The 275,968-nt window shown below is 36.8% G+C and overlaps 2 protein-coding genes across 8 annotated transcripts; both read left to right on the top strand.

Moving 5' to 3' along the window:
• The first annotated feature begins 19,048 nt into the window (after positions 1–19,048).
• ALKBH8 (alkB homolog 8, tRNA methyltransferase) lies at positions 19,049–85,964 on the top strand. 5 transcript variants are annotated; one of them, XM_073020789.1, is made up of 13 exons: positions 19,065–19,181; positions 21,039–21,231; positions 23,924–24,058; positions 27,944–28,181; positions 30,057–30,188; positions 30,834–30,929; positions 32,518–32,622; positions 34,569–34,639; positions 52,189–52,295; positions 58,916–59,067; positions 66,555–66,811; positions 77,593–77,742; positions 83,440–85,964. In XM_073020789.1, the coding sequence occupies exons 3-13, from the start codon at positions 23,930–23,932 to the stop codon at positions 83,995–83,997; spliced, it is 1,995 nt and encodes a 664-aa protein (XP_072876890.1). In that variant the 5' UTR covers positions 19,065–19,181; positions 21,039–21,231; positions 23,924–23,929; the 3' UTR covers positions 83,998–85,964. The 5 variants fall into 5 exon arrangements, with proteins under 5 accessions (XP_008018921.3, XP_008018922.2, XP_072876890.1 ...); XM_008020730.3 differs by lacking the exon at positions 21,039–21,231 and having other exon boundaries at positions 19,049–19,152; XM_008020731.3 differs by lacking the exon at positions 21,039–21,231 and having other exon boundaries at positions 19,049–19,181.
• A 43,722-nt stretch (positions 85,965–129,686) lies between these two features.
• On the top strand, positions 129,687–252,172 carry CWF19L2 (CWF19 like cell cycle control factor 2). Of its 3 annotated transcripts, XM_008020729.3 has the most exons (19): positions 129,710–129,809; positions 130,538–130,675; positions 131,425–131,535; positions 132,621–132,740; positions 143,852–143,962; positions 145,275–145,394; positions 147,730–147,823; positions 153,556–153,671; positions 158,145–158,797; positions 170,295–170,388; positions 172,272–172,361; positions 193,105–193,221; positions 195,792–195,929; positions 223,705–223,917; positions 228,389–228,505; positions 240,468–240,623; positions 243,278–243,358; positions 248,505–248,606; positions 251,481–252,172. In XM_008020729.3, exons 3-19 carry the CDS (start codon positions 131,494–131,496, stop codon positions 251,622–251,624), a joined length of 2,508 nt encoding a protein of 835 aa, XP_008018920.3. In that variant the 5' UTR covers positions 129,710–129,809; positions 130,538–130,675; positions 131,425–131,493; the 3' UTR covers positions 251,625–252,172. The 3 variants fall into 3 exon arrangements, with proteins under 3 accessions (XP_037861188.2, XP_008018917.3, XP_008018920.3); XM_038005260.2 differs by lacking the exon at positions 130,538–130,675 and having other exon boundaries at positions 129,687–129,809; positions 193,105–193,218; XM_008020726.3 differs by lacking the exon at positions 130,538–130,675 and having other exon boundaries at positions 129,687–129,809.
• The last annotated feature ends 23,796 nt before the right edge of the window (positions 252,173–275,968 follow it).

The raw sequence follows: 275,968 nt of genomic DNA, 5'->3' as shown, positions 1-275,968 counted from the left end.
AAGAATTCTGTCACTTTGTCACCCAGGCTGGAGTGCAATGGCACAATCTCGGCTCACTGCAACTTTTGCCTCCCAGGTTCAAGTGATGCTTGTGCCTCAACCTCCCAAGTAGCTGGGATTACAGGCATGCACCACCACGCCCAGCTGATTTTGTATTTTTTAGTAGAGACGGTTTTGCCATGTTGTCCAAGCTGGTCTTGAACTACTGATCTCAAATGATCCACCCACCTTGCCCTCCCAAAGTGCTGGGATTACAGGCCTGAGCCACTGTGGCCAGCCCTCTTCAGAATCTGCCAGCTTGTGGTAAAAATATTTTAAAAAGTAATAAAATGTGTTCTTTTGCTTGACAGTAATGCAGTAGAGAAGAATTTGATTTAGGTTTTTGTTTAAATTTTGAAAAAAGTTTTTAAATATTTTTACAAATTTTTATAAAATCCTATATTATATGAGCTGTTAACAACACATTCTGTACTAAAGCAAAGAAAGGTAATCTTGCCACTTTGCAGTTACTTTAGTAAGTCTAAAGCAACACATTTCCTCCCTGTTTTTGAAAATGTGAGTTGGTGGTGTCCTTTAAATAAGTCATGGATGAATGGATGGACGGATGGATGATGAGGGACAGATAGGCGAGTGAATGGCTGGATAGATGGAGAGAGAAAGGGAAGAATAAATGAATAATGTAACTCGCACATGGATATGGCATTCATCTGTTCAGAATTTTCTGAGACCATCTAGATTTCAAATATTTTCTCTCACTGTCAGATTGTGTTTCAGATGATGGGTCTTAATTTTTGGTTTGTAAAATATAATATACAAAATATATATGGAGACATTTCTCCTGCTTATTTACTATGGAAACTGAAAAAGATGAAGATTACTATGACATCCTGTCTTCAAAAATGAACATTTGTTGAGTGCTATGTGCTAGGTTCTGGTGAGCACTGGAGATATGAAGATAAATAATGTGAAGACTACCCTCAAGAAGCTCACAGCTTGACAGTAGAAGAAAGTGATGGAAGCAGATAAACAATGCAAAGGAGTACATGGTGGACTAGAGATATGAACAGCTTTCTGACGGGAACCCATTGGAAGCAGTGTTTATGATCTATTTTTCTTTAGTGTGTCCCAGAATTTCCTACGCACAATAAAAATATTCCACCAAGGAGCATGCCTACTCTTAGCTTGGTGACACATCTTGACAGTGCCCTGTTACTCATGCAGTACAGGTATGTAGGTCACATAAAAGTCTGTGGCTTTATATTTCATGGCATCATGTATTGAAGTGTATTAATCACAATATAGAGCAGCCTGGAGCGATGTGCCCATGAAAGTTTTGACTTTTCAGCTCTTGAAATTCCACATAAGAGCTGTGCTTAGAGCACCTGTTCTTTCCTTTGTTACTCTCAAAAGGACATTTCTTCTATGAAGCATCTCTGAAACTCGAAAACGTTATTTATGTATTCACCAGGATTATTTTCCTTTACTTCAATTCAATAAGATTTCTTGAGTGCCTACTATAAATAAGACACATATCTAGAGAGATTCCACATGTTTATGTCCTAAAAATTGGTTGTAGCCCAAATATAAAAATAAAATTACCTGAAGGTAATAAAAAGGGATAAAAATAACTAACACACATGCGCTTACTATGTGTCAGGCACCATCCTAAGCACTTTACATATTAACTCAATGGAAATGACATAGGGGGCTCCCACAAGCCTCTGACTTGATTGTTCTTGATGGTCCCAGGAATAAAGGAGATGAGAGATTATGTTGAATGTACAGAGAAATAAAGTCCCCTTTTAAAATTCCTTTTTTACTTGTCAGATCACTTTACCTGGTATTTCCTTAGAGCTGGTATAGAAGGGACTACTGTAGTAATTGTAGATGGTAGAATTATCAATAATTTTTAAAGGCAGAGAAGCAGCCAGTGATAATAGGGAGAAGTTTGGAGGCTCAGGAGGCACCAGTAGGTGAACAAATATACCTTCTTTTTGTTTTTTGTTTTTTTTACTTATAATGTCTATCCTTTTATGAAAATAAGAAGCGTGCTTTAGTTAAATAGAATTCAATTATATTTTTCCTGTTCTCTATTTCACTCTTATCTCTAGATCAAAGTTCTGAGTTACTTGAGTCTCTCATATGTGAAAGTAGACACGTATCCTAAAATAAGAAAGTAAGGGGACGAATACCCAAGAGAAAAACAGAAATTGCAACAGCAATGCCATCATACTCTCAATATCCCAGTGCAGAGTGAGCTTCAAGTTAGAGAAGTAAGTTGCAAAATTATCCACAAAGGCTTTTGTTGTTGTTGTTGTCATAAAAATGGCGGAAAAACTCACTGAACAGTGTCTAGTAGCTCAATCTTAATGAAACATAATTCATAATTCCACGGAATATTAGGGACATGAACTAAAGATATTTTCTTCTGTGAGTGGAGAATTTGGTAGAAAATTTCTAGCACACCTAGTTATGTGAGTGCTGTCAAACCTGTAGATAGTCTTTACATTGTAATTGAAGCTGGTTTTTGCTGAATGGGAAGAAAAGGGCCAGAAATACTTGGAATAGTAATTCTGTCTCAGAATCCCTTGGGTGAATATTTTCCAAATAAACATGCCAGAACATCACCTAGACCTTGTGAATCAGAATCCCTGGGGAATGGGGCCCATACCTGTATGGGGGGGGCAGTTTGAAAACTTCCCCAGGTGATTCTAATGCACAGAGCTGATTAAGAACCACACACTTAGCAGATGAGCCAAGTAAAAGCAACAATTGGAGTTCATTTGTTTTTTCCTATTTTATTATAGTCTTGCAATAAAATAATAAAACATATATGTTGCCCCAGGCTGAATCTTCTCAACAGGCCTGTTGTGAATAGACTACAATGTGGTTAGTTCCTTTCTTTGACTAACTGAAATTACTGCATTACTAGCACAATAGAGCATTTAATAGGCTCTCCACAGAGAGAAGCAAGAGCATTGAGTGCCCCAAAGCTTACCATCCTTTACCATCAACATTTATTAGGCTGTGACAGGAATGGTAAGGCCAAATGGGACTGGGCCAGTTCATTTGCAAGGGAACATAATGTTGCACTCAAGGATGGAGGAAGAGACTTAAAGCAAACCGTTTTTTGTTTTTTTTTTTTTAGAATAACAGCCAACATGTATAGCGCCTAGTGCCTTACTTTGTACCAGGTCTTATTCAGAACACTGTACCCATATAATCTAATTTCATCCTCATAATGACCTTAAAATATTATTACCCCCACTTTTCCTACAGATGAAGAACCTGAGGCATAACAAGGTCAAGGTCACAAAGTTAGCAATGACGGTGGCTGCCAAGATTCCAGGCAATCTAACCAAGAGCCCACACTTTAACTTCTTGTGATATTATCTTGCAAAATCATACTAGTTGACGGCTATTTGATGAGAAGGAATGGAGAGTGCAAGTTTTATTCTGTTTTTGTTCTTTACTAGATTGTTAGTCATAAGCAGCCTCACACATAGCAGAAATTGGGTTGTATTTTGGAGAAGGAGTGAGGAAGAGTGCATATCACCCATGCCAAGAGACACACACCTTCTTTCATTCCTCTTGCCTTCCTTATCTCCTTTTATCTTTTCTTTTTTTGTCTTTTTTTCTTCTCCATTGGTTAGGCTGTTAGTCTATAGATATCACCTATAAGATTTTTTTAGTGTTCATGGGAATCCTTTTCAGTGATTACGGGCCAGGGCTGGAGTTTGGGTTGGGGAAGCCAAATACTATGCCAGGCAAAAGAGAAATACTAAGAAGCACAAGGTAAGAATGCAATGGAGAGCAAACGCGGAAAGAACAAGGAATGCAATCAAGCTGAGTGAAGGGAGGGAGGTGTCCCAGGTGGCTCTCCCAACAATTAGGACACCAATTAAGTTCACACGAAGGTTGGAGGGAAGGGAGGAGGTTACATGTTTGAGATGACTAAGATTAGGAGCACAAAAGAGGAATGCAGTTAGACACAAACAACATCCATGCAAAAGTGGGAGATGTCCCCAGAGGAAGGTGAGGGTATGGGGAAGTACAGTTCTTAGATTGGGATGAACCAATACTGGATAAGACCACTATCATTTAAATGTCAATGAAACAACAAAATCAAAGGTTACAGTCAAAGGGAACTTTGAAATAATCAATTCGGGTTAAGATTTTACAATTTTAGCAACTGAACCCTTATAAATGACTTTCTACTGTGAACCCTAAAATGTTAAACTGACAAAAGCAGATCCACTCTCAATAAAGTTGGGGTGGACCAATGCCCCAGTCCTCTGTGCTTGGTGGCTACTGAGGCATCTCTAAGAAGCCCTAATAAGGCTCAAAGGAGCACAGTTTGAAAATCAATGGTTTCGTCCAACTGCCCCATTTTACAGAGACGAAATTGAGATGTGGGAAGGTGACAGGACTTCCACCCCCATGCAGTGTGCTCTGTCCTATGACTCTGCTTTTAAACCAGCACACAAATACATATTGAGCACCACCTGTGTGCAGCACTGGGTCCTGGATGCTACAGTAGGATACAAAGGTCAACAATGGCCTTCAAAGAAGGCCGTTGTTTCTAGCTGGGTGCAGTGACTCACGTCTGTAATCCCAGCACTTTGGGAGGCTGAGGCAGGCGGATCATGAGGTCAGGAGTTCAAGACCAGTCTGACCAATATGGTGAAACCCTGTCTCTACTAAAAATACAAAAATTAGCTGGGTGTGGTGGCGTGCGCCTTCTGCCTGTAATCCCAGCTACTCGGGAAGCTGAGGCAGAGGAATTGCTTGAACTTGGGAGGCGGAGGTTGCAGTGAGCTGAGATCATGCCACTGCACTCCAGCCTGGGCGACAGAGTGGGACTCCATCTCAAAAAAAAAAAATAAAAAAAAAAAATAAATAAATAAATATAAATAATTTCTAGCCTAATTAGGGAAAACTGAATAATAATGTCAAAGTTAAATGGTTGTGAATAATAACGTAAAAGCTAAATGGTTGAAAAAGCCCAGCTGGGTGCCGGAACTCATTCCTATAATCTCAGCACTGCGGAAGGCTGAGGTGGGAGGATCTCTTGAGCAGAGTCCGAGGCCAGCCTGGGCAACACAGGAGACCCTGTGTCTACAAAAAAATAAAAGATTAGCTGGGCATGGTGGTGTGCACCTATGGTCCCAGATACTCAGGAGGCTGAGGTGGGAGGATTTTTTTTTTAATTTTTAATTTTTGTGGGTACATGGTAAGTGTATGTATTTATGGGTTACATGAGATATTTTGACGCAAGCATGCAATGAGAAATAATCACATCATGGTAAATAGGGTACCTATCACCTCAAGCATTTATGCTTTTATGTTTCAAACAATCCCATTATATGCTCGTTTATTTTAACACGAACACTTTTTTTTTTTTTTTACTATAGTCACCCTGTTGTGCTAGCAAATACTAGGTCTTATTTATTCCTTCTAATTATTTTGTGTGCCCATTAACCACCTGCTCCCTGCTACCCTTCCCTCTACTCTCTAACTCCATGAATTCAATTGTTTTAATTTTTAACTCCCACAAATAAGTGAGAACAGGTGAGGTTTGTCTGTCTGTGCCTGACTTATTTCACTTAATATAATGACCTCCAGTTCCATCTATGTTGTTGCAAATGACAGAATCTCACTCTTTTTTTATGGCTGCATAGTACTCCATTGTGTATATGTACCACATTTTCTTTATTCCTTCATGTCTTGATGGACACTTAGGTTGCTTCCAAATCTTGGCTATTGTAAACGGTACTGTAACAAACACGGGAGTCCAGATATCTCTTCGATATACTGATTGGAGTTTTGGAGTTTCAGTCTCCAGGTCTGCATAGGAACCTCGCCTGTAGGCACTTGCTTCTTGAATGTGCACACTTCTCTTAGTACTTCTTATTTGGTGTGGCATAGCCCAACTCTAATCTGGTACACCTGAGAGTTGGGCCTTCCTTTGAAGCCTGTCACCTCCATGGACTGTGGCTTTTCTATGTCCTTTGAAGGCTATTACTTCTATGGCTTTCAGTTTGGTGATCCGTCCCCGCTTCAGTGTTTTGAGAGCAAAAGGTGTTCTCACCATGTATTCCATGGCTTTAGGGTCTTCTGGGTGATCAAAGTCTGAGGCCCAAATCCTTCAGGAATTTCCATATATCAGACTTCCTTGGAGGCTTTCTTGTCCCATTTGTATAAGAAACAGAACCGGAGTACTCTGGTGTTGCTTGCCTATCATCCTCTACCTCAGGACCATCTCTGCTAAGCATTTGTTCCAAATCTGACCTGAACAGGAGAGTATGAGCTTGGATCCTGATATAAAAGAGGACTGTCTGGACCTAACAAGGCTGCCTTGAGGCACTGCTGTGTATCTCATGCTGACCACCATCTCCCATAACTTAAAAGAAGGATGACTGAGTCTCACTTGATCCTGGACTCTGGCCTAGATGGACAACCCAATACATTTTGGTCTTAACCCTGCTTATGAAATCCAAAAAGTACAGCTAATGGAAGTAATGCTCCTGGAGCACATTTCCCCTCAGGAAATGCAAATAGATCTCTCAAATCTAAGTGTTTTTGTTTAGAAATGCAAACAAAAGTTCTCAGCTTTTTCTTCCATGAGTACAGTTTGACCTCATTTCTCCACTTTCACTGTTCCTAGGTACTTAGGGCTCCAACCCCCATCCCTGGTATAGATTTGTCTGGAAGAACTACAGGCAGTTCTAGATAGTCTTGAGATCAAGCCATGGTTTTTTTTTTTTTAAAGCACAACCAAGAGTGTAAGGCATCGTATTAGAAGTGAATTTCTTACTGCAGTATCTCTCCCTCTTGTGGTGATGAAGTCTTTCCCACCTCTTCAAGACACTGGGAAGATCATTCTTGGGCCTAACTGACACCCCTGTTTCAGTCCTCATTACTATTTACTTAAACAGCTAACTGGCAAGGAAGGGGACATTTGCGAACAATACCATTCGATTTAAACTACTCCACAGACACCTTCGTATGGCCCAGGAAAGTAGACTCCCCTCCAAATACCTGATGGTTTTCCATTGCTAGACCACTGGCACTATCCTTTGTATCAACACCTTTGGTTCCCAGTTAGATTTGCTTTTTTATCTGTTCTGTGACTTGTGGCTTAAATCCTAGTTCATCTTTCAGTTGTTACTATGGTGGTTCAGTGTCTCTGTTAGTTCTTGTTGATTTTTTTTTTTTTTTTTGGTATCAACTGGGCTGACTTTTGAGAGATTCTTTGTTACTAAGGCTTAGTAACATTTGCTTAAAACTCCTAACCTTTGATTTTGGTACTTGGACTCCTCTTTTTGATGCTGAATGGGAGGAGCCTGGCATCACTTCAGGGAAGTGGCACCTTCTAAAGGCCTCCTTATCAGCCAGAAGCCTTTGGTGATTCAGGAGCTTTTGAGACAGTGTAACTATCCAATGGGTTCACCTTTCCCTCTGCCTAGGCAGAGCCGATTTATCAAGATAGGGGAATTGCAATGGAGAAGGAGTAATTCACCAGAGCCGGCTGTGCTGGAGACCAGAGTTTTATTACTACTCAAATCAGTCTCCATGGGCATTCAGGGATCAGAGTTTTTAAAGATACTTTGGTGGGTAAGGGCTTGGGAAGTGGGGAGTGCTGATTGGTCAAGGTGGAGATAGAATCACAGGGGGTTGAAGTAAGTTTTTCTTGCTCTCTTCTGCTCCTGGGTGTGAGGGCAGAACTGGTTGAGACAGATTACCAGTCTGGGTGGTGTCAGCTGATCCATCGAGTGCAGGGTCTGCAAAATGTCTCAAGCACTGAACTTAGGTTTTATATAATAGTGATGTTACCCCCAGGAGCAATGTGGGGAGGTTCAGACTCTTGGAACCAGAGATTGTATGACCCCTAAACTGCAATTTCTAATTTTGTAGCTAAGTTAGTCCAGCAAAGGCCGACTGGTCCGCAGGCGAGAAGGCAATCTTTTTGGGAAACGGCTGTTATAAATTTTGTTTTGGAGTCAAACCATGAACTGAAATCCTTCTCAAAGTTAGTTTGGCTTGTGCCCAGGAATGAATAAGGACAGCTTAAAGGTTAGAAGAAAGATAGAGATATTTAGGTCTCATTTCTTTCACTGTCATCATTTCCTCAGTTATAATTTTGCAAAGGTGGTTTCAGCAGTGTTATTTGCCTCAAGATACTTTGTTTCTAGAAGTTCTTGCTTCCACTGCTGCCACCTCCTGGTCAAAGGTGCCTGCTACACTGAAAAGAACTTGTATTTATTTTGGGTCCTAGATTTTTGTCTTTAACAATTTGTCCCTAATTTTTTGTTTCCTGAATTCTTCGCCACGGCTTGTCTAACCACCTCACCTCACCTCACCCCAATTTCCTTGGGTTAGATTAAAACCAATTAATGTGAAATCACTGCTAATCACCTCACCTCACCTCATAATATTTATTTATATTCATTTGCCTGAAAGACCACCTAAAACTATGGAGGAATGGGTAACATGAGGGATAACATAAGAAATAAATCATAAACTCACAAGCCCCAAATAACAATGACAGGCATGAAAAACATTTGTTAATATGAGATCATGGTCCACCTATATTACCAGGTCAAACAGTCAACTTCACTAAACTTTTTATTTCAAGTAATCTTTTCAAAGCTTTTCTCGATGTGATATGTTTCTTAGTCCATTCCTGCTATTATGTCAAAATGCCTTATAAATTACCTAGTCTAAGCAACAGAAATGTATTTGAAACAGTTCTGGAGACCGGGAAGTCCTAGATCAGGGCAGAAGCAGATTCAGCATCTGGTAAAGATCTGTTCCTCATAGATGGCACCTTCTTGCTATATCTTTGCATGGCAGAAGGACAGAAGGAGCAAACGTACTTCTTTCTCTCCTTTATAAGGGTACTAGTCCCATTCATGAGGGTGGAGACCTCGTGACTTAATCACTTCCAAAAGACCAACCTCCGTTTTTTTTTTTTTTTTTTTTGAGACAAAATATCTCTCTTGTCCCCCAGGCTAGAGTGCGATGGCGCGATCTTGGCTTACTGCAACCTCTGCCTCCCAGGTTCAAGCGATTCTCCTGCCTCAGCCTCCCGAGTAGCTGGCACTACAGGCGCCTGCCACCATGCCCGGCTGATTTTTGTACTTTTAGTAGAGACGGAGTTTCACCATGTTGGCCAGGCTGTTCTCGAATTTCTGACCTCAGGTGATCCGCCCGCCTTGGACTCTCAAAGTGTTGGGATTACAGGCGTGAGCCACCAAGCCCAGTCAGACCCACATCTTAATACTATTGCACTGGGAACTAAATTTAAGCTTATGAATTTTGTGGGGGAGTGGAGGACTCCAACATTCAGGCCATAGCAATGTGTTGTTTTGTGAAGAGGGCCATAATCAATGCTAATTAATTATTAATTCATCATCCTGATTATGTCAACAGGCCTCCTAGAGATACTGAAAAGTAAATTCTAGGTCTGGTTAACTTTCCGTTGACCACATGGTCCCCTAAGCCATATTTTAAATAGGTGAGAAAATAACGATACTCAATCTTATTTCTGACTTTGAAAGCAGGGGCAAGAGAAGAAAACAAGACAATTAATGCTGTTTGTCCTTTAGAAATATTATCACATCTAAACTTTCAATTAAGACTCTGTATACACTATCATTCTTAAAGATTTTAAAATTTATACTATGTAAACTACTCTGTATGTGTTTGCATAACAGATGCACCCACTTTAACAAAACATTTTTCACCTTTTTATGTCTATATTTTTGTCTCATTATACTTGGAATACTTCAAAATATAAAAAAGGACATGTCCTCTCTGCAATGGTGTCCCTCAGCAATAATGCACGCAGTTGGTAAGAAGAAACCTTTGGGTTAGACTCCTGGCTTCATCACTAACTGTGTCATCTTGGGAAAGTTGCTTAAACTCTCTGAGCCTCAGAGCCCATTTGTAAAATTGGGAGAATAAAACTTGTACAGTTATTGAAGAATTCAGGAATAGTGTATGTTAAGCACTTTGTGCTTGTAAGTGTGCTTGTAATAAAAGGTGGATGTAAAGAGGTACATGTTTTAACATATAAAAGTTGGCCCTAGGCTGTGCGCAGTGGCTCACACCTGTAATCCCAGTACTTTGGGAAGCCAAAGCGGGAGGATCACTTGAGGCCAGGAGTTAGAGACCAGCCTGGCCAACATGGTGAAACTCTGTCTCTATTAAAAATACAAAAATTAGCCTGGTATGGTGGCCGGCACCTGTAATCACAACTGCTTGGGAGACTGAGGCAGGAGAATTGCTTGAACCTGGGAGGCTGAGGTTGCAGTGAACTGAGATTGCGCCACTGCACCCCAGCCTGGGTGACAGAGTGAGACTCTGTCTCAAAAAATAAAAAGTAAAATAAAATAAAAGCTAGCTCTTTTACTAATGTGATAACAGACATGGATGTAAATCGTTCTTTAAAATATTTTATATTTAAATCCCAGCACTTTGGGAGGCCGAGGCAGGTGGATCATGAGGTCAGGAGATCAAGACCACCCTGGCCAATATGGTGAAACCCCGTCTCTACTAAAAATTACAAAAAAATTAGTTGGACGTGGTGGCGCACGCCTGTAGTCGCAGCTACTCGGGAGGCTGAGGTAGGAGAATCACTTGAACCCAGGAGGCAGAGGTTGCAGTGAGCCGAGATCGCATCACTGCACTCCAGCCTGGCGACAGAGCAAGACTCCATCTCAAAAAAATAAAAATAAAATAAAAAATTTATATTTAAACAGCTCATAAATTTTTTCTTTAAGTCTCAGTTGTTACATTTGTAAAATGGGATATAAGAGATGCCCATCATTAGAGTTGTTTTTATTTTTTATTAAAAAAACTTTTTAAAAACTTTTGTCAGATTATAAAACATAATCTATTATTCTTTAATAATTTAATAATCTGAACTTTGAATCCTCTGCTTCTTGGTCCTCTGTACCTTATAAAATTAAAATACTTCCTTTGAAATGAGAATTGCAAATATACGAAATCTGGCAGCTTCTCACTCTGGGGATGATTTTTAAAGAGGTCTATGTTGACAAATAAATACAATCTTTTTCCTCAGTGGTTGAACCCTTGCAAAAGTAGCAAAATTGCTTGTTAAACATGCAGGTTACTGGGTCCTGGCCCCAGAGATTTTGGAGCACACACTGTAACCCACTGGGGTTCAGAGAATTAAAATTTATGTTTGCTTTTAGTTGACTCGTTTTGTCTAGCGGGGTTGGAGACCACTTAACCAAGCACTTCAGTGATTCTGATGCAAGTAGTCTAAGAACCAGCCTTTGAGAAACATGCCCTGGTGCAGTGACCTCTAAGGTGAAATGTGTATGGCTTGTGGGATTTAGAGGAATATTCTAGAAATTCCATTCATATATTTATCTAAAACAAATTAATCTCTGTTCACATTTAATATCCTGGAAGCTTCATAGGTGTGAATGTTTGATGTTACATGTCACAGACTTTATGCTTTAGAAGAGGAGAGGAGTGAGAACTCACAGGCAGGGGAGCTGCCTCTGGCATCTTCCCTCTTTTAATTTAAGCGAGACATTGCTTTTTGGATTATATAATCCAAAAACTATTTTTTGCAAAATGGACAAGTGGGTTAGAAAACTAAATTTCCTACAGGGAAGATGAATAAAGACAATAATTCAAGCACAAATAACCAACAGAAAATAGCAACATTAATGCTTCTAGTATGAGATCTCGGTCCCAACCTAACAGCTAAGACCATCTAACCAGATCTGACAAGAGGTCTACTCCCCAAATTAAAAGCAATCACAAATATAGTTAATAATGAAGCTTGCCCTCTCTGGGCAAATATATTTGGGTCTTTGAGAAATTAATGGTAGAATGAAGCCATCAAAGTGGCAAGACATTTTTAAATGAAATGTTTATACATTATTAAAAGATATTTTTTTCTTGTAGATTTAAGGAAAACATTTTTAAAAGATTGTGTTTTATTTTATCATAACCTTTTAAAATCCACAAATCCCACACCTCTTAGCTACCCCAAAGATTTTCCTGCACCCTGAGTTGCCTGCTAGTTCTTTATTCTCATCTATTTAAAAAATCTATGTAGAAAAGAAAATTATTCTGCAAAATAAGCAGGCCTTTAGCCTCAAGAATAAATAGACCATTTGGGGGAGGTTAATGCTTCACAGCTAAAATCGTATGCTTTGCAAATGACCAAATAATAATAATAATAATAATAATAATAATAATAATAAATGAATTCTCCAAATTGGGTTTTATGTTTTGTATTATAAATTAAAGGCTGACCCTTTTCCTTCTCCTCTGTTTTTTTTTTTTTTTTTTTCTTGGTTACCTTTTGCCTCTAATTATTGTACAGGGAATACTTTCACCATATGACTCATAAAACTGCAAACTTTTCATTGAATTTTTATCACCATAGCATGAATAATTTATTCAGTCCTGAAATGTCACAGTGAACATCAAATGGTTTTACATAATGCATTCTTGCTGAAGTTTCAAGAAGCCAGCAACCGGGGAAGCAGCAGAGAAGACACAAGTTTGGAAGGAAAACTTGATACAAATTTGTCATTTTTCCAAGAGGGATAAAATAAGTAGCAGAAGAGTAAATGAGAGGAAAGACTGAGAAATAAAAGTTTTTTTTTTAAAAAAACCATAAATAGAAAAACAAGCAAAACTAGTAGTTGCCACTGGGGACAAGTGGAAGAAAAACTAGAAAGTAGCCAGAAACAGATGGTGGGGAAAGGGGGTGTAGGGAGAAGGGGGAGGTTAGAAACCTCATAACCATAGGAATTGGGTTTGAAACTGCAGTAAAACAGTATCGTGGTTTGGAACTACCGTAAAAATGTAACAATTTTCAAGGACTGTTGGGGCCTCTTTCAATTTTCTTCTGATTGAAGACTCTTGAAATAGAATACAATAGCTGTAAGAATTCTACTTTCAGATGCTTTATTAGCTGGTGAGGTTGCTCATTACTGTGTCCCCCAGGCTGGAGTTCAGTGGTGCAATCATAGCTCACTGTCACCTTGAACTCCTGGGCTCAAACGATCCTCCAGTGTTAGCCTGTTGAGTAGCTAGGACCGTAGGTGCAGGTCACCATGCCTGGCTAATTGAAGAGTGGCCATTCTTTTAGCATCTTTTTCTCCTAGATTTGGGGAGAGCTCGTAATGTGATAATCTGGCCCAAAATAAGTGCTCCATCCCTTATGGAACACACTGTTAGTGGTCTACCCAATGAATGTCCCCCCTTTCTCTTGCTAATAGAAACATATTCCCCCCATTCCCTGCCCATAGTCTCTCAAAGTCTCTTGATCTCAGGGAGGACACACTCCATCCAAGCCCCACAGAGTGAATCATGATTGGCCTTATAGCAGTCATGGTAATTCTACTTCCCTTAGCTACTGGTTAGTGTGGGGGTAAGCGTGTGTAGTAGGTTTCTATTGCTGCTGTAACAAATTGCCACAAATTTAGCAGTTCACAACAATGCAAATTTATTATTTCACAGTTCTGTAGGTCATAAGTTTGGGTTGGTTCAGTTGACTTCTCTGCTCTGAGCTTCGTAAAGACAAAATCCCAAGAAACCAACTGGCTGGGCTCTTATCAAGATACCCATGGAAGGATCTGCTTTCAGACTTATTCAGGTTGTTGGCAGAAGCCAGTTCCTTGTGGTTGCAGGATGAAGTCCCCACTTCCTTGTTGGTTATCAGATGGGATGGTCCCTAACTCATTAGCGGCCTCTCTCCATGTCCTTGCACACAGACCCTTACATCTCAGAGCCTGCTAGTGTTGGAGTCCACACTTGGAACCATTCTGACTTCCCCAGTCGGAATAGCTAGAGTAAATGCTTAGCCTTTAAGGAATTGTGTGATTACACTGGGCCCTTGGCAAATCTAGGATTATCTATTTTAAAGTCTTCAAACTTAACTACACCCATATATTCATAAATTCCAGGGATTAAAGTGTGAATGTTCATGGGAGTCCATTATTCTGCCTACAATAGTATGAAACCTATGTGTGCTCAAAACAAAAACAAAAACAAACAGAAGTCCATTGGGAGCTGTACTTCCTGGAAGAAAAGACAGAGAAACTGCTTTTTTTTTTTTTTTTCCAATTAGAGATGCCAATATGGGGACAAGATGTCTGGAACTATGGCAGCTACTTTGTAACAAGGAAACATCAGGAAAGAGGATAACAAGTCAATACATCAAGGATGGCAGAGCAGAAGAACAGAAGGCACCTGGGTTCTTTATAACATTTTTCAGCAGCAGAAACAGTACCAGTGATTGCCTTGTCTGGCTGGCTTGTCATTTGAGGATAGATAACTATTTGTTTAAGGAACGAGCTCAGTTTTCTGTTACTGGCAACTAAAAGCAATTCTAAATGACACTGATATGGAAGGGAGGCAGGGAAATGTTGGTAGGAGAAGGGCGGGTCCCTGGCGAGGGCTCCACCCCCAGGCCTGTGCCCAGGGAATCCACTCCTGCCTTCGCATCCAAATGTTGCATTTCCCAAGGCCACCCTGGCCTGCCATCCTGTGTCTATAAAAAACCCGAGACCCTAGCAGGCAGACACACAAGCGACTGGACGTCCAGAGGACATCGAGGAGAGCATGCCAGCAGAAGGGCACACCAACAGACACAGGCAGGTTGTCAGGCCTTCAACGGACAGAACAATGCGGGGACAGAACAATGCGGAGTTTGGCCGGGGCGGTTGCAGGAGAGCCTGAGCCACTGAGCGCCTGACTCCAGGGGAATACCATCTCCCTCTGGCTCCCCCATCTGCTGAGAGCTACTTCCACTCAATAAAACCTTGCACTCATTCTCCAAGCTCAGTGTGATCTGATTCTTCTGGTACATACACCAAGGCAAGAAACCCTGGGATGCAGAAAGCCCTCCATCGTCGTAATAAGGAAGGGGGTCTAACTGAGCTGACTAACACAAGCCACCTAATGGCCAGCTAAGCTATAAGAACACCCTGTAACACAAACCCACTGGGGCTTCAGGAGCTGTAAACGTTCACCCCTAGACACGGCCGTGGGGTCAGAGCCCCAGAGCCTGCCCGTCTGCATGCTCCCCTAGAGGTTGGAGCAGCAGGGCACCGAAGAAGCGAATCAGTCCCCCATTGCACGCCCTGCGAGGGGGACAAGGGAAGTTTTCCCATTTCAATGTGTTACTCCTAGCCTTAATTTCCGGAATTTTATTTTTCAAAGCTTTAAAATGCAGTGTTGGTTAATCGGATTAAATTCACTTGTATTTCATTTCTATTCTATTATGATTCATAATAAATGTCTTAAATGGTGGGCTGATCTCACCTTTACTTTGAGATGGTGCTCTCAATTCAGGGAGGGTCCAGAGGGTAGAAAACTATAGCCCATGGCCAAATCCTGCCAGCATAAGCAGGGGGAACTGAGAAAGGCGTTTTTTTTTGTTTTTTTTGTTTTGTTTTGTTTTTTTTTGGTTTTGTTTTGTTTTGTTTTGTTTTAAGGATTTTTAAAGAATTGTTAAAAAATGAAAACAGGCTGGATGCGGTGGCTCACGCCTATAATCCCAGCATTTTGGAAGGCCAAGGTGGGTGGATCACTTGAGGTGAGGAGTTCAAGATCCGCCTGGCCAACTTGGTGAAATCCTGTCTCTATTAAAAACACAAAAAATTATCTGGGCATGGTGGCGGGTGCCTGTAATTCCATCTACTCAGGAGGCTGAGTTAGGAGAATCGCTTGAATCCAGGGGGTAGAAGTTGAAGTGAGCTGAGATTGTGCCACTGTACTCCAGCCTAGGCAACAGAGACTCCATCCCAAAAAATTAAAAAAAAAAAATAAAAAAATAAAAACAAAGAATATTTGGCCACAAAGCTGAAAATATTTATTATCTGGTCCTTTATAGTAAAATCTTGCTGATCCCAGTACTAGTCACAAAGAGGACTCGCCTCTCATGAAGTTCAGACTAAGGTTTTACTAAGGAAACAGGTCAGCATTTCATACCTTTGAAAAATTATTATAGATCACCATGTAAAGTGTTTGGCACAGGTGAAGATGAATTATATCTTCAAATAAAAATTCCTTTTCAGCTCAACATTTATTAAATTTCTAGTATTACAAGACTATGGAAGACATTATGGTTACATAAATAAAACAAGGTCTCAGTGTACCTGAAAATCTTTTGGGGAATCATCTTTCTTAGAAGAAAAGGTCTATGCAGTATTCCAAGAAAAGATAAGGGTCTGTATACAAAGGATGGCACACAAAATTTTATATGTATTCACCTTTTTCTAGAGATATTGAGACAGGGATGGACAGCAGGTAGTGGGAAATGTAGGCTTGTAAATCAGGAGCAAAAGATAAATGAATAATCACTTAACAGCTCATCTCTGTTCAGTGTTTTATTAATTATCACATAAATCTCAACAAAATAAATGCTGTTTTGTAGTTTTGATTTCAGGTCATACTTCAATGCCCCCACATTCTTTTCACTAAACCACTCTGGTTTCTAATGGGAAGTGTTAATCAAGTTTAGCCTAACGCTGCCTCCTTACATATTTAAGTTCAGCCTAAAGGTTTTTCTGTACACTGTGAACAAGTGGAGGAGTAAACTGATCATAGCCCATACCTGTGCCAATCACTGAGTTTTGGCCAATCAAATGTAGCCAACTGTTTGAACAGTGTTCAAATAAGGCAAACGCCAACCTGTAACCAATAACAGCTGTTTCTGTACCTCACTTCCGATTTCTGTACGTCATTTCCTCTTTTTTTTTTTTTTTTTTTTTTTGTCTATAAATCTTCTTCCACCACATGGCTGTGCTGGAGTCTCTCCAAATCTGCTGTGATTCTGGGGGCTGCCCAATTTGCAAATTGTTCATTGCTCAATTAAACTCCTTTAAATTTAATTTGGCTTAAGTTTTTCTTTTAACAGAAGCCAGGGCTGAAGATAAAGATTAGGGAATGATTCACAAATCTCTTTATAACTCTGGGGAGGGCAGACAGGAAGAGACTAGAATAACAGAAAAGAGTCAAACACAAAATCTGAGGGATTGCCTATATTTAATTACGGACAGAGGGAGAGAAGCTAGTGGAAAATTCTGAAAGTAAGTGATCAGATTGTATAAAGAGAATTAAAAGAGAGGCATAGAAAAAAAGCTTTAAAAGCTTCACCACCTTAAGGCACGACAAATACTGAGATGAAGTAATTGAATTTGACCAGTAAGAGATAAGAGGATATTTTACACCGTTATCTAGTTTGGTAAACACCAGCCACTTGTGGCTACTGAAGTTTAATTGAAACTAAAATTTAAACATTCAAAATTCATTTCCTTAGTCATACTAGCCACATTTGAAATTCTCAAAAGCCACACGTTAACTAGTGTCTATTATGTTGGACAGCTCAAACTATAAAATATTTCCATCATTGCAGAAAGCTCTCTGGGGATGTGTTTTTGAAAGCATCCAGTAATGCAGAAGCAGAATTGCAATGGGGAGATTTCCTGTGTGTTCTCTAACACCCATGTAGCTTGCAATGTCTGGTGGATTTGACCTCTCCAGCTTGCATTTGCCTCCTCATTTTTACTATTAAGTTTTAGTCTCACCCTTTCTTTCCTAGGCTATTGCCATGCTTGCCTATCTGCCTCTTCTGTTCTTTCATCCTTGTAACCTATTATCCACACAAATCATTCTGCCACTCAACAACACTCTTTTTTCACTGCCACTTTTCCTGGCCAGCCAGTTATTTCATTGATAGTCCACTGTGGTGCCCTGCAGATAGGAGGCATTGTATCAACAATATGGGAAGGTGATTCCTCTCCCCCTACACCTTTCCCTCCCTGCACTCACATAGCTCATAAGCCAATGCAGGTAGAATAATTATGGTATATCTACATAACAAATAACAGAGCAGGAACAACTGCTAATCATCACCCTCTCCTTTGTCTTTTACTTCTAATCTGTTACCAACTCTTTTTTTCTTTCCCTCTGCCACTACTGGGCTTGTTAATATTTTGTTACTTTTTACTTCAACAGTCATCTTCTAGTCTCTCCTCCCACTTACCACAAGAAGCTCTGGTCATATCACTTCATTTCTCTAACCTTCCTCCCCGCAACTCCCACTCTGTAGGCCTACAGAATTCTGTCTTGCTTCCTTCATCATTTTTCCATACATCTTTCTATTACTCCGTGGTACTCACCATCCCCCGGCACATTCATGCATATTCACCTCCTTCCCTCCCACCCATGCAATGTCATCTTTCAGACTCCAGAATCCTCTCCCATATCTCTGTGAACCCTGAATATCTGAGACAGCTCTCCGTCAATTTAGGAAGTTTATTTTTCCAAAGTTAAGGACGCCCTCCCGTTGACACAGCCTCGGGAGGTCCTGATGACATGTGTCCAAGGTGGGTGGAGCACAACTTGGTCTTACATATATTCAATCAATATATGTAAGATGAACGTTGGTTCGGTCCAGAAAGGAGGGACAAATCGAAGCAAAGGTGGGCCAACTCGAAGTGGGGAGGGGCCTTCCAGGTCATAGGTATTATAGCTAAGAGATAAATGGTTGCATTCTTTTGAGTTTCTGATGAGCCCTTCCAAAGGAGGCAATCAGAAATGCATTTATCTCAGTGAGCAAAGGGATAAATCAGACGGATGACTTTAAATAGAACGGGAGGCAGGTTTGCCCAAGCAGTTCCTAGCTTGACTTTTCCCTTTAGCTTAGTGATTTTGTGGCATCAAGATTTATTTTCCTTTCACACCTCTAATAAGATTCAGGAGGAAACACATACACGAAGAATCCAAGGTGCCAGGGATCATTATTGAAGGACCGAAGGGCCCAAACCTGTTTGCCCTTGTCCATTTGGAGAGCAACAGATAAAAATATAGCTGCACTACCAGTTATTACTAATCCCCCCAAAAAGACAACTGAATTTTCAGTGTAACAGAGAGCACTTTACAAACACACTTGGTCGAGAAACGGTCACTCCCCGGCTCTGGGAGGCGAAGAGGACTGTGGGAGCCTGTTCGTTCTCCCGCTGGCTCATGGGAAATGTAGTCCAGTTTTCTCCAACATGGCCGCGCCCATGGGAGGTGGCGTGCAAGTATCCGCTGCGGCTTTCTGGTGCTAGAGTGGAGGCTGGCAAAGAAGAAGGCACTCGCATGGTGAGAACCCGGCCTGAGCCGAAGCGGAGGTGTGTGGCACTTCTTGCTGGCGGGCATACGGGCTGCAAATCCCCGCTTCCTCTTTTCGGCCTCTTCCGGTCTTCTCTAGCTGCCTTGCCAGCTAGGGCTGAGAACCTAGGGAAAGGGGATGGATCCCAGAGGCGCCCTTGGTGCAGTGTGGGCAGTAGGGTGTCTGCGTTGGGTGACTCTGTCAGTGTTTAGGGTGCACGTGTTTGTGTTTGGTTCGGGTGCTCACGTGGTGTCTGTGTCAATCTTCTGTTTTCTTTGGGGTTGGAGAGGACGGTTGCCACATGAGGCGTGTTAGTTTGGCGCTTCTAGGGCTTTTTCTGACCGGTGACAATCTAGTGATGCAAAGGCAGTGCTGATGATCTGATCCCTTGCGCAGCTGAGTCTTCCCGTGCTCTTATTTGAGCAATCCCCGCGACTCCTGGGCCTCTGGTAGCGTCAGCCTGTTATTTTGATTGATTTCACTGAATATTTATTGTCAGTTGTATCTCAGGCACCAAGTCTGTACTCTCAAATAGATGACAGTTTTGTGGCGGAAGTCCAACACAGATAGGCAATTATAATACAATGTGAGAACTCTAGAAATAGAGATCCATGCTAGGTGTTAATGAAAACGTTGAAGAAGGCCACCAAACTCGGAATTCTGGAGGAGGGGAGGTTTAGGAGCCAAGACAGCAAAGTCGATTTAGGTTTATTTGACAAATGTTTATTGAGTGACTGCTAGGTGCTAAATCCTGTTTAAGTGCTGGGTGCTACAGGGTGAACAATAGAGACAAAATCTCTACTTCATGGAGTGAGTGTGCTTTATTAAGTTATGGGGAAAGACAATAAACAAATTAATGAGAGTGTAAGAAAACATGTAGTAAGTGTTAATCAAAGAGTTAGAACGGGGTGCCGTGACAAGTGATGGGGTGAATTTTTTTCTAATCATTTTAAATCTTTATTTTCTTTTTAAACAGGTAATACAGTTTAAATAGCTATTAACTTCAAAAGTCATGAAAGAAGAAAGCTCCCTTTCATTCCATTACTCATGGATCCATTTTCCTTCCCTGGAGGCAACCCATGTCACCAATTTCTTGTGTATTCCAAAGATTTCTATGTAAACTCTGTAAACCGGTGCCCTACTTTAAAATTGGGCCTCACTTGATAGGAAGTTAGATTCTAATCTTTGCTATTAATTATTAGGTTGTCGCAAAAGTAATCGCAGTTTTTGCATTTTTTTTTTTTAACATACAAGTATAGGAACATTTGTCTATACTGCTTGGTTCATAATAGGCTCTCTATTATTCAAGGAGGGTATGATGTGCATACTACTATTACCACGTAGGGCAATATCTAGTAGGATATATTGGCTTTAAACTCACTAACAAGCAAGTAGCAGAGCATGCATTATCTCCAAACTTTCATTATCCCACAGAGAGTACGCTTAGGCTGGAGCTGGCTGGACTGGACTCAGCATGGCTAGTATCATAGTTAATAGTAACTTCACTCCAATAACATCACAAGGAGCATCCAAGTTATCTGTGCATTAGTGGAAACTGGCCAGGGAAGTAGCTTTGTCAGAAGGGGGCACCTCCAGACCTCAGCAGCTGGTATCAGCCTATTCTTGTTGAGATGACTCAGATATGCTGGGCCAGCACATTGCCTAGCCACTGGAATAGAGGAAAACTGAGCCTCAAAGGCCATGTAGTGACTTTCTTCACGTGCAATAATATTGCATGACTGAGGGAGAGAGAAAGGAAAGGGGATGACAAAAATGTGGTTATGAGGCTCCACCTGCTGGTGCTGGACTCTTAGTGGCAGATATTTTAAAAAGATGTATTTAGCATCGTTTCTTTCTCATTCCTTCCACTTTGCAGTGTTTGCTCATGTGAAATATTAAAAATAATTCTGTAGTGCAGTCATCCCTTGTTCTCCATGATATACTGCAAAGTTGCTGTTCCACAGATGAAGATCTTGAAATGGAATGGCTCTAAAATAGCTCCTTTGAAGGCCCTCAGATTTTCTTTGTTGTGTTAAGCCATTTTGATCTGCTTCTTCTGAAAATCAACGGTAATAAATAAATAATAAATTAATTTAATTCTAAAAAAGCTATGGGATAGGCACTATTATTTTTATCCATATTCCTAGATAAAGAAACTGGAACACAGAGATATATAACCAACTCATCTAGGATTATACAGCTAATAATCAGTGGTTGAGCTGAGATTTGAACCTGGAACATGAACTCCTGAACACTATATTATATTACCTCAGAGCACTAAATGAGGCTCTGTGGTAACTCAAAATTATGATTTAATCCCTGCCTTCAGAAAGCTCACAGTTCGGTGGAAGGGGACAGATATTAAAACAAATAATTATAATTAATGCAATGTTAGAAATGTCCATTCACTTGTCCCCTTCCTATCTTAATGATGACTGACTCCTAAACCTTTTTAACCTCAGTTCCTTTCCTAGGAGCCACTTTATATTGTCACTTGCCAGTCAGACATTGCAACACTATATCTCACAATACCTTGAACATATTATATGCTAAATCTGACTCATTACCTCCTATACTGAGCAGCTCTTCCTGAACCTCCTCTTGACTTTCCAGTTTTGAAGTGGTAGCACTCATCTCTTAGTCACTCCGCCTCTAACTGGTTAATAAGTGATCTTTGATTCCTGTCTCCCTCATGTCTGGGGAGTCATCGAGGCCTCTCAATTCTGCCTGAACTTTTCTCTCACCCTTTCTCTTTCCCCTCTCCCCCTATTTCCCTTCTTTCTGTTGCCCCCAGCCTAGATCAGACCAGTGTTTCTGATTAACAAGGTGGATTGTTTTCTTACCTCTCATCCCTCTGCTATGCTGTCAGCCAACCTGCCTGCCTCACTGGCCTTACCTCCTGGTATGTACCCCCTATGCTAGGAAGCTGGACTGCTGGCATTTTAATAGACTTGGCATTTGTCTTCTATACTAAAGATTAGTAATTAGAATTTTGACTGTTTATGATTTTATGTGAAATAGGATAAATAAGATATTATTTAACCCCCAAATTTATTTATTTGGTTGACTTTGAAGACTTTAAAGTCTGCAGAGAGTGGGACTGGAGGATCAGCAAACTCTCTCTGCTCTAAAAAAATTATGCCTACATCTTGGTGTCTTGACCAAACATGTCCATTTTGGTTTTAGCTTCTATTCTTTACTGCCTTACTGAATACCTTCCTTTTTATTTGATTCTATAGTATTCCTATCCTTCAGTACACGGCACAAATCTCCTGTTTTAAGGCCTTTCCAGCTTTTCCAGTTTACATTCATCTTTTTTTTTGTTTGTTTGTTTTTGAGATGGAGTCTCACTCTGTTGTCCAGGCTGGAGTGTAGTGGCATGATCTTGGCTCACTGCAGCCTCTGCCTCCCAGGTTCAAGTGATTCTCCTGCTTCAGCCTTCCAAGTAGCTGGAACTACAGGTGCCCACCACCACACCTGGCTAATTTTTTGTACTTTTAGTAGAGACAGAGTTTCACCATGGTGACCAGGCTGGTCTTGAACTCCTGCGCTCAAGTGATCTGCCTGCCTTGGCCTCCCAGATGTTACAGGTGGTAGTCACTGCTCCCAGCCCACATCCATCTTATTTTTGTCTCTAATTCATGTCACACCTAAAGACTGTACTATCAGCATTAAATTATGTAAAGATGTGTCATAGTCTTATTGTTTAGTGTTTGTTTTCCACAACTAATTTACAAACTTGTTGAAAGCATAAACTATGTACTTTATTACGGTTGCATGCTCCAGGGTGCTGAGACTGTGTGTATTCACTCATTTATTATTCATTTAGTCCTACCATCAAATATTTATTGAGCAACTACTATATGCCGGCATTCCTGCTCTCTTGGGATTTATATCATGATGGAGGAGTTACACTAACAGATGAATCATCACAAATTATGTTACATTTTGTGAACAAAATAAAAGACTACTGTGATAAAGTGTGATAAAGCATGATATTCGGTGCTGATTTGGATGGTATGATTATAGAGACCTCTTTGGGATTCTGTTATTTAAAAAATTATAGATATAAAATATATGACACATACAGTTTATAAAATAGTAAAACAAACACCTACACCTACCATGTAGCTGAAGAAATACCTTTGATGCTCCTATGTGTCACTTTCATGTTAATTTCCTTTCCTCTCTCCCACAGAAATAGCCTGTCTCCTGAATTTTGTGTTTATAATTTCCTTGCTTTTCTTTTAGCTCTGCTATGTATGTATTGCTAAATAATATATGGCTTGCTTTTTGATTTTGACCTTTATGTAAATGGAATCATACTGTATATTCTGCTAATTTTTTTGTGTTATTTCTACCCCCACCGCTCCCCTGCCTGCTACTTGCCTTGCTTTACATTATAGTTGTGAAATTTGTGTATGGCCCATTTTACTTAGGGCTTCATAAGTAAAGGATTCATCACCCGTGAGTAAAATAGCACACTTCATGGAGCTACCACATTGGAACGTTTTTTTAGAACCATCAGAGATATGCTATTAGATGTTCTTAGATACTCCTCCATTTTTTGTGTATCTGTTTGTTCTCAATTCTCTTAGTTGGTACAAGGTAAATGAAGCATTAAAAAAAATGATCACATAGAAATATTGATAAACTATGGAATGTATGAATAACATCATTATAATTGTTCCTTCAGGACTCTTGAAGTTGACATTTTTTACTGTTTATTTATTTATTTATTTATTTATTTATTTTTTACAGTTTGCTATGGACAGCAACCATCAAAGTAATTACAAACTCAGTAAAACTGAGAAGAAGTTCTTAAGGAAACAGATTAAAGCCAGGCATACTTTGCTGAGACATGAAGGCATTGAGACAGTATCCTATGCCACTCAGGTGACCTAAAACTATTTTTATTATTTGAATGTAAATGTATTGACATGTTAATGTATTATATTAATATTTGCTAATAATTGCCTAAGGCTGTAATTGTTACATCCATATTAGATGTACATATGATAGGACCTGCTAACTTTCTGGGTCCATAGCCTATAGTTTGCATTTCTATTTGTTTTGTTGTTTGAACTAGAAGAGGTTGTGGTTATATATTAATAATAATACTGTACACGTTCTCAGTTTCCTAAGCATGCTGATACTCATTATTATATTTAATTCCCTAGAAGTCCTTATGAGATAAGTAAGAAAACTAAAGTTCTGAGAGGTTATGATATATCTCCATTGATATAAGCTAGTAAGGAGCTAATAGAACTTAAAGCTAGATCTTCCGTATCCTACTACAGCTCTCGTTCTTCTCTTCCCAACCTTACCTGTTTTATAAAGTATTTTGATTATGTACTATTAAACATTTTTATTTTATTAGACCTTATTGACAAAGTCTTTTCATTATCTGTTGACGATAATTAAATGAGATGATAAATGTGAGGATCGTGAGATTTCCTGGGTTATGAATTAGGAGAACTCAGTTTAACTCTTAGCTTTTCTGGACATGAGCAGTAGTATCCTCTGACGTCGGCTTTCTTCGTTTTTAAGCAGGGCATAGTATTGCGTACCTTTTTAACCCCGTTAGATTGTTAGATTCTAGAGAATCTAGTTGTACTTACTGGACATTAAACTACTACATGAATATAAGGAGTTCTTATCTTTTTGGCTCATAAAGTTATAGAATAAAAGTAGAAAGTAAGCTTTAGATATCATTTAATTGAGGGGCCGACATACAATTGAGAAGGTGAAGCTGGGATTAAAACTTAGGCCTCTTGACTCTCAGACCAATACTCTTGCCTTATGCTTACCATGCTGTCTTCTGTACATCATAGCTTAAGAATGAGCAGTCTGTTGAGGCACATTTGAATTTAGGAGGCAAAAGGCCCATACTTGGAATTAAATATTAATGTCTTCAGAGAATTTAAGCTACATTCCTATAGCAAGGATTAACTAGAAAATAGATAATTAGAATTAAGATGTTTACATACATACACTTTACTGTTTCAGTCAAGAGCCACTGAGGCTGTGAGACATTCAGAAGATTAAACTGACATACACTGCTCTTATCTCTTTCTGAGAGTGACTTGTGTTCCTTTCCTTACAGGGTTCATGAAGAGAAGTAGCAAGAAAAAAAAAATAGACTCCATTTCTTTGACCCCTTTGAAGCTTGTTTCTGGTTGGGTCTGCCTTTTCTTTAGGATTTCTAGAAGCTTCGATGTCCTTCATGGCTTCCAAAGTAGCATTTTATTAGGCTTTCTTTTTTCTCCATATTCTTAAAGGGAAATAATAAAATTGTAGATGGACCGCTAATTATATTTTGTCTTTCCAGGGGAGAGCAAATATTGTTCTAATGATATTGTATTAGTCTATTCTCATGCTTGCTGATAAAGACATACCCGAACTGGGTATGTTACATGTGGCTGAGGAGGCCTCACAATCATGGCAGAAGGTGAAAGGCCTGGCTTACATGGCAGCAGGCAAGAGAGAATGAGAGCCGAATGAAAGGGGAAACCCCTTATAAAATCGTCAGATCTCGTGAGACTTATTCACTACCACGAGAACGTTATGGGGGAAATGGCCCCCATGATTCAATTATTTCTCACCGAGGCCCTCCCACAAAATGTGGGAATTATGGGAGCTAAAATTCAAGATGAGATTTGGGTGGGGGCACAGCCAAACCATATCAGATGTATTATAATTATAGGCTCCTTTGTACAAATTCATAGCATTATAGATTCTTCTAGAGCAGTGAACCTCAAATTATCAGGACCAAACATAACTTAAAAAAATTCACATTCTCTACTTCGTACCATACTCCCTCTTATTTAGAAAATTGCTTGGATGAACACTTATAAATAAAATAATGGTTCCATTTAATTATATTTAACTATTACATTTAATTACATTAATTATGTTACATTTAGTTATGACATTTAATTATATGTGTCTCATATTTAATGGGAAATAAGCTCTCGTCTTCTACTGCACTTGTTTTTGTGTGGTTTACCTTTCGAGTTGCCCACAAAACACTCGGATGGCATCTTTGAGGACTTCTTGTATTCCTGAAGTCATACTTTATCATCTTCCATTCCTAGATGGGGTAGTGGACCCTCAACACCAATGAAACCTTTGTTCTTCCATAGATTTAGGAATATGGAAATGTTATTGCAACTATCACCACATATAACCAAGTTATTTTGGTATTTTAATTAATAAACCTCATTAAGTGAGGTCCAGGGCAAGCCATCTGAGACTCTGTTTTACTCCATATCATATAGTATTGTATTAGTGGGCTTGTTTATTATGTGTATTGTATATGCTTGCATACATACAAAGTACTGACTGTCCCATGACAAAACAGTTTTACTTTCCTTATTATCCAATTTCATAGTAATTCTTTTATATCCTTTTCAAACAAAGTTCTAGGTATTCTTATTTTGTGTAATAAACCAATACGCTATGTACTATCATAAATAAATGTACTATCATAAATGAGCTTTATATACTATCTTTTAGGCTTAATAAATAAATGTACTATACATAAATAAATGTACTACATAAATGAGCTTTATATATGATAGTATATTATGTACTATCATAAATGAGCTTAGTATAAATTAGGGGTTGGCAAACTACTGTCCTTAGACCAAATCAGGCTCGTGAGCAAAATAATGAGTTTTACATTCTTAAAGTGTTGTTAAAACATAATACTAAGACTGTCTGACAGAAACTTTTATGGCCTGCCAAGCCTAAAATATTTACTATCTACCTCTTCTCAGAAAAACTTCATCAACACCTGGTATAAATGAAGAAATTGATGAGAGTAGGCCATCCATGGCTTGCTTTTGTTATATTGAAATGTTTTTAGAAGTCATAGAGCATACATTAAAAATATTTACACTGTATAGGATGGTTAAGTATAGAGACTATATGGGTGCTAGGCCGTGAACATCAGAATAAGAATAAGAGACTCCCCCTTCATCCCTGCAAAATTTCCTTGAATAAAGTTTAGTGCAGGACTATGCAAATAGCGGAAAGTAATCGTGAAACTTACAAAGGAAAAAGTTTTCATTGTGAATTGACTGAATTACTTAGACTGAATTTCCTTAGAGGAAAATTTTTTCCTAAATATGTTCAATAGAACCTATAATTGGTTTTTCTTTGAGCTAATAGTACCTTTACTTTTAATTTTTAGTGAACATTGTATAATGGTTACATTAAAAGTATCGATCCTGGAAATGGACAGAAATAGGTTTAAACCCACCCCTAATCACCAACTTAACCTCATTTGTCAGATCTTCTTCTATGAAATAGGGCTGATATTACCCAAATAAATTCAATATGTTGTGAAGATTGTTAATGAGGATTAAATAGATAAAAGCATATAGAACAGTCTTGCAAAAAAGCAAGTATTATGTAACTGTGCTTTTTCCTCTACTCCTTCTCTTTCATTATGTTAAATTTATATTTCTGAATAGTCATGTTTTAATTTGCATTTATGGTCATTTAGAAATGAATATTTTGTGAAATTGGCTATTTAAAAATCAATATTATTTACAATATAGGAGTCCTTTTTATTCCCCAAGTTTTTAGTAAATTGGTTTACATACTTTGTATGAAATCAGCAAACCAAACAACCACTACAAGGTAACCTTTTTTTTTTGTCTTAATTACATCTTTGTAGTAATCTTATTTAAAAAATAATCTTATTTTAAAATAAATGGGTTGATATCAGTTGCTCATGTTACTTTCTTTCTTTTTGTTTGTTTGTTTTTTAAGAGCCTGGTTGTTGCCAATGGTGGTTTGGGTAATGGTGTGAGTAGGAACCAGCTGCTCCCGGTTTTAGAGAAATGTGGACTGGTGGATGCTCTCTTAATGCCACCTAACAAACCCTACTCATTTGCCAGATACAAAACTACGGAAGAATCTAAGAGAGCCTATGTTACCCTCAATGGAAAAGAAGTAGTGGATGATTTAGGACAAAAGATCATTCTGTATTTGAATTTTGTGGAAAAAGGTATTATCATACAGTTATCTTTTAAAAAATGATTCTTTTGTGTGTTTTCTTTTCATAGACTTAAGTTGGGAGGTTCAGTTACTATGAAACAAAATGAGGACGCAGGTTAGCAGCCCCTTTTACTTTAACAAACATTCTTTAAGCACCTATTTGTGCCAGGGATGGGACAAGTAGTTGACAGTACAGAGGTGAATAAGATACAACCTGCCTTTGTGGAGCTGGTCCCACCAATCAACAATATATTTATTAGGCACATGGCTTATTTTGGAACCCTTCTGCCTAATTGTGTTTTTCAAAGTTTAATAATGAGGGTTTGGATTACCAGTTTATTTCACCTGTCTACCCAGGAGCTTTGAATTAATCACTTAAGAATGAATTATGGTCCAAATGATCATGTACCAATCTTCATATTTATAGTAGGGCACCTGTAGCTACCAAAGATTCCTAAAACTTTATGGTGGTGCTGTCCAATAGAACTTTCTGTGATGGTAGAAATGTTCCTGTCTGTGCTGTTCAGTACAATAGCCACTGGATAGTCTGATTGAGGAACTGAATAATTTAGTTAAATAAGCACAGCTTTATATACTGGTGTACAGAATTGTACAGGAATTATTACTTCTGACCCATGGAAATGAGGTGTATTGAGATGAACTTTGATTTAGACATCTAATCATATATTCATTTGCCACCTATTTAGGCAATAAAAGAGCCCTGTTTTAGATATCCTAGGAGTGGGTAGGTGACTGCAATCTGCTCAGATTTATGTTTTTGTAAAATTAGATCCAAAGGAAAACTTTTACAGACTCTTAAAGATTTATTTTAGAAACCGTATTTCTCAGTGCTCATATGCATTTAATTTTGAATCTGACTTAATCTTTACACATTTTGGAAACTAGATTATCCTCATATTTTTACATGTTTCTGGTCAGTGTTTGAAAACTGAATGGCTGAGGAGTAAGTTTTTTTTTTTTTTTTTCGGGACGGAGTCTTGCTCAGTCGCCCAGGCTGGAGTGCGGTGGCTCGATCTCAGCTCACTGCAAGCTCCGCCTCCCGGGTTCACGCCATTCTCCTGCCTTAGCCTCCTGAGTAGCTGGGACTACGGGTGCCCGCCACCACGCCCGGATAATTTTTTTTGTATTTTTAGTAGAGACGGGGTTTCACCGTGTTAGCCAGGATGGTCTCAATCTCCTGACCTCGTGATCCCCTCGTCTCGGCCTCCCATAGTGCTGGGATTACAGGCGTGAGCCACCGCGCCCGGCCAAGGAGTAAGTTTTAATCAGAAAATAGTCATTGGGTTTACCCCTGTCCCCCATGGTGAATACTCAATAAGAAATTACACAAAGTAAGTTTTGGAGTGTTATTTATTTGAAATTCTTCATTAGATTCATATGTACTTTTAAGACTGTGGCAATCACATTTACAACCTTGAAAGTCATTTTTAACTGAGAATAGAATTATGTCACAAATAGTTTATGCTTGTTTAGATATCTGCTACCAGGCAGCACTGAATAACAAATAGAAGATATATTTTTAATTCTTTTTAAAAAAACATATTTCGGAAACTAAATCCAAATTACTTAACACTGTAAATTACTTGTCTTTAAGGAATTCTTTCCAAAGTTTTCCTTATGTGATTTGAATAAATAATGTCTGGCACATAGTAGGCAATGGTATGTATTTAGCAAATGATTTACTATTCACGTTAAGTGATTTACTATTCATGCACTTTTAATATGTTGTGTGCCTTTCAGCAATCTTATTTCCGAAAATGAGGATTTGAAGTTTTGTGAATTGATAAAGAGTTATTGGGCAGAATTATTTGTATATAGGAACTTTAAGTTTTGCATGTGACTATTTTAATTTGGTTTCCCATAGCACAATGGAAGGAGTTGAGGTCTCAAGCCTTACCACCAGGACTCATGGTAGTAGAAGAAATAATTTCTTCTGAGGAGGAGAAAATGCTTTTGGAAAGTGTGGATTGGACCGAAGATACAGACAATCAAAACTGTAAGTAAAGCTTTCAAAATCTGATATTTAAAAGTTTCTGTAAAACTCTTCTTCCTTTCCTCTGTCTTTCATGGTTTATTAATATTTCCTCAAAATTACTGAAACTAGCCTGTATCCAATGTTAGGCAAGTCATACCAACAATTCTTAGGAACATTAATAATAAATAAGATTTATATAGCTATCAAATTTTAACTCCAAACTGATTAATATTTATTATCCAACATTTATATGGCTTTTATAAGCCTTTTCACTTATTTTATTCATTCCTTCCCACCTTAAGGCAAGTTTCCCTTGAGGAATTAGCAGTTCAGTACCATACTGTTATAATATAGTGGGAGCTTCCTGGAAATATTTGCAAATTGGAGTTTTTCTGACTCTTTCCAGCTCATTGGCAGTGTTGTGAATGGTAGTGTACATGTTTAGTTTTCAGATTGATTGGGTGGAACTCTTGAAGAGTTTGTTACAATTTTAGACTTGAAATAAGAAATATAAGGCAAAATGGTTAATTTTGTTAAAGACTATAATTTACCAATTAGCAGAAGTTGCCGTTACTAAACTAATCCTTACTCAAAAAGTTGACTGGAATATGGAAAGGAATATAATTCTTTTCCTTTTTAATTGTTTACTTTGTTCTCTTCACACAGCTCAAAAATCCTTAAAACACAGAAGAGTAAAGCATTTTGGTTATGAGTTCCACTATGAGAACAACAATGTAGATAAAGATAAACCATTACCTGGAGGTAAGTAATTGCTAATACATAATAAATTCTGCCTCAAAAAATTTAATATAGTAGTAGAATATTATAGTTGGGGGATTATGTTTCATTTGTCATTTGTAGATAAACTTTTCAAACTGTTGATTTAAAACACTAGATAAATTGTATAGTTTTGTTGTAAAAAAATTTCAAACTGCATAGAGCTGAAGTTCATCATTATTATCCTTATTCCCATACTGCTTCTCAGAAGTACATACTATTAACAGTTTAGTATATACTTTTCCAGTCCTTTAAAAAATGAGTTTACATTAAAATATGTACACCAATAAAAGTACCCAGTTGTTAATAAATGTAGTATTGTATGGTATTGCATATATTATATATTCCATATATTACATGTATCCACCCAACTTGTTTTTTTCCTTCTACTATATGTCTTGGAAATCTTATACAGATTTTCATTTTACTAAATGATCCATAATAGCTTATTCAAATAGTTCCCTATTGATAGCTATTTAGGTTGTTTCTGGTTTTTAGCTTTCATAAATAATGCTGCTGTGAATATCTTCGTACATGCCTCTTTATGCACTGTGCAAGAGTTTCTCAAGGGAGACTACTAAGAAGTAGAATTGTCATGTTGAAGTTTATGTTCACTAAAAAAATGTTAATCGATCAAAAAATTAGCCGGATGTGGTGGCGGGCGCCTATAGTCCCAGCTGCTCGGGAGGCTGAGGCAGGATAATGGCGTGAACCCGAGAGGCGGAGCTTGCAGTGAGCCGAGATCGTGGCACTGCACGCAAGCCTGGGCGACAGAGCGAGACTCTGTCTCAAAAAAAAAAAAAAAATTGTTAATCGATACTGGCAAATCGCCTCCTGAAACAGCTGTACCAGCATGTTCTCACCAAATGTGTACCCATTTCCCCCTGCCCCAACAACGTGTGTTGTAAAGCTTTTAAATTTATAATTTCTTGATTACTGATAAGGTTGGTCATTTGTATTTCCTTTCCTATGAATTCCTTTTTATATTCTTTGCCAGTTTTTTTCCAAGGAAGTGTCTAATTGATTAAGAATTTACTGTATATTCTGGCTTTTAATCCTTTGATATAATTGATGTAATGCTTTGTTGGAGTTAAATTTATCTTTATTTTAATGACTTTGGTCTGTCTTAATGCTTTTCTTCCATCATGAAACAACATTTATGACTCTAGTAAAAGTAAGTTAGTTCCACTTTGGAAGGTGTGTTTTTTTAAGGGAAATACTTTAAAATAATTAAATTTAAGATAAATGGTATAATTTAAAATAACAAAAAAAGTGGACAATTTCAATATATGGTGTATTTTTATAATTTTATTGCTGTTTTATAAAATACCAAAATTGTTGTGGGAATTGTTCTTTTAAACTTTTTATCTGAAAAAAAAATCAAATAACTTTAAAAGATTCTTAAATTTTTTTTATTTTTTAATTTTGTTTTGCTTGTGGGTTTATTATATTAATGGACCTGGCTGCTAAATTAAAAGCTCAGTGATTTTTATCACAGTGACTTTTAAAATTCTTGAGTAAAACAAGCAAAGTAACTATTTTAATGTTTTATCTTTATGATTACTAACTTTAGGTCTTCCTGACATTTGTGACAGCTTTTTGGAGAAATGGTTGAGGGAAGGTTACATTAAACATAAACCTGATCAAATGACCATAAATCAGTATGAACCTGGGCAAGGTGAGTATATCTTGTTTAAACATTTTAGTTACATATTTTGGAACTGAGTAGATGATGTAATTCTCTAAGAGCAAATATATTATTATTATTATTACTATTTTTTTTTTTGAGATGGAGTTTTGCTCTTGTTGCTCATGCTGGAGTGCAGTGGTGCGGTCTTGGCTCACTGCAACCTCTGCCTCCAGGGTTCAAGTGGTTCTCTTGCCTCAGCTTCCCAAGTAGCTGGGATTACAGGTGCCCACCAACACGCCCAGCTAATTTTTGTATTTTTGTAGAGATGGGGTTTCACCATGTTGGCCAGGCTAGTCTCAAACTCCTGACCTCAGGTGATCCACTCGCTTTGGCCTCCCAAAGTGCTGGGATTACAGGCGTGAGCCACTGCTCGCAGCCAAGCAAATATATTATTTTTAAGCTCAAATTAAGTCTCAGATTACCTTGCTTATGTTTGTTACTTGTGTTGACTTCAATCCTTGCAAATCTACACTTTAATCCCTTGAGGAACTTGCATTTCAAAGTGTAAACACACTGACACAAATCAGTTTGTGATATTTTTTGTTTCCCTTTCAACATTTCCTTTAGAGAGGGAAGACATCGGTCTGAAAAACATAGGAGACGTGTGAAATAAAAAACAGGAGACGTGTAATGGAAGAAACCAAATAATTTATAGATAGACAAAGGTTACTTGGTTGGATGATCTTTCTCTTCCTAGTTATTGATTTCTTATACTTGTTAGCAGCATCTTCATCTGATATTTATAGTAATCAAATGATTTTTAAGGATTTTATTTTTTACTTTTTTTGGCTTAAACAACAGAAATTTGTTTTCACAGTGTAGAGACTGGAAGTTCAAGATCAAGGTGCCGGTTGATTGGGTTCCTGGTGAGGGCTCCCCTCCTGGCTTGTCATCGGCCACCTTCTCTCAATGTCCTTACATGTCCTTTTCTCTGTGTGTGCATGTGCATGGAGAGAGAGCTTCCGCTTGGAAGATTAGGACCCCACCCACACTTAAGACCTCTTTAATTTTAAGAGTTTTATTAACGGCAGGAGTTACGGAGTTTTGTTTTCTTTTCTACATTTATTACAATGAAAACTGATGGCTTTAGATTTGTAGCCAAGTGGATTTGTGACTACTGCACCTCTGAATTAGAGAGACATACTGACCTTGTCCCTGGCACAGCAAGACAACTGGAGCTGAAGCAGAGGCGGCTCCTGTAGAGCACAGAGACTGGGGCCACTCTTAAAGACGCAGAGGCCCATAGGATGAAATGGGAAGGAGCATGTGTTAGCTTCTCCAAACCGGCGGGCTCTGAAAATGAGAGGGAGGGGCTGAGCCAAGTGAGCTTGACACCAGAGTAACCAGTCAGCCGGGGCATTTCTTCTTTACCTTTCTTACCTAGCTGTCTTTCCCTTGGCTTATAAGCTCTTTAAGGACAGGGACCCTCTTACTGGCTTTGTATACCCTCACTGTGTAGCAACATTTCTTTTACTTAAGAGGTACGCAATTAATGTAAATTGACAGGTCGGTGGAGAAGTCCATATCGTAATTATTGATATGCCTAGTCTTTATACCTGGTTATTGCTTTTGTTCTGCAAGTACTTGGGAAACCAGTGTTTGAGGGTAAAAATGACTTTTGTATTTGTCTTTCACATTTTCCTCTTGGGCTGGAATTGAGTTAAGTGTCCTAGTTAATCAGTGATTCCTGAGCCTTAATTTTAGATCAAACCCCAATGGCACTTTAACTTGAAGTTAAGATATTTTTAGTTTATATTTGTTTTAATATATTTTAGTCACATTCACCCTAAATGTTTCCTTTTAACCAAAATTATAGTACTTTCTTGATTACCAAGCAATATTGTCACCATAATAGCATAAGGCTATATTTATAGCCATCTTAAATCTACTAAAAGGAAAAATGAAGTGACGTGTTGTCCTGTTTTCCATCTCAGGAATTCCCGCTCATATTGACACACATTCTGCTTTTGAGGATGAGATCGTTTCTCTCAGTTTGGGGTCAGAGGTAAATGCTCATTTTTATTAGCTGTCATCATATATCTTACCTTGTACAATGCCCTTTTCAAAGATCATCTACATTCTTAATGAATTAGGATTTTAAAATGAAAAATAAGAGCACCATTAGCACTTTGGTTTCTTTTGAATGTCTTCTTTTAAATGTCGAAATTTCTTTCTGTCACCTCATCAGATGCCAGGAAAATAGCTTGAAATTTAATTTTTTACAGGAAACTTTCAGCAGTTAAATAAGATTTAGACTTTCCTTGGTGCAATGTGGCCCATTTTTGACCTACTGGTGCAGCATTGCCATCTAGTGGCAAAAGATACTAGCTTCATGCCATAGAAAAAGGAAACCAATTAAAATGTGTATTCCGAGTTTTGGTGAACTTTTTCCATACATTACCTGATTCAATCCCTTCAAAAACTCTGAGCAGTAGACGGTAATATCTTCATTTTTATAGATGAAGAATAAGAGGTTCATGTTTATTCATTGGTTTGTTTCTGAAGCTGCACTTTGCTTGAGCCACTAAAAGAAAATATTACATGTGAAGTAATCCACGCAACCTACAGGCAGATTTTTGGATAGAAATCAGAATTTTAGGTTCGGTGTGGTGGCTCATGCCTGTAATCCCAGCACTTTGGGAGGCTGAGACGAGCGAATCACGAGGTCAGGAGATTGAGACCATCGTTGCTAACACGGTGAAACCCCGTCTCTACTAAAAATTAAAAAAAATTAGCTGGGTGTAGTGGTGTGCGCTTCTAGTCCTAGCTACTCAGGAGGCTGAGGCAGGAGAATCACTTGAACCTGGGAGTCGGAGGTTGCAGTGAGCTGAGACTGCGCCACTGCACTCCAACCTGGGCAACAGAGTGAGACTCTGACTCAAAAAAAAAATGAAAATCAGAGTTTTAAATCTACCAGAGTCCTTAAAACATGAGGTCATCTAATCTAACTAGAGGCTGTATCAAATTCGGATCTTGTTCCTGGAGGCAAAAACTATTCATTTTTGTTTTCCTGTATTTGTATAGTTTCCATCATTAGATCTTCAGTGTTTTGGCCTTTTAACCTTTCCCGAGCTTGTGTAGTCATGTTGATACTGTGACTTGACAATTAGTGGTGTTTGATATGACAAAACCATCTTATTAACTGTGTGTGTAGATTCTTAATACAGGTGCTTTAAAAAATAATGAGATCGGGGAGGAAAAAGCACTCTTCTCTCTCTGGTTTCTTTTTTTGTTTTTACCCCCTATCCTTGCTTCCAGCTTTAGGGACCAGTAAAGGACATCTTCATGTTTTCCTTCCGACTGTGTAGCCAACTGAGAAATGAGACAAAAGATAATTGGAGATTAGTGTGTTAACTTTACTACTGAGAAAACTAATGGCAGAACATAACTTTAGATCTGTAGCCAAGTGAACTTGTTAATACTACACCTCTGAATTAAGGAGGCATACTGACCTCGTCACTGGCATAGCTGGACAACTGGAGACCTTCCCCATGGAGGCAGAGGCTGTTCCTATAACAGGACACAAAGGAGCTCCTCTAACAGGATATGTGTTAGCTCATGTCCTGTGTTAGCTATAACCAGCTGGCCCTGAAAACGAGAGGAAAGGGCTGAGCCACGTGAGCTTGGCTTCAGGGTAACCAATAAGCAAAGGCATTCCCTGGAGAGTTGTCATTGAAGGGGTGGGAAAAAACTAGGAGTGTTTCTACTTTTTATTCCTAGGGAAGTTCCCTCCCTTCCCAGGGAGATGTGACAAATGGGGACTCAATATCCCCCCCAATGCCCTAGAAGATCATTGCACAGTTTTTAATTAGAAATTGTGGAGAAGGGAAAATTTGCCCTTTAGTTGAACTGAAAATCTGCTGCATTCATTATCTCTATTTGGTGTCTCTGGAGGCATATAATTTTCAGCTGCCAATTTGAATGACTTTTGATTAAAGCCGTCTTTGTAATGGCTGGAAAGTGTGCATAAGTTATGACAGGAACAGTAGATTTTCTTTTAAAAGATACCTTTGAGGGTAAGTGAATCATTGTAATTTTGAAAAAAAAGCTTATTTTTATGATTACTTGAACGTATTCTTCTTAAAACTCTTATAATTTTAAGTTTATAATGTTTGTTTCAGCTTGTAATACTATTTAAAACAGTCTACTAAATTGGGGCCTTTATTTCATCTATAAAATGGGATTAATAATATTTCTTTCCTGGCTGAAGGATTGTGATAGAAATGAAATGAGGTAATGTATGTGAAAGTGCTCTTCAAACTCAGAGCAGTTCATGCATGTAAAGGCTGCTTGAGGTGTATCTGCTCTAGGGCTCCTTACTTAAAGCCTTCACTTCTGTAACAGGAGGAAGCTCATGTTCCCATGGCCTAGAAGTAGGATTTCAAGTGGTCATGAGAGAGATGACTTTCCACTCTTGCAACTTGTTCCCTTCTGTTTTATTTATTGATTGATGCTGTGTAATTACTCGAATTTTCTCCTAGCACCTTGCTCCACACCTAGAATCTGAGTACTATACCTTCGGCCCTATTTCTTTATTTTCTCATGTTTAGCATCCTCAGTTGTTTTAAGAACTTTCCTGTAATGCCTATCGTAGCTTCCATTTCATTGTAATAATTTTGTCAGTGGCATTATTGTTTTGTTTTTTTGTAATGCTTTTTTTTGTTTTGTTTGACTTAAATATAACATCAAAGACTCAGCAAAAGTCATTGACGTTATATTTAATTCTTTACTTTCTCTCTTTCCCAGGAAATTTCTAAGATCTCTTTCAACTCTTAAATGTTCCAACTCATGGTGTTCCCATGAGGTATTCTTAACTTTAATATAAATCTTAAATGCTTTATTACTTAAATGCTTTATATTTATGACTACTGGAGCATATTCTTAAAATTCTTATAGTATGTCTAAAAATAGTGTTCATTTTATATTAAGCAAAAATAGTCTTGATTTTTTTCAAACATATTAATTTTCCCTCTACAACTAAGTTGTGATTTTCTTTAAGGCTTTTGTACCTTTGAAATATGTGTGATATATGTATAAGTGAGGATGATTTTAGCTGCAAATAATAACAGAAAACCCAAATAAAAATGATTACGCAGCAAAACAAGTTAATTTCTCATATAACAAGATGTCTCAAGGAAGGCTGGTTCCAAAAGTTTCAACTTGTTGGCCCAGGTCAGTGATTTCATCAAGGAACCAACCAGTTTCTTTCCATCTCAAATACTAAGTGCTCCCCTAAGGATGAGCTTAGGGAAATATCCAAGGAGTAGGCTGCATCAGGATATATGACAATAACGTAAACCTGTGAAGTCTACTAGGCTTTTGTTTTTAGGTAATCCCTCACTGATAAATTTGTCCTGCCGTAAATTGCAGCCTGCCTTTGCTGGCCAGGCATGTTTTGAGAGATGCCCTTGCTATAACCTTTTATGAAAATAAACTAGTAATGTTGTTGCGTAGACACTCAGTATCTGACATCCTCAATTGTTTTAAGAACTTTCCTGTAATGCCTATCGTAGCTTCCATGTCACTGTAATAATTTTGTCAGTGGCATTATTGTTTTGGTTTTTTGTAATGCTTTTTTTGTTTTGTTTGACCTAAATATAACGTCAAAGACTCAGCTAAAGTCACTGACGTCATATTTAATTCTTTACTTTTCTCTCTTTCCCAGGAAATTTCTAAAATCTCTTTCAACTCACCAAGTACCATAAGAGTTGGTCAACTGACAATGAAAATAACTACTTAATGTGCATCTCCCTAAAACCAGTACCTAACTTCTATTATAAATAAGAAGGAGAACTTTTGATTAGGACTCAACTGGGAAATGAAACTAAAATTTATGAAGATGTTTTTAGAGAAAAATTTTATTTAACAATTTTTAGATTATATTACAACTATGTACTAATTTTTTAGAACAAAGAATGAGTCACATGAACTTTATTTTTGGTATTGTTTTTCTGATAAAATATGATAGCATGATAAAAATTCCTTTATTTGACTTTTATAGCTTGATTATAAAGAGTGCATCATTGTTGTGTTGTTTGCATTATTTTTCTCTTCGTTGTGCAAGTCCTGACTCTCCCAGATTTTCAAATGTTTAATGGATTTGCATGTGATTTAAATGGCTCTCTGACATCCCTTTTATCAACTTTGGAAAGTCCCTCTTTTGTAAGAATTGCAATTTCAATTAGTTTTGTATTTGAATTACACTGGCTAATATTTATATAATCAGCATTCACTGAAAGACTGACCAAAGGGATTAACATAATGGGCAGAGATAGCTGCTGATATTGAAGAGAGAGAGAGAGATTTGGGCAAGTACTAATTTTATGGAAGTCTGTTTATCAGTAAATATTTCTTATTATGATGACTTTTGCAACTCGGTGGATGGGGATAGTTGGATAGTTGGGTAGTAAAGACCCCATCTGCTGAATGTATGCCATAGAGGGTCACATCTTTCAAGTATATTTCCTGCTCTCTTTCCAGGCTCTTGCTTTCAGCAAATACCTATTGAGTCCTGCCTGATCTCCTGTGATAGGGTACTGAGTAAAAATTATTTATGCAGTATCTTGAAATACCTAGCTGAATGGGTTTTTTTAGTCATTGTTTTTTGTTTTGTATTCTCAGTCTGGTCAATCAGAATGACTCACAGGGTGCGTCTGTTCTAAGAGTTTCTTGTTTTAATGGACAAATGTTTCATTATTTTCAGATCTTTAGCACAAACTGGAAAAAACACCCAGACATTTTCTTTATACCACTTAAAACAACAATACAGTCTGGACCGCAGACATACTGGCTTCATCTCCAACCTCAAATTCAGCCCTCAATATTTGCCTGTATAAGCAATGTTTACAGCCTCAGAAGCCAAACAATCTCTTCTTTTAGTTTTTATCTTGATTCCAGGCCCCACACTTTATTCTTATCTGAGAGTCCTTGGAATATTTACATTTCCTGAAGTTCTGAAAAATGGATTGTCTCTGCTGTGTAGCACCTCACTCCTTTCTCTCATTCTTTATAACTTATTTGTGAATTTTTTACTCTGTCTCTGTAGTGCCCTTAGCATTAAAAAGAGTGATCTGCCATCGTGGTGGGTGTATATTTCTCCATCTTTGTGTGTTTGTGTGTGTGTGGTTTATATCTAAAGCCATGGTGACTTCTGTATGGCTGTACATGTATTTTGATGTAGATGTGGAAAAAGAGCGTAACTCTCACACGGGTTCTTTAGTTGCGTTATAGTATAATTAAAGCGGCATTGGGCCAATCTTCATTTTTCCTTTTATCCTACGGGTCTCTAACATTCAAAACTTCTGGAGTAGACAAGTAGATCTGCTGGTTTGTGGGCCAGAAATAAATAAGTGCTCTGCCTTGTTTGATCATGTCATTTTTTATACATTGAATTCTATTTTTCACTTTTAAGCACTTTCCTTCAGAACTTATGTTCTGAAGATTCAATTATTTTTGTGTTTATGTTTCAGGATCTCTTGGAAGTCAGCATTCTCTTTTGCATAAACTGGGCAAAAAAGACTCAGTGCTGACAGTTCTTAACATGCACTCTATCTTTTTTCTGTGGAGTAGGAACTCCTTTATTCAAGCCCCTTCAATAAGGGTAATGGCAAAGAAATATACCTGTTTCAGCCAACAGGCTGCTAACAAAGTCTGTTTCACGGCATGACATCATAAAATAGAACATGCTGCTGTATTTGGAGACTTTGGAGTACCGATTCTTCCATCTTTTCAGTTAGAATGGTGTGCATTTACTTTGTAGCAAGAAACAGCATTATATCACTCCATCTAGATTGTAGAACTAGAATAAAATTTAGAAAAATCAATAAGAGTTCAGAAAACTACAGTAGAAGCCTGCTTAGGTGATATAGTTGAAACTACCAGTTGGCTGCACTTAAATTAGGGAATAGTAATAATAAGAGATACATACATACTGCAGACATTTTAACTTAACACATATAAATTCACTCATCAATATTTTGTTGTCGGGCCAAGGTCTTTGCTTCTGTGAGGGGCCACAGTGTGCTTTGTCTTTCCAGTTTTATTTCTTTAAAGTGAAGCAAACGTTTAAAGACATGAAACCATCTGAGTGTGGGGTTTTACATTTAATGTTTTTATTTCCAATATTTTATAATCCAATTTTCACATTTGTTGGAACATTATATTTATTTTTTGCCTTTATTGAGTCATTCTACAATATTCAACTTGGCTTCTATGGAAAAATGCTATCTTTTCTCACTTAATTTTCATTCATTTATGTAATATTAAATTAAATAAAATAATTATAATGATAAGGGTAACTGGCACAGTGATTTGGGAACATACACAATTTGACTTGTTAAACGTATAGCTCTACTGGTGAGAATAGAAGTGCATGAACATATTGGAGAGTTGTCTGTCATCAACAAATATTCAGGGCATGGGTACACTTTATAGAAGGAATGGAGCATGTTGGTTGGTTAAATGGATGTTGGTTAAAAGAACTTTTACTTATATGACCAGCATTGTCCTGTGCATTCTAGGGGATGCAGAAACACTTTCAACCTTGATTTTTTTCCCCTCAGATATTAGCCCTGAATATCTAACTTTCTTTTTTTTTTTTTTTGAGTTGAAGTCTCACTCTGTTGTCCAGGCTGGAGTGCAGTGGCGCTCTCTTGGCTCACTGCAACCTCTGCCTCAGAGTTCATGCAATTCTCTGCCTCAGGCTTCTGAGCAGCTGGGATTACAGGTACCTGCCACCGCGCCTGGCTAATTTTTGTATTTTTAGTAGAGACAGGGTTTCACCATCTTGGCCAGGCTGGTCTTGAACTCCTGACCTTGTGACCCACCTGCCTCGGCTTGTATCCAGCATTCTAAAAGGGATTTTAACTTGTCTAAATCAAAGCTCATCATCTTTGTTTTCAGCCATTCACCGCCCACTGTCATTCTCCTATACAGAACAAAATCTTTGCCCTTTCTGGGTTTCCTGCTCTGGTTAATGAGCCCACTGTCATTAGAACATTCAGAACATGGCAAATATTCCTTTTTTTTTTTTTTGAGACAGGGTCTTGCTCTGTTGCCCAGGCTGGAGTGCAGTGGTGCACTCATGGCTCACTGCAGCCTCGACCTCCTAGGCTCAAGCGCCCCTCCCACCTTAGCCATCCTAGTAGCAGGGACTGCAGGCGCGAGCTACCATGCCCAGCTCATTTTTGTATTTTTTGTAGAGACGGGGTTTCGCCATGTTGCCCAAGCTGGTCTTGAATTCCTGGGCTCAAGCAGTCTGCCCTACCTTGGCCTCCCAAGGTGCTGGGATTACAGGCATGAGCCACTGCACCTGGCTGGTGTCAAATATTCTTGACATGTATTTCTAGGATTATAAATTTTGCTGTTAGGTACTGCTTTATTGCATCCCATATTTTCTGTTAAAAACTGCTTTGTGGAGATGTAATTGATGTACAAAGGGCTGTACATACTTAATAAATGCTCATGAATCCTTCACCACACTCAAGATGATGAACATATCCATCATTCCCACAAGTTTCTTCATGCACTGTTTTCCTCATGCACTAAAGATTTCATTTACCTTTTTTGTGGCTTATGTTATTGCTCTTGTTACATTTGAGGGTGACTGTTGTTTATTTCTCTGGGTTCTTTTAAGATTTTTTTCTTTTATCTTTTGTTTTATTTTTATGATCCTGCTTATTCTGCTTATTTTGATGGGCTTGTTTATTCTGCTTGGGAATTACCAGGTTTCTTGAATCTATAGATTGAATTTTCCCATCAATTTTGGAAACTACTTAGTCATTGCCTCATAGATTTTGCCTCTGCCCCATTCTTTCTTCATTTACCTTTTTTTCTACATTTTTTATTTTACTTATCCTGTCTTCTGTGTTTTCTATCTTTTGTCTCTCCATGCTTTACTCCAAATAGTTTCTTCTGTCACTAATTCTTTATTTTGCTGTGTTGATGTGCTGTTAAGCTCATTCATTGATATCCTAATTTCAGTTACGGCATTTTTCTGTTTTAGAATGCCTGGTTTTTCTTTATATCTACAGGGTCTCTTTGTTATCTTTTCTGTTCCCTGCTGAAATGTTCAAGCTTAGCATTTATATCTTTAAACATGGTAAGCATCTTTGTTTTATAGCCTATTTCTGATATTTGAGTATTTGAGGTCTCCGTGATTTTTTTTTTCTGTTTCCCCTAATAGGCTGTCTTTTTCCAGAGCAGGTACTGTGTCTTATTCTGATTCAGAATGTCTGATATGAAGGCTGGCTTTCTATATTTATAGAAAGCTCACAGGTGATTGTGTTATATAGCTAGGATTTTATACCATTGAGTTAGAAAATGCTGAAATGCTAAAGCTGTATAGTATCAACTCTAAGGGCAGTGGGATTTTAGGTTTATTCTTTAAGACAAAGGATAAATAGAAATGAATATAGGCTCCCACTGGCAGTTCTAATTATCATTCAATTAAATATTCCAGTGCAATACTAGAAACTGAAGAAGTTAAAGGCTATGTATATTGGTTTCAGATCCTGGGATGTTTGTACCAGGGCTGAATTAAACACTGGACTAATTGGGGGACTTGGGTTTTAGCTTATCCCTATTAGTAACTTTTAATTGACCATGGAGAAAATTTTGGTGCTCTTTGTTTTAAATTGAAGTCAACATGTATTACTTGCATTTTGATTGTCATTGGGAGTTGATATGTAGTTAGTAATATGAATAGTAGCTACTATGACTTCTACTCCTTTGACCATCAGCACTATCATTGCCATGATCATTACTGCCAATAGCCAACTATTCTATGCTAGAGACTGTGGCAGATGCTATATTAAGTGAACTTTTCCTCATGGGGAGCAATCTAGGGCCTCAGGAATAGATATACCCGTGACTGTTGTTCTTGTTACTCTAGCTGTCTCATTTTGGTTCTTTGTGAATCCGATGGTTTATTTTGCTTAAGGAGGAAAGCCCAGAGAATAAACAAATAGAATTTAGAAAGTCTTCTGTCTAAATATAAAATATACACCACCCTATTTGTAAAAATACATTATTTGTGAATTCATTCATTCATTCAAAACTATTTGTTGAATATCATGTACTAGACAGACTCTAACAAGTAAACAAATACACAATTTAAAATATTTTTAAGCTAAAATGTTTTATTACCTCTATAACTTTTTCATATATAAAGTAAAACTTAATTTTATTGAGGTGGTTTGTGAACCCATTTTTGAATGGTGGTGGATTTCACTTCACGGTTCCTGCAAACAAATGAAGCAATGGTGCGATAAGTGAGAACTCAAAGCAAGTGGTCTCAGTGTAAACACATCAACATAAGCATATTATTTGTTAGGCATTTAAGATAAGCATTTATAATATTGAATATGCAATGATGGTTAAAGTGTCTCCAATTGAGTATTTTCTTTTTTAGCTTATTTTCCAGTTATGCAACGTATATTTTGTTCTCTATTGTGCCGTTTGACGGTGTGTCCAGACCATTAGCTAAACAGGTGCCTTTTATTTCTATTTTACATTACACTTGAGCTTAGCTGGACAAAACAGTTCAAAGCCATTTGTTTTTGGGGTTGAAGAGGAAGAGAGGGCAGAATCTATTTGTTCAGCAGCTGAGACCTAGTTTTGGAGGTCAGGGTTGTGTTTGAAAGGTGGAATTTGCTGACTTTTGCTACACAGTAGATTTTTTTGTGGTGTTTTCTTTTTAAATTTTTGCTGGATCTAATTTTGCCTATTTCACATATGCAGTACTGCAGGCACATTTCCAGATGTATACCCTAAATGTGTGCATGGTACCTGATCAACTAGGAAAGCTCCTACACCAGAAGCATCAAACGATGTTCTGCCTCTCGTTTTCTCTCAGTCACAATGAGAAATAAGTGCCTTTGGACCACAGTGGTATTTAGCTGCTGCCCATAACACTTCAGCGCCCACTCTTTGATGCCATAGGGCACCATCCTGTGCTAATGTGTGCAGTTTTTCTCCTCTCATGACCAGGTTATTGAGGCTTGTACTTTATGAAATTGCTGCTGGCTGCAGGACAAGGGAATATAACTTGTTTTCTTTTAGTCACTTTCAAATGGGAAGTCCTGTATGTTGATTACAGGATGTGTTGGTGACATTGCCACTTTTCCTTCGAGTTTCATAAGACTTTGTAATTTGGGGATTCTAACTTTCAGGAAATTTAGCCAATGGATTTAAGTCTCCTGTGTGTGGGGTTGTTTTCCATTTTTGCTTTTTGTTGTTGTTTTTTAAACATCCCTTACCAGTAGGAATCAGGGAAGGGAAACAGGTTTGTGGTGGGCCTTAATTTTTTTTTTTTTTTTTTTAGGCAGAGTCTCCCTCTGTTGCCCAGGCTGGCGTGCAATGGCGCAATCTTGGCTCACTGCAACTTTGTCTTCCTGGGTTCAAGAGATTCTCTTGCCTTAGCCTCCTAAGCAGCTGGGACTACAGGTGCCTGCCACTACGCCCGGCTGTTTTTTGTATTTTTAGTAGAGACGGGGTTTCACCATGTTGGCCAGGCTCCTGACCTCAAGTAATGTGCCTGCCTTGGCCTCCCAAAGTGCTGGGATTATAGGCATGAGCCACTGCGCCCAGCCAGTGGGCCTTCATTTTAACCTGTTCTAAAGGAGCAGGCCATATGGCATAGGTAGAAGGTTTAAAGGTCACTACCATCAGCCATTAGTCTCCAAGGCAAAATTACTGTCAATTACTCTGCCCTGGAAATACCAGCAAGCTTTTCTTCCAGTTACTCTTAGCAAAGTGTACTTCTGGGGATATCACCTTCTGTGGAATTTCCTCTTTGCTATTTAAAATAAAAAGCAAACACTTATTTCATTTGGGTCAAATGAATTGTTAGCACAACTATAGAATATTTCTGTTTGGTAGACTATGGGAAACAGGTGGACTTTCAGCTATGAAATATTTTCTCTAGTTAAATATAGTAATTTCTACCCTCTTAGCTTTTATCATTCTCTGTAAATCACACATCGTTTTTCACATCATATTGTTGCTTGTCCAGATATTCTTTTGGGATTTCTCTAAAAGGGTTAATGATCTCGGCCTCTTTCTAACCATTAAGGATCAGGATTAAATTTGTCTTCTTTCTCAGAAGTAGTCTCAGTAGCAATATATTCTTCTTTATCCTATTTAGGCAACATGGAGATCTGTTTATTCCTTCATGTGCTTTTCTGTTATGAATGTTAACTTTTCTCAGTTGATAGATCGGTAACTGTGTCTGGCATTTTTGTTCTGTTGTATTTTGGGTGTGTGAAAGTTGTATAAGATGAGAATGTCTAAGGTTTTTGTTTGCTTGGGACTGAACATTATCCTCGGTCATGCCCTGTAAGCTTGCTGGGCACTTGATCTTTATTGACTCTGCCATCTCAGAAAATAGAGAAAATAGGTAAAAACAAAAAGAATAATTGGAAAAGCTCCTGTGGAGCAAAATTTTCACATGGCAGAATGATTCAGCATTTTCAGGGGAACTTTATTGATTGAACAGTTTTTTAAAGTCTTTTTATTTTGTAGTATTTTAACAAGCATTTAGTTAAAGTACAGATACTTTAAATGTGATGATACTGAAAATACTTTATTTTGATGATGGAATGTGGTAAGAAAAATTTAATTTTCATAGGAAGCCTACATTTAATTTTATAAGTAAAATTATATCTAAATTAAAAAAACTATACTGTCAAATTATATGCCAAAATAAGTTTCAGAGATATAAAGGCTAAAATGTGTAAAAAAAACCCCAGAAAATCTGTGATAAAATAGGAGAGAATATTTATCTGATCAAGATGGGGGCTTTGTAAGCATATGAGGAAATTATGTTTTTGTGTTTTGTAGTCATAAAATAGATTGACAACGTTAAAAAAATGCAGACCTTCCAAGGCTGGCTATATAAATTGTGGGGCCCAGTTCCAAATGAAAATGTAGACTCCTTATTCAGAACGTAGGCAAATGGACCAGAAAGGCACTAAAGTATAAAACTTTTCCTTCTGTGGTCTTTCTCATCTCGTCAAAGTGATTTGTGTTTTCTATTTAGTGCCATCAGTGTAAATAAATCTAAATTTTGATTTATTGGCATGAATTTTACCATTTTTCTTCATATTGTGTGACACTAGTCTTAAATGCAAACATAAGAACATCTAACTCTTGTGGAATCACCAAATTTTTTTTTTTTGTCTCCAACTTTCAAGTTCAGGGGTACATGTGCAGGATACGCAGGTTTGTTACATAGCTAAACATGTGCCATGGTGCTTTGCTGCACAGATCATCCCATCACGTAGGTATTAAGCCCAGCATCAATTAACTATTCTTCCTGATGCTCTCCCTTCCTCCACCACCCCCCTCCAACAGGCTCCAATGTGTGATGTTCCCCTCAATGTGTCCATGTGTTGTGATCATTCAGGTACTGCTTATAAGTGAGAACACGTGGTGTTTGGTTTTCTGTTCCTGTGTTGGTTTGCTGAAGATAATGGCTTCCAACTCCATCTGTGTCCCTGCAAAGGTCATGATCTCATTCCTTTTTATGGCTGCATAGTAGTCCATGCTGGTGTATATGTACCACATTTTCTTGTTCTAGTTTATCATTGATGGGCATTTACATTGATTCCATGTCTTTGCTATTGGGAATCACCAAACTTAAACAATTTGTATTTTGTACTTGTACATTCATTTGTGATCATTTTTACCAGAATAGTGGAAACACTGCACAAAACTAACTCAAAAATAGCCATTTTTGTTTCACTTCTTGATTTGAGCACCTTCTGCTAACATTGTCTATCTTCTGTTTGCTGATGGGTAAGGAAGGACTGGAAGGAAATGGAATTATGAATTTTTGAGGAGTCTGGCTCCAGGCTGAAATCCCATGTGATTTTTCAGGCCTCACCATAGGCAATGACAAAGGCTTTACCTGGTGGCCTCATGGGGGAAAGCTGCCCTCCCCATAGTAGACTTGATGCACAGCTAGTGCATTACAGTCTAAGTGGAGTTGTAATGCAGGGGTCAAACCTCCCTGGCTGGTCATGCTCTTATGCCTATTTGCATTCCTAGCCCAGACACCTTCATTCCTCGATCTCTTTATCTGAGGTCTTTGGCTGAGGTCCTCTTCAGGCACCTCTGCCAAGGCCTTTTTGTGGAGGAAGGAGTTGGAAACCTCAAAGACATTTTCCTTACTCTGACTTAGTACTAGCTACTTTTCAATTCCTAGTCCTTCCCCCTCGTTCTTCCCCTGACCGCTGAGTTTATAACACTGCCAGAACCTTTCATTTGGGGCCCCCTCAGCAGTGAGACAATCCCCACATTCACGATGATCCACCTCACCCTGAAGTCATGCAGTGTACAGTGGAGAAAAATGGGGCTGGGGAGAGTTGGTGCTTCCTCAGGTTTTAGACCTTTGTTTATGCTATTATATCACAATAAGTGATCAAGTTTCATTTTTGGCTTGTTGCATTGATTCACTACTCTGAGCACTTTCTTTCAGCCTTCAGGTTGTCCTGTCATTCTGGGTTCTTCTACGTTATCATTTTCACTGTTAAGCGGTTGGCTAACACAGGGAAGTAACATGAATAAGAAGGGATATGATGGTGGGGTTCCTTGTGTTAAAAGAAAAACTTTAGATAAGTTAAATTTAATCAAGTTAATTGCACAATGAATGATTCATAAATCGGGCAGCACCCTGAATCAGAATAGATTCAGAAAGACTCCAGTGCTGCTGAGTGGTTGGAGAGAATTTACAGACAGAAAAAGTAAAGTGACATGCAGAAAATGGAAGTGAGGGACAGAAACACCTGGATTAGTTACAGCTTGGTGTTTGCCTTATTTGGACATGGTTTGAACAAATGGCCACCTTTATTGTGTGAAACACTTTAGCTCTATACTTTTTAATAGACTAGGCAGCAGTCTGTTTAGACATCCAGTTAGATTACAGTTCTATGTATGAAGTATGTGTGGAGAAACATTTAGGCTGAACTTACTAGGAGGCAACTTTAGGCTAAATTTAATTTAACACTTGATTGCTTGTGTTTCTTAGAACACCATTGTCTTCTTTCTACATTTGAATTAAGTTCTGGCGGACCCTCTAGGCTGTCAGTGTACCCACTCACTCAGTGGTAGATATAAAGTGCTTACTGTGTACTCTGAGTCTCAGTGAACTCTCACACTTTATGTGTTCCTGGGACATTGTGGACGTATTACCCAAATGGGCCTCAAGGAACTGTGGACAAGCATATTGCATGTATCTCCTTGCTCAAGCCCATGCTCCATTGTTACATCAGACTTCATTTAACACAAGTTCAAAGATAAAGTTAAGAATTTCAATCAGCCAGAAAAAAACAAACAATCCCATCAAGAAATGGGTTAAGGACATGAATAGACAATTCTTAAAAGAAGATATACAACTGGCCAACAAGCATGTGAAAAAATGCTCAACATCGCTAATTATCAGGGAAATGCAAATCAAAACCACAATGCAATGCCACCTTACTCCTGGAAGAATGGCCATTAAAAAAAAAAAAAAAAAAAAAAGATGTTAGCAGGGATGTGGTAAAAAGGGAACACTTTTACACTGTTGGTCAGAATGTAAACTAGTACAACCACTATGAAAAACAGTGTGGAGATTCTTTGAAGAACTAAAAGTAGATCAGTCTGCCAATTGATCCAGCAGTCCCACTCCCGGGTATCTAACCCAGAGGAAAGGAAGTTATTATACAAAAAAGATAATTGCACACACATGTTTATAGCAGCACCATTTGCAATTGCAAAAATATGGAACCAGCCCAAATGCCCATCAGTCAACGAGTGGATAAATAAAATGTGGTATATATAGACGATGGAATACTACTCGGCCATAAAAAGAAACAAAATAATGACATTCACAGCAACCTGGATGGAATTGGAGACCATTATTCTAAGTGAAATAACTCAGAAATGGAAAACCAAACTTCGTATGTTCTCACTCATAAGTGGGAGCTAAGCTATGAGGATGCAAAGGCATAAGAATGATATATTGGACTTTGGGGACTTGGGGGAAAGGGTCGGGGGTGGGTTAGGGATAAAAGACTACACATTGTGTACAATGTACACTGCTCGGGTGACAGGTGCACTAAAATCTCAGAAATCACCACTAAAGAACTGATCCATGTAACCAAACACCACCTGTTCCCCAAAAACCTATTGAAAAAAAAAGAAAAGATGGGTAATGGTCAGTTTGATACAGAAAAAGAAAAACATTTAGCTTATTTGGTTGTGTATTTTTCCTCCTTGAAACTTGGCTCGTATATGCCAGGACAAGTGTTTCAAAATTAATTAATATCATGTTCCTATATCTCTTGTGAGTTCTAATGACTTGTTTAAGCTGAAATTTTCCTATTTGGAAATCATTACTCTGTTGACGGGAGGGAATAAGTTTAAATTTCACAAATACATATGTATTGTGTCTTTGTAAAACATGTTGACTGTTGGCCAAAAAGTGTAACTTCTAGGTGGACATAGAGCTTGTCTCTCTTCACTATTGTAGCCTTTGATATCTCCCCCAATGATTAATAAATATTTGTTTAATGAATTAGAGTCTAGTCTTCTAGACTATTTTCCCATCATGATGGTTTTCATCTGGATATCTGGACATAGATTTCCTTTAAGCCACAGATAATTGTCTCTAATAATAAATATGCTCATTATTCTTTCCTTGGTGTGGGCCTTGGCTTCTATTAAGAAAATTGAAACCCTTATAAATTGATTTAACAAGGGGCCACTGTGGTTTTCCCATTTCCCCCCAACAATTTATTATGAATTTTTTTTTTTTTCTGTGAGGTGGTGTCTCACTCTGTTGCCCAGGCTGGAGTGCAGTGGCATGAACTCAGCTCACTGCAACCTCCGCCTCCCGGGTTCAAGCAATTCCCCTGCCTCAGCCTCCCGAGTAACAGGATTACAGGTGCCCACCACTATGCCCGGCTAATATTTTGTATTTTTAGTAGAGACAGGATTTCTCCATGTTGGCCAGGTTGGTCTCAAACTCCTGACCTCAAGTGATCTGCCCACCTCGGCCTCTCAAAGTGCTGGGATTACAGGCGTGAGCCACCACTCCCAGCCAATTATGAATATTTTCATTCAGAAAAGAAGAATTGTACAGTAAATACTTATACGTCTACTACCTAGATTCTATAATTAACATTTTAATATACTTGCTTTACCAAATAATCTAACCATCTTCTCATCTTTCTGTCTGTTTATTGGTCTATCTTTTATGTATACATTTTGAGAAAGTTGCAAGTATCAATACATTTCATCTCTAAAAACTTCAGAATTAATCTCCGGTGTTTCGAATGCTTTCAGGGTATGACTATATGAAATTATATGTAGACATTTGGAACAGATAACTGTTAGGAAATTAAACTCTATCACTTTATTTTCCATACCTAGATTGGAAGGATAGGTTAGAAAGGAAGAAAACTACTTTAACTCTGTATACTTTTTAATAGTTTACAGAGAATTTTCATGTGTATTATCTCATTTGATCCAATATTACTATTAGTAGTAATAGTAGCTAACATTTATGGAATGCTTACTTTGTACCAGGTACTGTGCAGGTTTACCTTTAAGGAAGGTACTATGCTAAATTCTTTTCATCCCACTTACAGTTGGTTGTCATATCTATTTTTCAAATGGATTGATTTGTTCACTTAAAAGAATAGTTTTCAACCCTGTAGTAAGCCTTTTTAATTCATATTTGTCAGCTGCTGCTATTTTTAGATTGAAGTCTTTGGTTTTTGATGGGTTCCTAGGACACAAGCATTTTCTTGGATATTTTATCCTTACAGGTTGCTATTCAGAATAGTATTTGAGCATAACTTAGGAAAAGTTGCTGAAAATGTTCCTTTTTTTTTTTTTTTTGTCTCTTTATTAATCAACCTCTAATCTCAGTATGTTACATTACTTTAAAGGCACAAAATCTCATATAATCTAATGGATTATATGAGAGTGTGCATTTAATAGTTATTTCTTCTTGGATTATTAATTATTAATATTCTATGAATAATAAAAAGCAATAGCTACTTTTTGTGTATTTATTATACAGTATGCCAGTTATTGCGATTATCTTTATAATTGTCTGTATAATTTATGTAAAATAAGAGTTGAGAAGCAGAGTGGGGTTAAATGGCTTGTCCTGTGTCACTTGACTAATAAATGGAAGAGCCAGGATATGAGTGTTTCAGCTCCAGAGTCCATGTTTGACCTCTACTCTGCTGTTTTCCATGGTGTGATCCTGAGACCACCTGCTTCATAATTTCTTGGGGGTGATTATTAGATATGTAGATTTCTGAACCTTACTCCAGACCTGCTGATTCTGAATCTCTGTGGATGAAATACCTTTTTTTTTGTCATTCAGTTGATTCTCATGTACAGTAAAGTTTGAGAACCACTGTGCTATGCTTTTCTACTAGCCTTATTATGTTTTAATCTCTGTTAGCCTAGAAAAATAGCCAAACTCTATTAATCATTCTTATCCTTGGAGTATATGAAATTTTGGATTGATCATTATGCTTTTATCTTTGCTTCAAGATTGTCATGGATTTTAAGCACCCAGATGGTATTGCAGTGCCAGTTATGTTGCCTCGTCGGAGTTTGCTGGTGATGACAGGAGAATCTAGATACCTTTGGACCCATGGGTATGTATTGAAATATGACAGGATTCTTTTTACTTTATGAGACTTCTCATTCTTCTGTGTCTGAGCCACAGGGACCATGCCCTGTGCCTGCAGATTGAGACTTCTGGGTTCAAAACTCCTAGGGGCATCTATCTAGTTTTGTTTTTGTTAAACATTACCTTTTCACTTGGAAAAAAATTTTAATTTATAGCAAACTTGCAAGCATAGTACAGTGAACTCCCTTCGCCTTTCACCTACATTTACTAATTTTGAATATTTGGGACATTTTTTATTTCTCTCTCACATATGTTATCATTATTATTTTTACTGAATCATTTTGGAGTAAGTTATAGACATCATGGCTTACTCTTCCATGCTTCATTGTGTATTTCCTAAGAACAAGGACATTGTGTATGTCAGGGATTGGCAAGCTATGGCTAGTGGGCCACATTCAGCTCTCAGGCTGTTTTTGTACAGCTCTTGAGCTGTGAATGGTTTTTACATTTTTAAAGACTGTAAAACAAAAAAACAATGAAGAATGTTTGACAGAGACTACATGTGGCCCTCAGTGCCTAAAATATTCACTCTCTGGCCCTTTACAGAAAAAGTTGGCCAACCTCTGTTCTGTAAAACCACAGTGCAGTGCTCAAATTCAGGAAATTCAACATTGATAAAATACTCTTCTTGTACTCTTATACAATCCATATTCAAATATTGCTAGTTGTACGTTATAGTGCTTTAAACATTCTTTCTGATCCAGGATTCAGTCTGTGATCCCACGTTATGTTTACATCTTGTTAATTCTGTTTAGTCTTTTATTTGAAACAGTTTCTCAACTTTTCTTTGTTCTTAATGACGTTGACTCTTTTAAGGAGGCCAGTTGTGTTAGTAGAATGCCCTGCAATTTGAGTTTGTTTGATTTAATCAAAATCTAAAGAAATGAGTATGTGCTTCTGTTAGGGATACATCTTTAGCCTTTTGAGGAGAGACCATTACACTGCTGAAATTTACATATATTGTCCCTTAAAATACTGCTGAGTTCTGTACTTATTAATTCTGTTCTGCTTTGGAGCTTTTAGCTGACATATTTTTATAAAAATTCAAGGAAATGAACATGTAAATGAATTTGTAACCTGTCCTAAATGTGAGCCATTAAAAAATGATGACCTGATTTTGTGCACTGGGGCTTAAATTTATGTGTTTTTTTTTTTCGTGGCCATTAAAATATTTGCACTTAAAATGAAAAAAAAAAAATTATGATGTGATCCGTTAATTTCAGGTCTTCTTAGAATTCTGAGAATGATGACATTTTCTCTTTGGGTTCAAGCATTTTTGCTATCACTAATGTTTAAACTTCTTAAGAGTAATATTATAACAACAGCAAATACAAAATTAGAAATTACTTTTCATGTATATACTGTGAAAATATTTTAATCTATTCTGGTAATGGTACAGGTTAATTTTCCTAAAACAACATTTGATCACATTATTGTCTTACTGAAAGCATGTTGTGCTATTAAATGTTAATAGAGTTGTCTCTGGAAAGTTAGATTATAGGTAATATTTATTTTTAATCTTTTCTCTGGAATCAGAATTCTCTACAGTATTTTTAGGAAAAAAAAAAACCTCAGTATTATTTTTGAGGCCGCCATTGATACACATTGCCTGTAACGTCACTGCGTGTGTGTGTGTTAGGAAGAGAGAGAGATGGGGAAGTCGGCGAGAGAGGGAGGGAGGAAGGCAAAGAGACCAGAGGCAAGAAAGAGAGAGAGAGGTAAATGATATACCAACCACTGACATGTTATCAGAATCTTTGGGTGGAAAGGAGAATAGATTGGAAAAGCATATTTAATACACTTACAGCATGGTAAGTGTATTGACTTGATAAAACTTGTTAAAACTTTTTGATTTCTATGCTGAAAAACAAAAGCACTAGAAAGCATTGTAGAGGGACATGGATTGAAAAAAGTTAACACTGCCCTGTAATTTTAATTCCAGATACCTCAATCTAACTTTAATTTGTTCAAGTTCAAATTTACTATTCTAGCCGTCACACCTTAAATCAAAGGTGGAAGACCAGTAGCACAGGGGTACACTTACTAGTCAGGTATTTTCTGTTTAGCTGATGCAATAGTTGTCCACATGGTGGCAGTTTATTTTTTTCAGTTTTCTGCATATAAAAATTAGGAGTTTTCACATAAAAATTTGAATTTTCAGCCTCTCTTGAAAATTGAGAGGATCTGACAACACTGAACCTTAGTATTGCTTGGCAGCAGTACCTGAAACTATGTATCACTAGCATTCTTTAGGTGGGGGCCTACTTCTCTAGTTCCTTACAGTTCCTACCCCTTTCTGTTACTCCATGATCTAAGACTGAGCATCAGTTGTCATTTAACACTGTGCTTGTAATATTGTTTTTATCTTATTCAATGAAAATTGAATATTTCTTGAACTTATGTCTGTATTAAAAGTAGGAGACAGGGCTGGGTGCCGTGGCTCACACCTGTAATCCTAGCACTTTGGGAGGCCAAGGTGGGCGGATCACAACGTCAGGAGTTCGAGACCAGCCTGGCCAATACGGTGAAACCCCATCTCTACTAAAAATACAAAAATTAGCCGGGCATAGTGGCATGTACCTGTAGTCCCAGCTACTTGGGACTGAGGCAGGAGAATCACTTGAACCCAGGAGGCGGAGGTTGCAGTGAGCCAAGATCACATCACTGCACTCCAGCCTGGGTGACAGAGCCAGACTCAGTCTCAAAAAAAAAAAAAAGAGATGGAAAGCTAGCCTGAATGAGAATGTATGTTTCAAGAAAAATGGCACAGAACACTGCTTTTTTGAAATGAAGATTAATTCTATGTGTTTAATGATAAACAATATATTTCTAAACAGGTTCACCTGTTTCATTTATTTATGCCATCTGACTGGCCCCAGGAAGCATTATTTCGTGAAGTTATGTGAATGCTCCTTTTAACTTATTTCTGGAGCATTTTCCTTGTGCTAGGAATTGTTCTAAAAACTTTACATATATCAACTCATTTAATTTACACAATCATAGTGGGAAGTTTGTTCCATGGTTTTGTCCTTATTTTTGAAGGAAATTGGAGCATAAACAAGTTAAGTAACTTGTCACAAAGTTACTAAGTTAAGTAACAAAGTCACAAAGCAGTAAGTCTCAGAGCCAAGATCAGAAGCCTGGCAGTCTGGTTTCAGAATCTGTGCTCTTACCAATGATACTATGGCTAAATTTGCCTGCTCCCTTTTCTCTGAACTTACAGTGTGCCTTCTAACCTTCACACCTTTGCCCGCCCTGTATCTGTTAACATATAGCTCTTTTACTTCCTTCATAATTTATCAAGCTTTCCTGACTACATAAACTTGAAATAATGTATTCCTTATCTTAACTTTTAAAGTCTGTATTGTTTCCTACTACCTTGAGATGTCTCTAATATTATATTGAACTATTATTTAAATCTATAAAACTCTTTTTATATTCTTAGTGAATATTGTCCCAATTTGATTATAATTTGAGTGCAGGGGGAAAAAGATGTTTAGCAATGTTTGTGTAAATCATTACTTTAGCACATGCATTACCTGTTCTTAAACATTTGAGATTGGTGGAAAAGCAGTTAGGAACTCCTTGGCCTTTGCCTAAAGTTACACTTTAGGCAAGTGAAGTAATTGATTTAAAAGAGCCATAACAGAGAATGACTTACTCTTCAAAAGAGGAATTAGTTTGCTAACAAGAGCTTCAAGATACTTATTCCTCTAAAATATATTGACTTTGTTCAATACTGTAGTTTTAATCATTTGTAGCTATTAAAACAAAAGTAATACAAATTTGGGCAATGATTGCTTTCTTTTTTTTTTCTTCTAAAAAGTTGCCTTTAGCACAAGCTTTTTAAAAAGAGCCATTCTCCTACCTTGTTTTATGAGGCTGGCATTAATTACCCTTGACATCAAAACATGTGAAAGACATTAAGTAAAAGAAAATTACAAACCCACATCTCTCATAACAGAGATGAGAAAATCCATAACAGAACACTAGAAAGTCAAATCTTGCAATATATATATATAAAAAGAAAATATAACCTAGCGGAGTTTATACCAGTATTTCACAGTTGGTTTAGCATTTCAAAAATCAATGTAATTCATCACATTAAAGGAATAAAGGAGAAAAGGCATAATCATCTTGATTGATGCAAAAAGTATATTTGACAAAATTTAGTACCCATTCATGATAAAAACCCAGCAAATTAGGACAAGAAGGGAACTTCTTCAGTGCAATAAAGGATATTTATGAAAAACCAACAGCTGACATCATACTTAATGGAATTTTATTCCATTGAACAAGTCAGGGATATCCGCTCATACTTCTTCTATTTAATGTTATATTGGATATCTTAGCCAGTATGAGAAGTCAAGAAAAAGAATTAAAAATCATAAATATTTGAAAGGAAGGAGTAAAATTCTTTATTTGTAGATTACGTTATTGTGGATGTAGAAAATCCTAGAGAATCTACAAAACAAGTTCCAGAACTAATAAGTGAATTTAGTGGCATACAAGGTCAATATTTAGAAATTAATTTTTAGAAGATGAAATAAAAATGCTACTTAAAAAGCATCAAGACTCATAAATATTTCCTTTCCAGTACTCAGAATTAATTTATTGGGGTGTTGTTTAAAAAGCAATTAGCCTGAGAATTCTGTTTCTTACAACAGATGGAGTGAAATATAGCAATGACAAAATGAAAGTTGAGAATTGGAATACATTATATTTTTCGTTTTAGGATCAAATCCATTTTAGGTCGACATTTCTCTTTCCAGATCACCTGGCTGTTATTATAGTAAAGAGGTATCAACAACTTAAGTAAACAATTACAATTTTATATATTTTGCTGAGATCCTTCAGGATTAGCACATTCTCTGTGAATATGAAGCCTATTTCCATAGAGAGATAACCTTGCCTAGAGTAAATCAAGAAGATCTGAGTCTTAGGAATAAGTTTTTAAAAGATATGTAACACACATAGACTGAAAATTCTAGGAAAATTATTGCTATCCCTAGGAAACTTAATATGGTTAATACATCCATTGTCCCCCAAATCTATGGAGACAGTGTAATTCCAATTAAAACTCCAGAAGGCTTTTTTTTTTTTTTTTTTTGTCAAAATTGACAAACCAATTCTAAAATTTATGAGGAAATGTGATTGTCAAAACAATCTTGAAACAATGTTAGGGGATTTATTCTGCTTGATTTTTAAGACTTACTATACGGCTATATAGTCAAAATAGTATTGTTGTACAGATAGACAGATCAGGGTGACAGAGTATAGTCCAGAGATAACGCCACACATACAAGGTCAGTTGATTTTTGTCAAAGATACCAATGTAATTAAATGTGGAAAGGAAATTTTTCATCAGATGGTGCTGGAACAACTGAATATCCGTGTGGAAATAAAATGAACCTGAATCTATCTCATACCATTCACAAAAATTAATTTGAGGTAGATCATAGATTTAAATGTAAAAGCAAAAACTATAAAATGGTCTAAAAGAAACTTTATAAAAAGCTATTTTTGTAACCTTGAGGTAGCCAAAGTTTTTTTAAAGAGAGATTTCATAACACACTTACTATTAAGAAATAATAAATTAGACCTCATCAAAATTAAAAACTTCTGCTCATCTAAAGACACCATTGAAAAAATGAGAAGTCAGCCACACATGGGGAGAAAATACCTGCTATGTATTTATGCTTACATCTGTATCTTTATCATTCTGTATCTAACAAGGAATTGGGCAAAAGGGTTGGACAGATCCTTCATCAAAAAATGATCTATGCGTGTCTAACAAGCACATGAAAAGATGTATAACATCATTAGTCATTAGATAAATAATAAAACTGCAATTTCATACCACATGCCACTCACTAAAATGACTAAAATTTAAAACTCAGAAAACACCAAGTGTTGGTGAGAATGTTAACCAGCCTGGAACTCTCATATGTTGCTGGTTGCAGTGTAACATTGTACAACTACTTTGGAGAACCAGAAGCTTCTTACTTTATGACCCACCAGTTTCACTCCTTATTACCTGTTAAAACCCACCAATTTGACTCCTAGGTATTTTCCCAAGAGTAATAAATCTATATATCCAAAAATGATATGTATAAGAATGTTCACAGAAGCTTTATTTATAATAATCCCAAACTATGGACTTGTAATTACCATGTAGTTGTTTTTAATTTTTAAAAATCCAGTCCAGTAATCTTTGTTTTTAATTGGAGTTTTTAATACTTTTACATTTAATATATTACTGATAATGAATTTAAATTTACCGTCTATTTGTTTCCTCTTGGCATCAGCTGTCCTTTTTTTTCTTTAGAATAGGTGTTAGTTAAATGTTTATTTTATTTCCCCCTGGAATAATTTGTTGTACATTCTTTTAATATTAGTGTCTTGAAGATAATTTCCTTAAATACTTTTATTTCCTTGTTTTTCCGCAATGTCTTAACAATTCAGAGAATCCATTAGATATTTGTAATAAATTATTCTAGATTTTCTCTATTCACTTAACATTTTTAAAGGCCTGAAATATTTTTAATACAATGTTAAGTAAATTTTTTTGACTATTGCTTTTAGAATCACATGCAGAAAATTTGATACTGTTCAAGCATCTGAGAGTCATAAAAGTGGAATTATCACCAGTGATGTTGGAGACTTAACTTTAAGCAAGAGGGGACTACGAACATCATTTACATTTAGGAAAGTGAGGCAAACACCCTGTAACTGTAGTAAGTATATACTCTTATCTCTTCTGTAAAATGGAGTCAGTTTAATATAAAAGTCCTTTAAGATCCTGTCAACAACTAGGAGAACTTTTTCTGAATCTCTCTAATTGCATTTCCTGTATTTCACCTTGTATTGCACTTTCATGCACTTTTTTTCCTTTATCAAATTTATTTATTTACTTATTATTATACTTTAAGTTCTAGGGTATTTGTGCACAACGTGCAGGTTTGTTACATATGTATACATGTGCCATGTTGGTGTAGTTTCTTTTGCTGTGCAGAAGCTCTTTAGTTTAATTAGCTCCCATTTGTCAGTTTAGGCTTTTGTTGCCATTGCTTTTGGTGTTTTAGTCATGAAGTCCTTGCCCATGCCTATGTCCTGAATGGTATTGCCTAGGTTTTCCTCAAGGGTTTTTATGGTTTTAGGTCTAACATTTAAGTCTTTAATACATCTTGAATTAATTTTTGTATAAGGTGTAAGGAAGGGATCCAGTTTCAGCTTTCTATACACGGCTAGCCAGTTTTCCCAGCACCATTTTTTAAATAGGGAATCCTTTTCCAATTGCTTGTTTTTGTCAGGTTTGTCAAAGATCAGATGGTTGTAGATATGCGGTATTATTTCTGAGGGCTCTGTTCTGTTCCATTGGTCTAGATCTCTGTTTTGGTACCGGGATCATGCTCTTTTGGTTACTGTAGCCTTATAGTATAGTTTAAAGTCAGGTAGCGTGATGCCTCCAGCTTTGTTCTTTTGACTTAGGGTTGTCTTGGCAATGTGGTCTCTTTTTTGTTTCCCTATGAACTTTAAAGTAGTTTTTTCCAATTCTGTGAAGAAAGTCATTGGTAGCTTAATGGAGATGGCATTGAATCTATAAATTATCTTGGGCAGTATGGCCATTTTCACGATATTGTTTCTTCCTATCCAGAGCATGAAATGTTTTTCCATTTGTTTGTGTCCTCTTTTATTTCGTTGAGCAGTGGTTTATTGTTCTCCTTGAAGAGGTCCTTCACATGCCTTGTAAGTTGGATTCCTAGGTGTTTTATTCTCTTTGAAGCAATTGTGAATGGGAGTTCACTCATGATTTGGCTCTCTGTTTATCTGTTATTTGTGTATAGGAATGCTTGTGATTTTTGCACATTGATTTTGTATCCTGAGACTTTGCTGAAGTTGCTTATCAACTTAAGGAGATTTTGGGTTGAGACGATGGGGTTTTCTAAATATACAATCATGTCATCTGCAAAGAGGGACAATTTGACTTCCTGTTTTCCTAACTGAATACCTTTTATTTCTTTCTCCTGCCTGATTGCCCTGGCCAGAACTTCCAACACTATGTTGAATAGGAGTGGTGAGAGAGGGCATCCCTGTCTTGTGCCAGTTTTCAAAGGGAATGCTTCCAGGTTTTGCCCATTCGGTATGATATTGGCTGTGGGTTTGTCATAAATAGCTCTTATTATTTTGAGATACGTTCCATCAATACCGAATTTATTGAGAGTTTTTAGCATGAAGGGGTGTTGAATTTTATTGAAGGCCTCTTCTGCATCTGTTGAGATAATCATGTGGTCTTTGTCTTTGGTGCTGTTTATATGATGGATTATGTTTATTGATATGCGTATGTTCAACCAGCGTTGCCTCCCAGGGATGAAGCCAACTTGATCTTGGTGGATAAGGTTTGTGATGTGCTGCCGGATTCGGTTTGCCCATTTTTTGTTGAGGATTTTTGCGTTGATGTTCATCAGGGATATTGGTCTAAAATTCTCTTTTTTGTGTGTGTGTCTGTGCCAGGCTTTGGTATCAGGATGATGCTGGCCTCATAAGATGAGTTAGGGAGGATTCCCTCCTTTTCTATTGATTGGAATAGTTTCAGAAGGAATGGTACCAGCTCCTCTTTGTACCTCTGGTAGAATTCAGCTGTGAATCTGTCTGGTCCTAGACTTTTTTGGTTTGTAGGCTATTAATTATTGCCTCAATTTCAGAGCCTGTTATTGGTCAGATTCATAAAGTAAGTCCTTAGAGACCAACAAAGAGACTTAGACTCCCACACCATAATAATGGGAGACTTCAATACCCCACTGTCAACATTAGACAGATCAATGAGACAGAAAGTTAACAGGGATATCCAGGAATTGAACTCAGCTGTGCACCAAGCAGACCTAATAGACATCTACAGAACTCTCCACCCCAAACCAAGAGAATATACATCCTTCTCAGCACCACGTCGCACTTATTCCAAAACTGACCACATAGTTGGAAGTAAAGCACTCCTCAGCAAATGTAAAAAACAGAAATTATAACAAACTGTCCCCCAGACCACAGTGCAATCAAACTAGAAGTCAGTATTGAGAAACTCACTGAAAACCACTCAACTACATGGAAACTGAACAACCTGCTCCTGAATGACTACTGGGTACACAACGAAATGAAGGCAGAACTAAAGATGTTCTTTGAAACCTATGAGAACAAAGACAAAACATACCAGAATCTCTGGGACACATTTAAAGCAGTGTGTAGAGGGAAATTTATAGCACTAAATGCCCACAAGAGAAAGTAGGAAAGATCTAAAATTGACACCCTAACATCACAATTAAAAGAACTAGAGAAGCAAGAGCAAACACATTCAAAAGCTAGCAGAAGGCAAGAAATAACTAAGATCAGAGCAGAACTGAAGGAGATAGAGACACATAAAGCCCTTCAAAAAAATCAATGAATCCAGGAGCTGGTTTTTTTGAAAAGATAACAAAATTGATAGACTGCTAGCAAGACTAATACAGCAGAAAAGAGAGAAGAATCAAATAGACGCAATAAAAAATGATAAAGGAGAGACATAGGAACACTTTTACACTGTTGGTGGGACTGTAAACTAATTCAACCATTGTGGAAGATAGTGTGGCAATTCTGCAAGGTTTTAGAACTAGAAATACCATTTGACCCAGCCATCCCATTACTGGGTATATACCCAAAGGATTATAAATCATGCTGCTATAAAGACACATGCACACGTATGTTTATTGTGACACTATTCACAGTAGCAAAGACTTGGAACCAACCCAAATGTCCATCCATGATAGACTGGATTAAGAAAATGTGGCACATATACACCATGGAATACTATGCAGCCATGAAAAAGAAATGAGTTCATGTCCTTTGTAGGGACATGGATGAAGCTGGAAACCATCATTCTGAGCAAACTGTCGCAAGGACAAAAAACCAAACACTGCATGTTCTCACTCATAGGTGGGAATTGAACCACAAGAACACTTGGACACCAGGTGGGGAACATCACACACCAGGGCCTGTCATGGGGTTGGGGGCGGGGGGAGGGATAGCATTAGGAGATATACCTAATGTAAATGATGAGTTAATGGGTGCAGCACACCAACATGACACACGTGTACATAGGTAACAAACCTGCACGTTGTGCACATGTACCCTAGAACTTAAAGTAAAATTAAAAAATATATATATATAAAAGTAAAAAAAACATGATAAAGGGAGATATCACCATCAATCCCACAGAAACACAAACTACCATCAGAGAATACTATAAATACCTCTACGCAAATAAACCTAGAAGGATGGATGAATTCCTGGACACATGCACCCTCCCAAGACTAACCCAGGAAGAAGTTGAATCCCTCAATAGATCATGTACTTTTCTTTCTTTCTTTTTTTTTTTTTGAGATGGAATCTCGCTGTGTCGCCCAGGCTGGAGCGCAGTGGCGCGATCTCGGCTCACTGCAAGTTCCACCTCCCGGGTTCACGCCATTCTCTTGCCTCAGCCTCCCGAGTAGCTGGGACTACAGGCACCCGCCACCATGCCCGGCTGTTTTTTGTATTTTTTAGTAGAGACGGGGTTTCACCGTGTTAGTCAGGATGGTCTCAATCTCTTGACCTCGTGATCCAACCACCTCGGCCTCCCAAAGTGCTGGGATTACAGGCGTGAGCCACCACGCCCGGCCATCATGCACTTTTCTTAACCACCCTCATTAGAGTTTAGATTCTTTGAAGGTAGGGTCTGCATCTTGCATCTTATCATTTTCATTTTTTTTAAACTTAGTACTTGAGTTGGGTGCCCAATAAATACTTTACTTATTGAAGTAACAGTTAAGAGTGCTACAATTGGAGGCCAACAAAATATTACTTGTTTAAAAATAGGTACTGTTGGGAATGGTTTGTCAAGATTCTAAATTATTTCTTATTAATCCAACAGGGAAATTGGAGATGACAAATTGTCCTGTAGTACATAACTCTAGGGAGATAAGCAATAGTTTATGTTTTAGTCAATTTGAAAACTCAGAAGGGAATAAAAACTGTTCAAAAACTTGTCAAGAGGATGCTATTTTGAATTGTCTATACAAGTACGTCATGTTCTGGATTTCTTTGACTCAATTAACAGACCCCTCTTGCATTTTGTAAATACTGTTTTGTAATGATCGGGATAATAAAATCCTTTTTATATCTTGGGGGGTTTTAATTATGGGTGGTATCTACCAATAGCTTTTGGATTTAGTCATAATCTTAAAAATTTACTTCAAAACTCTTACAATATCTACAAAATGTTATCCTTTTAAAAAACTTGAAATTTCTATATTTTATATCTTGATGTTAGTGAAGCTCAAAATAACTTTTTTTTTTTTTTTTTTTTTTTGAGACGGAGTCTCGCTCTGTCGCCCAGGCTGGAGTGCAGTGGCGCAATCTCGGCTCACTGCAAGCTCTGCCTCCCGGGTTCACGCCATTCTCCTGCCTCAGCCTCCCGAGTAGCTGGGACTACAGGCGCCCGCCACTGCGCCCGGCTAATTTTTTCAATTTTTAGAAGAGACAAGGTTTCACCATGGTCTCGATCTCCTGACCTTGTGATCCGCCCGCCTCGGCCTCCCAAAGTGCTGGGATTACAGGCGTGAGCCACCGCGCCCGGCCATAACTTTTTATTTTACTAAAGATGTCCTTGAAGGCTTAAAAATCAAATTTTATAAGTTAAATTTTAAATGTTCATTTATTATTTGATGAATATCGAACATTGCAGATAGTGAGTTACATGGTATAGAAAAATAAAGCACGTCTCCTGTTCTTAGGGAACTTGAAGTGTAGTTGGAGAGACAAGCTAGTTTTCTTATGCAAATGTCTGTCATGGGCATTTATCAAATGTAAGAAGCTGTTATTGGGGATTCAGTTTACAGATTTTTTTTTTTAAGATGAATAATAATTGTGGCCGGCATAGTGGCTCATGCCTGTAATCCCAGCACTTTGGGAGGCTGAGGCAGGAAAATTGCTTGAGGCCAGGAGTTCAAAATCAGCTTGGACAACATAGCAAGACCCACTCTCTACAAAAAAATAAAATCAAAATTTAGACAGGCATGGTGGTGTGTGCCTGTGGTCCTACCTACTAGGAAAGCCGAGCCGGGAGGATTGTGTGAGCCTAGGAGTTCGAGGCTGCAATGAGCTATGATCACGCCACTGCACTGCAGCCTGGGTGACAGAGCAAGACCCTGTCTCAAAACAAAAAAACAGCAACAGAAAACCCCCCAAATTATACATGTTTATCATGTACAACATGATGTTTTAAAATATATAAAACATATATATTGTGGAATGGCTCAATTGAGCTAATTAACATGTACTACTTCACATACTTATACTTTTTTGTGATGAGAACACTTAAAAATTTATTCTCGGCTGGGCGTAATGGCTCACACCTGTAATCCCAGCACTTTGGGAGGCCGAAGTGGGCGGATTACCTGAGGTCAGGAGTTCCAGACCAGCCTGGCCAACATGGTGAAACCCTATCTCTACTAAAAATACAAAAATTAGCCAGGCTTGGTGGCACACGCTTGTAATCCCAGCTACTCGGGAGGCTGAGGCAGGAGAATCGCCTGAACCCGGGAGGCGGAGGTTGCAGTGAGCTGATATCATGCCACTGCACTCCAGCCTGGGTGACAGAGCGAGACTCTGTCTCAAAAAAAAAAAAGGAAAAAACAAGGTATTCTCATAGTGATTTTCAAGAATACAATATATTATTATTAACTATAGTTACCATGTTTTACACTAGATCCCTGGGACTTATTCTATCTAACTGAAATTTTGTATCCTTTTATTAGCATCTTCCCAGCTCCCACCCCCAACTGCCCCAGCCCCTGGTAACCACCATTCTACCACTCTCTATTCTGTGAGATCAGCTTTTTTTAGATTCCATGTATGAGTGAGATTGTGTAGTATTTGTCTTCTCTATATGACTTATTTCACTTAACATAATATCCTCCAGGTTTATCCGTGTTGTAAATGGCAAGATTTCCTTCTGTTTGTGGCAGAATAGTGTTCTGTTGTATATATGTACCACGTTTTCTTTTTCCATTCATTCACTGATAGGCACTTTGAGTTCGTGTCTTGGCTGTTGTGAGTAATGTTGCAGTAAACATGTGAGTGCAGATGTCTTTCTGACACACTAATTTCATTTTCTTTGGCTATATAACCCATACTGGGATTACTGGTTTATAAGATAGTACTTATTTTTTATTTTTTTTGAGCAAGGCAGAGAAGGGTTTTATTGAGTGACAGAACAGCTCTAATACAAGGGGGGATTGAACCTGAAGTGGGTTCTACGTGAGAGGGGGCCTGCAGGTGGGTAGTCCCCTATTTCTTATTTTTTGAAGAACCTCTGTTCTTACTATAGCATGGAACGAGCAAAGATTTAAAGTGAGTGTTAGACATTATTACAGAGAACAGGGAACAACTTCAAAATTAATTTGAGACAGTGTATTCTGAATTTCCTCTGTCATCAGCTCTGCTTGGTGGTGTTCTCCCTGGGATTTGCTTATTCTACTGAAGCAGGCAACATAGTGTAGTCATTGAGAATGTGGGCTCTGGAGTCTACACTGCCTGGGTTCAATTCGTGGCTGTATGACTTAGTATCTCTGTCTTTAGGAATGGTCTTAGCTTCTTTGTGCTTCAGTTTTGTCATCTGTAAGTGGATGTCATGGTACCTATCTCATTGCATTACTGTGAGAATTGAGACAATGCTTAGAAACCGCTTCAAATGGTGTTCAGTAAATCCTTGTGGTTATTACCAAATGACACTTTGCCTCCAGGTCTTGTTCTTCTGAGAGCCCTACGGTGCCCATAACTCCTATCTCCTTTACCTACCAAGGTGAATTGAGCTAAATTTTTCCCAGTTAGGCCAGACCTATTAAGATGCTTTTCTGAATAAGAGGACTTTTAATCTTGAAATTAAATCTATATATAAATGTATTTAATCTTGAGATTAAATAGGCATAATCACTAAGGCAGATGCAGAATTGTAGTCATGTATTGTTGTAAATGGATTTTCCCCATTCTTTTTATATTAGACTTATTAGGGAAGAACTTTTCCTTTTAACGGATAAATCGGAGTCTATCTACCCACCAAATTTGCACTGATTTTTTTTTCATTTACGAAAACTTGATACCGTATGAGTTATTCTGATAAAAAGGAAAGGTGTGTATTGCTTTGTTTTTCATTAAGGTTACCCTTTGGTCTGTGATAGCCAGAGGAAAGAGGCTCCTCCCTCATTTCCAGAGAGTGATAAAGAAGCCTCACGGCTGGAGCAAGAGTACGTCCATCAAGTTTATGAAGAGATTGCTGGACACTTCAGCAGCACGAGACATACCCCTTGGCCGCACATTGTGGAGTTTTTGAAGGCTTTGCCAAGTGGTTCAGTAGTGGCCGATATTGGATGTGGTAATGGAAAGTATCTTGGCATCAATAAGGAGTTATATATGGCAAGTAATGTTGCTTTTGACTTTCTTTTTGCTTAATTTGCAGTGGTTATCATAATCTTTCTTCCTCACGATATAATGCTGTTTTTTTTAGGTCATTGCCAGAAAATTATAACCAATAGATTGAATATTAATGAACACTCCCCCATTCTTTCTTATTCCTCTAGGGATTTATGGGCACACCATCGTTATATAAATTTTTTTCTCCCATTAGATTTTGCTTTCTACCACTATTATTTTATCAGTAAAACTATCTTACAGCTATAAAACTCTTTACAGAGTGGAAAGGATTTTTATAGAAATCTTTTTTTGACTTGGATCCCCCTAAGTATGAAGACGATAAAGCTGATATTTTCATCTATCTTTTGCAAATGAAGAAATTGGGGCTCACAGTGATCATGTTAATTTCCTGATATCATGTAATTAGGGGACATAACTGGAACTTGAACCTGTGTCTTCTACTCCAAACATCACTCATAGTAGAAAAACATTTCTATTTATTGGTTCTATTCCTCTTACTGTTGAGGAAACTAAGGCTCAAATAGATTAAAAACTTGACCAAGGTTACAAATGCTAGACTGTCTGATTCCAGAGTGTCTGTTTTCAGTTGCTATCATTTTTTTTTCTATGAGCCATTTTTTTTTTCCCGCTGTGCTAAAAAGTAGGATGTTCTTGTTTTAGTGTATTGTTGTAAACATATTTTAACATTGCTCTGTGAGGACTGGAGCTTCCCTTTCTCTAGATTAGAGGATTTAGGATGAGAGTAAGGGAGTAAGAAAAAAGAAGAGAGAGCAGCCAACATTCCTGGGTTATTGGAGTATGTCAGATCACTTCTCATCTTTATTTTTACTCCATCCTAGATATTGTACACCTACATGAAAAAAGTTATTACGATTGTCCCTTGGTATGTAAAATTGAAGCCAAATCAAATAATAAATAAAATGCATATTTAATGATCATAAAAGATGTAGCATAAAAGAGAAAAGTGATATACCATTCTTCTAAAAGATTACATTTTTATCACCCCTACATGAGCAGCAGTGGCTGTTCTTTGTAGGGCCATACACCTCAAATGCCTCTAGTTACAGTCACCTAGGATTCTTCCGAGGAAGTACAAACAATACATTGAAAAAAGCATATTAGTCCCTTGGTATCTGTGGGGAATTATTTCCAGGACCCTGTGGATACCAAAATCTGTAGAAGCTCAAGTCTCTGATACAAAACTATGTAGTATTTGCAAATAACCTATGCACATCCTCCAGTATATTTAAAATTATCTGTAGATTACTTATCATACGTAATACAATGTAAATGCTATGTAAATAGTTGTTAGACCGTATTGCTTAGAGACTAATGACAAGAAAAAAGTCTGTACATATTCAGTAAAGATGGAATTTTTATTTTTTTGATATTTTGCCCTGTAGTTGCTTGAATCCCTGGATGTGGAACTCATGGATACCGAGGGCTGGTTGTATTACAGCTTAGGAAATGTAGAGTTTGTACATTAACAGGCGGATAAAAGAATAGCAGTTCATCAAGACAAGACATTGATATTCATATATTGTTACCATGTTTACAATTAAATTTTAATGTATAAAGAATAAGGCCTAGTGAATTAATTTTGTTCATGTTGAAGAGGAAATAGATCTTTGATGTGTCACTTAAAATCACAGCTAACCACAGTTCAAAACAAGGTGATATTTTCTAGTGTTTTAATCTAAAGATACGTCCAAAAATGTTTCCCAGTAGGCTCTGCTTTTGCACTTTCTTGTTGATAATCCATGGTTTTATCTAGTCAGGTGTGATTCATGACAGTGAAACTAGGTTGAAGTCAAATACACTGATTTAGTCATAGTGATAACATTATTCTGTTACAATTGAGAAGAATGATTTCTTGAATTATTTTTTGAATAACTTGAATAATTCAAATATATAATTCAAATTGTGTTCAGGAAACGAACACAATCTGCAGCTGATTCCAGAGGGAATATAGTTGGAAGGATTAGAAAATCATAAGTACGTTCATTCAATTTATCAGCCGCAGTCTGTACATAATTCTTTCCTATCTGTTGTTTCCCGGAGCTTACTACACTGCCTGATTTCTAGGCATACAGTACTTGGCATGTGGTAGAAGCTTACTAATTAGTGGTTTGTTCAATAATGAGGAGCAAACCTGTGAATTTACCTTCAGCTTCTTACATGAAAACCAAAATATATACAGTGCTGTGTTTGTCAGCCTTGAAGGCATGTTACAACCTCAAAATGGGTGGGACTTACCGCAGGATAAAATTACCTAGATCTAGGATCTAGATTTCTCTTTTTATGTAGAATCCGGGGCACTCCTTATTCCATATGTTTTAATAACTAACATTTGCATAGCACTTCAGTGGTTAAATATTTAGTATAGATCATTTCATTTGATTCTCATATTAACCCTGATAAGTAGGTATTTTTCTCTTTATTTTTTAGATGAGGAAACAGAGGCTTTGAGATAGTAAGTAGCTCTCCTAGGTTATTCAGCTAGTTATTTCTGAAACCAGAATTCAAATTCAGAGTTTACAGGTTGAGCATCCCTAATATGAAAATTTGAAGTCTCGAATTCTACAAAATCTGAAACTTTTTGAGTAGCAACATGATGCTCAAAGGAAATGTTCATTGGAGGATTTCAGATTTTGGATTTTCAGATTAGGGACTCTCAGCCGGTATGTATTCTGCAGATATTCCCAAATCCAAAAAATTCTGAAATCTAAAACAGTTCTGGTCCCAAGCATTTGAAATAAGGGATATTCAGCCTGTAGTATGCTCTCTTCACTGTACTTTATTGCCTCTGTTTATTTCTCTGCAGTTTAAATTGTATATTATCAGTCTAATTTTCCTACAATTGCATATTTTCTTTTTCCCGGTTTTTAAAATGTTGTATATTTTTAAAAATAAAAATAATAGGCCAGGCACAATGGCTTATGCCCGTAATCCCAGCACTTTGGGAGGCCGAGGTGGGCAGATCGCCTGAGGTTGGGAGTTCAAGACCAGCCTGACCAACATGGAGAAACCCCATCTCTACTAAAAATACAAAATTAGCCAGGAATGGTGACGCAGGCCTCTAATCCTAGCTACTCGGGAGGCTGAGGCAGGAGAATCACTTGAACCTGGGAGGCGGAGGTTGCAGGGAGCCGAGATCCCGCCATTGCACTCCAGCCTGGGTGACAAGAGCAAGACTCCATCTCAAAAAACAAAACAAAACAAAAAATGTAACCAGCAGGGTACAGTGGCTTATGCCTATAATCCCAGTGATGAGGGAGGATCGCTTGAGGCCAAAAATTCAAGACCAGCCTGGGCAACATATCAAGATCACATCTCCTAAAAAACAAAAAAAGTAGCCAGGCATGGTGGTGCATGCCTGTACTCCCAGCTACCCAGGAGACTGAGGCAGGAGTTCAAGGCTGCAGTGAACATAATCGCACACTGCACTTCAGCCTGGGTGACACAGTGAGACGCTGAGTCTAAAAATACATACATATATAAATAACCATCATTCAGAAAATTGATAAAAAGAGGTATTTGCCTAATCCTATCACCTTATTGTGATGAGTATCCTTCTTGTGTTTTTCCTATTAATGTTTTATATAGTAATGAATGTGCATATAATTTGATAACTCATTTATCTTATTTCCATTCTGATATATAATCTTACAATGTTTCTGAATTTTATAATACAGTATTTTTTCTCTATTTTATTTTTAAATTCAAGTTATTAAAAATATTTTTGAAGGACATGAAATTATGTGTATTTATTGTATATGATATGATGTTTTGAAGTATATATACACTGTGGATTGACAAAATCTAGCAAATTAACATATGTATTACCTCACAAAGTTACCATTTCGTGGGGAGAACATTTACCATCCATTTTCTTAGCATTTTTCAAGAATACAATAAGTTGTTGTTAACTACAGTCACCATGTTGTACAGTAGATCTCTGGAATTTATTCCTCCTAACTGAAATTTTGTATCTTTTGATCACCATCTCCCCAGATTCCCACCCCTCAGCTGTCTCCCTCCCTGGTAGCTACTGTTCTACTCTAGTTCTGTGAGGTCAACATTTTTGGATTCCAAGTATGAGTGAGATCATGTAATACTTGCCTTCTGTGTCTGGCTTATTTCACTTAACCTAATGTCCTCCAGGTTTATCCATATTGTTATAAATGGCAGGATTTTCTTCTTTGTTATAGCCAAGTAGTATTCCATTGTGTATACATACCATGTTTGCTGTATTCATCCATTGATGGATATTTAGATTGATTCTATATTTTGGCTATTGTATATAATGTTGCAGTAAACATGGGAGTGCAGATATCTCTTTGACCTACTGATTTCATTTTCTTTGGATATATACTTAGCACAGTGGGATTGCTGGATCATATGGTAGTTCTATTTTTAATTTTTTTGTGAAGCTTCCATACTCTTTTCCCTAGTGGCTGTCCTAATTTACATTCCCACCAACAGTGTGCCAGGGTTCCCTTTTCCCCACATCCTCAACACCATTTGTTATCTTTTGTCTCTTTGATAATGGCCAGATCTAACAAGTGTGAGATAATATCTCATTGTTTTAATTTGCATTTTCATGATGGTTAGTGATATTGAGCATTGTTTCATGTACTTGGCCATTTGTATGTCTTTTTTAAAGAAATACATATTCAGGACCTTTGCCCATTTTAAAATCAGATTATTTGTTTTCTTGCAATAGAGTTGTTTGAGTTCTTTATATATTTTTGTTTTTGGTTTTGGTTTTGTTTTGTTTTGTTTTGTTTTGTTTTGTTTTGTTTTTGAGACAAGGTCTTGCTCTGTTGCCTAGGCTGGAGTGCAATGGTATGACTACAGCTCACAGCCTCCTTGCCCTTGCAGGCTCAATTGATCCTCCCACCTTAGCCTCTAGTAGCTGGGACTACAGGCGCACACCACCACACTCAGCTAATTTTTGTATTTTTTGTAGAGACAGGGTTTTGCCGTGTTGCCCAGGCTGGTCTCAAGTGATCTAGGCCTGGGCTTAAGGGATTCACCCACCTTTGTCTCCCAAAGTGTTGGGATCACAGGTGTGAGCCACTGTGCCCAGCCTGTTGATATATTTTGGATATTAGTTCCTTGTCAGATGTATAGTTTGCAAATATTTTCTCCCATTCTGTAGGTTGTCTGTTTCCTCTGATGATTGTTTCCTCAAGTTAAAGCTTTTTAGTTTGATCTAATCCGTCTATTTTTGCTTTAGTTAACTTTGTTTTTGGGGTCATATCCAAAAAATTATTGCCCAGGCCAAGATCATGGAGCTTTTCTTGTATGTTTTCTTCTAGTAGTTTCATAATTTTGCATTTTACATTTAAGCCTTTCATCCATTTTGAGTTGATTTCTGTAGATGGTGTGAGATAAGCATTTAGTTTCATTCTTCTGCATGTGAATATTCAGTTTCCCTAACACCATTTATTGAAAAGACTTGGACTTCATTAATATTCTATTAGGTAGAAGTTACTGGAAATTTGGTTGTGTTCTGTTTGGAAGTATTCTAAATAACACCGTAATGAACATGCATATTGAGAGTCAATGCGACAAGAAGGAAGAACATGGATTTTGGAATGAGAAATACCAGGCTTTAAATTTTTGTTTCACCATTTAACGACGTTCAACTTTGAGCAAATTACTTATTTTCTTTGAGACGAAGTTTTCTCATCTGCAGTGTGGTGAAAATAGTACCTAACTCAAAGTGTGTTATGTGGATTAAGTGCATTGCTACAAAGAATCAGCTTTAATCTATATGTGTACTCAGGAAAAGGCAGTTATTATTAGCCTGGTTAGTGTTTTCCCTATTTTGAATTGTTTTCTTAGGATACATTTTTAGAAAGGTAATTATTGGGTCAAAAGTTATACACATTATTTTCTTCCTTAAAAAATGGTTTGCCTAATTGCTCTTTTAAATGGTTGAGCCAATTTGTATTTTATATGAGAGGAAGTTCTATCATACTGACATTGCCATGATATATTTTAGTTTTAAAATATTTTTGATAGTTTAATGGAAGAAAAATGGAACCTTGTTTTAGTCTGCACCTTCGCTTATCAGGTTGAATTTTTTTTATGTTTACTTGTACTTCCACAATTACATATTTAATGTTTGTTGAGGATTTAAAAAATTATATAAAAGTATAGGCTGCACACCATGGCTCGTACCTGTAATCCTAGCACTTTGAGAGGCTGCAGTGGGAAGACTGCCTGAGACCAGGAGTTTGAGACCAGCTTGAGCAACATGGTGAGACCTTGACTTTACAAAGAAATTTTAAAATTAGCCAGGCATGATGGCATGCACCTGTAGTCTCAGCTACTCAGGAGGCTGAGGTAGGAGGATCACTTGAGTCCAGGAGGCCAAGGCTACAGTGAGCTGTGTTCATGCCACTGTACTCCAGCCTGGATGACAGAGTGAGACCATGTCTCCAAAAAAAAAAAAAAAGGTATACATTTTAAGCCCAGTATATGTTTTAATGTCATTGATCTTCACCCATCACACAGAAATATGTAGCTTTACACAGGTCCTTGAATATACGTGGATTTTTATCAAGCCATTTTCTGTCCTGTTGACATGATGCAACATTATTGGGGAGATTTTTCAAACACTTTACTATTCTTGGTTTAAAAAATTTAAAAACGGAAAAAGGGAAGAGGAGAAAAAAATAGTAACTATATGACTATAATATATGAAAGACAGGCAAAAAAAGTAAAAGATGAAAGTACTAAGCCAGGCATGAGTCAGGTCGTTGGTCAGTGGGGAATCTACATTGGACCTGGTGCTTTATTGCTAAAATTGGCCTTGCCCTTTCTTGTTGGTGAAAAGGAGTGCTGTGTACAAATAGCCGTAAGAGCCTGGCAAGGAGAGGGAAATGTTCTCTTGTTTTGTTTGGCTGCTGTTCTGCATGTTCTGTCTTATCTGTAGTTCTCAGGTAATAACTTTCCTCCTCTGAATAACTACCAAGCCCTATCCCTGAGGATTGTTTTTTTTTAATAGGCAGGTTGTATTTCTTTCTGTTGACTTCTAGCAAGGTATGGCTATCTGTCAGAGTTGGGCATACTTGAAACTTCCAGTTCTATGAACCGAATTTAAATGTAACAAAAAAGGAAGCAAGCACCAAAATATAATGTTCAGATTATTTGAGTAGTATTGTCATCTTGATATTGTGATTGTTGGCTGATGGCATAGAATATAAATGAAAATAAATAATAAGTAATAATGCAGGCATGTATCTTACACAGGTAAAGGGAGCAATTAATTGGGATGCATGTCACTATTGTTATTAATAGGCCCTTAGTACTTTTTATCTTAAAATACATTAAAGATAAATTGCTGTACTTTCCCTCTAGCTTGATATATTTTATTTCACTTTAAAATTAAAGCAGCTCCAGGATAAAATATAGAAGCTGTTTAATACCAATTACAAATTGAGCAAACTCATTAAGTGTGACTAGCATGGCAATGTGATTTCACTCAGTAAGAATTTTTTAATTTCCATTCTTTTATTGTGCATTTGTAACATAAACTCTGTAATGTAATGCTTCATTTTAAGATCTTTTTCTTCTTCTAGGGAATTAATAACATAGCATTTTAAGGAACTTTTAATAAAAATACTATTTTTTTGGTAAATTGAATGTCACTACTTAGTATCAGAGACAATATTACATTCTTCACTGCATACTCATGAAAATTTTAAAAGCCTGCCTGAAATCTGTGTATACTTGGTCATCTAAAAGCCAGATTAAAATTTTTTTTAACTTTTATTTTAGGTTCAAGGGTACATGTGCAGGTTTGTTATATAGGTAAATTGCATGTCACAGGGATTCAGTGTACAGATTATTTCATCACCCAGGTAGTAAGCATAGTACCTGATAGGTAGTTTTTTAATCCTCACCCCCCTCCCTCCTTTGACTCTTAAGTAGGCCCCAGTGTCTGTTGTTCCCTTCTTTGTGTCCATGTATACTCAGTATTTAGCTCTTACTTATACCTGAAAACGTGCAGTATTTGGTTTTCTGTACCTACATCAGTTTGCTTAGGGTAATGACCTCCAGCTCCATTCATGTTGCATGCAGCAAATGACATGATCTCATTCTTTTTTATGGTTGTATAGTATTCCATGGTGTGTAACACATTTGTTTACCCAGTCTAGGTTGATTCCATGTCATTACTATTATGAATAGTGCTGCAGTGAACATATGAGTGCATATGTCTTTATGGTAGAACAATTTATATTCCTTTGGATATATACCCAATAATGGAATTGCTGGGTTGAATGGTAATTCTTTTTTAAGTTCTTTGAGAAATCGCCAGACTGCTTTCCACAGTGGGCGAACCCATTCCCACTAGCAGTGTATAAGAATTCTCTTTTCTCTGCAACCTCACCAGCATGTTATTTTTTGACTTTTTAAAAGTAGCCATTCTGACTGATCTGAGATGGTATCTCATTGTGGTTTTGATTTACGTTTCTCTAATGATTAGTAATGTTGAGCTTTTTTTCATATGCTTGTCGGCCATGTGTATGTCTTTTGAAAAGTATCTGTTCATGCCTTTTGAAAAGTATCTGTTCTTGTCTTTTGCTCTGTTCTTAATGGGGCTGTTTGGTTTTTGCGTGTTAATTTCTTTTAGTTCCTTATAGATTCTTCATATTAGACCTTTGTCAGATACATAGTTTGCAAATATTTTCTCCCATTCTGTAGGTTGTCTGTTCAGTCTGTTGATAGTTGCTTTTGCTGTGCAGAAACTCTTTAGTTTAATTAGGTTCCATTTGTCAATTTTTGTTTTTGTGGCAGTTGTTTTTGTTGTCTTTGTGATGAAATCTTTGCCAGAGCCTGTGTCCAGAATGGTATTTCTTAGGTTATCTTCCAGAGTTTTTGTAGTTTTAGGTTTTACATTTAATCAGTCTTGTGTTGATTTTTATATATAGTGTAAGGAAGATGTACAGTTTCAATCTTCTACACATGACTAGCCAGTTATTCTAGCATGTTTTGATATGAGCATTCATATTGTTTATTCTCAGAAGGGCTGAGGGAACCCTAGGATCAGTGCTTATTATATCAAAAAATTAAATGAGTAAATATACACTTTAGGTGGCCACTTCTGTTTGACTAAATCTGCTTATGTAATTCTTTTCTCTATTATAGAATTTGGGATAAGAAAAAATTTTCCAGGAATAATTATTAATCAGTGACTTAACATTTCTTGTGGCCTGGTGCAGTGGCTCATGCCTGTAATGCCAGCACTTTGGGAGGCCAAGATGGGTGGTGACTTGAGCCCAGGAATCTGAGGCCAGCCTAGGCAACATGGCAAAACCCCATCTCTACAAAAAATAAAACAAATGCTAGGCATGGTGGTATGTACCTATAGCCCCAGCTACTTGGAAAGCTGAGGCAAGAGGATCACCTGGGCTTGGGAGGTGGAGGCTGCCATGGGCTGTGATTGTACCACTGCACTCGAACTTAGGCAATAGAGTGAGACTCTGTCTCCAAAAAAGAAACCTTAAAAAAAAAAAGTCTTAAGCCCCTCCCATTTATTCCCCAATTTATGTGGGCACATTGCAAAATGTGTATTTGTGTGTGTGTCTATATATTATGTACATATATGATATTCTTAGAACTAAGCAGCAAAACTGTGTACAACAACAAAACTAGAGAGAAAGAAGATGGGAAATCCCAGCTCCTAAACACTTATCACAGAACCAGATGCATGCATAAGGCATGCTAGGTCTTACCTGTTGAGGGAGAGAAAAGCATGTTGCTAGCTGCCCGCCGTGCCATCAGTCCTATAGGATTGTTCGGGTATATGAAAAGATTTAATTAAATATCATTTTATAAAGTTTGAATTCAGCGCTTTATTCTTGAAAAGTTTTGGCATTTAGCAGAAAAAGAGTAGCTTAAAAAAAAAATTGGCTGGGCGCGGTGGCTCACGCCTGTAGTCCCAGCACTTTGGGAGGCTGAGGCAGGCAGATCACCTGAGGTTGGGAGTTTGAGACCAACCTGACCAACATGGAGAAACCCCATCTCTACTAAAAATACAAAATTAGCCAGGCGTGTTGGCTCATGCCTGTAATCCCAGATACCTGGGAGGCTGAGGGAGGAGAATCGCTTGAACCCAGGAGGTGGAGGTTGCCGTGAGCTGAGATTGCACCATTGCACTCCAGCCTGGACAACAAGAGCAAAACTCTGTCTCAAAAAAAAAAATTAATTTTTTTGTTTGTTTTGGGATTTTATTTTCTGATTGTAAAAGTAATCCATGTTGTAAAGTATACAGAAGCAGAAAAAAATTGCCCATCCTTCTGCTACCTGGATCATCACAAAATAGTATATATGGTAATGAGAGATATCTGAGAACATCTTATTTGCAGCTCCCCCCAAAAGACTATGTTTGTGGGATACTTTCCAGTTTTAAATGTGTGATATTACAGAAACATCCAGATTCTGAATGGTCATGAATTAGCTGTATATTTGGACCTCCCATTTCCACCACTATCATTTTTATTCTAGTCATTTTGTTTCACTAATTGGAGTTCTGGTTGATACCTGTTAAGGTAATAAATCCTGCCCTGTACAATTTTATATTCTGATTTTGTACTGGCTGTAAGAACTGATAATATCATGGTCTCAGACCATTTCACAATGAATATGAGATCTGTCTAATAACTTTAAAGTATGGAATAAGTTCAAAGTTCTTAACTTCATGTGAAATGTAAACAAAATGTTATAGAATTCCTTCTCTGTTACAGGTTGGTTGTGATCGTAGCCAAAACCTTGTGGACATTTGTAGAGAGAGGCAATTTCAGGCTTTTGTCTGTGATGCATTGGCAGTACCAGTCCGCAGTGGGTCTTGTGATGCCTGCATCTCCATTGCTGTTATTCATCACTTTGCAACAGCAGTAAGTATGGTCTTTCTTTCTCTTAAGAACTTGTAGCTAAAGCAGCAGGAAGAGTTCATGAATTTTGCTGATTTTGGACCCTGTTTTAGCTTTTCAGTTCTTTCCATTCTCTTTTCTTGTCACAGTTTGCCCTCTTTGTAAGAGAGCATGCAGAATGAAGATGGACGACTGTTTAAGTATCTTCTACTTAAACAGAGAGCGGATGGGACTCTATGCTTTTATGGCTGCATGCTTTTGCCCCTTTCCTACCCCAAGTCTCATTCACTTCTAAATGCCTTCCTTCAAACCCAGAGTTGCAGAATTTTAGCTGGAAGAGACTTTGAGATCATCAGCTCCAGGCCTCTTAAGTATTCTCTCTCCTTAGACTCTGAGTCCCTTCTCTATTTCTTTCTCAGCTTTTCTTTCTCAACCCGTGGTTTTATCCCTGACATGTGAGTGTTACTTCTTTCCCATTCTGTTTTTCTTCCTTTCCTATTCTTTTTTTTTTTCAAAACTCTGTCTTTTTTAGCTGGTAGTAGTATGTTGACTCTTTTAGTATGTTAATCTTAGTTTTAAAATAAATAATATTTAATATTTTCTTTTTTTCTTTAAAGAACAAAAGACCACTTATTTTTCTTGGGTGTCAGCAGTTGTTCCCCTGATCTAAGCAATAGCTTTATAGCTCACCGTATGGGTCACCAGCAGTTTCAGTAGACCTTATGACCTTAACTGAGTTCAAAACAAATCAAAACAAATCAGAAAACTGTCTGTGTCAGTAGTCTCTTTACTTTTAATAGTAACCAAGAGATTCTGCTGGGCTGCAGCAAGCAATATTAGGTTCTTTACAGCAAAAGCCACTAGGCTTCAGCACAGTTAGAGGCATTATTGCAAATAGAGAAAGGCTTGAAAGGAGCAGCTATACCAGTAAGTTTAAAAATCTGCTTCATTTGGAAGAAATGTTTGGCACATGTTGGTTGCTTCAGCTACAACTCGGTTGTTGTATTATAACTTATTGCTATAACTTATTTTCAAGTTATAAAAGACAATAATGTACACAAATATATCTATATCCATTTTTTGCAATTGCAAATATACGTTGGATACCCTCCCCTGTATGACGTTCTATGCAATCGTTTTAGAAATCTGTCATGTCCAACTTTCTCTCCATATCTATTGTCATTTATTTAAAAAATAATTCATTGATGACATGGAAAGGAGTGAAATTGGATCCTTACATTACACCATATGCAAAAAAAAAAACTCAAAAAGGATCAAAGACTTATACAGAAGAACTAAAACTATAAAATTCTAAGAAGAAAATAGGAGAAAAGCTTCATGACATTGTATTTGGCAATGATTTCTTGGATATGATACTAAAAGCACAGGCACCAAAACAAAAAATAGATAAATTGGACTTCATCAAAATTAAAAACTTGTACATCAAACAACACTATCTGCAGAGTGAAAAGGCAGCCCACAAAATGAGAGAATATATTTGCAACTTGTATATCTGATAAGGAATTAATATCCACAATATATAAAGAGCAACAAAAATACAACAATAACAAAACAATTAAAAACAGACAAAGAACTTAAATAGACGTTTTTCCAAAGAAGATATACAAATGGCCAATGAGCACATGAAAAGATACTCAGCATCACTAATCATTAGGGAATGCAAATCAAAGCCATAATGAGATACCACTTCACACACATTAGAATGGCTATTATCGGAAGCATAGAAAATAACAAGTGTTGGCAAGGATGTGGAAAAATTGGAACTCTTGTGCATTGCTGGTGGGAATGTAAAATGGATCAGCCACTGTGGAAAACAGTACAGTGGTTCCTCAAAAATTGAACATAGAATTACCATATGATTCAGCAATTCCACTTCTAGGTATATACCCAAAAGAATTGAAAGCAGAGACCCGAACAGATGTTTAGACACATATGTTCATAGCAGCATTATTCACAACAGCCAAAAGGTGGAAACAACTCACATGTTTGTTGATGGATGAATAGATAAGCAAATTATGGTTTGTACCTATAAGGGAATATAATCAAGCCTTAGGAAGGAAATTCTGACATATGCTACAACATGGATGAACCTTGAGGATATTATGCTAAGTGAAATAAACCAGACACAAAAGGACAAATATTATATCATTCTACTTACAAGAACTACTTAGAAGAGTTAAATTCATAGACAAAAAGTGGAATAGTTTTTACCAGAGGCTGTGGGAGGGAGGCATAGGAGTTGTTATGATTTCATTGATACAGAGTTTCAGTTTGGGATGATGAAAAAATTCTGGAGAGGGATAATAGTGATGGTTGCACAACCATTAAGTATGAATGTACTTAATGTCACTGAGTTGTACACTTAAAAATGGTTAAAATAGCAAATTTTGTTACATGTATTTATCACCGTAAAAATAAGTCATTGAGGCTGGTTGTGGTGGCTTAATGCCTGTAATCCCAGCACCTTGGAAGGCCAAAGTGAGTGGATCACTTGAGGTCAGGAGTTTGAGACCAGCCTGGCCGACAATGCAAAACCCCGTCTCTACTAAAACTAGAAAAGTTATCTGGGTGTGGTGGCGCACGCTTGTAATCCCATCTACTCAGGAGTCTGAGACACGAGAATCACTTGAACCCAGAGGTTGCAGGGAGCCGAGATCATGCCACTGCCCTCCAGCCTGGATGACAGAGAGAGACTCTATCTGAAAAAAAAAAAAAAAAGTCATTGAAAATCAGTTACACACTGCTATTAAGCAAATAGCTGGGCACAAGATGGAGAAGACTCAGTCCCTGCTTCGTAGAACTCATGGTTTAGTGGAGGAGGCATTTATTTATGTATTTATTATTTGTTGGATTTGTGTGTTGTTGGTTGAATGCCATAGTTATGAGTGGGACTTAGAGAGTCATTGAAAAGTCTAACACGTGGGAGTACCTTGATGGGGTAAATGGCCTGATAGAGATCATTTTTATGGCACTGTGAAAGATGATATAGGGTAGAAGATAAGATTTTATATGGGAAATCTCATCCAAGTATCTGGAGACAACGAGGTAAGGGAATTAAAAGAGTCTACTGACCTGTGTCACATCCCTTCACAGCTACAGTGTTCTTTTCAACTGATCCCAGGTTATCTCTATTTTAATCCAGTTTACACTCTGGTGCCAGTCTCTTCCCTGACGCCACTGCTTCTACTATTTGACATTCTTTTTACTTTCGTGACCTTGAACAAACATTTTTAGTGATTTCTGAATACTTAGGTTGCTCAACTGTAAAATAATGATGACAATAGCCTATCTCACAGGACTGTCAGGATGAATGAGACAATACATAAAGTACTTATTATAGTGTCTTATACATAGTAAGAGCTCAGAAAAGATTAGTTATTGTTTTAATAATCATTTTTTTCAACCATTTTTATAAAATGGTCTCGTCTTATTTTTTAGCTTAATTTCCCGATATTTCCCGGCTCCTTAAACCCAACTTGGAAAAATCCTCAGAAAGTTTCCTCCTATTAATTCACTTCTCTGTGTATTAGTCATGCTGAAGATGCTTTCTTCTATTTTAACATATAACCTGAGATTATTTCCTGGGCTTTTTGGCCATTTTGAATGGGCTACTTGGGCGTACAAAACAATGTATGTTACTTTGACAATTGAGGAAGGCATTATCTGAGGCTAAGAGAGCTGTGGAACTGGAAATATTAATTTCTGTTTATCAAATATTGTGTGTATCTTAGTTCTCTTTCATTGCTAGGTCTATTTCCATAATGTAGTTTATTATTACATTTTTTCCTCTTTTGTTAGCTTGCTGTTTACATATTATTTTATTGTTTTTTAAATGGTTACCCTAGACATGACAACATACATCTCTGACATTATAATCTACCTTAAATTGGCATGATTACCCCTTCCTGACAACGTAAGACTTCATTAATAACATTTAACCCCTTCTGCCTTTTATTGTATTATTATTATATGTTATTATTTGTTTTAAGCTCTCAACCTTCATTTATATTTCTTCACGTTATTTACCCTTTCTGGTATTCTTCCTTTTTTCCTGCATCTTCAGAGTTTCAGAGGAAGTAGGTTTCTTTTGCTCGAAGAGTTCTCTGTCCTATTTTCTTTAGTGTAAGTATACTGGTGACACATTCTCTCATCTTGTGTGTATCTGAAATCTCTTTATGTTGCCTTCATCGTACAAATGATATTTTTATTAGGTATTGAATTCTTGATTGACATTGTTTTCTGTATTTTCCCTTCTTTTTCATCTCTGTGCTTCAATCTGGGTAATTTATATTGACCTGAACTATAGTGTAATACTTATCTTTGTAAATGTATCTAATTTGCTAAAAATTTAAATTCATTGTGTTTTCTAGAATTTCCAACTTCTTAACATATTTTATCATGACTGGAATTCTTGATCTTTTCCTCTGGTGTTTTGAACATACTAACCATAGTTATTAAAAAGGCTTTGTCTGGGGATTTATTTCTGTGATATGATATTTCTTTTTCTCTCTCTCTGTTTTTCGGTCCTTTGATCATCAGTATTTTTAGCATACTTCATAATTTTTCATTGTTTGCTGGACATTTTATGTTAAAAGATTTGGATACTTTTTCTCTGAAGGAGGTTAAATTTTTCTAAGGACAAACAGATAAAGTATAAGCGGATCACTTTCATTCTGCAGAGAACTGGTTTTATGCTTTATTGGGGATGATTTGTATCTATTTTGTTTTTGTTCCTACTTCTGTAATGTAGCCCTTCTGGGTCTCAAGTGAAAGCCGGGAATGTACTCCAAGGCTATTACACCTTGGCACACCTTAAATTCCAACATCTGTCTGTCTAACATTGGCTGCTAACATTTCTGTTTAGCATTTTAACTTCCCAGCTGCTAATCTGCTAAGTTTCTTGGAATTTCACCCTATCTACATGCAGCTTAGAAACCGGCAAATGCTTCAAAGGGTGTTTGTGTATAGATTTTTGAAATAATTTTCCTGCAGTTTCTCCTTTATCCATGACTCTGTCCCTCAGCTGCTTTGACCTCCCTATACTCTGAGCCCTATCTGTTCAGGCCACTAAGACTTCTGCATTCTGCTCGTATTCTGTTATCCCACATTATGAATTAGCAGATACTTTCAGGGAAAAGCTGAAGTGAATCTAGAGCTCACCTTGGCTTAACTTCCCTTCGCTCAGGGATTATAGCCCTTCAAAGGCCTGCCTGCAGTGTTACTCTCGGGTGCCTTAAGCAGCTGTTTTATGTATTTTACCCAGCCTTTCTGGTTGTTTTCAGTGGGAGAATTAATACCAACAACTTCATCAAGGCTATAAGTAGAAGTTTCCATAGTATAGTTGACACAATTCCTTTGTAAAAGCATTATATAAACATCGAAGTGCTTCATATTACCGCTTATGACCCTGTAAGAAGTCATCGGTTGTTTCATGTATCCCAGCCAGACGGTTAAGGAAAAAGTCACAGGGAAGATTAACAGAAATAAACTTTGCTTTTCTCTACTTCCTCCTTCCTGAACATTTTTTTCTTAATCACAGAACAGAGTGCCCTTTCCTCTTTTCTCTTTTTTGTTTTATATAAGACATTTCGTTAGATTTTCTTATTAGTCATCCTAATTGAAAACAGTCCTATGGTCAGTTTTATTTTCTAATTTCCTATCTCTTCCAGGTTGATCATGTGTTTTGGTTTTTTTCATTAGGAACGTAGAGTGGCAGCTCTGCAAGAAATTGTTCGACTCCTGAGACCAGGTGGGAAGGCACTCATTTATGTCTGGGCAATGGAACAAGAATATAATAAGCAGAAGTCCAAGTATCTTAAAGGAAATAGAAATAGCCAAGGAAAGAAAGAGGAGATGAACAGCGATACCTCAGTGCAGAGGTCACTTGTGGAGCAAATGCCTGACATGGGCAGTCGAGACTTAGCATCTTCTGTCCCCTGCATTAATGACTCTCAGGAAGGAGGATATAATTCAAGGCAAGTTTCTAATTCCAAGCTGCCTATTCATGTTAACAGGACTTCTTTTTATTCTCAAGATGTGCTGGTTCCCTGGCACCTTAAGGGAAATCCTGATAAAGGCAAACCTGTTGAGTCATTTGGTCCCATAGGATCCCAGGACCCAAGTCCTGTGTTTCATCGTTACTACCATGTGTTCTGTGAGGGAGAATTGGAAGCTCTCTGCCGGACTGTGAGTGATGTCAGAATTCTGCAAAGCTACTACGATCAGGGAAACTGGTGTGCGATTCTTCAAAAGGCCTGATTATTTACCTCAACACATCATATAGAAAGAAGAAATGCTCACTTAAAAAAAAAGAGACTAAATTAATTACCCTTTTAATTAAAGAGAAAACTTGTGGGAAAGTACCAAAGGAAAGCTGAGAAAAATTTGGAAGTAGGGATTCATTAGGAGACATTCAAATGGCTATTGTTGGCTGACATCACAGATGTGGTGTTGGCTCCTCCTACTTCCCTACAAGAGGTGGTTTCTAAAAGTGATTGAAGTAGTTTGTGCAGTGTTTGTAATTCTTGGGTAAGAGTCCAGGATTTTGAACATAACAGTATTTTAGTAAAGTGCTACTAAATGTACTAAATCATATAGGATTTTAGGGAAATCATGTAGGAATTAACATATAATTATATGTTAATACAGAAAATATTCCTGGTCAGTAGAAAATTGTCTGAAGTTTTACCTATGGTTTTTAGCTCTGTAAAATCATAGACAATAACCATTCTGTTTCCATGCCTGACTAGCCCAGGGCTGGACATATAGCAGGTGTCTAATAACATTTAGTCAATCAGATAATACCCAGAACTTAGTAGGAGTTTCATTTAAAAACTACTTTTTGAACCCGACCATATACCAGTTACTATTTTAAGTACTGGTAATGAAGCAGTGAATAAGAAAGAGCAAAGCTCTTACTCTTATGTTTGCTTACATTCTAGAAGGGGAGACAGACAGCAGGCAAATAAATAAATAGTTACTATGTGCCAGATAGTGATAAATGCCATGAAAAACATGAAATGAGAGAGGATTTACCTTGGAGCAAAAGATTACTTTTAAATGGCTGGAATAACTACCAATCCTGACTAATTTATTATCAAGAGCTAATTAGTATTCCAAATTCATTGATTAGGGTGCTAAAAACAACCCAAATGTGCTCCTTTAACTCCTTTGTTTAAATGACAAAAGTTAGAAGGTGGTCACTCAGACCTAACTATGCCCTTAGAGCCAAAGCTGTGATGTCCTTATTGGTTATTTCTAGTTGATTCATAATTTGTCCCAATCCTGGTTCAATCAGGGGTTATTTTTTAAAATCTGTACAATATTGCATAATAGTAACCCAGTTAACTTACCACTTAGGTCAGGTTTCCAGGAGGAACAAAGGTAGAAAGTCAACCATAGGTCATATTATCACATAGAAGGAAAAGCCTTTTTTTAAAAGAAAAAATTTTTTGAACACTTTACTCTCTGTATGCACTACTTTTGTAGTAATAATGCTTAAGACTGTTTTAAAGAAAAATTGCTTTCTGTGGATTATAGCTACCTATATAATTAATATATATTGTTATTAGTGCTAGTGATACTTAATCTTGAAGCATCAAGTTTTCAGAAACCTGTAGTGATCAATAATGGGTCTTAGATGACAGGATGATTATTTTTGTCATGGAATTTCAGTACAACATCCAGATGTACTGGTCCCTCTGGGATGAATTTATAAGGCTCATGATATAGGAAAAGGAATATAGGGCTAAGAATAGTTTTATTTCTGATATAAATTCTGGTACTTTGCAACAAAATTCGAAGTCAAGTCATGCCAATAAATTTTAAGATCCAAATAAAATAGATAATTTTCTATGAAGATGAAAAATACCAAAATTGACTCAAGAAGAGAGGGAAAATGGAAGATGTTGAAAAATAGCATAGGAATTCAGAAGTTGGCTCTAGAATCAGGTTTCCTGAAAGTTGAATTCTAGATCTGTCATTTATTAGCTGTGGGATTTTGGGCAAATTTCTTAACTTTTCTGTGCTTCAGTTTTCTTAGCTGTAAAATTGGAATTGTTATGAAAATTCACTGAAGGTATGCTTGTATAGATCATAGAATAGTATAAGAATATAGTATGCATTTGAGAAATGTTCATTATTATTACTCCCAGAGGAGTTTTAGGTATTGAGTGATGCCAAATCTAATTTGTTAATTGTATAATAAAAATCTATATTCTTACTGACTTTTTTTGGTCTGCTCATTCTTATAGACAGATATTTTAAAATCTGCCACTATGATGATGGATTTCTCTGTTTTTCTCTATAGGGTTGTCAGTAGCAATAGTAGAAATCTGGAAAAAGTTCAAATGTCCATCAACAGTACAGTGAGTAAATTATAGTCAGTTGATACAGTACACTACTACACAAGCAATTAAAGTGAATATACTTACAAGCTATAATATAAATGAATTTCAGAAACAATGCTGAGTAAAAGAAGCCATATACAAAATAATACCATATGATTTCTGCAGAGTTTAGGAGTCCTCAAGACCACCCTTCTAACACCAACTATAAAGTTCAGGGTCCCTGAAAGAACACCCACACTTCTGATGCCAACTGCAAGTTTGGGGTTCCTAAGACAACCCTCAGGTTTGATAATTTGCTAGACAGGCTCACAGAACTCTGTGAAACTGTTATACTTGGGGTTATAGTTTATTACAATGAAAGGATACAAATTAAAATCAGCTAAGGGAAAAGGTGCAGGGGCACAGTCCAGGAGGGTACCATGCATGGAACTTTCAGTTGTCCTCTCCCAGTGGCATTGTGGACAAAACTGACTTCTCCCAGCAACAATAGAGGTGCAGTGTTGCCAACCAGGGAAGCTCACCCTAGCCTCAGTGTTCAGAGTTTTTATTAAGACTCAGTCACACAGACATGGTTGACCACACATGTGGCTGACTTTTAGTCTTCAGTCCTTCTGGAAGTCAAGCTGATACTACTTGGCCCAGAGTCCCCAGGTAAACAGACATGCTTATCAGACAGCATATTCCAAGGGTGAGAGATCAACTCCCAGGAACCCAGGGCAAAGGCCCAACCTCTCTTGGATAAGGTTAACTCTACCATACAATTTCCTTTAGATAACAGTTCAAAAACCAGTAACATCGTAGCATATTTCTACAAGACTAAGTAGTGCTTTTGGTTAGAGGGAATGAGTGGTCTTCTTGGATGTTCACAATATTCTCTATTTTCCATGGATGGTGTTTCAAATGGGTGTTTGCTTTGTGATAAACCACTGATTTGTACACTTATGATTTTTATACTTTTTGTATATATATTAGAAGCTTCAAAATTTAAAACAACTTGTAACAAAGTTCTAAATTAACACAGTTGAAATGTTTAAAAATATTTTTATATCAGCTTTGATGAGGTATAATTTACATATAACATTAACAATTTTAACTGTACAGTTTGATGAGTTTTGACAAATACAGTTATGTAATCATCACCACAGCCAAGATGGAGAACATTTCCATCACCCCAAAAAGTTTCATCCTGCCCGTTTCAATCAGTCCCCTCCTTCTATGGCAAAGACTGGTCTGCCTTCTATTGCTGTACTTTTGCATCTTCTAGAATATCATATAAATGGAAGAATGTACTTAGTAGACAGTTGTGTCTGGCTTATTTCACATTGGACAATGCTTTTGAGATTCATACATGTTCTTGCATATACCATTAGTTTGTTCCTTTTTATTGCTGAATAGTATTCTATTATAAGATATATCACAACTTATTTATCCGTTTTCTAGTCTGTATTGCTTCCAGTTTAGAACTAATAGTTTTTTAAAAACTGCTATGAACATTTGAGAACACACTTTTATATGGACATAGGTTTTCATTTCTCTTGGGTAAATACCTCAGGGTTGACTTCCTGGGTCATATGGTAAGTCTATGTTTAACTTTATAAGATATAGCCAAACTATATTCCTAAGTGGCTCTACCAGTTTGCATTCTCATCAGCAATGTTTGAGAATTCAATTACCCCACATCCTTGTCAACACTTGATGTTATCAGTCTTTAATTTTAGTCATTCTAGTTGGTGTGTAATGGTCTTTTTATGCTTTTACTTTGCATTTCCATAAAGACCAGTGATTTGGGGCATTTTTACATATGCTTATTTTGACATTTGTATATCTTGTTTGGTGAAGTGCCTGGTCAAATCTTTTATCATTTTGTAAAAATTGAGTTGTCTCCTTTTTAGTGAGTTATTAAGTTATAAGTATTCCAGATACAAGTGCTTTATTATATATACATTTTGTAAGTATTCTCTCCCAGTTTGTGGCTTGCCTTTTTATTTTTCTAGCAATGCCTTTTGAAGAGCCAACATTTTAAATTTTGATGAAGTCCAGTTTCTCAATTTTTAAAATTGTATAGATTGAGCTTTTTGTGTCCTATTTTAAAACTGTTCACCTAACCCAAATTGCTAATGTTTTCTCTTGTATTCTCATCTCTGAGTTTTATAGTTTTAGCCCTTACATTTAGGTCTGTCATCCATTTCAAATTAATTTTTGTTTGTGATGTGTGGTGGGAATTAGCTCTTTTTTTTTTTTTTCTATATGTGGCTATCTAGTTGTTCCAGCATCATTTAGAAAATATTATTTTTTCCTCAATGAGTTGGTTTGACACCTTGGTGGAAAATCAGTTGACCATATATATGTGGGTATATTTCTGGACTCTATTTTTTTGATCTATGTATCTATTAATATTTTTAATGCTAGTATAACACTGCTTTGGTTACTGTAGCTTAAAAATAAGTCTTGGAACTGGGTAGTATAAGGCTTCTAGCTTTGTTCTTTTATGCACTTAATAACAGAGTTTCAAAATATGTGTAGCAAAACCTGATATAACTGCAGGAAAAATAGACAAATCCATAAATGACAAAACCATGGTAGATATAGTGAACATCTACTTTCCTTCTAGAAATTTCAGTAGTCTATAGAAGTAGTACATAGAAAGTAAGGATATAGGCTGGGCATGGTGGCTTACTCCTGTAATCCCAGCACTTTGGGAGGCTGAGGCGGGCAGATCACAAGGTCAGGAGATTGAGACCATCCTGGGTAACATGGTGAAACCCCATCTCTACTAAAAATAAAAAAAAAATTTAAAATTAGCCAGGCATGGTGGCAGATGTCTGTAGTCCTAGCTACTCTGGAGGCTGAGGCAGGAGAATGGTGTGAATCCGGGAGACGGAGCTTGCAGTGAGCCAAGACCGTGCCACTGCACTCTAGCCTGGGCAACAGAGCGAGACTCCATCTCAAAAAAAAAAAAAGAGAAGGTAAGAAAGTAAGGATATAGCAGACTTGAACAACATAACCAACTTCATTGGCCCTTATAGGATGTTCAGCCAACAACAGCAGCATACACATTATTCTGAAGTACATAAGGGACATTTACTGAGGAAAACCATGTTCTGGGCCATAAACATGTGGAGACAAAAGTGACTTCATCTTGAATGCTAATCCACCATGTTGACTTCTGAGTAGCCCCAGTACTGTACTTTATTTACTGTCCCTAGTGTAAGAACATATCAACCTTGAAGCTATCACACAAATTATAGGCTATGACGCATATAGCATTCTTGCCTGTTCTAGAGGGTTGCCTTTTATTGTCTTGCTAGACTTGTCTTGTGGCTGCCCAAGACCATGCCTCTGTTTGTAAATTCCCCCCAATAAAACATCCTTTCTTGAAAAACTAAATCTGTCTCCCTTCTTCTTTGGTTTATTGGCTTCTTTGGCACTTGGGGGCCACTTTGCGTATATAGCCCTTTCACAGAACTAAACAAGACTCAGTACATTTAAAAGGATTCAGGTCATATCAAATCTGCTCTCTGACTACAATAGAATTAGAAAATTTTCTGTGATCTGAGTCATAAGAAAAAAAGGAAAAGAAATAAAAGAGAATCAAGTTAAAAATTAATACAAAAAGATCTCTGGAAAAATCCTCAAGTACTTTGAATCTATATAACCCACGGATTAAGGAATAGCTCAAAAGAGAATTTAGAAAGTATTTTGAACACAATTAAAATGAAAGCACAACATATGAAAATTTTCAGGATACCCTTTGGGCAGAAAAGAGAAACAGGCCTGCAGGAGAACCACCAGAGGCCAGTGTGACTGGAGCAGAGTCACCGAGAGTGGTTGGCGACAAGGTCAGGGAGTCATTCAGGAGGTGAGGTAGACCAGGCAGGACCTGCCCAAAAGCTTTTGGTTTGCACTCTGAGATGGCGAACTGTTTGGAGTTTTGAATGCATAAGTCACATACTGCAAGTTCCATTTTAAAGGGATACTCTGGCTGATGTGTGGAGATGAGACAGTGAGAGGACAAGGCAACAACAAAGGGGCCAGGTAGGAGGCATTTGCCATAATCCATAAACCAGATGACAGATCATAACTGGTTTGCAACAGTGTGACAGTAGTAAGGCAGTGAGAAATAGTAGGTTTTTGGATGTGAATTGAAAAGTAGAACCATCAAAATTTCTAATGAGTTGGATGTTGGGTGTTGGGGAGTAGAAGGTGTAAGCGATGTCTCCACACTCATGAGTATGGAACTTTTTTACACCTCTTAGTCTGTCCTGTGGCTGCCATCCTTTAGTTCAAATACAATTTTGGTTTGTCCTTTTCTTCTCTTTACTTTCAGGCATGGGTCTACCACGGTGCTTCACTGAGCAGGTCTCCTTGGTAATACATCTGCAAACAAACCCAGCAGTTACTTTGAGTTCAGCTATTCCATGTGCTGCTGAGCAGCAAGATGTGCAGCCAGTATGTGAAAATAAACAGAATGCAGTGTGACGATTGTGATCATAAATTCCTTTAGAGACCATTAGACCGAGACAAACAAACACATCCAGCAATTCCAAATCATTGTATACAATAGAAAGGCAAGTGATGGATGGCACTTTATTTTCAGTAAATTGCTAAAAAGAAAATGCTTCCCCTAGAAGAGCTAGGCATAGATGAGCATAACCTTCAAATACCATTTGCAGAAGCAAGGGGGAATAAGTGAGATGAAAAGAGAGAGTTAAGAGTTTGATTGCTGCCTTACCTTCGATGTGGCTCCATTTATAAGTCCCCAAATCCCTAAAGCAAGTGTGAAAGAAAAAAAAAAGACTCCAAGATGTTCTATCAGAGTGCGAAGTCTTTGTCTTCAATCTTGTAAGAATGATTGGAATTTGTTATTGATTAATAAGAAATAATGACTTAGCATCTAATACAATGTTTTATAATGTCCACTCTGGCTTTTGTAGATTCCAGCAAGGATAATAGGGCACTTATGGAAATAAAAGCCTTTAAAATCTGTTTTAAAGAATCAGCATGAAGAACTAAGAGAGCTTTGTTGAGTCAAGGAAGGCGTTCTTAACCTGGTCCATGACTGCATTTCAGAGGGTTTGTCAATGACTCACAGTTGTGTACAAATTCTGTGTGCAGGTGCACGTGTCCATCTTCCTTACAAGAGGGTCCGTATTTCTGTCAGCCTTTCACACATAGTTAAAAATCACAAATTATGACTCCAGGAGTGACTTTCCTTTGTTGATGCTCATGAGATTCAAAGGCAGCCCCAAAGTCTAGGCACCAGAGGCACTGATGGCCTGGATGTAAAGGCATCCTTTGGATTTGTGTAGCATACAAACCTTCAGACCTGTGGCTGGTGTGTGTGTGTGTGTGTGTGTGTGTGTGTGTGTGTGCATGTGTAGAGGGCCTATCTCTGCATGATTATTATCTGAATCAGTCCAAGACCCAGCCCTTTGGATCCTAACTGGAGCAAAAGGCCTATAAGTGAAAATGAAAAGAGCATGTGGTATATTACTTAAAATTTTATTTATGATTAGCCTTGGAGCAGGAATAGGAAAGATAAGACAGGTCTTAACCAGGATGCTGAGTATTTTCCTACAGAAAACTTTTCCCTGATTTTTTTCTTCTTAGACAATAAAACAAACAAAGCCATACTAATAAGTATCCCTGTAAAATAGAGAGGAATGGACACCTACACTTTCAGGTCAATCAGAAAAAACAATAAACCAATTATTTTTAAAATCTCGTTTCATAGATTGTCACTGATTAACTGGATTGTATAATAGATCAGAGATAATCCCATACTACCACTTGTAATACTATCTGTGTAACTATGTAAGTTATTTGTTGTAACTTATTAACTATGTAACTTAATTATATAACTTATGTAGATTATTAATTAACCTATTAATTATAACTAAGTAAGTTATAGTACCGTTGCACTATCACCATGGCTAGGGGGAATGGAGTGCTGATTGGCTCAGGCCTGGGCTTTGTGTGCTTCTCTTCACTTAACTATGGCCAGTGGAGTAGGATACCTTGCCTGGCTTCAGCCTATCAGGACCCTCTTGTCTGTCTTTGAGTTGCATTAATCTCACACAAATAATGGGATTAAGAGTGGGAGAGGGCCGGGTGCAATGGCTCATGCCTGTAATCCCAGTACTTTGGGAGGCCAAGGTGGGCAGATCACCTGAGGTCAGGAGTTCGAGACCAGCCTGACCAACATGGAGAAATCCTGTCTCTACTAAAAATACAAAAAATTAGCCAGCATGGTGGCACATGCCTGTAATCCCAGCTACTCAGGAGGCTGAGGCAGGAGAATCGCTTGAACCTGGGAGGCAGAGGTTGTGGTGAACTGAGATCATACCATTGCACTCCAGCCTGGGCAACAAGAGCACAAACTCCATCTCAAAAAAAAAAAAAAAAAAAAAAAGGAATGGTGAGAAAGTTTTCCAAAGGGAATTTGGGCTATACTGACTACAACAGCAATGGATGCTGGGCTCCAACAAGAATTTCACTGTTGTTCTAAATTTCTTCTAAAAAGGAGTTTAAATGAACCTACACCATACAGGCTTGCAGCACTGGCACCATGGTGCTTTCTGGCCGGGTAGAAATGATATAGAAGCATCTTCTGGTCAGGACCACTATACCCATAGCAGTAAGGGTAATGCCTACAATGATGGGCAGAACAGGGGCTACTTTGATTCCAAGTAGCAGCCAGAGAGACTTCAGCACCACACAAAACAGTGACGGCAGCAGGCAGAGGGCCGAAGGCATGATATATCCAAGGAGATCTCAAATTTGTGAGGACGCTCCAGCATCCCTGAAGAGCTCTGTGGTCACTCTTCTGTGAAATTACACTTGGAAATTGCTGCCAAAAACTATTAGTATTTCCCTAAATGTGATGGGGATAATTGGATCCTTGGGTGGCAGGGGCTAATTGGTGGCACTTAAATCACTAAAGGCAAAGTGGGTGTGGTTACCATAGTAGATAGTGGTGTCAAAGCAGAAATCAGAATAGTCTGAATCCCAGAGATGCATGATATTGGCTAGCTGATTAGGGAGTCCCTAGAAGAGAATTAGATGATAATGTATTAAATTCTTACTTGATCTGTATAAGTAGAAGAGTTCTAGGTCAAGCCTAACTTGAACCATCAAAACATGGAGTTATAGTTTCATAGTTTCCCAATCAATTCCCAGACTTGAGCCAGTTTACAGACCCAGAACCCTTTGAGTGAAGGGGAAGTCTGGTCCTCTTGAGGACGGACCCTGCTACGCTGCCCAAAATTTATACTGTTAGTCTTTCTCCCAGCCTTTCCCAAAGGGACCTATGACTTTCAACCAGAGTGACTGTGCATTGGAAAAAAAGGAATAACCAGACTTTTGAGGAACACTGGACACTGGCTCTTATCCAAAACAAATTCTAGGAAACCCAAAGTGTCACTGTGGCCCTTGTTAGAGTAGGGGCTTATGGAGGTCAGGTGATCAATGGAGTTTTAGCTCAGGTCCTTCAAACAGTGGGTCCAGTGTGTTCCCAAAACTGTACCATGGTTATCTCCCCAGTTCCAAAATGAAAATTAGAATAGATATACTCAGCAACTGGCAGAATCCCTGCATTGGTTCTCTAACCTGTGGAGTGTCGGCTGTTATTGTGGGAAAGGCCAAGAGGAAGCCACTAGAATGCCTTTCTAGTGAAAACAGTAAGCCTAAAGCAGTACCACATTCCTGGAGGGATTGTAGAGATTAGGGCCACCTTTGAAGAGGAAGGGGTGGTAATTCCCACCATATCCCATTGCAACTCATTTTCTTCGTGCGTGTAGAGAACAGATGGATATAGGAGAATAACAGTGGGTTATTGTAAACTTAACCAGGTGGTGACTCCAATTGCAGCTGCTGTTTCAGATGTGGTTTAATTGCTTGAGCAAATTAACACATTCTCTGTTACCTTACTTATAGCTAAATTGACTACAAAAATACATTTCTGGAAGGACGTGGTGACACACGCCTGTAATCCCAGCTACTTGTGAGGCCAAGGCGTGAGAATTACTTGAACCCGGGAGGCAGAAGTTGCAGTGAGCCGAGATTGCACCACTGCACTCTAGCCTGGGTGACAGAACAAGACTGTCTCAAAAAAAAAAAAAAATAATAAAAATTCAATCGTTTTGCTTTTTCTTAGATCACTCTAACTAAACACTATATTATTTGAGGAGTTAAAACTGTGTAATTACTTAGTCGTTTTACTAACAAGGAACAAGCCGGGTTTTGGAGTCCTGATCTGTACTTGAATACAAAGCATAGCTCTTTAACAACACTAGAATTGTGGTTTAGGCAGCAGCTGTGGCAGCTCCCTGAAGACTTACAGAAGGCACGCCCTCGTAACTAGGTAATCAAAGGTCTTCCCAGGCCTCGCCAGCCCTTATTTTGATTTCTCCCTTCCCTGAACTCCATACCATGTACAGTCTATATCTCAAAATTTAGGAGGGTGAATTGATTGTCTTGCCCTGCTATCTCCTACTCCTAAATATTTCATGTATTGATTTTTCCCTTGCCTCAAGCCTCACCTTTCTGATTTTCTCTACACTGGTGCACAAATGAGCTTTATAAAATCTGAAGATGTTTCTCCTTAACTGAACTCTGTCAGTGACTTCTAATACTTAGTAATGAAATTCAAAATCCTGTAAATAAAACGCAAAGTGTAAATAACGCTTTGTAACTGTCATCTGCTATGTCTCCAATCTGAATTCTCTCTGCTCCCCACCTCACACCCAGGGTTCCCTTCTCCCAAATTATTTGCCTCTTCCCATGCATGCCTCACACTTTCCCTGTATCATTTAGTGAATTTTGTTCTCTTTGCTCCTAGGATGTCCTTTTCTGTTATTTTCCCAACCTCGAATCTTACCCACTATTTAAGACCCACTTTAAATGTTGTCTCCTTCCTAAAGCCTTTTCTTATTCCTTCCAGATGGAAACAATTTATTTCTCTTCTGATTTCCAAAGAATTTTATTACAATGCTCTTATTTATTCATGTGTTCCTTATGGTATTTATTTGTGCATCATATGAATATCTTCTTTATTTTGTAATTTAGGCTCCCTGAGAATAGGGGTACTGTTAATACCTAGTAGGGGATCAATAATTACACATCATAAGAATGTCATAATTAAACAGATTAGAGCTAAAACTTGAGGAAGTCATATTAATACATTGGATATCTATTATATTTCTTATATCAAGTTTAATCATCTCCCAAGAAGATCATAGGTATGTAAAATACATCAAAATCTGGTATGATAGAGGTACAATGACAGGACAACAAGTATCTCGTGCATCTGGATTGTAAAAGAGGATACATTTTCACTCTTATTGCTTGCATCCTTCATTGGTTTGTTCAATATGCAACAAGTAATTACTGAATGCCCACTGTGTGCCTGGCACTGTGCCTGTACTGGATAATACATTGATGAATGAAACAGACCTGGCCCTTGTCTTCCTGAAGCTTAAAGTATTGTGAGAGGGACAAACAATAAACAAATTAATATTGCAAACAATTATATACTTGCGAAGTCTGATAAGTGCTCCAAATAAATAAATGAGATTTGCCGGAAGAGAATAAAAGTCAGAGAATTCCTGCAGAATAATAAGGCTACACCAAAAATAGACGCATTTTAATTTAAAAATTTTATTAAGTAATATATTTACATGGTCAAACTTTTTAAAATACAAAAAGATATTTAATGCCTTCAACACTGAGTAGATTTTCACTGAAGATCTTTTCATTATTTTATAACTTTTGAACCACGTAAGTGAATTACCTCTTCAATACCCATCACCTATATGGCCAATTTCCAACATGTTGCTGTCTCCAACTGTGATAGGAAATGGCTCCCAGTAATCTCTGCCTTCTAGTATTTCTGCCTTTGTGTAATTCCTCTCCTTTTAATTTGGGCTACATCTACAGACTTGCTTCTGATAAACACAATACAGTAACAGTGATGGGATGTCTTTTCCATGATGAGATTACAAAAGATTGACTTCTGTCTTGCTAGCCAACTCTCTATTTCCTTCTTGGCTTGCATGTTTGATAGTGCCAGCTGTCACCTGGGAGAGGCTACATGAAAAGGACCTGAAGGCAACCTCTTGCCAACAGTCAGTGAGGCACTGAGACCCTTAGTCTAATAGCCCTTAAGGAAATGAATGCTGCCAATAACCACTGAATGAGCTTGGGAGCAGAGTCTTCCCCATTCGAGGTTTCAGATGAGACTGCAGACCTGGATTTGATACCTTGATGGCAGCCTTGTGAGGGACAGTGAAGCAGAGAAATCAGTTAATTTGTGCCCAGATTCTTGACCCACAGAGACTGAGATAATACATATATATTGTTTTAAGTTGCTAAGTTTTGGAGTAATTTGTTATGCAGCGGTAACAAACACACCAATCTTTAGCTATTACAAAAAAAGTATATACATTAAAAATGTGTATATACATCAATAGTATATCTGTAGGAAAAACTCTAATGCGTGGGATTGCTGGGTCAAAGAAAATGTGCACTTGTAAATTGGTTTATTGTTTTCATATTGCTCATCAAAAAATTAATAACAATTTATAATCCTGCTAGCAATATATGAAAATACTTTCCCATATGAAGTTGTTATTACAATTTTGGATTTTTTTGCCAATTTAAAAGGTGAAAAATCATAGCTCAGAGTGTATTAATTTGCATTTCTCTTATGAGTAAGGTTGAACATATTTTCATGTATTAAGCTATTTATAAAACCTCTTCTGTGAATTGTTTATTTGCACCTTTGACTGTTTTTCTATGATTTGTTTTTTCTCTGTTGGTTTTTAGGGGTTAGTCTTTTGTGAGATGACTTGCAAATATTTTTTTCCAGCTTCTTCTTTTTCTTTTTTTCTTTGCTTCTGATACAATTAGCCACACATGCGACTTTGATGTCAATCTTTTCTTTAATGCTTCTAGATTTTTGATCAAATTTAGATCTTTCCCACTGTAAGATAATAAGGAATTGCCTTGTGTCTTCTCCCATGCTCCCACCTCATGCTAGTAATTATTTTTTAAATTTTTAAAAATTTTTAAATTTTTTATTATTATACTTTGAGTTCTAGGGTACATGTGCATAACGTGCAGGTTTGTTACATATGTATACTTGTGCCATGTTGGTGTGCTGCAGCCATCAACTCGTCAGCACCATCAACTCGTCATTTACATCAGGTATAACTCCCAGTGCAATCCCTCCCCCCTCCCCCCTCCCCATGATAGGCCCCGGTGTGTGATGTTCCCCTTCCCAAGTCCAAGTGATCTCATTGTTCAGTTCCCACCTATGAGTGAGAACATGCGGTGTTTGGTTTTCTGTTCTTGTGATAGTTTGCTAAGAATGATGGTTTCCAGCTGCATCCATGTCCCTACAAAGGACACAAACTCATCCTTTTTTATGGCTGCATAGTATTCCATGGTGTATATGTGCCACATTTTCTTAATCCAGTCTGTCACTGATGGACATTTGGGTTGATTCCAAGTCTTTGCTATTGTGAATAGTGCCGCAATAAACATATGTGTGCATGTGTCTTTATAGCAGCATGATTTATAATCCTTTGGGTATATACCCAGTAATGGGATGGCTGGGTCATATGGTACATCTAGTTCTAGATCCTTGAGGAATCGCCATACTGTTTTCCATAATGGTTGAACTAGTTTACAATCCCACCAACAGTGTAAAAGTGTTCCTATTTCTCCACATCCTCTCCAGCACCTGTTGTTTCCTGACTTTTGAATGATCGCCATTCTAACTGGTGTGAGATGGTATCTCATTGTGGTTTTGATTTGCATTTCTCTGATGGCCAGTGATGATGAGCATTTTTTCATGTGTCTGTTGGCTGTATGAATGTCTTCTTTTGAGAAATGTCTGTTCATATCCTTTGCCCACTTTTGGATGGGGTTGTTTGTTTTTTTCTTGTAAATTTGTTGGAGTTCTTTGTAGGTTCTGGATATTAGCCCTTTGTCAGATGAGTAGATTGCAAAAATTTTCTCCCATTCTGTAGGTTGCCTGTTCACTCTGATGGTAGTTTCTTTTGCTGTGCAGAAGCTCTTTAGTTTAATGAGATCCCATTTGTCAATTTTGGCTTTTGCTGCCGTTGCTTTTGGTGTTTTAGACATGAAGTCTTTGCCCATGCCTATGTCCTGAATGGTACTACCTAGGTTTTCCTCTAGGATTTTTATGGTATTAGGTCTAACATTTAAGTCTCTAATCCATCTTGAATTAATTTTCGTATAAGGAGTAAGGAAAGGATCCAGTTTCAGCTTTCTACTAAGTCAAAAGAACAAAGCTGGAGGCATCATGCTACATGACTTCAAACTATACTACAAGGCTACAGTAACCAAAACAGCATGGTACTGGTACCAAAACAGAGATATAGACCAATGGAACAGAATAGAGTCCTCAGAAATAATACCACACATCTACAGTCATCTGATCTTTGACAAACCTGAGAGAAACAAGAAATGGGGAAAGGATTCCCTATTTAATAAATGGTGCTGGGAAAATTGGCTAGCCATAAGTAGAAAGCTAGTAATTTTTTGGCTTTCTTTTTTATATTTAAATATTTGAGCCTTTTGTAATGTGCCTTATAGTATAATGTAAGAATCAAATTTATTCATTTCTCCTAGATGGCTACTTAGTTGACCCAATACCATTTGTTAAAAAGCCTATATTTGTCTTACTGATTTAAAATGCTGTACTTACAATATGTTAATCTTCTATATATATTTGGAATATTTCTATGCTTTCTAATTTCTTTCATTATTTTTCTGTCTACTCATGTACCAGTTCCATAATGTTTTAATTGGTAAAGATTTATAGTATCTGCCAAGCCTAGTCACATCCGTCTCTTCCCCCCAATTACTCTTACTCAGTTTCCTGTCTGTCTGTTTTGGGTTGTTTAAGATGTGAACTTTTGAATCATCTTGTGTAATTTAAAAACTCTGTTGTTATTTTAATTGGGATTATAGTAAATTATTTACTAATTTAGGAAAAATTGATATTTTTATGATGTTGAGTCCTCCAATCCAAGGACACAGTATGTATTTTAACTAGTTTTTTTTTATGTATTTATATGTGTTCATCTTTGTGTGAACTCTAACCCTGAACCTAACAGTCTTTAATTTCTATGTACCAATTTTGTATCTTCCAACTGTAATTTTCAATGAGTTCTTTTGATATTTGCACACACTCAGTCACATCCTATGCAAATAGGATAGCTTTAACTCCTCGTTTACTGTTTCTATGACCACTTTCTCCTGCCTATTTGTGGTAGCCAATACCCCCAGTACAATGTAAATAATAGTGGACACAGTGATTATTTTTGTCTTATTTCTACTCGAGTGGAAATAATTGTAGTGATTTTCATGAAGTATGCTGCTGGTTTTGGGGCAGAAATGACTAAAATTTTATTATAACATCTAGTCTATTTCTATTTTATTGAGTTTTTTAAAGAAGTATCTTATTAAATTTTTTTAAAATGCTATTTGAGCACCTGAGGACATAAGTGTAATTATTTTCCTTATATCTGTAATCTGATAAATTATATTAATAGATATTTTAACGAGTCATTTAAAAATTTTTCAGGCAAACTCCACCTGCAGTGATGTGCTTTTTCTTTTAATAGGCTAATATTTTAATCAGGATTTTTGCATAGGTATTCATAAATGAAAAGTGTTTGTAGTTTTCTTTTATCTGCAGTCCATGTGAGGTTTTGGTGTCAACGTTATACTCTTTTTGTAAATAATTTGGAAGTTTTTCTCTCCACCCATCTACTTCCCTCCACGCCACTCCTTGAGCTCTAAGATAACTGGCCTTAGAATGGTCTGCTCCTTAAATGGAATTGTTAGAATTCTTTCAAGAAGCAATTTGAGGACGGGTGCAATGGCTCACACCTATAATTCTAGCACTTTGGGAGGCCGAGGTGGGCAATCACTGGAGGCCAGGAGTTGGAGACCAGCCTGGCTAACATGGTGAAACCCCATCTCTACTAAAAATAAAAAATTAGCCAGACGTGGTGTGTCTGCCTGTAATCCCAGCTATTCGGGAGGCTGGGGCAGGAGAATTACTTGAACCTGGGAGGCGGAGGTTGCAGTGAGCCAAGATGGTGCCATTGCACTCCAGCCTGGTCAACAGAGTGAGATTCTGTCTCCAAAAAAAAGAAAAGAAAAGAAAAAGAAGCAGCAATTTGAATCTGTTTTTATTAAAACCATTTTTTCCCCATTGGGTGGGGGTTAGCTCTTTGATCAATTCTCTATTTCTTCTGCGGAAATACAATTATACTTTCTGCCTCTTCTGGGGCCAGATACTACATCCTGAATATTATTCCTTTTACCCAGATTTATATAATTATTTGCACAGAGTTGAGCAAAGTGGCCTATGGATCGTTTAGGTTTCTTTTCCTGTTGTTACTTTTTCTTATCATTTCTTAATTTGTGTTCCTGTGCTTTCTCTCATTATCACTTGATTCAGTTAGTAGTTTTTCTAACTTTCTGCCAACAAATGAGCTATTAGATTTATTTCTTAATACGTTTTTCTATTTTCTAACTCATTGATATCTTTCCTACTGCTTTCCTTTTTAAGCTTAATTTATTTACTTTTATTTTTCCTTTATATAGATGTAAGTATTCAATTTTCCTCCAAGTTCTTCTTTAGGTTCTGATAATGTTTTGTTTTCATCATGACTGATTTTAAAAAATGTGGCAACTTCCTTTTATGTTTTAGAGATGCTCTAAACACACAGCAGGAGGTAACTTACCACTATACCATTTATGTTTCAGAGATGGATCTCACTCAGTCACCCAGGCTGGAGTGCAGTAGTGTGATCATAGCTCACTGCAGCCTTGATCTCCTGCACTTAAGCAATCCTCCTGCCTCAGCCTTGAGAGTAGCTAGTATTACAGGTTCTTTGGAATCCAAAGTTAAGTAGTGATCAAGAGAAAAGAGAGCATCTACTCTATTTTAAAATTCAATTCAGCTAGACTGAAGGGCTTGTTCAATGCAGTGTTCTCCCCTCTCTCTACATAATGTGACATAGGCAAGTAAAGATTCCCTTAAGGAATGAAAAATCTATATACTTCCAGTTACAGAACAGACTTTTACCCATATTCTGCTTGAGAAATGAATGGATCTGAATAGTCTTCTTGGATTACACAAAGTTCCCCCATATAAGCCAGGATATTGTGAACAGATTTGACCTACAGAAGAAAATTCATGCCAAATGGAAAACGGCAGTTTTTATCCTAGGTGGCACTATAATGATATCTTCTTCAGTGTCAAGGTTGTAAAACTATGGATAATTTAAAATTCTTCAACCTCTTCCCATGGAAACAAATGGTACTTCTCTAATCTGGGCGGAGATTTTTTTCCAGGTGGCCTTAGATCATTGCCCTCGTCAACGGAATACAAAGTCAGCAGAGTCTCTTATGAGGCATATTTGGTTTGAAAACTCTGAGCCAAATGAGTTCCTCCAAAAACCTCCTGAAATGAGAAGTGCTACAAGTGACCTCTCTGCTTCCCAGAGGAGAAATACAAAGCAAGTGCACCTGCCACAATTCAGAAGGAGGAGGTTTGCAGTGACCACTGAGCATACTTCTGGTCAACCTGCTACCTGCTCATCTGGAAAACCAACAGATGTGGTTTTAAAGAAGCAACTTTCACAATTAAAAAGAAAGTGCCCTGGGCACAAGTCTGTGATCTATACTGGCCAAAAAATGTTTTTCCCACCATTAATTCTTAATTATTTTTGAATTATCATTATACATGGGCAAAATGGCCCTTTGGAGGTTTTCCTACAATCTCCATATGGTGTGTAATCACCTAGCATAGAATTTCTCAAAATCACCTGCATGAGAATTACTTGGCAGTGCCTGATGAAAATCAGGCATGTAGGCCTGTTTGGCTAGAGTGAATAGAAGAATCGTTGAGGCTGCCACCCAGGTGTATGCATTTGACAGGCGTCCTAGGTGATTTTTATGAGCTCTAACGGTGGTGAAAGGGGATTTGTTTTCGTTTTAAGTATTTCCAACAACAAGCTGACAGGGGTCAGGAGACCCAGGCTCAGTTTGCATCTTTGTAATTTACTAACTGCGTGGGCTTGGAAGAGAAACTCGCATACACTCTTTGAGGCAGAGTTTCCTCATTATAACTTGGGAGTGATAAAGTCTCCATTGCACAGAAAATAAAGATTAAAAACAGATTTATGGAAAAGCTTTGAACACTGTAAATATCTAAGTAAATGATAATTAATTGCTTTAACAATAAGAGATTATGTGTGTGAAACAAACTGATGTAGGAATTTAGAGAAAGACTGTGAAAACATTTGGCTAATCAGAGAAGACTTCGTAGAAGGGGCGGCATTTGCTGGACTTTGAAGAATGGTTAAGGATTTCAATAGGCGTAAATGGTGAGGGAATTACAAAGAGGTGAAAGCAAAGTCTGGTTTGACTAGAACAGTGGTTCGCCATCTTGCATCACCTGGGAAGACTTTTAAGAACACAGAGCAGTCTGTCACACCTATTGAAACATCACACTGTACCCCATAAATATGTACAGTTATTCTGTGTCTAAATAAATCAATAGGCCGGGTGTGGTGACTCACTTCTGTAATCCCAAGCACTTTGGGAGGCTGAGGTGGTGGATCACTTGAGGTCAGGAGTTCGAGAGCAGCCTGGCCAACATGGTGAAACCCCGTCTCTACTAAAAATACAAAAATTATCTGGGTGTGGTGGTGGGCACCTGTAATCCCAGTTACTTGGGAGGCTGAGGCAGGAGAATCACTTGAACCTGGCAGGTGGAGGTGGCAGTGAGCTGAGACCGCACCATTGCACTCCAGCCTGGGCAACAAGAGTGAAACTGTCTCTAAATAAATAAATACAAAAATACAGAGGTCTGGGCCACACACCAGGCCAATTTAAATTAAATCAGCAATACAGGCAGATTAATCTGGTAGTGCTATATGGAATGATTCGGGGTGGAAGGACAGAAGACAAAACTGGGTTCCAGGAGAACATTTAGGAGGCTGGCAGAGTAGCCCATGAATGATGTGAAGGAAAAACATATAAGCTTCTCTTAAGAAAAAATAAGATCAGAGGCTGGGTGCAGTGGCTCATGCCTGTAATCCCAGCACTTTGGGAGGCCGAGGCGGGTAGATCACAAGGTTAGGAGATTGAGACCATCTTGGCTAACATGGTGAAACCCTGTCTCTACTAAAAATACAAAAAATTAGCCAGGCGTGGTGGTGGGCACCTGTAGTCTCAGCTACTTGGGAGGCTGAGGCAGGAGAATGGTGTGAACCTGGGAGGCAGAGCTTGCAGTGAGCTGAGATCGCACCACTGCACTCCAGCCTGGGCGACAGAGCAAGACTGTCTAAAAAAAAAAAAAAAGAAAAAGAAAGAAAGAAAGAAAAAATAAGATCAGAAAAATGAACTTCGTTAAGGAAGATGTATAGCTTCAAAGCACAGTACTGCTTGACAGATTGACAGTTAAAGAAGGCTGTCACTGTGAATGTATTATTGGTTCCTTTACACTAAAATAATTGATCTGTAACTTCCTAAGAAGATCATTCTGGTCCTTCAAAATGTGATAGTTATTGTTTTTTCCTTCCTTCCTCCTTTCTTTGCTTCTAATAGATTAAAAACCTTTGGTGCCTTTTAATTGTTTCAAATCCTTCTTAAACATTGTTCAGATAATTATACTTCAGAAAATATTTTTTACTGTGCAAATTAAAGGTGATTTTTAAGATTGCATTAGTTGATTTAAAAAATGTAAAAACATACTAAGCTTTTCCTAAAGGGGCAGAGTAATCACAATTTATGAGTTCCATCTGTCTTTGTGGTGTTAAATGAACAACTTATCATAGTAGATATGAAAAGTGATTTGAGAAGTTTTCTGGAATCTTAAACACTCCAGGGGAGTTTTTTTTGCTTAACTGACTTTAACAACGAGATGATAAGACACTGAAGTTTGTCGGGGTATCAGTGGGAAGAAAGAGAAAGCAGTGGTTATGAAAATTCTATTTAAAAAAAGCTTTAACAACTAAGAGGCAAGGGCAAAAGATAATAGTTGATGTCCTCGAAAGAAGTCCAGATATTTGAAGGAGACATTGGCTATTGGGAAGTTAAATCCAGTATCAGTTTCTCCTGAGTTCGAGGTACCACCCTCTCCTCCTTTCCACCTCTGTCTCTTCTTGCTTCATGGGTCTAGTAGGAAAGATAACCCCAAAAGTTACAACTGTATTGCCCTGTGGGAAACTAACCAACGTACATCTAATTTAGGAATCTTATTTCAGTATTTCTTTGCTAACAGACTATAAATCTTTGTTCACATACTCCAGGAACTAGAGATCTTGTCTTTTGGATGGTTCTCCCATTAATGGGTTGAATAAAACTGTGATATGTGCAAAAAGGGAATTTTGTCTCAGTATTTTACTTGTATAGTATCTAACTGTTAGCAATCCCAGTGGGTAAATACTATAACATTTCGGTGGCCCATTTTATGTAAGCCAATTCTTTGTTTATGAAACAGTATCCCTGGGTCATAAACACACCTAGGTCTTTGCAGTTGTTGGTTTCCCACAGTTCACTGAATGACAGAAAGAAGTCGCAAACTCTTTTTGTTCCCTGGTTCGGATCACCATGAGTGGTATTATCATTGGCTTTCAGTGACGAGTGCTATGGAAGCAGGGAGAAGACTTTTTATTAGTTCTTTAGCATAGACAATTTCTTAAACTTTTCTTTCTTCTGGGGCGGCATTGTCCAGTATGGTAGCCACTAGCCACATGTAGCTATTTAGATTTAAATTAATTAAAATTAAACTTAAAAATTCAGTTTCTCACTTGTTCTGGTTATATTTCAAGTGCTCAATAGCCACATGTGACTAGTGGCTACCATATTGGATAGTGCAGATATAGAACATTTACATCATTGCAGAAAGTGCGATTGGACAGCACTGGTGTAGGAAACTTAAACCTTTAGGGAAAATGTATAATAAAGCAGGCCACCATAATCCCAGAAATACTGCTCTGGAAATCTGACTTGTGGGATGAAAATACAAAGAAGACATCATTCAACACCAGGCCATGTGGCCATGATGTACTTTTCATGTTCCCCCTGCTTTGGTAAGGGCTATTGTTTTGCAATGAAACTTGTTCATGAAAGCAAGAGGATGTGATTAGACTAATCCTCACTGCAACATGAGCTTTCACTTTGCATTTTAGTTACTCCATGTGAGCTGAGGCACTTTGAAGGGAAAATGTGCTATATCCTAGCAAACAGGATGAGGTTTCCAGGCAAAGAATCTCACAATAATCAATATGATTGTTCTTACTGAATTTATTCTACTTATTTTCTAGGGACACATTGTCACTGAATTGTACAGGTTTTTGTGGTCTGTGGAAAATAGTCCCATAAGAAATTAGGTAAAAATGAAATAAGGAAAATTATTCAGATCTTTGCATTTTCTTTAAGAAGATTGTTCATGATGAAAAATAAGCTAGAAATTAAGGAAATAAGAAGAAATCATAGAGAAGTGGTAGTACTCAAACTTCTGCATTACAACCCTTCTGGCATCTGCTCATATGTGCACCACTAATATCCTGTTCCCTGGAGAGCTGGCTCTTTAGATTCCACACTAACTGCAGAATGACGATATTTGCTTTGTGAGATATATAGCACCTATTCATTTATAATACACAATATAAACTAATTTCTATTTATAGAGCAATTACTTTTATAACTCCATAATTTCTATTAGTTTATATTGTATACTATGCAATATAAACTAAACTCCCAAAGACCCCGCCTTTCTGTAACACCACTTTTCCTCAGATGTAGTTCACTTCAGTCCCAAGCAGGGACACTTTTTAAAAACACAATCTGCTTTGATACATGGTTGTAAGTACAGAGGACTGTACTAACATGGAGATAGAAATATAAATATGTTATTCGCCATCTACCCTTCGCTTCCATTTCTCACCCAAATCATCTTTTATCCAAGTTAAAGGGGTTCACTCACTGGAAGAAATGATTTTTCTTCTTGGATGTTGTTGTCCTATTCGAGTTATAGATAACATCACTGTTCTGTGTAACTTGTAGAAAATACTGTAGAACGCAGTTGAAAATAAAGACTAGGTAATAATATTGATGTTGAAATCAGATTATCTTGGATTCTTATATAACTTAACTTCTTTGAGTCTTTCCTGCCCATCTGTAAAATGAGGATGATGATGGTACCTTCCTAGTGTGATTACGGGGACTGAAAGAGTTAATGCACGTACATTGCTCAGCACAGTTCTTGGCATGGACGACACACTCAGTAGATGTGAGCTTTTCTCCTCTCTCCACCCCTCTTACTATCCTCTTCTCATTCTCCTCCTTTTCCTAACTTCTATTTTTAGTATAAAATGATTCTCACTATGAAGTAAACAACCATGGTCCCTAAACATGTGAATATTGCAATGAGTTGTCATTGAATACATGTATTTTCTCATTTTTTTCCATTTCTGCCGATTGTTGTCTTATTAGTGTTTGATGAACCTAACTATCCATATGTTCAATACCTCAATCCAAATTATACCCAATTCCCCCCGCCACCCCAATCTCACCATATGATCTTGTTACATGATTTCTAAGGTGGTCACAATGATGGACTCTTCAACAGATGCATGGAGTTTTCCTATAGCAAACATCTAATCTATATATCAAATCCAAGGCTGACTGGCCTCTGCCACCAAACAGGACTTCATGATGTCTCCTCCTAGAATCATAAGCACAGTGTTCAGAGAAAGCGACCTCGTTTTAATAAAATTACAAGCACAGCATAACTAGCAAAGTAAATGTGCTTCTGGGGAAAATGATTATGCTCTAAAGCATATGTGATTTAGGACAATGCTGTATAGAAGTATGCCATTACCCCTCCCCTTACTGTGGATAATTAAGAGTTGATTGGTACTAAAAACATAATGAACTTTCAGTGTGAGAAATTAGAAATTCATAGTTTGTCATTTCCTACTTTCCTTGCTTAGAGGACTAAAAATCTGCTAATTATAGGCTCAGCCAGCCCAGGTCCCAGACCAGTGAAAGCCTCACCTGGCAAAACAGTGGGAGTTTCAGACCACACTGAGATGGGTGGAATGAATCGTCTTGAGCCACACAGCACACCAGTGTTCCCACTGAGTGGGAAGAACAGGTCAATACCACCACCGTGGAGAAACAACACTCCTAAGTCACCAAGATCAAGGAAGTTTAACCCGTTCTGTTCTGATTAGGGAAGGTGTCAATATCCAAATGCCAAGGGGCATTCCTAAGAATCGGGTAGGGATCAGAATCAGACTTGAACCGTGTAGGTTGGGCAATCCATTCAAAAGAATATGAAAGATCACAAAAGCAGGAGCCAGCCCCAGGAAAGAGGAAAGGGAGTCCCCAAAGTTCTTTTCTGACTGAGCTGAGGCTCAGGACTGGGTTCCAGTTCCAGAATCCAGCGCCAGTTCTACCCCAGTGAGGGAAAACCAGAAACCCAGAGACTCTTCAGGCAGGTGCACCACACAGAGTGGGGATGCGAAATGAAAGCGTCCATTGGGCCAGATTTGTCAGAGGTGTTTGAACCAGAGCAACTCCATCCTGAATAGGGGCTGGGTAAAATAAGGCTGAGACCTACTGGGCTGCATTCCCAGGAGGTTAAGGCATTCTAAGTCACAGGATGAGATAGCAGGTCAGCACAAGACACAGGTCATGAAGACTGTTGATGAAAAGAGCCAAACTCCGTAAAATTAACGAGATTTGTTCTGAGCCAAATATGAGTGACCATGACCCGTGACACAGCCCTCAGGAGGTCCTAGGAACATGTGCCCAAGGAGGTTGGGGAACAGTTTGGTTTCATGTATTTTAGGGAGGCATGAGACATCAATCAAATACATTTAAGAAATACATTGGTTTGGTTCAGAAAGGCGGGACAACGCAAAGTGGGGGCTTCCAGGCTACAGGTAAATGTAAACATTTTCTGGTTGACAATTGGTTGAGTTTATCTGAAAACCTAAGATCAATAGAAAGGAAATGTTCAGGTTAAAATAAAGGATTGTGGAGACCAAGTTTTATTGTGCAGAGGAAGCTCTTAGATAGCAGACTTTAGAGAGACAGGAGGTTGTAAAATGCTTCTTATGGGACCTGAAAGGGTGCCTGACTCTTAGTTGATTATCTCCTGGATCTGGAAAGGAAAGAAGGAAAACAAAAGGAGAAGGTGACTCTGTAGAATGTGGATTTTTTCCACAGAAGACTTTGCAGGGCAATTTCAAGGTATGGCAAGGAAATATCTTTTGGGATAAAACATTTTGATTTTCTTCCTTGTTATGCCAGAGTCATAATGGAAAATAAGTCACTATATACAGGGTTAAATAAAACCCATGTGATGAGAATTTATGGTTTGTAGGGCATGACTCCCCAGACCCCTTAGGTAGGAATGTGGGCAACATAAAAAAAATCAGAGCTTAGTCCTCAAGATCTTGCTGATAAGCTTGCAGTAAAGAAGCTGGACAAAACACACTAAAACCAAGATGGCAATGAGAGTGACCTCTGGTTGTTCTCACTGCTACACTCCCATTAGTGCCATGACAGTTTACAAATGCCATGGCAATATCAGGAATTTACCCTATATGGTCTAAAAAAGGGAGACATGAGTAATCCACTCCTTGTTTAGCATATCATCAAGAAATAACCATTAAAATGGGTAACCAGCAGCCCTTGGGTCTGCTCTGTTTACGGAGTAGCCATTCTTTTACTCCTCCACTTTCTTAATAAACTTTCACTTTACTCGATGGATTCATTAATACCTCTTAAAGTAGTACTCTAGTCACTGGAAAACAGGGACTTTTAAATCTGTGCTACTGACTTCAGCACATTGTGAGAGAAGGCTCTTGGCCTTTCCTAGAACTCCGTCTTCACCTAAAGATAGGCACCCTTATGCTGAAAAGGAAAAAAGGTCAGCTTAATAATAGAGTGGACATTTGACTTATCCAAACTGGGACTCTTTTGAAAGTAAAAAGGATTAGAATAGAGATTTCTAAGAATAAATTTTAAAACTTTTTTAAAAAAAGAAACAAAGAAAACAAATTAAAAAAACAAACCCCAAAAGCTCATTGTTTCTTAAGTTTGTCTGTCTTCAGTGAGGAATAGGACTGAACAATGTCAGAATCTGGAATCAGGCCTCACAGGTCTGCATATGTCTTTACATGGTGGTGGTGGTGGTAATAGTGAGGGGATAGGGCTGAGAAGACCCTGTAAGATGAATGCAGACACAGGCAACTTGTCATTGTAAGCCAGGGCTCAGCTGGCAGCTCTGACCTTAGCTGTACCAATGTCGGCATGGTCTCTCCTCTACATTGCATGATAGGTGGGGGACAGGGAAGGGAAGGGAAAAGGTATCAAAATCTAGCCTTTAGATTTTTGATGTGCTCATTTCCTGTGATTCTTTTCAGTAAAAGGGCTCAAGGGTGTTTCTTCTGAACGATAAAATTGCCTTTCAAAGATAAAGACACAAGGTCGCTGTGTAAACCATACCAGAGTGGTCAGACAATATTTCATGGCATGCTCTCTTGAATGCCTGTGGTACTGGGTGAGCAGGTGCCGCAGCCCCTCTAATCAACTCCGCCTTGGCTGGTTATCCTCGCCTGAGATGCACCAGCTGTGCGATGTGCAGCCTCCCTAATAAAATAAATCAAATCAGACAGTCTCCAAGAGGCCACCGCTTCTTTTGGTTATAACCTGATCTGGAATTTAAAAGATGAAGTTCCAAGTCCAGAGAAGTGCAAAGTTTATGGCTTCTTACAAATCGTTACCCTAGACACCTAAACACATGAATCTAGTTACTCATCAGACCACTCCCTTTGGATATTGAGATGGTTAATATTAAGGGTCAACTTCATTGGATTGAAGCATGCAAAGTATTGTTCCGAAATGTATCTTTGAGGGTCTTGCCAAAATAGATGAACATTTGAGTCAGTGGACTGGGAGAGGCAGACCCACGTTCAATGTGGGCGAGCACCATGTAATCAACTGCCAGTGAGGCTAGAATAAAGTAGGTAGAAGAAGGTGGAAAGAGCGGACTTGCTGAGTCTTCTGGCCTTCATCTTTCTCCCAGGCTGGATGCTTCCTGCCCTTGAACATCAGACTCCAAGGTCTTCAGGTTTTGGACTCAGCCTTACACCAGTTGTTTGCCAGGGGCTCTCAGCCCTTTGGCTATTGACTGAAGGCTGCACTGTTGGCTTCCCTACTTTTGAGGTTTTGGGACTCACACTGGCTTCCTTGCTCCTCAGCTTGCAGATGGCCTATTGTGGGACTTCACCTTGTGATCGTGTGAGTCAGTACTCCTTAATAAACTCCCCTTCGTATATACATCTATCCTATTAGTCCTGTCTTTCTAGAGAACCCTGATTAACACAGATATACATGTTCCAGATATCTCTGAGTTAGCCTGAGGCAAAAAGGAAAGGGAAATGGCATATTCCAATCTTCCTTTACTTACTATTTCAGTTAACTGAATGAATCACTTATAATGCCCAGCCTCTTGATACAGAGACCTATTTATTGGGAATGTAAAGAAGACAAAGAAGGACCTCCTTTGGTCCCTTGGCGGGAGATAATCTCACAGCTGGGGCATTTTTCCTTAGGGTGATGCAAATGCCTCTTGTACCTGGGCTTAAGCAGCACTAGTTCTCAACCTCTGTAGATTTTTCAAGGAAGAAGCCCAGGAGTAGAGTCAGGTGTTGAGTGACATTCAGAGAAGCAAGATTCTTCCCAAGTTGTTACATCAGAGGAAGAAATCATTCTAATTCACTCCTAGCTGATTTGTTAGATACAGTGGTAGTCAATTTACCTGATCCCATGCCCTGAATGTACCATGTTTTCTTGTGCCTCTGTCCATTTGGTCATTCTGTGCTGTCTGCCCAGAAGGCGCTTTCTCCTCTTCCCCCATACCTTTATCTCGCTACCTGTTATAGGTTTTTCAAGATGCAGTTTAGTATTACTGCCTATGGGAAACCTTTTCAGAAGTTTCAACCCTGAAACTTAGTCCTGACCTAAAAGGATCCTTCACCCTCCATCCTGCAATCATCCCAAGGATTTTTGTATCAGAGCCACTACGTGCCTTGAAATTCATTCAATCAATATGTATTTATGGTAGGCACTGTCTTAGGCACTGAAGCAAAAATAGCCTAAAATCTCTACCCTAATAGAACTTATTTTTTGGTGGGGGAAAAGAGGCCATAAATGAATTTAAATAAATTCTTGTAACAGGACACTATGCAGCTATAAAAAGGAATTAGGATGAGATATATATCTTGCTATGGAGTGATCTCAGGATGTATTATTTGTCTAGTGAATTCTGGGTTTGGTCAATTGCTTCCTCGTAGTGTCCCTTAACCTTTTTCTCTAGCTCCAATGTTTCCAATAAAATAGGTCTAAAGGCTGGGTTGAATTCACTGTTTTTTGTTTTTGATAAAAATACCTTTTCAGTGATTCTATACATTTCCTATTGTATCATAAGGTACATAATGTCTGGTGTGCTTCCTTTTGTGCTTATAGTTTTAAAAAGAAACCAAAGAAGAATTACCAAAGGTTAGTAACAATGATTACCTATAGACAAGTGAGGAAAGAGTGGGAGAAACAAGCATAGAAACAAAACTTCTCTGATTCCATTTTGTTGAAACTGTCTAGACATCATTCACATAACTTAAAAAGAGCATCCTGGGCTGAGGGAATAGCATGTGTAAATGACCTGAGGCAGGAACATGGTTGGTTTTTGCAAAGAACAAGGTTGGTGATATGGTTTGACTGTGTCCCCTTACTCTTCCTTTTTGTCCCCCTTGTCCAGGGCACTGAATGATTGAATTCAAATAACTTTTTACTCATTTATTCAACCAATATGTATCAGACATAGAATATGTGCTGGGCACTACATAAAAGCTGAGTCTCCAAAGAAACTAGAGATTTGAGTCCCCACCCAAATCTCATCTTGAACTGCAGCTCCCATAATTCCCACATGTTGTAGGAGGGAGCTGGTGGGAGATAATTGAACCTTGGGGGCAGTCTCTTCCATACTGTTCGCATGGTGGTGAATAAGTCTCACAAGATCTGATAGCTTTTATAAGGGGAACCCATTTTTCTTGGTTCTCATTTTCCCTCTCGCCTACCACCATGTAAGATGTGACTTTGCTCTTCCTTGCCTTCCACCATGATTGTGAGGCCTCCCCAGTCAGGTGGAACTGTGAGCCAAATAAACCTCTTTCTTTTATAAATTACCCAGTCTCAGATATGTCTTATTAGCGTGAGAACAGACTAATACAGTTGGTGAGCAACCTCTGGTTTACTTGTTTGCCTTCCTTGCAAGATTCTAATCTTTTGAAGATGGAGCCAAAGGCTTTCATCTTTGGAGACTCAGTTTTTATGCAGTGTCTGGCACATATTCTATGTCTGATACAAGTTTGTTGAATAAATTAGTAAAAAGTTATTTGTCCAATCATTTAGTACCCTGGACAAGGGGGACAAAAACGAAGAATCAGTCACTCTTAGAATACCATTATCATAAAATCATCAGTCTACAATTTTCCCTGTCAGTCCTCTCTGACGAATCAGAAGATTGGAAAGTCTCTAAAACAAGATAACAGAGGCAAAACAAAAATATCAGTTTGCTATTAAATATCTTCTATGTATATCGAAACCCAAAAGCCATACTGTTCCTTGGAAAAGAACATTTCAGAGCCATCTTTTTTTCCATTAGATGTATCTACATTTTACCTTTACAAACAACAACTTAGAGTCAATAATTTAATACAAACACAAAAACTTACCATATAAAATAAACATTTAAAAAATAAATAAAATTATAAATAAATTAGAAACTAATGATTTTAAATAGCAAATCATTACAAATGCTTTGTAAAAAGTTACAAATAAATAATAATTTAAATATATAAATAAATGTATCTATTTCCTAGGTGAGGAAAAATGAAGATCTTAGTCCTCTGCTCTTTCTCCCCTCTCCATCCACATGTGCAAACATTGTGCATCATCCCTGCTTGTCTGTCTATAGTAAACTATTTCATTCACAAGCAATAAGTGACTCATTAAGAAAAACAGAGAAGAGGTGAAGGAGGTGGGGTTCAAGATTACTGTTGTTCTTTCAGTTTATCTTTGTCTGAGTTGAGGCATCCAACTTAATGGATTTGGTCAATTGCTTCCTATTGGTATCCCTTAATCCTTTTCTCTATCTCCAATGTTTCCGATAAAATAGGTCTAAAGGCTGGGTTGAATTCATTGGTTTTGTTTTTGATAAAAATACCTTGTCAGTGATTCTATATACTTCCTATTGTATCATAAGGTATGTAATGTCTGGTATGCTTCCTTTTGTGCTTATAGTTTTAAAAAGGAACCAAAGAAGAATTACCAAAGGTTAATAACAATTATTACCTATAGATGAGTGAGGAAAGAGTGGGAGAAACATGCACAGAAACAAAACTTCTCTGATTGTATTTTGTTGAAACTGTCTAGACATTTACATAATTTAAAAGGAGCATCCCAGGCTGAGGGAATAGCATAAGTAAATGACAGAACATATGCAGAATAAAGGGGAATGTATTGTTGGCCTCTGATGGGTTGAAGATGCATATTTAGAGTTTCTAGATATAAGTGACTGGTTAAACAAAGGTGGAGGAAGAGGCCTTCTTTCCACTAGAATCTAAGCTTAGTGAGGGCAAGGTCTTGGGGCCTATCAGATAATTTGATATAAAGGACCTCAGTAAATGTTGAATTTATGAATGAATTTGGTCTATCCATTGGTAGCACTCTTTTATATTATCTTGCCCCTGTATATTTTATTCAAATGTGAAAAGCAGAAGAGGAAAAATCAGCAGCCCTTGGGGGTGAACTGGGATAAGGGAACTCATTTGTTTGGACTTCAGTTTCCTCCTCTTTGAAATTACTGGGTTGGAGCAGATTATCTCTAAAGTTCTTTCTTTCCATATCTAATGGTCAAATTATCAAGGCACCCACTTAGTACCAATGTAATCATCCTCTCTGTGTTCCCCCTTAAGTTGATGACGGAGAAAGCAACACACTATAGCAATGTGTGAAAATTAACAGCCATATGCCATGCAAATGTGTATAAAAGGGCTAACAAAAATTCCTAGACCAGCATTATCCAATAGAACTTTCTGTGATGCTGGAAACATCCTACTTCTGTGTTCTCCAATATATATTCTCTAGCAACATGACTGAAAAACTTAATTTAAAATCAAAGTAGGCACATGTGGTTAGTGGCTACCGGAGTGTCAATTTCTGACTGGCAGAAACATTAGTCTGGGAAGGCTTTTTGGTGAAGGTAATTCTTGAAAATGAGAAAAAGGAGTACTCTTGCAGTGAAAGATTAAGCAAATCTGAATTCAATCAAGAAAAGATTTATTGAGCACGTACCATGGCACCATGTTAGGCGCTGGGGATAAAGGTAGATTTGACATGATCCCTATCAAGGGTTTATGTGTCCAGGAGGAACATACATAAAAAATAAATAATTACAATGATGTGTCAAGTGTTCATGGTAGGGATGGTTAATTATCCCCCAATATCTATTCCACTTTCTACTTTTTATGTATAGAACCTCCGGAGTTTTAGCTGAGCAAATGTTTGCTTAGCCAGAAACCACATTTTCCAGACTCTCCTGCAACTCAGTGGTGGTCATGGGACTAAAGTTCTAGCCAATGGGATGTGCACAAAATGATGTGTACAACTTTGGGATCACATTCTCTAATGAAACTGCTTGTCTGCCATCTGCTTATTCATGCTCCCTGTGGGCTGATATACAGATGTGGTGGCATTGGGCCGACTTTGAACTTGAATATGAGGAAATACTCTAGAGGCTGGTGGAGCCACAAGGAATCTGGGCCCCTGGATAGTGGAGGAGCACCATCACCTGTCTCTGACTATCATCCTATGGGTGGACCATTAGCCAACAGTGTTCACACCTGTCTCATTTACCTGCTGTATTTTGGGGTTCCTCTGTTACAGCAGCTTAGCCTATAACCCACTAAATACAGTGATTTAGCAGAGGAAAGGAAAAGTGGTGTGGGAACAAATATTGCATCCCTGTGGAGTCAGTCAGATTCATCTGAAGAAGTGGTTTTTAGCCGAGTCTTGAAAGTATATAGATTGAGTGAGTGATCATATGTATGAGTAATATCAATGAAATAGCTTGTTTCTAAAGTTTGGAATACTGGAAATGAAATTTTAAAATCTCTGTGTAAACTTTATATTTTATATACACAGCAGCTGTCAAATCTTACTCAGAAAAAATATGAGCTTTCTGGTGCCAAGAGAGCAACATTTCATAGACTATGGTCTTCAAGAGGGAAAATGTACCAATGTGGTCATTTTGTTGCTATAATTGTTTATTGTGATAAATGCCATCACCAAAGAACCTACACTAAGGAAATCAAGGAATACTGTGAAAAGATGATTTGCTTTTGGCCCCGGTATCTGAGCCCTCATTCTCCTCCCAGTGCTTGGTTCTAAAACATGCATTAGTTATGATCTTAAAGAAACGTGGATTAGACATAATCATCTGTTCAGTGTGGTCATATAAAAATAGAGCAAATATAAAATAACGTTTATACACTTTAATTTTGAGTCAGACATCAAGTTTTATAGGCTATATCTGTGGCTCATAATTTCATTTTTTATCATGCAAGTCGTCCAAGTGAATTTTACAATGTGAAACTCATCTGGCACAATTAAGATTGATTAACTGATTTCTGTTATCTATTAAAAAGCAGTAAAGAAAAACCTGGGTAATAACTTGTACATGGTGAGTCCCTTAGATGTTTTTAGAATAAGCAAATTAATGCTTTATTTTGTTTAAATTGTTATCAAACCACTTCTACTCATTGACAAGAAAGAAATGACTTCATTTAAGACTGAAGTTTCTTATCTGTCATTGAAAAGCGATGCGGAATAGTGGTTAAGTATGTATATAGGGGGGCTAGACCTCCTTAATTCAAATCCTGGGTCTATAATTTACTAATGGTGTGAACTCTGGCAAATTATTTAACATCTCCACACCTCAGTTCCTCATCTAAAAAGTAGGTATTATAATAATAACACTTATACTATCTAAAAAGTGGGCATTATAATAATAACACAGAATTCAAATGAAATTATGAGCCACAGATAATCATTTATGGATTAAATGAATTAAGTTTTATAAAGGACTTAGAACACTGCCTGGCACATATTAAGCCCTATATGTTTTGGTTAATAAACTACCTTCAGGAACTATTATTTTGAAAATACTGATAGAAACAAATTATGTTTCTCTGTGGTATGGAAGGTCTAAGTCAGGAATACTTGATCAGATGCTTGCAATTCAGGGGAGAGCATGTCAGAATCTCTAGTCTTAAATAGGTTGAATAATTATATTTAATATTATAAGCATACTTAGTATCACAACATATTTACATATTTGGGAAACTTAATCTAGTTTTCTAAAAATAAAAACTATTTACATAAAATGTGATAGTATGCCCAGCAAGCAATTTTGAAGATATTGACAAACTGATTCTTAATTTTATATGGAAGGAAAAAAGCCTCAAATAGGCAGCACAGTAACTGAAGACGAACAAAGTTGGAGGACTCACATTACCCAATTTTAAGACTTACTACAGGAGAGGCTGGCAAGATGGCCAAATAGAAACAGCTCCGGTCCGCGGCCCCTAGTGAGATCAACGCAGACGGTGGGCGATTTCTGCATTTCCAACTGAGGTACCCAGATCATCTCATTGGGACTGGTTAGACAGTGGGTGCAGCCCATGGAGGGAGAGCCGAAGCAAGGTGGGGCATCGTGTCACCTGGGAAGCTCAAGGGGTCAGGGAACTCCCTCCCCTAGACAAGGGAAGCTGTGACAGTCTGTGCCATGAGGGATGGTGCTATCCAGCCCAGATAGTACACTTTTCCCATGATCTTCACAACCTGTAGACCAGCAGATTCCCTCTGGTGCCTATGTTACGAGGGCCCTGGGTTTCAAACACAAAACTGGGTGGCTGTTTGGGCAGACACTGAGCTAGCTGCAGGAGTTTTTTTTCATACCCCAGTGGTGCCTGGAATGCCAGCAAGACCGTACTGTCCACTCCCCTGGAAAGGGGTCTAAAGCCTGGGAGCCAAGTGGTCTAGCTCAGCGGACACCACCCCCGTGGAGCCCAGCAAGCTAAGATCCACTGGCTTGAAATTCTCACTGCCAGCCCAGCAGTCTGAAGTCAACCTGGGATGCTTGAACTTGGTGCGGGGTGGGGCATCCACCATTACTGCGGCTTGAGTAGGTGGTTTTCCCCTTGCAGTTTAAACAAAGCACGGGGAGGTTCCAATTGGGTGGAGACCTCCGCAGCTCAGCAAAGCCACTGTAGCCAGACTGCCTCCCTAGATTCCTCCTCTCTAGGCCGGGCATCTCTGAATAAAAGGTAGCAGCCCCAGGTGGGGGCTTATAGATAAAACTCCCATCTCCCTGGGACAGAGCACTGGGGGGAAGGGGCAGCAGTGGGCGCAGCTTCGGCAGACTTTAATGTCCCTACCTTCCAGCTCTGAAGAGAGCAGTAGATTGCCCAGCATAGTGTTTCAGCTCTGCTAAGGGTCAGACTGCCTCCTCAAGTGGGTCGCTGACCCCCGTGCCTCATGACTGGGAGACACCTCCCAGCAGGAGTCGACAGACACGTCATACAGGAGAGCTCCAGCTGGCATCTGGTGGCTGCCCCTCTGGGACAAAGCTTCCAGAGGAAAGAACAGGCAGCAATCTTTGCTGTTCTGCAGCCTCTGCTGGTGATGCCCAGGCAAACAGGGTCTGGAGTGGACCTCCAGCAAACTCCAGCAGACCTGCAGCAGAGGGGCCTGACTGTTAGAAGGAAAACTAATAAACAGAATGGAATAACATCAACATCAACAAAAAGGACGTCCACTCAGAAACCCCATCCGAAGGTCACCAACATCAAAGACCAAAGGTAGATAAATCCTTGAAGATGGGGAGAAATGAGCGCAAAAAGGCTGAAAGTTCCAAAAACCAGAATGCCTCTTCTCCAAAGGATCACAACTCTTTGCCAGCAAGGGAACAAAACTGAACAGATAACGAGTTTGAGGAACCGACAGAAGTAGGTTTCAGAAGGTGGGTAATAACAAACGCCTCCAAGCTAAAGGAGCACGTTCTAACCCAATGCAAGGAAGCTAAGAACCTTGATAAAACATTACAGGAACTACTAACTAGAATAACCAGTTTAGAGAAGAACATAAATGACCTGATGGAGCTGAAAAACATAGCACAAGAACTTCATGAAGCATACACAAGTATCAATAGCCAAATCGATCAAGCAAAAGAAAGTATATCAGAGATTGAAGATCAACCTAATGAAATAAAGCATGAAGACAAGATTAAAGAAAAAAGAATGAAAAGGAACAAACAAAGCTTCCAAGAAATATGGGACTATGTGAAAAGACCAAACCTACGTTTGATTGGTGTACCTGAAAGTGACGGGGAGAATGGAACCAAGTTGGAAAACACTCTTCAGGATATTATCCAGGAGAACTTCCCCAACCTAGCAAAACAGGCCAACATTCAAATTCAGGAAATATGGAGAACACCACAAAGATACTCCCTGAAAAGAGCAACCGCAAAACATATAATTATCAGATTCACCAAGGTTGAAATGAAGCAAAAAATGTTAAGGGCAGCCAGAGAGAAAGGTCGGGTTACTCACAAAGGGAAGCCCATCAGACTAATAGCAGCTCTCTCTGCAGAAACCCTACAAGCCAGAAGAGGGTGGGGGCCAATATTCAACATTCTTAAAGAAAATAATTTTCAACCCAGAATTTCATATCCAGCCAAACTAAGCTTCATAAGCGAAGGAGAAATAAAATCCTTTACAGACAAGCAAATGCTGAGAGATTTTTGTCATCACCAGTCCTGTCTTACAAGAGTTCCTGAAGGAAGCACTAAACATGTAAAGAAACAACTGGAACTAGCCACTGCAAAAACATACCAAATTGTAAAGACCATTGACACTATGAAAAAACTGCATCAACTAATGGGCAAAATAACCAGCTGGCATCATAATGACAGGATCAAATTCACACATAACAATATTAACCTTAAATGTAAATGGGCAGGCCAGGTGCAGTGGCTCACGCCTGTAATCCCAGCACTTTGGTAGGCTGAGGCAGGTGGATCATGAGGTCAGGAGATCGAGACCATCCTGCCTAACATGGTGAAACCCCATCTCTACTAAAAATACAAAAAAAAAAAAAAAAAAAAAAAATTAGCCTGGCATGGTGGCAGGCACCTGTAGGCCCAGCTACATGGGAGGCTGAGGCAGAAGAATGGTGTGAACCCAGGAGGCGAAGGTTGCAGTAAGCCAAGATTGCGCCACTGCACTCCAGCCTGGGCAACAGAGTGAGACTCAGTCTCAAAAAAAAAAAAAGAAAAAAAGTAAACGGGCTAAATGCCCCAGTTAAAAGATACAGACCAGCAAATTGGATAAAGAGTCAAGACCCATCAGTGTGCTGTATTCAGGAGACCAACCTCATGTGCAAAGACACACATGGGCTCAAAATAAAGGGACGAAGGAATATTTACCAAGCAAATGTAAAGTAAAAAAAAAAAAAGCAGGTGTTGCAATCCTAGTCGCTGATAAAACAGACTTTAAACCAACAAAAATCAAAAGAGACAAAGAAGGGCATTACATAATGGTAAAGGGATCAATGCAACAAAAAGAGCTAACTATCCTAAATATATATGCACCCAGATCAGGAGCACCCAGATCCATATAGCAAATTCTTGGAGACCTACAAAGATACTTAGACTCCCACACAATAATAGTGGGAGAATTTAATACCCCACTGTCAATTTGAGACAGATCAAGGAGACAGAAAATTAACAAGGATATCCAGGACTTCAACTCCGCTCTGGACCAAGCAGATCTAATCTACAAAACTCTCCATCCCAAATCAACAGAATATACATTCCTCTTAGCACCATATCACACTTATTCTAAAATTGACCACATAATTGGAAGTAAAACACCCCTCAGCAAATGCAAAACAATGGAAATCATAACAGTCTCTCAGACCACAGTGCAATCAAATTATAACCCAGGATTAAGAAACTCCCTCAAAACTGCACAACTACATGGAAACTGAACAACCTGCTCTTAAATGACTACTGGGTAAATAATGAAATTAGGCAGAAATAAGTAAGTTCTTTGAAGCCAATGAGAACAAACACACAATGTACCAGCATCTCCAGGACACAGCTAAAGCAGTACTTTGAGGGAAATACATAGCACTAAATGCCTACAAGAGAAAGCAGGAAAGCTCTAAAATTGACACCCTAACATCACAATTAAAAGATCTAGAGAAGCAAGAGCAAACAAATTCAAAAGCTAGCAGAAGACAAGAAATAACTAAGATCAGAGCAGAACTGAAGGAGATAGAGACATGAAAAATCCTTCAAAAAAATCAATGAATCCAGAAGCTGGTTTTTTTTGAAAAGATCAACAAAATAGATAGACCACTAGCATGACTAATAAAGAAGGAAACAGAGAAGAATCAAATATGCACAATAAAAAAATGATAAAGGGGATATCACCACTGATCCCACAGAAATACAAACAACCATCAGAGAATACTATAAACACCTCTATGCAAATAAACTAGAAAATCTAGAAGAAGTGCATAAATTCCTGGACACCTATACCCTTCCAAGTCTAAACCAGGAAGAAGTAAAATCCCTGAATAGACCAATAACAAGTTCTGAAATTGAGGTAGTAATTAATAGCTTACCAACAACAACAACAACAAAAAACTCCAGGACCAGATGGATTCATAGCTTTCTACCAGAGGTACAATGATGAGCTGGTACTATTCCTTCTGAAAGCATTCCAATCAATAGAAAAAGAGGGACTCCTCCCTAACTCATTTTATGAAGCCAGCATAATCCTAATACCAAAACCTGGCAGAGACACCACAAAAAAAGAAAATTTCAGGCCAGTATCCTTGATGAACATCGATGTGAAAATCCTCAATAAAATACTGGCAAACTGAATCAGCAGCACATCAAAAAGCTTATCCATCACAATCAAGTCGGCTTCATCCCTGGGATGCAAGGCTGGTTCAACATATGCAAATCAATAAACGTAATCCATCACTTAAACAGAATCAATGACAAAACCACATGATTATCTCAATAGATGCAGAAAAGGCCTTCAATAAAATTCAACACCCCTTGATGCTGAAAACTCTCAAAAAACTAGGTATTGGTGGATTGTATCTCAAAATAATAGCTATTTATGACAAATACACAGCCAATATCATACTGAATGGGCAAAAACTGGAGGCATTCCCTTTGAAAACTGCCATAAGACAAGGATGCCCTCTCTCACCACTCCTATTCAACATGGTATTGGAAGTTCTGCCCAGGGTAATCAGGCAAGAGACAGAAATAAAGCATATTCAAATAGGAAGAAAGGAAGTCAAATTGTCTCTGTTTGCAGATAACATAATTGTATATTTAGGGAACTCCATTATCTCAGCACAAAATCTCCTTAAGCAGATAAACAACTTCAGCAAATTCTCAGGATACAAAATCAAAGTGCAAAAATCACAGGCATTCCTATACACCAATAACAGACAAACAGAGAGTCAAATCATGAGTGAACTCCCATTCACAAATGCTACAAAGAGAATAAAATACCTAGGAATCCAACTTATAAGGGATGTGAAGGACCCCTTTAAGGAGAACTACAAACCACTGTTCAAGGAAATAAGAGAGGATGCAAACAAATGGAAAAACTTTCCATGCTCATGGATAGGAAGAATCAATACCACAAAAATGGCCATACTGCCAAGATAATTTATAGATGCAATGCCATCCCCATCAAGTTACCATTGACTTTCTTCATAGAATTGGAAAAAACTACTTTAAAGTTCATGTGGAACAAAAAAAGAGCCTGCATAGAGAAGACAATCCTAAGCAAAAAGAACAAAGCCGGAGGCATCACACTACCTGACTTCAAACTATACTACAAGGCTACAGTAACCAAAACAACATGGTACTGGTACCAAAACAGATATATAGACCAATGGAACATAACAGAGTCCTCAGAAATAACACCACACATCTACAACCATCTGATCTTTGACAAACCTGACAAAAACAAGCAATGGGGAAAGGGTTCCCTATTTAATATATGGGGTTGGGGCAAAAAACCCTTCAAAAAATCAATGAATCCAGGAGTTGGTTTTTTGAAAAGATCAACAAAATTGATAGACCACTAGCAAGACTAAAAAAGAAGAAAAGAGAGAAGAATCAAATAGACACAATAAAAAACGACAAAGGGGATATCACCACTGATCCCACAGAAATACAAACTACCATCAGAGAATACTATAAACACTTCTATGCAAATAAACTAGAAAATCTAGAAGAAATGGATAAATTCCTGGACACATACACCCTCCCAAGACTAAACCAGGAAGAAGTTGAATCCCTGAATAGACCAATAACAGGCTCTGATAGGCAATACTTAATAGCCTACCAACCAAAAAAAGTCCAGGACCAGACAGATTCACAGCTGAATTCTACCATAGGTACAAGGAGGAGTTGGTACCATTCCTTCTGAAACTATTCCAATCAATAGATAAAGAGGGACTCCTCCCTACCTCATTTTATGAGGACAACATCATCCTGATACCAAAGCCTGGCAGCCACACAACAATAAAAGAGAGAATTTTAGACCAATATCCCCGACGAAAATCGATGCAAAAATCCTCAATAAAATACTGGCAAACCGAATCCAGCAGCACATCAAAAAGCTTATCCACCATGATCAAGTGGGCTTCATCCCTGGGATGTAAGGCTGGTTCAACATATGCAAATCAATAAATGTAGTCCATCATATAAACAGAACCAAAGACAAAAACCACATGATTATCTCAATAGATGCAGAAAAGGCCTTCAATAAAATTCAACACCCCTTCATGCTAAAAGCTCTCAATAAATTTGGTACTGATGGGATGTATCTCAAAATAATAAGAGCTATTTATGACAAACCCACAGCCAATATCATACTGAATGGGCAAAACCTGGAAGCATTCCCTTTGAAAACTGGCACAAGACAGGGATGCCCTTTCTCACCACTCCTATTCAACATAGTGTTGGAAGTTCTGGCCAGGGCAACCAGGCAGGAGAAAGAAATAAGGGGTATTCGGTTAGGAAAAGGGGAAGTCAAATTATCCCTGTTTGCAGATGACATGATTGTATATTTAGAAAATCCCACTGTCTCAGTCCAAAATCTCCTTAAGCTGATAAGCAATATCAGCAAAGTCTCAGGATACAAAATCACAAGCAGTCTTAAATGCCAATAACAGACAAACAGAGAGCCAAATCATGAGTGAACTCCCATTCACAATTGCTTCAAAGAGAATAAAATACCTAGCAATACAACTTACAAGGGATGTAAAGGACCTCTTCAAGGAGAACTACAAACCACTGCTCAAAGAAATAAAAGAGGACACAAACAAATGGAAAAACATTCCATGCTCATGGATAGGAAGAATCAATATTGTGAAAATGGCCATACTGCCCAAGGCAATTTATAGATTCAATGCCATCCCCATCAAGCTACCAATGACTTTCTTCACAGAATTGGAAAAAACTACTTTACAGTTCATATGGAACCCAAAAAGAGCCCCCATTGCCAAGACAATCCTAAGCCGAAAGAACAAAGCAGCTGGAGGCATCATGCTACCTGACTTCAAACTATACTACAAGGCTACAGTAACCAAAACAGCATGGTACTGGTACCAAAACAGAGATATAGACCAATGGAACAGAATAGAGTCCTGAGAAATAATACCACACATCTACAGCCATCTGATCTTTGACAAACCTGACAAAAACAAGAAATTGGGAAAGGATTCCCTATTTAATAAATGGTGCTGGGAAAACTCGCTAGCCATATGTAGAAAGCTGAAACTGGATCCCTTCCTTACACCTTATACAAAAATTAATTCAAGATGTATTAAAGACTTAAATGTTATACCTAAAACCATAAAAATCCTAGAAGAAAACCTAGGCAATACCATTCAAGACATTGGCATGGGCAAGGACTTCATGTCTAAAACACTGAAAGCAATGGCAACAAAAGCCAAAATTGACAAATGGAATCTAATTAAACTGAAGAGCTTCTGCAGAGCAAAAGAAACTACCATTAGAGTGAACGGGCAACCTACAGAATGGGAGAAAATTTTTGCAATCTACCCATCTGACAAAGGGCTAATATCCAGAATCTACAAAGAACTCAAACAAATTTACAAGAAAAAAACCAAACAACCCCATTAAAAAGTGGGCAAAGGATATGAACAGACACTTCTCAAAAGAAGACATTTATGCAGCCAATAGACACATGAAAAAATGCTCATCATCACTGGCCATCAGAGAAATGCAAATCAAAACCACAATGAGATACCATCTCACACCAGTTAGAATGGAGATCATTAAAAAGTCAGGAAACAACAAGTGCTGGAGAGGATGTGGAGAAATAGGAATACTTTTACACTGTTGGTGGGATTGTAAACTAGTTCAGCCATTGTGGAAAACAGTGTGGCAATTCCTCAAGGATCTAGAACTAGAAATATCATTTGACCCAGCCATCCCATTACTGGGTATATACCCAAAGGATTATAAATCATGCTGCTATAAAGACACATGCACAGGTATGTTTACTGCGGCACCATTCACAATAGCAAAGACTTGGAACCAACCCAAATGTCCATCAATGATAGACTGGATTAAGAAAATGTGGCACATATACACCATGGAATACTATGTAGCCATAAAAAAGGATGAGTTCATGTCCTTTGGAGGGACATGGATGAAGCTGGAAACCATCTTTCTCAGCAAACTATTGTAAGGGCAGAAAAATCAAACACCGCATGTTCTCACTTATAGGTGGAAATTGAACAATGAGATCACTTGGACACAGGAAGGGGAACATTACACACCGGGGCCTATCGTGGGGTTGGGGGAGCGGGTAGGGATAGCATTAGGAGATATACCTAATATAAATGATGAGTTAATGGGTGCAGCACACCAACATGGCACACATATACATATGTAACAAACTTGCATGTTGTGCACATGTACCCTAGAACTTAAAGTATAATAAAAAATAAATAAATAAATAAATGGTGTTGGGAAAACTGGCTAGCCATATGCAGAAAACTGAAACTGGATCCCTTTGTTACACCGTATAAAAAAATTAATTCAAGATGAATTGAAGACTTAAACATAAGACCTAAAACCATAAAAAACCTAGAAGAAAACCTAGGCAATACCATTCTGGACATAGGCTTGGGCAAAGACCTCATGAATAAAACACCGAAAGCAATGGCAACAAAAGCTAAAATAGACAAATCAGATCTAATTAAAGAGCTTCTGTACAACAAAAGAAACTATCACCAGAGTGAACAGGCAGCCTAGAGAATGGGAGAAAATTTTTGCAATCTATCCATTTGGCAAAGGGCTAATATCCAGAATCTGCAAAGAACTTAAGCAAATTTACAAGAAAAAAACAACCCCACCACAAAGTGGGCAAAGGATATGAACAGACACTTCTGAAAAGAAGACATTTATGCAGCCAACAAACATATGAAAAAAAGCTCATCTTCACTGCTCATTAGAGAAATGCCAATAAAACCACAATGAGATACCATCTCACTCCAATTAGAATAGGGATCATTAAAAAGCCAGGAGACAACAGATGCTGGAGAGGATGTAAAGAAATAGGAATAAGTTTACACTGTTGGTGGGAGTGTAAATTAGCTCAACCATTGTGGAAGACAGTGTGGCGATTCCTCAAGGATCTAGAACCAGAAATATCATTTGTCCCAGCAATATCATTACTGGGTATATAACCAAAGGATTATAAATAATTCTACTATAAAGACACATGCACACGTATGTTTATTGCTACACTGTTCACAATAGCAAAGACTTGGAACCAACCCAAATGCCCATCAATGATAGACTGGATTAAGAAAATGTGGCACACATACACCATGAAATACTACACAGCCATAAAAAAGGATGAGTTCATGTCCTTTGGAGGGACATGGATGAAGCTGGAAACCATCATTCTCAGCAAACTAACACAAGAACAAAAAACCAAACACTGCATGTTCTCACTCATAACTGGGAGTTGAACCATGAGAACACATGGACACAGGGAAGGGAACATCACACACCAGGGCCTGTTGGGGGGTAGGGGGCTAGGGGAGGGATAGCATTAGGAGAAATGCCTAATGTAGATGATGGGTTGATGGGTGCAGCATACCACCATGGCAGGTGTATTCCTATGTAACAAACCAGCATGTTCTGCACATGTACCCCAGAACTTAAAGTGTGTGTGTGTGTGTGTGTGTGTGTGTGTGTATATAAAGTATACATATATAAAGTATATATATAGTATATATATAAAGTATATATAGTGTATATATATATAAAGTATATATATATAGAGTGTGTGTATATATATATAAAGAATGTGGGTACATGCATAAAGGACACAGAAACCAACCTGAAAGGGCTCTCACTGGCCTAACCTGGACCAATTTGAGGATCAAAATAAATACTGATAACTAATTTTTATGCCACTGAACAAAAACAGGAATCCACTGAGAAATCATGAATCCATATTATATAAAAATAAATAACTTGAAAATTTGGTACATAATTTACATAGTTTCAAAGAACCAACTTCACAAAATACTTATTAATTATAGAAGGAAAAGAAGTACTTTACAGCAGAGAAGTTCGGCAAATGCCACTTCATTTAAACAATCAGAATTAACACCACCAGTAATGGAACAAATAGAAATTATGAACTAGCCAACAGGATGAAGTAAGACCACCTCACTTCTGTGATAGTCCTGCTTAAGAGGCCTAACTTGAATTTAATCACAAAAGAACCTCCGACAAACCAAGTTGAGTGACATTCTATAACACAACTATCCTGCAATCTTCATGAAACTTTTGTAGTTAATTGTGATCATCTGACCTATTTCTGGATCATAAGATTTAAATGAAAGAAACTGAACTAGGTTTTAGGAAAAGCCATCATTTTTCTAATAAAAAATGAAGCCAGCTTAGCTAGGATTCACTGTTTACCCTTTGTCCTTCCTCTTTATTCTTGTTTATCAGATGCCATGAACAGATGTGAAAGAACGTGATACTCTGCTTGTGACAACATAGACTTAAGTCACAGACTGCAACAAAGCAGAAAAGGAGAAACAATTTGGCTCCTTCAGCAATTGCACCAAACCTGGACCAGCTACTTTAGGCTCCTTGTTACGTTACCCTTTATTTGATTAAGCCATGTGACTGGATTTGCATTAGGTGGGGCCAAATGCAAAACTAGCTAAAATAACCTGCTTTTTCTTTCTTTTCTTTTTTTTTTCTATTTTAACATATCTAGTTCCCCTCTCTAACCCCAACATTTTTTGGGGGCAATTTTATTTGTACTGCATATTTACAAATTAATTTATAGAGAAATGATTTTTTATGATGTTGTCTTCTTTAAGCACATAGCATACCTCTCCATTTGTTCTAGTCTTTTTGGGGAGCTTATGCAAAATTTTAAAGTTTTCTTCATATAACTCTGCACGTTGCTCTAGACTGAATGCTTGTTTCCCCAAAATTCTTAGGTTGAAACCTAATTCCCAATGTGTTGGTATATGGAAGTAGGGACTCTGGGAGGTGATTAGGTCATGAGGGCGGCACCCTCATGAATTCCTATAAAAAGAAGTTCTAGAGAGATCCCTCTCCCTTTCCGCCATGAGACACAGCAAAAGTACTGCCCTCTAGGAACCAGGACATACCCTCACCAGACAGCAAATTGCCCAACACCTTGATATTTTCCAGCCTCTGGAACTGTGAGAATTACTTGTTTGTTATTTATAAGCCATCCATTCTATAATATTTTTGTTATAGCAGCCTGAACTGATTAAAACACACGTTTCTAATATAATCAGTTTATTTTTATTGAATTGATGCAAAACAGTGAAATGGATGGTTTTTCTACATTCCAAGAGAATCTGAAAAGACGTTGATGCTAGTTATGACAAAAATCAGTTAATGTAGTCAGTTGATTAAATATTACAAGATCAATTAGTAAATCACATTTGAAAATAAAATGAATACTTTCCATTGCATATCAAACAAGTAAGCATTGTGTGCTCAAGATTCAGACTGTCATAGAATGGTAGTGAATGTAGAAACTCTTGGAAAGCTTCTTGCAAATACACATTAAATTTTATGAAACCTGAAGAGAAAGAGTATTCACCTTAACCTGGCTTATGTTACCTATTTTTAGCGTCTTTAAGGTACCGTTTATAACTAATTCCCCAGCCCTCTTCTTTATAATTATAAATGTAAGCTTAGTGTCTTTTTTTTTTTTTTTTTTGGAGACGGAGTTTTGCTCTTTTTGCCCAGGCTGGGGTGCAATGGCACCATCTGGGTTCACCGCAACCTCCGCCTCCTGGGTTCTAACGATTCTCCTGCCTCAGCCTCCCTAGTAGCTGGGATTACGGGCGCCCGCCACCAGACCCAGCTAATTTTTATATTTTTAGTAGAGAAGGGGGTTTCACCATGTTGGTCAGGTTGGTCTCGAACTCCCGACCTTAGGTGATCCGCCCGCCGTGGCCTCCCAAAGTGCTGGGATTACAGGTGTGAGCCACCACGCCCGGCCAAGCTTAGTGTCTTATTCTCAAAGCATTTCATCACTTTAGGATGCCTTATTCTTCTGAACTTAGAAGTTTTGTTTGGGCGATACATCCGTAAAACAAAACAAAGAAATCCCCACACAAATAAATACTTGCCCATCGTAATGAAAAATGCTTGGATGGATACGTATGAGCAAATAATATCAGGTCAGAGAAAAAAATATAATGTAAACTTCTAACAACTTAAGTAAGCACGGATAAATTGTGAACTGCAATGCAAAATTCATGAGTGTTTCATACATTAAATAAAACCCACGAAAACAAAACACTGAATCTTCAAAGCAATTCTGCCCTTCCTGCCCGCTTCCACTACGTTTCTGGCAGCCTCCCTTCATTCCATTCCTCCAGCACAGGGAAACGATGCTTTGGCGACAAAGGGTACTTCGACAGAAAACTTTGGGGAGGTACCAACTCAACTTCCAGGAGTTTGCAACTTAGGCGATTTAAAGACGAAATCGGTGAGAAAGCTGTTAATATAGTGCAAAGTACATAATAAATGTATTCGGGTATTAATCCTGCTCACAGTCGAACCCAACACCCGAAAGAATTAAACCCTCCACGATTCTTCGGGTCTTTAAAACCTGGGGAGCAGTAATGCTAACCCTAAGCGCCCCCAGATGTGCGCATGCCCCGTTGGTGGAGCAGTGCTCCTCCTTCCTCGGGTCCGGAAGTCCCGGTTTGTTTATTAAATTACGACCGTCGTAAACTAGAATTTCCCTACGGCTTCTTAGCTTTACGATGGCAACAAGTATGGCGGCTGCTAGTGGTAGATTTGAAAGTGCGAAGAGTATCGAAGAGCGGAAAGAACAGACCCGGAATGCCAGAGCCGAGGTGTTGCGCCAGGTACCTCTGTTTTGAGGCCTTTGCAGTTATTTAGCGTTGTGGGAGTTGAGGGTTCCCTTAAGCTAGCCCACCCACCCCTTCCCTCACCTCGTCAGTACGGAATCTCACCTTAATTTTGGTGAGGTCTCCCTTTGCAATGCCGGTAAACCCTTTTGTAGCTACCGGTTTTTTAGATGTTCTGGCAGGTGCTGGATGCTCATTCTCTTTTCAGGGAGATCTTTTTTCCCCCAACTTTCTTTACCTTTTAAGTTATCCATTCTTTATATTTCTATCATTCGGACTGCGCACTTTATAGGTCCCCTGCGGCTGTTAAGGACTCTGCCAGCATGTCTCGCAGCCTCAGTCATTGCTACTACTGTATCTGAAATGAAATTTTCCTTTTTCAGGAACACATACAAGTCACACTTGAATAGACTCAGTTTGACATTTCCTTCTCCTGTCTCTATTAGTATCAATTCCAGACTTACTGTAAGCTCTTACCAATCCAAACAAAAGTTAACACGAATCTCAGTATATTTAGCCTCTCACAAAAGATCGCGAAACATTGTATCTCTCTAAACTTCAGATACTTAGAGGTAACATACAAAGAATGGAGAAAGTAAACTACTGAATTATCTGACAATCTATTCAATATGTAAGAAATGTGGCAATGAAAGAGAAAAGTTGTAGTTGGAGAGCAAGAGAGTTCAGTGAGGGTTTTTTTTCTTTTTTTTTTTTTTTAATTTAAGTTGGAAGAGTTTTAAACCAGTTTAAATGCAAATGAGAAGGAGCCAGCAGAGAAGAGGGAGAGGAGACTCTAAAGAGAAAATGACTACAGCCAGATTTTAAAGCGGAAGAATGGGCGATTAATCTTGGATAAGTAAAATGTTGGTCTTGTTTCCTAATTTCAACATATGTAATGTGTGTATATATATACACACACACACATATATATACACACACATATGTATTTATAAGTCATCCTTTTTGGTATTTCAAGCAGGTTTTGGAGGGAGTAAGGTTCGTAAGCTGAGATAAATCTTATAGTAGAGATATGCATATAATTTGAAAAGCATCAAACTCAGCTTTGGAATTACAGGGAAAGAGAGAGAGGGTAGGAATGATTTCCTAGGAAAAACTTGCTTTGTTTGACTGTCATTGAAGAATGAATAAAAATTACCAGTATGATCTTTTTTTCCTACAAAGATGATTCTTCCTAAAGCATTTTGGGGGCTGAGTATTGGGGTACAGGCATTGCATATTGAAGGCATGGAGGTCTAACTGTTGCAAAAGTGCAAGTGTAAGGCATGGGAATGGTGAAGGGAAAAGGGATTCCAAGTCATATTGAGGTAGGGAGCTTAGAGAGAGGGGAGGACATGAACTCAGTCCCTCGATTCTCTCTGCTTGGTAACTCAAATCACTGGAGATTGGAAATGCAGAAGGAGAGATTTTTGCTTTGTTTTGTTTTTTAATGTTTTTTTCACACTGGAGAAGCAAATTCCTGGCAAGGAATAAACATTCATTCATGAGTGAATGTTTTTATATAAAAATGACAGAGGTTTTTGTTTTCCTTTTTTTGTGAAAAGCAGTTGGATCAATTGCCAGTTTGTCTTTTTTTTTGTTTGTTTGGTTGTAGGCCAAAGCCAATTTTGAAAAAGAAGAAAGGCGTAAAGAACTTAAGCGACTTCGGGGTGAGGATACATGGATGCTACCTGATGTGAATGAGCGAATCGAACAATTCTCACAGGTGAATACTAACAGGTTTACTTGATGTAAGGGTATCTGTCCTTTTTTGCACTTATTCAAGTTAATATTGGAGGAATAATTTTATAGAATGTTTTCACGAGTTACAGAATATCAGTCACATAGTTGGTGTTGCTGAATAGTTTCATTTCTTTGGCAGAAGGAAGATATTGTAATATTTTGGACATTATGATTCAAAATTTGTTGTTTGAGTTGGCTAGTAGAAGACTTAGCTTCAAATTTCTGGCCCACTATAGCAAGCTTATAGGCCTAAAAATTTATGCATTGTAAGCTTTATGTATTTATTTTATCTTTTTTTTTAGGTCTGAAGCCTGTTTTCCTATACTTTTTTTAAAAATTATTTTTAATTGACAAATAATTGTGTAAATTTATGGGGTACATGTGATGGTTTGATCTATGTATACATTATAGAAAGATTCAGTCAAGCTAATGAACACATCCATCACCTCATCAACTTATTTTTTTGTAGTGAGAACATTAAAAGTCTATTCTTCAATGGTTTTGAAATAGACAATACATTATTATTAACTGTGGTCATCAGTAATAGATCACTAAAACTTATTTCTAGTGTCATGAAAACTTTGTACCCTTTGATCAACATCTTCCCTTTCCCTATCCCTGCTCCTTCCCCTCGCCTCTTCCTATAATTTTAATTTGTGCTATCTTGTTCTATTTTTTATGGCCTAATAGTCTTGTATAAAATTTTGGGGGGACCAATGGAGGGATATTATATGTATATGTGTTTGTGTGTATATAGATGCATATGTATACATGTTTGTGTATATATGTGTTTATTTGATTATATTTGTCACATAAATCTACAAATAAAGCTAAAATTTTCCCAGTATTTTTTTGGTAAGAAGTCTCAGTTATATGATTTATTGATAGTGCATATATTATAGAAGGTGTGTTAAGATTTCCTGAAATATTTTATTTATTTAGACATATTCTTGGTCTTATTTCATCAAAGATTTAAAGTTTTTTAGAATGTCGATTTTTTTCTCTCAAAATACATCCTTAATTAAGATGAAATTAAATTCTTTTCTTGCCTGTTCAAAATGATTGTAGGAACATTCTGTGAAGAAAAAAAAGAAAAACAAGCATTCAAAAAAAGCAAAGAAAGAGAAGAAAAAAAAGAGCAAAAAACAGAAATATGAAAAAAACAATGAGTCATCTGATAGCTCATCGGTAAGTATGTACTAAAATTAATCAAAGCAGCTATTTGAGAACATTGTGTTTGAATGTATAACTTATGGGAACTTAAAATACAAGAAAACTTAATCTACTTGGAGATGTCCAGGAAATATTGGAAATGTTGATCTTCAATTTCAGAGAAAGGTTAAGAGGATAGGGATGTAATTTGGGAATTATTGCTAAGCACAGCACTGGATCTTGCCCAAGGCCTGCTATAACAATTACCTGGCTACAGCCTATGTTCACTCAAGGCCCTGAGGCTCTGCAATGAGCAGGTGGTGAAGCCAGGTAGGCCTGTGTCTTTCCCTTCAGGGTGGCAAGTTCCCCCAGGCCTGACGTGGGTCCAGAGGTGCCATCAGGGACCCAGGTACTGGCGTCAAAAACCTTAGAAGTGTGCCTGGTGTTCCGTTAAACTGTAGCTGAGCTGTCATTCAACGCATGAATGGCAGTTCTTCCCACTCTTCCCTCCCCTTTTCACAGGCAGAGGGCGTAGCCATCGCCATAGACCCACAGGTAGTACTGGCAGGCTACCACTGATGTTCCCTTAAGGCCCGAGAACTCTTCAGTCAGCTGCCTGGCCTGGGACTCAGCCTTTAGGGCAGTGGGTCCTCCCTGGGCAGATCCAGAAATGCCATCCAAGAACCAAGGACTGGAGCTGGGGACCCCAAGATCCCTCTTGGTGTTCTACTACTTTATGGCTGAGCTGGTACCTAAGGTGCAAGACAAAGCCCCCTTTACTTTTCTCAAGCAAAAGGAGGCTCTCCCCATAGCCATCACAGCTGGGAATGTGCTGAGTCTCACCTGAATCCAGCAAGTCTCATGTTCACAGTGAAGGCCACAATGTAGTACTTGGTTATTGGTGCTGGTTATTCAGGGCCTAAGGTCTCTTTAGTGGATGCCAGCTATTGCTGAGCTGGTATCTAAGATGCAAGATGGAGTCCTCTCTTTACTCTTCTGTCTCCTCTCAAGCAGAAGGACAGGGTCTCTTTTGGAGCCTCACGTTGTGCAGCCTGGGGTTGGGGGAGAGGTGGTGCAAACACTCCCTTAGCTACCCCAGTTGCCCCTCCCCCGCCACCCATCTGTTTGCTCTGAGGCCAGTTTTAGCACTAGGAGTCACCGAGGAATTCCACATCCTTGCTAGTACTTGGTATTGTCAGTCTTAGTAATTTTTAGCTATTCTACTGTGTGTTATATCGTGTGGTATTTCCCTGAAGAACAAGGATGCAGAGCATCATTTTAAGTCCCCATAGGGCATTCTATGTCTTCCTTTATGAAATCTGATTTATTAAATATTTTCTTTTTTGTTTTTCATCATTTTTTCTTAGTGCTTCTGGTATCCTAATTTTTGCACACCTGAAGATTGTGATTTCTCCTGTGTTTATGCTATTATTAAATTTTTTTTTTGTTTTTTTTTTTATTTTAAAGATAGAGCCTCACTGTGTTGCACAGATTGGAGTGCAGTGGCCCCATCATGGCTCACTGGAGCCTCAAACTCATGGGCTCAAGCAGTCCTGCTGCATTAGCAGCCCAATTAGCTAAGACTACAGATGTAGTACGAAAGTTGTTTTTGTAGACATAGAGTCTTATGATGTTGCCAAGGCTGGTCTCGAAATCCTGGGCTCTAGTGATCTCCTGCCTCAGCCTTCCAAAGTGCTGGGATTACAGGTGTGAACCACCATGCTTGGCCTCCTATTTTTTTTTCCCTGGAAGTTTTATAGCTTTGGCTTTTTTGCTTATTTATAATCCATTAATATTTTTTATTTATGTTATGTAGTGTCAGTTTTTTTCCCACATGGATTTCCAGTTTTTCTAGCATCATTTGTTGAAAAGGCTGAATTTTCCCTATTGGAAGGAATTTTGGGAGATAGATATGTTAAAATATTCTTTCAGTCCATTATGCACATGGTACATCTCTCTATCCATTTATGTCTTCTTTGATTTTTCTCACAATGTTCTGAAATTTTTAGTGTAGAGGTCTTACTTTTCGTTTGTTATATTTTTTTCCATTTTGTTTTCTGGAAGTGCTATTGTAAATGGAATTTTAAAATGAATGTGTTTACAGCTAGTATATAATTATAGAAGTGATTTTGAAACGTTAGGGTCAGAAAAAAAAGAAAAATGAAAAAAACTGCTTTTGATGTATTTACCTTGCATCTTGTCACCTTGTTAATATTACTAATACTAGTGTTAGCAGCTTTTTTAGATTTCTTAGGATTTCTAGGTAAATGGTATGTCATATGTGAAGAAGATTTTTACTTTTTTCTTTTCAGTCTCTGTGCCTGTTTTATTTGTTAATTTTTGTTGCCTTATTTCAGTAGCTAGGACTTAAAAATAGTGTTGAATGGAAGTGGTGAGAGTGGACATGATTGCCTTGTTCCTTATCTTAGGTGGAAAGAATTCAGGTTTTTACATTTAAGCATGATGTCTGCTGTGGGACTTTCATGTATGCCCTTTCAGATTAAGGAAATGCCATTCTATTTCTAGTTTTCTGAGAGTTTGTATCTTGAATGAATATTGAATTCGGTAAGTGCTTTTTTTTGCATCTGTAAGTGTTAAAATTTGCCAGTGAAACTGTTTGGTCCTGGAGTTTCTTTGTGGAATGGGTTTAACCACAGAGTTAATTCCTTTAATAGGTGTGTTAAATGTTTTCTATTTATTCTTGAGTTAGTTTTAGTAATTTCGGTTTTTCTGGGAATTTATTCCATAGAAATTGTCGAACTTATTGTCATAAAGTTGTTTGTAATATTTCCTTTGTTCTTTTAATGTTTACGGAATCCACAGGGACATCCCCTGTTTCATTACTGATTTTGGTAATTTCTATTTTCTCTTTGTTTCCTCCGTCAGTCTATCTTGATGCCTATCAGTTCTATTAATCTTTATTTATTGCCTCTTAGTTTTCCTTGAATTTTCTCTGGTTGTGTTTTCTATTTCATTGATTTAAACTGTATTTATTCTTTGTGAATACTCATTTTGTGTTTAATTTGCTCTTTTTTTTCTAACTTTCTAAGATGAATGCATCGCCATTAATTCGAAATCTTCTTTTCTAATGTGTGTTTATTTTATGAATTTTTCTCTTAGCATTGTTGTATCTCTATGTAACTTTGATGTTATATTTTCATTGCTGTTCCATCCAAAATATTTTTTACTTCACTTTTTCTTATTCATGGATATATATGAGTTTTTAAACTTCCAGATATTTGATTTTACTAGTCTTCTTTTGGGTTATTGACTTTGAATTTAATTATTTTATTATACTCTGTATAATTTCAGTTTTTGAAAAGTTTTTGAGACGTTTTATTTTCTAGCCTATTATCTTTCTTGGTGAAAATTCCATATGTGTTTCAAATGAGTATGTATTCTGCCGTTGTTAGGAATAGTGTTTTATAAATGTCAATTAGGGAAAGTTGATTTATACTAGTAAGTTTAGTGTTAATGATTTTCTGTTCACCTGTTCACTCAGTTACTGAGAAAATAGTATTGAAATCTCTTAATTGTTTTGTGGATTTTACCTATTTCTGCTTTTAGTTTTGTCAGTTTTTGCCTTACGTATTTTGAAGCTTTATTAGGTACATAGACGGCTCCTTGACGAACTGACTATTGTTATGAAGTTTTCCTCTATCTTTGGTAATACTCTTGTCTGAAGTCCGTTGTGTCTCATATTAATAAAGCCTCTTCAGTTTTCTTTCTTTGTGTGTTTTCATCGTCTTTTCAAAATTCTTTTAGTTTTAATGTATCTTTTTTATATATTGAAAGTGTATTTCTTGTAAGCAGTGTGTAATTGGGTCTTGCTTTTTTTAGCTAGCCTATCAATTTCTTCTTTTTTATTTTATTGATTGATTAACAGAGTCTTGCTTTGTTGCTCAGGCTGGAGTGCAGTAGATCACTGCAGCTTCAACCCCTCAGGCTGAAGTGACCCTCCCACCTCAGCCTGGTGAAAGCTGGGACTACAGGGGTGCACTACAACGTCCGGAATATGAGTTTTAAGTATATATGAGTTTTAACATTTCCAGGTATTTGTGGATTTTATTAGGTTTTTTTGGTTATTGACTTTGTATTTCATTATTATTTTGTTATACTTTGTTTAATTTCAGTTTTTAAAACGTTTTTGAGACATTTTATATTTTAGCCTATGATCTATATATATTTTGTAGAGAGATGGTTTTGCCATGTTGCCCAGGCTGGTCTCAAAGTCTTGGCCTTAAGCAGTCCTCCCACCTTGGACTCCCAAACTGCTGGGATTACAAATGTGAGCCACTGCACCTGGCCTCTTTTTTTTTTTATTTTTTTTTGAGATGGAGTCTCACATTGTCACCCAGGCTGAAGTGCAGTGGTGCAGTCTCGGCTCACAGCTCTTACTTTTCAATTAGGTGTTTTTTGTGCTCTCTAATCTGGTAGCTGTATATGGCTTTTAAGGTTTTAATTAAAATTCATTAAAATTATATCAGCCAAATATATGTGGCTACTATATTGGACAGTATAGGTATAGAAAAATTCTGTTGAATAGTACTGGTTTGGATTATTTATGTTTAATGTAATAATTGATATGGATGAGTTTAAGTCTACCATCTTGTTATTCCATATCTATTTTTTGTTTGTTCTTTTTTCCTTTGTTCCTTCCTTTTCCTGCCTTCTTTTGGATTAAGTGTTTTTTAGCATTCTATTTCATCTCTGCTATAGGCTTATTAGGTATAGCTTATTTATTTTTAACGACTGCTTTAAGTCTCATGCATATTTTAACTTACCATACTCGACTTTCAAATAATATATAATTTTACTTTTATAATTAGACTTTCTCCAAAATATATTCCATTTTCTCCTACCATATTTTTTGCTATTGTTGTCATATATTTTACTTCTACATTTGTTGTAAACTCACATTGTTTATAATTTTCAATGTCATTCTTTTTATTTTTACTTTAGTCAGTTATCTTTTAAATAAGTTACACATGTGAAAAAAGTCTTTCATATTTACCCACAGATTTATCATCTCTGATATTCTTTATTATTTTATGTAGGTCTGAATTTCTGTCTAATACCATTTTCCTTTTGTCTGTAGAACTTCCATTAATGTGTATTATAGTATAGATTTGCAGACATTGAATTCTCTCAGCTTTTGTTTGAAGATTTCTTTTATTTCATCTTCATTCTTTATTTTTTTCTTTTACCTTTCATCTTCATTCTTTATTTTTTTCTTTTACCACAAACTCAGAAGTTCTTACTAGCAATCTTCATTTTTCAGATACTTTGCTAGACACAGAATTTTGAGTTTATAGTGTTGTCTTTTTGTTTTGTTTTGTTTTGTTTTTGCACTGTAAAGTGTCATCCCATTGTCTTCTGGTTTGCTTTGTGCATATTGAGAATTCTGTAGTCATTTTAATCTTTTTTTCTCTGTATATAATATACCTTTTTATTCTGGATGCTTTTAGGGCTTTTTTTTAATCATTATTTTTTAGTGACTCAATTGTGATATGTCTTGATGTTGATTTCTTTGTGTTTATTCTGCTGTTTTAGTTCATTTGCGCTGCTATTCCAAAACAAACTGGGTGGATTATAAGTGACAGAAACTTACGTCTGACAGTTTGGGCGGCTAGAAAGTCTAAGATCAAGGTGCTGGCAGATTTTGTGTCTGTTGAGGGTTCAGTTCCCCATAGATGGCTGTCTTCTCAGTCTAACCTCATATGGCAGAAGGAAGTGCTCTTGGGCTATGTTTTATAAGGGCACTAATCCCATTCCCAGTCATCTCCCAAAGGCCTTACCTCCTACTGTCATCGTCTTGGGGGTCAGGATGTCAACAGGCTGCTTTGATTTGTGAGTTTACAGTTTCCATCAAATGTGAAACTTTCAGGCTATTTTTTTCAAAGTGTTTTTTTCTGTTCCCTCTCATTTTGGTAGTCTCCTTAAAATAATGTCTCACAGGTTGATGAGCCTGTGTTCACTTTCTTTTTAGCCTTTTTCCTTTCTATGCTTTGGGTTGGGTGTATTTTATTGCTATGTCATGAGCTTCAGGGTCACTGGGCCTTTTTTGTTTGTTTGTTTGTTTGTTTGTTTTTTGAGATAGAGTCCCGCTCTGTTGCCAGGCTGGAGTATAGTGGCGCAATCTCAGCTCACTGCAATCTCCACATCCTGGGTTGAAGTGATTCTCATCCCTCAGCCTCCCAAGTAGCTGGGATTACAGGTGCACGCCACCACGCCCAGCTAATTTTTTGTATTTTTAGTAGAGACGGGGTTTCACCATGTTGACCAGGATGGTCTCTATCTTCTGATCTCGTGATCTGCCTGCCTCAGCCTCCCAGAGTGCTGGGATTACAGGCGTGAGCCACCGTGCCTGGCCCATTGGCCTTTTCTTTTGCTGTGTCTAGCTTACTGTTATCACTATCCAGTGACATTTTCATTTCAGGTACTGTTATTTTATTTTATCCTTTTTTGTCATTAGAAGTTTCGTTTGGATCTTTTTAATGTTTTTCAGTTTATCTCCTCATTATGTTTACATTTTCCCTTTCCTGAACATATTTATGATAGCTGTGTTAAAGTCTTTGTTTGCTATTTTATTCTCTCTTGTTTTTTCCTGTTCTGTTTCAATTATCTCTTCAGTCATTTCAAGAGAATGATTTTTCTCTTGAATTTGGGTCACATTTGCTTGCTTCTTTGAATATCTAGTAACTTTTAATTGGATGCTGAACCTTATGAAAGTTATATTGTGACTGCTGGATTTTGTTGACCTCTTTAGAGGGTATTGAGTTTTCTTTTGGCAGACAGTTAATTACTTGTGAATTAGCTTAATCCTTTTCAAGGCTTGTTTTTAAGTTTTGTTCATATGCATCTAGAATAGCTTTACTCTAGAGCCGGTTTAACCTTTCTACTAAGGCATGACTCTTGTGGGTTCTCTGCTGATTGTCATGGATGTTCAGCGAGGTTTCTTTATTCTGGATGGTAGGAACTAGAATGTCTTCAAGCCCTTTGTGAGCTCTGGGGATTGTTCTGCTTACAGCTCTTTGGTAATTGCTTTCTCCATGATAATTTTTCTTTGCCTGACCTTGTGGACTCTCATCTTCAGCATGTTCAGCTTAGTCTTTCTTTAAAGACTCCACGCGTCCTTCAAGTAGATTTCTGGCACTCTCTCTCTGTGTAGCTTCCCAACTGTACTTTGTCTCAGCCTTCACAAAGTTCAAATTCTGTTTCCTTGGCTCAGTGATGTTTTCATGTTCTACTTGGGTTACCCCACTATGCCACAGTCTAGAATGTGCCTTTAGACAAAAAGCTGTAGAGATTGTAGTGTTCATTTTTATTCCAATTTGTATATATTTCTAGTCTGATGCCATTTACTTTGTCATGGACAGAAGCAGAAGTCCTCAGGGTCCCTTGATTTTTGCTGGTAGCACTTTCCTGTCTTAGTTCCACCTTCTAGGTTTGGACCACTAGATAGAATTAGGGGTGTGGTTAATTCTGAAGGCTGCACAAGAGAAGGAGAGCCCTGAAGGCTGTGTTAGGTCAGGAGGCGTATTAAACTTGATTGTTAATGAGTTCAAGGTAAAATGGAGATAGAAGCTAAAATTAGCAAGAGAACTGAAGTCATAGCATGGGGAGCATTAATTTTGCTGAAGTGGTAAGGTGAGTGAGTGTATAATTATGAAAATGAGTATAGGTTGCTGCTTAAAGTTTCTGACTGGTGCTATTGAAAGAGTAGAAAAAGACATTTCAGTTCATTTCAGCTTGCATTTATCAAATGCTTATTATTTGCCAGACACTGTTCTAGACATGGAGAATATAAAAACATTTTTTTTAAACCTTTAGGAAACTCATTTCCTAATTGGATAAATAGATACACAATGTTAATAATGTGATTTTGTAGTAGATTTTGTAGAAGATGATGATGGCTTTGTTTTCTATTGTTACTGAGTTTAGCATGCCATCCAACATGATGCTGTGGTAGTACAGGGTATTAAGAGGGATTTCATTGGCTAACTTGTTGACAAAATGATGCTTGAATTGAGACTAGATAGATTAGTAAGCATTAGGCAAATAAAGGTGTGCTTGACATTTCATGCATAAGGAATTGTGAGAGCAGAGACATGGAAGTGTGAAATAATATGAGTGTGAGTATGTGTGTATGTATGTAAATATAACTATAAGCAATTCGATAGTACTAAATTATAAAACAAGAGGAGGGGGTGAATGGAGATGAAACTGTAAGAATTGATAGGGCCTTGTAAAACAAGAGCTTTGACTTTATTCAGTAGGGAATGTATCATCTAATTAGGTTCAGCTGCATTTATTAGAAAATCTCAGAATAGCCATTGATTATACAAAATAGAAGTTCATTTTTCTCGTGTATGAAATAAGTCAGGTAGAAAGTCTAGGGCTAGTATGGTCTTCTGGAACCCAGGCTTCTGTTGTCTTGCTTTTCCATCATCCTTACAATATTGTCCCTTAGTTCAGATAACAGGAAAGAGGATGCTCTTTTTTTCTTAACTTGACTTCCAGAAAGATCCATAAAATACTTTTGTTTACATCTAAATGGACACTTGATCATAAGGCTTCACTTTCTAGCATGGGAAGTATATTACTTCTCCAAATAAAATGAGATTCTGTTGGTAGGAAAGAAGAGGAATAACTAGCAGTCTTTGTGCTAGAAAACCCTAGAAGAGAAGTACAGTGGTCAGATGTTCCCTTTATATTACTCCAAATGTATTTGGGGTGAGGGGTTGGAGAAAGAAGGGGAGCAGGAAAGACTGGAGTCCAGAAGACTAATTTGGTCTCCTGGAATAAATTGTCTAAATGAGAGATAAGATCTGATCTAGGGCTGCTACTTTAAGGATCAAAGAAGAGAATATTGGTTTGGTATTTTGGTTGCAGGTAACAGAAACTAAATTTAAACTGGCTTTTGCAAAAAGGAGGGTTTATTATTAGAGTACAAAATTCTCATAGGGCATATAGATGCAGGAATGCAGCTAGGCTTCGAGAATAGCTGGAATTAGAATTGTGAATGGTTTTTGCAATTTTCTTGCCGTTTTTCATTTCCCCTACCCTGAGTTGTAGTTTTAAAAAAATTTTTTGCTGATTTCTATTTCTCATGACAGAAATGGCCTTTTCCAGTGCCTTTCCGGTTCTTAGTTTTAGATAAGCCCATTCAGACCTGATTTCAGATTCCTGAGGAATGGCTCAGGTTGGTATGAATCGGGTCGGATGCCTACCTTTGAACTAATCAGTAGTGGCCAGGAATAGAGGTAGGCTTCTGTGGTAATCATGTATTCACTGTATGGTATATTTGATAAATATTTTAGAAATGAAAATGGTAGGCTTGAATGTGTGAGGTAACATGATCCTGAGTTTCTGACTTGGTTAAGTGGGTGGTTGTTCCAGATAACTCAGTTCAATAATATACAAGAAGGAGTAGATTTTGTAGAGGAAGATGATGGCTTTATTTTCTATTCTTACTGAGTTTAGCATGCCTTCCAACTACAGTAGATGATTAGTCAGTGAAACTTTGGTTAGACAAATTTGAAAGATATCAGCACAATTGATTGTAGTTCAGGCCATCAGAATGGATTTAACGACCCAAAGGAAATGTTTAGAGATTAAAAAATCTCATGGGCAAAGAATGGAACCCCAAATAACATGGATATTTAAGGGCTGAGCAAAGGAGGAAGAGTTCATGAAGGAAATGGAGAAGAAACAAAGAGTGGGAGAGCTGAGAGGTGTCATGGAAGCCAGGAAAGTGAGTCATCAACAGAGTTGTATTGAGCAGAGAGGTCTAGAGAGCTGAAGACTGAAATGTTTTGTTGAATTTGGCACAGTGGAAGCCATTGGTGAGTTTGGAGATGTTTCAGTAGATTAATGGGGACAGTAGATATATTGTATGGTTTTGAGAAAATGTATGACAGTGAGAGTGTGAAGGCAGTGCATGTAGACTACTCTTTCAAGAAATTCATCTTAGAATGGAGGCTGGAAGATTAATTCCTGCTAGAGGAGGAATATATAGGGTCAAGGAAGGTCCCTCTTCCCTCCTTAAAAAAAAAAAAGGATGGGAAATGCTTGAGCATATTTCTAGGCCATTAGGGATCTTTGATGCTGTGAGAGGAGAAGATAATGGATGGAGCAAGGTCCTGGAGGAACAGAAAGAGTTGGTATCAAAATCTTTAGAGCAGGATCTGCCTTAAATGGGAGGAGTTAACCGGAAATAAGGATAGGCACAGCCATAAATGTGTTGGGAGTGAGTAGGAAGATAAGGTGGCCCCAGTTTTCTTGATGAGGTAAGAGAAGACATCATTTGCTGAGAATATGGGAATTGGTATAAAGCTCCAGGAGGGTGTTGAAGAAGATAATGTTATCTGCAGTTTTAGATCAAGGGAAATCTCAAAATGTGAAACTTAGGGGCAAACAGCAAACTCATTTACCTGGGTGTTGTTTCCCCTGTTCTAGTGAAGCAGAGATGTGAGTAACTATTTGATGTTGGTAGTCTCTGAAGCTCTGTGCTGAAGTGTGTTCTCTACTTGGCAGTTCCCATTTTTTGTTTTTGTTTTTGTTTTTTTGTTTTTTTTGCCTTCTCTTGGCTTGATAATAAATGGATAAGAAAATAAAAATAATTTGGTTGTGTTTTGTGAGTTTAACTCAAACTAGTGGGTTTATATGCTTTTTTTCTTTAAAATTTCTTTTCTTTTTTTTTTTTTTTTTTTTTTGAGACGGAGTCTCTGTGGCCCAGGCTGGAGTGCAGTGGCATGATCTCAGCTCACTGCAACCTCCGCCTCCTGGGTTCAGGTGATTCTCCTGCCTCAGCCTCCTGAGTATCTGGGATTACAGGCATGCGCCACCATGCTTGGCTAACTTTTTTGTATTTTTAGTAGAGATGGGTTTCACCATGTTGGCCAGGCTGGTCTTGTACTCCTGACCTCAAGTAATAACGCCTGCCTCAGCCTCTCAAAGTGCTGAGATAACAGGTGTGAGCCACCACACCTGGCTCTTTTAAATTTCAATGTCATTTTGTAAAGGGGAAATACAGTGTGAGAATTTTTTTCTAGGATGTTGAATTTCTACCACTTAACAGCACAGAATTTTTATATCAAAGTATGCAAATTTGAGATTTTCACTTACATGCTAAATGTTCTTAGAGCTCTGAAGATGAGTGGGTTGAGGCTGTTCCATCCCAGACTCCTGACAAGGAAAGGGCCTGGAAAGTGAAAGATGAAAAGTCAGAAAAAGATGACACCCAAATTATCAAGGTAAGCAAGCCACTTGATTCCCTTTCCCTTTTCCTTTTCCCTTTCCCTTTTCTGCTTTCCTTTCCTTCCTTTCCTTTCCTTTCCTTTCCTTTCCTTTCCTTTCCTTTCCTTTCCTTTCCTTTCCTTTCCTTTCCTTTTTCTTTTCCTCTTTCCTTAACTTTCCCCTTTCCTTAACTTTCCTCTTTCCTTAACTTTCCTTCCCTCTCCCTCTCTCCCTCTCTCCCTCTTTCCCTGTCTCCCTGTTTCCCTGTCTCCCTCTCTCCCTTCCTATTTTAGAGACAGGGTCTCACTCTGTTGCCCAGGCTGGGCTGCAGTGGCACAATCAGAGCTCTCTGCAACCTCAACCTCCCAGGCTCAAGTAATCTTCCCACCTCGACCTCCCTGGTAGCTGGGTCCACAAGTGTGTGCCACCACTCCTGGCTAATTTTTTATTTTGTGTAGAGATGGGGTCTCCCTTTGTTCCTAGACTGGTCTCGAACTCCTGAGCTCAAGCAGTCCTCCCACCTCAGCCTCTCAAAGTGCTAGCATTAGAGATGTGAGCCACCACACCTAGCATACCACTTGATTTTAAAGAAAGAAGTATCAACTTTTGAGAATAAATGAATATGAAAATGAAAGATGATTAAAATTTCTTCAGGAGAACAGTTAGACTTTGAAAACAATATACTTTATGAATAATTTTGGCAGTAATGCTGTTTGCTGAATGTTTAGAACCCCCTTTCCCTTCTGCTGTGAGAAAGTCAGTACTCCTCTCTATTCTTGTTCTTTAGAGTCTTTCATGCTTTTGATTGTTGATAAGAAGTGGCACTTTCCCCTTATATCTCTGAAGCCTTATACTGTTATCTCTGTCTGACCCTTCCATAGTGAGTAGAGTTCCATCACAGTTTTTCTTTCCCTTCACCTCATGCCTTAATTTTCTTAACAATACTTAACAGTTGAATAGTTCACAAATTTTGGGTTGTAGTTCATCTGCCTAAGGAAGAATGTAATTTGTCCACTGTTAGCCACAGGTGAAGGAAGAAAGGTGAACAGGAACTAAGTTTGATTGCTGTGTGCCAGGCCTTGGTTGGATGCTTTAGATCTGTTATCTTGCTTACTCTTTAAAACAATCCTGAAAGGTAGGAATTTTATACCTTTTTATAGAGGAGAGACTAAAGAATAGAGAGATTAAGAAACTTGCTTCAAGTTATATAGGCGTGTAGGACTTGATTCAGATTTGATTGCGTCCAAAATCCCTGCCCTTATTACCAAGTGTTTATTAAATTCTAATCAGTTCAGATTGAAATGGCTGCCTTTTTTTTTTTTTTAACAGAGGGATGAGTGGATGACTCTTGATTTTATGTGTGTTAAAACTGTGTCGTCATCATCACTCAAAGCTGAAAAGGAAACTATGAGGAAAATAGAGCAAGAGAAAACCCAAGCACTTAAACAGGTAAGAGAATATTTGAAATGCTTTAACTTTCTAATTTCCCTTTAATAAACTTATGAGACATTTATATAAGTGCAGTTTAACTTGTAAAATAATATTTTATTTTTTATAGTATTTAATACAATTAGTGAGAAGAACTATGAAATATATCAGTTTAGGAAAAATAAATTTCCTGTAGGAAGTGAGTTTAAAGGTTTACTAGATTTATACATCTAGGGCATATATAAAGTTGAATGAACATTGAATTTAGGTTAATATCATTAAATTGAAAGTGAACTTACTCAACTTTTGTTTCAGTGTACGTACTGAATTAGATACCATAAAAATACTTCCATTTCAAGACATTTAGAAATTCTGGTGGATAAAGTGTAAAATAAACATGCTTATTTTATGCTTTATGGTTGTCACCTTGCTTGAAGGAAGCAATAGGAAATCTGTAGAGACCAAAAAATGAGGCAAAAGCATGAATCCAGAGAAGTAAGGAAGTGCTGAAGCTGATGACTTTCCTAGGGGCATCACACAATCCTGGTAATCTGGAATTCCAGTTTGTACTGTACCAGGAGCATATGTTTCTTTTCCAGTACTCAGTATCTGCAATTGTCAAACTTTATTTTTTTATCAGCCTAATAAATGGGCGAGAAATGGTATTTCATTGTTTTTGAATGCATTTATCTGATTGCTATCAGAGAGGCCTTTTCATGTTTTTTGGTCATTCAGATTTCTTATACTGTGAGCTGCTCATTTATGTTTTTTGTTTACTTTTCAACTAGGGTTGTTTATCTTTTTCTAACTGATTTATAGAAGTTCTTTATGTTTTCAATACTTTGTCTTTTGTACATTTTCAGAAAGTATCTCATAATTTGTTTAGCCTCTTGTCAATTGTCCTCCTCAGTATGCAATTCTGGCCTTTTTTCTCCTGTTGAGTATCTTATGTGTATGTTTTTGAGAGTCTAAGACCATTGGAAGAAATTCCTTGACTATAGATATTGAAAGATTTTGTGGTAAACTAACAAGGGAGGTGACAGAACCCTTTTTGATACAAACTATGAAATCAAATCCTTATGGGTTTGCATGTCCCTTTAGGTTAACCTTTAACTTAAATTTTGTCCTTTGAAGGTTCTTTACTTTTTCGTCAGCTCATGGATACATTTAAAAAAGCCCTTTTAAAAACAAATTTTACACAGCATTTTAATTTTCAGTAGTATATTGTATTCCTGGAAGCTAAAGTTCCTGACATTTAGCTCATTCCATTTCTTGCCATCCTCTTGCCATTACTACTTCTTGTAGGAAGGATTTTCTAACCCCCTACTCCCCACGGTCAACTTAGGTATCATTAGTATGTAGTTCTTTAGCACCCTTTACTTTGATCTCACTTACCTATATTTATGTTGCTTGATTGTCTTTCCCCCTTCTCTAGACCATAATTTATTTAATGGCAAGGACCATGGCCACCTTACAAATTATAGTCCCAGTGCCTGGCATTGTGCTTAGAACACAGGAGGCACTTGCATTGTGATTAGGCTACTATCATCTCTTGACTGGATTACTGCCACAACCTTCTGACTGGACTTGTGCCTCTAATCTTGTTCTCCAGACTTTCCTCCATGCTGAGAGCCCAGTTTGCTCTTTTTGATATAAAGCTGATCACGTTCATGAGTCTCTTTTGGCCCCAGCATGAAACCCTCACAGCAGTTCAGAATGGCTCACATGGCCCAGTCCCTGATTGTTCTACAACGTAATCTCTTGTCATTAGTCACTCACAGTTCTAAGTTTTAGCCACTTAGAATTACTTTAAGTTTGCTGAAAGTGCTGCACTTTCTCTGTTGTTTTAAGAACATGCTGCTGTTCTTTCTACCTGAAACGTCTTTATGTTCCCTCCCCCCACAAAAAAAGAAAATGCAGTTAATTTCTGCTCGTCCTTAGGCCTAAGATTGCACATATTACTTCCTATAGGAAGTTTTTGATCCTTCAGTGTGAGAGGGATTGGAATTCTTTGTGCATCCTCAGTACTGTATATTTCTGTCTTCAAAGCACATGTCTGTTTTTATTGCCTGTATTCCATACTATAGTAAAAGCTAGCAAGGGCTGATCAGGATTTTTGACAGTTAAATCTTCTACAACTAGCACAATTTTGAGATATAGTAGGCAGTAAATAAAAACATTGAATGAAGGTGAATTTAGACATTTCCTGTAAGTTACAGAACAGCATGTCTTAAGAATGTTTTAAATGATTTGTCCAGGGTTATGACTATTAACTGGGTCTCAGATTCATTATTTGTTAATTTTTAATAATTTGTTAATTTTTTGAAATTTCACCTCTGAAAATAATTTGTTCTAGTCCAAACTGATGGAAAGAGAATTGAATCCATACTGGAAGGATGGTGGGACAGGTCTTCCACCCGAGGACTGTAGTGTGTCATCGATTACTAAAGGTATTTCTACATTTTGATTATAGACACACAGGGATTTTTTTTTTTTGAGACAAAATCTCGCTCTGTTACCCAGGGAATACAGTGGCACAGTCACAGTCACGGCTCACTGCAGCATCCGCCTCCCTCTCAAGTGATCCTCCCACCTCAGCCTCCCAAGTAGCTGGGACTGCAGGTGCATGTCACCACTCCCAGATAATTTTTTGTATTTTTTGTAGAGATGAGGTTTCACCATGTTGCCCAGACTAGTCTTGAACTCGTGGACTTAAGTGTTGACCTAACCGCCTTGACCTCCCAAAGTGCAAGGATTACAGGCATGAGCTACTGCACCCGGCATCAGGCATGTCTTTGATATTATAATCAGTTTACATATGAGAAAGCATTGATAAAAATTTGCAGTCTTTGGAAGCCTAATCTAAATTATTAGTATTTTGGAAGATTGTCTTAATTATGTATTTGGGAGCAAGTTATTTAAATATATAGTTTTGTGCTTGAAAATATTCTCATATATGAGTTTCTACTTAAAATGGATTAATATAAAGTATGATTCTGTGAGTACATAATAATGCATTTGGTTTGTTATATTCTATAACAAAATGTAAAAGTATTGTCTGAAATTTCATGAAAATAATGTATAAAAACTGAAGATGTGGTTTATATATTCAGAATTTCCTACTTTTCTAGAATTCATAAAATTTGTATTGACCTTAGGAGAGTGCTATTATTTTCCAGCAGATGGAGACAAAATATTTAAATGTCACATAACCATACTTTATAACACAATTTTAAAAATACTTACATTCCCATTAAGTGTTGTGTTGACACTTCAAAAGTTTATTACAATTAATCCAGCATACAGATGGTAGTATTATAAATTATGATGTTCTCTTTTTGTCTTAATGATTTATCAGTAGGATATTTTCCTGCTTTTTATATGTAGTGGATTTTTATTTTGGTTATTTGTTAAAATTCTTCTGTATTTTATGTAGAGATGACAAGTAGAGTCACCTTACACGTCCCTTCTTAATTTAGCAATTTTACTAACGTTATTGGTAATAGTTAACAGTTTTTTTGTCTTTCAGCTTCAGGCAGAAGTGTCCCTGCTGAGTTATGTGATAGTAACTGTAGTCATACAAGGTTCCCTTTGAAATACTGTTTCATAGAAACTTAAAAGTTTGGGGAGTGATAAGTTAGCTCACTCAACCATTACTATGTAGGACTGTTTTTATGATCTAGGCTTTTACCATCCCTAATGTCAGAGGACAGTCAATAAATTTCTTTGAAGAAAATCTACAATTGACAAACCCATTCTTTGGATCTTGCCAGTTGACAGGTTCTTTACTGAGTGGAGAAGATCCGGAGTTTTACTTTAGGTGGTATCTTTTAGCAGACTGAAACAGCAGAATCAAAGATTCTAGGAGAAAATGACCTTACATAAAGCTTTTAGAGAGCCCTTCTCCCTTCCTCTTCATATCATGCTTTTACCACTTCTCTTTCCCATCTTATGTTTATTCAGAAGGAGAAAAAATGACAGAAAGCTTCTGTCTGTCAGAGGCTAAGATCCCAGAGTTGAAATTAAGTTTTAAAAAATGATTGGCAGGTTTTACTGCATATGTAGATAGTGTTGTCATTCTATTTAGACCAATGGTAGGAGTGGAACTGTTAGGCATCTAAAAGTATTACAATATCTGTATTAAGAAGGTAGAGGTGACATAGTGTTATTGTTAAACGACTAGACTTTGGAGTCAGTCTACTTGGGATTAGAATGTTGGCATTTCCACTAATTAGCTTCATAATTTTGGAGACATTTTCTGGCCTCTCAGAGCCCAATTTATTAATATGTAATAGGGAATAATGATATTATCTATCTTACATAGTTAATGTGAAGATTAAATTAGAAACGTTTTAGCACGGTTTCTGGAATATAGTGACTACTCAATAATGATGATAATGTCAAATACTTGTATGATTAAATCTTTTGGGAAGGCTTTATCAACAGGTTTTTGTAATGATTGAAGTGATATATTTTCAATAATTAATATGTTAATCTTGATTTTTTTTCTTAGAATTCAGTGGAAAAGTAGGTTAATCATTTTCAGAGCCCATACAAAATTATTTTAAGTCATATTTTAGTAATGGGAATATTTGTACAATTTTAGAGTTTATATGGCACAGTTACATATCAGCTTTTTTCTTGGCAGCCATGTAAAGGAGAGCAGTGTAGATGTTATTTTAATATTATAGCTCAATAAACCAAGGCTTAGAGTGGCCAGGTAATTTTTCCTGTAGTCATGTTAGTATTAGAACCTAGGTCTTCTGATTGCTAGTCTAGCATTAGTTACTCTAGATTCTTTAGTGGAAGACTATTTTTATTACCATGTAGTTAGTAGGAATTCTTGCTTACAGACTCCTTCGATGTGATTTTGTTCTTCCTGTTGATTTTTTTTCCCCTCTTTATTTTTTGGCTTTTTCTGCTAGAATCTGAGTTGAAAAGACTTTGAAAGGTGGTTTAAATCGGCTGCCTTATCTTAGAGATGAAGGAGCAAAGGTCCAGAGAAGTTAATGACATACATAAGATTTTACAAATATTTAATAGTAGCAACAGCAAGACTAAAATCTAGGTTTCCTGTTAGTTAGTTTATCACTATTTTTATGTTAATCTGGTTTCTGAGAGAATTGGGGAATATAGCCCAGATTCATTTGGTTGTATTAATATTTTGTCTGTAACAGTATAACTTTGAGTTATGATGGAAGCATATGATGGAAGTTTCTTAATTTTTTTTACTTATAAATAACAGATTTGAAATCTAGGTGTAAAGTGCCACGTATCAGTGAATTTATATAATTGTTTGATATATCTTTTTCTCAGCATAGAGGACCTGAACTGTGTTACATTCATGTTTGTACTTCCTATTGTACATTCATGTGTGTGTTTTTTTCTTGTTTTGGGAGGGTGGGCATGTGGAGTCTCGCTCTGTCGCCAGGTTGGAGTGCGGTGGTGCGATCTCGGCTCACTGCAACCTTCGCCTCCTGGGTACAAGCGATTCTCCTGCCTCAGCCTCCTGAGTAGCTGGGATTACAGGCGCCCACCACCACGCCCAGCTCATTTTTGTATTTTTAGTAGAGACGCGGTTTCACCATGTTGACCAGGCTGGCCTCGATCTCTTGACCTGATCCGCCCACCTTGGCCTCCCAAAGTGCTGGGATAACAGGTGTGAGCCACTGCACCCGGCCTTGTACATTCTTGTTTGTACTTCCTATTGTAGGAGGGTTTTTATATTCATAATAAATATTCACTAAATTTTTTAAATTGAATTTCGGGATGGTACTGCAAGTTGGTATTTTTTGTTCCCTTTTTAAATATTAAATTTGGTGATTTTTTTCTTACCAAAAGACTTCATTATTGCCATCTCTGATTATAAGATTGATAGGACTATTGAAATAGAACATATTGTCAACTAAAGGTGAAATTATTATATAAATATTTCTAAAATTGTATGGATTTAACTAGTGAAGGAGTTGGCTGAAAATTTGTACTCCCATTGGATTTCCTTCATAAATGTCAACATAGAGGAATAAAAGCAGTCTAACTTTTTTCTCTGATTTTTTTTTTTCTCTGTGCTATTATATTTTGGTGATTGTTCAGGAAATTTTTACTATGTCCATCAGCATTTTATCAGTTTCACATATAATTCTCTGGAATAAACAATTTAATTATGTAGCTGAGACGTTCATATAGGTATTTATTACTGTGGATTTCTTTTAGTTATCACTGTGTAGATTGCAGATTTAGACTAACTTCTTCAAGTGGTTACATAGTTATTTTTGAACTCATCAACTATATAAATAGCAACAAAAAAGCAAGAGTAAAATAAGCTTTTGAATAAAAAGTGGAAATCATTGCATTAGTTAGAGATCTAGGTTTTGAAGTACAAAATATTTTAAGCCTATAAAGAAAAGTCATATTAGGAGAGATTGCTTAGTAAAGATAAACTTTTGAGATCTGAATGGGGGAATGGAATTAATTTGAATACAGTTAATTTGAGTCTTGAAAAATCTGTTTTTTCTTTAAGTAAACTTTTTATTGAAATGTGACATATTATATATAAAAACATTCAAAAATATTTAGTGAATAGTTACTATGAATAGAAAAACCTTCCTATAATAGATGTAAAAACCATCCTACAATTATATGTAATATATTACATATATATTATATGTGTACATAAATACACAAACCATAAGTGTATAGCAGCAGACTGATTATTTTCATAAAATGAAAACATTTGTGTACTCAGCACACATTTTGAAAAATCTTGTTAGTCCCGGAAGCCCCTTTTGTGACTCTTCTGGTCACTACCTTGTCACCAGAAGGGTAACCATTATTCTGTTTTCTAGCACCAGAAATCAGTTTGTCCTCCTTTGTTTCCAGCACCTTTTGCCCACATTTTGAGATTCATCCATATTGTATATAGTTGTAGTTTTTCCATTTTTTTTGCTGTATAATATTAAATAGTATATTTTAGAAATATGTCACAATGTAGGTGTCCTGTGTACTGATGGTGGACATTTCCTGGGTTGTTTCCAGGCTGGGATTATTGCAGTGTTTTGCTATGAATATTCTTGTATATATCTTGGGGTTAATGTGTGTGCATTTTTGTTGGTCATAGAGCTGGAGCGATCTTAAAGCAGTCATGTTCTGGGGCAAGGAAAATCAGGAACAGAATTTTTATTTAAGTAATTGATTTGATTTCCTCTTTACACTATCCAAAGTGTGATGTGTAAAGAAGAAAATAAAGCCAGTTTAATCAATTTGTTGAAGGCCTTCAGATGTTCATGGTTGGTAATTATGACTAAAGTAAGATAGTTTGTTTTAACATCCACTTTGGCGTTATCTTCCATAGCTTCCGTATTTGTTCTTTGTTCTGCAGCTGAGGTAGCTTTTTTTCTTCTCCCTTTCTCTGTGTGTCCTTTTTTTTTTTGAGATGGAGTCTAGCTCTGTCGCCCAGGCTGGAGTGCAGTTGCGTGATCTTGGCTCACTGCAAGCTCTGCCTCTCGTGTTCACACCTTTCTCCTGTCTCAGCCTCTCGAGTAGCTGGGAGTACAGGCGCCTGCCACCATGCCTGGCTAATTTTTTTGTATTTTTAGTAGAGACGGGGTTTCAGCGTGTTAGGCAGGATGGTCTCAATCGCCTGACCTCGTGATCCACCCGCCTTGGCCTCCCAAAGTGCTGGGATTACAGACGTGAGCCACCACGCCCTGTCCCTCTGTGTGTCCTTTTATTCCTTAATTATTTCTTGGAATGTTCTCTCTACTCTTACCTTTTTGAAAGAGAAACCCAACTCATTTTTTTGAGCCCAGTTTGTGAAATTTTCCCTGACCTCCTACTTAGAAATAAACCTTTCCTTTTTTCATTTTCTAGAACCCATTATATCTTTTTATAATAGCGGTCACATTATTTTTATTGTAATTAATTATGTCCTTTTATTCTTATTCTCTTAGATTGCAGTTTTCTTATAGGTAGTTTTATTTATCTTTTCCTTCTTCCTAGTGGCAAAACTCTGTGGCTTACATATATAGGCACTCAAATATATATATGTTGAGTTCCAAATGCACTTATATATTTAAAGAAAAATATTTATTTTTGTATTTTAGAAGTCATTATACAAGCAATACATATTAAATGTATGATAACCACATTAAAAGTATAACTAATATTTAATATTGGAATTTAGTTTCAGTGGTAGAAGATGGTGGATTAAGCTGGCTAAGGAAGTCTTATCTAAGAATGAAGGAACAAGCTGAGAAACAAAATAGAAACTTTGAGGATATTGTAGCCGAAAGATATGGGGTGAGTATCTGTATTAAGGAGATGCCTCTTATTTTCAGAATTAGGTGAAAAATTAAGTGCCTTTAGCTTTGTTTTGTGCCATGAAGAATTGAATTAATATTAAATTTCATGTCCTTATACTAAAGTAATTTTCTGTTTTTTGTTATTATTAAACGTGTCATATTTTTATTGACATAATGAATGTAAAACTTAAGTATATAAAACTTAAATGTGGTTGTGTTTAATGTAAAAATAACATTTTCTCATTGTGAGAAAATTTAAACAATGCTGGAAATCTGAATGGTACACTTCTGGAGGTAACCACCATTGAAATTTTTGTATATTCCAGAGTTAGGTGTATTCTAGAGTTTGGGTACTTTATGGAATTTTTTTAAAGAGTGTATATATACTCTTAGTGAAACTGTGCAACAGTATATATTTTAGAAACAGTTTCCCCATTTTTCTGGACAATCTTTCTATTGCAGTAATTATTGATGTTCTTTCTTTTTTTCTCTTCAATTGCTGGAGGAAAGCAGGTTTAGAAAGTAGTAAGATTTCTGGAATATATTTTTCCAGATATTTTCCCCAGAATTTTATTTATTTATTTTATTTAATTAATTAATTTTTTTGAGAGGGAGTCTCGCTCTGTCGCCAGGCTGGAGTGCAGTGGCCAGATCTCAGCTCACTGCAAGCTCCGCCTCCCGGGTTCACGCCGTTCTCCTGCCTCAGCCTCCCGAGTAGCTGGGACTACAGGCGCCGGCCACCTCGCCCGGCTAGTTTTTTTGTATTTTTTAGTAGAGACAGGGTTTCACTGTGTTAGCCAGGATGGTCTCGATCTGACCTCATGATCTGCCCGTCTGGGCCTCCCAAAGTGCTGGGATTACGGGCTTAAGCCACCATGCCTGGCCTCCCAGAGTTTTAAAGTAGACTCGTGGAATATGCCCTGGCTTTTTAAACTTAATAATGTACACATAGTTGGTTGCCAGTAAATACAGACAAATGTCTGTAATGACCTCTTAATATTTTCTTATATATTTACAGGCTTTTCCTTTATCAGTTTGTCAGTAGATGAACATTTATATGCTTTCCCTTTCCCCTGTTAAATAGTGCTGTGCTGTCTATGTCCAATGCATTTTGTATATTTTTCTTGGTGAATTACCAGAAATGACATTGCCTGTTTAAAGGGTATAGACATTTAAACCAAGGTACATATTCCCAGATTTCTCTACAGGAAGAATGAACAAATTACACTTATAAATATCTGTTTATCACATAATTTTCAACAGTAAGATTCTTCCTTATAGTTTATGCTATTGTGATTGGCAAAGTTTTTAAGTTTTGCTTTTGTTTTTATACATTTGTTTACTGGTGAATTGGAATTTTTTTTTCCTTTTCTTTCTTTTTTTTTTTTGAGATGGAGTCTCACTCTATTGCCCAGGCTGGAGTGCGGTGGCACGATCTCAGCTCACTGCAACCTCCGTCTCCTGGGTTCAAGTGATTCTCCTGCCTCAGCCTCCCAAGTAACTGGGACTACAGGAGCATGCCACCATGACTGGCTAATTTTTGTATTTTTAGCTTTTAGTAGAGGTTGTGTTTCACCATATTGGTCAGGTTGGTCTTGAACTCCTGACCTCGAGATCTGCCCACCTCAGCCTCCCACAGTTCTAGGATTACAGGCGTGAGCCATTGCTCCTGGTCGAATTGGAATTTTTTTTACATTTATTTTGGCCATTTGTACTTTTTAGTGAATTGACTATTGATATTATTTGCCCATTTTTCTTTTGGGATAATGATTTAAGACTTTTTAATAAATCTGTTCAGATTTCTGCCCCTCAATTTCATGTTTGTTTTTTACTTCATTGATAATTTGCTATGGATAAATTTTGAATATTTTTACCTATCAAAATCCCTCATATTATTTTTTCATGAATTAGTACTCTTGGTATAATTCATTGACAGGCCTTCCCCACTCTACAATCGTAAAAATGTGCAGCTGTACTTACTTGAGTACTTGTTCAGTTTTATTTTTTATGTTTTATCTTTAATTTTTCTGGAATATATATTTGTGTATGATATGAAATAGGCATCAAACTTTTTATAAGTCTTATGTAGTTGTTTACTATATACTGAATGAAATTTTTTTCTCACTAATTTGAAATGACACATTTGTTATACATTAAATTTTCTTATATACATGGGTCTGTTCCTTTACTCTCAGATCTGTTTCATTGATTTTTCTATCTTTTCCTGGAATTTGTATCATACTGTTCTAATTATTGTGGTTTTCAGTAAATTATTCAGATAGCAAATAATGAACACCTACTATGTGGTAGTCACTAAAATATTAGCTTTGCTTTCCTATATGTTTATTTTTCTTAGTAAATTTAGTTTAAGCTCAACAGAAATAAACATTTTTCCAAAATTTGTTATAAATTTACAACTTTTTGGAATTTTGATTTAAATTTAACTAAATGTATAGATAAATAAAGGACAACTAGTATCTTTATAATATAGAGTCATCTCATTCCAAAACACTGAGTATTTATTTATGCTCTTCAGTATTTTTCTCTGTGCAGTATTATGCATATGCCATTGAGGTTAATTGAATTTTAAAAATGTTTTCTGACTTGGTGTTGGTGCTGTTCAGCCCTTCTTTTAAACTTTTATTATTCTAATTTTTAAAATTTTGGGTTATGTGGGAAGGTAGTTATATGCAAATAATTATTTTGCTTTTTTCCTCTCTGTTAATATTTAAACTTTCTTTTCTTGAAATAGTTATAATTTTAGAACTTTGGTAACAGGATTGGAAGCCGGTATTCTTGTCTTTTTGTCTTTAAATAATGACTTTTGCATTTAAGATTAAGAGTATCATGTTTAAGTATCCTTGTATTCAAAGTTGAGTAAAAGGTGCTTGTTTTTTAAATTTTTATTGTTTTAATTTATGTTGTATATGTTTAAGGTATGTATTTCATGATGTTTTGATATGCATAGGGAAATAATTACCAGAATTAAGCAAATTGGTGTATCATTTATCTCACATAGTTATTCTCCTTTTTTTGTGTGTGGTAAAAGTACCTAAAATCTACTCTCTTAACAAATTTTTGGTATATAATGTGATATTATTAACTGTAGTCCTCATGGTGTACATCATATCTCTAGACTTAGTTATCCTAAATAATGGAAACTTCTCACTCTTTCACCTTCATCTTCCCATCCCCTCTCCTTCCAGTAACTACCTTCCTACTTTCTGTTTCTATGTATGATGCATCTTTTCCTTGAAAATTGTTTTAAAGTTTGCAACTACAAGAACAATTATTTAGACTTGACCAGTGCATTTGCCATTGGGTTTTTAGCATCTGTTCTTTTTTTCAGAGATCTTTGCCCTAATTCATTTATGGTGCGACTTAATCATCTTGAGTAATTTTTTCCCTCAGAATTGCTAGTGATATGCCCCCTGATTCCCTGCATTTTTGAAGATGATTTTCTTTTGCCCATACCAAAGAAGGATAATTTGACTGTGAATTGAATTCTCTATATAGAATTATAGCTTAATTTTGTTTTCAAAATTTAATCTTCATTCTATTATTTATTATTATAGATGAGCAGCTGTAAGTCTGTCTTTCCTTTGTAGACGATTTGTTGTTTATCTACCCCTATCCATATACAGGCTCACACTTATTCACTCCTTCTCCGATCTAGTCCTTGTAGTTCTTGTAAAGGTTTTTTTTTTTTTTTTCCCTTGAGTTTTGAGGAGTAGGTATTAGGGTTTTTTTCCTGTGTTTGTCTTCTTTCTGTCCCCCACCCAAGGCTATTGGATGAGTCCTTCTGAGAAATCGGCTGGGGAAATTTTCTTATATATTTTTAAAATTAATGCTTTTCTCCCATCACCTTTGCTCCATCTTTCTGGAAGTACTAATAAATGCATATTAGATTTTCTAGAATCAATTGTTCTTGTGTCTTTTTTTTCTTATAACTTACGTTTATTTACTACCTTTTCCTAAAATGTAGAGAATTTCCAGGTTAATTTAATTTTCAGCACTCTCTTTTCTTCCTTTTGGTGTATCTGTACAGCTTTTTGGGACACATGATTTTTTATTTCCAAGTCTTTCTTGTTCTTGAACTATTCTTTTTTTTTTTTCTGTGAGAGTCTGTTTTAGCAGTTTAACCTCTTGAATTTCACAACCAGTAGGAATTAATTATTTTTTGAAAAGTTTGTCTCTACTGTTTTCTGTGTTATACTTTGTGTTAGTGCAGAGCATTTGGTCTAACTGGCCATCCTTTTGGAATCTTTTTTGTTATTTAATAATTTTTAATTGTTTACACAAGTTTTTTAAAAGTATTCGTTTCAGTGTAGGATGATTGTATGGGTCTTCTTTCACCCCCTTAGTGGACTTTTCAGTGTGCCACTTGGCAGTGAGTCGTGCGGTACGTGGGGTGCAAGTCACTGAGCCGTTCCTAATTTTAGATATCTTGTTTAATTTTTCTCCTTTGTAGTCAATGGAAATATTTCAGTCGAAATTAGAAGACGCTGAAAAAGCTACATCCACGAGAGAAGATTGTAGACGGGAGCGGTGGAGGAAACCCACATATTCAGATAAAGCACAAAATTGTCAAGAAAGTAGAAAATCAGACTTAGTAAAATATGATAACAGGTCAAGGGATAGATATGCTACAACAGATACTGCAAAAAATAGCAATAATGATAAATTCATTGGTGATGAAAAGGATAAGAGACCTGGGTCTTTAGAAACATGTGGAAGAGAATCTAACCCAAGGCAAAATCAAGAGTTTTCTTTTGGCAATTTGAGAGCTAAATTCTTAAGACCCTCTGATGATGAAGAGCTGTCATTTCACGGCAAGGGCAGAACATTTGAACCACCTAGTTCATCTTCAGCATTGGTAGCACAGGGCTCTTTGCGCAGTGGTTTTAGAAAACCCACCGAGAACAGTGAAGACAGATTAACATCATGGAGTCGCTCTGATGGGAGAGGAGGCAAGAAACATTCAAATCAAAAGCCACTGGAAAGCAGTACTGACGAATACCAACATGTTCCAGAAGATACAAGAGAAAAATCACAAGATGAAGGATTGAGAGGTGACGCTCCAAAAAAAGAACATCTACAGGACACAGAGTCTACATTTGCTGGGTATTTTGTCATTTTTTAACCTAATAAGTGAATATTAAGATCCAGAGAGTTCAAAGAACAGAGCTATATTTTTAGAACATTAGTTATTAGCTATGACTATGGTCTCACATTTCTTAAAATTGATAGAAGGGGTAAGATATGCAGATTTAACAATGCAGTATTGTGTTATGGATTGCATTTTATTTCATAGATTTTTTCTTTTTAAAAGAGCTGAAAGAATTCAGTAGCTATATTTGTTCAAAATATGTTGCTTCTTTGCAATTTAAAAAACTGAATGAGTTAATGTTTTAAATGTATGTGCTGCAGGAGATATTTTGGTAGATTTTGTTACCAATGCCATTACTTTCTAAGGAAATTATCTTATTGTTGAGTATAATCATGATCATAAATACTGCATATCTACAGGAAGTCTAGGAGACAAAAGGAAAACATGCTGCCACAGCCCAAATATAAAGTGACAAATACATGCCAGAGATCTTGCAGAGGGGAGCATGAATTATGGTTGTTATTTTGCACAGAGAAAGAAATAATCCACTTTGGGCAATTGACAGATTTTAAAGATAATGTTAGAGTTTTAAATGTAAAATATATGTTGCACTTATGTAGGGCTGGGTCAGAAGATGAGGAAACCCAGGTTGAACGGGACTAAACCTAAGATAATTTGCTTTAGAAATTTGCTGGTCCTGTTGGAGATAGCCAGAAAAAACAAAACAAAACAAAACAAAAAACAAGTGTCCAAAGGGTAATAACTTACACTTGAATGATCATTAAAATATGTTTTAAAATAGCACCAAATGAGTGGGACACTAAAGGAAGAGGTTTTAGGAAATAATAGAAACCCGTGGTTGTAGTAGATAAAAGCACTGTGGTTTGGGGTTGTGAGTCTGATAAATCACTTTTGTTAATGACTCCATCTGAAGCAGTGGATTAGAAAACTCAGTGTGTAATTTTCAGTGGGAGGAAGCTGGCAAAATCTGAACTGAGTGATTAAGCCGCAGTCAAATGGACTCTGGTTCACGTCAGGGCTTTCCTCCCAGGAAATGGAAAGAGAAATCCAATTGTATTGACTAAACAAACATGGTAGGGATTAGTGTCTAAGGCTGTGTGCATATGTAATTGTCCAGTCTTCACTCCAGGTACCCTGGGTGGTAGACTGTTTCCAGTTCCCAGTCGCTACGGGAATGAGGCTGTTATTTCCTGATACCATTAGGATTGGGTTAGCGTTTGGATGATCTGAAGGCCGCCTTCTGTGATTCTAGCTAAGCAACATGTCTGTAAAGTAATACCACACAATTAGTATTCCAACTGGTTGTCTGATTGCTGCATATTTATATGTCTTATTTAAGTTGTAAGCTTCTGATAGATACACTATAATACAGGCACTCACTGAAAGCTGTGTATGTATGTGTGTGTATATATATATATATAATTTTTTGGTTTGAAGACAGCACTCATGAAAAGCTATATATGTGTGTGTATATATGTATGTATATATGTAATTTTTCCTTTGAAGACAGTATTTTCTGTTCGCTGTGTTGATTTGATAGCACAGAGGGTTTGAAGCTTTCTATGAATTCTGCGATGGGCTAGAGAGGGAAAAAAAAAAATCTAGGAATCATCCAAAAAAAAGATTCCTGAGAATGTAGAGTGGTTGTAAAGTAGGAGACCAAGACGACAGGACCTTGAAGAATGCCTAGAAAGATCCAGTGAAATATTGTTAGAAGTTATTCATTTGTCTGAACATTATCCTGGGAATATGTTGCATTTTTTATAAAATGCTAGAATTCTAGAGAGTTTTAGGACTAATGAATTTTAGAACTAGAAAAAAATAGAAATGATTTAGAACTAGAAGAAATAGACTGAGCCCCTGTATTTTGCAGATGCAGAAACTGAGGGGAACTCAGGTTATGACTTACACAGTGTTTATGTAACTAGGGTTTCCAGATTTTTTTAAAATAAAAAATAAATTCCTTGTAATATTTGGATATATGTATGCAAAAAAAAATTGTTATTTACCTGAAATTCAAATTTAGCCAAGTGTCATGTATTTTATCTAGCAATCCTGTGTATAACACTTAAGCATTTCCTGGTCTATCACCTTTCGTAAGAGTTGACACTTGACCTTGCTGTACTTCAGTTTCCTTATCTTAAACCAGGATACCAACGGGATCTATTTCATGGGATTGTCGTGTGAGTTAATGTGTATGAAAAACTTAGCATAATATCTGGCACTTAGTAAGGGCCCCATAAATCTTAGCTGTTATTGTTACTATTGATATTATTATGTAATTAGTTATTTGCAGAACTTAGGCTCTGTATTCTGATGTCTATTTAGCTTGCTTTCAGATAAGGTTAAAAATGGAGAACCTTGAATTTGCTTGGAAAGAAAAATCTTTTTCTTTTATACATTGATTATGGAAAAGTTATTGATATGCTCCATGAGAGTAATTTTGTTAGAATACAAGAAAAGTTGATCAGTTTAGAGGCATAGGAGAGAGGAAAAAAGATAAGCTGCAAGAAGGGAAGAATTTTCAGTGAGGGACTAGGAAATAACTTTGTGTCTTGTAAAATGAATATTACCATATATCATGGGTCAGTCTACCAGACTGTAAGTTGTTACAAATCATCTTTATCTTATATGAATGGTCATGATTGGAAAAATTAGTTGAATTGGTTTTTACTTACTTACATGTATTGTTTATATATCTTTAACTTTCTTGCTATATACACCAGTATTATTTTTTAGAACATGCCATTTGTAATCTTAATAAATATATATGTATAAAATTTAAACAGTATAGACAGAAGAGTATAAAACAAGAATATAAAACATAGATGAGTATAAAATGAAAATGTAAATCTACCTTTCATGTTACTTCTAACCCTAATCCCATTTGCCAGGTTAACAGTGTTAGTAGTGTCTTTCTAAATTTTTTAGTGTATTTGAAAATGTGTAATATATATATTTAACTTAATGTATAAAATTTTATAAAAAACATATAAAACCTTACATATGATGTATTTAGTATATGTGTTAAATAGCTATACAATGCATATACCATTCAAAAATCTTGTTTTTTTCCCCAATATCTTAAAGATCTTTTTACTTTAGCCCATATGTACCTACATTTTTTATTTTAAAGGCTCTTTAATACTCCATTGTAAAACTTAGGCATAACCTAATATTTTTCACCAGTTTCCTATTGATGGAATTTTAGGTTGTTTCCAGTTTGTTGCTCTAAGAAACAATTCCGCATTTAATTTTTTGTGTGTATCTTTGCATGCTATTTAAATATAGCTATAACATACATTCCAAGGAGTGGAACTGTCAGGTCAAAGAGTACATGCATTTTACTTTTTACATATTTTGCAGTATTAACCAAGTTAAACTCTTATAGTCATATATGGGAATGACTTTTCTCCTACTTCCTGCTGATAGCATTATTGAGCTTTTAAAATGTTTACCATATGTGTAATTGAGAAACAGACTATTTCTTTGATTTTTATTTCTTTAAATATGAGTAAAGTTTGCCATACTTTCATGTGTTGTTTATTTGTAGTTTTTTTGTTAACTAGTCATATGTTTCGCCCTCTTTTTGAGTTATTGTTTGTTTGTAAGAGCTCTTTATATTTGTCATGTAATGCAAATAGATTTTTCATCATTTGTAATTTCCTATTTTTCTTTTTTCTTTCATTCTTTCTTAAATATGTTCAAATTTGTCACTCTTTCCTTTATTCATTTTAGGCCCTGCGATTATGTTAACTAGCAGAAAAACATCCACTGTAGTGGCCTATGCAATTAAGAACCTAAAACTTTTTATTAGAAATGAAATGTGCTTTTGCATATATTTTTCTTTTGTTAGAAAATACACTGGCTAAGTATTTCCAGGAATTTCAAACTTAGAGTAGTATGTAATGTGAACAAAAATTAATGAGAAGTCCTTAATTTTGATTTTACAAGTTTAATATCAGACTAACCCTTTTTATATAATATTTTAACCTTTGGATGTCATTCTTGGCAATTTGTTACTGTAGCCCAGAAGGGCAAGCGAAGGATGCTAGATTCTGAAGACTTTGAGTATAGTTGTGAGATCTTTAAGCAAGGAAGCAAATATGAGGGCAGTTGGTAAGAAAATAGTAAGGGGGATCTGTGAACACTGCCAGCACAAAAATAATACAATCATATGTGGCTTAACAATGGGGATATATTCTGAGAAATTGTTGTTAGGCAGATTCGTTATTAGGTGATTTTGTCATTGTGTGGACAGCGTAGTGTGTACTTACACAAACCTAGATGGTATAGCTTAGTACATACCTTCACTATATAGTACAGCCTATTGCCTCTAGGTTACAAAGTAGAGCATGTTACTGTACTGAGCACTGTTGGCAGTTGTAACACAATGATAAGTATTTGTGTATCTAAACATAACATAGAAAAGGTGCAGTAATAATACAGCATTATAATCTTATGGGATCACTGTCATATGTGGTCTGTCATTGACTGAAATGTCGTTATACTATGCATGACTAATTGCAGGTTTTAAAAATGTTATTGGGCTAGAGCTCTTTTAATTACTTATTTCTTAAAGGTTTTCAACCTCTGTCTCTGTGTGTGTTTCAAAGAGTACATTTTAGTGTGAAAATAGGGTTTGCTTTTTGGAAATTAATTATAAAAAGGACTTCAGAAATATAGCAGTAATTCTTGAAATTGAGACATGTTTGAGCTTTTTTTCTTTCTTTCTTTTTGCAGGATAATTGCAGGTGTCATGGTGATGTTTCTTTCAAAGCATTTGCTCATTATAAATGCTTAGGGAAAGAAAGGAAGAGCCCATTCCCTGATTTTTGCTGTAGAACAGTGTCTTTGCTGTGGTGTTCACAAAATAAAATAGAATAATATTTTCTTCAGTTACTTTGTGCTCAACAACATTCATTTAAATGTCTTTACTTGACAACTATTGTGTTGTGTTATATTGTGTAGAAGTAACTGTTAATGTTGAAATTACTAGTATAAAAGATGTTCAGAGTTCTTGTATATTTTTGTCATTTATCCTCATCTACTAATAAACAATTTAATTCTTGTTAGAAAATACTAAAAAAACTTGTGTGGAGGATTCCATTTCATGACAATGGAAATCACCACTTTTAAAGATCCATTGAGATTCTAGTTATCGTCTGGAAATGTGTGGGCTTTAAATGGACTTCAGCTACCTTCTTTGGCCTTCCTTGATTGAATCTCTAAACTTGCATCCTGGGAAGTGAGGGGAAGAGGAAAGTAAAATGACAAAGATGTGCCCTTTGGATGGATAATAACAAACTTCTTTGGCTACTTAATCTGGGATTTTTTTTTTTTTTTTTTTTTTTACATAAAAGGATATAGAAGCCAGATTTTAGTAGACTAAATTATTAAGAGTTATGGAATGGTAGAGATGGAAGGTGTATTTATACTAGAACATGTTTAATGGAAAAGAGTCAGTATCCATTTTAGAAGAAGCAAGACAGATAGGCAGATGATAGATGGGGCAACTGAGCAAGATCCCTGAGGTTAATGCGGGTGAATGTGGGGTCCAGTTTACTTATAAAAGTAGAAGGATTAGCTTTGGGTGGAAGTAGTTAAAACAAAAGGAAAAGTGTGGCTACAGATTGTAGGTGGCAAGGGAGAAAATTTAGGAATTCTTTCTTAATGACTTAATGCCAGTGTTTTTTTTTTTTTTGACACATGATTCCCAGAATATCTGTGATCCTCTTGATCTATATATGGAGAGTCAGTTATGATTGGTGTTGGTATTATAAAGAAACAACTTTTAGTTGTTCATGAGAAGCTTGCATTAGAAACTGAGAATTTGATTAGTACCCTGTTTTTAGGTATTTATACTTTTATTTTTGGTCATATCTTTTAGTAGGCGTGAATCTATTGCCATATTGACATTTGATATAGTAGTTTGTGTTAATAGTCCTGAAACATTTCTCCTCGAGAGAAGGAGATGGATTGGTGGATGGCTTGGTCTTTGATTCTTCTGATCCTATCAGACTTAAGGTTGCTTGCAAGGTGACTTATTTCTGGATATGGAGCTCAATAGAAGATTATGTGTGAACTTGTTCTACATCTGGATTATAGTAAACATCTACTGGAATAACAGAAAGGATTGTAGAAATACTGGGTAAATCGCTTCCTTATCCTAAAGAACCTTTCTTCGATTCTTTGGTTTCTCAGTTGGCTGATATTGAGATGAGAAATGGAGGAACTAGACATAACTTTAGTTGGAAAGAAAGACCTGGCCAGGTAAAAATAGCAGAAGGAAAAGAAGCCAAGAAGTTTCTCACTTAGGAAACAAGAATTTGAGAGACAGACCCTGGAGAAAGCGACTTCATAGGGGAATAATTGCACTGGTGCTCTTTAGAAAGGGCATGAACTGTGGTTATTTAATTTGCATTATACACACGTAAAAATATAATATCTATAATTCCACATAATAAACATAAACATAAGTTTTTAAAGCAGGGAATTTTGGAAAGTTGAATGGGAAAGAATGCAAATGGAGAAAAGTTGTTTTGATTAGTAAGTAAAAGAGAGATATGATTAGATTGCCAGAAATTCTGGTAAATTACATTTGCAATACAATGAAAATGACATGTACCTTAGCATTTAATTTGAAAAAGTACTGAAAAATATTTTCCATACAAAAAAGTACAACTAATAAAACAAGCAATAACTCAGCCCACGGATGCATATAAAAAGCAATAATGTTCTCCTGCTTACATGAATGCAGTGTCCCTACTGTTCATTTTAATTGTTTTTTAAAATGTAGACTAAAAGAATATGAGGGGAATGAAAATATGTTACTTACTAGTGTTGCTTTACCTCAAATATTTTAGATTTCTTAAACACCAGAGTATTGTCTTTTCTTTCAACAATATTGGAAGAAATGGCTACTATAGATTTTCTGTAGAGATTTTTTTTTTATTCCAATGCTGTCTATCTGTTAAAAGATTCCCCTCCCAGAGGAATTAATTATTTAAAAATAATTTCCATATATTGGTAGATCATGTTTTGATTTGGAAAACCAAATTCGTAGAAAATATGATTAAGGTTAATTTTCATAGAGTATTATAGAATCTGGGAATTCAGGAAAACTCATAATATCAGATATATCCTTTATTTAAGATTATGACAAATTAGTTATACTCTGGTTTTAAAATGTATTACTCCCTTTGAGGGTTAAAAAAACTTTGAAGTATGATTGACATACAGTAAACTGCAAATATACAAAAGTGTACATTTCGGTATATTTTGAAATGCATATGTTCTCCTTAAACCATCAACCCCCCGAAAGCCTTTGTGCCCTTTCATAATCTCTCTCTCCTGCTTTCCCACACCCCTGCTCTCCACTCCTAGGCAACCACATCTGCTTTCTTTTATTATAGACTACATTTATCCCTTGGAATTTGTGGGAGTTGGTTCTAGGACCACTCAAGTATACCAAAGTCGTACATACTCAAGTTGGAACCCACATGTATGAAAATGTCACTCTGTAGTTTTTGCATCACATGAATGCTGTATTTTTGATTGACGTTTGGCTGAAAAAAATCTGTGTATAAGTGGACCAGGGCAGTTCACCCCTGTGTTGTTCAAGGGTCAGCTGTAGTTTGCATTTTCTGGAGTTTGATGTAAATGGGATCATATGTTATGCGCTCTTATTTTGGTCTGTCTTCTTTCACTCAGCATAATTATTGTGAGCTTCATTTATGTTGTTGCGTATGTCAGTAGTCCATTCCTTTTTATTGATGGGTAATATACTATTGGTGGGTACATCACAATTTGTTTTTCCATTGTCCCGTTGATGAATATTGAGATTGGTTCCAGGTTTTGGCTGTTATAAATTATGTACAATTCTGAACTTTCATGTACAAGTCTTTGTATTGACATATGCTTTCCTTTCTCTTGGATAAATATACCTAGGAGAGCAGTAGCTAGATCATATGGTAACTGTATGTTTAAATACTAAGAAACTGCTAAACTGTTTTCCAAAGTGATTGTACCATTTTACATGATCACCAACAGTGTATAAGAGTTGCAGTTTCTCCAGATCCTTGTAAGAACTTGGAATGGTTAGTCTTTTAAATTTTGGCTCTTCTAGTGGATGTGTGGTGGTACCTCATTGTGGTTTTAATTTGTATTCCCCTAATGGCTTGCTACTGATGCTGAATATCTCTCCATGTGCTTATTTGCCATCTGGATATCTTTTTGTAAAGTGCTTACAATGTGTAGTGCTGTTACCTCTCTATTAGTAATTTAGATGTCTTTGTTTTATGATCAGTCAGGCCATAGGTGTATCAATTTTATTGCCTTAAATATCAGCTTTTGGTTTCATTGAATTTATTGTTTTTCTATTTTCTATTTATTTTACTCTGATTTTTTTTGTTTTTTGAATTTATTTGTACTTTGTTTTAATTTACTCTTTTTCTGCTTTCTTAAGGTGTAAGATGAGGTGATTGATTTGAGATCTTTTCTAATATAAATATTTAGTGCTATGAATTTCCCCCTAAATTGGCAGCATTCCACTAGTTCGGACATGTGTTATATAGTTTTCCTTTGGTCTTATTTTTGACCGATGGTTTATTTACAGGTGTGCTATTTAGTTTCCAAATATTGTAGTTGAGAATTTTCCAGAGACTTTTGTTAATGATTTCTAATTAATTTCATTGTGATAAAAGAATATAGTTTATATAGCTTGAATTCCTTTAAATTTATTGAGACTGTTTTTATAGCTTAGAACATGGTGTATATTGGAAATATTTTGTATGCACTTGGAAAGAATGTGTTTTCTACTCTTGTTGGGTGGTGTGTTCTATGAATGTCCATTTGGGCGTGTTAGTTGATGGTATTATTGAAGTCTTCCATGTGCTTGCCGATTCTGTTTATAGTAGTCCCCCTTTATCCATGGTTTTGCTTTCTGAGGTTTCAGTTACCTATGGTCAACCATGCTCTGAAAATATTACAGTATTTTGCAAGAGGCACCACCTTCACATAACTTTTATTACAGTGTAATGTTGTAATTGTACTATTTTGCTATTAGTTGTTGTTAGTGTCTTACTGTGTCTTATTTATAAGTCAGACTTTAACATAGGTATGTATATGTAGGAAAAAAAATGCTATAGATAGGGTTTGGTACTATCCAAGATTTCAGGCTTCCACTGAGGGTCTTGGAACATAACTCCTGCAGATAAGGGAGGACTGTTATATTTATCCTATCAAATATTGATAGAGAGGTATTGAAATTTATAGCTGTAATTGTGGATTTGTTTATTTCTCTTTCAGTTTTTGCTCATGCATTCAAACGCTTTTGCTGGATTGACTCATTTTTCATATGAAATGACCTTCTTTGTCCCTGGTAATATTTTTTCTCCATAATCTTGTTTGTTTGATATTAATGTAGCCATTTCAAGTTTCTTTTGACTAGCATTAACATGATATATCTTTTTCCATCCTTTTATGTTTAACATACTTATGTCTGTGTGTTTATAGAACATTTCCTGTAGTTGAGTTTTGCTTTTATATCAATCTGATAATTTCTGCCTTTTAATTTAGGTATTTGGACCATTTATATGTAATGTTATTGATATAATTAGGTTCAAATATGTAACTTTGCTATTCGTTCTCTACTTTTCCCATCTGTTCTTTGTTCACTTTGTCCTCTTTTTCTCACTTGTTTTGGATTATTTTTATGATTCCATATCATTTCTTTGGTTGCTGTAATTTTTTAAAAAAAGTATAGTGGTTGCTTTGTCTTTGATGGTGTACTACATCTTTAACTTACCATAGTCTATCTTCAAGTGATATGCTGTTCCTGAATGGTGTAAGAACTTTATCATTGTTTATTTACATTTCTCTCTTTCTTTCCTGTTAGTATTGTCATACATTTTACTTATACTTTTTATAAACCTCAAATATATTTTTAAAATAGTTATCTTCAGTTACATGTATGGTGGTATACTTAAGGTTGCCCCATAGCCCTCTGATGCTGTTTTCATTTTTACAGATTCTTTTCTGTGTTCCATTTTTCATGCAGAAAATTGCTTCAAGTTCACCAAACTCTACTTCTGCAGTTTAATTTTCCATTAATCTTATGCAGTATATTTTTTATCTCACACATTGTAGTTTTCATCTGTAAAAGTTTATTTTGGATCTTTTTTATATCTTTGTTGTGTCTGACTTTTTGAACATATGGAACACAGTTATAATAATCACTTTTAGTATCCTTGTCTGCTGTTTTTTACATCTGTGTCAGTTCTGGGTTGATTTTGACCGATAGCATTGTGTTCTAATTATGGGTGTTTTTCTACTTATTTGCCTGTCTGATCATCATTGATTAGATACTAAGTTTTACAGACTACCTTGTTGAGTGCTAGACATTTCTGAATTTCTATAAATACTCCTGAACTTTGTTCTGAAATATGGTTAATTGGAAACCATTTGATCCTTTTAACTTTCATTTTAACATTTTTTTAGGTGGGCCCAGAGCAGCATTTAGTCTAGGGCATGCTGTTTCCCACTAATGAAGCAAGACTGTTAATACTGTGTCTAGTGCTTTTTGAGTTACATGATTTCCTAGTCTGGCTAGTGCGACTGAACATGCAGTTCCCAGGAGTGCCAAGTACTCTACCTCCAATCCTTTCGGCTGGTTCTTTCCCTGACTGCAGGTAGTTTCTTGCTGAGTACTCAAGGGGAACCCTGTGCAGTTCTCTGGGATTTTCTTATGGTGCAGCTTTCTCTTCTTTGGTACTGTGTTCTGTGAATTCTAGCTGCCTTGGAATTCTTGGACTCCTGGCTATGTCTCCTTTACTCAGAAGTCCTTCAGGCTCTTGACTGAGGTCACTGTCCTGCACTGTAGCCTTGAATTATTTCTTAAGGCAGTAAGCTAGGGAAATCTGACCTTGGCTGGCGATTTCTTTTTTTGTATGAGAGTTCCATAGTATAGGTTTGGCACATGATATCAGTTTTAAACTAGTTTATATTATTTGACTATATGTTATGTTCTGGACTGACTTTACAAAAAAGCACATGATCATTGCTTTTATTCTTTGAATGCAGTTAAATATAGTTTCTTAGATTATTAACAACTTATCATGTCAAATGAGAAAAGTTTCCAAAGATGTAAAGAATTATGGCCTGGTTCTAGTTTTTTGTTTGTTTCCTTTTTGAAATAACGAGCATGGGGATATTAAATAAGAAGAGTTGATAAATACTATTTATCTCATTGTTATTGGGATTTTGATCAGTTGTTATAACTGCCGTAGTTGATTGTGGCATTGTAACAGAGAATTTTAAACTATCAATTTTTGGAAGAACATTTAGTTTAATTTACATGTATTACAATCATGATCTCCTATTGGTGCTGAATGCTTTGTTGAGGTCAGTTAAAATAACATTTGAGTTTTGATGTTATTGCTTGCATTACACCTATATTTCATATGCTGTTAATCTGTCCTGTTCCAATAGAAGTCCAGAGCATGAATCCATTCATATCCTGAGTGTTGATGAGAAGAACAAGTTGGGAGCCAAGATTATCAAAGCAGAGATGATGGGGAATATGGTAAGACTCTTAGATGTTGTTTTGGAGAATAGTGATCAAATATTTAACTTCTTATGAGTAATTTTAGAAGTTCCTTAGTAGTGTGGATATAGCACACTGTGAAAATAACTTTTGATTGTTGATTCCTTAAAGAAATTCTCAGGCCTGTAATCCCAGCACTTTGGGAGGCCGAGGCAGGAGGATCACTTGAGGTCAAGAGTTTGAGACCAGCCTGGCCAAAATGGGGAAACCCCGTCTCTACTAAAAATATAAAAATTAGCCTGATGTGGTGGTGTGTGCCTGTAATCCCAGCCACTGGGGTGGCTGAGGCAGGAGAATCGCTTGAACCTGGGAGATGGAGATTGCAGTGAGCCAAGATCACGCCATTGCACTCCAGCCTAGGCGACAAAGTGAGACTGTGTCTCAAAAAAAAGAAAAAAAGAATTCTTGAACCTTTCTGTGAACAGTACTATCTGCCTACTTGTAAATAAATGATCTACTTTCTCTGTCAGATCTCTGAAATTTAAGATCCTAAGGAACTTCATGCTTTTAAATTTCTTTTTTTACTTTGTTATTTGCTTTCTTCCTGCATTTCTAACTCATTGAGCATATTTAAGGGAGATAAAGATGTCACTTTTTCCACCTCATTTTTGTCATGTATTTTTAAGAATGTTTTTTACTTTTCCAAATTACTTAGGAACCTAAAAAAGGAGGATTAAGTCATTCAAGTTTTCAGTAAATGTGCTGTGCCTGATACTGTGTTAGATGCTTTGTGTAGGCTAACTCATTTAATTCCTGTAGTAATGTTTGATTTACGACTAATTTACCTCAGAATTGTAAGAAATAGGGATGATTTGGTAAGAGCTGCATTTATCCATTTGTCCATTCATTTATTGTCACATGCATATTAAAATAATATACAGTGAGATGTATATATTAAAGTGCACATAACAGAATAGCACAGCCAGATATTCCACATCTTGATAGAATAGATTCGGTCATGGTCATATGTATGCACTCATCTCAAACCCAAATATAAGGGATCTTTAGGTAATCTTATGTTTTGGCAAACTATTAGTACAATACTGTAGTAGAACAAATGGTAACCAAACAAGGTATTTCTGTGTTATGTCTAATAAAGGGCATATCTTGCATATGCCGCTCTCTTTGAATCTGATCCTTGGAAACACTGAACTTCCACTCATCCTAGAAATTGGTAAGGAAAATAAACAACAATAATGATAACAGGAAAATAAAGTTTGAGCTTTGAAAGTACGGAGGAATTAGTTAAAATAGTGAAAGAGAGGTCATCTAGGTAAAAGGGTAAAATATGTGTTCTTGTGTTCAAGAAGAGCACTGTGGTGGCGCTTGCTGTTTTTTGCATGTCACATAAATCTACTTATTTAATTTATTACTTCATGGTTTATTGCTTTATATGACAGTTGTTTTATATAAATTTCTATAAGTTTCCTAGAGTAAAAATGAAATATATTCAGAATTTTCGTCCAAATTATCAACAATAAAGAAGGTAACATTTAAAATCTTGTGATAGCTTTTTTGTTACCAATAACTGAAGTTGAAAGTATTGAACTTTTATAATATTTAGTAATTATTAAAATGTCATTAAGGTTATGTATTTCCTTCGTCTATCTCCTACAAAATATATGTCCTTGTAATTATTTATCTTTGAAGCATAAACACGTCATAGGTATTCAAGGAGTTTGTAACTGAGATAAGTTCATTAAAAAGTAATATACTAGGCTGTGGGTTGGTAGTTGAAATTAGATGGTGGCTACATGAGTGTTGGTTATACTATCTTTTCTTCTGTTGTGTAAATTTGAACGTTTTGTTGTAAAGAATTAAACTACATATTGCACATATTTTACTTGTTTTTCTTTTTGAAGGAATTAGCTGAACAACTTAAAGCTCAACTTGAAAAGGCAAATAAATTCAAAGAAACTGTAACACAGACACCAAAAAAATCTGGGGTAGAGGTAAGTAATAAAAGTTTGGAGAAAATTACCTTGTATAACACTACTACTGGGCAGTGGTAATATTTTATTTTATTTATTTTTTTGAGACAATGTCTTGCTCTGTTGCCCAGGCTGGAGTACAGTGGCGTGATCTTGGCTCACTGCAACCTCTGCCTCCCGGGTTCAAGCAATTCTTGTGCCTCAGCCTCCTAAGTAGCTGATACTACAGGTGTGTGCCACCATGCCTAGCTAATTTTTGTGTTTTTAGTAGAGACAGATTTCACCATATTGGTCAGGCTGGTCTTGAACTCCTGACTTCAAATGATCTACCCCTCTCGGCCTCCAAGAGTGCTGGGATTATAGATGTGAGTCACTGTGCTCAGCTGGCAGTGGTAATATTTTAATGTGAGATGTGTCTGTATATGTGTCTGTGTGTTTATGTATATGCATGCTTATTTAAAAAAATTTAGTTTTCTATGTATTCTCTTACATTCTATCAGTGTGCCCTGGTGGAAAAAAGCCTCAGGCTGAGACCAAGGAGACCTGCTTTTATTCTGGACTGTGCTGCTTACTGATTGCTTCTGTATGAGTCAAACTGCTCCTTAACTTGTCTCCTTCAGAATGAAGGACTTGAATTAGATATTCATTTCATATAAAACAAATTACTGGCCGGGTGCAGTGGCTCACACCTGTAATCTTAGCTCTTTGGGAGGCTGAGGTGGGTGGCTCACGAGGTCAGTAGAATGAGACAATCCTGGCTAACATGGTGAAACCTCGTTTCTACTAAAAATACAAAATAATTAGCTGGGTGTGGTGGTGGGCGCCAGTAGTCCCAGCTACTCGGGAGGCTGAGGCAGGAGAATGGCATGAACCTGGGAGGCGGAGCTTGCAGTGAGCTGAGATCGAACCACTGCAGTCCAGCCTGGGCGACAGAGCGAGACTCCGTCTCAAAAAAAAAAAAAAAAAAAAAAATTACTTTGGTCTATGATTAATTCATCTGTTAGTGAACAAAACAAATAAAAACACCTACCTGCATGGAACTTTCATTTGGGTAGGGAGGGAAACAAATTATAAAAATGATAAGCAAGTTAAAAAATAATACAGTATATCAGAAAGTTACTCTATGGCAAGGTAGTGGCAATTTTGAGTGACAGGTGGGTTGGTGGCTTGGGATGCACAGGCCAATTCTCTTGAAAAAGTGTAAGGACTTTATACAAGGACTTGTAGTTAGTGGAGGAGTGAATTTCTGTGTATTTGAGTGAAGAGTGCTGTAGTCATAGGGAACAGATTTAAAGGCCCAAAGATGGAAATATGTCTGATGTGTAGGAAGAATAGCAAGGAGACCAGTGTTGCTGGAGTGGAATAAATGAGAGAGGGAAGTAGGAGATACAGATTAGAGAGACTATAGGTGGCCAGATCATGTTAAGCTTTGAAAGTCATAGTAAGGAGGTGGGCTTTTTTTTTTTTTTTTTTTCTGACTGAGATGGTGAGAAACTATTAAATGGTTTTAAGCAGAAAATATATTTTGACAGGACCGTTCTGGATTCTCTATTAAGAACGGTTTGCAGAAGCTGAAGTAGAGGTGGACTTTTGTAATAATGCAGATAAGAAATGATAGTGGCTTTGACCAAGATAGATAGTAGCTATGGAGATGGTTAGAAGTGATTGCATTTTGTATTTTATAAATACTTGCAGTATATATTTTGAAAGAAAAGCTGACAGGATTTTTATGGTGGTTTAGGTAGGGGGTGGGTAATGGGATAAAGAGAGGAGGCAAAGAGGACTCCAAGGTTTTTCGCTTGAGCAGCTGAAAGAATAGCCGTTATTTGAGTCGTGGAAGAAAGAGGAAGAATAGGTTTTGGGACAAATCAGAGGTTCTGTTTTGGATATGAGTTTGGATGCCTGTTAGATATGGAACAAGTAGAGATGTCAAGTAGGCAGTTGGATGGTTGGGAGTAGGGAGAAGATAGAATTGGTTAGTTGGGGAAAAGTCCTTTGTATTGGAGATAGAAATTTGGGAGTTATTAACATATAGGTGATATTTAAATCTATGACACCGCATGAAATAATCACAGGCATAAATGTAGATAGAAGTTGAACAGCTGAGTTCAACTTCTGCATTACAGATTTGGATGTATATAAATAACTCTAGCTGGGTGTGGTGATGTGCTCCTGTAGTCCCAGTTACTTGGGAGGCTGGGGTGGAGGATTGTTTGAGACCAGGAGGTCCAGGCTGCAGTGAGCCATGATTGCACCACCGCACTCCAGTCTAGATGACAGAGTGAGACCCTGTCTCTAAAAACAGAATGAATGAATAAATAAATAAAAATAAAAACACTAAAAACAAAATCCTCCCCCTTCTCCCAAAATAACTCATGCAATTTTCACAGTATCCTTTGAGATAGTCCATGTTATTATTACAGATTTATAGATCAAGAAACTGAGGCACAGAGGGTTAAGTAACTTGTCCAGGTATACAACTAATAAGTGCAGGGCAAGGATTTAAACCCACAGAAGTACTTGTGTTTACATGATACCTCTTTTTGATGGTGAAGGATAAAGTCAGCAGCTCTTTTGAGAATCAGGTTTGGGATATAATGAAGTTTGTAAATGATTTTAAAGGTCTGTTCTCAAAGATTAGTTTACATAATTTACTGTCAGTGTGGGAGGAGATGAGAATGTATCAAGTCAGCTTTCCTAGAATTTTCTTCAGGCTGAAGTCATTCATGACTTAGATAACATTATACAGAGTATGTTTATGAAAATGGCTGTTTACACTAAGTTGTGGTACCTAATATTTTTTAAAAGTTTCTCACACAAAATGGAGAGTGAGAAATTACTGGTAGGATTAAAAAGTAGGGACTGGGAGGATAGCTAGAACTAGGTGTACTGTGAAGTTCATCTTACACACTTTTGCCAAATTATTGTTTTCAGGTGTCCTTGTGGTTAACTGATTTTGTACTCTGAAACTTTAAGTGGTTTATTAGTGCTAACTGTAAGTACCAGGTCTTCCTGCAGCATAGCCTTCCACAGTATGGCCCCGTTTTCCAGTCCTGCCTCCAAGACTGTCTTACACATAACCCGTGTCTCTTTCACATTTACCTATGCTATTTATTATTTGTGCCAGACATCACCCTTCTTCATTATGGCCGCTTTCTAATCCTCTCATACAGTTGCAACATTTTCCATTTTTGAAACCTCAAAGACATTTTTCTTTTTAAGATTTTATTTTTTAGAGCAGTGCTAGGTTCACAGCAAAATTGAGAGGAAGGTACACAGATTTCCCACATACTTCCTGCTCCTACATAAGCACAGCCTCCCCCATTATCAATAGCCCCTAACGGAGGAGTACATTTGTTACAATTGATGAACCTGCATTGACACATTATATCACCCAAAGTCTATAGTTTACATTAAGGTCCTCTCTTGGTATTGTACATTCTCTGGGTTTGAATAAATGTGTAATGACATGTATCCACCATTGTAGTATCATACAGAGTAGTTTCACTGTACTAAATCCTCTGTGTTCCACCTGTTCATGCCTCCCTATCCCTTAACCCCTGGCAACCTCGGATCTTTTTATTCTCCATAGTTTTGCCTTTTCCAGAATGTCACGTAATTGAAATCATACAGTATGTAGCATTTTCAGATTGGTTTCTAATATATATTTAAGATTTCTCTCTGTCATTCCACGGTTTGATAGCTCATTTCTTTTTAGTGCTGAATAATATTTCATGGTCTGTAGGTGGCACATTTTACTTTTTCATTCACCTGTTGGAGGACATCTTGGTGCATCCAAGTTTTTGCAGTTATGAATAAAACTGCTATAAACATCTGTGTGCAGTTTTTTTTGTGTGGATAGAAGTTTTCAACTCCTTTGGGTAGGCTGGGCTCGCTGGCTCACACCTGTAATCCCAGCACTTTGGGAGGCTGAGATGGATAGATTGCTTGAGGTCAGGAGTTCGAGACCAGCCTGGCCAACATGGCGAAACCTTGTCTCTACTTAAAAATACAAAAATTAGCTGGGCATGGTGGTGGGCACCTGTAATCCGAACTACTGGGGAGGCTGAGGCAGGAGAATTCCTTGAACCTGGGAGGCGGAGGTTGCAGTGAGCTGCAATTATGCCACTGCACTCTAGCCTGGGCAGCAGTGAGGGACTCTCTCAAAAAACAAAAAAACAAGAAGACAAAAAACTCCTTTGCGTAAATATCAAGGAATGCAGTTGCTGGATCATTTGGTAAGAGTATGTTTGTCAGAAACCTCGAAGAATCTTAAAGTATCCTCTGTGGCATGTATCTTTTCAAATTATATATGTGTGTGTACACTTGTTACCACCTTCTCATTTATTTCTGTTTCTTTCCTGGCACTTGTCAGTTTTATTAAAGGTTCTAAAGCTGTGGCTGGACTTCACGGGATTCCTGAATCAGGCATTTTTTTTTTCCCTTCGATTTGGTTGGTTGAAAAATTATATTTGTAAGAAAAATTTCTTTATATCAAATGCTGTTCATTTCAGACAACTGTAGTGATGTGACTGTTCCACAGCCTGGTAGCACAAGCTTCATGGGAGCAGTGCTGAGGCCGCTAGAATGACTTCCAGTCAATTGGACTAAGAGACCATTGTGCCATTTTGATCTTTTGACAGTCCATCTCTGCCTTTGTCCCTCTCTTTAAATATTAGGCCTATTGAAGAAAATATGAATCATGGCCGGGCGCGGTGGCTCACGCCTGTAATCCCAGCACTTTGGGAGGCCGAGGCGGGCGGATCACAAGGTCAGGAGATCGAGACCATGGTGAAACCCCGTCTCTACTAAAAAAAAAAAAAAAAAAAAAAAAAATTAGCCGGGCGCAGTGGCGGGCGCCTGTAGTCCCAGCTACTGGGGAGGCTGAGGTAGGAGAATGGCGTGAACCCGGGAGGCGGAGCTTGCAGTGAGCCGAGATTGCGCCACTGCACTCCAGCCTGGGCGACAGAGCGAGACTCCGTCTCAAAAAAAAAAAAAAAAAAAAAGAAAATATGAATCATAAATACTCTTCTATTTTACTTTGATTATCATATATTCTAGAATAGAAAAAAACAGTATTTTTGATAGTCAGATTTTTAAAATATCTGAAGGGCATTAAATATGTGTGAGTATAGGAAGGAATACTTAATTTTAATTAGCATATTTATTAAATTTATTAGCTTAAATAACCTGCCCTTCCTTAAGCATTAAATACTCTTGGTAAATTTAGCACATCACTCGATTATTTTAAGAAATATATCAGACTAAAATTCTTCACCATTTTCATGGTTAGCTTAATTAAATTATAAAATTTTAAGCTGTTACTAGCTTTGTATAGCTTGTTCACTTAAGGTTTCAAATACCTTCAAAAAGACAAACACACATTCTTAAAAAGTTACAATGAACAAGTCATAAATGAATGTGAGTGCCGTTAAAAATGTGTTTCCTGTGTTAAAGTGAAATAAATTTTATATCGAAAAAGGTTGCAGAGCTATTACTATACTTTTACCTAAACGCATTATAAGGTTAAGTTTGATTTATTTCTTAATCTCAGAGTTGCAAAGTTACTTAACCATCTAAGAGAAATTAACTGTTTTAGGCAGGTTAAGGTCCCTCCATAGCAGGAGGGATCTTTGTACAATTAACAGAATAATGGATCAGAAAGTATGGGACCCTAACCAGTAAGAATATACCTTGCTGTTTTATGATAGTATATATATGTGTGTATATATACTATACCACACTCTTGTAAAAGAATAGACCTAAGCCTGAGATTTTTGTGTTACTTCTTGTAGTCAAGCTTTGCTGACCCTATGAAATGAATTGACCATTTTCTTCTTATCTTTTGACTAAGGTTGGCCATGTCCCACCAGATTTTATTCCATACACCTCCTAACGTGAAGTGCTTTTTCCATTATCCTGTGCAGTTGTTTAATGTAAAATCAGTTTTCAAAGTATCTCAGGCAAGCAAAAGGAGCCACATAGGGAAACCTTCCTTGAAATATTTGAGCTGGTTTGCGGCTTGGAACAGAAGGAAAAAATTTGAAGCAGATATTCTGTTAAATAACATTTCTCCTACGGTTTTGAGGATATGACACAATAATTGACAGGCTATATCTCATCTCTTGTGCACATGACTCTGATATTACTCATGTTTTTAAAATTTCTAGCTCCTCCTATCTTTGAGCAGTGGACTTCAGTACTCAGTAGATTAGTATTTGAAGTATCATACAAAATATAATTTCTGTTTGTTAGTCTCTTTGGGGAACTGTATAGCCCTTTGAGACTTCAAATAGAAAGTTTTTTTTCTCCTAAGGATTCTTTGACCAGAAAGGCATGTTTTCACCTTCTCTGCAGAGAAGGTTCAAGCACTTTTGCACATCTGGTTCAAGCTTTACTAAGTGTGTGTGTATATATATATATATATATTTTATATATATATATTTTATATATATATAAAACAAATCTTTGCCAACAATTCTAAAAGAATTCTCTACTGCAACTAAAGTAATTTATTCCATCAGATACAGGGCCTTGATTACCTTTCGAAGTGGTTTTTTTAGAAATTAGAATGGAATACAAAGTTGTTTACTACTATGGAGATTTGATGATGTTCTAGAGGAAAATCATGTAATACTTCTGATGGAAATTTTGCCCTTTGAGAGAAAAGAAAACCCCATGCATAGAACGCTTGAACAGGGAAGAATTCTTTCATTGCTTAGCTCGTTTGTTGGAAGTATTAGGTTACAGGAATAAGGTAAATCTCTTCATTCATATATCTATGAATATCATTTTGGCTTTAGTGAAAAACCATCAGCACTTTTAATTTTTAGTTTGCTTATCCCTCTTCTCCTTTAGAGGGTGAACTGTTTAGTATTTAGGACGAGAGTTATTCTTTCAGTTCATATCTAGTACGTGGAGTAATATTTGACATCTTGTAGACAACCAAGACATACTGAAATACCAGTTTTATCAATGTCTTTATTTTATTCTCTATAGTATTTTTTTGTAAATCTTAAAAATGATCCATGATCTTTGACATCATCTAGTCTGGCCATCACACAAGTGTAGCTTCTTTATTTTAACATTAAGTCAACCACATAGCTTCTCCATCTACCTTGTGCTTAAACACTGAGGTATGAGGTCTCACTGAGTTTTGGATATTGCTAGTTTTATATCAGGAAAAATCTAATTCTAATTCTTTAATATGTTAGTCCTAATCTTCCCTTCCTTAACTTGGGCCTGTTAATAATTCTTCAACAGAGTCACATTATGTATACATTTAATCTAAAGGAATTTAGCTCTGTACTTTATAAGAAAAGATAATGCAGGAAATTAAGCTCAACATTTGTAACAAAGAATGAAATAATCTTTGCCTAACGGTGTAGTAGCGTTAAAATTTTGTCTACACTGCTGGTAAAGAAGAGAAATGCATTTTGATACCTATTCATGTACGTAGAGAGGGTTTACGGACATTCTCTTTAAAGAAATTGAAGAATTAACTAAGGGCCATAGAGAAACATTAATAAATAGATACATTCATTTTGTATATAAATCAGGTACTTGACTAGTTATTTGAATTATTTCTGGTAGTAGTTTGACCATATTCAATTACTGCTTTAACACTGTCTTTTAGATCTGATTCTTGGGTGCATCATTCGCTGTGTTCACAAGTTCACTTGTCATTGCTGTGATTCCCAGAATATGTGAACTCTTAGACTGTGTCTTTTTAAAAATGTTTTAGCTTCCCAATCTCTGCAGTCGATCTTGTAAGCATAGTACGACAGAAGAAAAGTTACAAGACTATAAAAAACTTGCTTGTGGTTTACTTTTAATATTTAAACAGAGAGATTTGACCTTTACTCAACGAATACTTTGTAGTTCCTTCTTTGTAGAAGGCCTTTGCACTCTCAATTTTCTAGGTCAAATATTTTAAATCTGAAGTAAACATTATTGTAGCTTTGCATTTATTCTATTTACCTTGCTGTGTTACTGTAGGCACATTTTACTTGAGGTATAGTCTTGCTTGACACAGAGTAGGTGTACAAAAGTATTATTTCCTTTTAGTCATTTAGCTAGTTTTTCCCCAGCCACGAAAAAAATGTGGTCAATAGATGTACCTATTTTCTATACAGTTCAGCTTGTATTTTTTAACCCTCCTTAAAGTATCGCTCATTTCTGTGCTGTGCAGTTGGAAATATCATCTTAGGCGTTACTAGAGGACTTATTTCTTGAAATAGAGCATTACTATAGGAGCAAATATTTTAAGCAAAAATGAATGAAAGCAAATGATGTATAAATAAAAACTAATATTAGCATACAGAATCTATCGGTTCTCTAGTCTCATACCTCACATAAAATTCATCGTGAAATGGTGTCAATTTTACCTGCTAAATATTTCTTCACTCTGCTCTTTGTTTTTTGTGTCTACCACACTAAGATGACCATCATCTCTTGTCTTGACGTCCTAAGTAGCTGTTTTCCCTCCTGCCTCAGTGCCTTTACACAGTCTTTCTTTGCCTAGAATATTTTTCTTGTAGTTACCTTCTGTATATCCTTGAGATCTTAATTCAGACATCATATACTCCTTATAAAAGCTTCCTGTCAGGAAAGAGAACATATAAATAAGATTAATTATACAAATATATAATTATAGTCCTTTGACGGTGCTTCAAAGGAAAAGTATAGAAATATGGAGGTATTGAATAGGGCTTAGTGCAATCTAGGCATCCAGAGAATGTTCTGAGGCTATAGCCATTATTTTGGGATCCTATTACCATTTGTAACTTTGCCAAAGAAAAAGCTATTCTATTTATGACTACTATCTGTAAGCCTTATTTGTTTACCACAAAATAATCTTTAGCATGGTGTTATCCTAGCTGGGAGTGTTGACCTGTAGGCTTCAGTCATGGAATAGGAAATACCCACTCATATGACTATAGGATGTGTTTAATTCTCAATGCTTTCTGGGGTAGTTAAATTTTTTTTTATTGTTTTATGAACAGTATTTTCTCAAGTATAATAATTTAGAGAAATTGTAGAGTAGTTGTTTTGGATAGTTATGATTGTATATTTATTAGTGATCTAATTTTGGGATGAAGAATTATGTCATAGACTATCTAAAACTTTGAACAGGGCTCTGTAACAGATACTGAAGCCACAACTAATTGATTTTCTTAGAGAGGGAAGAATGACCCAGCAGCAGCCTCTCTCCTTCCCCGGTTTGCTTCTATTCCCTCAAATGCTCATTATTTTTTTTTCTCACTAACTCTACTATTAGCATTTAATTCCCTTTTCTGTTGTTAAATTTAAGGGGAAAATGAAATATTACTGCATATGAAAAATATTGAGTCCTTATGCTGTTCAGTAGCATTTGAGACTTAGGTTTTGGTTTGGAGGGATGGATTCATACATGTTCTGTTTCCAGATTTTTTTTTTTTTTTGTAGGGGGAAGGGTTAGATGAAGGGACAACATCACATAATTATGTATTATCAGTTTAAAGGGAAAACATTTTAAGTGGAAAAAATACAAACCCAAAGTAAAATTTCTCCTTGTACATATTTTAAAATTAACCATATTGTAGAATGCATAACGAATTGTTGAAGATAGAAATCAAATTTAATGTGATTTTAGAAAAACTGAAAATACAGTTTTCAATTTCATAGTGTGTAAATATGCAGGTACCAAAGAGATTCTGAGTAGAATAATTATAGTAGACAGTTGTTAATGAAGATTGATGAGAAAGAGAAATAAAATTAGTTGAGTGAAACTCAACAGTACTGAAAAAAAGGAAAGAAAAGAAAAACACTTGCTATATCACAGTGAATCATAGAAAAATCTTATAGTATTTATTATGTTCCTATCTACTCAAAAATAGTAAATAATCTGTGTGTTGTTCTTTGATTTAACAGAAAATTAAGTTATAATTAGTATAGCTATTATTTATTAATAATTAGTAATAATGCCTGTGGCATTAGCCAATAGTAACACAAAAGACATAAGAGAGAACATAACATAGAGTAGATACGATATACAAAGGATAGATTAAAAAAACTGAAATTACTAAAATAGAAAATAAAAAATAAATAGAAATGATTTAAGAAAAAACCCAAGAATTTATTCTTTGAAAAAAGTTAATAGGTAGCCTCTAGGAAGGCCAATCTAAAAAAAAAGGAAAGCACAATAGTATATTAAGAATTTTAAAAGTAGGACAGTATGGGCAAAATTGAGAATTTAAAAACATTTTTAAAAGGGCTGCATTGAGCCTGTATGATGCCTTCATGGAGTTAGAAAAAGATGTCTCCTTTGGGCAGATGCAGTCCTGTGAATGCTTTTGTACAAATTAAATAGTAGCCTTGGGTTAGGACATTCATCTCAGTGATCAGAGTGTAGCTTGGTGTTCAGTCCACCCACTGCCTTGGCCAGGTACTTGTGTGTAGGGAACAACTTGTGAACATAATTAGAGATAAAATAGAAATTATTCAAAAGCCATGAAAATACTAAGAATAGTAATAAGTGATTATGGAAATTTTAAAAGATAAAAGTTGAAACATGCTTTATGGCATTCAGTGATAACAAACTTGCAGGCTACCATCATGAACTGTGGAAGTTTGTAGACTACTGATAGGAAAATCTGATTTAGTAGGAGAGTTTTGCTTTATTTCCCAATGCTAGAAAGGCTTTCAAACATTTACACTTTTTAATAATAGCTTTGAATCAAAGCAGTGTATGCTTTTTCCTTTTCTTTTTAATCAATGTATTACATACAAGTAGCGCTAGGCCTGCCTATACCAAATAATAACAATGTCGTGAGCTCTTTCCAGACCTTCTTCCAATCCTGGTGGAAGCCACTTTGGTTCTTAGTTGTTTCTTTTGCTTTACTTCTGTATTTTTAAATTAAGTTATCTCTTGATCCAGTAAATAGATACTGTTAGGCCAAATAGTATTTTATAATTGCCTTTCTTTTATGTAAATACATACAATTTCTTAATTTGCATTGTTTTCTTCTTCTTCTTGTCTTCTTTCCTCTTCTTCTTCTTGTTTTTCTTCGTTTGTTTCATATTCTTGCTAGTTTTTCTCTTACTTCCAACAGCTTGTTAAAATATATCCCAATTCAGTCAGCAAGGAAGCTGAGGTCTGATTAGATTCCTTTGTACTGCAGTCTATAAACTGCCTCTTAGTAGAAAGCTGTGGCCATCCTACGGCTCATCTCATTTGTTTCCCTTCTTTTAGGGATTACACTCCTCTAGAGGTCAGTGTCTAAAAATGGTTGTTTCATGTATTTGTCCTGTTGTCTAGTTTTTTTAAACAGCAACAGGTTATACTGTGTTTTTGTTAGTCCATCATGGCCTGAAATGAAAGTCAAGCATAGATATTTTAACAAAGTAAGAGTACCAGGTCCTATTCTCTTCCCCTCATTGTTACCAACATGGATCTTGTGTAATACTCTTAAGTAATTGCAAGTTTTAATCTTGTTTGTTATTGGGTAGTAGGAAAAATCAATAAAGTGATTTTGAATTAGTTTTATTAGCTAAATAATAATATAGAACCAAGACTGGCAGACTTTTGTAGAGACCAAGTAGTAAATATTTTAGATTTTGTGTGCTGTACAATCTGTGCCACAACGATTCAACTGTTATTGTATCATGAAGGCAGCCACAGATAACACATAAATGAATGAGCATGGTTGTGTTCCAATAAAACCTTATTTATGGACACTAAAATTAGAATTGCATAGAATTTTAATTTGTCATGAAATACTATTGTTTTGATTTCCCCCCAGTCATTTAATAATGTAAAGACCATCCTCAGCTTATGGGCTGACAAAAAACAAGCACAAGACTGGAGTTGACCTGTGGCCCATAGTTTTTTGACATTGATACAGATTCTGTATTCATATTCTGTATTTTTTCTAATTCTGTGAAGAATGATGGTGGTATTCTGATGGGGATTGTGTTGAATTTGTAGATTGCTTTTGGCAGTATGGTCATTTTCACAGTATTGATTCTACTCACCCATGAGCGAGGGATGTGATTCCATTTCTTTGTGCCATCTGTGATTTCTTCAGCAGTGTTTTGTAGTTTTCCTTGTAGAGGCCATTCGACTCTTTTGTTAGGTGTATTCCTAAGTATTGTATTTTTTAATTTTTGCAGCTATTGTAAAAGGAGTTGAGTTCTTGATTTGATTCTCTGCTTGTTCACTGTTGGTGTGTAGAAGAGCTCGTAATTTGTGTACATTAATCTTGTATCCACAAACTTTGCTGAATTCTTTTATCAGTTCTAGGAGCTTTCTGGAGGAGTCCTTAGGGTTTTCAAGGTAAACAATCATGTTGTCAGCAAACAGTGACAGTTTGACTTCCTTTTTACCGATTTGGATGCCCTTTGTTTCTTTCTCTTGTCTGATTGCTCTGGCTAGGGCTTTCAGTACTGTGTTGAAGAGGAGTGGTGAGAGTGGGCATCCTTGTCTTGCTCCAGTTCTCAGAAGGAATGATTTCAACTTTTCGCCTTTCAGTATTATGTTGGCTGTGGGTTTGTCATAGATGGCTTTTATTATGTTAAGGTATGTCCCTTGTATGCCGATTTTGCTGAGAGTTTTAATAATATAGGGATGCTGGATTTTGTCAAATGCTTTTTCTGCATCTATTGAGATGATCATGTGATTTTTGTTTTTAATTCTCTTTATGTGGTGAATCACATTTATGACTTGCATATGTTAAACCATCCCTACATCCCTGATATGAAACCCACTTGATCATGGTGGATTATCTTTTTGATATATCATTGGATTCGGTTAGCTAGTATTTTGAATGTTAAGGATTTTAACATCTGTGTTCATCAAGGATATCAGTCTGTAGTTTTCTTCTTTGGTTATGTCCTTTCCTGGTTTTGGTATTAGGGTGATGCTGGCTTCGCAGAATGAATTAGGGAGGGTTCCTTCTTTCTCTGTCTTGTGGAATAGTGTCAAAAGGATTGATACCAATTCTTCTTTGAATGTCTGGTAAAATTAATCTGTGAATCCATCTGTTCCTGGACTTTTTTGTTGTTGTTAATTTTTTAATTACCATTTCAATCTCTGCTTGTTATTGGTCTGTTCAGGGTGTCTAATTCTTCCTGATTAAAGCTAGGAGGGTTGTATTTTTCCAGGAATTTATCCATCTCTTCTAGGTTTTCTAGTTTATATACGTAAAAGTGTTCATAGTAGCTTTGAATGATCTTTTGTATTTCAGTGATGTCAGTTGTAATATCTTCTTTTTTGTTTCTTAGCAAGGTTATTTGGATTTTCTCTCTTCTTGGTTAATCTTGTAATAGTGTATCAATTTCATTTATCTTTTCAAAGAACCAACTTTTTGTTTCTTTTATCTTTTGTGGTTTGTTTGTTTGTTTCAATTTCATTTAGTTCTGCTCTATCTTGGTTATTTCCTTTTTTCTGCTTGGTTTGGATTTGGTTTGTTCTTTTTTCTCTAGTTCCTTGAGGTGTGACCTTAGAATGTCACTTTGTGCTCTTTCAGGCTTTTGATATAGGCGTTTAGGGCTATGAACTTTTCTCTTAAGCACTGCCTTTGCTGTATCCCAGAGGTTTTGATAAGTTGTATCATTATTGTTTTTCAGTTTAACGAATTTTTAAATTTCCATCTTGATTTTGTTTTTGACCCAATGCTCATTCAGGAGCAGGTTATTTAATTTCTATATATTTGCATGGTTTTGAAGGTTCCTTTTGGAGTTGATTTCCAGTTTTATTCCCCTGTGGTCTGAAAGAGTGCTTGATATAGTTTCAATTTTCTTAAATTTATTTAGGCTCATTTTATGGCCTATCAAATGCTGTATCTTGGAGAAAGTTCCATGTGCTGTTGAATAGAATGTGTATTCTGCAGTTGTTGGATAAAATGTTCTGTATATATCTGTTAAATCCATTTGTTCCAAGGTATAGTTTAAATTCGTTGTTTCTTTGTTAACTTTCTGTCTTGATGACCTATCTAGGGCTATCAGTGGAGTATTGAAGTCCCCCACTGTTACTTTGTTGCTGTCTATCTAATTTCTTAGGTCTGTTAGTAATTGTTTTATAAATTTGGGAGTGCCACTGTTGGGCACATATATGTCCAGGATTTTCCTGTTGGACAAGGCCTTTTACCATTATGTACTGTCCCTGTTTGTCTCTTTTAACTGCTGTTGCTTTAAAGTTTGTTTTGTCTAATATAAGAATAGCTACCCCTCTTCACTTTTGGTGTCCATTTGCATGAAATGCCTTTTCCTACCCTTTTTTTTAAGAGTATGTGAGTCCTTATGTGTTAGGTGAGTTTCCTGAAGGCAGCAGATAGTTGGTTGGTGAGTTCTTATCCATTCGGTGTTTCTGTATCTTGGTGGAGCATTTAGGCCTTTTACATTCATTCGATGTTAACATTGAAAGGTGAGGTACCATTGCTTTTCTCATGCTCTTTGTTGCCTGTGTACTTTTGTTTTTGTTTTTTTGTTTTTTCCTTTTAACTTGTATTTTTTTTTATAGGTCCTGTGTGATTTATGCTTTAAAGAGGTTATATTTTGATGTAAAAGATTTGTTTCAGGATTTAGAGGTCTTTTTAGCAAAAGGAACCTTCAAAACCACGCAAAAGGTGGTTTGGTAATGGCGCATTCTCTCAGCATTTGTTTGTCTGAAAACGGCTGTATCTTTCCTTCATATATCATGCTTAGTTTTGCTGGATACAAAATTCTTGGCTGATAAATTTTTTGTTTCAGGAGACTGAAGATAGGTCTCCAGTCCCTTCTAGCTTGTAAGGTTTCTGCTGAGAAATCTGCTGTTGTTCTGATGGGTTTTCCTTTATAGGTTACCTGGTGCTTCTGTCTCATAGCTCTTAAGATTCTTTCCTTCGTCTTAACTTGGGATAACCCGATGACAGTGTGTCTAGGCAAAGATGTTTTTGTGATTAATTTCCCAGATATTCCTTGTGCTTCTTGTATTTGGCTGTCTTCGTCTCTCGCAAGGCCGGGAAAGTTTTCCTTGATTATTCCACCAAACATATTTTCCGGGTTTTTAGAATTCTCTTCTTCCTCAGGTATACCAATTATTCTTAGGTTTGGTTGATTAACATAATCCCAGACTTTGGAGGCTTTGTTCATATTTTCTAATTTTTTTGTCTTTGTCTTAGTTGAATTGGGTTAATTTGAAGACCTTGTCTTCGAGCTCTGGATTTCTTTCTTCTACTTGTTCAATTTTATTGTTGAGACTTTCCAGAGCATTTCGCATTTCTAAAAGTGTGTCCAAAGTTTCCTGAATTTTTTATTGTGTTTTGTTTAAGCTATCTATTTCCTTCAATATTTTTTCCTTCACTTATTGTATCATTTTTTGGATTTGCTTGCATTGGGCTTCGCCTTTCTCAGGTCCCTCCCTGATTAGCTTAATAACTAACCTCCTGAATTCTTTTTCAGGAGGTTAGAAATCAGGAATTTCTTCTTGATTTGGATCCATTGCTGGTGAACTAGTGTGATTTTTGGGAGGCGTTGAAGAGCCTTGTTTTGTCATATTACCAGGGTTGGTTTTCTGGTTCCTTCTCATTTGGGTAGGCTGTGTCAAAGGGAAGGTCTAGGACTGAAAGCTATTTGAAGGCTATTGTTCAGATTCTTTTGTCCCATGGGGTATTCCCTTGATGTGGTACTTTCCACCTTTTCCAATGGGTGTGGCTTCCTGTGAACCGACTGTAGTGTTTGTTGTCTCTCTTCTGAGTCTAGCCACCCAGTAAGTCTACCAGGCTCGGGGCTGGTACAGGGGGTTTTCTGCACAGAGTCCTGTGATGTGAACTGTCTATGGGTCTCTCAGCCATGGGTACCAGTGGTGGTTCTGGTGAATGTGATGGAGTGTGCAGTGAATTCCATGAGGATTATTAGCTTTGGTAGTTTAATGCTCCATTTTTGTGCTGGTTGGCCTCCTACCAGGAGGTGGCACTTTCCCGAGAGCATCAGCTGTAGTAGGGTGGAGAGGGACTACTGGTGGGTGAGGCCCTAGAACTCCCAAAATATGCCCTTTATCTTCCACTACCAGAGTGGATAGGGAAGGACCATCAGGTTGGGGTGGGGCTAGGCCCGAGCTCAGACTCTCTGTGGGCACGTCTTGCTGGGCTGCTGTCGGGGATGGGATGAGATTCCCAGGTCACTGGAGCTGTGTTACCTAGGAGGATTATGGCTGCCTCTGCTGAGTCATGCAGGTTGTCAGCGAAGTGGGGGAAAGCTGGCAGTCACAGGCCTCACCCAGCTCCCACGCACACTGAAGGGCCGGTCTCACCTGCACTGTGCTCCCACCAACAGCGCGGAGTCTGTTTCCAGGCTGAGGGCAAGATGGTCTTGAAAACTTACCCAAGGATATCTGCCTCCCAGCTGCGAGAGAAAAGGGCTTTAGTTCTTCCCCTGCCTGTGAAGTCTGTACATGAGATTTGTGCCCTCCCGAGTTCTGGCCAGGAGGCTTCTCACCCTGTTCAAATGGTTACAAAGTTCAGCTAGATACTTCCTTTCACCTGTGGAGTTTTACCCCCTGCTCCTCTGGCCACCCTCCTGTTGGATGCCTGTGGTGCTAGGCAGGAACGGGCTGTTTGGGGACCCAGCGAGCTCCCAGGGCCTTTCTGCTCCTTCCTCTACCCCTGTATTTTGCTCGGCCCTCTAACTTGACTCAGCTCCAAGTAAAGTCGAAAACTTATCCTGCAAACAGAACTTCAGCTTCTCCAGTGGGGTGTGTGTTCAGGAGGAAGTGTGTTCCCACTTCCACAGTTGGAGCACTCACAATATTTGGGGTGTCTCTCAGGTCCTGCAGGAGCAGTCTGCTTCCTTCAGAGGGTCTGTGGGTACTCTTGGGATTGCTGGTTTGTTCTTGCAGTCAATCTGGAGCTGAAATTCACAGTGCAAGCCCCTGCATGCTGCTCTGTCCAGAGCTACAATCTAGTCTTGCCTTGTGACTGCCACGATCTCCTGAATCCTCAATTTTTTATTACTGTAAAAATGATATGCACTTGTGGGAGAAATTTATGATCTCACAAATATTATAGATGCCAACCGGGAAGGTTTATTCTGGTTATGTTAGCAAATTGATTTTGTAGCTTTATATGAAGTGTTTTGTTTTCTCTTTTCTTCCTTTAAAATAAGAATCCGTGGTTTTTGTCAGCCAGAAGGCTCTTTTATGGATTAATGAGTAAATGATCCCAGAGCATTTTGGGATTTGTTAATTAAAGTGTTCCTATAAAATGCTTTAATAAATTATCAGTTTTGATGTTTTTAAAATATAAAGTCCTCCAGAGCAAACTGTAATTGTTGGGGATAATTTAAAAACCTGGAGCATTTGGCATTCTTATGAAAATGGGAAGAGTTTATAAATGCTTTTTAGTTATATCAAGAAGTGCTTCTGGTTTCTTTTGAGATAAATTGCAAAATTACATGGATGATGAAAATGTTTTTGCATATTTTCTGTGTAGAGTGAACTTCTCATTTCTGTCTTGTATTTTAATGCCGTGCAGATGGTTAGATGCACTCTGTCTTGGGTACCCAAAATGGAACAACTTGGGGTCTTACGTATTGGCAGTCCTAAGGAACAGAAAGTTTGCAAAGGGAGGAAAGAAGGAGCTCACTGAAGGGGAGAGTGGGTTAGTGTTGGGATGCAATTAATCTGTCTGAGGCACCTGCTTGTTAGTGACATTTATCAAGCATTTATTGAATTCCCATTATTGTTTGACACTGTGACAGGTCCTATAGGTACCAAGTAGTGTATAGCTTAGTCTTTGTCCTGCAAAGAGAGATAAATGTAAGTAGACAAATAGTTACTGAAAATATTATAGTCTAGCAACATACATGTGCCGAAAATTATTGGGAACAGAGCATTGGCTGTGACTAAATTCTTAATTTCCTAGTTGAGCAAGAAGGGGTAATTGTTCCGTGCAGAGGAAATACAATTTACAGTATGTTTACAAAAATTACAAGGAACTAGAAAAGTCTAGGGCCAGAATTTGAAGGCTTTGTATACTGTGTGAAAATGCTTTACCTTTATTTCACTGTTTAGACTGTGATGTAGGATCAGGGTTGTTTATATATATTTTAAAATTTTACAGACCATGATAGATTAATAGTTTTATAAAATACAATAAAAAGTAATCATAGGAAAATGAAATATTTTCTATGAAATAAAGTCCCAAGTTTTTATTTAGATTGAACCAACATAAAATGATTCTTACGATTCTTGTATTTGTCTGTTTTCATGCTGCTGATAAAGACATACTTGAGACTGGGCAATTTGCAAAAGAAAGAGGTTTAATTGAACTTACAGTTCCACATGGCTGGGGAGGCCTCACAATCATGGCTGAAGGCAAGGAGGTGCAAGTCCCATCTTATGTGGATGGCAGCAGGGAAAGAGAGAGCTTGTGCAGAGAAACTCCCGTTTTTAAAACCATCAGATCTCGTGAGATCCATTCACTATCACAAGAACAGCACAGGAAAGACTTGCTCTCATGATTCAATCATCTCCCACCGGGCCCCTCGTACAACACGTCGAAATAATGGGAACTACAAGAAGAGATTTGGGTGGAGACATGGAGACAAACCATATCACTTCTATACAATTTTTATAAAACACTCAGTTTCTATACTTACCTCATCATGGATTAGTAACAAATATTTAATGTCTGGTAACTCTTGGACTTGTGATGGCCTGTGGGCCATACTTGCAGTGGTGTTGATCTTCCGGTGATAAATGGTCCCTGCAGATTTTTAAGCAAAGAATAGCATGATTGTATTTGTTTTTCACACAGTGAATTATTTTGCAATATGGGGGGTGATTAGGTTTTAGGCTGAAGGGCTGGAAACCAAGGAACCCTGGAATCATCAGCATTTGAGGGGTAGCTGGAAATGGAGGAGAAAGTGAAGGTGACTTTGTTTATATTAATAATTCACCTGGGGAGTAGTTTCACCACTAGGCCATAAGCTTATAGAAGGCAGGGGTTATATTTCTTTTAGCTCCTAAGATTAAATAGACATTTCAGAAATATTTGATGAATGAATGGATAAATGGATGAATTAATAAATGAATGCATGTGTCCGAGAGGTAAAGGCAGAACCAAGAGGGAGTAGAGTGTTTAAAACTGGAATAAGAGGAATTTCAGGAGAGAGAATGTAATAAACAGAACCAAATGCTTTCAAATCAGGGAAGATGACAATTTAATAATTATGTATTAGACTTAGTAATTTGAAAGTCCATAGGGAAGAGACCAGCTTTATCAGTGCGGTAAAGTTAGAAGCCAGATTATAATGTGTTGCCTATCTCTGCTATCTGGTAAGGGAGTGAGTAGAAAGATCTTTTAAAAGATGGCACTTCATTAATTAATGTTCATTTATTTATTGAGGAAGAAAAGTAATGATAATCTTTTCTATCAATTTAGTATTGTGTGTAAATGTAAGATCAGTAATAGGTATATATTATTTTTCTTCCATTTCAGCAGGGAAACTAACATCTATTAAATGGAATTGGGGTTGATTTTTTCTATCTTTGATTCTGATTGAGAAGATAACTAAAATGTGAATAGTTTGCTTGGTCTTGTTTCAAATGGATTTTTAATGAATTCATTCTTTAATATTATTTTTGTTTTTAATTTTTTAAAAATAGATTCAGGGGTTGCCTATGCAGGTTTGTTGCAGGGATATATTGCATAATGGTGAGGTTTGGGCTTCTGTTTTACCCATCACCTGAATAGTAAACATTGTTCCCAATAAGTAATTTTTTCTATCATTACTCCCTTTCCATCCTCCCCGCTTTTGGAGACTGCAGTGTCTATTATTTCCCTCTTTATGTCCATGTGTACCCATTGTTTAGTTCCCACTTTTAAGTGAGAACATGTAGTATTTGATTTCCTGAGTTATTTCACTTAGGATAATTGCCTGTAGCTCCATCCATGCTGCTGTGCAAGACGTTTCTTTTTTTGTGATTGTGTAGTATTCCACGGCATATACACCACATTTTCTCTATTCAATCATCCGTTAATGGACACTTTAGTTGATTCCGTGACTTGGCTATTGTGAATAGTGCTGTGATAAACATACAAGTGCAGGTGTCTTTTTGATTTAACAATTTCTTTACCTTTGTCATTCTCTAATATTCTTTATTGATTATTAGAATCCTTCCAATCACATTCCATTTCCATCAGAGAATAAAATTTACTCTTATTCTGTACTGTGCCAGGCTTATATTTGTCCAAAAGTTTGTAGGAAAAATATTATGGCTTGAAAGTATGTGGGATATAATTCCTTCTGAAGAGTCAGAAAACTGAATAGCATTTGAAGGCTGTTAATAGAAAGAATAGAAGTTACGGGTAGTATCATTATATTTGCTAATTTAGCAAGTTTGTCTTTAGTTGCTTTATTCTTATAATCAAATTTTAATAGGATCTTGCAATTTAAGAAACATTACATCTGCTGTATAAGTGATGGGCATTCTCATACAATGCCACATGGACTATTGATACTTCATCATCTTTTAACATTGTCTAGATGAAAACTTTATTTGAAATTTTCTTCTCTTGGTTGCTTTTTAAAAAATACTAAAATAAACATTGGGTATTTTTCACTCTTTCCCCAAATGATTATGTTCATTTTATAGTATAGAGAGGAATGAAAATCCAGGAAATTTAAGGCAATCCACAATATTATGTGAAAATGTTAATCATTTTAATGCTTTTTTTGTTATTAAATAAAAACGTTCAGCATTCTTCACAATAATTTCAATAGTTATCTCTAAATCTTTTTATAGAATGAAGACCAGCAAGAAATAATCCTTGTCAGAACAGATCAGTCTGGAAGAGTATGGCCTGTGAACACACCCGGAAAATCTCTGGACTCACAAGGAGGAAGAAGAAAGAGACAGGTGGTATGTTTAACATATGTCTTTGTTTATTAATTCAGAATTCCTTCTTTCCCTTGGGGCTTTCTTCATATCAGATTACAAAATATTTTCTGAAAAGTAACTTTTGAATGCCAATATTGGAAGGTAGTAAATGATGTTGTTCTTAGTTTTATTCTTAGTTATATCTTTTTGCCTTTTACAGAATGGAAAGTAATCCAACTGTGTTTTTTCAAATAGTTGTTAACATTGAATGTTTAAGGCAATTTTAATTTTAGTTTACATTTCTTTGATGTTGTTTTCAGCTGCTTTTGGCATACTTGCTATAGCTCTTAGGGAAAACTTTGGTGTCCCAGAGCTGTTACTAGTGTTAGACAGCTAACTTGAGACCTGGTGATGGGGTATCCATACACAATAATGGCTTAATTATGTAGGTGCCATGATCCTTTATAAAGCTAATTTTCTTTTCCATTTTCTAACTCTGGTAATTAGTTTTTAGCACTACCTTGAGGCTCTTGAGATGGCAAAAACAACATATTCAGCTTTCCCAAATTAGGTTTTTTATTTTAAATTTGGAAGATCAGACAAGTGATAATTGCATATACAAAAGAACTGTTCATTCAGAATATTTCTGTCAAATGTTTATTTTTTGCCTGTTCAGTGCCTGTGTTGCTAGAGATTCTAATTAATTCATTCAACAGATAGAAGTGGGATAGATATGTCTTCTAATGTAATGGGAGGAATTTGGTGGTTGGAGAGGAGGTACAGGAGGAGAATAGTAAAGGTTTGAATTATATGAAATGATGGAACTGACTAGGGATCCATAAATGCATTGTCAGAAGGCATCGAGGGCCCTTTTTGAGTTGCATATTACTTAACAATTTAGGTATAGGAGTAAAGAAGGTAGACACTTCCACAAGTAAAGTTTGTTCTTTGAGTATGATGAAAAGACAAGAGGGCCAGAAATTAAGTGTCTGGAGCCAGGGGGTGATTGAAGTCAAGGGATATGAGTTTAAGCTAGTAAAGACAAGAATAGTAATGTTGGGAAATGTAGTTGCACCCCTGTTCCAAAGATCTCAAAGAAGTTAAAGATGAGGTTTTATTTGGATAAGGGAATGTGAGAGCAGCATTAGAAAGATTTGATTTGGGAGGAAATAAATAGTATTTTTCTGTTCTACACCTGGGTATGGAACCAACTGATAGGAACATCTGGGACTGAATTAGATGGAAACCAGAATATCAGCTTTGCTTTTGATAAAGCTGTTTACAGAGCAAGGGTTTAATAATTAGAAGTTGGTGTCTTAGTTCGGGCTACTATAACATAGACTGGATGGCTTAAACAACAGAAATTTGTTTCTTACAGTTCTGGAGACTGAGAAGTCCAAGATTAGGGTACTGGCAGCTTCATTATCTGATTAGGTCATGCTTCTGGGTTTGTAGATGATAGTCTTCTTGTATAATCAAACGACAGAGAAAAGAGAGAGAGAGAGAACAAACGCTCATGTCTTTTAATAGAGGTACTGTATTAGTCAGGGTTCTCTAGAGGGACAGAACTAAGAGGATAGATGCATATATGAAGGGGAGTTTATTAAGGAGTGTTGGCTCACATAATCACAAGGTAAATTCCTACATAGGCCATCTGCAAGCTGAGGAGCAAAGAAGCTAGTCCAAGTCCCAAAACCTCAAAAGTAGGGAAGCTGACAGTGCAGCCTTCAGTCTGTGGCCGAAGGCCCAAGAATCCCTGGCAAACCATTGGTGTAAGTCCAAGAGTCCAAAAACTGGGGAACTTGGAGTCTGATGTTTGAGGGCAGGAAGCATCCAGCATGAGAGAAAGATGAAGGCCAGAAGACTCAGCGAGTCAAGTTCTTTCAGCATCTTCTAGCCACCCTGGCAGCTGATTAGATGGTCACCCACGCTGAGGGTGGGTCTACCTCTCCACTAACTGCCAGTCCACTAACTCAAATGTTAATCTCCTTTGTCAACACCCTCACAGACACACCCAGGAACAATACTTTGCATCCTTCAGTCCAATCAAGTTGATGCTCAGTATTAACCATCACAGGTTCTGATCCCATTTCTGAGTACTTCATGCTCATAGCCCAGTTACTTCCCAAAGACCTTGCGTCTTAATACCTTCTTATTGAGATTTCAACATGTGAATTTTGGGGCAACATAATCATTAAATTCATAGCAGTGGATTTGCTAATACTTCACCTCTGTTTTTGATATACTTACTCCATCTCTGGATAACTTCAGTCTTCCCACCACAGTGGTAAGGAATTTTAACTATAAGGAGAAGAAGAGCAGAAAAGAGAGAAGAAGGGGTAAAGCAGTTTTGCTCTTTCGTCAAAACTCATAAAGCAGATAATATCATGCTTCCATCCCCGGGGAAAAGGAGAGTAAAGAGGCAGAGGTAGGGAGTGTAATTCTAATGGAAGTTTTTTCACATGGAAGCTGGCAGACTAGGGATAAACTGGAAGGAAAGGTTGTGATTACATAGTGGAATTTTTACGTTTAACATCAGATTTTTATGTAATCCATTAAATACTTCAGAGACTCATGTTTTCATTAAATTAATAATGTTCATTTTGTCATAGGTTTCAACCCATGAGGAAAAAGAAAGGGTCAGATACTTTCATGATGATGATAATCTAAGCCTAAATGATTTAGTCAAAAATGAAAAGATGGGAACAGCAGAAAATCAAAACAAGCTCTTTATGAGAATGGCATCTAAGGTAAGATATATTCCTAGGATACCTCTGAATTTTGAGAAGCTGGTTATTCAATGTAACAGGGATCTGCTTTTTGGAGAGATCCGATTCTCTCTAATCTTGGTTCATTTTATTAAATTAAATCCTTTGTAAGACTTATTAGAAACATGCATTTTGGAATTGATCTGGTTGAGAAATAGACATTTGAAATTTTGTTTGTTTTTAAATATAGACTATCGTTTATTTCTTTAATGCATTCTGTGGAGAATTTAATTATACATTTGATCTACCATTTAAGAGAAAATTTTAAGCCAGAATTAATGATTGACAGTGCGCTGACAGTTAGATTACCACTCTGTCTTGTCTTAACGTTCCTCCAATTCTTCGTAATTGTGCCATGAAGAGGTAGAAGAAAATATTTGTACTGGGCCGGGCATGGGGGCTCACGCCTGTAATCCCAGCACTTTGGGAGGCTGAGGCGGGCAGATCACGAGGTCAGGACATTGAGACCATCCTGGCCAACATGGTGAAACCCCATCTCTACTAAAAATACAAAAATTAGCTGGATGTGGTGGCAGGTGCTTGTAATCCCAGCTACTTGGGAGGCCGAGACAGGAGAATGGCTTGAACCCAGGAGGTGGAGGTTGCAGTGAGCCAAGATCACGCCACTGCCCTCCAGCCTGGTGATGGAGCAAGACTCTTGTCTCAAAAAAGAAAAGAAAAAAAAAAAAGAAAAAAATTATTTGCACTAATATATTATGAATTATGGAGAGGCATCTGGGAATAATCTTAATTCTATTTATATGAAAATATATATTATTTTGATACATCATTAGGGGTAGGATGAATTTGTGTTTCAAATAGAATTCTTTGTTGCAGTCTCTTCCACTGAAGTCTCTTCCAAACACTACCATTAGCATTTTTTATAAAAGAGACATTGGTATTTAAACTGTTCTGTAACAGGTTTTGGCAAACTGTGACCCCCATGGGAAAAATTCAGCCTACTGCCTATATTTGCAAATTAAGTTTTATTGAAGTACTACTCTACACATGTGTTTACATATTATCTAAGGCTGCCTTCACTCTATAATGGCTGAATTGAGTAGTTGTGACAGAGTGGTAGTCTATAAAGCTGCACATATTTCCTGTGTGGCTTTTTAAACAAAAAAATGGCCAACTTCCACCCTATAATAACAATGGTTACTTTTTGGTAGTGGGAGTTTGAACTGACTCACTGAGATACAGCCATGGGATGGGGAGACTTTTCACTATTTCTTTTCAGACCTACAATCTTTTATTTTTTTAACCTTTAAGATTCACACAATTATGTAAGTATGTTACCTGGTAAAAAATTAAACTTAATGAAAACTAAAATAAAGTAACCAAGATATCTGTATGTGTATGTGTGTGTTGGGGAAGAGGGCAGTAAAGTATGAGTTTAAATGGAAATGGCTTTTGTACCTATCACCAAGAGTTACATGAGATCTTACATTTAGCCCGTTAAGATAATTTTACTTCTGTTTATTTTGGGAAAAATGCCAGAAATTTCCTAGGGTCTGGAATTTTAATGCAGAAAAAAGGAAGACATATTTTTATTAGAGTTTCCTTTTCAAAAGTGGTACCTCTGTGTATGAAGTCTGAATTAAATAGTTTTAGTAATCTTATAAACCATTCAAGTTTATGAATCATAAACCATTCAAGTTAAAGAAAAATCCTTCTTAAAAATTGTAATAGCGTTGGGCGCAGTGGCTCACCCCTGTAATCCCAGCAATTTGGGAGGCCTAGGTGGGCAGATCATGAGGTCAGGAGTTCAAGACCAGCCTGGCCAACATAGTGAAACCTTATCTCTACTAAAAATACAAAATTAGCCGGGCATGGTGGCACACACCTGTAGTCCCAGCTATTCGGGAGGCTGAGGCAGGAGAATCTCTTGAACTCAGGAGGTGGAGCTTGTGTTTACCTGAGATCGCACCACTGCACTCCAGCCTGGAAGACAGAACAAGACTCTGTCTCAAAAAAAAAAAAAATTGTATAGCCATTTATCAATTCAGCAGTTATTATTGAACACTTAATTAGTGTCAGATGCCATTTTAGTTGAGGGATACGTAGAAGCAATTAAGTCAATATTTGTGCCCTCAGGTGCTTATATTTCTAGTGGATGAGAAAGTGAACAAATATGTAAACTATATAGCAATATATTATAAAATTGAAAATAGTTTTGTAGAAAATGAAGCAAAGTAGAAGGAACTGGGATGATCTTTTCAACAGAGTGTTGAGGGAAAGTCTGTATAGGTGATGTTTCATCAGACTGAAAAAAGTGAGCGAGAGGTCCTTGTGAATATCTGAGGGAAGATGATTTCAAGTAGAAGAAACAGCAAAGGATCCAAAGCAGAGACAAGCTTAAAGAACATCAAGAGACTGCAAAAAGACAAGTGTGACTGGTAGTAGAGGGAGGAAGAGAAAGAGAAGTAGAAATGAGATAGGAGACAGAAGTCAGATTACGTAAGGCAGGGAGTCCATATCCCTGGACCACAGATAGGTACTGGTCTGTGGCCTGTTAGGAACTGGGCCGCACAGCAAGAGGTGTGCGAAGCGGGCCAGCCAGCATTATTGTCTAATTTCCACCTCCTGTCAGATTAGTGGCAAGATTCTCATAGGAGCATGAACCCTATTGTGAATTACACATATGAGGGATCTAGGTTACACACCCCCTTATGAGAATCTAATGCCTGTTGATCTGAGGTGTAACAGTTTCATCCTGAAAGCAGCCCCACCCCCACCACCACCCCTGCTGCCCTGTCTGGGGAAAAATTGTCTTCCACGAAACTGGTCCTTGGTGCCAAAAAGGTTGGGGACTGCTGAGGTAGGGTCTTACAGGCCATGGATAACTTTCACGTTTGTTTTAATGATGGGGAGCCATTTGAAGGTTTTTTTTTTTTTTTTTTTTTTTTTGCAAGGCTGTGTCATGATTTGGTTTATATTTTTGACAGAATTTTTCTGGCTGCTCTTTTGAGAAGGCAACGTAGAGAGGCATTAGTGGAAGCCGGAGATCACTTAGGAGGAGAGTGTTATATTAGTTCAGATAGAGCCATGGATGGATTACAGTGGTAAAACTGGTGAAAAGTGTCTGGATTTGGGGCATTCCTGGTGCCATATATTGAAATGGGAAAAATTGCAGGAGGGACACATTTTGAGGGGGTGGGAAATCAAGAATACTGTTATGGATGTGTGAAGTATGAAATGCCCGGTCACATGGTAGTGTGGGGTGACTGCCCCTGGAGTTCTGGGTAGATGCTGGCTCTCCCATATAGATTTGGATGTGTTGGCTTTTTTTTTTTTTTTTTTTTTTTTTTTTTTGGAGACAGAGTCTCCCTCTGTCACCAGGCTGGAGTGCAGTGGCTGAATCCCGGCTCAATGCAACCTCCGCCTTCCGGATTCAAGTGATTCTCCTGCCTCAGCCTCCCAAGTAGCTGGGACTACAGGCGTGCATCACCATGCCCAGCTAATTTTTGTATTTTTAGTAGAGATGGGGTTTCACCACATTGGACAGGCTGGCCTCCATCTCTTGACCTCGTGATCTGCCAGTCTCAGCCTCCCAAAGTGCTGGGATTACAGTCATGAGCCACTGCGCTTGGCCCTGTGTTAGCATTTAAATAGTATTTAAAGCAGTGAGATTGAAGAAATTATTAATGAGGAGAGTCTGAAGACTGTGTCCTGGAGAAGACAGAAAGGATTCAGCAAATAAAACTGAGAAGTGCAGCCAGTGAGGCAGAAGGAAAACCAAGGGTGTGGTGTTTCAGAAGACAGAGAGGAGGTTATGAATGACTCTGTCAGCTGCTTCTAAGAGGTGAGGAAAATCTTTGAAGATGGGAAATGGCCACTGGATTTGGCAGTGTAGAGGTTTCTCGTGACTTTAATTAAAGTATGGGTTTTTTTCTTGACCAATAAGGAAAAAAGCCTGATTATGTTGGGTTCAAGAGTGAATTTGAGAAGAATTGACCTTAGAAGGGAGCTGATTACCATCCATCAATTATATAAGGAGGAAAGGCAGAGTATTAGTATATAGATGTAGGTAACTTCTTAAATTTGGTAGTAGAAAAATGAACAAGGGCCAGGTGTGGTGGCTCACACCTGTAATCCCAGCACTTTGGGAGGCCAAGGTGGGAGGATCACTTGAGGCCAGGAGTTCGAGACCTGTCTGGGCAACAAGTGAGACCCCCCATCTCTACAAAAAATAAAAAATCAGCTGGGTGTGGTGGTACGTATCTGTAGTTTCAGCTATGTAGGAAGCTGAGTTGGGACGATCACTTGAGTTTAGGTGGATGTCCGAAACTGTGGGTGGTACCAAACCATATGTATGCTATGTTTTTTTCCTATTCATACATACCTATGATAAATTTTAACTTATAAAGTATAACTGATAGACATGGTAAGAGATTAACCACAATAATCATAAAATACAAGTATAACAATATGCCAGCATCGCTACTCTTGGAATTTAAGGCTGTTATTAAGTAAAATAAGGGTTACTTGAACACAAACTCTTTTATGCTGCTACAGTCAGTCATAACTGAGATAGCTACTGAATAACTAAATGGACAGACAGGTAGCATACACAGTATGGGTGTGCAGGACAAAGGGCTGATTCATGTCCTCTGGGGGATGGAGTAGAATAGCGTATTTCATCACACTACTCAGAATACCACATAATCTAAAACTTATGGAGTGTTTATTTCTGAAATTTTCCATTTAATATTTTCGAACCACAGTTGACTGCAGGTAACTGCAGCCTCAGGAGGTGAAACCACAGATAAAGGGGGGTTACTGTATTGTATAGGATTGCTTATTTAATGTTAGCTGATTTGGCGATAATTGCATCTTCATTACTTTCCCTAAACATTTTACATCTTTGATTTTTTTTTTAATTGAAGTTTACTAAGCTAGAACATTATAGAAGCTAGAATATAAGAATTTACCAGTGACATCTGGCCCTTAAATTTCTATTTCTGGTCTGTATTAGCTGAAATAGAAAGTTTTGACTTACAAAATAATGTCCCAATTTTATAAGATGACTTGTTTTGGATTAAACAGTTATATGAAACCATTCCTATTAAAATCTATTTATGAGAGGTCTTACTAGGATAGACAGTAGGCACTCAAATGTTTCTTCCTCACTTTTTGTTCATTTTTTACATTATTTATAAATATATGCTTGTTTTGTTTTTTGTATGATTTAGGTATTACCCGTTAATTTCAGCAGGAATCAACCAGAACTGGTAGCATTAGTAAACCTACAAATTAGATAAACTATTGAATGTGCAGCTAATAATACACATTCAATCCACACTTTAAAAAAAATTTTTGATTGACCAATTTGTATATTATCGAATTTGTAGCAGTGTTGTTAATGTGTTGACAAATGTGTTATTTTTGTCCAAGCAATTTTTCTTTGTATTATTTAATGGAGGTGTTTTTTCTAAATATACAAAACAATACCAGTTCCTACCTATGTGCAGTGGGGCCAATGGAAGTACAGGTTGCTATGGAAATGCTGATTTTGCATTGGGATTTTTAGTTCATCCTGCCTAATAATTACAGCAGAGTAGCAATTTGTTTTGTATGTTTAATAATTAAAATCAGCTCTGCTAAAAATTTGAAATGTTACTAAAAGCGTATAAAAAAAGAAAGTATTTGAAGTGTTGGCCATTTCAAAGAATACTGTGCTCAATCCTTTCACTCTTATAAGTTTATGAACTAAAGTAGCTAAGTTATTGAATTTTTGATAGTAATATTGCTGGTATATAGTTTAGTTATGTCAAATGTTTTCATGAATGACCACAAAAGCTCATTATCCTTTGTTTCTTTTTATTATTAAAGTCATTTGTCTAGTTTAAAGTCATTAGACAGAGGTTGGCACACTTTTTACATTTTTTTTTGTTATTAGTTTAAAGTCGTTAGTCTAGTTGAAGGTCATTAAACAGAGGTTGGCAAACATTTCTTGTAAAGGGCCAGATAGTAAATATTTTTAGCTTTCTGTTGGAATTACCAGCACTGCTGTTGTGGCACAAAAGCAGCCATACACAGTATGTAAATGAATGGGTTTGAGTACATTCCAACAAAACTTTATTTACAAAAACACGTGGATGGGCCGGGCGCGGTGGTGATCCCAGCACTTTGGGAGGCCAAGGTGGGCGGATCACGAGGTCAGGAGATCAAGACCATCCTTGCTCACATGGTGAAACCCCGTCTCTACTAAAAATACAAAATAATTAGCCAGGTGTGGTGGCAGGCACCTGTAGTCCTAGCTGCTTGGGAGGCTGAGGCAGGAGAATGGTGTGAACCCAGGCTGCAGAGCTTGCAGTGAGCTGAGATTGTGCCACTGCGCTTCAGCCTGGGCAACACAGTGAGACTCCATCTCAAAAAAAAAAACAAAAAAACAAAAAACATGTGGATGGCCTGATGTGGACTGGAAGTTGTTGTTTTTTAGTCCCTGGACTAGGATATAAAATCTTCAATGCCAATGTATTTGAATTTGGGTACAGGTTGAACATACCTCATCCAAAAATTAGAAATCTGAAATGCATTAAAATTCAAAATTTTGGGGGCACCAAAATAGTGACCCATTTGCTTTTTGATGGTTCAGAATATACAAACTTGGTTGCATGTACTATTTAAAACATTGTATAAAATTACCTTCAGGCTATATGTATTAGGTATATATGAATCATAAATGAATTTCAAATTTAGACTTAGGTCCCATCCCCAAGATGGAATGTGTATGTAAACATTTTAAAATCCAAAGCAATTCAACATCTGAAACACTTCTGGTTCCAAGCATTTTGGATAAGTGATATTCAACCTGTATTTCTCTTACTTAGTAATTCCCCTGAAAATGGATCTTAGGCCTTGGGAAAAGTAGCTAGTCAGGAATAGTTGATATAAATTTATGAAACAAGACTCTGCTTATTTATTTAGTCAACAAATGTTAATTGAACTCATTCAGTGTATGAGGTGTTTGTTCTACTGGGGACATACTGGCACAGGAAGAAGAAATGATCCTTGACTTTATGGAGCTTATTAGGCTAGTGGGGAAAAGGAAGCACTAAATAAATAGCTATGAAAAATAGTTCAGTAATTTTGGACGTACAAAGAACTGTGACAGACAAGTGAAAGTCTTTTGGAAGTAACACCTGGGTGACCTGATTTAAACTAGGGGCACAGGAAAGGTTTCCTGTTGAACAGAAGTCTGATACTACCTGTGCTCAGTATTCAGATCTGTCCTATTGCTTTTTGCTGTTGATGTGTATTTTACTTTTTTTTTTTGAGGTGGAGTCTCGCTCTGTCACCAGGCTGGAGTGCAGTGGCGTGATCTCGGCTCACTGCAAGTTCCGCCTCCTGGGTTCATGGCATTCTTCTACCTCAGCCTCCCGAGTAGCTGGGACTACAGGCACGCGCCACCACGCCCGGCCAATTTTTTGTATTTTTAGTGGAGATGGGGTTTCACCATGTTAGCCAGGGTGGTCTCGATCTCCTGACCTCGTGATCTGCCCGCCTCAACCTCCCAAAGTGCTGGGATTACAGATGTGAGCCACCGTGCCCAGCCCTTATTTTTTATTAGTACCTTATATTTGTTTATTTAATTTTTACTGCCCATTCTTTTCTTGCAGTTCCAAAATTCAGGTTATATTTATGTTCTTTCCAGGTGTGTTTTACCATTAAAACTTTTAATAGCATATCTTTCTTATAACAAAACCAAGAAAGGTATCTCATGACAAATATGAACTTAATTGTGTTTTTTTATAGGGGAATTATGATTCTTGGTTTTTTATCCTTTCTATATTTTCCAGGTTTTTTGAGTACGTACTACATAATTAATGAAAAGAGGGGAATAAAAAATATCCTGGAAAAGATGTGTAGGGAAAAATTCTCTTTTAAACTGTGTTTTTCCTTTATTCTTACATCACAATCATCAGCACAGAAGACTTCTGTGACCAAATGTGTGGGGTGTTTTTCTCCACATACCAAGCAGTGGACACCAGCAAGATGTCCTCTCATTCAATTCCAACACTGTCTACCTGGAGATAGTGTCTGATTCCAGAGGTTGGGGGCTCAGGCCCCAAGTCTGTCCCCCAGATGCCCAGACTGTTACCAGTCACAAGCCTGGGCTTCCAGAACTTCTGACCACCCAGCTTCAAGTTGGGGTTTGCATGACCCCCCCCCCCCCCCCACCCTTCGGGTTCGATTAATTTGCTGGAGCAGCTCACAGAATTCAGGTAAACACTTAAATTACATTTACTGGTTTATTATAAAGGTTATCACAAAGGATATAGGTGAAGAGATGTGTAGGGCGAGGTATGAGGGTGCAGAGCTTCCTTGTCATCCCTGGGAGTGCTACCCTCCAGGAACCTCCACATGTTCAGGTATCCAGAAACTCTCTAAACCCAGTCCTCTTGGGTTTTTGTGAAGGCTTCATGGCTTCAGTATTCCTTCCCCCATTGCGTAGGGTGTGACCCTCTCTGGGGATGGTCTTAAGACCCACAATAAAAAAGGTAGGAGAAGATGAGAGTCCTGCCCCAAGGAGGGCAGGAGAGAGACTCTATTTCCTGAGGCCTGCCTCCGAGGCTTGAGATACCCAACATTATAATACAAGACTGTAACAATAGCTATGGGAGTTAAGAATCAGGAACTGTAAATGAAAACCAACGCATTTCATAACACCACAGAAGTGTATGTTGGTCTAATTTTCTTACCATAGATATGCTAGTATGTTTACTATGTTATGTTACTTTATTATGTTCTAGAACTTAATAGGTATATAGTAACTTATTTTTGATAAAGAAATTTCTTCCTTTGAAATCATAGAACCAAAGAATTTTAGCTTTGGACAGGGACCTTACTAATCTTGTTTCACTTTTCACTTTCACAACTGAGGGAACTGAGACTTTGAGAGAATGAAATGACTTATGCAAGGCTGAGTAACTTTCCTAGTCCCTACAGCTAATGAGTTGCAAAAGCCAGCACCAGAAGCTTCAGCTTTACTTTTCAGTCCACATTAAACAATACTGTCATTCAAATGACTCACGTTAATGGATATTTGTTGACTGTTATCTACATTTAATTGTCTTTGTCCAATTTCCATGTATCGTTTATTGGTATTTGAGAATAATGAGCTGTGTATGCTTTGCTCTTTCTTAAAATACATTCTATTGACTCTAACATTCTTTAAATATAAACTCTTCCATTTAAAATTTAAGACGTCAGTGTTACCTTGGCAACGTAAACTCAGGCACGTCTTCAAGAGATCTATATACATCTTTCCTCATTAATTTTGTTAGCACTGTGGGCAGTAATTTTATCCTTTTTGTACTAATAGAGCATTAATCATGGGCTGGAGGGCAGGAAAAATGAAAGGTACAAGAGAGGAATGATAAGGGAGAGAAAAAAGACTCTAATAATTAGGATTTTACCTTAAATTATAAAAAAAGATGATTTTATTGTCTAATAAAGTGTTTGTATTTTTACTGATTTATTTTCTCTGTGTTTGTAACACTTAAGGCTTAATATATTTTCCCCTGGAAGTAATCTTTAAGATACATATTACATGTTTCTCTAATAATATACAGTAGAAATCCCCTACTTTTTTATTCCCAGTAAACTGTAATAATACCAAATTTTGAGAGATTAAGTGATATACCATTCTTAAATGTATGATTAGAATAAGGTAAGGAATATTGAAATTGCCATCCTATTGCAGCAACTCCTTGGTCATTTTAATTCTCATAGTAGTCATTTTCATTGTCACAGACTTTAATAGATACACAGTGAAATTATCTTTGGAGGAGACCAATTCAAGAGTGTGAAATCATGTATATGTTCCTGTGATATCCCCTAAAGGAAATTTGAAATTTGGATGTCATAAAATAATAAATGTGATATTTTGCCTTTTATAGAACTGAATAAGATAAATATTGACTTAGTTGATTCATTTTCCAAAAGATGTAAGCTTGAATCCAGTTCAAGCTGCTGAACAAAATAATATTTGTTTTTCTGAAGCTCACCTGTGGGTGAGGGGAGTGGGAAGAAGGAGGGATCACGAGAAGAATTTATTTAATGTTTTTTAGTTCAGGTCCTAGTTGGGTTTTTTAATGATAAAATATACATAACATAAAATTTAACATTTTAACCATTTACAATATACAATTCAGTGGCATTAAGTATTAATAAATTGACAATATTTTGCAACCATCACCACTATCCATTTCCAGAACCTTTTTTCATTATCTCAAACAGAAGCTCTATGCCCATTAAACAGTAGTTCTCCTTCCCACTGTCTTGCTCACTTCCATCTACCCCAACCTCCTGGTCACCTCTTTCTGTCTCTGAATTTGCCTGTTCTAGGTAATTAATGATAAGTAGAATCATATAATACGTGTCCTTTTGTATCTGATTTATTTCACTTAACATAATGTTTTCAAGTTTTCCAAGTATTTAGCATGTTTCAGAATTTCGTTGCTTTTTAAGGCTGAATAACTCTATTATATGTATATAACACATTTAAAGACTCCATTCATGGACACTTGGGTTGCTTCCATCTTTTGGCTATGTGAATAATGCTCTTATGAACATTGGTGTATAAGTGTCTGCTTTCAGTTTGTTTGGGTATATATTAATATCTAGACATGGAATTGCTAGACCATATGGTAACGGTATGTTTAACTTTTTGAGGAACCACCAAACTATTTCCCACAGTTTGAACAATTTTACACTCCCACTAGCAATGCACGTAGGTTCCAACAGTGTCTCCACATTTTTGCCCACACTTATTTTTATTTTGTTTTGTTTTTTGTGAAAGCTATCCTTGGTGAGAAGTGGTATCAGTTGTGATCAGGTCCCAGTTCTTGACCCTGGTGAGATTTTATGAGTTCTGTTGGACAGTTCTCACAGATTTTAATTAAAGTTTAAATTGTTGATAGTTGAGCATACTGGTTTAATAGCTTCACTATCCATAGAGTCCAAAATGATATGAAGTTTATATTTAATCAATGAATTCATCAATTTCCAATGGATTTAAGGGCTTGGAGCTTGAAGGATAGTTTCACAGTCTTGATTAAAATTTTGACTTAATAAACATTGTCATAAAATTTGAAATGGTTTTGTAAGAATTAGACTGCAGTCTGTTTTTCATTGTTGGTAATCCTTGTGTAATAATGCAGCACTAATTAAGTAGATTCATTGCAAACCATTTTTATTCTACAGAATGACACTAAAAAAGCTTCTAGTTTTCATAGAGTTTTTTTCAAGGATCTGAGTATCTGGTTCTTAATAAAATGACAATTTGTAGTATTTCAGGTTTTTCTTTATGCAGACATTAAAATGGGAAAACAAATTAGCTTTCATGGTTAGAAGACATTAATATTTTTGTATGTTTAGAATTTAGGTTATGAATTCACTTCTGGTAACTTCTATAACCAGGCTTGAATTTGGAAACTGAACAGATTATCAGTAATAAATCAGTTTAACTCCCTAACTCATGTGGATGGTTGGTATCATTAGTGGATACAAAAGAACTTTTCATGTGCAATTATCAGAATCAGAATCCCTCTGGAACATGGCTTCACAGCCTTAGCACTATTGATATTTTGGGCTGGCTAAGTCTTTGTTGTGGAATGACTGTCTGTGAACCACAGAAGGTTTAGTAGCATCCCTGGCCTCTGGCCGGTAAATACCAGTGGCAACCCCTCTCACCCTAAGTTGTGACAGCCAAAAATGTCTCCAGATATTGCCACATGTGCCAAATAAGGGCCAGGAAGCAAAATTGCTTCATTTGAAAACACAATCTTGGGAGAATCTGGAGAAAATAGTAATAACTACACATTTTTGAGGACTTGCTAGGTGCCAGACCCTTTACATACCATAATACTTATAATTGTCTCTCAGCAGTGATATAATTATCCGCATTTCATAAAAACTGATGCTCAGAGATATACAGTAACTTGCTCATGATCACGCATCTCTTTAACGAATCTGGCTTGTTTTCAGTATTTCCTACATCATTGTGTAGTACACTATCTAACCTAGATTAGAAAGCTAGTAGTTACCAGATGAGGGAGAAAGATCTCTCCTTTGTTCTCCACATCCAATCTGTCACCAGTCTTGTCTTCCTATGCTCAATCTACTTCTCTTTGTATCCATGCTATCTTTGTTTCTTATCTGGTCTATGAAATAGCCTTCTAACTAGTTTTCTAGCATTCCTTCTTACCCTCTTCCACTTCTTTCTTAACTCTTATCTCCCTGAAACCAGAATAATTTTTTGTTCAAAATGTATGTCTCATCCTTTAGTCCCTAGGTTAAAACAGTTTGAACAGTATTTTGTGGCTGTTAGGCTAAAGACCACATTTTGAAATGTGGCCTAACAAGACCTCGAATGGCCTGGTCATTATCTCTGTAGCCTCATCTTGAATCACACCCTTTTGTTTTGCTTCTGCTGGTCCATCCATGTTGACTTTCATTCAGTTTCTCAAATTAATTTGCTTTCTTCTGCCACAAACTGCATATGCTGTTTCCACAATTTTTTTTGCCAACTTTTATCTAGTTGATTAAACAGAAGATTCATACAAATCTCATCTTCATCATAATTTTTTCAGGGAAGCCTTTTCCTCTGACTCGTTTACTTCCTCTATTAGCATCTCAAATCTTTGAGTAATGCTTTAGTTAGTGTCTTTCCCACTATTCTGTAAGTTTCATATGATTGACTCACCAATATATCCTATCTAGTATAGTCATTAACACGTAATAGCATTCAATAAATATTTGTTTTCTGGAATCTCATATTTGAGACTTGAAGTCAAGTGCATGGAATTCCAGAAACCCCCTTTTCACTATTATACAAAATTGCTTAGAAAATTTAGATATATTCTGTTGTTCCCATTGATGTCTGTGATTTTGATTTTGCAACAATAATATTCACAAATAAGCACAAAAAAAGGATGATGAATAAAATGTTGTCTTGGACATGGAGGTGGGGGGACTGTCTTTCATCTCTTACTTTTGTTGTCCTTTTTTGTTGACTTTCTCCACTTTTTTTGGGTAGAGATCACTTTTTAAGAATTTCAAAATGGTGGCAACAATGAACTGTGAAGAAATTGTCATCTTCGGGTTTTATCATCTAGAACTGCGGTCACAGGGACAGTCAGATCCTGGGGCAGGTTTCCTGGAACATGTGATTAATTTGTAGTGCACAGAATCAAGAATTGAATATAAACGTTTTTAAATTTCAAAAATAATGATATTCTTTCAGTATATTTTAGTGTATAACTAGAACCTCAGATGCTTAACAAATGGCATGAGCATATTATTAGCTTGCCTGAATAAAATTAGCAAGGTCTTAATAGCACCTTTAAAAAAAATCAGTCTGTAATTCATGCCTTACTTTAAACATTGAATACATAAAATTAAACATAAGTCAATGTCATATGGGAGAATAGTCTTGAGTACTGCTTCTAATTCCTATCATTGTCTCTTTTCTATCAAGGAATTCAGGTAGGAGTTAGGATTTTTATACATCTTGGCATAATATGCATGACCCATTAACTCTAAAATTAGAAACTAGAGGCCGGGCATGGTGGCTCACGCCTGTAATCCCAGCACTTTGGGAGGCCGAAGCGGGTGGATCATGAGCTCAGGAGATCAAGACCATCCTGGCTAACTTGGTGAAACCCTGTCTCTACTAAAAATACAAAAAAGTAACTGGGCATGGTGGTGGGCGCCTGTAGTCCCAGCTACTTGGGAGGCTGAGGCAGGAGAATGGTGTGAACCCGGGAGGCGGAGCTTGCAGTGAGCCAGGATTGCGACACTGCACCCCACCATGGGCGACAGAGCAAGACTCCTATCCCCCAAAAAAAAAAAAAAGAGAAACTAGAAATCTTAAAATCATGAAATAGCAATTTTTCAAAAAAGAATAATTTTTGTTAAATAGTTTTATTAAAGGTATTGTACAGACTAAAATGAAAAAAATAAGTACTTGTGTCTCACAGTAGTTTAATGTTAAATTATCTATATGACAAAACAAAGATGATGGGACTTACTTATAATGCTCCTGATTCTTTTGGACATACAAATATTCTAATGAAAAACATTGCTACCTGTTCGTCAAAGCCAACATTAAAGTTTATTTTTATTTACTTAGATGGTAAGAGAGTGTAGAATTAAAAGCTGTCCTAGATATTGGTCGCTAACAGTTCAGATCTCATGCTATTTATGGCATCTGAAATATCCACTTCCATTTTCAGTGTTTAAGATCAGGTTTTCTTAATTCCGTGACTCAACCTCAGTGATTTCTTCTCTTTTCCCAGGCCGTGCTGATGGTTTTTTTTTTTTTTTTTTTTTTTTTCCCCTTGAAGACAATCACTTATGAAAGAATGACTCATTCTTGTGCCATAAACTTCTCTCTCTAATATGTTGGTTTTAATTCTCAAATGTTTTGTGAGGAACAAGGAAGACAAGAAGTCAACTTAATGGACTCAGATAATCTGGAAGTGAAAGAATTTGGTTCTGATGTCATGATAACTCACAAGATTTTAATATGATTTAATGGAATTCCATTGGTGTATCTTGTCTTACTCCCCTCCCCTCTTTTTTAAACAGGCTTGGTTAGTTAGCATGATTTATTGAGCATATCTGTTTAGCTGCTGACTTTTTAGCATTGCAGTGGTACATGATTTAATAGAAGAACAACTTTTAGAAATACAGTCACCTGAGAGTTTAGAAATACAGTCACCTGAGAGTTCCTGTAGTAGGATGTATTTTACTTGCGATTTTTCCCAGAACTTAAACTTAATGGTTATTTAATTATTAGTAGGCTGAGTATCAAAGGACTGTTGACTTTGTTGGCTGCTTATTTGATAGTTATGTCAATAATTGAAACATGTGGATGTATTTCTAACCATATCAAAAAGCTAATTTTACAGTTGCATCACTGCACTCCGCCTGGGCTACAGAGTGAGATCCTGTCTCTAAAAAAAAAGCTAACACTTGAAGTTAGTTTTAATTATTTGTAAAAGAGCTAGGTAATATTATATTTCATGTAGTGTAAATACATAAGGTGAAGACTAACACCACAGTTTTAATTATGCTGTCTTAATACATTATTTGCTCTTCTGTGTCTTTATTAAGTCAGCAGTTGGCTCTAGTTCCACTTTGAAAAATAATTTCTTGTTGGAATCATTTCCTTTGGTTGGGTTTTAAATCTTAATTTTGAAAATGTATGTAATCAGTGTCCTTACTTTCTTCTAGTAATAAGTTATTGTGAATATTTTGACATAATAATGCAATATGCAAATGAGAATTAGTAGTAAAAGGGACAGTATTCAAAAAGTTGCTTCTAGCTAGGATGTCACTGTGGGCCAGAGAATAAGACAAGCATATGTGTCTCTTTTTGTGGTTTGTCATTATGGTTTTAAAAGTGTGACATTTTGTGTTTCTTCTCTTGATACTAGTCAAATGTTTATGGATTGTAGACTAGCTTTTCTATTTTTGTTCCAAATGTAACAATTATTTATTGATTACCTAGAGAGGGTGCCTCTGAAGCTCTACTTTTATATTATACATAATTCTAATGTACTTGGTTATCCAGTTTTAGAAAAGAAACATGATAAAAGCATCAAATTATACGTGAAGAAACAGACTACCACAAGGAGCTTATGGCAGTAAGAACTGACAACAGACTTTATAGAGAGTACAAATAATGAAGAAAAAAATGGGTAACTAAAAACCATGTAACTCTTGCTGATACAGTTAGCGTAGAAGTAACTGGCGTTACATTCTGGCCAAGCTAAATTCTGATTTGGAGGAGTTGCTGGAAAGGGAAGAAAGGCCAATGGTTCAATCTCAGGAATGTATCCATTTTCCCTAGGTTTTCCAGTTTGTGAGCATATAGTTCATCATCATAGTCACTGATGCTCTTTTGTATTTCTGTGTATCAGTTGTAATGTCTCCTTTTATATTTCTGATTTTGAATGCACCTGACATTCTGAAGCACCATTCCTGAATTAAAACACATTATTATCACAGTAATTATTGTGTATTATCAGGAAAAGATTAAAGTTTCATTAATTGTATTTTAAAAGGCAGGAAAGCTTATAACACTGTTTGGGAATATTTCCTTTCAAAACGACTACAAAAGAAGTGTTTTTATATTTAAATGGTAAACTGTTAGCTACTTGGAAAATTTTGCTAATTAGAAAAACACATTCTGTCAGTTTACATTAACCAAGGTTGTATCCTGAGTATCAGCCATAATTTGACACCTCACACGTTATCAGTTGTCAGTTACTGTTTAATAAAATCATTATGTCTTTATATCTTTCTTCTCTTCTGTCTGTGATTTATTCATGAAGTTTAGTAGTTACTGTGATGGCAAGTGGATGTGTGTGCCAGACAAATTTTCAAAATAGAAGAATCTTTAGCATGCTTAAATACTTAAATTCTGATTTAGAAGAGTTAAAAAGGGAAGAAAGGTCAGTGGTTCAATCTTGGAAGGTTTTATGTTTCTAGGAATTTATCCATTTCCTCTAGGTTTTCTAGTTTGTGAGCATATAGTTGATCATCATAGTCTCTGATGCTCTTTTGTATTTCTGTGATATCAATTGTAATGTCTGCTTTTACATTTCTGATTTTGTTTGTTTGGATCTTATCTCTTGGGTAATTTAGCTAGCAGTTTATCAATCTTGTTTATCTTTTCAGAGTCAACTTTTTATTTTATTGATCCTTAGTATTTTTGGGGGAGGTGTCTCAATTCTGCCCTGATCTCTCTTTTCTTCTGCTAATTTCAGGTTGGTTTCTTCTTGCTTTTCTAGTTTATTGAGGTATAGGTTATTATTCATTTGTTATTTTTCTACTTTGTTGACGTAGGCATTTAATGCTATAAAATTCTCTCTTAGCATTGCTTTTGCTGTATCTCACAGGTTTAGGTGTGCTGTATTTGCATTTTCATTTGTTTAAAAAAATTCACTAAATTTTCAGGATACAAAATCAATGGACAAAAATCAGTAGTATTTCTATACATTGATAACAGTGTAGCTAAGAATGAAGTCAAGAAGGCAATCTCATTTACAATAGCTATAAAAAATAATACCTAGGAATATATTTAACCAAGGAGGTGAAAGATCTCTACAAAGAAAACTATAAAGCACCTGTGAAAGAAATTGTTGATGACACAAATAAATGGAAAAACATCCCATGCTCATGGATCAGAAGACTTAATATGACTAAAATTACCATACTGGGCAGAGTAATCTACAGGTTGGTTGTAATCTCTATCAACATACCAACAGCGTTTTTTACAGAATTAGAACAAACAGTCTTAAAATTCATATGGAACCAAAAAGGAACCTTAATAGCCAAAGAAATCCTAAGCAAAAACAAACAAAAAAACCCAAAGCTGCAAAGCTGCAGGCATCTGATTACGTGACTTCATATTATACTAAAAAGGCTATGGTAACCAAAACAGCGTGGTACTGACATAAAAAAATAGACATACAGATCAATGGAACAGAACAGGAAATACAGAAATAAAGCCACATATTTACAGTCAACTGATCTTTGACAAAGTTGACAAGAACATACACTGGGGAAAGGGTACCCTTTTCAGTAAATGGTGCTGGGAAAATTGGTTTGCCCTATGCAGAATAAGTATGAAACTAGACCCATATCTCTCAACATACACAAAAATCAACTTAGGATGGATTAAAGACTTAAATGTAAGACCTGAAACTATAAAATCCCTAGAAGAAAACCTAGGGAAAACTCTTCTGGACATTGATCTAGACAAAGAGTTCATTACTAAGACCTCAAAAGCCTGAGCAATAAAAACAAAGACAGATGGCAGTAAATTAAACTAAAAAGCTTCTGTGCAGCAAAAGATATAATAAACATAGTAAACAGACAATCTGTACAGTGTGAGAATTTGCAAAATATGCATTTGTCAAGGGTCTAATATGCAAGAATATACAAAGAGCTCAATTCAGCAGCAACAACAAATAATCCCATTAAAAAGTGGGCAAAGGATATGAATAGATATCTTTCAAAAGAGGATATGCAAATGGTCAACAGGTAAATGAAAAAATGTTAAACATCAGTAATCATCTGAAAAATGGACATTAAAACCACAATGATATATTTTCTTACCCCAGCCAGAATGGCTACTATTAAAAATAAAATAAAAAAAAAAACAGATGCTTGTGAGGATGTGGAGATAAGGGAACTCTTCTGCACTGTTGGGGGGAATGCAAATTGGTACAGCCTCTATGGAAGATGGTATGGAGATTTCTCAAAGAACTAAAAGTAAAACTATCATTTGTTCAGCAATCCCATTACTAGGCACCTACTCAAAGGGAAATAAATCATTATAAAAAAATACCCACACTAGGACGGGCGCGGTGGCTCAAGCCTGTAATCCCAGCACTTTGGGAGGCCGAGACGGGCGGATCCCGAGGTCAGGAGATCGAGACCATTCTGGCTAACATGGTGAAACCCCATCACTACTAAAAAATACAAAAAAAAAAAAACAACACACAAAACTAGCCGGGCGTGGTGGCGGGCGCCTGTAGTCCCAGCTACTCTGGAGGCAGAGGCAGGAGAATGGCGTAAACCCGGGAGGCGGAGCTTGCAGTGAGCTGAGATCCGGCCACTGCACTCCAGCCTGGGCGACAGAGCGAGACTCTGTCTCAAAAAAAAAAAAAAAAAAAAAAAAAAAAAAAATACCCACACTTGTATGTCTATTGCAGCAGCGTTCACAAGAGCAAAGAGAATGGAATCAACCTGTGTCTATCAGTGGACGATTGGGTAAAGAAAGTGTGGTATTCAGCCATAAGAGAGAATGAAATCATGTTTTTTGTGGTGTTTTTTTGTTTTTTTGTTTTTGCTGCAACATAAATGAATCTGGAAGCCATTATCTTAAGTGAAACAAGTCAGGCACAGAAAGACAAATATCACATGTTCTCACTTGTAAGTGAGAGCTAAATAATGTATACACATGGACGTAGAGTATGGAATAATAGGAAATAGAGACTCAGAAGAATAAGGGGGTGGGAGGAGGACATGATGAGAAATTGCTTAATGGGTGCAATGTACATTATTTGAGTGATGGATACTTTAAATGCCCTGACTTCATCACTATACACAATCTATGTATGCAACAGGAGAATACTAAGAGGCACCCTTGAGGATCTCCTACTTTCCAGACATATTTCCTCTTACCTCCGTTGTGTAGTCCAATCCAATTTGCCCTTGATAGGATCAGTCGCTTCAGCCAATACGATGCCTTTTCATTCAATGGAGTGAGGAGTCAAAGTAGCCAAGTAGCAGTCTCAACTTCAAGTTCAGTGAGTCATTGTTGTGTCCCTTGGTGGAAGCATTTCTCCTTTTTTTTTTTTTCTTTTTAAAATGTAGATGAGGTTCTGCCATGTTGCCCAGGCTGGTCTTGAACTCCTGGGTTCAAGGAATCTTCCTACCTCCTACCTTGGCCTCCCAAAGTGCTGGGATTACAGGCGTGAACCACTGTGCCTGGCCCTGTATTTCTCTGTTTGAAACTAAAACCTCTAGACCAGTAGAGTCTAAAGTCACAGGAATGGGAAGCAGAAATTTTGCTAGCTTATCCCAAAGGGTAATAGTCACTCCTATTTTTTTCCTAAGATTTCCTGACATGTGAATCCTAGTTGTAGATCATCATTGTTTGGATGCTACTTGGAGCATGTACTGTATCCTGGAAGACATAACCCAGCCCTACAAGGGATGGTCACCTGGCTGGTTCTTGTAAATACACCTTCAAAAGGACAGTTCACTGTTTTGTCCAGCCAAGTACTTAAGAATGATGGGGGTTTTGGCAGGAGCACGACACGCCAGGAAGGCAAATCCATATCCAAAGTATCTATTCCAGTAAGAAGAAAGCACTGCCTCTTCCAGGATGGAAGCGGTCTGTTGTATTCACCTTGCTGCCAGAGGGACAGTTTCATATCAGGGGCTCAGTGTTGGTCTCTGTTGGCAGACTGGGTATTCAGCAGTGGATGTAGCCCAGTTGACTTTGGTGAGTTGAAGCGCATGATGGTAAGCTCATGTGTAACTTTTACCTGTGCATGGCTGTTTTGTTCACAAGCTTGGAGACAATGGTAGAAGTAGCTAATGGCATAAGTATTGTCATGTGGGATATAAGTATCCTTGCACTCTGTATCTGTTTGCATACCTCTTCCCCAGACCTCCTTGTCATCAGTTCTCTATTTGTGTTCTTAGTCCCTGACCATCCCGCCAAACATGATGTTGGGGAGTCCTCAAGACCACCTTTACTCCTGACACCAACTGCAAGTTCAGAGGCCCCTAAGGCCACTCTTGGGTTCAATATTTTACTGGAAGGACTCACAGAATTGACTAAAAGCTGTTACTCTCATGGTTAAAGTTGATTACAGTGAAAGAATGCAGATTAAAGTTAGTGAATCCTCTCAACTCTTCCTCCTTAAGCCCTAAGCAGCCACTAATCTATTTTTTCTATAGATTTTCCTGTTCTCAACGTTTCATATGAATGGAATCATAGAATAGTGTTTTTTTAAATGACTGACTTTTTTCACTTAGCATAATATTTTTATAGATCATCCGTGTTGTAACAAGTATCAGTACTTCATTCTTTTTATGGCCAAATAATACTGCATTGTGCGTACCACATTTTCTTTATCCATTCATCACTTGATGGACATTTAGAGTGTTTCCACCTTTTGGGTATTATGAATAATGCTGCTGTGAAGATTCATGTACAGTTTTTTGTGTGGGCATGTATTTTCGTTTTCCTTGGGTGTATATATCTAGCAGTGGAGTTTCTTTGTCATGTGGTAACTCAACCTTGTCCAATCCATGGCTTGTGGGCCACATGTGGCCCAGGACGACTTTGAATGCAGTCCAACGTAAATTTGTAAACTTTCTTAAAATATTATGAGCTTTTTGCGATTTTTTTTTTTTTTTTTCTAGCTCATCAGGTATTGGTAGTGTTAATGTATTTTATGTGGGGCCCAAGATGGTTCTTCTTCCAGTGCGGCCCACAGAAACCAAAAGATTGGGCACCTCTGTCATAAGCTGTATGTTTAATATTTTATTTATTAATCTATGTTGAATTTTTGACAAACTACCAGACTGTTTTCCAAAGCAGCTACACTATCTTACATTCCCATCAGCAGTGTATGAGGGTTGTGATTTTACCACATCCTTCACAACACTTGTTATTATCTGATTATTTGATTCTAGCCATCCTAATGAGTGTGAAATGGCTAACTCACTGTCATTTAGTTTGCGTTGATGGTGTGCCAAATTGATTTTGTATAATATAATCAGCTTTTTAAAGGATTCTGTCTGAATGATGAAGAGACGTATTTTCATGCTCCTCTTTTCTTTCTTTATCTCCTTTCATCCAGCAGTTTTGTTCACTTTTTCCATCTTACGCTTAGTACATTCTCCACTATCTTTTACCAGTCTGTTAAAAAATGTTGATTGTTACTGTCAAATAGCAAGAATACAGTAGGCTGGAGGTCATAGAAGAGGTATATATGATCGATAAATTAAAAATATTTGTATCAAAGCCCAAAGAAAAGATAATGAATAAAAATGCAAATCATTTGAGGCTGTAGGAGGAGGGAATTAATTGTTCCTGGATCAGTGGGGACCATATTTCAGTTGTATTGAAGAATCAGTCAGACTTAATTGGCAAGACTATCATTTTCAGTTCAAACACTATAAAATAAATCAAGGAGGTTTGGCAACATCCATGAAAACTAGATTTAAGGGTAGAAATACCATCTTCCATGTATAAAATATTTGACTTATTTGTTTTGAATGTGTTCTCTGATCATTTATGAACTTTCCAAAAACACAATGGGCTATATCATATGAAGGCACAGTTATGTATGTATAAATGTGCTCCTGTTAATATATTTTGGGTAAGATAAATAACTACTAGATATCTGCGTTCCCACTGATAAGCACCTTAACTTGATTTGGTATGTTTATTCTAGATGAAATAAGTTTTCTTGTAGCTCTTTATTCTGCTTCATAGACTGTATTCACAATATACCCTTTCTGTGTTTCAAACATTGATTTCTTTTTTTTTTTTTTTAATTTATTTATTATTATTAAACTTCAAGTTGTAGGGTACATGTGCACAACGTGCAGGTTTGCTACATATGTATACTTGTGCCATGTTGGTGTGCTGCACCCATCAACTCGTCATTTACATCAGGTATAACTCCCAATGCAATCCCTCCCCCCTCCCCCCTCCCCATGATAGGCCCCGGTGTGTGGTGTTCCCCTTCCCGAGTCCAAGTGATCCCATTGTTCAGTTCCCGCCTATGAGTGAGAACATGCGGTGTTTGGTTTTCTGTTCTTGTGATAGTTTGCTGAGAATGATGGTTTCCAGCTGCATCCATGTCCCTACAAAGGACACAAACTCATCCTTTTTTATGGCTGCATAGTATTCCATGGTGTATATGTGCCACATTTTCTTAATCCAATCTGTCACTGATGGACATTTGGGTTGATTCCAAGTCTTTGCTATTGTGAATAGTGCTGCAATAAACATACGTGTGCATGTGTCTTTATAGCAGCATAATTTATAATCCTTTGGGTATATACCCAGTAATGGGATGGCTGGGTCATATGGTACATCTAGTTCTAGATCCTTGAGGAATCGCCATACTGTTTTCCATAATGGTTGAACTAGTTTACAATCCCACCAACAGTGTAAAAGTGTTCCTATTTCTCTACATCCTCTCCAGCACCTGTTGTTTCCTGACTTTTGAATGATCGCCATTCTAACTGGTGTGAGATGGTATCTCACTGTGGTTTTGATTTGCATTTCTCTGATGGCCAGTGATGATGAGCATTTTTTCATGTGTCTGTTGGCCGTATGAATGTCTTCTTTTGAGAAATGTCTGTTCATATCCTTTGCCCACTTTTTGATGGGGTTGTTTGTTTTTTTCTTGTAAATTTGTTGGAGTTCTTTGTAGGTTCTGGATATTAGCCCTTTGTCAGATGAGTAGATTGCAAAAATTTTCTCCCATTCTGTAGGTTGCCTGTTCACTCTGATGGTAGTTTCTTTTGCTGTGCAGAAGCTCTTTAGTTTAATGAGATCCCATTTGTCAATTTTGGCTTTTGCTGCTGTTGCTTTTGGTGTTTTAGACATGAAGTCTTTGCCCATGCCTATGTCCTGAATGGTACTACCTAGGTTTTCCTCTAGGATTTTTATGGTATTAGGTCTAACATTTAAGTCTCTAATCCATCTTGAATTAATTTTCGTATAAGGAGTAAGGAAAGGATCCAGTTTCAGCTTTCTACTTATGGCTAGCCAGTTTTCCCAGCACCATTTATTAAATAGGGAATCCTTTCCCAATTTCTTGTTTTTGTCAGGTTTGTCAAAGATCAGATGGCTGTAGATGTGTGGTATTATTTCTCAGGACTCTATTCTGTTCCATTGGTCTATATCTCTGTTTTGGTACCAGTACCATGCTGTTTTGGTTACTGTAGCCTTGTAGTATAGTTTGAAGTCAGGTAGCGTGATGCCTCCAGCTTTGTTCTTTTGACTTAGGATTGTCTTGGAGATGCGGGCTCTTTTTTGGTTCCATATGAACTTTAAAGCAGTTTTTTCCAATTCTGTGAAGAAGCTCATTGGTAGCTTGATGGGGATGGCATTGAATCTATAAATTACCTTGGGCAGTATGGCCATTTTCACGATATTGATTCTTCCTATCCATGAGCATGGTATGTTCTTCCATTTGTTTGTGTCCTCTTTGATTTCACTGAGCAGTGGTTTGTAGTTCTCCTTGAAGAGGTCCTTTACATCCCTTGTAAGTTGGATTCCTAGGTATTTTATTCTCTTTGAAGCAATTGTGAATGGAAGTTCATTCCTGATTTGGCTCTCTGTTTGACTGTCACTGGTGTATAAGAATGCTTGTGATTTTTGCACATTAATTTTGTATCCTGAGACTTTGCTGAAGTTGCTTATCAGCTTAAGGAGATTTTGGGCTGAGACAATGGGGTTTTCTAAATATACAATCATGTCGTCTGCAAACAGGGACAATTTGACTTCTTCTTTTCCTAACTGAATCCCCTTGACTTCTTTCTCTTGCCTGATTGCCCTAGCCAGAACTTCCAACACTATGTTGAATAGGAGTGGTGAGAGAGGGCATCCCTATCTTGTGCCAGTTTTCAAAGGGAATTTTTCCAGTTTTTGCCCATTCAGTATGATATTGGCTGTGGGTTTGTCATAAATAGCTCTTATTATTTTGAGGTACGTTCCATCAATACCGAATTTATTGAGCGTTTTTAGCATGAAGGGCTGTTGAATTTTGTCAAAAGCCTTTTCTGCATCTATTGAGATAATGATGTGGTTCTTGTCTTTGGTTCTGTTTATATGCTGGATTATGTTTATTGATTTGCGAATGTTGAACCAGCCTTGCATCCCAGGGATGAAGCCCACTTGATCATGGTGGATAAGCTTTTTGATGTGCTGCTGAATCCGGTTTGCCAGTATTTTATTGAGGATTTTTGCATCGATGTTCATCAGGGATATTGGCCTAAAATTCTCTTTTTTTGTTGTGTCTCTGCCAGGCTTTGGTATCAGGATGATGTTGGCCTCATAAAATGAGTTAGGGAGGATTCCCTCTTTTTCTATTGATTGGAATAGTTTCAGAAGGAATGGTACCAGCTCCTCCTTGTACCTGGTAGAATTCAGCTGTGAATCCATCTGGTCCTGGACTTTTTTTGGTTGGTAGGCTATTAATTATTGCCTCAATTTCAGAGCCTACTATTGGTCTATTCAGGGATTCAACTTCTTCCTGGTTTAGTCTTGGAAGACTGTAAGTGTCCAGGAAATTATCCATTTCTTCTAGATTTTCCAGTTTATTTGCGTAGAGGTGTTTATAGTATTCTCTGATGGTAGTTTGTATTTCTGTGGGGTCGGTGGTGATATCCCCTTTATCATTTTTAATTGCGTCGATTTGATTCTTCTCTCTTTTCTTCTTTATTAGTCTTGCTAGTGGTCTGTCAATTTTGTTCATCTTTTCAGAAAACCAACTCCTGGATTCATTGATTTTTTGGAGTAAGGGAGAAAGCCTCACTTATATGCCAGACACTCTGCAGTTTTGTAGTCAGACCAACTGGTTTCAATTCCTGGTTCTGTCCTTTAATAGCGGTGTGATATTGATTAAGTTACTTAGTTTCTGTTAGCCTCAGTTTTTAGTTTTTTTTTTTTTTTTTTTTTTTTTGCGACAGAGTTTCCCTCTTATTGCCCAGGCTAGCATGATCTCGGCCCACGGCAACCTCCGCCTCCTGGGTTCAAATGATTCTCCTGCCTCAGCCTCCCGAGTAGCTGGGATTACAGGCATGTGCCACCACACCTGGCTAATTTTTGTATTTTTAGTAGAGACGGGGTTTCCCCAAGTTGGTCAGGTTGGTTTCGAACTCCCGACCTCGGGTAATCCACCCACCTCCACTTCCCAAAATGCTAGGATTATAGGCGTGAGCCACTGTGCCTGGCCTAGCCTCAGTTTTTAATCTGTCAAGTGAAAATAAAAATTTCTGTGTTGCAGAAATATTTGTATTAGGATTAATATCTAGCATGTAGTAGGACACTATTTCATGAAAATGACTAGTGACCAGTTCTGGTATTTTTAAGAATGTAATGAATTATGGTTTAGATGAAGATATAAAGTTAAAATAAATTTAAAATAATAATTTGTAAGGCAATGCAGTTTAAATAGACAAACCTGGAAAAGTCAAGAAGTATACAAACAAGGATTAATATGGAGAATATTGTGGAAGAAAAAAATAAATTGCTGGTAGAAACAAGAAAGTCATTGTGCTCTAAGAAATGCTTTGGTAGTAATCTTTTTATCTGATTCTATCAGTAATGGTGTTAAAGAAATTTTCTTCTATTTACATTGGGTTTTATTTTTTCTTCTTTTTCTAGTTTCTTAAGGTTGCAGTTGGCATCATTGATTCGAGACCTTTCTTGTCTTTTAATACAGATGTTTAATGCTCTAATTTCCCTCTAAATTCTGCTTTTAGCAGCAGCAGCAAATTCTGATATGTGGTATTTTTGTTTTACTGCTGTTTAAAGTCATTTCTCATTTTCTTTTTTTTTGTTGTTGTTGATTCATGGGTCATTTAGGAGTGCACAATACCAAGTATGTGGCAGTTCTCCAAAGATATTTCTGTTACTGATTTTTATTCCATTGTGTTCAGAGCTAATTTTGTATTTTTAGTAAAGACAGGGTTTCACCTTGTTGGTCAGGCTGGTCTCAAACTCCTGGACTTCATGGTCTGCCCACCTCGGCCGCCCAAAGTGCTGGGATTACAGGTGTGAGCCACTGTGCCTGGCCTGTTCTGTTTTTAATACTTAGTGCTTTAATACTTCCATTACACTGAGTAATTTACATTACATTTAGTACTTTAGTACTTCTCTTACACTTAGTAGAACGCAGTGTAATGGAAAAAAAAAAAGACAAGTTAATGAGTATGATACAGTGTAGTCATCCTGAGACGGACGGCAGTACAAGTACACATTGGAGGGGCTTGCAAAATGGAGGAAGTTTATTTGATGGAAGTGACAGCTAACTCTTACAATAGTATTGAAAAATTAGTAGAATTAAACCTCATGGGTTGACCCAGGAAGACACTTACTACACCTGATGAGACAGCTTGTCAGGAAATAAGGATGCCAAGGGCAGAATAACTGTGGAATCATGTGCCAATGTAACAGGTATACATAAATGTAAATGTGCTGTAATTCCTTATGGATGGCTGAGATAATGAAATCTTTGCTTTCTGATAGTTCAATATACATGAACTTTGTTTCATGCACAAAAATATTAAAAATATATACAGTTACCTTAGGGCTATGCATTTAAGGTACATAGGAAACATAAATGAACTTCATTTTAGACTTACGTTCCATCCCCATGATACCCTATTATATATATATATGCAAACATTCCAAAATCAGAAAAAATTGAAAGTCTAAAACTCTTCTGGTCCCAAGCATTTTGGATAAGGGATACTCAGGCAGTATTGTTATAACCATTGTAAAATGAGGAAATAAGGCATAGAGCGAGCACAAAGAAATTAAATAATATGTTCAAGGTTATACATACAGGACATAGAACTTTACCATGGTCATTTTGACTGTGGAATCTAAGCTTTAAACCATCATGGCTTTTTGTATGTAAGATTTAGTTGGCTTTCAAGTTCAAGAGTTTGAACTTCATTCTGTACACAGTATAGAACTCTCTAAGTACCTAAGGAGGTACATAAAATAAGGAAATAAAATTTGCGTATTTGTGTTTTTGTATTTTGAAAGCCTCAGTCTGTCCATAGTTCATGTTAGGGGAGGTATGGAGAAGGTACCTGGAGATGTGGTTTAAAAAAAAAAAAAAAGTTTCACATTCTATATAGTGTATACGTGAATTTTTAAAGTTACAGTTTTAACCTGTCTGCGATTCAGTTTCCTCATCTATTACTTGTAAATGCTAATGGTCCCCACATGAACAAGTCATACAGAATTGTATATAGTAAGTATTCAGTAAACTTTAGCTGTGGTGATGATGATAGATTGACTCTAGAAGATCAAACAAATATCTATCATTTTTTTTCATTTCCTTTAAATGTAAGAGTTTTATCACAGAACTTACAGATACAGATTTAGGATACCACAGTACAGTAAAATCTTAATCATTACCTTATACTCTCTGTTACTGTTATTTTGGTTTTTCAGTTTATGGGAAAAACAGATGGAGACTATTACACCCTGGATGACATGTTTGTCTCCAAAGCAGCTGAGAGAGAACGTCTTGGTGAAGAGGAAGAGAACCAACGGAAAAAGGCTATTGCTGAACATCGGAGTCTTGCTGCACAAATGGAAAAATGTCTGTATTGTTTTGACAGCTCTCAATTTCCCAAGCATCTTATTGTTGCAATAGGTGTTAAGGTAAGAGGTATTTATTATCCTTTGCTTACATTCTCATAGAACTTTTTTGTTTCTTCATAGAATAACTTGAAGAAGTTTATTATTTTGTTTGTTTTACTTGTTTATTGGGTCTTTCCCCTAATAATTTTTAAGCTCCATGAAGACAGAGGTAACTTTTGCTCTCCATTGTATACCAAGCATCTAGCCCTGGTGGTAGTACATAATAGTAATTCATTCCAATAAACACTTACTGATTTAATTCTATTATAATTTAATTCTTATCTAATATTATATAAAAAAATAATTTTTGTATACCTAATATATGCCATACCCTAATTAGTCACTGGGGAAAAGTTGAGAATCGGATAGACTTTTGGACCTTATGCCTGGGGAAATAAGGCAGTGAATAAAGTAATAATTGCCCTGATTTGAAAGAATTAATTGTCATAAAGCAAGTAAAGTGAAGAAATGGGAGAAAATGATGGGGGTATTTTTTTCACAAGGTAGTCTGGAAGGCTTCTCTGAGGAACTTTAGTAAAGATGCATAAAATGGGAAGGACAAGTAACATGAAGATAAGAATGGATAATGTTTCAGGAAGGACCATCAGTGAAAAACCCTGAGGAGAAAATAAGCTTGGCATTGATGGAGCAGAAAGAAGGCAGGAGTGGAGTCAGTGAGAAAAGTAGAAGACAGTGAATGAATGAATGAATGCTAGTTTCAGGAATGAATAGTTTGGGAAACATACATATACCTATTTATGTTGTTTATTGTATACTTACACGTACATACACATACCCCTTGTCATTAATATCTTTAGGTTGTTGAGGTGGTTAATTAATCAGTGTCCATTCTGGCTTCTTTTGATTTATTTTCTTATCTTCTTTTTCTTCTCTTTTCCTTTATACTTAACAAAAAGATAAATGTCAAAATCCCATTCAAAATTAAATAATTTTTAAAAATCCATCTTAACTAATTACATATATTTATTTTTCTAAGTTCCTTTCCCAACTTTCACATGAACGACATGGTTGTAACTTAAATAAGAGTTATGTTCATTCTTTAATATTTTTGCCTGATTCTAGTCATCTACTTTTAATTTGATTTAGAAAAAGAAACAAAAAACTGCTTGGTAATTCATTCATTTACCAGGTATTTACTGAGTATCTAGTGTTTGTCAGCCTCTAGTACTAGGTACTAGAAATATAAATATGCCTACAACCTCCTCAAGTTGCTTACAGCTTTATGGGGAGCAGGCAGACATAACCAGATCAATTTTAATGCAGTGATATAAATGCAGGAGTGTTATGAGAACACGAAGGAGGAATATTTAAGTTACTGTGGAGTTATCAAGGAAGGCTTTCTGGAAGAAGTATGTCTTGTGCTACATTTTAATGGTGGAATAGGATACATTGCAGTATTTAGGAAATACAGGACAACACAAGCAAAGACACTGAGGTGCACAACCATATGGTTCATTCTGGGAACTACAAGCTGTCTGAAGTGGGTATTACCCTTACTGGATCTCAGACTTCAGGAATGTGAAGACTTTATACATCTGAGAATTATCTAGTCTTGAATTATCTAGTCTTGAGAATTATCTAGTCTTCCATTTATACCTTTAAGCGGGGGAAGAGGAGATATACTAGCATTCATACCTAAACTTAGTGGCTTAAGACATTTAAATCACTCTGTTTCATATGGTCTGTTGTCTTCCAGTAGGCTGGCATAGGCTTCTTCACATGGGAGCTAGGCTCGTTCCAACAGAATTAGCAGAAGTACCAAGGCCCCTTGAGGCATAGACTTGGAACTGACCACCATCATTTCTACCATGTTCTGTGGTGTCCCTCATGAGTCATAAGGCCAGTTTGTAACTCCACCTCTTGATGGGAGGAGCTACAGAGTAACATCGTGAAGGGTTATATGAAGTAGTGAATAACTGGATGCATTTGTGCAATCTACTACAGAAGACTTTCAGAATTTTTGCTTACACTCTCTTAAAATGCTATAATAGAGATGTCTTTGTCTGAAATGTTCTGTTCATTTCATGACTACTATTTTTAGACCACTAGCAAATTCACATTTTAACCCAAATATCTCCTACAATTCTAGGTTCATGTATCCAACCTACTTTTGCACTTGGATATCTAATAAACATCTCAAACTTAGGTAAAGTTCTAATACCCGTCTCCACCTTTACCTTTAGCTAACACTAACCTTCCCATAGTCTTCCTCTTTTTAGTAAATGTCACTTTCATCCTCCAGTTGCTTGCATTAGACCTTGGAGTAATACTGAGTCCTTTACTTTCCCTCACTCCTTACTATCCATTTCTAAATTCTGTTGGCTATATTTCAAAATACATTCCTGTTCTGACCACATTTCATAATCTTTATTTCTACCACCCTGGCTAAAGTCGTCATCATTTGTTAATGGACTCCTGTAATAGTTTCCTAATGGGTCTTTCTGCCTCTTTCCTTTGCCCTTTCTCTATGCAGTGGCAAGTGGTCTTTTTGACTTTAAGTCAACATTAGTCAGATCTGGCTTTCAGACCAAAGCCAGAATCCTTATTGTCACCTATGAGGCCTGCAGGTCCAATTCTTTGTGTTACCTCACTGTCTGTCAGCCTTCCTCTCATCCTCTCAGCTTAGCCACACTGGCTGTCTGACAATCTGGAGAACACGCTTGGTATGCATCCTCCTCACATGCTTTTCCCTTTGCCTGGGGGTTTCTTCCTGTGTCTACTCTTCCTTCCTTCACATATCTTCTCAAGTGTTACCCTAGTAGGTAACTTTAAAGGGGGACTTCCTAACTTCTCCCTAGACACGATCTATGCCTTTTTCTGCTCTATTTTTTTAGTACCCCTTATCACCATCTGACATATTGTACATTTTACTTTACATTTACATTGTTTGTCTTTCTTCTTTCATGTCTTAGTTTGGGCTACTATAAAAAAATTCCATAGACTGGATGGCTTATCAGCAACAGAAATTTATTGAAGCCATTTTTGGAGGCTGGGAAGTCCAAGATCAAGGTGCTAGCAGGTTCAGTGTCTGGTGAGGTCCCACATCCTGGTTCACAGACAGCCATCTTACTGCTGTGTCATTACGTGGTGGAAGTGGCAAGCACGTTCCCTGGGGCCTCTTTATAAGGGAATTAATCCCATTCATGAGGACTCTGTCCTCATGACCTAATCACCTTCCAAAGTCCCCTACCTGCAAATATTATCACCTTGGGTATTAAGATTTAACATATACATTTTGGAGGCACACAGACATTCAATCTGTAGTACCCCATAAGCTCCTTATGGGTAGGGATTTGTGTCCCTGCTCATTGTTGATTCCCTAGCATGTGGAACACTGCCTGGCATGTAATTGGCCCTCAGTAATTATTGATCAGTCCATCGTAGCTCTGCTGTCTCTGTCAGATAAAAGTATTGCTTTTTGTGTGTTCTAATTTATTTAGGTGTTATTTTATTTTATCTTTTATGTTTCTATTATTGTTTTGAAAAACTGATTTTGATACCAATTTAGGTGATTTTTATGTTTATAATGCATTTAAAAATGAATTTTATTACAGCTCATTTGACCTATCGTTGACACTTGGACCTGGCTCTTTATCTCAGTGATTATGTAGAAAATTCAGTCATTTCTTTAAATATTTTATTTTCTAAATCTTGTAAGTTGTCTACAGACATATCCATGGCCCTTAATCTTTATTTCTTTTTCTTTTTTTTTCATGAACATGTTTGTGAGGTTACTGTAATTTTAGGTAGATATCCATGTGCACTCATACTTTGTTCTCAGCAAAGTTTTAAACATTTGAGTTATTCTATTAAACAATGTCTGCTTTGCAAAATATTTCTAGCTAAAACCCAGCAAAATGTAACAGAAATAAGAATAAGATCAAGCCCTTTGTAATGCTTTTGTTCTCTGTATACATACCGATTAACCTTTTTTTTTTTTTTTTTAAAAAAGGCAGTTTGTATATAATGGAAAAATAGCACTAGGTTTTAGGTAATAGGTGTTTGTAAATAAATAGCAGTAAGGTCATTCCAAGGTCATACTCTCTTCCTTTTAGCTCAGTTTATTCTCTTTTCTCAGCTAATCAGAGAAGGAAGGCCTGATAAACAAGCATCAGTTAGACCATTACCAGGCCATGTGTCTTTTTGTTTTTGTGAAAATTGTGTTATTTCAAGGATTTTCAAGTATCTAGCTCCTTCAGATTAAGGATATTGTATCATTCATTCTGCTCTTCTTTGCCTAATCTTAATCCTTGTCTGATGTATAAGATCTGTGCTCTAAATTTTCAGTTTATTAAAAACCATCCTGATGCCTTTAAAAATATTAAATATCTTTAAAAATATTAACATTTACAAAAGCAATTCTTAAGTATTGTTCATTAAATATTCATCTTTTTTTTCTACTAGGGGTTCATCTGTTACAACTGAGAATAAATAGCAGTAACATTTCACCTTTTGTACTTCTCCCCCATAGGTTTATTTATGTTTACCCAACGTACGGTCTCTTACTGAGGGGCACTGCCTGATAGTCCCTTTGCAGCACCATAGAGCAGCTACTTTATTGGATGAAGACATCTGGGAGGAGACCCAGGTCAGCATGATAAATGTTCATTATCATTTTAAAACTCATGAGCAATTTTTGTAAATTATTGTGATACATTCCAATAGGTTTTATACCTTCATTTAATGATTTTAGTTTCTAAACTTAAACACGTGTGTTTTCATAGTTGTATCCATCCGTGGATCATGGTGTTTCCATCATTTTATTTCCTTGCGTGCTCCAGATTTTGAGACCTTTTATCTTCGAAATGAACTGGGACAAAGTAATAATTATTTTTACTTAAAAAATCAGCCTAAGATTTCAGCACTTCTTTTGTAGCATGAAAGAATCATTCTTACACAGTAAGCCAATAAATTGCAGCTAAAAGGAAAGACATTTTCAGATAATGAAAATAAATTTGAGGAGTCAGAGGTTTATATTTAGCAGTTGCCGTATTTTCCTGTGATAGAATTGGCCTTCTCTGCTGCTGTGTTTTTGTGGTAATTTTGTTACTAGCTTTAATTTCTGCTCTTTTTCCTTCATAATCTGGCCCAGCTTTTGGATTCACGGATTTGTTTTTGTGGCTGATGCTTTAAGAGAGTGAAAGGCACAACATGAGTGAAATTGTTGCTGAATTATTTCAAGACCTGATAATGACCAGGAAAGAAAGGAAAAAAGCACTTTATTTTTCTAATGCCAGACAACTGAATAGGGGCTACAGGGAGCCTTAATTAGAAAATGTGAAAACTGTAAGTTAGCGCTGCACAAGAGATGACTAGTCTTTGCAGCATGCTGATAAGTATGTCAAAAGAAGAGATGTTTTGATGGCATTTAATGAAATTTAGTCTTGTATACCTTGTAATTTTAAAGTTTATGCTGTGAAAGTTAAAAGGGCAGATTGTTTTATTGCATCTGCAACCAGGCAAAAGTAAGAATATAAGTATTTTTGATTTGAAAGTTTGGGTTTTCCTAGTAGTGGATGCCAGTGCCAGTAGGTAATTTAAAGTGGAAAGTATGGGAATTCAGTTCTTAGAATTATTTTAGAACATTTCCAGGATGCCTTTTAAAAATGTATACATATAAAACTGATTTAACTTAGAGCAAAGTGCAGTGCCAAAAATATTTTAAGAAATTAGGAATACAATGTGTACTTTTTATATTTCTATAAGAAATCAAGCTGCTTGATGAAAACAGTTTAAGTGGATGAAGATTTTTATTCAATTTAACAGATATTGAGTACACGAATATAATATTTTAGGTGCTGTAAGAAATGAAGAGATCAAGTAATTCATTAATTCTGCCAAAATATATGGTGTATTTCTAGTATAGTTTACATTATAGTTTAGCAGATTTTGGAAGCCACATATATTATGGAAAACTGGGAAAGAGGAAAAGCCAAATTATTTTATGCAGATAATGGTGTAATAGCTCCTTTTGTGTGAGAAAGGAAAATAATTGTTAGAAGTTATAAATTATTGTAGGCTAGTGAACTAATGAAATATTTGAATGCTAGCTTGAAGAAGTACAGTTTGCTGCTGCTGTTGTTGTTATTTTACTTTCAAAATATGTACAACTCAAATTAATTCTACCCTAGTGAATATCTTTGATTATTCACCTCTTTTATTAGATATATTAAAAGAAAATTTGACTTAGCACAAAATGTTGTTGCCAAATGTTGTAATGCAGGAGACACTTCTTTCAAGTGGTTTTAAAAATCACTAGTTATCTAGTAATATTTAAATGTAGTTTTAGACTTCCTATGCAGAGATGTTTCAGCGTAGCATACTTGACTAACCACACATTTTAAATAAGATCCGAATTGCTGGTTTTGTTAAATATATAGTGAAACTTGGTTCCCTCTAAATTTATTGTTACAATTTTTACAAATTTTCTTGAACATATGCTGTAATCAAACACTGTAAGCCCATTTAAAAATATCCCAAATTGGTAGGTGGGGATAAAGGAGGATCACTGATGCTTACGTACAGTGAACTTCAATGTGGAGTGATATGTGGGGCCATTTCATTAGGAAACAGCCAATGTTAGTACCTTTAGATCTTTTTCTTGGGGCTATAGCCAGACCTTCAGAAAAGACTCTCAATCTCCTGTCATCTAAGCCTGCTTGCCAGTGTTCTGGGAGCTGAATGGGGGAAGAAGACTGGAGGTGGCAGCGTTGAACATGTATGGACATTAAGTAACCTTTCTGATAACACCCTTGTTTTCAGACTGTAAACTCTCAGCTGTGTCTGGTTTTCTGGCTCAGCTACCTTGTGTTACTTTTTCCAGAGGATAATCCTGTAGCATTCTGATAATGAGGAGGGGATCTGGCATGTTGATTGCTTTTTTAATAGGCTTTCCTCTAAGTCATCTGTTTTTAGCCACACCTTCACCTCTACTTCCATAAGTACTTGGTGCTGCCAACTCCTGAGCCTGTTGAAGGTTCTGCAGTGTCGCATGGGTTTCTTCTTTGCTATCCCTGCTAACCTTCTTTCTCCTCCCCAAGGTATGAGCCAACTTTCTAGCATTTAAGTCAGTTCTTATGGAGTGATCTGATTTGTCATTGCGTTTTCTCTCATTTCCTTTGTTCAAGTAGCTTATGCCTTTTAAACAATTGTTTAAATTCACTTTTGAGGTGTTACTCTGTGGAGAGAGTAATAAATGAGTTCTGTTCTATCACATAACATTTACCTTGGGATAACTTGATAACTTTATATTTAAACATGTTATACTTTAAATCGTAGCATTAATATTCCAAAATCAGTCCTACATAGCGTTAATAGTTTTAAGGAGTACTTTAATTTTAATGTCAAAAGTATGTATTCATACGTACTTGATTTTTTTATACTGTGGTGATACAAAAGGACCTGCAAACATTCTGCAGTATAGTTTCCTTAAACTGATTATGAGAAATTGTAGTCTGGATGCATTGACTAAATGAGGAATGGGCAATTAGATGAATAACGGTAGGTTGGAAATGTGGAAAGTAGTGGTTACCCAAAGAATGAAGTGTTTTTTGCTAGGAATATGGGAGTTTCATGTCATCTCCATAACATGGAAACTCTATGTCTCTCTTAAATATAAAACAGTTGATTTATCTTATGATATGGAACTACAAAAACTTCCCCATTGTTTAGCTGTTACATAACTTTTTAAAAAATGAGTATTTTTGTATAGCATATTTATTATTGAGTATGGAGAACATCATGCTTTTGGTAGAGTTGATCAAACTCAAATTATTCCATTAAACTCATATTTGTAAATTAAAATGTTCTATATATATATGTGTGTGTATAGAGAGAGAGAAAGAGGAGAAGTACTTAAATGTGTGTGTATCCTCCTTGGAGCTATTAGTATGAGGTTTATATGTTTTATAATACAGAACCATTCTTGCAACACTAATTTAGTATTTTTTCAGTTTTTGTTTATAATTCATGACATTTTGAGCCTGCCTTCTTCGCTGTTCTCCAGATAAATCTAGAACAGTCATCCAATAGTTAAGCCAGAAAGGGAGTATGAACAAACATGAAGTAAGGATGTTTGTGAGGTAATTTTTGGATTATTTAAACATGTATTATTATTGCTGTTGCTTTCTATGTACATCTTTTCTTTGAAAAAGTTTGGGTTACAAATATATAGTTCCATTCTGTTAACGATTTTCCTTTTTCTAGTATGTAAGGTTATCTTCTCACTCTAGGACTAGATATTGAAATAAGTAACAATAAAGTTTTTTTAATAAATAAAAGTTTATAAGCATAGTAACAAGTAACAAAATAGAGACAATCTAAAAAGCTGTCATAATACCGAATTTGTATTTTTTCCTATTTGATTCTGTTTTTTAGTTTTTTTTGGTGCAAGTAACACTAGGCATGTGAAGGTATCAATGAGTGGAAACCATGTGGGGAGGAGACACAAGGCATGCCTCCTCCTGCCAGTCAGGATAGTATCAGTGGAAGCCTAATGGGAACCTAGAACTCGCATCTGCTACCCAGCAGTAATGAGTCGCCTCTGCCATTTTTGAGTGTCAACAGAGGCCAAGTTGGGAACCTGAACTTCCATCCCCATATGGCAGTAATGAGGTAGTATCTCTCTTTCTTCTGATGGAGCAATATTAGGAAAAGCCATATAAAATGGAAAATTTAAACAAGATCCAGTCTCTTAATTCTCAAAATGTTCAGATTTCAATTGAAAATTACTTATAGAGACAATCTCAACTAAGATGGAAAAGGTAATCAGTAGACACCAACACCAGGATAACAGAGACATCCTAATTATCTGACAAAGATTTTAAAGCAGCCCTCATAAAAATGCTTCAACAGGCAATTAGGAAAATACAACAAGTGCTATAAGGAAAATACAATTTGAATGACAGCGTATTTCTCACTAGAAACCATGGAGGCCAGAAGGAAGTAACACATTTCTCAAGTGCTGAAAGAAAATAACTGTCAAGCAAGAATTCTGTTTCTAGTGAAAATATCCTTCAGGAATATGGGAGAAAATCAAGACATTGTTAGGTGATGGAAAGAGAAATTGTCATCAGCAGAGCTATCCTAAAAGAATAACTAAAGGAAGTTCTTTAATCTGAGAGGAAATGATAAAAGAAAAAATGCTGGAAAATCAGGAAGGAAGAAAGAAGTTTTGACTAAAGAAGAGGAGAAGCTAATATGATGATAGAAGCAGAGACTAAAATGTTGCAGCCACTAACCAATAAATGCTGGCAGCCCCCAGAAACTTTTTTTGAGATGGAGTCTTACTCTCACCCAGGCTGGAGGGCAGTGGCATGATCTTGGCTCACTGCAACCTCTGCCTTCTGGATTTAAGTGATTCTTGTGCCTCAGCTTCCTGAGTAGCTGGCACTACAGGCATGTATCACCACACCTGGCTAATTTTTGTATTTTTTTGTAGAGACAGGGTTTCACCATGTTGTCCAGGCTGGTCTTGAACTCCTGACCTCAGGTGATAAGCCTGCCTCGGCCTCCCAAACTGCTGGGATTACAAGTGTGAACCACGGCGCCTGGTGTCTCATGTGTTTCCAAATGTATGTAGAGAAAGTATTTAAGACAATTCTAACTGAGGGAGAGTAAAGGGACATAAAGGGAAGTAAGGTGTCTATATTTTATTTGCATTGGTAAAGTGGCCCCAGTAGACTGCAATTAAATATATATGTATGTATATGTAATGCCTTAAAGCAACTCTTAGAACCACTTTAAAAACTATACAAATTGACAGACTGTGAAACACTACTGATAAATCAAAATGGAATTCTAAAAATGTTCAAGTAACCATCAGAAGGCAGGAGAAAGGAACCAGAAAAACAATAGAAAGAACAAACAGAAAACAAAAAAATGAAAGTAGAATATCTCTACTATATCAATAAACAGTATATCAGTTAAAAGATAGTTTGGTAGAGGGGATTTCATAACTCAACTATATGCTGTCTGCAAGAACTCATTTCAAATGTAATAATATCACAAGTAGAATAATATAAAAGGATGGAAATATATATATTATGCAGCCATTAATGAAAACAAAGCATTTATGCCAGATAGAGTAGACTTTAGAGCAGAGGAAATTACCAAAGAAGAGAGAGACATTACATAATGGTGAAAGGGTCAATCCACCAAGAAGACATAGCAGTCCTAAATGTGCATACGCCAACATTGAGGCACAAAATGTGTAAAACAAAACTGAATGAACTGAAAGAAAAAAATGGACAAATTCATAATTATTGCTAGAGACTTCAGCACCTCCCCCCATTTTAACAGTTGATGCAACAACCAGCCTGAAAATCATCAAGGATATAAAAGAACTTAAAAATGCTATTGCATGAGTTTCCTGTTGTTGCTGTAACAAATTACCACAGAGTTAGTGCCTTAAAACTATAGAAGTGTATTTTCTTATGGTTCTGGAGGTCAGTTTCCAAATGAGTCTTATGGGGCTAAAATCAAGGTATCAACTGGACTGGTTCCTTCTGGAGACTCTGGAAGAGAATCTATTCCTTACCTCTTCTAGTTTCTAGGGGATGGCAGCATTTCTTGGCTTGTGGCTACATCATTTCAGTCTCTGCTTCTGTCATCATATTGCCTTCTCCTCTTCTTTAGTCACAACTTGCTCTGCCTCCCTCTTATAAAGAAACTTTTAATTATATTTAAGATATACCCAGGCAATCCAAGATAATCTTCCTGTCTCAAGATTCTTAATTATATCTGAAAAGTCTCTTATACCTTATACGGCAATGTTGTTAGGTTCTTGGAAATAGGACCTGGATATCTTTGGGGGCCATTAGTCAGCCTACTGTAACCATCAGTCAGCAGGATTTAATCAATATTTGTATAACACTCCACTCAACAATATTAGAAAACATTTTTTTCAGAGCATAGACTCTTATCTTGCCACAAAACTAACCTCAACAACTTTAAAACAATTGAAATCATACAGAGTGCATTCTCTAACCACAGTGGAATCAAACTAGAAATTAATAACAGAATGATAATAGAAAATTTTCCAAATACTTGGAAATTAAATAATACACTTCAATAGAACTTAAAAAGAAGTTTCAGGAGAAATTAAAAAAAATAATAATCGAATTGAATTACAATGAAATTACAACATGTTAAGATTTATGAGGCACAACTAAGTGAGTGCCAAGAGAGAAATTGATAGCACTAAGTACTTATAGAAAAGAGGAAAAACCTTCACCTCAAGAACCTGGAAAAAGGAGAGCAAAGTATATCCAAAGCAAGCAAAAGGACAGAAATAATAAAAATAAGAGCAAAAATCAATGAAATTGAAAATAGAAAAATCATAGAGAAAATCAATGAAATGAAAGTTGGGGTTTTAAAAAAGATAAATTAATAAACTTCCAGCAAGACCAACAAAGAAAAAAAATTGAGAAAAAACAAGTTACCAATATCAGAAATAAAACAGTATTAGTATAGATTTTGCAGTCATCAAAAAGATAATAAGGGAATAATATGAACAACTCTGGATGTAATGGATCATTTCCTTGAAATGCAAACTGTTACAACACACTCAATATGAAATAGACAATTTGTACAATCTTTTAACTAATAAGAGAGTGGACTTCATAATGTAAAACTTCTAAAAAATTAAATCTCCAAACCCAGATGGTTTCATTGGAGAATTTTATGAAACTTTTAAAGAATTGACACCAATTTTATATAATTTCTTGAGTAAAGAACACTTTCCAATTCATTTGTATTGGGAGTTTGTATTATCCTGATACCAAGAGTTAGTGTTGATATGGTATGATATCATATCATAACATACCAACATATGGTATGTTGGTATGGTATGATACCTCATACCACAAGACAGTTAAATAAAATAACTACAGCTCAATATCCTTTGTGAATAGAGGTATAAAAATTATTAACAAAATATTAGCAAATAGAGTTTGGCAATATATAAAAACAATAACACACTATGTCCAAGTGGGGTTTATACCACGTATGCAAGACTGGTTCAATATTAGGTAATAAATCATTATAATCCACCATGTTCATATCAATCAGTGAAGAAGCAGCAGCTTTTGATGAAATTCTTACTCATTTATGATAAAAACTCTCAGAATCAAAGATTAAAGACTGCCTGAAGGAAGCTTATCTAAAGCTTATTCTCTCCATAAGGCACATCACATCACAGTGTTGTGTTAAGGAACACCAAATGGTACTTCAGTAATGTGCTTAGGGTCCAGTTTGAATAGAGAAATCAACAAAAACAAGCACAAATATGTGGAAATATGGCACTAAATAGACCCTGAAGAGCACACATGTTTACATTGAGAATTGAAACAGGGCAAACCATTGCTTTGTTCAACTTTGGTTGGGAATGTGTATGTCAGGTGACTCAACTGTTTTACCACTGTGCAGTTGCCTGTGAAAGATCTCAAAAATGACATGAGAATTGATTTGGAAGGCAAATTTGTAAATATGGAATCCACAAGTACTGAGGATGGACTAAGGTACAAATCTAACAAAACATGTCCATGTTTTATATGCTAAAAATTACAAAACACTGATAAGAGAAATTTCAAAAATAAAGTAAATGTAGATATACCATGTTTATGGATTAGGAGAGTCAACATAGTAAAGATGACAGTCTTTCTCAAATTAATATACTAGTTTAACACAATTTTTATCAAAATCCCAGCAAGATTTTTTGTAGGTATAGATAGAATTATTGTTAACTTTATATGGAAAGGCAAAGGAACCAAAATAGTGAACGATTTTGAACAAGAAGAATAAAGTTGCAAGAATCAGCCTTACCTAATTACTGGAGATATATAATAAGCAAGATTATTACATATCTACAGTAATCAAGATTATGTGATATTGGTGGAGGGATAGACATATAGATTAATTAAACCAAATAGAGAACCCAGAAATAGACACAACCAAATATTCTCAACTGAATTTGACAAAGGTGCAAAAGCAATTCAGTGGAAAAGGGATAGCCTTTTCAGTAAATGGTGCTGGAGCAATTGGACGTGCATAGCAAAAACTGAGTATCAGCTTAAACCTCATACCTTATATAAATATTAACTCAAAATGGAACACAACCCTCCATTGTATAGTGGAGCACAGCACTCCAGTGTAAAGTGCAAAACTATAAAACTTTTGGGAAAAAAACAAGATAAAATTGTCAAGATCTTGGGTACACAGAGTTCTTTGACTTGACACCAAAAGTATAATCCATGGAAACAAAAATTGATAAATTGAGCTTTGTCAAGTTAAAAACTTTTGTTCTGCCAAATACTCTGATATGAAGATGAAAAGACAAATTATAGACTAGGAGAAAATATTTGCAAACCACATACCTGATAATGGATTTGTATATAGAATATATAAAGAATATTTTTATATCTAGAATGTGAAAACAAACAGTCCAATTAGAAAATTGGCCGAGCACAGTGCCTCACACCTGTAGTCCCAGCACTTTGGGAGGCTGAGGCGGGTGGATCACCTCAGGTCAGCAGTTGGAGACCAGCCTGGCCAACATGGTGAAACCTCGACTCTACTAAAAGTACAAAAATTAGCCGGGTGTGGTGGTGCATGCCTGTAATCCCAGCTATTCGGGGGGCCAAGGTGAGAGAATCACCTGAACCTGGGAGGCAAAGCCTGCAGTGAGTTGAGATCGCACCACTGCACTCCAGCCTGGGTGGCAGAGCAAGACTCCGTCTCAGAAAAAAAAAAAAGGATAAATGACCTGAAGAAACATTTTGCTGAAGAGGATCTATATTAATAGATGGCAAATAAGCATATAAAAATGCTGTTAGGAAAATACAAATTAAAATCACAGTGATAAATTAGACCTATCAAAATGTCAAATAAAACACATTGACAACCCCAGATGCTGGCCAGGATATGGAGAAACAGAATTGCTCTTCTGTTGTTGGTAGAAATGTAAAATAGTCTGACCACTTTGGAAAACAGTTTGGCAGTTTTTTAAAATATGAAATATGCAACTATCATAGGACTGAACTCTTGCACTTCTTAGCATTTATTCCAGAGAAATGGAGTTATATTTCCCCAAAAACCTGTGCACAAATATTCATAGCAGCTTTATTTGTAATAACTAAAAACTGGAAATACCCTAGATATTCTGTAAAGGTGAATGGTTAAACATACTGGGTACATCCATTTCAGGAATACACTCAGCAATGAAAAAGAATGAATTGTTGATACATGAAACAACCTGGGTAGATCTCCAGAGAATATGCTGATTGAAAAAAGCCTGATGGCTACTATTAAAAAATCAAAAAGCAACAGATGCTGGTGAGGTTGTAGAGAAAAAGGAATGCTTATACACTATTTGTGGGAGTGTAAATTTGTTCAACCATTGTGAAAAACAGTGTGACAATTCCTCAAAGAGGCAGAACTACCATTTGACCCAGCAATTCTATTACTGGGTGTATACCCAGAGGAATATAATTCATTCTGTTATAAAGATACATGCACACGTATGTTCATTGCAGCACCATTCACAATAGCAAACACATGGAATCAACCTAAATGCCCATAAATGATAGATTGGATTAAAAAATGTGGTACATATACACCATGGAATAGAATGCAGCCATAAAAAGGAATGAGATCATGTCCTTTGCAGGGACATGGATGGAGTTGGAAGCCATTATCCTCAGCAAGCTTATGCCAGAACAGAAAACCACACACCACATGTTCTCACTTGTAAATGGGAGCTAAATGATGAGAACACCTGGACACATGGTGGTGAGGAACAATACACACTGGAGCCTGTCGGTAGGTGGGAGGTGGGAGGAGGGAGAGCATTAGGAAGAATAGCTGATGGTTACTAGGCTTAACTAGGTAATGGGATGATCTGTGCAGCAGACCACCATGGCACACGTTTACCTATGTAACAAACATGCACATCCTGCACATGTGTCCTTGAACTTAAAATAACAGTTGAAGAAAAAAGAAAAGCCTACTTCAAAAGATTACATGGTTCTATTTATGTAACATTCTTGAAATGTTAGAATTAAATAAACCAGGAACAAATTAAGGGTGAAGGCAGAAGAAGGGGGAATGGGGACTGGGTAGGGTGTGGAATGACTGTGACTGTAAAAGGGTAACAGGAGCTGGCCACGGTGGCACGCATCTTTAGTCCCAGCTACTCAGGTGGCTAATGGGGGGTGACTGCTTGAGCCTGAGTATGAGGTTGTAGTATGCTATGATTGCACCTGTGAATAGCACTGGTACTGCAGCCTGGGCAAACAGCATAACCACATCTGTAAAAATAGAAGAAGAGGAAGTAAAAGGGTAACAGGCAAGATCTTTATGGATGTTACCTTTGGGGAAATTGAGTAAAGGGTACATGGAATCTCTCTGTATTATTTCTTTTAACTACATGTGATCTGTAATTACCTCAAAACAAAATGTTTAAACAAAATATTAGAAAGTTATAAATCAAGCTGACGAATCTAAATAAAATACATTTTATCCTCCTACTTGAATATATTTTCATAACATCTTACAAGGCCAACTTTAGCTTAGAATTCTTAGACACCTTGATCTTGAACTCCTGATCTCAGGTGACCTACCCACCTCGGCCTCCCAAAGTGCTGGGATTACCCACTGCGCCCATCCAGAATTCTTAGACACCTTGAGGGGTTCACAGTAAGACATGGTGATGTGGACAGAACTGGGCTCTGGCATCCAGCCTTCAGCCTGCTCCCCTTTCTTTCAATCCCTAGCTCCATCCTGTATTATAAGGGGTGTCATGTGAATACATGCAGACATCCTGGACCACTCAGCTCCGTTTAGCCACCCTCTACAAACAGCTGCCCCTTAGGCCTAGAAGTGTGAAATACACACACACACAACACACACAAAGACAACTGATTATATGTGTATGTATAGTTGTATATAGTTGTATAATAATGGTTAGTTCCTTGGGAAGAGAAAACCCTATTTTCAACTTTAGTGTATTTGGCTTTCATATACTTTATAGGACTGCATTATATGTGAAAATAGAGGACTACCTGAATATGCAAGGTTATTAGTGATGGGTCAGCAGAAATAGGGAACCAACAAATGCAGATGCTATGAGCATAGGAAAACAATTGGGAGTGAATTCTCATGTATTTCTGAGTTTAAGGATGCCCATCTGCTCAGAGTACCTCTTTTGGCTTATGGATGTTTTCCTATGATTGTTCTGGCAGTTCTTCATATTTTACCACCTAAATTTGATTTTTATCTCTTCTTTCTCTCATTTTACTGAAACTATTTCTAATATATACATAGTGGGTTTCAGTTTTTTAAAAAAATCTTGCTTAAACATATGAAATTATATAGTAGACTTAGAAAGTGAAACAACTATAACATTGCAGAGTTCAGATTATTACTATTTATTTATTTTTCATTTTAAAGGGATTTGTACTTTTTTATTAAAATTTTCATATTTCAAATCTCTTGAAAATGCGTTATTTTGAATCACTTTTGAGTGTTTTCTTTACCTAGTTCTTTTTTTTCAGATGTTCAGAAAATCATTGGTAAAGATGTTTGAAGATAAAGGATTAGACTGCATCTTTTTGGAAACTAATATGGGCATGAAGAAACAGTACCACATGGTTTATGAATGCATTCCTCTCCCCAAGGAAGTGGGCGACATGGCTCCCATCTATTTTAAGGTATTTATAAGTAGTCTTTGCATATATGCTTATTTTTTGCTACAGTGCTATTTTACAAATATTGTTGTCTTGATTAATGTATTTTTCTCCTATATACTTACATCAAAATTTATATAAAGAAATGAAATAGGCCAGGCACAGTGCCTCACTTGGGAAGCCGAGGTGGGCAGATCACCTGAGGTCAGGAGTTCAAGACCAGCCTGGCCAACATGGTAAAACCCCATCTCCACTAAAAATACAAAAATTAACTGGGCATAGTGGTGGGCACCTGTAATCCCAACTACTCGGGAAGCTGAGGCAGGAGAATCACTTCAACCTGGGAGGCGGAGGCTGCAGTAAGCTGTGATCGCACCACTGCACTCCAACCTGGGCGACAGAGCGAGACCCTGTCTCAAAAAAAAAAAAAAGAAATAAATAAATGGAAGCACAAAATACTCTGCTGTATAAATTTCTCTCAGAAGAAATTTTTGATTTTGACCTTTTTAAAAGCATGCTTATTTAGGCGTATGAATATACTATCAAATGGTAACTTATAATAATTTCCCATTTCTCAGATGAAATCATTATTTTACTTTGAAGTACTTTCAAGTCAAAATTATAGTCACAACTCTAGAAAACTGATTACTGAAATACACTAGAGCCAAAGATAACAACAACAAATAGTACACATTACAATGCTGAGGCAAGTTATTGATGTAAGTTTTAGCATTTAATATTTCATGCTATTTGTAAAAAGGAAAATTTCTAACCATGATATGCAATTTTGGACATACGATAATGGCTAGAGTTCATAATCAACGAAGTGTCATTTACGGTATTCAGAGAGCTTTTATAAAATAGCATGTGTTTGATCCTGACCTGAATACATTGTAATTTATAGACTAATATAGATGTGTAAATGTAGAACCATATATGAAATAGTAACATGTCCAAAGATAAAGGAAAGTAGTGTTTTATGAGCTGGTATAAGAAGATTGCATATAAAATGTTTAGACAGCATGGAATGATAAAATTTATTAATATGAACTGTAAGTTCCAAGAAAAAGAATTATAAAATCTGTTAAGATTTATGAATTGGTAAAATTCTACTTTCTTTCTAGAAATCTTTAAAGACAACCTGATTATTTGATGTGAAGAATTATGCTATTAAGGTATAAGAGAATAAGCCAGATAATCCCAAAGACCCATGCCAGTCCTGTGTTGACCAAACTTAGTTGAAAAGAGATTATTATACTTTTTTTTTCAGAGTGCTTAATTTTGTACTTCCTCAGTAGAGTCCTAGATGATTGTGACTAGAGTCATTTGAGGAATGTGACCTAACATAGAGCAGCCACTTTTGCTCATATGGGATGACAGAAATGTCATCTCTTAGAATGGTGTATCACTTTACCACACTAAACCTTTTTTTTGAGACAGAGTCTCGCTGTGTCTCCAGGATGGAGTGCAGTGGCCTGATCTTTGCTCACTGCAACTTCTGCCTCCCGGGTTCAAGCGAGTCTCCTGCCTCAGTCTCCTGAGTAGCTGGGACTACAGGCATGCGCCACTACGCCCAACTAATTTTTGTATTTTTAGTAGAGATGGGGTTTCACCGTGTTGGCCAGGATGATCTCGATCTCTTGATCTCGTAATCTGCCCACCTCAGCCTCCCAAAGTGCTGGGATTACAGGCATGAGCCACCACACCTGGCCTACACTAAACCTTTTATGTGATCATTGAAGACGCTTTTATATTGAATGTGCTATATATTACAGTGTCAAGCCAAGCAACTGGTACTTTTTAAATAGGGAATAACACTGTATCTGTTCTATTTAAATTGAAATTATTATTATTTTATCTTTAAAATTTGCTCTGTTAATAACAGTACTGTAAAAACATGAGGTTATTTTATATTTATCACTCTGGCTTTTCTTTCTTTTAAGTATTTATTTACCATAAATAGTAGTTACATTGCTTAGCATAGGAAGTCTTATTCCATGTATATGCATTTTCTCCCTGCATTTAAAAAAATTCTTGTTTTTTAAATTACAAATTGACAAATTGTAGTTATATAAATTCTGACATCAAAAACTTAAAATGTGTGAGGGGTAAATAAAAGCGTTGAGTTGCATGCAATCAAAGTTAAGTTGCTATCTGTTTGAAATAGACTTATGCTTCCTGCACTTTTAAAAAATTGGCTTTATTTTCTAGAGCACATTTTTTCCTGTATTTTTACTTCTTCATTATATGAGCAGAAATAGTTCAAGTCCTTGGTTGCCAGAAAGCATGTAAATTACTCTGTTGCCTTTTGGAAGAAGAGCAGTAAAACTAAATGAATTTATTTAGTAATCTTTATGAATGCAGTGCTATAGATTGAAATTTATGATCACAAATTATGTTTCATGTTAAATTGGTCTTATTAAGGATTGTCATGTAAAGTTGAGCTCGTTAGTACAACAGTTGATGAGTAAAAGAGTAATCTTTGGCTAACGGTAGGATTTTAAAAATTTAAGAAGTTCGTATTTTAAATATCTAAAATTAAAGCCTTAATCAGTTCAGAATAATGGCCTACTATGTATAATATACCCCATAATTAATTTGTTATATTACTTGTTATAAACTGTCTCTTTTTATTTCTTACATGTTCTTTTTTCACTTAACAAATGGATATTTCTTAGAAAGCCATAATGGAATCTGATGAAGAGTGGTCCATGAACAAGAAGTTGATAGATCTCTCTTCCAAAGATATCAGAAAGTCTGTAAGTATCATTTTTTTCCTGGTAAAAGAAATTACCCTAGTGCTCAGGATGTTTATTAATTTCCATGTCTTGGTTGAGAAAGGGACCATTTGGTTGAGTGACTGAAGGCAAAATTACTAATTCCACAAATGAAGAAGTTATTTTTATCCTACCTGGTCTAGAAATGCTTATTTGTTTGTAGAGGGTTTTTGTTTGTTCACATGAATGTTTCTTCCTGAAACATTCCTTTGGCCTTCTGCCACCGTAGTCCCTGTAATTGGCTATGGCAGCTATTAGAATCTGCCGTTGAGAACTCCTGTGGTGAGCTTCCTAGCCCTTGTGGGACAAGTGGTGAGAAGGGCCTTCTTGGAATATAGTGTTCTGCAATTATACTGAGAGCAAAATTTTCCTAGAGGTTCCATTTTAAATTTGGAACTCTTTTTCTTATACAAAGGTTCACTATTATGTTCCTATAAAACTATAAAATAGTAGCTGAGTTAGATTGTGGGTTCATTTGGAGACTTGCCTAATCATACCTCATAGTTTAATCTTTGTAGATCAACTTTTATGTACAAGTTACACATAAGTTGAGCATGTCTGGTAATGATTTTTTCTTTTTTCTAGAAATACAAATTAAATGGAATAGAGATTTAATAGAAGTGTGATTCCTTTTTGGTTTTCTATTCAAAAAGTAGTTTATTCTACAAATATTTATTGTGTGCCTAATATTTACCAGGCACTGTTCAAGATGCTTTTGGTACATAGTGGAACAAAACAGAAAGGTTCCAGACTTGATGGAGCTTATAGTCTAGTGCTGGGGTTGGCAACTCAAGCCCTGCACTCTAAACCCAGTCTTCTGCCTGTTTGTGTAAATGCACTTTTATTGGAACACAACCACACTCATTTGCTTATGTATTGCTTATGGCTGCTTTCATGATACAAGGGCAGATTTGAGTAGTCCCTGCAGAGAACGTATGACCTGCAAAGCCTAAAATATTTTATTATGTGGTCCTTTTCAGAAAAAGTTTTCCAGTCCCTATTCTAATAGGTGTCTCTGGAATACTTCTCCCCCATTTCTTCTTTTGGAAAGCCAGACTCCTGTTACATGTCACATAACTAATAGGATTCCTTATTACACTTATTATATTCCAGTCGAAAGATTCCATTTTATTACATTATTCAAGATGCATGGTTTTATTTTAGAGGTAAAACATTGTCTACAATCATTTTCTCTTCTCTGCTGGTGAATTGGGCCAGACAACATATTAAAAAACAACGTAGAACAAAACAGAAACTCTAAATGTACTGTTTACTTCCCTCCTTTATGTGCCTATAGAAAAAGGCATTTAATGTACATACATCTTTTGTGCTAGGTTTTTCACTTCTCAGTTATAATTTCTCTTGCTGTTAAGTATTCTTTCACAACACAATTTTAATGACGGTTGAAAATATTTCAAAGGAGAAAAAATTTGATATATTAGTCCTCATTTTCTATATTGTATATACATTTTCTTACTGGTGAACTATCTAGTAACTTATTACTTGTTTCTTTTTTAAAAGCTCAGTGAGTGCCTGTATTAAGTAGCCAGGAGGTCTTAATATTTTAACTTAACATTATGAAACATAGGAAACACAGATCCTGTAAAAATGGCAGTTGTATATTCAACTTTAAAGCATTTCAAAGATAGCAGCAATTGCCTTTATTAAGGCATCACTTAGTATTATATCTGAGACTAGCTGAGGTTCACTGTCAATGAAGGATGAACCAGATAACCTCTTGAGATCCCTTTTACCTTTTTTTTTTTTTTAGACGGAGTCTCACTCTGTCACCCAGTGATGATCACTCCACCTCCCGGGTTCAAGCGATTCTCTTGCCTCTGCCTCCCGAGTAGCTGGGAGTACAGGTGTGCGCCACCACGCCTGGCTAATTTCTGTATTTTTCATAGAGATGGGGTTTCAACATGTTGGTCAGGCTGATCTCGAACTCCTGACCTCGTGATCTGCCTGCCTCCCCCTCCCAAAGTGCCGGGAATACAGGTGTGAGCCACTGTGCCCAGCCCCCTTTAGCTTTAAGATTTTATAATTATGTGGATGGAAGTGAGAATGAGAAGAGTATATAAGTATAAGAATTATTCCAAAGGAGGTCACTTTTTAGTTAATAAACTTTCCATTATCTTTTCAAAAATTAATAAAAATATTTTTGAACACGAAGTGAACAATACTGAGTTATTTTAACATTATTATTACTCCTTTTTTTTTTTTTTTTTTTTTTTTTTTTTTTTTTTTTTTTTGAGACGGAGTCTCGCTTTGTCGCCCAGGCTGGAGTGCAGTGGCCGGATCTCAGCTCACTGCAAGCTCCGCCTCCCAGGTTTACGCCATTCTCCTGCCTCAGCCTCCCGAGTAGCTGGGACTACAGGCGCCCGCCACCTCGCCCTGCTAGTTTTTTGTATTTTTTAGTAGAGACGGGGTTTCACCATATTAGCCAGGATGGTCTCGATCTCCTGACCTCGTGATCCGCCCGTCTCGGCCTCCCAAAGTGCTGGGATTACAGGCTTGAGCCACCGCGCCCGGCCTATTATTACTCCTGAAAGAAACTTATTGTACTTTTTTTGAAAACTTTATGTCCTTAATAATTTCATGAAATATTTTGCCTGCATCCTTGAGGGTGGGGTGGTTTTTTTTTTCACTGTGTAAATTCTTGGCTTATAATAGAGATTCATGTATATGTAATCCATTCTGATTTTTACAAATTTATGTTTTTCTTTGCTATATGTAGGTAAGCTTCTCTTTATCTGCCCATTTTGTTCATTTTTTCTGGCCCATTTGCTTTCTTTTCAGTGTAATGTGAAGTTCATGGAAATAAACAGGAAAAACAGATCTGAGTGTTCAATGCAGAGGAATTGCATGATAATAAGTAACTGTCAAGAAAAGCAGTCATTTTTCACAAGGCTGTTTTAGTGAGATTGCATGAGAATTCTTTCTGAACTTTAAAAAATGGTATTTTAAGTTTAATTTTGTGATAACTATAGCAATAGAAAAAACATCCAACATTTAGAAATTGATATGGTAAACTAAGGAAAGCACTTCTCACGAAAATGTGGGTTTACCAGAGGCCTTCAAACTCAAGGATACTTGTAAGAAGTCAGGAGTAACATCTGGAATAAAAGTGAAAAATCCAAATACTTCTATTTTTCTACCATAAATAAAAAGTTTTGCTGTAATTCTGTCAGTGCCTTTAAAGAGTGGTGCCAGAGTTCCAAATGCATTTCCTCTGACTGGCCAGTGCAGAAAAAAGTGCTAAATGTACATACACTTTGATACTAGAGCCTTTGCGATGCCTGCTAACAACTCTTCTAGCAAGCAGCAGGTTGTACCTTTTGCAGCCTGCAGGAAGAGAATAGAGAACCTTGTGGCAGCAGTTGCCTTTTGTTTGAAAGTAGTAGTGTGTTCATTATACCATCTTGGCATATATGCCATAGGTTGTTGAGCCTTGGCATGTATATTGGTTTCCTATTGCTGCTGTAAGAAATCACTACAAACATACTGGCCTAAAGCACCACAGATTTATCTTAAAAATCTGGTGATCGCAAGTGCAAAGTGGGTTTCTTTGGGCTAAAATCAAGGTATCAGCAGGCCTGCATTCCTTCTGGAGGCTCTAGAAAGAATCCTTTCATTTGCCTTTTCTAGCTCTTAGAAGCCACATGCATTCCATGGCTTATGGCCCCTTCCTTCCTTTTCAAAGCCAAGAGTGTAGTATCTTCCATCTTTCTCTGACTCTGACCTTCCTATCTCTCTCTTATTAGTGTCTGTATGATTACATTGGGCCTATTTGGAAAACCGAGGAAAATCCCCTCATTTCAAGATCCTTAATAATATCTACAAAGTCCCTTTTGTCACCTAAGGCAGTATATTCTTGGCAAATTGGGGACTAGGGCATTTCTTCATGTTTTTCATGAGACTCAGAGATGTTAATTAACTTGTCTGGGATAACACACTTACAAGAATCAGAGTTGCAATTGGAGCCTTGTCTGTCTCATTTATTTTGCTTTTTCCTAATAGTCAAGGTCATAACATCATTATTATATTTAAATATGTGGAAATATAGAAAAATTAAAGCCACAAATGGTAACCCATTTCTCTGTATTTAATGTTATATACTATTTCGTGAACAGATTTTTACTTGTACTTTTTAAATAACATGAACAACTTTATAAGCCCTAATTTTAGTTGCCTTAGATTTCAAGGTGACCACTCTTCACTATACCATACTGTGCCCTCCCACGTTGTACCTTTTAAAGGACACAATATGCAATTTGTATAGTTAAGTAGGACCGTGTGATTCAGTGCTCAAATAAGTAAGTGCAGACTTTATGAGGGGATTAGAGAGGAGAAATGTTGCTATAAGTTGACCTACTTGGATAATTTCTAGTGACAAAGTTTAGGCTTTGAAGCAAAACTTGCAAGGATATGGAATTTACTTACTTGATAGAGAAAACAAGAATTTATGGCTTTTCCTAGTCATGAGATAGTTTAAAATATGTGTGTGTGTGTGTGTGTGTGTGTTTAGAGAGAGAAGGAGAGGGAGGGAAGGAAGGAGTAAGGAAGGGAGAGAAAAAGACAGTAGGGATTTAATCCTGGAGATATTTTGAAATAAGACTGGTAAACTAAGTGTTGCTGTATCCACTTCACTAGCTCATAAAAAATTATGGTTGTTTTTATATAATTTATCTTTGATAAATATGTAACTGTAAAGATTCAGGGAGAGCTCTAAGTATGTGGCCAGGTCCCTCTTGCTGTTCTGCATTGTGAGTAGAATACAAGAAGGCATATACTTCTTCTCTATTTTGTAGTCTAAGGGAAGTTATTCTGCATTTGCATTTTTTAAAAGTATAGTTTTCCCCCTTGGTTTTCCCCAAGGACAGCAAAATAGTTGGATTTGATTATAATTCATAGATAATGATGAACTATCTGGCTGAAAGGCTACCAAAATGAGATATTTTACTCAGAAAGTTAGGTCATTGTTTAAATATCTCTAGAATTGGAAATTCGTTTTATACATTTGTCTTGAGGAATGCTTAAGATTACTGTCCTTCCAAAGAAGGGAGGGATTATATATAACTTTCTGGTTTCATACTGCATTCCATTTGTGATTTGTCTGTTTATTTAGGTACCCAGAGGGTTACCTTACTTCTCTGTGGATTTTGGCCTTCACGGAGGGTTTGCCCATGTCATTGAAGATCAGCACAAATTCCCTCATTACTTTGGAAAGGTATGCTCACACATTTGATAAAATTCCAGAGTTAGCAATTTGGTAACATTTTTCTTTTGAAGGGAAATAAAAACTTTGGGCACAGTATACGAAGAAGTTGGTGAGTACTGCTCCACCCAGTTTTTAGAGAGAGAATACCTAGCAACTATTAATAAAAATATCCCAGAATGTATATAACAGAGCCGGGAATGTTACTTTGGAACCAAACATTTCTTGACAGTGTCAACAATTACTATAATGGTTGTTTTTGGAGGCAGCCAGGCTTGTGTTGAGAATGATGATAATTGCTAAAACTTATTAAGGGCTTACACTGTGCCAGCTACTGAGCTAAGCATTCATTTAATGCTCACAATAATCCTATTGTGTGGATATTATTATAAATTTCACTTTACAAATGAAGAAACTGAGCTACAGAGAGATTAGGTAACTTGCCCAGGGTAATGCGCTCATAAGTGACAGAACTAGGGGTGCATATAGTCAAGGTTGAACTAGAGAACAAATTTTCTCGTTTTCGTTTATAATTAAGCAAGGTGTAGTCCAAGAAGAACACGTGACTCATTTTACGCTGATAGTTTCTGGGCAGATATTAGCATACAGATCTTTTGATCCACTGCCACAGATGCCTTCTTATATTTTGTGGTGTATAGTCTTTAAATTAAAGTATACAAAGTATCTCAGAATTTTATTACTTACTAGCAGGAAGTGGAGTAAAGTTAATGCAGTAACTGAAACAGTTAAAAGTAATCTGGGCAATGATAGTTTTAGAAGTGAGCCTTTCATCTAGTGTAGATCAGGCCTTTCCACTCATGTTTATCCCTATGTAGTCAGGCCCTCTAAAAAAGAGGGGCCTTAATGAGCTCTGCTTGGGATTCCCTGTTTTCCACCCTGCTCCCCACTTTCATCTCCTGCAGAGGACCATCTTCTGCAATGAGCAGAAATATCTCAAGAGGAATCTCAACTCCAGAGGTTTGACTCAACACTTTTTAATGCTCTTGATCTTAATGGTTTAACCAGCGTAACGAAGTTACATGCATCTTTGAACTGTTGCAACCTATTACAGAAAGTTGTTTGAGAGGTGTTCAGAATTTTTTTTTTTTAACTAGAAGGAAATGTTTTCCCACTGTTCTGAAAAATCCTGTTGTTACTCAGTAGAGCTTTATAACTAGAAACTCTATGGCTGGATTTATTAAAAACAAAAACAAGACAAACAAACAAAAAAACTTGGTCCTAGAAAAAAGAAAGTTAAAATATCCAGTTTCTAAAAGTTGTATATATTAAACTGGGAGATTGCCCTCTCTTCACATATTATTCATGCATTCTGGTTTATATGATACAGTTTGGGAGTTAAAAGTAAATTTTCTCTGTCAGCATTGTGTCACTGAGCCATTTTCCTCAAAATTTGCTTTTTAAGAAATAGCCTGTGGGCTCGAGACCTCCCTGCAGTCTGCTGCTGAAGCAGTTGTTCAGAGAGCAAGAAAAGATTATGGGGGTAGTCTTTCCGTTAACAGCTGCTTTGATAACAGAACAAGAGTCAAGCTTGTATGGTACATATAAGACAAAACTTGGTATTTTATAGACAATTTTAGGTAAACTTTTATAAGCTAGGCTTTCTTAAACTACATTGTTTATTTGGACCAATGCTGAGAAGCTCTCGAACTAAACCTAAATTTGCCCCATTTCTCTTGTCTACTATCTCTGTTGACCCCTTTATTTCCCTTCCCTGATGATAGGAGATTCCCTTTACCATGAAGCATCTCTTGGTCTATCCAACAACTAGATTTTTGTTTTGTTTTGTTTTTGAGTCTCCAAATGGTCTGCTTTGGCACTTACCTTCTACTTTATGAGACAGTCTGTTGCATAGCTGGATTATTACGGCTCCCACCACAGCTCCAGATTCTATTCTGTCTGAAGACAACTGTGTGTTATCTCTGTATCCCCTACAACATAAATGCCATTTGCTTCTGCGTAGTAGGTCCGCAAGTAAGATGAAGAACCTGCATCTGAAAGATTATGTGCTTTGTGCAGGGTCTCACCACACAGTCCAGTGGAGCTAGACTGACTATGCAGAATTTGATCCTTAGTCTGTTTTTTGTTGTTGTTGTTTTGTTTTTTGTGGTTTTTTTTTTTTTCTTTGTTACCATACTGCCCTCCCTCTAAGCATTTAAGCATTAGGAGTCTCCCCCATGTCTTTCTTACATGGATACTCACGTGACTAAATTCGATTTATTTCTATAGCTAACAACACAGGAAGAGGATCATGAAGGAAATCAAAAATAATACACAGATAACCAAAAAGCCATTTATTATAGGACTTGAGAATGTGATTTTTAAATGAAAGTAATATGTAATTTTTAATTCTATCAATAGGTTTACTTAGACTAGTATTACGATAGGATTTTGTTTCCTAAAAAAAAGATTTCCTGCTAACAGTGGAAGAAACTAATTTATAAATATACTTGGTAGCAGAGAAAGAACATTAGCCTGGGTTTCACCTGCAGTGAGCGATAAAGTTAATAATTGCTACAAGTTGATTAACATTTTTGCAGAATTGTTTACTGGAGCCTCTAATAGAGATCAAATTAATTAAATTTCACTTTTTCTGCCTCCCATTTGTTACCATCTAGTAGATGTGCTAATAAGCAACAAAATGGACAGATTGCTTGATAGGAGATGCAGCTATCTTGGACTCTTAGAATCACACGGTTTGCATAGTTAGAATTAATTGAAAACATTTTTTTAACTTCAACTAGTATTTATGCTTGAACATTGTCATGGAGAACTACTTGTTATATTTTATAGCAGAATAAACAGAAGTAATTTATGTTTTCATTATTTATACATGCTTGTGTTTGTGCTTTTCTCTTTCTTTAAAAGGAAATCATAGGTGGGATGCTGGATATAGAACCAAGACTTTGGAGGAAAGGCATCCGAGAAAGCTTTGAGGATCAGAGGAAAAAAGCACTGCAGTTTGCTCAATGGTGGAAGCCATATGACTTCACCAAAAGTAAAAGCTGTTGAGGTGTACCTTCCATTTTAAAATTTCTCTTCAGATCCCGTTCAGTTTTATTTCCACTGCATCTAATGAAGCAACTGACCCTCAGGTCGCAGGCAGAGAGTCACAGCAGCAGACTGCTCTGGGTCTGTGACAGCTGCACATCAGGAGATTGTGTTATTTTTTTCCTCACCTGCTTCTATGGACTTCATTTTAGTCATCATGGAGTAAAAACATATATTCGATGATCTGCTCACATTCCTGCTCTCTACCTACTTCTTGATATTCCAAATTGTTCAGTTAATTTAGAGAAGGCCTTTTCTGAAGGGATATCTAGAAAGCATAGGAAATCCTTGGTTCAGAGGGAAGTGGGTCTGCTTCATGGGCGTTAAGTCTATTATCTGGCTGCTTTTGCATTTTTAAAAATAAGACTTGATTTAATTTTAATTTCATAGGATTTTATAGAAAAGCTCTTAATTTTCTACTAGCAGTATAAAGTATCACTTCTATTCTTTTTGTTAAAGGAAAAGGAAATGTCCCCAAAGTATTAAAGAATTAAATGATACTGAAAATATGTATGATTCAAATTTGTTTTTATTTCTGGATTTTTAAATAGTATCTTTGAATTTTGATGGTTCTAAAAGTAACTTCCAAATAACACATTTTAGGGTTGTTTGGGGTTTGCGTGAAAGTTAAAATTTGTAGCTAAATCATTAGTTTTGAGTTGTACTGATTGTCTTAAAATCTTAAGTAATGAGAGTTTTTATCTTTTTGTTTTGTTTTTATTTATTGAGACAGAGTCTGGCTTTGTCACCCATGCTGGAGTGCAGTGGCCCAATCATAGCTCACTGTAGCCTTGAACTCCTAATCTCAAGCTATCCTCCTGTTTCAGCTTCCCAAAGCGCTGGGATTGCAGGTGTGAATGCCTGGATGAGAGTATGGGGCATTCTGTTGTCCCTTACTTGATCCAAGGAACGTAATTTTTATTTGTTCTCAACTGACACCATAGTCATTTTTTGTAAGTATAGGGTTTTTATGTTTTGAGTGCTCCTACTTTTTTTTTTTTAATGGAAATTATTGTTGTAGTAACTTTTTTTCCAGCTATTGGCTTTTTGGAAGCTGAACCTTTTTGTATGAAATGTTGGATACCTAGATTCAGTGTGAGGTATACTCCAGTGTAACTTATAGCTCTACACATTGTTTTTTTTCTTTTTTAAATTATATTTTAAGTTCTGGGGTACATGTGCAGAACGTGCAGTTTTGTTAAATAGGTGTACACATGCCATGGTCGTTTGCTGCACCCATCAACCCGTCATCTACATGAGGTATTTCGCCTAATGCTATCCCTCCCCTAGCCCCCCCACCCCCTTACGGGCCCCAGTGTGTGATGTTCCCCTCCCTGTGTCCATGTGTTCTCCTTGTTCAACTCCCCCTTATTAGTGAGAACATGTGTTGTTTGGTATTCTGTTCTTGTGATAGTTTGCTGAGAATGATGGTTTCTAGCTTCATCCATGTCTCTACGTTTTATGTTAGTATCTCATTACTTCCTTAATATGTTAAAAAACAAAATGTTTGTGTTCTGTCTGTAGTTTTTTTTTTTTTTAATTTCATAAATAAGTTGAAGTTTAATGTTTTCAGTTTTTGAATATTTGCAACGTACACTTAGGCATATATATCAAGTAGATGTTTGACAGTATTTTATTGATTGCTATTTTAGAACTCTTGACTTTGCTCCCAAATCTTGAATCAGTAACACTAATTTATTCAGTCAACAAATTAACAAACATTTGTTTGTAGAGCACTGTGTTATGTGCTGGTAATGCAAAAATGAAAAGTACTTCCTATACCTTAAATTATTTTATAATGTAGTGGAAAAAGAGATATGTACGTAAATAATTACAGCCCAATGTGATAAGTTCTCAAGTGAGATATGTGCCAAGTATATTTGAGTACAGTGCTAAAGGACTATTTCACATCTCCCCTCTCTTCATTCTGAGATTATGACCATGCTTCCTATTTTACTGCGAAAATAGAAGCAAATAGAAGGAAATTTGTAGCACGTCTTGTCAGTATACCTGCATGCATACCTATGAACTCTACTTTTTCTCTTCCTAATTCCAGATAAATTTTTTTTTTTGTTTTTATCTAGGACCAATACACTCATTTATGTGCTGGATTTTATCCCTTCTCAACAACTAAACTGCCTCTTTTCTCTGTATTATTTTTTTTTTCTCTTCTTTGCAGGATTATTCTTATTAGCATGCAAAAATATTTTTATAATATATCAACAGCAAATCTTGGCATTGCATCTCCCCTCTAGTCCTTTCTGCAGTTGACAGGAAACTCATTTTTTAAAAGTCTGTTTTATCTTCCTCCATTCTAATTCTGTTCTCAGTGCAGTGAGGTTGAAGTCGAAGTTCATCCTCATTATTCTACTAAACTCTTCAGGTCAAAGTCATCGGTGACTTTCCACACTAGCAAATCCAGAATTAATGCTCAGTGTTTGTCTTTATCTATCAGCATATCCATGACATACTTGATCATTTCCCCTTTATGAAACACTTTCTTTACTTTGATTCTAGAACACTGTTTCTTATTTATTCTTCTTTCTTACTAGTTGTATTCTCTCAGTCTCCTTTGCTGGTTCCTCTTCATCTCCGCAGCCTCTAAATGTTGAAATGCCTACTTTCAAGCCTTATTTTTTATCCGTTGCACTCACTTTCTAGGTGATCTAGAAATACCATTTTTAAGTTGGCTTACAACAAATACTTCAGTGTCTTTAATATGCCAGTCACTGTTCTGCATGTAAGGGATACATTAGTGAATAAAAATTCCCTGCCTTAGTGGCTTACGGTAATAGCCATTTTATTATATCTAGTGTTTTATAGGTGAGGCATTTGATAAGCTCAGCTGGATGATTTGCCTCTGCTTCATGGTGTCTGGGGCCTCAGCTAGAGTGGTTTAAACATCTGGAAATGACTGAAGCTATATGTCTAGTGCCTCTGTTCTCCATATGGTATATGCTGGTGTAGAATATTCAACATGACTCCTTTACTCACATGTCTGGTGCCTGGTCTAGAATGACTGGAGCAGCTAGGGACTAGCTAGTGTGACTTTCTCCATATATAGCAATTTCATGGCAGTTGGACTTGCTATATGGCTTTGGCTTCTCCCAGAACAACCATTCCAAAGGACAGTTCCAAGACATAAGAGGTAGAAGGTGCCATCTTGGGGCCTGGGCCCAGATAGTGTCACAGTGTCATTTTTTTCTGTATGTCAGAGTTGTCACAGAGCCCATGTATTTTCAAGAAGCGGGGTCATAATTCTACGTCTTGACTGAAGGAGTGTAAACACCAGTTTACCCTCTGGCCACAAATTTATATTTCTCCCACATGAAAATATATTCAGATCCTCTCAAGAAAATTTCATCCCAGTGAGTCATTAGGCTTGGGCTTGAGGTTTAGGTCTCTTCTGAAGCAGACTCAGATGGACATGAAACTACTCAGGTGTGCTTCCACTCAATCTGAAGATTTGTGAACTTAAGAGACATAAAATCTGCACCCCCTCCACACAAACACTCACCAAACACAATAGTAAGAGAAACATGCATTAACTGCAGTAGACACACTGATGGAAAAGTAAGAAAACAGGAGGAATATAGCAGTCACTGTTCACTAGAAATTTTAAAATTAAGCATATATTGCCAGTTTCTTGGTTAGGTCATCTGTCCTGCTTCATGAGAAGATTCTGTGGCTCTTTGCTCTGTCCTCTGTGCTCTTGTTTTAACCCCGAGTCAGCCTTTCTTTTTCGTAAGAAGTAGCTCAAGTATTATGCTTCCAGACAAGATAGTGGCCCCATTATCTTGCTGCCTAAAACAACCAGCCAACAAACTGCATATGAAACAATGATTTCAAGACATGGGACATCATACAACAAGGTACAGTGATCCCTGTGAGATGAGAAACAAATGAGATGAGTCCTACAGTTGTCCTCTCTTAATGCTTTGAGAGAGTTTCCAAGCCGTAGTCCAAGGTTGGGAAACAGCTTGTTGACTATCCAAGTTGAGGAAATGGAACTGTGAGCCCAGATAGACCAAGTCAGAAAAACAGATTACTAGAGGAAGGAAGGATTGCCTTACAGAGAGAAAACACTAGAGGTATGCAGAGGGTCACCTTTGAGCATCTCTGCACTGATTAGTGCATGCCTTGAGGAAACTACTCAAGGCTAGGCCTAGACTGACCTACGCTAAAAGAGTTAGAGGTGACATTTTCCACAAGCTAGAATGGAAAATGTCATGATTGGGAATTGGATAGAGTACACATAGTGGTAGTAGTAGTATAGAATAATTGTCACAGTAATACAGAATAATCTTTCAGAGACTGAGTATTAATCTAGTAGTCTTAACAAACAAATCTTAAATATAACAGACAAAAGGATCAAACTGTTTCCAAGCCACTTAACTGAATTCCAGAACAAAGCTAAAAAACATATATAGGAATAAAGATATATCCAGTAGTCTGCACTGTGTGCCCATTAGTCACTTAGTAGTCATCTTCATTATCAGATCGATTGTGTTATTTCAGTACTTGTGTTCAAGTAACCCTTATTTTAATAATGGCCACAAAGCACAAAAGCTGGCAATTTAGATATGCCAAAGAGAAGTTATAAAATGTCCCCTTTAAGTGAAAAGGTGAAAGTTCTTGGCTTAGTAATGAAAGAAAATAAATTATATGCTGAGATTGCTAAGAGCTATAAGAACAAATTGTGAAATTGTGAAGAAGGAAAAAGAAATTTGTGCTAGTTTTGCTGTCACACCTCAAACTGCAAAAGTTACAGTCACAGTGCATAAGTGCTTGGTTAAGACTGGAAAAGCATTAAATTTGTGGGTGGAAGACATGAACAGAAATGTGTTCCAATTAATGGCAATTGGGTTCAGTACTGTCTGTGGTTTCAGGGATCCACTAGGGGTCTTGGAACATATCCCCCAGACGTAAGAGGGCACTACCGTATTGCTTAGAAGCAAGTCACAGGTCCTCCTCACACTTAAGGGGATGGAGTCATACAAGGATGTGAAAACCGAGATTAGAACATAATGGAGGCCACTTTAAGAATCTATTCACTGGCATTTTAAGAAAGTCCTGGGAGTGATATCACCAATATGGCAGAGTAGTAGATCTACAAGCCTTAATCTCCCCATAAAAAGGAATACCCATTCACAAACCAGAATAGCCCCGAGAGTGCTCAAGGATCTATTTAAGAATCTGCAGCAACATACTGGAGGAAAAAAAGAAGAAGAAGAATATTCACAGAAAGGATTGCTGTTGAAATTGGCATACTTGCGGCACCAGGAGATGATTAGGGATGAAGAAATGCAGAGGATATTGGTATAAGCTGTACAGGTGAATTGCTGTGGCTCCCAGCATCCTGCTTTGCAGAGGACAGTGGCATCTTTTGCAACAGAGGTAACCAACAGCCATTCCTGTCCAGGAACCCCATAGAGGGAGATGTGGCTGCACACTCCCATAACCCCTAAGAATCAGGTGCTCTTGTGCTGTTCTGGGACTGGAGCTACCACATTTCCCATCCCTGTGCATGCCCCCAACTTCTGAGCTGTGGCTGTTGCACAGGTGCCCACATTGCTGACCCCTACTCTGAGGGTTTACTGTGTGTACCCATGTCTCATACACCAGAACTATAGCAAGTGAGATCATGTGTGGGCCCCAGAGCCAAGGTCTCTCTGTGCATGCCTGTGCTCTGGGCACAAACTTAGCTGCCGTAGAGAGCTAGCTGGCACCCCTAACCCTGGAGCCACTGTAGCTCTATTCATGCCCATAGTCCTATCCCATGTTCCATGGCTTACCCATTACTTCATAAGCACCAACATGGAAGTGGGGGTGCCTTCATCCCAGCACTAGTGCCATTAATGCCTTGGATCCCAGAGCCATAGTCCCTCTGCATGCTCATACTTCAAGACTTGGCTCCATGGCTGCTTTACATGCCACTCATCAGACAGCTGTACCACTGCCACTGTGAGCAGGCACACAAGCCAGACCTTGTGCCAAAAGAGATCCCATTGTCCAAAGATTCATTGGTGGGAGAATAAGAGATTGGGAGAACCTAGCAGCCATTGCCACGGACAATCCCAATAGCCCTCACCACTGCTGTGGAGATTCACGGTACCGGCTGCTGAGGATCCCTGCAATCTTTGTCACACTGACCTCAGCTAACAGAACTCCATGGAGACTATACTGCTGTGTCCTGTCTGGAACCAGAACCACTGCACCTCACCCAGCCAGGGGCCTAGCACCCTCTCATAGGGGAAAGGCTTTCCTCACTGAAACCTGTGCATAAAATCTGAAAGAGATGACTACCCCCACCAAGTGCACAGACATCAACATAAGGCAGCAAGAAACATGAAAAATCAAGGAGACATATCACCACCAAAAGAACAATAATTTCCTAAAAGCTGCAAATAGAGACTATAAACTGCCTAACAGATAATTTAAATTGTTTTAAGGAATCTCAGTGAACTTCAAGAAAATAGAATCAATTATATGAAGTCAGGAAAACAATAAATCAACAAAATGATAAATTTAACAGGTTGAAATCATTAAAAGAACCAAACAAATTTTGGAGTTAAAGAATACATTGAATGAAATGAAAAATGCAATAAAGAAAATAGCAGAACTGATCAAGTGGGAGAAAAAAAATGTGTGAACTCGATAGATTATTTCAAAATATATGGTCAAAGGAGGGAAAAAAAGAATGAAAAGGAATGAAGAAAGCCTACAGGATTTATGAGACATCATCAAAAGAGCTAACAAATGTGTTATAGAAATAAGGATGAGGGTTTTTCAAAACCTGATTTGAAAAAAAATAATAGCTGAAAGCCTCCCAAATCTGGGGAAAGATATAAATGCATACTATTATGAGAAGGTCAAAGGTCTCCAGTAAGATTCAATCTAAATAAGATTATATGAAGACATATAATCAAACTTAAAGACAGGATTCTGGAAACAGCAAGAGCAAAGAAGCATGTTATATTAAGGACAATATCAATAAGACTATCAGCAGATTTCCCAGGATAGACCTTACAGACCAGGGAAGAGTGGGATGATAGATTCAACGTGCTGAAGAAAACCAACTGCCAACCAAGAATATTTCACCTGGCAAAGCTGTCTTTCAGGAATGAAAGAGAAAGATTTTCTCAGACAAACAAAAGCCGAGGGAGTTTATTACCACTAGACCTGCCTGAAACTAATATATGCTAAAGGGAGTTATTCAAGCTGAAAGTAAAGGAGACTAATTAGTAACATGAAAACATATGAAAGTATAAAACTCACTGGTAAAAGCATTGCATAGATAAATTCAGAATACTCAGATATTGTAATGGTGGTGTGTAAATCACATCTCTTTAGTAAGAAGATTAAAAGACAAAACTTTTTTTTTGAGACGAAGTCTCGCTGTCTCCCAGGCTGGATGGAGTGCAGTGCAGTGGCACGATCTTGGCTCACTGCAAGCTCCACCTCCCGGGTTCACGCCATTCTCCTGCCTCAGCCTCCTGAGTAGCTGAGACTACAGGCACCCGTCACCACGCCCAGCTAATTTTTTGTATTTTTAGTAGAGATGGGGATTCACCGTGTTAGCCAGGATGGTCTTGATCTAACCTCGTGATCTGCCCATCTCGGCCTCCCAAAGTGCTGGGATTACAGGCGTGAGCCACTGCGCCCGGCTGACAAAACTTTTATTATAATAGCCCTAATACTTTCTAAGTAATATACAATATAAAGAGATTTAAATTGTGACATCAAAAACATAAAACTACATAAAATTGTAGTGTTTCTATATGATCAAGTTTAGTTATTAGCTTAAAATATAGCCTGCCATTGCTGGCATTTTATGTAAGTCCCATGGTAACCACAAAGCAAAAACCTATAGTAGATACACAAATGATTTAAAAAAAAAAAAAAAAAGGAATCAAAGCATATCACTCAAAAAAAAAAAAAAAAAAAAAAAACCTAATCACAAAGGAGAACAGCAAGAGATGAGAAGGGAACGAAGGATTTATCAAAACAACTGGTAAACAACAAAATGGCAGTAGTAAATTCTTACCTATCAGTAATCACCTTGAATATCATTGGATTAAATTCTCCAAACTAAAGACATCACTATTCTTTTGAAGGACTGAATGGATTTTTTAAGGACCTGATTTTATGCTGAATACAAGACACTCATTTCACCTTTAAAGACACATAGATTGGGCCAGGTTTGGTGGCTCATGCGTTTAATCCCAGCACTTTGGAAGGCCAAGGCGGGTGGATCACGAGGTCAAGAGATCGAGACCATCCTGGCCAACATGGTGAAACCTCGTCTCTACTAAAAATACAAAACTTAGCTGGGTGTGTTGGCACACGCCTGTTGTCCCAGCTACTCAGGAGGCTGAGGCAGGGGAGCTGGAGGTTACAGTGAGCCGAGATCACACCAGTGCACTCCAGCCTGGCGACAGAATGAGACTCCATCTCAAAAAAAAAAAAAAAAAACAGTTCAAAGGTAAAGGAATGGAAAATGTATTCCATGCAAATGGAAACTAAAAGAACTAGAATAGCTATACTTAGGTAAAACAGATTTTAAGTAAAGTGTACAAGGAAACAAAGGTCATTGTATAATGATAAAGGGATCAATTCAAGAGGATATAACAATTATATATGCACTCAACATCAGAGTACCTAAATATATAAAGCAAAGATATAAAGATCTGAAGAGATAAACTGTAATACAATAATGGTAGGGGACTTCAATACCCACTTTCAACAATGTACAGATCATGCAGACAGAAAATCAATATGGAAATGTTGGAATTTAGCCACACTTTAGACAAATGGATTTAATAGATATATATACAGAACATTTCATCCAACAACAACAGAATACACATTCTTTTCAAGCCCACACAGAACTTTCTCACAGATCATACGTTAAGCCACAAAACAAAACTTAACAAATGTAAGCAGATTAAAGTCATATCCAGTATCTTTTTCAACCACAGTGGTATGAAATTAGGAATTACTAATAGGATAAATGTCAGAAAATTCACAATATGTAGAATTAAACCAAATGCTGCTTACAACCAGTGGGTCAAAGAAGAAGGTAAAAGGGAAATTAAAAATTGTCTTGAGACAAGTGAAAATGGAAACACCACATGCCAAAATTTATGGGTAGCAACCAAAGCAGTCGCAAGAGGAAGTTAATAGCAATAAACACCTACATTGAAAAAGAAGAAAGAATGTGAACAATCTAACTTTACATCTTAGGGAACTAGAAAAAGAAGAATAAATTAAGGCCAAAGTTAGTAGGAGAAAGGAAACAATATAGATCAGAGCAGAATAAATGAAACACAAACTAGAAAAACAACAGAAAAGAACAACAAAACTAACAGTTTTTAAGATAAAATTAACAGACCTTGATCTAGACTAAGAAATGAGGGAAGGCTAAAATAAAATTAGAAAATAAAGCAGAGATGTTACAAATGATACTACAGATATACCAAGGATCATAAGAGATTGCCATGAACAATCATATGCTAACAAATTGGATAACCTAGAAGAAATGGATGAATTCCTAAAACCATAGAATCTATATGAGCCATATACTTTCTTAGCATTTCTGCCATCTTCCCTGTCCTCTTTGGTATGGCCTCTCTTCAGACTGCCTCCTTATCTCTCTTCTGGATCACTGTAACAGCCTAACAATTGTATCACCTTCAGTTTTACTCTTTCTTCCATATGACTAAAGAAATGAAAAATTTGATCAGACCATTAACAAGTAATGAGAGTGTATTGGTTATAAAAGGTCCACTTACTTTGTCTTACAGTGAGAGTGGCTTGTTATTATCTCCCATTATTGATGCATTTCTGTCTTTGTCTTCCTGCATTCCCTGCAGCTTTTGCTTCATAACAGTGTTTGCAGTGTTATTTGGTACCATGCGTATTCATGTTAGGTCTTTATTGTGAATTTAGATTTTAGAATTAAAAAGGAGATTTGGCTGGGCACAGTGACTCACACCTGTAATCCCAATACTTTGGGAGGCCGAGGTGGGCAGATCACCTGAAGTCAGGAGTTTGAGGCCAGCCTGGCTAGCATGGTGAAACCCCGTCTCTACCAAAAAAAAAAAAATACAAAAAATTAGCCGAGTGTGGTGGCGGGCGCCATAATCCCAGCTACTCAGGAGGCTAAGGCAGGAGAATTGCTTGAACCTGGGAGATGGAGGTTGCAGTAAGCTGAGATCGCCCCATTGCACTCCAGCCTGGACAACAAGAACGAAACTCTGTCTCAAAAAAAAAAAAAAAAAAAAAAAAAAGGAGATTTGGGGTTATATTTATATATTTTTTTGGCTTGGATTCTACTTTGCCTAATATCAGGATCACCTCCTCTATTTTCTTACTGTTTTCATTTTCCCTATATTTCATTGTCCATCCCATTATTTTTAGTCTTCTTACATCACTTTGTTTCTTGTATACAGTATACTGTTGGTTCTAGCTTTTTAAGCCACGTTGAAATAAGCTCAATAGGTGAGTCAAGCCCACTCATCATTCATATGACTGAATGGTTTGAAGCCTGACGTAAAATTTTATTATTATATTTGCTATGTTTATTTTCTGTGCAATATGTACTATTTGTAATTTTATGAAGATTTTTTGCTGATACTTAAGAATTTTTATTCTAGTGGTTACCTTTGTATTTATACTTTATTCTCCATTTTCTTATTTAATATTTACTATCTAGTTTGTCAGGTTTTAATGCCCTTGATTAACACTTATTGTCTATACAGCAATCAATGATTTTAATGTAACTTCTTCTGCTCCCATTTTTTAGTTGCTTTATTTCTACCTGATTGCAACATATAACGTTTGTGTATTGGTTTTGCACTCTCGTTCCTACTGTTGGTTTAGTCTGAAAGCTACTATTAAATATAGTAAATATCATAATTTTATTTTGCTGAAGTTTTTCTGTCATCTCTTGTTGAGTGAAGCTCATTCATTAGTAGAGCTTCATGAATGGTTCATGGGTACATAATTATCTAAGTTATATGTTTGAAGCTGTTTTTCTATTATAGTGTTTTGTACTGAAGGGCAACTTGACTGAATATAAAATCTTGGTTCACATTTTCGGTTTTTTGAAAATTTGTGTCTTCCTTTGCATAGATTTTTTGAGAAATCTGATATCAGTCTAATTATTTTGCCCTTGTAAATTATTTGGTCACATATCCCTGAATCCTCAAGGATTAAAATATTTTTTTCAAGTTTAAATAGTTTTACTGAGATATGTCTTGGAGTTAACATTCAAAGTTTACTTTTGCAGTTAACTGGAAATCCATTTCAAAATGTAGATTCAGAACCTTTTTATTTCTGATAATTTTTCATGGATTATAATTTTAAATATTAGTTCTGTTCCATTGATTTTTCTTCAGGGACTCCAGTTATACATGAGTTACTTTTGTTCAACTTTGGCTCTCTTTCTGACTTTTTTTCTGTTTTTCTGTATCATATTTATTTGTTTATTTTTGCATCTATCCAGTGCCTAAGTTTTCATTAGTCTGTTTTCCTTTGGGCACTTTGTAATTTAGTCTTCATTTAGAATTCCCCCCTTCCATTTCTTTCTTGAATTCAATAATCTTTCAATTTATTCCTGTTTTTTTTTTTTTTATCTATTTCTGTTTTTCGTATTTTGAATTTCCAATTCACGGTGCTTTTTCATATCCCCAAATGCTTATTTGAGGATTTTATTCAGTTTGATATGTTGTGTTACAATTTTCTTCTGCTTTAATGGTTGCTATTGGTAGAGAATTTTCATCAGCCAATGCATGTTAATTATTGTTTGCTGATTTCTCATACTACCATTATATGGATTTATTCCATTTCCTTCTGTTCGTTTATTTGAATTTGAGGGGTTATAAGATTGCTAGTTCACAAGCACTCTCTCTGTCAGCATAGAAAAGTACAGTTTCTTTAGTGGGTGTTTTTTTTTAACTTCATAATAGAGGGGGGGATTATGTGTGTTCCAGTTCTTTTTGTTTTGTTTTTGTCTTACAGGACCCTGAATTTCTCTTGTTGCTTCTTTTCCCCTTCACCATCCAGTTGCCAAAAGGCAACTTGCCTGTTCTTTTTGCCTTTCTCCACTCCCTGAAGCTATCCTGTAATAAGTGTTGTGATATTGAGATGCTTTATATTTTTGCACCTAGGATAGAATTTATATCTCTGCTTGTGATTTTAGACCAATTTTAGGCCTGCCACTAGATCCGTTTTTCTTTATTCTGTATGTTCTTCTTTGGACTGCCCTTGCTTGCTACAAAGGCTTATGGTAGAAATGTGAAAGATCACTCACTTGGATTTGGTGCTTTTAATTTTTTTACTTATAATTATTTGACATTTGGCTATATTATTTTTCTTATTAGGCTTAGGGTGTATTTTGTGTAGATTTATTTGTTCTTGTTGTTCTGTATCGTTTCTGACGGACGTAGGTAGCTGCCATTTTATTTTACTACCGCGAAGTCCTCTCCTATTCACTCTTAAATCTACCTCATTGAAACCTCCGATAAGTATTTATTGTTGGAAGTCATAATGAAACTGTTGATCAAATTGCCCAATCCAAATCAAATTAACCAAAAAGACTTTCTTCAGTCTTCATCTTAATTACCTTCCCTGCAGAACAGAACATTGTTGCCCATTACGTGAAACTCCGTTTACTTCTTTGGTGGTCCTATCTGTTTTCTTATGCCTCTCTAATTGTTGCTTATGGTATACTTGCTGTTTGTTTGTTTGTTTTGTACACTCCTTAAATGAGTTCTCTATCTAAATATCCCATAAAGCACTTCAGAATCAACATATCCAAAAGGAAACATATTTTACTCATCTCCAAATCTTTTCTTTCTCCAGCAATTCAAGTTTTGGTGAATGAAGCTATAAACAATCCAGTAATCAAACCAGAAACTTGAGAGTCATCTTTTTTACACCTCCCATTTTGCATCTCTCACATTGAATAAGCAATCATGCCCTGAGCCATATACTTTCTTAACATCTCTGCTATCCTCTCTATCCTCTTTGGTATGGCCTCTCTTCGGACTGCCTCCTTAGCTCTCTTCTGGATCACTATAACAGCCTAACAATTGTAACACCTTCAGTTTTGCTGTTTCTTCCATATAACTATCAGAATTATTTCTCAGGAAGATCATATCCATCACTCCTTCTCAGTGGTTCTTCATCGCCTATAGGAAGAAATCCACACTCCATAGCATGAGAGAAATGTTTTTCGTAATGACTTTATCCTGCCTTTCTATTGTTTCTTTCATATCATGCCCATCTCAGCCCCCCATTCAATGAAAATCATACTAAACTAGTTTAATTCCACTAACATGTTGTGCTAGTTAAGCCTCTTTACCTTTGTTCATGCTGTTTTTACTTAGCCCACTCCATTCCACAACATACACTTGGGGGATACCTACTAATTTTGAAGACACCGTTCAGCCCTGATGTTAACCTTCTTTATGGAATCATTATTGACACGATGGGTAGAATTGGTCAGATTCTTCCTTGTTCCTCAATTGTACTAGGTACAGCATTCTAATGTAGCACCTATTACACATTTTAAAATTTGTTTACATGTCTCCCCTCATGTAAATTTGTAGGACTGGCACCTGAAATATACTAGGCTTACTTTACTGACATTTTGAAAAATAAGATAGCTTTCCAAGGCTTGCTTTTGCCTCCTGATTCAGGGCTCTACCATTGACATCATCGGGAAGAACTTCAAATAGTATTATTGATCAGAGTCTTCTGGAAGTTTCTGCAAGTTACACATCAACTTACTTTTCCCTGACAAAATAATTCTGCATCTAGAAACACAAACAAGTAGTCAAAGAAGTTATATTGGAACTAAGAGATGAATTACCAAAGGAAAATTGAAATCAAGAAACATTTGATGAAATTCAGGCAATGTCTTCAGGTGCCAGAGGACACAGAAATGTCCTGAGAACCATTCACATGATCTTAAAGAAACTTCTGCTGGTATTCTTGTACCTTTGAAGCAAGTGTGACTGAGAGGGCTACCTTAATTTTTTTTAAGTAAAAATTGTTCATTCTCTTCTGCACTTTAGCATACTAGTATTCTTATCAAAATATGAAACAGCATCAAGTTTAATATTATAAAACATAGTATATTTATATTTCTGCTCTTTATTTTCTAAAGTTAACTCAGTTAAGAACTTTCCATATAGGTATTTGGACATGGGCTTTAACCACTTTTTAGGACAAATATTGTGAAGAATGTTTTATTACATGACATTTTATGATGTGAGTTTAACACCTTTGTATTAGTGAACATCCTAGATTGTACACTTCAATATAGATTTTTAAAATGTATAGTTATACTTGTGCAAGATACTAGAAAATGAAAATGACTGTTCACACATGAATACTTTATTATTCAGTAATGTTACATGAAAATATTACTGTTTGAAAGAAAATCATGCATGTCTAAAACTGATTGTGTTCTGGTTTTATAATTTTGTATACTAATTTTAAGATACTATTGTGTGTATTTCCCTCACTTATTTTAATTTCCATTTTCTACTGCATTTCTACCAATATAAAAAACATAAAGAATTCAGTTGGTTCCTTTCTAGAGGGAAAATTTGTTGTGAGTATAGTATGGGGAATCACATGCTGCTTCCCTTTGTGGCTTTGAATAAAACCCTTATTTTCTTGTCCATTTTGTCTCAAATAAAGAATTTTAAATGGCATTGTCTAAACTCAGGAGTATTATGTGAATTGATTAGTGTGAGAAGTTTCTTTCATGATAAATATAGAGTTTAAGTATATAAAATCAACTCTTGGTCATATACATAAAACACAACTGAGAAGTAAAACTTCCCATCAACTCTTGGTTATATACAAAAAAAACTGAGGAGTAAAATTTGCCATACATATAAGTAATTAAAAATGAATTATAGCTTGAAAGGCATTAGATCTCACATTATTTACATTCTCACTCCTTTTAGCTCCTTTGCTTTTTTGTTCTTTTGTTTGCAAAGATTAAAAATAATGTTCCTGGCATTTTAATGGAACATTACCAAATGTACATTCATGTGTATTGATCAAAGACCAACTTTAATTAGTTAAAAATCTAATTTTTTCTAGACTAATTAAAAGGATAAAATTCTCTTCTTTGAATAATAAGAGAATTAAAGAGCTTATTAAACAAAAACAGCTGCTGACAAAGTGTAGCAAAGACTGACTAGACTGGCCAGAATTTCCTCTTCTTCTTCATCATTTACTGGTTCGTAAATGATGTTTTAAGCCTTCCTTGTAATGGCCGAGTGGGTTCTAGCTAGTGGAATGTGAGTGGAAGCCTTTCACCTTAGAAAAGACATACAGTTCTGCATTTCCCCTTCTGCGGCATGATGCAAACATGTATGGTGACTTTGGAAGCCACATTTTGACGATGGTGGAGCCACAAGATGAAAAGAGCCTAGATTCCTGAATCACCAGGTGGAGGAATATTGCCGATCCATCAGTAACATATTTTGGACTTTATCAGAGCAATAAGTAAAATACTCTACTTTTAGAGCCATTATACATTTAATTTTTAAATTTTCATTGCAGTTGATGTTGCCTGAGCCTATATAGAAATTGGTACCTTGAAAAGTGGAGGTTTCTGAACAAAAAACCTTTAAGGTATGTAGCTTTGGGTAGAAACCTTTAAGATATGTGGTTGGGAAGAAAAGTTAAAATTAGTTCCATTATAATAAAGATGTATTTTAGTTTTTACAGGTAAGCTTAAGTTTCATATTGTCACACTTCATAACACAGAGGAGGAGCAATCTGTGCTTTCAAGTGCAGACATTTGTTTTTAATAGCCAGGTCCTTGATTAACCTGTGGATAGCCCTTGTAAGGTAAAGGTAAACAGAGCTCGGCTTCTGAATTTGCTTGTATTATCTGCTTTGAACATGAATTATCTTTATTTGTAAGATATGTAGAGATCATATATGATACTAGTTCATTCATTTATATAGTATAGCTTTGATAATTCATATTTGGCCATTGAATTGCCTATTGTTACAACTACTTACTGTTCCTTAAAAGAATTTAATAAAATAAATGCTGTCATTAAAATGACAGCTGTGAAAACAGTTTTTTGCATGTTATAGTGTTAAGTTTAAAAAGAGAACACTGAGTTTTGTGTAAAAATTTATATAGGCTGGGTGTGATGGCTTATGCCTATAATCCTAGCACTTTGGGAGGCTGAGGCAGAAGGATTGCTTGAGGCCAGGAATTAGAGACCAGCCTGGAATATAATGAGACCTGTCTCTACAAAAAATAAAAATATAAATTAGCTGGACGTGGCGGCACACACCAGCAGTACTAGCTACTCCGGACACTAAGGCGAGAGGATTGCTTGAGCCCAGGAGTTTGAGGTGTGTGTATATATATATATATAAAGGAGAAGTGAAAAGTTAGAATAACATTACCTCAATGTTAGCTAGAACACTAGGTCGCTAGGCTGCTGCTCCATATTATGTAGTATTTTGCTGGAACTTGTTTCAGTTTAGAGAGACAATAAAAGAGGAATTATACCCATTTCTTCACACACAAAATAGTCCCAGCACTATATTTTGATAAGACTATTGTTCTCTGTCATTGAATTTGTTTGGCAAACTTACCAAAAATCAATTGACCGTAAGTATAAGGATGGGTTTCTGGACTCTCAATTATATTTCATTGGTGTATGTCTGTCCTTATATTAGTATCACACAGTCTTGATTATTTGCTTTTGTGGATTCCTTAGGGGGTTACATACACACAATCATGTCATTTGTGAAGAGAGACTGTTTTACTTTTTCCATATGGATTCGTTTTATTTAATTTTCTTGCCTAATTCCTTTTCTAGAACCCACAGTACAATGTTGACTAGAAGCTGAAAAATTGGACATTGTTTTTCTTGATTGTAAGAGAGAAGCATTGTGTCTCACCATTAAGTATGATGTTAACTATGGTTTTCATAAATACCTTTTATCAGGTTGAGGAACATTCCTTCTCTATTAATTTCCCAGGGATGCTATAACAAAATGCTATAAATTTGGTGGCATAAAACATTATTGTCTCATTTCTGGGGGCCAGAAGTCTGAAATCAAGGAATTAGCAGGGCCACACTCCATCTGGAGGGTCTAGGGAAGAATTCTTCCTTTCCTCTTCCATCTGCTGGTGGCTATCAGAATTCCTGTGCTTCCTTGGCTTGTGAAAACAAAATCTAATCTCTGCCTCCATCTTCACATAGCCTTATTCTCTCTGTGTCTGCTCCTTTTCTGTCTCTCATAAGGACACCTGCCATTGGATTTAAGGCATACCTGAATATTCCAGATTGATCTTATTTCAAGATTCTTTACTTAATTACATCTACAAAGACCTTTCTTCCAAATAAGGTGCCATCCACAGTTCTGAGGATTAGGGCACAGACATCTTTTGGGGGTGTTGGGGGCACTATTCAACCACTGCAGTCTGTCCACTAGCTCCCCACAATTCACATATATCTCACATACCTTCTTTCCTCTTCTTTCATTCCTGATCTTGATAATATGAGTCTTCTCTCTTTTTTCTTGGTTAGTCTAATTAAAAGTTTTATCAACTTCTATATCTTTTTTCAAAGAAGCAATTTTTGATTTTTTTTTTTTTTTTTTTTTTTGAGACGGAGTCTTGCTCTCTCGCCCAGGCTGGAGTGCAGGTGCACGATCTCGGCTCACTGCAAGCTCTGCTTCCCGGGTTCACGCCATTCTCCTGCCTCAGCCTCCCGAGTAGCTGGGACTACAGGCGCCCGCACCACGCCCCGCTAAGTTTTTTGTGTTTTTAGTGGAGATGGGGTTTCACTGTGTTAGCCAGGATGATCTCAATCTCCTGACTTCGTGATCCGCCTGCCTTGGCCTCCCAAAGTGCTGGGATTACAGGCGTGAGCCACCACGTCCAGCCAATTTTGTTTTTCTTTGTTGTTTTTCCATTATCTATATTATTTATCTCCACTTTCATTTCTATTATTTATTCCCCTGCTTGCTTTAGGTTTCGTTTGCTCCTCTTCCATTGTCTTAAGGTGGAAGTTTAGGTTATTGATTTGCAGTCTTTCTTCTTTTTTAATATAGGTATTTATAGCTATAATTTCCCTCTAAGCACTGCTGTATCTGTATCTCCTAAGTTTTGGTATATTAGTCTTCGGTTCATGCATCTCAAAATATTTTTTTAATTTCCCTTGTGATTTTACCCTTTAGTAATTTAGGAGTATGATTAACTTCCACATATTTATGAACTTTCCAAATTTATTTCCATTTTTGATCTAAAATTCTATTCCTTTGTGGTTGGAAAACAAAATTTATTTAATTCCAATACCTGTATATTTATTAAGGCTTGTTCTGTGGTCTGGCATATACTTTATCCTAGAGTGTGTTCCATGAGCACTTGAGAAAAACGTGTATTCTGCTACTGTAGGGTAGAGTGTTCTATAGATTTCTGTTAGATCCAGGCGATTTGTAGTGGTGTTCACATCTTCTGTTTACTTTTTGATATTCTGCCTAGTGTTGTTTTTTAATTGAAAGTAGGGTAATGGGGTCATTATTGAAAGTGGGGTATTGGAGTCTCCAATTATTGTCCAGTTGTCTATTTCCTTTTTCATTTTTATTAGTTTTTATTTGATGTGTTTTATGGCTCAGTTGTTAAGTTCATATATCTTTATAAATGTTTTATCTTCCTGATGGATTATTCCTTTTATCATTATAAAACATTTCTTATTCTCTAATAACATTTTTGTTGTAAACTCTACTTTGTCTGATATTACTATAGCCACTTTAGCTTTCTCATAGTTGCTTTTTGCATGATGTATCTTTTGTCACTCTTTTACTTTCAATCTAATTGTATTTGAATCTAAAGTGTATCTCCTGCAGACAGAACATAGCTAGAATTTATTTTTTAAATCCAGCCTGGTAATCTATACTTTTTGATTGGATTAATTCATTCATATTTAATACTATTATTATAGTTGGATTTATGTCTACCATTTCATATCTGTTTTCTATATTATGCATTTTTATTCTTTCTTTTCAGCTGTCTTTTATAGAAAAATGAATAATTTTTAGTGTGATTTTTTAATTTATCTAATCTTTTTCACTGTATTATAAACATTTATTCTACTAGTGGTTGCTGTAGGACTTCCCAAACACATACTAATGTATCACAGTCTACTTCAGAATTATACTTATGTTTAGTGAGATATAGAAATGTTATTCTATATAGCCGTATTTTTGCTTTCTGTTTTTGTGCTATTGTTGTTACACATATTACATCATGTGTTACAAATACAACAGAATATCATTATAATTACATTATATAATATTACATCTTTTTAAAAAGCTAAGAAAAGAGAGACCAAGTGTATACATTTACAGTGTGTTATATCGATGTTCTTATTTACTATTTCACGTTCTCTTAATTTATTTTGCTTTTGAGTTTTAAAATGAATTTTCTAAAAATCAGAATAAAATGAAAAATGAACCTAACTGCCGTATTCAGAAACTATTCAGAGCTATTTATTTATTTATTTGTCTTTTTTTTCTTTTTATTGCTTTTCACATTGAACGTCAGGCCTCCAGCCTGAGAGAAGTGGCTCTGAGACCCTAAGTGCCCTGAGAAGTGCCCCCATCCCCACTGAGCTAAGCAGAGTGTTTTAAGTTTTTTTAAAACCCAATAATTTGTGTATCTTGGTGTGATATATACTAAGGATAAAAGTAACCACAACAAGACCTTAAACTGTTTCCTGTAATTACTGATAGCTGTGGAGTTTTTTTGTTTTTGTTTTCTGAGACTGGTGAATGTTCTTCCTGAATAAATTAAGTGAGGAATTATTCAGGGCCAGGACTAGAGTGAGGGAAGAAGTCATTTGCCTCAGACACAAAATAGAAGGGACTCAAAACAGATACAGTAATGAGCTGTGATTGCATCACTGCACTCCCACCTGGGCAACAGAGCTAGACCCTGTCTCAAATATATATATATATGTGTGTGTGTATTGAGACGGGGTTATACAATTGAATTAGAGAATACTGAAGCATTGCTCCTCGGAGAACTGCAGAATTAGATTCCTGCAAGCCTCTGGTTATATTTTTTGTCAACCAATCATTATATAACCTGTTGTATGTGTGTTTCTGTATAAAGATACTTTATTTAATATATAATGCATTTCTCCTAGGAGCAATGTTTCAGTATTCTCTAATTCAGTTGTATAAACTTGTCTCAAATATATATATATATATATAATATATATACACACACACACAGAGCAATATTTTTTAAAAAATAAAAATGCAAAAAAATAAAAATTTTAGATAAAGGCAGGAGCAGTGCCAGTACTATGCTGTGTCATATTGGAGCCTGAGGCAAAAGGAAAAGTCAATAATTCAGATCCTGTTGTGGTTTCAAATTGGTTTTTTGTTTGTCATTGATCCTGGCTTGGAATTATGTTAGTGTCATTGAGAACCAAGATTTTCAGCATGGGAGAAAGGAGATACAGAAATAAGACTCAGAAGATTTAGTAAAAACTCCATTGTCCTGAATTTAAAATATAACTTCTGATGCTTTTTATCTTAAAAATACATAACGATAGCTATATCACTGTAACTATCACTATATATGTACATATATTTACATACATATACAGTTGATTCTCTTTATGATTTGTATTTGTGAATTCTCTTGCTTGCTAAAATTTATTTGTAATTCAAAAAAATCAATATTCATGACACTTTTGTGGTCATCCATGGATGTATTCAGAGTGGCAAAATATTTGAGTCACCAGACATATAGGTTCCCAGTTTGAGGTCGATAAAGCAACACTTTCCTTTTTTGTTCCAGCTCTCGTGTTGATTGATTGAGACAGGGTTTCATTCCATCACCCAAGTTGGAGTACAGTGCTGTGATCACTGCTCCCTGCAGCTTCTACCTCCTGGGCTCAAGCGATCCTCCAACCTTAGCCTTTCAAGTAGCTGGAACTACAGGCACATGCCACCATGCCCAGATAATTTTTGTATTTTTAGTAGATACGAGTTTTCGCCATCTTGTCCAGGCTGGTCTCGAACTCCTGGCCTCAAGTGATCCACCTGCCTCAGCCTCCCTAATTGCTGGGACTATAGGTGTGAGCTACTGCACCAAGCAAGCTGTCATACTTTAAGCAAGTGTCCTTTCTGCAGTCTGTGCTTGACTCAAGCGTGAGTCATAGTGTTACCTGTAAGTTCAATATGAATCAACAATGTATATTAAATAAAGTATCTTTATACAGAAGCACACATACAACAGGTTATATAATGATTGGTTGACAAAAAATGTTGTAACCAGAGGCTTGCAGGTATCTAATTCTGCATTTCTCCTAGGAGCAATGTTTCAGTATTCTCTAATTCAGTTATACTCTGTAACTTTATAGAACATGTCTACTGTGAATAATTAGAATCAACAGTATATAGGAAATACAGAAACTGTATATATGTAGTTACTGGTAAAAATACCGTCTGTGAGGAGTTTTGCAATAAACAAAACAAAACCCTGAATCTGATCAAGCAATACTCTACTAATTTACAGGAAATAACAAATTCAGTAAATATGTACATGTATATACATATAATTCCTAGTCTGTCCACTGAAAAGATATAGGAAAAATGGCTACTTAGGAGTAATGAATGCTCTTAGTTGCCATATTGTGACTAATGTCTGGATTTAGAACTGGCTTTTTGGATAAATACCCAGTGCAAGGCATAGGACAGGAGATGTACAAGTTGAGCCCAAAACAGTTTGTCCTATCAGAAAGGAGGGGTGCTATTAAAGACCTAGAGTTGAATCAAAAAAACACAGACTCTGACCTGATTAAGTTCCCACTAAACAAATTTGGGACAATTTGAGCATCAGTAATAATAACAACTATGGAATTAAGTACTTCAAATATAATCATGCACTGCATAACGACTGGTCGGTGGTTTCATAAGATTATAATGGAGCTGAACGTTTTTATTGCCTAGCATTTACCATACTATAAATTTATTTGTTATTTTAGAGTGTATTCCTTCTGCTTATATATTAAAAAGTTAACTGTAGACAGTCTCAGGCAGGTCCTTCAGGAAGTATTCTAGAAGAAGGCATTGCTATTGTAGAAGATGACAGCTCTAAGGCCTTCTAGTGAGACAAGATGTCAAGGTGGAAGACAGTGATATCGATGGTCCCAATCCTTTGTAGGCCTAGATTAATGTGTGTGTGTCTTTGTTTTTTTGACAAAAAAGTGTAAAAACTTAAAAATTAAAAATTAAAAATAGAAAAAGCTTATAAGGATGTAAAGGAAGAAAATATTTTTGTACAGCTGTACAATGCATTTATATTTTAAGCTGTTATTATAAAAGAGTCAAAAATTTTAAAAGATTAAAAAGTTTATAAAGTAAAAAAGTTACAGTCAGTTTTGGTTAATTTATTATTGAAGAATTTTTTTTTTTTTTTTTGAGATCGCGTTTTGCTCTGTTGCCCAGCTGGAGTGCAGTGGTGTGATCTCGGCTCATTGCAGTCTTTACCTCCTGGGTTCAAGTGATTCTTCTGCCTCAGCCTCTCCAGCAGCTGGGAATACAGGCATGTGCCACCATGCCTGGCTAATTTCTGTATTTTTAGTAGAGACAGGTTTTCACCATGTTGTCCAGGCTGGTCTCAAACTCCTAACCTTGTGATCCACCCGTCTCGGCCTCCCAAAGTGCTGGGATTACAGGCGTGAGCCACCATGCCTGGCCAGAAATATTCTTAAATAAACTTAGTATAGCCTAAGTATATAATGTACTGGTTAAAATCTACATAGTGTACAGTAATATCCTAGGTCTTTACATTCTCTCACCATTCACTCGTTGACTCACCCAGAATGACTTCCAGTCCTGCAAGCTCCTTTCATGGTAAGTGACCTATACGAGTGTACCATTTTTAACCTTTTATATCATATTTTTACTGTACCTTCTCTGTGTTTGATACACAAATACTTGCCATTGTGTTACAGTTAACTAATGTATTCAGTGTGGTAACAAGCTGTCCAGATTCGTAGCAAGGAGAAATAGGCCATACCTTATAACCTAGATGTATAGAAGGCTATGTAGCATCTACGTTTGTGTGAATACACTCTGTGAAGTTCTCGTGATGATGAAATTGTCTAGTGACACATTTCTTAGAATATTATTAAGTGACACATAACTGTATGTTTAAATCCATGAGTTCATACAGGTATAAAAATATCCAGCAATAACTTTATCATCACCTTTGGAGGATGCTAAATAATGAAATCATTATTTTGAAAACTGGTAAATAAATAAAAGTAAGTGTTTCTCATGTGAATTATATCCCAAAGTAGTCAAATAGTTGATGAAGCTTAAGTTTTTATTTGCAGAAGAATTTCAGCTAAGAAATAAACAAAGAATGATAGAATATCAACGTTTTGTAACTCCTAATGAACTGATAGATTTCAGCAAATATCATCATTGATTGAAACCATAAAAAATAGGATCAAGCAAAGGGTAAACAGTTCCTGATTAAAATAAACATCACCTATGAGGTAGTCTTGCAAAAACAAAAGGAAACCCTGAAACTGATCAATCAATAGTCCTAACTACTAATTTAAAGAAAATAACAAGAGATGGAGGAACTTGCCAATGAGCCCCATGGAGATGTGATCAAAAATCTGTAATGAGTAGATTCTACAGAGCAAATGACCTAGTTTATTCAACACAGGAGCAAAAAAACAAAACAAATAAACAAAAAACAAAAACCTATATGGGGAATATACAAATAATAACTTGACATATATAACTAATCACAACATATGAACATTATCAGGGTCCTGATTCAAGAAAATTTTTACAAAATTAAGATAGTGGAGGAAATGCAAATACAGATGCTATATTTAAAGATATTAAATTATGATTGTTGTTTTTAAAGCCATGATAATGGTTTTGTGGCTATGTTTTTAAAAATAGCCCTTCCCTTTCAGAGATATATACTAAACTTTGACAGATAAAATAATTTGATGTCTAGAATTTGTTGCAAAATAATCTGAGGTTAAGAAAGTAGATGGTGTTTCATGAAACAAGATTGGCTGTATATTGATCATTATTGAAGCTGGTGTCACAAAAATGCAATGTGAAGGTACTATCATCTCTAGTTTTCTTTTTTTTCTTTTTTTTAAAATTATACTTTTAAGTTTTAGGATACATGTGCACAACGTGCAGGTTTGATACCTAGGTACACATGTGCCATGTTGGTTTGCTGCACCCAT

This window comes from Chlorocebus sabaeus, chromosome 1, assembly GCF_047675955.1.
Source record: "Chlorocebus sabaeus isolate Y175 chromosome 1, mChlSab1.0.hap1, whole genome shotgun sequence".
Lineage (NCBI taxonomy): Eukaryota > Metazoa > Chordata > Mammalia > Primates > Cercopithecidae > Chlorocebus > Chlorocebus sabaeus.
The sequence above is the reverse complement of the archived record's forward strand: the minus strand, read 5'-3'. Positions and strand labels throughout refer to the sequence as shown.

Coding starts and splice junctions, on each gene's coding strand:
- ALKBH8 (XM_008020730.3), top strand. Junction 24,059..27,943: donor CAGTATCCTATGCCACTCAG/GTGACCTAAAAC, acceptor TTGTTTTTTAAG/AGCCTGGTTGTTGCCAATGG. Junction 30,930..32,517: donor AGATAAACCATTACCTGGAG/GTAAGTAATTGC, acceptor TACTAACTTTAG/GTCTTCCTGACATTTGTGAC.
- CWF19L2 (XM_008020726.3), top strand. CDS start 129,705: ATGGCAACAAGTATGGCGGCTGCTAGTGGTAGATTTGAAAGTGCGAAG. Junction 131,536..132,620: donor GAATCGAACAATTCTCACAG/GTGAATACTAAC, acceptor AAATGATTGTAG/GAACATTCTGTGAAGAAAAA. Junction 145,395..147,729: donor AAACCCAAGCACTTAAACAG/GTAAGAGAATAT, acceptor AATTTGTTCTAG/TCCAAACTGATGGAAAGAGA.